General features: G+C 39.1%; 1 protein-coding gene and 1 pseudogene across 1 annotated transcript; one reads left to right on the forward strand and one right to left on the reverse strand.

Annotated features, from left to right (window-relative positions):
* Positions 1-14636: 14636 nt before the first annotated feature.
* LHFPL6 (LHFPL tetraspan subfamily member 6) lies at positions 14637-242344 on the forward strand. Its single transcript, XM_063103330.1, has 4 exons — positions 14637-14736; positions 16234-16802; positions 215945-216043; positions 241272-242344. Exons 2-4 carry the CDS (start codon positions 16418-16420, stop codon positions 241388-241390), a joined length of 603 nt encoding a protein of 200 aa, XP_062959400.1. The 5' UTR covers positions 14637-14736; positions 16234-16417; the 3' UTR covers positions 241391-242344.
* On the reverse strand, positions 49007-49895 carry LOC134382479 (large ribosomal subunit protein uL18-like; annotated as a pseudogene).
* Positions 242345-288358: the final 46014 nt, after the last annotated feature.

A 288358-nucleotide genomic window follows, 5' to 3' on the forward strand; every position in this document is an offset into this window, starting at 1 on the left:
ACATAAACGAAGAGCTTCATGACATTGGATTTGGCAATAATTTTTTTGAATGTGACACTAAAATCACTGGCAACAAAAGAAAAAATTATACTTCTTGAAAATGATAAACTTCTGTCTATCAAAGGATACTATCAACAGAGTCAAAAGAAAATTTGTCAAATGAAAGAAAATATTTGCAAGTCATATATCTGTTAAGGGATAAATATATCCAGAATATATAACAAACTTCTAAGACTCGAAAACAAAAAACAATTAACTATTCAAAAACGGGCAAAGGACTTCATGAGACATTTCTCCAAAAAAAGATGTACAAATGACCAAAAGCACATGAAAAGATGCTCAACATTAATAATCATTAGGGAAATGCAAACTGAAATCACAATGCGATATTACTTCATACCCATTAGGATGAAAACTACCAAAAATAAACACATGCACAAAACAAAAATAAAAAATATTGGAGAGAATGTGAAGAATGTGAAGAAATCGAAACACTTGTCCACTGTTGGTGGGAATGTAAAATGATATAGCTGCAGCTGAAAAGAGTATGGCAGTTCCTCAAAAAATTAAAAATAGAATTACCATATGATCCAGCAATTCCAGTTCTGGTTATATACCCAAAAGAATTAAAAGCAGGATCTCGAAGACATATTTGTACACCTATATCCACAGCAGCATTATTAACAATAGCTAAAACATGTGTCCATCAATAGATGAATAGGTAAGCAAATGTATACATATACAATGGAATATTATTCAGCCCTAAAAAGGAGGGAAATTCTGACATATGCTACAACATGGATGCACCTTGAGGACATTGTGCTAAGTGAATTAAGCCAGTAAGACAAAGACAAATACTATATGATTCCGCTTATTATGAGTACTTAGGGTAGTCAAAATCACAGAGATGGAAAGTAGAATGTTGGTTGCCAGGTGTGGTAGGGACAGTGAATGCACAGTTATTGTTGAATGTATGTAGAGTTTCTGTTCTGCAAGATGAAAACAGCTCTGGAGATGGAAGGTGGAGATGGGTGGTGGTTTCTTCATAATTAGATTCAGTATGCATTGTTGGCAGGATGCTGTGTTCTTACTGCATCTTATCAAGTGGTGCAGAATTTCAATTTGTCCAATTACTAATGATACTTACTTTGATCATTTAATTAAAGTGGTGTCTGCCCGGATTCTTTAGTGTGCGATTACTTCTTTCTCATTTCTATTTAATAAGCATTTCATGGGAAGGTAATTTGAAACTATGCAATATCTCATTTCTCATCAAACTTTAAATTTGTTTGTTTAAGACTTCTGGTTTCCTATTTTATTCAATGAATCATAATCCATTGCTATCATTATTTCATTTTATGCTCAAATTGTCACAGACTTGGTCAGTGGGAGCCCATCCAAGCTGGCTTTTGTGTCCTTTTACTACATTTCTATCATTCTTTGAGTCTTTGCTTGTTTTCTGTCATAATAAGATATTCCAGCTCCTTCCCCTTAAACAGGTCAAACACTTTCCAGTTTGCCAAAATCCGTATCACTCCCCATTGTCTCCCACAAATACTGAGGTCAAATGTCAGTTGCCATTATCTGGTAGTAGGAAAATATCAGTTTTCATGGGTCTTCCAAAAGTGTAAAAATAAAAGAGAAGGCCCTTTGACTTTTCCTATACTTGGGCCTATTTTACCCACTTATGCTCCTTATCTAGTCTCCACAGACATTTGAATTTGAGACTTTTAACTTAAGTAATTTAACATGCCCATCCACATGGAGTCATTTTGGATAGGAAAAAAATATGTTTGAGGATTAAATTTGAATACAAAAAGAGGGTTATAAGGAAAGGAGAAGTAGAGTCATTTTGTATGCAATAAAAATATGAATGCATATTTCTCATATTTATGGGCCCCTTCCTCTCCTCCACCCCCCAAAAAAGAAAAGAATCAGTGAAGAGTGCTACCCAAGTTCAGAGGTTGTAGGCGTGCACTCTGAGTAGGCAGAGGACAGCCACAGACCAAGGACCCGTTGAGTAATTCTTGATCTGAGCCTTAAAGGGTGAGAGGAATTTTCCTTGGCATAGAGAACTGTTTTACTTCACGAGGAAGACTGGGAATAAATATTGGAACTATGACTTTCCCATTTCAGTGTTTTGTTTGTTTGTTTGTTTTTTCTTATAGCATTCATTACTGTTTTCAGCACTTAAATCCTTACCCAGAGGGGCAAGGATAACATGGATATGTTAAGTCCAACAGTGTCATGTCAGTGTCAGTCATTCTTCCTACAATCACTTCTATCAGAATTTAAAGGTGAGAGAATTGTCGTGGGGAGTAGAGAGTGTCCTGGAGAGGGGGCCATGAGTCCCGTGGTTGGGTCCAGGCTGTGCTTCTCACTTCTTGTGTCACTTTAAGCAGGACGACACTTCTCTGAATCCGTCTCCTCTTCTATAGATAGAAATAACCCCATCTCGCCTGCCTCACAGGGCTGCTGTGGAAGTTTAAATGAGAGAAAGTATCTGAAAACAAATTTTAATCTGTGACATGTTCTTCCAATATGAGGTGTTATCCATAAGAGTGTCTGGAGTGGACATACAGCAAGTACTCAATGTTGTTAAGTAAACTTTTTATTTCAGAATACTTGGCAATGTATGGGACATTTGAAAAGATAGTATAGAGAGTTTCCATACATGCCTCAGTCATCGTTTTACATTAAATTGGTCCACACTAAGAAATCAGCATTGGCACACTACTACTAACTAAACCTCAGATTTTCACCAAACCGATTTCACCAGTTTTTCCACTGATGGCCTTTTTCAGGTCCAGGATCCCGTTCTGAATACATGTTGTATTTAGTCCTTCTGTCTCCTTAGTCTGCTCTCCTGTGGGACAGTTTCTCAGTCTTTCCTTGCCTTTCATGACTTTGGCAGCTTTGAGGAGTTCTGGGCAGCTATGTTGTAGAATGCCCCCCATCTGGGTTGGTCTGTTGTGGTTATCCTGGGGTTAGGGTTTTGGGAAAGAATACCATGCAGGTGAAGTGCCCTTTGGTCGCATCGTATCAGGGTCATATGCCATCACTGGTGATGTTCACCTTAGTCACCTGCTTAAGGTAGTGTCTCTTGGGCTTCTCCACTGTGAAGTTGTCACCTTCCCTTTCCATACTCCAGTCTTTGTGAATGAGTCACTCAGTCCAGCCTGCCTTCAAGTGTGAGGGAGATAAATTCCACCTCCTGAGCGAGTGTGTGTGTGGGGGGGGTGGAGACGCACATATATTATTCAGAATTCTTAGATACGGAAACAGTATTTTTTTAAAGCCATTAAATAACAAACAACATCAATGGATGTATTAAGTTCCCTTTTTTATTTTCTGCTTACTTAACTTTCGGTAAGAATGCTGAGATTAGCCTTTGTGTCAAGTGGCAGAGAGCAGGTGGGAGAATGAAGAGTCACTTAAGACCTAGAAAATCCACAAACTACAGAAGAAGCCTCGTCATGCCTAAGAGTTGACTGTCATTCCGGCCAGGTCAGGGGCAAAGAGCGGAGCTTCCTTACGTGGCAAACCACACTCCTGGGACGCCAGCAGATGTCGCTGTCGAGTGTGCTATAACCATTGTTTCAATTCTGCCCTGGAATATACTTTGAAACTTAAACAAGAAAGGTAACATTTATTCACGTTCTTAAAAATGATCAAGGTAAAACAGTATGTGGGCGTTTCTACGTTAAATTCCAAAGTCTGAAGACTATTTTAGTGGAAACAGGCAAATACTCAGTTCCATTTACTGTTCTTTCATCAGGCTTCCTCATGTCTTTGGGACTCAGATGTATATCTATTCTTGCAGTAGTAAGTATGGACGACACTGTGAAGAATTAGAAGTTAATTGATATTTTTGTGGACTGGTATGTTTTGTATTTTCTTCATAAAAGTCACTTTCAAGGTTATTGCACTTATGAGCTAAAGTTATTTAATAAGGACTTTTGGGATTGTAGTAATGTGTCTTCTAAGGTTACTTAAGATGACCATCTGGGCCTCATATTAGAGTCCAATATTTTCTTTGCTTCTGCTAAGGTGACTGCTAAACTCGACTGTCAAGGTAGGTTCAGAAGGGAGAAAGGACAGAAAGAAAAGTGGTGCCTGGTGTAGAGCAGGACTTCATTAGAGAAAAGAAAACCTAGCTTCTGGGGCTTTACCCTCAGATCTCTTGAGCTCAGAGTAAATACATATTTCTACCATTTCCTTGCTGTTCAATTTTCATTGCAATGTATCAAAGATTATTTCCACTGGGAAATTTTTATTGGCCATCATTTTGTTTAATATAGCAAGCTGAATAATATGTCAAAATTGGGGTACATTCTGATACTGTTATTTAGATGAAAACTTGGTCAGAATGTGTCTTCTCTATAAAAGGAATTTTGGAAAACATGAAAAATTGATTGCAGGAGAAAAATATTTTAAAAAGAAAGGTCACTTTAATCTTATATAGTAATTCATCTCAAAATAGGTCAGACATATTGTAGGTTTGGGTGTATTGAATTATTTGTTACTAAATGATTCTAAGATAGTAGAAAAGAAATCTTATTACATAATAACTACCATTTATTAAGCAGTTATTACACACCAGGCACTGTTTCAAGTACTTTGTGTATGTGATGTCATTCACTGCTTAGAACAATACTATGAGCAGATTATTATCTCTATTCTGCAGATGAGCAAATTGAGTTTTAGACACAAGCTAAGTGACTTATCTAAGATTAGAAAGCCAGTGAGTGGCTATGTCCAGAATCTGCCTGCATTAAACTACAACTGGCCTTCCTCTCCTAGAACATATGTCTATGGCTAAATCAGACTCAGGTCAGTCCTGTCCTGGTGGCATCAAGTCATTATGCGATCTCTTGCATTTCTACTTACCTCTATTACACATTGACATTTAATCCAGGTACTCTGGAAAAGCATCTAGACAAAAATTTCTTTTTCTTTTTGATATAAAACAAGAAAAGCAAGTGGATCTAGGTTAATTGAACTAGGTTATATTTGGTGTCTTGATCTTAGCATGCTCCTGGCAAGCCAATCTTATCCTGAAATTCATCTTAAAAGGGTATGTCAGACTTTTATTGCAGATCTGAATGTATTGAATTGTTTTGCACTAAATGACTTCTAAGAGGGCAAAACAGAAATTCTCCAGAACCTGGCCAGGGAAATGAATGATTCAAAACTGATGGTTTGGGTTAATGTAGCACACTGGCAAGCTTGATATCAGACTGTTCTAGCATTCTCCAACACTGATTAGTATTGATTATATGACAGAGTTGTTATTATGACTTTACAACATTAAAAAGGGTGTTATTTTTATCTAAGTAGTAGAGGAATAGGAAAGGGAGAAAGTTAATCAATGACAAAATAGGGTTTCCCTTCACTCATATCCCTGTCGGGGTTTGTTGAACCTGCGAGAAGTTTATAGCATACAGTGTTAGCTAACATACCACAGCAAGGAATTTTCTGATACTGGCCTGACTGGTTTTTGGTAATCACTTCATCAGTCTCATGACATAAACTTTAAGTAAACCATTGCTATAAACTAAATGTTTGTGTCTCCTCCCCCCCCCCAAATTCATGCATTGAGACTTAATCCCCAAATGTGGTGGTATTTGGTGGTGGAGCCTCTTGGACGTGATCAGGTCATGAGGGCAGAGCCCTCATAAATAAAATCAGTGCCCTCATAAAAGAAACCACAGAGAGCTCCTTCGTTCCTTCTGCCATATGAGTACATATCAAGAGAAGGCTGCAGTCTATGAACCAGGAAGCCGACCCTCACCAGACGCCGAATCTGCCAGTACCTTGAACCTTGGACTTCCCAGCCTCCATAACTGTGAAAAAATAAATTTAGGCTGTTTATAAGCCTCCCAGTTTATAGTATTTTGTTACAGCAGCCCTAAGGGACTAAAACAACCATACAGCTTGTTCAGATGATAGAAAAGAAGGATGATCGGATTCCTTGTTTTACGATGTTGCTTGTCCAAGATCAAGCAACAATTTAGTACCTAAACCAAACCCAGAACCAGGAGTTCCTGGCTTCTACCTCTGTGTTTAGATCTGCCATTGGAGCTCCTTTTTGTGCCTCCCTCTTTTCTGCCTCTTTACACACAAAAATGCAAGTTAGGGGGCATCAATCAAACACCGGATGTTTATTCTCTGTCTGTTCTGTTTAACCAGACTCAAAGGCTTCTTTGAGTCAAGGAAATCAGGTAGTTCCTCTTACTACACCATAGTTATTTGTTTTCTCAGCCATATCCAGGTTAAAAAAAGACTGGGGACGTTTTCAGATCAAAAGCAGGTTGTAAGTAGAGACATAAAATTTAGCAATAAGTATATTATACATAATTTCTAATTGAGCATCATGACCATGAAAGAAATTATACCCACATATGTAAAAACAAAAACAAAAGGATAAGAAAAATCACATAATTAAATGATAGGGAATTTATAGCAAAGACAGAGTGTGGGCTTCTGGCTTAGTGCCATTTCCAATATATCTATACTACACCAAACCTGTACCCATATAAATGTCTTAAGAGTAGAAATATTTGGGATGCTAATCAATTATTAGCAGAAAAGTCAAAGTTAGGCTGAAAGCTAACATGTACCCTTATACTTAAGAAAAATCACTGAAGATCCAATCTCTTTTTGCTGCATTTTTGTCACTAGGGGGTTTCTGGTATAAAGAAACAAATAGTTAACATTCAGGAAAATCACATTCGAATCCAAGCAAAATCATTCGATTGAAGTTCTACCACTTACTAATATGAATAAGGGATCTAGTTCATATCATCTCAGGCAAGGGGGAAGATATGGTGATGAATAATTTTATTAGGTAAAACATTGCCTAGTGTAAGTAGGTTATAATAGAAGTGATATCTGAGTCATAATTAGTATGTTCAAGACCTATACTGTGAATTTGAACTTGGGTCTTTGACTCCCCATGCAGTATTCTTTCATTGCTGAACACGGTATTTTAATTACGATGGTCAGAAGCCGGTTCTGACTCCACTTAGAAAAGATAGACCTCTCTGAAGGTAGTGTAGCAGTGTATTTTATGTTTTCTTTCTTAACCAGTAATTATGTGGGCTTTTTATTTTAATATTTTGGCTCAAAGTGTCTCTCTAAGAAGATATAGAATTTATGCTAAGTAGATGAAAAGTTGCCATTTCTAAAGAAGTTTCCTTTGGGACATAGTGTAATAATATATTTTAAATAAGTTTAATGTTTTGAAAAAGCAGACTGATGTTTGAGCCAGTTAATCCTTGAGGAAGGCACAAATCCAAATCCCCTTAGCAAGAGAACGTTTTTCTGTAATTGGGGTGGGATGTAGGGGTGGGGGAGAGACTCTTACAGTGCCTTTGACTGTGATCACCCCCAGGAGATGAACAACAGGAAAGCTGAAATGCTCGGACAATACAGAGAACAGAACGGACACTTAAGTTTCCAACACCAGCCTGGGAGACAGTTGCTAAGAGGCTCAGAAAAAGTTAGGGTTGCAGCAAGTGGCAATTGGAGGAGGGTCTAGAGAGAGAGACCAGCCTGGCTGTGCAAAATGGCAGTAGGCAGAACTCCCTGGGTGAAAGCAGCCTGTGTGAAATCCCCCATGGCAGCATGCTCTAGGATTAGGAGGCCCAGTATTTCGGGTAGATTGTTATGAAGTGCTAAAACACAGTCCTCTTCCCTGGTCATCCACTAAACCTTTGGGAAAACTGCCACCTGGTGTGGCCTTACTTCTGCAAAAAAGAAGTCTTTTATCACTTGGGGTTTGGCATGAGAACTCCAGGGTGAGATAGATGGGAGACCCACAGCTCAGTGAGAAGAGACCAGGGTTTCTCCAAAGAATATGCAGAAATGCAGGGGTCCCTGGACAGGGATTTGAGCTATTACAGAAGTGTTAAAGAGGAAGTTGACCCACAGTTAGGCTTTGGGGACCTGTGAGGCTCAAAGATGTCAAGATAGCATATCACATTTTAGGCCTTTCTCTGTCTCAACTCCTGCTGTATCCCTCTCCCTCCCTTCTTCTCTGTCTCTCTTTCCCCCTCTCTGTCCTCCCTCACACTGCTATCTGCTGATGTAGTTGATGTTGGCTGCTGCTCTTAACTCTATTTCATTCTTGTGTCTTCTGCTTCTTGTCACCCCACCCTTTCTCTTTAGCGTTTACTACACAGAGACTTTGATCTTTCAAAGACATAACTAGCTATAGCATTCTCTATTCCTCCACTCATTCACTCTAGTTCACAAGTCAACCAAGGACATCATCTAAGATGCAGTCTTTGGTAGTTCAACTCAATATTAACTGCTGAAAATTACTCGCCCTCTTTTCTTCATGACTCCATTAGTATGGCCTAGGTGTTGCAGGCATATTGATCGTTAAATAGTAATATTTAACTCATAGTTAAATAAATGTGCTATCATTCACTTTGTGATAGCTCATATTGGGGTCTCTGAAGAGGACTGATAAATAGCACTTACATTTCCCATCTGCAGTTTTGAACACATTTCTGAACAAATTGCAGGGAAAAAAAAAATGGCAGATAGAGTCCAAAATATCACGTTTCCTATTGATAACAGCTGAATTAGGGGACGAAGCTCAGTAAGGTGCAAATAGGCCTGCTACCTGCACCCCAGAGCTCCGGAGACTTGTCCGCCTGTCTCAGTCCCAGAGTGTGGACATAGCAGGCCTCCCTGGGGTTGCAAGAGGGCTCCCTCCTTCCTGTGTGGGAGATTCACCCACAGGAGAAGAGCGGAGCAAGCCAAGCACACTCGGGGGTTTCTCCCCAATTCTCCAATTGCCCTGGGTGCTCAGATGCGTGGACAGAGGCCAGGGGCATTGGAGGAAAATTCGTCCTGATGCAGCCAGAGAACTGGGGAGAGGCATTTTCCCGTTACCACTTCACCATGGCCATAACATGAAATCATTCACTTTAGGAAAATTAGGGCTTGTTAGACCTAGACCCTCTTAGTACTCTAATACCAAATTAAGTGCTTTCAATTTTGTTTTTCTTCTGATAGATCATTTTATTAGCATATTTCCTCCTTGCTGTGTGTCTTATTTTGGTGCTGGGGATATTTAAGATTTGAAATACTGTAGAAACAAACTTTTGTGAATTCTCACAGAGGTTATGACTGACTGGTGGCAAATATCATCCATACACACAAACTTCTTATCTCTTTTTATAGCACTTGTAATTCTCATCTTTCTACATATTATGGGAAAATTAAAAACAAAAACAAAAAATAGTCATAATTCTGAAAAAGCCTGAGATGATTTTCGATGCCAGAAGAATAAAGAAAAATATTGAAAAGTAGTATAAGCATGCCACTGATTTGATATTATACATAATTTTGTACTGTTTTAAAATGGATACTGGATATTGAGTCATACAGCAAAAAATATGTATTATGTATTTGGACATTTTCCATTTTAATGTGAAGTATTTGCTATGTTAAATGTTAAATGTGCTTTAGCTCTTCAATTTTTCTTCTTATGAATAAGTTACTGGTTTAAAATATGTATGCTACTTTAATTTATAAAAGAACAATATATAGAAATTACACGGCACTTTACCTTTCCAAAGTAATTTGCAAACTTTAAGTAAATAATGCAGACAGCACCACTGTGAACAGGTCACAAGCTATCTACACCTTAATTCCATGAGAGTTTCTGGCGAATAGTCATACAAATCACTGTGCTTAGAATTTGTACGTAAATGCAGGGTGGCAGGTGTCTTGAGTTTATCAAATATATGAAAAAAAGTTCATAGAAAATGGAATAGGCAACCCTAATTTAACAGGATGTTAGAATAGCTATGGTAAATATACACATAGGAGAATTAACATTCTGAAAGCAATACACTATATCTCACAGATTACTTGAAATGGAGACCAGGAAACTGAGAGGTCACTTGTCCCCTGAGATTTTGTCCTATGTAGAAGATGGACACAGTGCACTAAAATAACATAGCCATATCTATTTAAATTATTTCTAAAAAGGGATTTGTGAGGGGAAAGGGTAATTTAGGAATGAAGGAATGAAGAAAATGGCAAAAAGGAGGATTACCATGATCTCAAACTGTTTATTTTAAACCTCTTTCACTGCTTCTGTACTGAAAACTGTGATTGTCATTTTTCAGCGGGTGGAGCATATATGAGTATAGCTCACAGCCCACGTTGAGGAACAAACGGTATATTCTTTCACTGATAAAGAGCTGATGAGTTCCACAGCCAGGAGCAGTTAAGGAAAAGACCGCTTCCCTGGCCCTCTCTCTTCTGTTATCTGCTAGTTCTCTTCTGTACCTCCTCCCTGCCTGCACGTCTCTCTTGGGGGTCCGTATTTAAGGGGAATTTTTTAATCAGGCCATTTTATAATGCTGAGAATTTCTCTCTCTCTCAAAGTTAAGACTTTAAGAATAAACATTTTATAAACTGTTTTCATAGCTGTTCCTGTTTCCATTGCCACACTTTAAGGCGGGTACATCTTCTTAAATATACATGTAGGCAATTAATGGTCACTACAGCCACCATCAGCTTGGGAGTGAATTCTCCCTTGCACTAATCCGTCCTCTCTTTGCTCTGCTTAATATCTCCATGTTCTGTGTTTAATCCCCTTAGCTATGGTGCTGGCTCCTTGACTGCAAGAGAACAGTTAGTGTGTATAGTTTAGCAAGTGGTGACAGTGATTTAAACAGGTAAGGGTTATTGGTCTCCACCCCAGAGAAGTCTAAGGATAATATAGGAGCTTAACAAAGATATTGAGGACTCAGATCCTTTTCACCATTTTACTCCATCATTCTCACTGTGTTGGCTTTTGTCCTCATGCCTGTCACCTCATGGTTGGAAGATGGATGCTGTGCTGCAAAGTGCTATCACATTCATTCTCTGGACTGGAAGAAAGAGGAAGTGGGTGTGAAGGTACCGGCACCCGTCAGTGGCTGTCACATGGACACTCAAGGGAGGCTGGGAACTGGAAATTTTAGCTTCTATACAAGAGAGATATGGAAGAAGGGAACCGGAAATGATATTGTATCAGCCAAACTATAGTGGTTGCCACAAATGTGAACTGAAGAAATCCCATGCCAACCTCTCCTTAATGGTCAGAAGTGGTTGATTCCATGATATTTCCTATATTCCACTATCATACTACTTCCTTAATTTCACATAACATACTCCATTTGTTTAAAAATTAATAGGCTGCACTAGAACAAGATAATAATCGCAATGATATTGATTTGTTCATTAAATCCCCAGTTAATGTTCAATTATTGAGTATCTCCCTATTATTGCCAGCACTGAGGTACAATGTTGACTAATGTGTATTTCCTGTCATTGAGCATGTCTTCTTATCAACCAGGAATGCTTTCAGCTAAAAGAAAAAAATTCAACTCAGTGACTTAAACCATATTAACAATCTAAACTTTACTTTAAAAAAATTCAGAAGAAGGTGAGCAGCTCCACAATGTTAGGGTGCTGAGATTATGTCTCTGCGACCCCCCCCTTGTGGTTACAAGAAGGCTGCCACAGCTCCAAACATCTCATCCTTCAAGAATGTGTCCAAATACAACCAGGATGGTGAAAGAACTGTTCTCTCATGCTTCCTTATTTTATCAGAGACTACAATCTTCCCCAGAGGTCTTCTTAGCAGACTCACTGGCTAGGACAGGGTTGAGTGGCCACTACTAGCTTTAAGGGAGGCTAGAAGAGTATTAGGTAAGCAAGGGAGAGGGAGTTGGGAATTACTTTGGGGTAGCCAACCAAGAATGTTGTCATAATGCTTTACAGGTTTCCACATATTTTTACATTCATGATCTCATCTTATGACTCAATGGGACTACTATCTAAACATTACTGGAAACCCAAAACTGAAATAGAAGTTACAAGCAGCATCTGCTATGTGGGAACTTCGGTCTGTGAAATAATTTAAAGATCCTTTGAAGATGCAAATTTAATACAAGGGTTTTAAAGATATTATAATGCATTTTGCCTATAAAGTATGCATGCAAGAACCCAAGGAGTAATTCAGAAGATTTTATAGGTTGGGAAGATAATTACATGGTGGAATGAAAAGAGAAATCAAGATACATGGATTCTAGGCTCAGCTTTGAGTAAAATATCTGAAGTATTCTGAACCTCTATTTCTTCATCTGTAAAATTATGTAATTGAACAAGATTAGATGATCCCTAAACTTCTCAAAAATAAGAGAACCTATATAATCTGAAAGTCGTGAGCTAAAATAATATTTGAAATCATTTATTCCAACCTCTTTTTACAAATGTGATAACTTAGACTTAGAAAGGTCACCATTTGTCTAAATTCACTCACTTAAGTTAGAAATTTTAGTCTCAGTATATAACACATTATGCTTTTACAAATAATTGATACTGTATCCTGATAGATTTTTTTAAAAATTCAGCCTCTTCCTCTATCTTACTTTTTCATCTTAGGCACAATCTTTCTGTTTGATAGACTGCAAATAATGAGATTTTTAAAAGTCTACTTTTTAGCTGTAAGTTCTTGAACAAACTACTTAACCTCTCTGTAAAATAATAACTATACCTTCTTCATAGCTTTTTCCTTTCTTTTTTGGGAACTAGATAAAGTATTCTATTAAGAATCTTTAGTGTACTGACTAAACATAGCAAGGACTCAATCTGTGGTAACCATGATTAGCATTAATATTTCCCCAGCCATCCATGTCAAGTGCTTAACGCTCCTCCAAGCTTGAGAAAGTGCAATTTCCCCAGCGGACTGTGTGGGGTGAGTCTGAATCTCACTATTATTATTTTTTCTTTATATGATATCACCTACCTTCATATTATATAGATATGAAGCCTCTGTGTTATATCTAAGGGTGTGGTACCTAACAGGAAGTCAGTCCAATCGTTATTATGCTGTCACTGAGCCCAGTAACTGGTGATTTGTACAAGAAGAATTAAAACAGGTTAAAACCAAAACAAAAACACATGTATGGGATTCACAGATGGGTATCAAAGGGCTAGGGAACCATCTGAGATTTCATTGAAACAGGTTTTCCCAATCTCAGCACTATTGACATTTGGGGTGGGATAATTCTGGGGACTGTCCAGTGCATTGTATTTAGCAACATTCCTGGCCATTACCCAGTAGATTCCTGTAGCACCTCCCCAGTCGTGATAATCAAAACTATCTCCAGACCTCATCAAATGTCTCCTGGGGGCATTTCCCTTTTCCCCCTTGAGAACCACTGTGATAAATCTTAATACATGTGTGCACTTTTTCCCCCCCTCTGGGAAGCTCATCGGTTTCATTCTTAAAAAGGTCCATGATCTCAAAACAGTTGGGGCCAATCACTTAAAGCCTTTCAAAATGATAACAAAAGAGCACACATCTCCAGCCGTAGTTGTGGAAAAAATGTACACCATCATGGCTAATTAAGATGGTGCAATTTGAAATTTTACTATGAAATGTGTACCTACCCATTTATTTCTTTCAACTACTTTGAAAAGGCACATAATAAAAACTATATCTGGGAAAGTATCTACTTCAAAAACTGCTATTCCCAAATGACAAGTTTCTTAAAATACTCTCTTCAGCAGAGACTCCCACAGTCATTTACTGAATCTAGCTCTGAAATTCCAAAGCGGTTAGTGCTAAATAACAAGTAAAAAAAAGTCCTTAAGTCCAGAGGAGAAATCAAAATCAATTGTTTCTCAGAAAAGATGTCAAATGGTACTATAGATTGCAAGATTGATCCGGGGGAGGGCTGGAGAGGAAGAGAGGGAGGGGGGTAGAAAGACTGAGAGAGAAATGCCTTGAAAGAGGTTCCCAAAGAAGGTATGTCCTAGGAGAGGCTCCTAGAGGTCTTCCCTGCCTTCTCCCCCACGGAATCCACGAGCCCTGGGCTCTCCGCTCCCCTCACATTCCCACGTCCACACCCGCCTTGTTCACCGCCTTCCAAGGTGGCCACTTATCAAGAGCCTCCTCAAAGCTCAAAAGGATCATTTTACATTCTTGAGGGCCCACCTTCCCACCCAAGTCTTCTAAAGACGGCAGGAAAACAGGAGCTTAAAACCCAAATACCAGACCCAGAAAAGCAAAAAGGGACGTGCCTCGTCTTCCGTGGCCCCTCGGGAGCACCCGAGAAGACAAGCAACTTTCTGCCCCACTTCTCTGCTTCTCTGTCATCTGCCTCCCCCACTCACCCCATTGAAGGAGACTCAACGAGCAGGGGCAGGAGGGGGCTTGGGGAGTAGCTGGAGCTGCCCCCCGGGGCGGGCGTGGGGCGGGGGCGGCGTGGGCAGCGGGGCGCGCCCCCTCCCCGCCCTGCCGCGCCGGGGACGTCCTGGGTCTGTGAGCGCTGGGTCCCGCGGGGCGCCAGGGGAGGGGACAGGCGGGAGAGGAGGGCCGGGCGGCGGAGGGGAGGAGGCGGTTCGTGCCTCGCCTGCCAAGGGGAGATCTGTTCATCTGCGTGCGATCCCGGGCGCCCCGCGCGCGGCCACAGCGCTCCGCCCGAGCCGCCGCCGGAGACGCGCCGCCAGCGGGGGTCTCCACCGGCCCCGGAGCGGCCCGTCCTTCTGCGGACCCTCCGCCTCCTGCCGGGCCCGGGTCTCTGCGGGCTGTTAGGCACGGGGGCGAGGAAGGGCAGGACGGTCTTGGCCGTGGATGTTCCCGCCCGCGAGAGAGAGCAAGTTGTGTGCGCGCCCGGGACCCGGGAGAGAAGGCGGCCGCCGCCCGCCAGCCATGTAAGTACGGCGCCCGGCCGCCCGCTCCCCGCGCCGCCGCCGGAGTTGGGCTGCTCCCGGGCTCCGCACTTCCTGAGCTCGGCTGATGGGTCGGCTGTCCCTGCCCGCCGCGTCGGCTGTGGGCGTCTGCCTCCCGTCCTGGTCCCCTCCTTCGCCTGGAGCCGGCTGGATAATGCCTCTCTCCCCCTTTTAGAACGGAGGGATCATTGTGTGTCTCTAGGGGTGGGGTGGGTGGGTGAGGCAATTGCAGGGGGCTGAACACGGGCTGGTCTTGGCGAGGCTGCCTCACCCCAGCTGGAGATGAGGGCCCTCCTCCCCCTGCACGCCACCCCCTGCTGGTCTTCCCCAGCCTCGTGGCCCAGATAGACCAACTTAAGCCGCTGACCGCAGTTGACAAGATTAAAAAAAAGAAGGAAAAAAAAAAAAAAAGTAGCCTGAGCTCCCCTTGAGTGACATCCAAAACTGGAGATGGGACGGTGGTTGGAGAGAAAAAGGGAAGGGGCGAGGGTTGGGAACGCGGCGAGGTGAAGAAAGGTGGGATTTGCTGTGGACCCTGAAAGCTGGAGTTAGGAATCTGGGGATGGAACTCTAGGGTGAATGGGTGGGTAGGCTCTGTGCTGTGTATTCATTTCTTTATGGAAAGTGAGGAAAATGATTCAGAAACTCTTTTTGTAAAGGGGAGGGTGGAGATAAATGTACCTGCAACCATTTGAATGACTGGGGTTTGATGCAGAATATTAAAAGTTTGGATTGCTTTTCAGCTTAGAGAATCATTTGGTAGGAGAAATGGTGCCAATAAAATGATTGCAATCAATGAATCAAAAGTGCAAATATGAAAATCTTAAAGTCATACACACTTTCTTTTACGCTAGAACAAAGTTGTTAAGGCTGAAGGAATTCTCAGATGCTGCTGAATGAGTATTGGGAGTGTCTGATAATGGCCCTGTTCAATTTATGTGCCTGGACAGTCCATAGTATTTGTTAAATTTATGGTACTCTGCAACTGTGAGAAATTATTCTAATTACTTTGTTTGCTCATGCAGAGAGTTAATGCATCCTTAAAGGGACCCAGCAAAGTTGCAACAAACTATGAGTATGAACTTGCAAGCCAAATAAACAAACCGTGGCATGGTTCATTTTATTTTAATATCCTGAATTATGCCTACTGCCAGTAAAAATGCTACATTACTTTTAATGTGAGTATATGAAATGAATTCACTGGCTTGGCAAATAAAAGTCATGCATTTCTTTAAGTAAATAGCTGTTGGAGTTAATTTGAGAGCATTTACAGGAGATAAAGACATGAAAAGCTTTGAGCTAGTTTGACACAACTTGAGTTATTAGAGAAGCTTACAGAGAGAATTAGTTCTTCCCACTTTTGAAGCGTTGAGGCAAGTTTGAATGTTTATTAATTGAAAATTGTAGACCAACTGAATCAGTTTTATCACTTCTCTAAAATCCTTTAACCTTTAATATCTCCCATTTTTGTTTTACCAGGGACCATCATTCTTACTACAGAGGGTGGGAAGTTGATGCCCAGTAGAACGGAAGACCCATTCTGTGAATAGACACATTACAGCACTGTGGATTACCTGCGGGCCCCTGGTGGTTTCACACCTTCGCTCACGCCTGAAGTCCCTGAACACTTACTTTGGGTCCTCATTGCCCTATCTAGTGAAAGATGGCATCCAGCCTGACTTGTGCTGGGGTGATCTGGGCATTGCTCTCTTTTCTTTGTGCTGCCACCTCCTGCGTGGGGTTCTTTATGCCTTACTGGCTCTGGGGATCACAGCTGGGCAAGGCTGTGTCCTTTGGTACTTTCCGGAGGTGCTCGTATCCTGTGCATGATGAGAGTCGGCAGATGATGGTGATGGTGGAGGAATGTGGGCGCTATGCCTCCTTCCAGGGCATACCCAGCGCAGAGTGGAGGATCTGTACCATAGTGACGGGCCTGGGTTGTGGCCTGCTCCTCCTGGTGGCACTCACCGCCCTCATGGGCTGCTGTGTGTCTGAGCTCATCTCCAGGACAGTGGGAAGAGTGGCTGGAGGAATTCAGTTTCTGGGGGGTAAGTGATTTGCTAAACTTGAGTTGTCTACTGGAATCCCAAAGCAATATTGAAAAGTATGTTTCAATTGTCTACAGAGATGATTGTAATTGACACTTGGAATGCATAGGGAAAATAGATATGCAATGGCTTCGGTGATAGATTGCCAAAATCAATGATTTTTACTGGAATTGCTTTACAACTTCAAGAATTCTTAATTTCTGTACATCCTTAGACATATACATCATTGTCCTGCTAAGTACTACCTGTGAGGGACGGTAACATCTAGGTTGCTTGTAATATAGTAGCAGAGACGATTTGGATTTTATATGTTCTTTCTCTATGATCAACAACAGGCGATTAGATTATCTTTGTCTTACTGGGATCCAGGTTTTTAGAAGTAAAGATTTCATAGAAAAGTGGAAAAGTTTTTGATTCAACACTGTCATCATAAGCCTTTAATACTTTTTGGTGGATGTAAAATTGCCTAATCTTAAGCTATATTTCTAAATAAGTGTTACAGTTTTAAATGAGAGATCAGTTTTTTAATAACAGCCATGAACTTAACTGTGCTAGGAAGATAGCTGTAAGCTTAATTACCTTGTTAAGACTTAACTTCCCTGGGTGCTCTTGCTGTAGGGAAAAAAAAAAAAAAAAAAAATGGCAAATGATGTGTGCCTGCTCCAAATGGGCTGGATAGTTTCACTAACACCAGAAAAGGTTTGATTTTTACTTGGATTTTCTCCAGCAAGTATTGCTTCAATATCTCTGGTCATATGGTTTTAATTGTACTTTATATATTTTCCATTGTGCTTTTGACCTCCGTTCTTCAACCTGACTGGCTGAACTTGTCTGATTTACAGTCTGCCGTGGTGAAATATGACAACCTCCATAGATAGAGGAAAGTGAAGGGAAATAGGAAGCCTGGAAAACTTATAAAATGTATTCATAATGTTATTACAACGTAAAGGTCTGTTACTCTACCATTTGGTGTTTTCTTACAGTCTTTAGTGAAGAATCCAGAAGAAGAAAAAAGAAAGATTAAAATAGTTCTAAGAGAGCCTCTATATGCTAAACCCAAATGAATCACTTGAATTATTTATATAAAACTTTCAAGTAATGTTTTAAGTAATTAATGTTTAATTCTTGTGCTGAAAATGCAAGTGGCAAAGAATCTTGTGTTTTGAAATGAGATAGAATTGTTTGTAGTCCTTTATTTCCTTACTGAATGTAACTTTGTTCTCATCAGCTTTTTTTTTTTTTTTCCCTGTGGTTTTGCATCTTGGTCTGTCTTGGGAGGCAATTTGGGGGACCTAACTGTCCTCTCTTTACTGCTTCAGTGACCAACACTGTCAAAAGTCCTGCATGTGATATGTTCATTTACACAGAAATGTAGTAAAACTATTAGGAAACATAAAGAGGTGTAGTCAGAAGTGGAAATATAAATCCAGACTTTGAAAACTTGTCAAATACCACAGATTTAAAGATAGAATTAATGCCAGGAGTATTTTAAAAATTTTTCTTTAAGAGTAAATTTGGTTTGCTGTTTGTGTTTTACTTGGCTCAGGAGAAATGCTTGGGCAGTTCCATTTTCTCCTCTCATGGTAAACATTCCTTTCTATTTTTTTCTTTGTTTTAGGGCAGGGACTGCTATTATTTCTGGCAGAACAGGAAAATGCCTACAAAGAGAAATCAGTTTTTATTGATTATCTTTAAATGTATAATGAAAGAAGGCAACAGGAAGTGAATCTGAGACCAGTGAGATTTATGCTTTCCTCTCTAAGCTATGTATAGATTTTTTTGAATTATATAGAGCTAAATGTTCTACTTTACAGATTACCCAAGGGGACAGACAATTGAGGAAGTTTTACATATTTTTAAAAAGACAATTTTTTTCCTTTGTATAATATGCTTTTCATGAACTCTGGCAGCAGCTGGTATTCTCTCTTTTCTTATATCTATTTCTCATATCTGGCAAACATAATTCTGGATATAAAATCTAAAAGGGTTTTTCTGATTCTAACCTCTTGAGGGCACAAGTAAGTGAATATGCCTGTTACCAAAGATTTAGAATGAAAAACCTAATTGAAATTAAGTAACTTGAAATTAAATTTATAATTAAAAGATAACTTGAATATGGAAAAGTTTCTGAAAAATCTGCTGTTAATCACTATCGTTTAATGGGAGAGGCCAGATTGAAAAAATGCTTCAGAAAGAATTCTTCCTGTTGCTTCTTTCATAATTGTTTGAGTTTTTATTCTTAAAATTATGTGAGAAGTAATTTTATTTTATTAAAATTTTCATAAACTGGGTGAGTTTCATAAAGACTCTGCAAAATGGCAAACCAGTGAGTTCTATGAATCTCATAGACTGCAATGCTTCAGAAATGTAATCAACATACAGGATACTTGGCTTTGAGGCAAATTCTCTTACTAAAAATGATTTGCCCAGAAGGGTTATGTTTAGCTAAAGTTAGGGTTGCTCCAAAAACCACAGGAAGCAAGAGAATGGCAAAATACAGAGGCATCCTGCTTAACCCTGCCTGCTGTGTCTAGAGTTTGCACATATGGTAGAACATCAGGCAGTAAAACCCCTGCAGTACTTTGGAACAAGTTAAAGGACAATGTGTCAACCTTAATTTTGAATCTTTTTACTATTGTTGGTTAGAGGTTAAAATGTCACCTGTCAACCGTTAAAACAATGTAAAATGGGACTGTTGTACATGGACATTTGCTACCTGCAGTAGGAATACCTCAATAAATCAATAGCTACTTCTTTTTCTGTGGTAACTTGTATATAAACTTTAATTGCTACCATCCCCATCTCATCTTATACAGCATGTTCATGTCATAATTTTAAAAAATCGGTGTGGGTTAAATTTTAACCTCAATTGAGTTTTTAAAAGGCATGTAGAAAGACTTTGGAAAATATAATGCACAGTAAAAATGTTGACATGTATATAGCATGATAAGGATGCTCTGAAAAAGTGAAGGTTTTAATATTGTTTTTATTTGTTGAATATAAAATTATGTGCTTTCAAATATTGTTGTAGTCATTAAGGACTTTAACAGAATTTGGAAAATATCGATACCAAACTTTTTGATGTTTTAGTAGGATGCCATGTTTATGTGCTCTATGAACGCAACATGGAAGAACACTGTAAAGACATATTATCTCTACTTGCAAATTTTGTCAACTGGTGCTCGCAGATGTCAGGATCTGAATTTGTAGATTTCATCTTAAGAAACTGCTGATGCTATAATGAGGGGGTACCAAAGAGAGTCCCAAGTGTATATTATTCCACATTTAGTTTGAAGTGAGTCATGTGCATGTATAAAATAGGTGTGGAATGTTGATCAGCAGCAGCAACTACCTTTACAGTTTAGACACTGTCTGTTCTAAGCAGCCAGGGGACATCGTCTCCTCAACTAATTGATAACTAAGTGCTGCTCAAGACAGTAATGATGACACAGTGTTACTTTGAGCATCCCTTTCTCTGTGTTCTGAAAGCATCTGCCTTTCCAGAGTCTCCCAACTGTATGGTCCCACCTGGGCCTGTCTTCCATCCCTTTAGGATGACTGCTTGGGAGTCTCCTTCCCTTGCTGTACTTTAAACCTGATCTGACATGTGATATGCCATGTTATGCTTTCCTTTCCATCCAGGCTCTCTTTCAAGTGACAGCTGAGTAATAAGATAAGTAATAAGTGTTGGCATATTAATGGGTATAGTGGCTTTTTAGTGATAGTGCCTTAACTGAAAGCAGTTGCTCTAATTTTAAGAAATTCAGGTTCCTTATAATTTGCATTTCTAACAAGTTCCCAGGTGATGCTGAAGCTGCTGGTTCTCAGACCACACTGTAAGAGCCCTTTTCTAAATTCACCATTTCAAATTTTAGAAAATGTGACTTCTGGTAGGTGATTTACTTTCACAACTTAAAATTTAGTTGTGTCATGATCCGAGATAAATCTCTCTAGTTGGGCTATTTAAGGGTCTCACCTTTGTAGTCTGGAATTGGTTGAGCATGTCCCTCTTCCATTTCTGCTTGTTCTTCTCACAGAAAATTGTTTTTCTGGAATTCTCTCTCAATGCATACTATATTCATATTATATACATTACATTTAAATTTCTCTTATTTACTATTCTTGTATACTAAAAATAAGACCATAGAATATCCTCTTAGTTGCATGCAGTGGATTTTCAGTAAGGAATTGCCAACTGAAAGATATGAAGACCATATTACAGACCACAGGTATGGGCCCAGACAGCTCTTGGCCAGTTCCATACAGCCATGTACATCTTGGAAAAGCAGAATGATTAATCCAGGAGGGCACCTAAGGAACCAGCTAGCTGAGCTTCTGCTGCTAGGCAGGGTGGCACTTAAATCAGTTTTGACCAATGAAAAGATCTCCTGGTCTTAAACATCTCTAGGGAAAAAGATGACACACTCTTGATCAACGGTAGTACTTTCTAGGGCCCAAGAGGAACAGCTTGAGGTGGGGGCCTAAATAGTGCAACATTGTCAGCGGGGAAGGCGTGAAAGGAAGGTACACTGTCAAAGTCAGTGACAGGAAGGTGCAGTGTAGAAACCGACAATGAACGTCACAGACGGCATCTACTCCAAGCTCTGAAGGTGTCAAAGGCAGGGATATTAACAAATTACATAATTTTTTCTAAAATCTAGAACACCAACTTTTATATGTTTATATCTAATAATGTTTTAAATGACATTTTCAAGTCATCATTGTCACCAATTTAATTTCTCTACTTATTTTTTTTTTCCCTAGAAGAATTTGTTTCTAAGCCTCTACCTAGGAAGTTTTTCATTATTTTGATACTTTCCAATGAAGCTTCCAAGTTCTCCATATCAGGATTCAATACAGCATTCTTTTAGTCCTCTAGTAGGACTAAAAATCACCAGAGAGCTTATTCCACGTGGAGTCTCCTGGAACCCACCCAGAACTGCCAAACAGACTGTCTGGGGCAGTACCCTGGAGAAGCACTTTGCGCAAACTCCCCAAGTATTGTAAACACAGATGATACACATTTTGAGAAGCACAAACCAATTCTATTCAGTTAAAACCTTACAATACACTGGTTTTAGGATTTAGACTTACACAACTGTTAAGCTTAGTGTGAATCATCAGACTCATTCACATCTGTAGCTGTCATTTTGGGAGTGATGTGATTTGAGCTGCAGAACATCAGAATTGGTGTTGGAACAGACCAGTTTATAATTGGTTTCTTCTTTACATTATATTGTTGACTGTAGGTGATGGTCACCCTTGAATATACACTCATAAAGCAGAAGAACCAAATATTTTCTGTGTTATACTTAAATAAGAACTGTATTTTGAATTGTGACCCCAGCTACAAATTGCAGACCCTGCCACTGCTTGCAGTGCTCTATCCTTCACTGCGCTACAATATGATGTGGTTCGTTTGCGTTTAGAGTATGTTCAAATTCCTGCCTTATTTACTGCCAGATGTACTCAGTTTTTCCCTATTTTAAATTACTGATTTTTACTTCCTAACATTGTATCTATGAAGTAAAAATTAATAATGATAATAATTCTTAAATGGTAAAATATAGTTATCCATCACACTCATATTAGCAGCTGTGCAGCACATTTTCCCCAGAACTATTTAGATTGGTTTTTGACATGGTCCAATTTTCCGTTTTTACAGAGTAGAGTCTTTCTAAGAGAGTTATTTGGTTTTTACTTACTTCCCATTGTATAACCATCTTTATTATAACCAGCTAATACAGCCATAGCCAGGTACTACTAGGCCAGGGTCAGTCTGGATCAGTTAGCCATGCTAACAAATAGACTGCAAATTGTTGGCTGTCTTGTAAAAATGTGCTGTTAGTAACAAAAGAAACCAGCTGAGGAATGTGAATTCATAACCATTTCCATAGCAAGAACTAAAAAATAACACACTCAAGAGATCTTTACATTATTCCATATAGTATCACAAGATGCATAAAATTTGCACTCCACACAAAGTCATTGTCGTTACACTATCAGTACTTGAACTTTTCGGCTTGGCAAGGGTTGCTTATCGTGGGTGTTGGTTATAATCAGAGAGAATAAAAGCATCAGTGCAAAACTTTTATTCTTGGATGTCATTAGAATTGATCTTGTTATTCTCTTAAGGTATTATATTCACATTCACGTGTGTTCTGAGGAACGTTACTTCTTGGGCATACCAGCAGATGTTAATAGGAACAACCAAAACAGTTTTAGGGACAAGTAGATTTGAGAAACACTAAGCTATGGAAAGTTAATAGACTTCATCACAGCAGAACTTGACAGAGCCTTTGGTATGTTGATGCATATTGTCAGTCTCCTGGGGCAAATGGGGAGGGATATAGTATTAAGTGTTTCTCTAACTTATTTGGACCTAGCACCCTGAAGGGACCTGTGATCTATGGAGCATATTCAGTTTTCATTTCACTTCGGTGAAGCAGGTAATTAATTATTTTTTTACAGATGAGAATACTGAATTGTGTAAAGTGACACCCAAAATTATACCGTTAGTTACTGATTGAGCTATGAATACTATCACCATAATATTAAAGCGTTAATTAAAATTCCACTGTATATTATATATAGAATTCAGAATTTTTGACCATTATGGATAATAAGTCCCTTAACATAGGTAAATATTTTTATTGTCTTTTTGGTCCTGAGTTTATGCTTCTGGCATGATAGAAACACTTATAGTAATATAGTATATCAATTTTTTACCAATTTTCAAAAAACATATTACAAATAATGTTAATAATATAATATGCAGTAGAGAGACCATTAGGGGAGAGTGCCAAAACATCTGACCAAAGCAAATATACTGTCTTTTTAAAGTTATTTAACTAGGTTGGCTGGTTAGCTCAGTTGGTTAGAGCGTGGTGTCGTAACATCAGGGTCAAGGATTAGAAACCCCTGACCAGCCAGCCATCAAAAAACAAAAAAAAAAAATGGAAGGAAAGAAAGAAAATTATTTAACAGAAGATAGCATGATGGCCAAATTTTGTAGTGTAATTTCATTGTTAAAAGCCTTTGTAACAATGCTGAGGCTAACAATAATGTTAATTCCATAGGACACACTTCTTAAATGACAAAACTAAGGACTTTGTGTCTCTCTTTAAAAATGAAGGATAATATCCTCCTTTGTCAATCCTGATCAATGAAATATTGTTATAGAAACAAACAGAACTTTTGAAGTTCTATCTAGAACATAATAAAGGAGTCCAGGGATTTTTCAAGGATTTGTAAAGGTAATTTTTAGATGATCGTAGGGTTGGATACAACACTGCCCAGTTCCGGTCACTAATTTGCTGACTTATTATTGGGGGATCTAGTTATCATTTCTTTTCTCATGTTAGTTGTTACTTCGGTTAGTGATCTGCTCACAGAATTCATGAAGACCAAATTGTAATGTATGCTCTGGAGCTAACTTGCTTATCATTTCGGTAAATAATTTACCCTCCACGTGTCTCAGATTTTTAATAATCAGACAATATATCAGATATATTGATATACTCAAACGTGTATAAAAATATTGTTGGGTAAAAAAGGAAGCTCCATTTTATGGTTCTCTGTTTTTCTTGTCATCTCCTCAAATAGGGCAGGAACTATGACATTTTTCTTCTAGCTCTCCAGTGACTAGAATACAAGTATAGCGAATGACACCTTATATACTCAATTAATATTTGGTGTATTATTTAGCTTTAAGTATTTATTAGTGATACCTGTATCTGTAGGATGTGATCTTATTCTTCTATACATCATGGGACTAAAATAAAATAAAGTAATCATGAAATAAAATAATGCTATGATGTGAAGATATTTAAATCAATGTTACCTCAACTGATGTCCCTGCATAATGTCAGTCCTTTGAAAAAAAGTGTTCTATAGTCATATATGTTGAAACGATGCTGCACAATACTACAGTTCCCTTTTCAAGCACATTTTATTTTATTATTTTGTTTCTGAAACAATTGATTATACATATTTGTTGGGTACAGAGTTGACTGTTGGTATTTGTGTATAATATGTGATGATCAAATCAGGATAATTAGTATATTCATCATTCAAGCACACTTTAAAAGATCAGAATAATTCTGCAATAAAGAAACCAGCTTAACTTGGTTTAACACTGTTTCACAAACTTTTTTTTGGGAATGGAAGGATCCTATTTACCTCTTGTATGCATTAACATCTCTTTGAACTAACGTTCAGCAGAACAAACTTTGGGAAATGCTGAGATGAAGTATGTTGTAAATACAGGGGATTGGTGGTCACAGGCATTTGCTTATTGTGTGCCTACTATATGTCAAATAATGTGCTAGGTATTGGGCTAAAAATTGGGATACAGTGCCTGCTATTGTGGAGCTCACAGTCTTATGGAGGAAACCAACATGCAAGGTATAATTACAATGCAAATGACCCCAATACATAACACACACTTCCATGTTTTGCTGCAGTCAGTGATCAGCTGACGAGACTCATTTAACAACCAACTGAAGTACTCACCAGCCCCACACACTGTCTGCAACTCATTTTCCATCTTCCCTTCCCCTGCTTGGCTGTATATCACAAAAGACTACTTTTCCTAGAAGCCTTGACACCGGTATCTGGGTAGGTTTGTTCAGTAGGAGGCACTTTTTGAAGACCAGAGGCAGGGAGAAATCAGGGTATTTCTCTTTTTCTTGCTGTTCCTTGGGCAGTATCTTCAGCAGCAGTTGTCTTTACTCTTGGAAAGCCCTGCCCTTTATGGTCCCAGCTCCCATCAGGAAACCACTGTGTGCCTTCTCGAATGAGGCTGCCACTAATGGAAGTGAGATGTCTGCCAGAAGCATTAGGCATGTGGCAACGTGATGAGTTGAGTTCTGGACAGTTGATGGTTCAGGTTCTGGTGGGACTTCAAGTGGAAGGTCAAGTGGGCAGTCGGAAACTGTGCACTGAGCTCATGAGAAAGATCAGGGTTAAATATATAGACTTATAAAAATAGAGTTTTTGAAAACCTTCATCTGAGATATTCCTTCATTTATTCTTAAAAAGACATGACTTTAAATCTTGACACTTTCTTTTACCATTGGCTGGTTGAAAGGCAAGCTCCTAGCTGTGTGTAACTTAATCATCAATTTAAAGCCTCCCCTTGGAGAGTGCCAGCTGCTTAACAGTTACTATGCTAGTGGACCAGGATTATGGAGAAGCTTGTACTTTATAGAAATAGCTTTTTTTTTTGGTTCTGGAATAGACTGCAATAAAACTTAATGTAGGAGTCATTCTGTATGATGTTTACTAACAAAAAGGTGCCTTGGGCAAGGCAGAATTTAGAAATGACCAGGTAGTAGAAAAGCAGAGGTATGAAGGATGAATATATTTTAACTTTTTTTTTTTTTTTTTATTTCATGCATGAAGATGGCATTCTGTTTTGATCGCCTGGTGGAAGAAAGTCAGTTCATTTATCTCATCCACCCAATGGGTGGCTATCCTGATTATAGCCTCTTGATAGGAACCATTTAAAATTCAATTTAGCTGCCTGTGCCCTTGGTGCTCAGTAGGTTTCATTAAATTACACAGCAGTAAGATCTTCCCTGTGTGGCACCTTTTCATGTACATTTGACTTCAGTGTAATTTCAGGCAGTTGTGCTTTGTGTGGAGTGGTTTTACCATAATAATCTTGCAGTCCTGTTGGGGCAAATTTGGAAATCTGAATCTGATGGGGTTTTAAGATGGTGGAAAATATTGGACGAGGGAAATGTTTTTATTTCTCTATATTTTCCCTAGTTAGCTTGTAAGGCTTGTATTTTTTTTGGCAGACTGTTTCTGTAGCATTACTTACAGCATATGATTAGAATAACAGCATTTTTTCCCCATGTGAGATACTTCAGAATTTTACATGTAGATTCCAGAAAAAATTGTTTCCTTGAGACTGTAAGTGAAATTAAATGTTTGTACTTTTTTCTTGTGTTAAGAAATCATAAAGTGCTGCCTTCTTTTCATTTATTCACATTATTTTATGGCCAGATGTTGTCATGTAAAGCAGTTGAACACAGGATCTGGACAGACAGAATTAAATTCTGCCACTCATCAGTCTTATGGCTCGGGGTAAGTTACTGACTCTCAGCCTCAGGTCCTTCACTTAATACTAACAGTAATACTAACTCATCGAACTTTTGTGAAGTTTATGTACATGTAAGTCACCGAATATCATGCCCGGTAAAAGTAGATTCTTAATAAATGGTCACTATTACTAATAGGTCATTACAAGAATATTTATTGCATACTGCTCTGTGGTAGGCAGCTTTCTAGATATTGGGAGTAAAGTAATGAACAGAAGCAGACTAAAAGAACTACAAAGAATTATAAAGAAAAAACTACAAAGAAAGAACTTTAGTTATATTTTCATTTATTTTTAGTTTTCTATTGCTACCCACTGCATTTCCCGAACTGATTTTGGATTAGTAATATTTTTATCTGCAGGTGACTTCTTATTCGGGACCTAGTGAATACACTTTGTTGCTAAGTGTATTTGACCTTCACAAATTATAATTTGAGAAGCCATGTAGATATTCTCTATGTCTGAATAAGTATTTTTCTGTTTTTTAAGCACTTGCCGTCATATTGTGGGTTTTCTTGCTCATGGTGGTATTTTTTTAATATTCTCTGTCCCTTCTGTGAAACCCCTCTTTACCTCCCAATCTCTTTCAATACATTCCCGTGTATTTATAGCCTGATTACTACCAGTTCATAAAACTTGTATTTTTATTTCTTTTGCATAACCATTGACCACTTGTAAGTAAAATTAGTTCTTTAGAATTCTAAGTCAGATAAAGTTAGCTATTTTAATGTAGAATTTTATAGTATATAACATAATTTTGTACACATTTTCTTATTTTATCTTAAGATTCTGCAGCAGCTCTGTGTTTGATAAATACTGTGATAGTACCAAAGATGTAAATATAGTACGTGCTGTGACCCTGAGGAGTTTATAAATTTATTGCATTGGTCACTAGACTATTTCTCTCAGAACAATGTTACTGTTATTCTACCAACAGCAAGTTTCAGCATCATGTTATGTAGCTGGATTTTTATTCTATCTTCACAAAATGAACCTTGCCAGTGATATTTGCAGGTGTATGTTGAAGTGATAGTTTCTAGAGCTCAATACAGGGGTTTTGGAGCTTTCATTTCTGATCCTCAGGGGAATTGAGCAAAATAAAAAGAAAATAATATCTTTGATGGTGTATATAATTCTTTAAAAACTGTAACAAGTATATTATAAGAGCAAGTTAAAAAATATTTTGAAATTGGGGTTAGAGATGAAGCAGGAAAATAGACTGTGAAACTGAATTATTTTGAGATCAGAGGTGGAAATTTTATTGACTTGGATATGCTGTAAGATAGTTACTTAATGTATTATGTAACTACAGTCATGCTTTACATATAGCGGGGGATACCTTCTCAGAAATGTGATTTCGTCATTGTGCAAACATCATAGAGGGTACTTACATAAACCTAGATGGTATAGCCTACTGCACACCTAGGCTATATGGTGTAGCCTGCTGCTCCTAGGCAACAAACCTATATAACGTGTTACTGTACTGAATACTGTAGGCAACTATAATACAGTGGTAATATCTGTGTATCTAAACATATCTAAACATAAAAAAGGCACAGTAAAAAGTATGGTATAAAAGATAGAAAATGGTACACTTGTGTATAGAGCACTTACCTTGAATGGAGCTTGCAGGACTGGAAGTTGCTCTGGGTGAGTCAGGGAGTGAGTGGGGAGTGAAGGTGAAGGCCTGGGACATTACTGAGCACTACTGTAGATTTTATAAACACTATGCACTTACGCTATACTAAATTTATTAAAAAAAGTAATTGTACTCCGATGTTACTGGGCAATAGGAATTTTTCAGTTCTATTGTAATCTCACGGACCACCATCATGTATGAAGTCCCTTGACTGAAACATCATGGGGCGCATGACTGTATTGTATGCTGCAGCACCTCTGGGTGAGCATTTGAAAAGCCATCTGGCATTAACTGCTGTTCTCATTTGGTGTCGTGGTGCACTGTCACACTTGTTTCAGAATGTCTCAGAAGACCTGTGGTGAGCAGAGCATATCTGCTGTCTGCCCAGGCCCCCTTCCTACACGCCTCCTCCTGTTTGTCCTCACGTTGCTGCCAGAGTCGTCTTCTTGGCTGTGATCACAGCCCTTCAAGCTCAAAGTGCCTCGGTTGGTAAGACCAACCCTGTAAGATAAAGACCTCCTGCAGTGTCCCCAGCTCCTCTGCTCTCTCTGCTGTCCCCTGCCCTCCTTCTGTGCATTCCACTTTGTCCAAACGGAATCTTCTAATGTTTTTCGTGCACTCTCTACCCAGTCTCATTTTCATGCTTTTGCTGAACCTGCTCCCTTCACCTCTCTCTTCGCTCTTCGCAGGCCCCAATACTATTTGCCTTGCAAGGCCTCATTTGAATGTTGACTTCTCTGTAAAGTCTATTCTGTTGCACAGCTGGAGGAAACCCTCCCTTTCTTGAGCTCCAGTGGAATTTCATCAACATTTTTCCTGGTGAAGAGTTGGGAAGAGCAGTATGTACCATGCGTGATTGTCAGGCCCCCTGCTATCATCTCTCAGCGCACCCAGCACCTGTCACAATTTTTATATGCATTTGACTGATGATTTGCTTAAAATTATTCTGGGAAGTTCTGAATTCAGTTATTCACCTGAGATAGATGCTAATTTGGGGTCCGTGTTATGCTTGACCTGCGTTCTCTGTGTTACACTGTTAGCTTCCCTCCTTTCTCCTGGTGAGGTCCCTTCTTATGTCCAGTACTCTTGCTCCTCATAGCACGATGCAAATTCTATGGAATTTTCTGTTTTGGATGCCAATAGCCCTATGCTTAAAAATTCTATTTAAATGGAAATATTTCTGAACATGTTAATTTCAAAAGGTCATCTTCTTTTGTCTGTTCTCATTTTACTTGCATTCATACCAACACACAGCATGGAAAAAGTCAACAGTTGAAAGTGATACTGTGAGATAGTTCACAGCTATTGCTTCATGTTGATTTAATCATTTTGTCAGGGGTCTTTAGTAGGGTGCTCTTGTCCTATCTGTGATGATTGATTCATCCATTTACTTTAGATGAAAACTAACTTGGTTGCTCTTTTCCTGGAAAGGAAAAGAGAAATTGCCAGCAACATGGGTTGAGACATGCTGCCAGTGTGTATTTTAAAGGTGGTAAATGTACTAAGAAATCCTCTCTTCAATTCAGTCTTTGTTGATGGATAACATGTGTTTTCTAGCAAGCTTCCAGGATATTCTTGCTCTGTGTTACCAAACATTTCTATTTCAAAATACAAGCAAATATAGGGGTTGTAGTGGGTTGAATTGTGTCCCCCCCAAAACTCCTTGAAACTTGAATCATTAGATGGTAAGACCGTGCAGTAGTGAAGGGATTAAATAATGGTGGTCAGGGGAGTGGTTCTGAGGGCTTTAAAAGAAGAAGAGAGTCTGTCTTTCTCTCTCTCTGCTTCTGCCATCTGGCAATGTGAGACCCCTGGATCACTGTCACCACCACCAGATGGACTTTGCACTTCCCACCCTTAGAAACTGTAAGCAATAAATTTCGTTTTTCTTTATAAATCACCCAGTTCAGTGTACTTTGTTATAAGCAACAAAAACGGACTAATACAAGAGTCAATACTGGGTTGTTGAAAGGACACCCATAAGCCATCAGTTGATGCAGATATGGTGTTGTTCACTAGGACCCCTATGCCAGACTGCCTCTGGTAGATGATCAAAATACATCTAATGGACAGTGGCTTGTGTGGGTGCTGGGAACTTGGTACTCTTGAGATAAGTGGAACTCCTGAGTGTGTGTGTATTGAGTTTCATTCTTTGACTTGTACTTGGAAGCACTTATGCTCCTTTCCAAGATGATAACCTTTCCAAATTTGAAAAATAGTTTCCTGAAACTGAACTACAGTGGCCCTCAAGTCTATGCTACTTCAGTGTTGCTTGGAGGAACACTGCTTTATCCCTCAGTGTATAGAATGGTGGAGAGAAGGGACAGGAACTTTAGAGGACTAAAAGGAACAGCAAAATTGGATATATTTGCTCAGTTTAGGAATATATCCTTTTTAACTGCCATGTATAATTTTTGTTCAAGCTTTAAAGTGTAGTTTAGTAAGTGTAGTTTAGTAGGTGTAGTTTAGCACTTACATATTTTTCTTAAATGTTATCATTTTTCACAGTTTTTTTTTTTTCTTTAGACCATTAACTCCATGAGGATATTGAGAATATCTGTTGCATTGGAGTTTCTGGCATCTTTAGTACACAGTAGCTCTCAACAACTTAGGTCACTGAATACATGAATGAATGAACAAACGAATCCTATTCGATGAGTAAGGAGGTAAGAGAAGTAAAGTAATAATGTTCAAACCTGTAATACAGGTGACATAATTTGGGCGCCCCAGTTCAAAATGAAAATACAACGCCCCTTGTTCAAACATTACTAAGGATTTCAAGATGGCACCCACAGATCATTAAAACCAAGCGTGACCCTATACTACACACGTTGGACACCATGAAGACACCTTCTAATGTAGAAAAGACCACAGGTTTGAATTCCCCTCTTTTATTTCTGCTTGTGAAGTAAACGTACATTGTTCTTTCATTTCTAGTTAATACTGTGAAGGCTTTGCTTCTTTTATTCCTAATGAAATAGGGAGAACAACTACTTAAAGCTAGTACCTGAAACACCACAAATTGGAACTAATGCTTAATTTACCATCTTTGAAGTCAGCCTCTGCCAGTTTTCTTAGCACAAAATTTGAAGCAGTATTTTCCACCAACTTAAGCAATCTTTTCTCATCCACGGCCCTAGTGTTTTTACTGACTTTAACTGTGCTGCAGTAGTAAATCACTTTGACCTAAATCTCGTCTGTATGAACTCTGGTAAAATGATTATAAATTAGAGCAGTGAAAAGTGATCTTATTTCCTCCTTAGTTTTGTGGATATAGGAACAAGTCCAAAATGGAATTGCTAAAGAATCACTGGTCCCAGGAAGAGGTGAGAGAAACCTTCACATTTAAGAAATCCCCTGGGGTCAGTTTAGTTTACAAGAGAAATTGAATTGTAATAAAGCAGAAGGAAGAGATACCTCCTCCAGGGCTACTTGCACAGTACATAAACCTGAATGGAAAGTAAATGTTGGCCCCTCTGCAGTATCCACAGATTTAAAAGTAAACTGGTGATTTCTAATCTAACTTGTCAGCACAGATTATCTTTCAGCCGCTGAAAGTCAGTCTGAAGATCAGAAGTGGTCTATGTCTGCACCCAGGCTGTCCCATGCTGGAAATGAACCACAAGGAGAAACTGTGCACACCAGGCAGGAGGGAACTAACTGAAACCTGTGGACAAAGGGCTGCCAACTGCACAGCTGTCCCCATGTCCTTCCCACCTTGAGACTGTGAACTTTTGAATGGCAAATTGCTACCAAACTTCTTTGTTGCTTCTTAGCCTTTAGTTGAATGCTTTCACAGCATATCACTTGTTACTAAAAGATAGGCCTTTGGGAATTAAAATGAAGCTAAAAATAAATCTGGCTACTTGGACTTCTTAATTCCTGGACATAGAGATTTGGTAGTGAATTAAGAAGACGTTAAAAACTAAAATATGTTGAGGAGTTTCAAGATGGCGGCGGCTGCGGCGGCTGGCGCGGAGTAGCTGAGGTGGAAAAGGTGGCCACTGGGCCTCAGGCAGCCGGGAAACTTGTGGACCTTCCTCTGGCCATCTCTTAAGGGAGGACTGCTGCTGCTGGCCGGTTGTGGGGGCTCAACGCCACTTTGCCCCCGGCAGGAGAGGCTGCCTCATTTACAGGCAACAGCTTTGAAGTGTGGAGCAGGAAAAGAACTGATTCTTAGCTGCAAAAGTGAGTCTTGAAACAGGGAACACGGCGCCAGGGCTGCTGTGGATGCAGCCAGGATCCCGGAGGCTGGGGCTGACTGAAGGCGGCCAGCTGCCCTATCCAGGATTCGAGGTTTCAGGCCGGCATTAAAGAAGACTCCTGGGAGCACCCGAGCGGCGCCGCGACTGAACAGCCCGAGGCGGCAGCGCCGAGAACACGGAAGGCAACAAACCAGAGACAGAGCGAGCGCGCGACCTGGCACAGAACTGTGAGTGATCCCTGGCACAGCTCTGTTCGGGGGGTGGATGCCCACGCGGCTCCCCGCCTGCACCACCAGGCCACTCATTGCCCCGGTGCTGCCTCCATTTTCCCAGGTGCAGGCAGCTCCGCCCTGCTCGGCCATCACTGAGCCCATTTGCTTGGCCTGGCGCGGGGCTTTCCGGACCCTGCGGGCCGACCTCCTCTCCCACTCCCTCCACGGTTCTCTGGCAGGGCTGGGGGTGTGGGGCGTCCCGACCAGTTTTGGGAGGGCTAGGAAGTACGGGCGGGCCGACTGTCACTCCACCACACCCTGGACTCCGGCCCCGGTAAACTTCCTGTTACTGGGAGGCAGATACCATCTCTGCGACCACCAGTTTGGAAAAAAGCCTAACGAATTTCTGGTTGGGAATAGTGTGGTAGGAGAGCAGGCTGCAGGCGGGCACTAGACTCGGTTTATACCGGGGGGGATACAAAGGTGAACAAGACCCGAGAAAGATCTACACAGTGCTACAAAGGCACCCAGAGGGACCGGTCGTCTGTGCCTAGCAGAAACCTGGTAGACTTCCTGGGCGAGGCGGTGCTGAGCAGGGTCTTGAAGGCCCAGCTGATAGACGAGGGGTGCAGAAGACACGCCCCAACCCAGCACAGTGTGCACAGAGGGGGGAGACGTGCGGCCAGGGAAGCGGAGACTCGACAGAAACCACACACCCGGTGGGGTCGCCACTGCACGATCTAACAGCCTGGGCCAGAGCACACGGAACGGGGAGAAGTCCTGTACAGAAAGTGAAAGCTCAACAGAGATCACACACCCTGTGGTACGTGATCCACCAGCCCAGCAGAGTACAAGCTGACCAGAAAGGTGGATCCCCGGAGAAGCCCAAGACCCGAGGCAACCACACACACAAGACACTAGAGGCCAACTGAGCAGTCACGGCGGGAGCCATACCAAATCGGCAACCACAGCAACATCCTAGTTAGTCATTAGTCTTAAACCGGTGGACTGTGAAACCCCCTGCCACAATGAATAAACACCAAAAAAAAGACACCAGAAATACAAAAAATCAAGAAAGTACACCACCAAAAGTTAATAAATCTCATACTCTAGATCCTATAGAACAAGAAGCCCTTGAAATAACTGACAAGGAATTTCGAGTGATAATTCTAAGGAAACTGAATGAGATACAAGAAAACTCAGCTAGACATCATGATGAAATGAGGAAAAGTATACAGGATCTGAAAGAGGAAATATACAAGGAAATCAATGTCCTGAAAAAAAATGTAGCAGAACTTGCTGAACTGAAGAAGTTATTCAGCAAAATAAAAAACACAACGGAGAGTTTAACCAGCAGGCTTGTCGAAGTTGAAGAGAGAACCTCTGAACTTGAAGATGGGCTGTTTGAAATAACACAAGCAGACAAAAAGAAAGAAAAAAGAATCAAGGACATGGAAGAAAATCTGAGAGAGATATCAGACAACCTCAAGCGCTCAAATATCCGAGTCATGGGTATTCCAGAAGGGGAGGAAAATGGAGATTCCATTGAAAACATATTCAACAAAATAGTGGCAGAAAACTTCCCAGGTATAGGAAAAATCACAGATCTTCAGATCCAGGAAGCTCAACGATCTCCAAACGTATTCAACCCAAAAAGGCCTTCTCCAAGACATGTCATAGTCAAATTGGCAAAACTCAGAGACAAAGAGAGAATCTTAAAAGCTGCAAGAGAGAAGCGTCAAATCACCTATAAGGGAGCCCCAATCAGGTTAACATCAGACTTTTCATCACAAACCCTAAAAGCTAGAAAGGAATGGGATGATATTTTCAAAATACTAAAAGACAAAGATTGCCAGCCAAGAATACTCTACCCTGCAAGGCTATCCTTCCGAAATGAGGGGCAAATAGTATATTTCTCAGACAAACAAAAACTGCGGGAGTTCACTACCACAAGACCACCCTTACAAGAAATCCTCAAGGGAGTACTGGGTTTGGTTCCTGAAAAATAACTACCACTGCCATAAAAACCTAAGAAAAACCTAAACCCACTAGTACAATAAAAATGGCATTCATGAAGAGAAAACAAGCTAACAAAAACACTATCTACAACCTAAGGAACCAACAAACAAAGAAACCAAACAGTAAATCAGAAAGCAAGGAACAAAAGACACCTAAGACAACCAAACAACCAATAAAATGCTAGGAATAAATCAACACCTTTCAATAACAACTCTTAATGTTAAAGGCTTAAATTCCCCAATTAAAAGACACAGACTGGCTGACTGGATCAAAAAGCAGGACCCAACTATATGCTGCCTACAAGAGACCCACCTCACCCATAAAGACTCACACAGACTAAGAGTGAAAGGATGGAAAAAGATTTACCATGCAAACAGAAAAGAAAAACGAGCTGGAGTGGCTATTCTTATATCTGACAAAATAGACTTTAAACTAAAAACCATAAAAAGAGACAATGAGGGACACTACTTAATGATAAAAGGACTGATCCATCAAGAAGACATAACAATCATAAATATGTACGCACCCAATGTTGGAGCAGCCAGATTTATAAAACAAACTCTATTAGACCTAAAGAAGGAAATAGACACTAATACCATAATAGCAGGGGACCTGAACACCCCACTGTCAATATTAGACAGATCATCTAGGCAAAGAATCAGTAGAGAAACAGAAGATCTAAACAAGACTCTAGACCAATTGGAATTGGCAGATATCTACAGAACATTCCACCCAACAACCTCAGAATATTCATTCTTCTCATCAGCACATGGATCATTCTCCAAGATAGATCACATATTAGGTCACAAATCAAGTCTCAATAAATTCAAAAAAATTGGAATTATCCCATGTATCTTCTCAGACCACAATGGATTAAAACTAGAAATTAATAACAAACAAAACTCTGGAAACTATACAAACACATGGAAATTAAACAGCATTCTACTTAATGACATATGGGTCCAAGAAGAAATCAAGCAGGAAATCAAAAAGTTTATTGAAACTAATGAAAACAATGATACATCATACCAAAACCTGTGGGATACTGCAAAAGCAGTATTGAGGGGAAAATTTATTGCATTAAATGCTCACTTCAGAAGAATGGAAAGATGGCAAGTGAACAACCTAACACTTCACCTTAAAGAACTAGAAAAACAAGAACAATCCAATCCTAAAGTTAGCAGACGGAAAGAAATCATTAAGATCAGAGCAGAACTGAATGAAATTGAAAACCAAAAAACAATTCAAAAGATCAACGAATCAAAAAGTTGGTTTTTTGAAAAGATAAATAAAATTGACAAACCATTAGCATGGCTAACAAAAAAAAGAAGAGAGAAGACTCAAATAACAAAAATTAGAAATGAAAAAGGCGATATTACAACTGATTCATCTGAAATACAAGGAATCATTCGAGACTACTATAAACAACTATACGCCAACAAATTTGAAAATCTGGAGGAAATGGATAAATTTCTGGACACACACAAGCTCCCAAAACTGAACCGTGAAGACGTAGAAAATTTGAACAGACCAATAACAAGAAAGGAGATTGAAGCTGTTATCAGAAGGCTCCCAACAAAGAAAAGCCCAGGACCAGATGGATTCACAGCAGAATTTTACCAAACATTCAAAGAGGAATTGACACCGATTCTTTACAAACTATTCCAAAAGATTGAAACGGACACAAATCTCCCAAACTCATTCTATGAAGCAAACATCATCCTGATACCAAAACCAGGTAAAGATATAACCAAAAAAGAAAACTACAGGCCGATATCCTTGATGAATATAGATGCAAAAATCCTCACTAAAATACTAGCAAACAGAATACAGCAACACATACGAAAAATTATTCATCACGATCAAGTGGGATTCATCCCAGGGATGCAAGGTTGGTTCAACATACGCAAATCAATAAATGTGATACACCATATTAATAAACTCAAACACAAGGACCATATGATCATCTCTATAGATGCTGAAAAAGCATTTGATAAAGTTCAGCACTCATTCATGACAAAGACCCTCTATAAGTTAGGTATAGAGGGAAAGTATCTCAACATAATTAAAGCCATATATGCCAAACCCACTGCCAATATCATCCTGAATGGGGAAAAGCTGAAAGCTTTTCCTTTAAGAACAGGCACTAGACAAGGATGCCCACTCTCACCACTCCTATTCAACATAGTGTTGGAAGTACTAGCCAGAGCAATCAGAGAAGAGAGGGAAATAAAGGGCATCCAGATTGGAAAAGAGGAAGTCAAACTGTCCCTGTTTGCAGATGACATGATCCTATATATCGAACAGCCTAAAACCTCTACAAAAAAACTGTTGGAATTGATAAATGATTTCAGCACAGTAGCAGGATACAAAATCAACACACAAAAATCAGTAGCATTTCTTTTCTCCAACAGTGAACATGCAGAAGGAGAAATCAAGAAAGCCTGCCCATTTACAATAGCCACCAAAAAAATAAAATACTTAGGAATTGAGTTAACCAAGGAGGTGAAAAATCTCTATAATGAGAACTACAAACCACTGCTGAGAGAAATTAGAGAGGATACAAGAAGATGGAAAGATATTCCATGCTCTTGGATAGGAAGAATCAACATAGTGAAAATGTCCATACTACCCAAAGTGATATACAAATTCAATGCAATCCCCATCAAAATTCCAAAGACATTTTTCTCAGAAATGGAAAAAACTATTCAGACATTTATATGGAACAATGAAAGACCACGAATAGCCAAAGCAATGCTCAGCAAAAAAAATAAAGCTGGAGGCATAACACTACCTGACTTTAAGCTATACTACAAAGCTATAATAACCAAAACAGTATGGTACTGGCATAAAAACAGACACACTGACCAATGGAATAGAATAGAGAATCCAGAAATCAACCCTCACACTTACTGCCATCTGATCTTTGACAAAGGCAACAAGCCTATTCACTGGGGAAGGGACTGCCTCTTCAGCAAGTGGTGCTGGGATAACTGGATATCGATATGCAGGAGAATGAAACTAGATCCATACCTCTCACCGTATACTAAAATCAACTCAAAATGGATTAAGGATTTAAATATACACCCTGAGACAATAAAACTTCTTAAAGAAAACATAGGGGAAACACTTCAGGAAATAGGACTGGGCACAGACTTCATGAATACGACCCCAAAAGCACGGGCAACCAAAGGAAAAATAAACAAATGGGATTATATCAAACTAAAAAGCTTCTGCACAGCAAAAGAAACAATTAAAAGAGTTAAAAGACAACCAACAGAGTGGGAGAAAATATTTGCAAAATATACATCTGACAAAGGATTAATATCCAGAATATATAAGGAACTCAAACAACTTTACAAGAAGAAAACAAGCAACCCAATTAAAAAATGGGCAAAAGAGCTAAGTAGGCATTTCTCTAAGGAAGATATACAAATGGCCAACAGACATATGAAAAAATGCTCAACATCACTCAGCATCCGGGAAATGCAAATCAAAACCACATTGAGATACCATCTAACCCCAGTTAGGATGGCTAAAATCCAAAAGACTATGAACGATAAATGCTGGCGAGGCTGCGGAGAAAAAGGAACTCTCATACATTGTTGGTGGGACTGCATAATGGTGCAGCCTCTATGGAAAATGGTATGGAGGTTCCTTAAACAATTGCAAATAGATCTACCATACGACCCAGCCATCCCACTGTTGGGAATATACCCAGAGGAATGGAAATCATCAAGTCGAAGGTATACCTGTTCCCCAATGTTCATCGCAGCACTCTTTACAATAGCCAAGAGTTGGAACCAGCCCAAATGCCCATCATCAGATGAGTGGATACGGAAAATGTGGTACATCTACACAATGGAATACTACTCAGCTATAAAAACGAATGAAATACTGCCATTTGCAACAACATGGATGGACCTCGAGAGAATTATATTAAGTGAAACAAGTCAGGCACAGAAAGAGAAATACCACATGTTCTCACTTATTGGTGGGAGCTAAAAATTAATATATAAATTCACACACACACATACACACATACACACACAAACCGGGGGGGGGGGGGGAAGAAGATATAACAACCACAATTATTTGAAGTTGATACAACAAACAAACAGAAAGGACATGGTTGGGGGGGAGGGGGGGAGGGAGAAGGGAGGGAGGTTTTGGTGATGGGGAGCATTAATCAGCTACAATGTATATCGACAAAATAAAATTAAAAAAAATAAAAAATAAAAAATAAAAATGTGTGAAAAAAAAAAAAAAAAAACTAAAATATGTTGACTATTTGCAGATTTTCATTACTCTAGTTTTTAATTTATATAGATAATGTAATGCTAGTAGTCTGTGAAAAGTATATTTAAAAAATCATTACTTAACTGTGTGTGAAAGTCTAAAATGCCAGTAAGTGTGCTCTGCTACTCCCAGGAAAAGTAACAGTAATATAGCTCCGGCCACCCATCCGTGTGGTCAGCGTTATGTTGTCATCTGATGAGGTATCCTAAAATAAAGGTGGGGGGTAGGAAGGAACAAAATGGACATTTGTCAGACCCCCTCTTTCCTGTTAAAGGAAGGAGCAGTGACACTGAATCCTGCTTATACACTTGCTCCACACACCCAGCCTCTTGTGAATTAGCCTCACCTCACAGGGATCTCAGTATGTCATCATCCAACTAACTGTTAATGCTAGACCGTGCTCTGCAGTGTAGCTGGGAGAACAGGATTTAAGCACACAAAAATTAGTGAATAATCTAAATAATATGAAATGTGATCTATTGCATACACCACTATAGGCTGACACATTTATTTGCAATCTTTATCTCTGTAAGGTAGTGTGTCCCTGTTTCACAGACAAAGTTAAGCTTTAGGTTAATGTCAAGAGTGGCTGAGCTAGAATTCAATCGTGGATCAAGTGAGTCCAAAACCATTCCTTCCCCTATAATATGTTCCTTCCTTCTCTGAGACACACATGAATTGTAGTAAAGTGGCACATTTTCTGTTGAGAGACACTTCACCTTTCTCTGGAATGAGCACGTGCTGTGCACCCATATGTACAAGGCCTGGAGATGACATCTATGGTTTGAAAAGTGGGAAATAGAGAAAAAATATTTCAAGCTTCCTTTTTATATTTTATAATTATTTCCTATAAAATTTCAAAATGATTAACTATTAGTTTACTCATAAATATTAATATTAGAAAGGATTTACTCAATGTAAGATTATTTTCAATACGTTTTTGTAGGGCAAAGTAGAATAAAGATACACTATCACTTAAAAACATAAATTTAAGCAAAAAGTATTTTGTAAAAAGTTATATTATGTAAAACAAGGGCTTATAAAGTTCTAACTGTCAAAGTCAGAAATTTTCTATTCACAATGGTGGTTGATTTTCCTTGGATGCAGATATTTATTTATAAACTTTAATCTATTTTGATGATTATTGATCCTTTAAAATGGTCTTCTTTATTCTGTATCTTCATTAAGATCTCAAAGTATTTTCTAGAAACCTACACTGAAAAAAGATGCTTTCATTTTAAGGCTGAGACCTATTGATATATACTCCTATTTAAATTATAAAACTCTATTGCAGGAATAAATTTGTTTTATCTAGTTTTTTTAAAAAAATAGAAATAGGAGTACTTAGGCAAGAATAAATCCCTATTCCCCATTTTCACTTATTTTGATAGGAGAAAATCTCTATCAAATTTGTTTTGTACCCCCAAAATTGTTGTATTTAGAATTGTATACTATACATTTTTAGAAATCTTGAAAAAACAGTGTAAGTTATGGCTTTGGTTGGGTTAAAAAAGCAGTATGCAGTATATTCAGTTTCAATCCTGGTTGTTTTTTCTTTATGGGACGTAAGCTAGGAAATTTGCCATCATCAGACATTAGATTGTGTATCTCACCTTTAACCTCAATCACAATATTCATTATTTTCCTGTGAATTCTGATCCCCTTGCCTGTAGCCTTGTGACCTAATCACTCAAAGACCATGCAACTGTGGCTGAGTTGAGGAGGAGAAGCTAACAGTGACTGACTGAAGTCTCCCACAAATCCTCCTACTTAGGGAAAAGATAGCTTTTTGCACCAGTTTTTGATGGCTTGGGTATGCAAGCTCAGAAAGTTAAGATTTGGCTATTTGTGCAACAGCTGAGGCATGAAGTGGAAGATGCTGATTAAAGCCAAGAGAAGATAGGAGAGGCAGGCAGGGTGGAGGAGACACAGGACAGTCAAAACATTTTAGACGTGAGCAGAAGAAAGATAAGTGGCCGAGCCTACTTTGTGTAGGGAATAGGATTGTGCTGTTTCCCTTTTCAAAGGCCACAACAATTAGGGACAAATCTTTCACTTCTTAAAGAGAGGCTTTTGAGGAATAGGAGATGCACATGCTGTCTAATATTTCTTACTGAGCATAGGACTTGAACCTCTAAATGAGGGTTTCTTGTTTTATACATTCATAGATCTATGTCTAGGCCCTGCATTTGTGTGTGTACGTATTTCTGCAAAGAAGTCTCAGACTTTCTCTGATTCCCAATGGGGACTGTGACACACACACATACAGAGTTCAAAAATACACTACAATGACTCTGAGCCTACCAAGAGTAACTCTGTAGAATGTTCTTTGTCTTAAAGGTTTTATTTTATGTTTGATTGTGTTCAGTTTTAGGTATCTTCCAAGTATGTGAAAGCTTAATATTTTCCTATCTGATTACTGCTTATGCAGGACACAAGTATAATGCTCGGAGTTACCTATCCTGTAATATAATATCCTATCCAGTTCATATCTTTTCCCCTGATTTAATTATTGCATCTATAGCATTTTACATGTATGCTCACAAACACTTATTGATTAATTCTTCAGCCTGATGTGTGGTATGAGGCATATGTTGAGATTTCCTAAAAACAACAAGCTTGCCTAAAATTTGGACTACATGAAATGGTTAGATTTTTTTGTGTGTTTGACACTTTTAGTCAAATAGTTATATGTGCTTATACTGATGGGAATGAAGGATTCTTGTTTACTGAATCTGATTGGATGAGGAGATGAAGAATGTAAACTATGGGTAAATAAATTACAGGGTTCTCTACTTTGAACATTCCTCTTCAGAAGGAGAAAGCCTCATTTCCTTTAGGCTATACCTTGAATAGTTAGGAAGAAAACAACACACACACACACACATACTGTTGCTACCATACTGACAGCTGATAGTACTTAAAATGAAACTATCTTCTGTCTGCCATAGCTTTAATCAAGATTAAATCATTGTTGCCCACAATTGCTAATTGTCTGGCTATTTTCTTGCTTAGCTCTTTATCTTTCTATTATATAAGGTTCCACTCCCACTTCCTTTTTTCTTGCCATGTTTTTTTATGAATCCTGCTGGATCTTTCTTCCTTTCCTTTCCTTTCCTTTCCTTTTTTATTAGCACATTTATTGTTACAAATCATACTTATTCTTTATGCCTGTTATCCAATCTCCCTCTTCCCCCACCCCTCCCTCTTCCCTCCTCTATCTATTAACTGTAGATTTGTTCTCTGCATCTGACAGATTAACTGTTCCTCTGTTGGTTTGTTGCCTAGATGATCTGTCCAGTACCAAGAAGGTGTGGTCAAGTCCTCCCCTATTATTGTAAATTAGATCTACTTCTATTACTCTGGAGTGTGTTTAGTGGAGAGAGGATCCCTTTTTTTTTTTTTTTTTTTTTTTGTTCTCTGCTGGCGCCTTTTCTTCTCTCTTTGTGTCAATGCAGTTGAGAGTCTGGCGTGCCATCTTCGTGGTAGCTGTGACCGCTGCTATAGAGACTAGCCACTTTTGCAGCAGCCATGGCAATTGTGGTGGCTATGGTGGGCTACCCATGTGAAAATAGTGTTTTTTTGGTGTGCTCTTTACCTGGTTGTGGCTGAGTTCAGTGTCCCCTGGCTCCAGGTCTCAGGAACCTGGTGGGGCCTGGGGCGGTGGCAGCAGCTTGCCTAGTTGCGGCTGGGTTTGACTTCTCCCAGCTCCATGCCTCATTCTAAGATGTTGAAGAGCAGGTGGGGGGCAGAGGGAGAGGAGCAGGGGGAGAGAAATAGGGTGGGAAGAGGAGGAAGGAGGGGATCACGATGGAGGCCCATGGCAGCCCACTCATTTTGGCAGGGGAGACCAGGGGGCTTCCAGTGGTGGCTCAGTCTTTGCTAGGCTTGATGCAGATGTCAGGTGGATGTGGTTTAATACCTTGGTCCCCTGCTATCCCAGCTTGGGAGCCGAGGGCTGTTCCCGTGGCAGCTTGGTGGTCATCGCTGGGCTACTTGCTGATGTTGGGGTGGTGTGGCTGAGGTCCTCGGCCCTCCCTTGTCCCCGGCTTGGGAGTACAGAGGGCTCCCAATTTTACAGGTGTTCTTTGATGGTGTTAGACCTTTACTAGTTAATATCAAACTTTGTCTCTGATCTGTGTTTTGTCTTTTCTTTCAGTTCTGTATTGGATTATTCACTGTTCCCACCACTTAAATTCTGAACTGGAACTAATTTGTTGTTCTTTGCTTACTTCTAAAATGGAGGAACTTCCTGTGGGGATCAACACTTGAGCCCTGTAGTTGATCTAAATTGCTTCATTGCTGCTGATTCCCCAGCAGCAAGAGAAGGCTTTTTGTGCAGCTCAGGTTTTAATAGTTGACCATGTATTTACTTCCGAGTCTCATGAGATCTGGTACACCTGGGTTGTGTGGAAACTCTGGACTGGGCCTGAATCTTTTCAGCAAACTGCTCCCCCTGCAGTTCTATATTCATGACCAGTCTCCACTGAGTGATCCTGTGCAGACTGGAGGGCAGATCAGCTGTCCGTGCTGTGCCCCAGTGTTCCCCTAGTGGCCCATCTCCCCCACTGCCCACACTTCAAACACTTCCCAGGGGATGGGCCATGTGCCCATCCCTTGTGATGACTCACCTGCCTCTGTGTGGCTCCTTTTTTCAATTGTCTGTGGCTCTTCACTCCTATGTGGTTCCATGGGAACCCAGTTAGTGGTCTTGCTGGCCTGAGGATCACCAAGGCCCTCTTCTCCCCTGCAGTCTCCAAGTAACTTCATCTGAAGGGCACAGCTGCAGCTTTGGACAGCTCTTTCTCTGTGTGCTCACCAGCTCCAGCCGGGATTTGAAATAGTGGGAGTGATCCTTCCTTGCTCTCATGATGGCTTCTCCCACCTTCATGTACTCTGTAGGTCTCTCCTCCTCTTCCCCTGAGCTCTAGTGGCCCCAGCTTGGCTGTTGTTGCTTTTTAATAGTTGTAAATGGTTGATTTGTGGGAGAGAGTGACACTGGGGACCGTCTATTCCACCATCTTGACTGGAAACTGGATATTTAAAAATTATATAGATCTTCTCAGGGATGAAGTAAGATTTCAATTACCTAGACTTTGTGAGTTCATGGTTTGGCGTGTGAAAATCTGTTGCCTCACATCACAAAGCCTTCCTGGAGTATGTGTGGAAACGGGAGAGGCAAAACCAAGAAGGCTCTGCTATTTAACCTTGTGAGCTTAACCTGGTAGACCAGGTTCTCCTTAGGGTTGTTTTGAGGATCTTGGGCTTTAACTTGATGTGTTGGGGAAGCATTGAGGGCTTAAGTAGGGTAGAATTATTGCTCTATTTGTTTTTTAAGTAGACCACATTTTGTAGAATAGACTTGTAAGGAGGCGTGATTTTGGACATAGGACCATTAACAGATGAATGTCCCATCTGAGTGAGAGAAGATGAAGGTCTCAAACAAAAGGAGCAATTAAAGTGAAGAAGGGGACTTGGAATTGACTCTGTTAAGGAGACAAAATCATCAGGACCTGATATTGAGAAATGGGTCTGTGACTGGGTCACCACCTAAAATAAAGAGTTCCAAGGGTGGAGGTGTACTGAAGGATCTTGATGATGTTTTCAATTTTGAGCACTATTGAGTCTGAAATTGGACTATCTTGCAAGTATTTGCATATGAGATGGTTGAATTTGAAGGAGACATCATGGAAAGACATAAATATTGTATTTGTCAGTATATGGTGATGTTACAGTTATGAGAGTGAATGAGATAATTAAGAAAGCACATAGAAGCCACGCAGATCATTAAGCATAATATATACTGAATAAGATAGATGCCTTGTATGTGCAAACATGATGTTAAAATGGCTCAGAAAAGGTTAAGATAAAAAATATTTTTTGGAGGGTGAATGGGATGAAGAAAAGTTTAAAGGCAGCACATACAGTGGGCCTTTGAGAGTGAGGAAAATTTTAGTCAAGGAAGAAAATTAAAATATTAATATAATTAATATAAATATTAAAGATAGATTCCACAAAAAGAGGAAAAAATCTGCAAAAGTGGGAAATTGTGGGGTGTGTATGGGAAGCTACACACAGTATAATTTTGCCTGAGTGATGAACACAAGAGCAAAGAAAGATTAAGCGTGAAAAGCTGAGTTGGATCCAGAACCTGCACATACGGTTTTTTCATTACGTCATTGTTTCCCTTCTATTTAGATATTTGAGAGAGTCTGAGAATTTTTGAAAATACATTAGAGTTTATTTTTCTCCCACCATTCTAAGTCATTCCTTCCAGACAGTCAGAGCCACCCGTGCTTGAACAGGTGCTTAGAAACTTCTAGAAGTTGTTTCATCTATTTTACAAGCTTTCTAATTGTTAGCTTTCTCATGATTTCATTATTTAAGCTTGTGGCTCCCTCTTACTTCTATTCTTTCTAGTTGGATTCTCTGTATCTACAAGAAGGTTAAGATATTAATTTCTTAATAGCACTCTTTAGCAGTAATTTTTCAATCGGTTTTGAATTCACCTTCCTGTGCTGTCATCCAATCTACATTTTTCCATTTTGACTATAAAGAATATTAACGTTGTCAAATATATTGCAAAAATCAAGACACATTAAGCTTACAGCATTTTTTAACTTATCCAAACTAAAATTGAAGTGAATTTAATGCAGTTTATTCTTAGTGATATAGTGCTGCTTTCTGTTAATCTCCTTTTTTCTTGAGTACGTCTTTTTAGGCCATATAATTATTAACTAAATTTGCAATTTTTTCAGGTTCTCAATATAAAATTACTGATTCGTACTAACGTTTTCTCCTTTTGAAAATAAGAGCAATAGTTTGATGGGTTTTAAGACCTGGCTATCTAGCTTATTTATGCTTGCTGAAATTCTTGTCACCAATTTATTGCTAATAGATCCCTTACATTTATAAACTCGCAAATCACCATTTTAACAATTATTCAAATAGATTCGCACAGACATTTGTGGATACTGAATAATTTAGAAACCAAGCATGATTCTATTGTTTGTAGTTTTTATCCGTCTATCAGTCCATCCATCCGTCCATCCACCCGTCCATCTATCTGGATTTATTAAGCCTCTACTGTGTGTCAGGCACACAGTATATAGGTACAGAGGCATAAGGTATATTGGTGAGTAGGGCAGACATATCTATATCCTCATGGGTCTTAGTCTATTAGAATTTTCAGTTTTCAAGCAGTAATGAAAACCAGTACGGAAAATGGTTTTAAACACCAGTGGAAAATGGTTACCTGCTCAGGTTGGAGGAAGGATAACAGAGGAGGGAGGGTGAGGGTTCAGTAGAAAATTGTATGTGTTCGATGACTCCTCTAGCATTCCCTGACCTCCAAGACTAAGGTCATTGGACACGATCAACTCAAATTCTGATCTTCTGCTGGGCAGCAAAGCAAGAGTTCTTCTCTGGAGGCTGCACTGGACTCCACCTAAACTGGAGAGTCTGAAAATTAGGGGATAGGGGTGGAGTGGGAGAAGCCAGAGCCTGAAGCTTCTGAGATGGGCAGGAAGGAAATTTGACATTGAGGCATTTTGACTTATGCCTCATGCAGACGGAAAGTGAAAAGCAAATAGATATAAAAACAATTTCATACTACTTCCCAAATTTAATTTCTAGGATAAAATATTCTGTTTATAGAATTGAGAGAAAGCTGGCTAGTTAAGCAATTCAACTTTTGGAAATAATTTGATTTGGGTTAGATTTGTGTATTCATATATGCAGATATGTGTGGTATTTTGCTATATTTACATAGTTTTATGCTCTTTTATAGCTGAATTGAAATTGATAGGTAGGAGCAAGATTTTTAGAACTGAGCAGGTTATTGTCCTGTGTAAATTCTCTAGACTACCATGCAGACTCACCCAGCGTTCATATACCACAAAAGGGTGTCTTTCCTGCCTAAGTTTTTGTTGTATATCTTATTCTGGGATTTTAGACAGGCCATTTCATCTTTGTATTGTTTCCTTTAAACATTTCATAAGAGGCAGTATTTCCTATTCTCTATTGTTATAAAAACTGTGAAAATACCTGCCACCCATTTATTTATTTAATTTTTTATTGAAGCATAATTGTTTATACATATTTTGGGGGTACACTTTTGACTATCATTATTTGTGTACAATATGTGATGATCAAATCATCATTATTAGCATATTCGTTATTATGAATCGTAATTATTCTTTGTGTCACTTACCCAATTTCTCCCTAACCCCTCTCTCTCTCCCCTTTCTCGCCCCTAGTAACCATAGATTTATTCTTTCCTTCTGAAAGTTCAGCATATTATTGTGGTCTTTCTTTTTCATTTTTTCTTTCTTTTTTTCTTTTCTCTTTTTTTAGCATCCACTTATGAGTGAGGACGTGCGGTATTACTCTTTCTGTGTCTGGCTTATTTCACTTAACATAATTTTCTCCAAGCTCATCCATGTTGCTGCAAATGGCAAATTTCATTCTTTTCTATGGCAGGGTAGTATTCCATTGTATATGTATGCCACATTTTCCTCATTCAGTTGTCTGTCAGTGGACATTTAGGTTGGTTCCATGTTTTAGCTATTGTATATGGAGCTGCGATGAACATGGGAATGCAGGCATATCTTCAACATGATGATTTCTGTCCCTTTGGGTATATACCCAAAAGTGAGATTACTGGATCATATTGTAGTTCTATCTGGAGTTGAGAAATCTCATACTGTTTTCTATAAGCCGTGCTAATTTACAGTCCCACCAACAGTGTAGAAGAGTTCTCTTTTCTCACATCCTCACCCGCATGTGTTATTCTCAATCTTTTTAATAATGGCCAGTTTAACTGGGGTGAGATGATATCTCAACGTGGTTTTGATTTGCATTTCCTTGATGATTCATGATATTGAGGATTTTTTCATGTACCTGTTGGCCATTTGTAAGTCTTCCTTTGAAAAATGTCTATTCAACTCCTTTGCCCATTTTTTAATTGGATTATTGGTTGGTTTTTTTTTTTTTTTTTTTTTTTTTTTTTGCTATAAAGTTGTTTGGGTTGCTAATATATTCTGGATATTAATCCCTTGTCAGATGTGTAGTTTGCAAATATTTTCTCCCACTGTGTAGGTTGTTTTTCTGCTGTTGATTGTTTCCTTTGCTGTGCAGAAGATTTTTAGTTTGATATAAACCCGTTTGTTTATTTTTTCTTTTGTTGCTTGTACTTTTGGGTCTTATTCATAAAATCTTTGCCCAGTGCTACTTCCTGGAGTGTTTTCTCTCAGCAGTTTTATGATTTTGGGTCTTATACTTAAATCTTTAATCCATTTTGAGTTGATTTTGGTATATGGTAAGAGATGCAGGTCTAGTTTCATTCTTCTGCATATGGATGTCTAATTTTCCTAGCACCATCTATTGATGAGGTAGTCTTTTCCCCAGTGTATGTTCTTGTTGCCTTTATCAAAGATCAGTTTCATGCCACCCACTTAAAGAAACAAATGGATGTCTGGAAATTTTCTCTTCCTAACACTAGTTTCATATATAAAATTTATTATGTTCTGGCTTTTATGGTGTTTAACACTGGCAGGAAAAATAACTCTCAAAAAAGTAACTAAGACTGTTTGCTCTAGTTCTTCCCATAGAGGAAAGGGATAGAGAAAAGTGATTTATTTATTTTTATTTATTTATTTTTGCTGCCTGGTCAATAAGTTTATCATCTTTATCTGAGAAACCCTCAGAGAAAATTGTTTGGGTTAGCTCTCAGCAGCCTGCTCCTGAGCTCTGAGGAAGCTTGCCTTCTTTTGACCTACTCGATCTTTCCTCTGGGCAAGGGACATTTTGGGACGGTTCCATCTCTTCTTTTTAACTCCTCCTTGGGCTTCTTCTCATAACTGGATCTCTCGTATAGCAGTATATGAGCTTTCTTATACGTCTCCTCCATCATGTCTGGAGCCACGGTGTTCTTTATGTATCGAGAGAATTGTTTCTTATAAGCGTCTTCATTTTCTTCCATTAGCTAACGCATATAATCTGCAATGTTCTGACTCATGATGTGCTTCTGATGCACTTCTGCACTAAATTCCTTGCTCTCAGAACCATAACCAGGGAATTGTTTGGTGCTGTGAGAGATACACAAGCCTCCATCCACTGCTCCCTTCAGAGCCCCCCAAATTTTATTGCCATTGATAGTTCTGGCAAGGCCTTCATCCAAATAGCAGGTGAAGGCACCGGGTTGACCATCAATGCTTTCCACATTGTAATCATCTCCAGTCACCTCCACCTAACCTTTATAGACGTTGTCCGTGCCGAACCTATTGAGAAGGCTGTGGGCCAGCAGAAGGCCAGTACAATATACTGCAGCATATTTTGTCAGGCCAACTTTCACACCGTATTTTGGTAGTTCATGTGCATAAGTTGAGCAGACTATCATGTCCTCTTCTATTTGGGCATAAGCAATCTGACAAATGATATCTCTGTTAGTTGCACAAACTATCATCCTGTATTTTGGCGTGTTGTAGTTATTTTTATCCTGGATCACCAAGCATTTCGGAGTATAGTGTTATCCTCTCATCTTCTAAATTTCGCTTGGTATCTCTTAAAGTAGGCTTTATTTTTGACGAATTTAACAAACCCCATCCTGCTGAACACAAACCCAAGTCCGCGGCTCAACGCAGAGCTGCAGGCCCAGCAGGGCTGGGGGGAAGAAAGAGAAAAGTGATATTAATGAAGCATTCTCATTACTCTAGACAAAAATTGGCAAACATTTTCCTGGAAAGGGCCAGATAGTAAATATTTTTGGCTTTGTGGGCCATAGAGTCTCTGCTAAAACTACTCAACTCTGTCTTTGGGGTGGGAAATCAGCCACAGTTTGCAAATGAATGGGACTGACTGTGTTCCAATAAAACTTTATTTACAGAAAAGGCTGCTGGCAGGATTTGGTCTCTCTTCTGTAGTTTTCTCACCCCTGCTCTAGAACAGAGGTTGGACAACTATGGCCCTTGGCCAAATCCAGCCTGAGGCCTGTTTTTGTCTGGTCATAGAGCTAAGAATGGTTTTCACATTTTCTAAGCTTTGCTAAAAATGGAGGAGGCGGTGAAATAGGGGACAAAGAACAGAGGGAGGAGGAGAAGGTTGTGGAGGAGGAGGAGGAAGAGGAAAAAGAAACCTTATGTGGCCCAGAGAACCTAGAATTTGACAGTTTGGACTTCTACGGAAAAAGTCTACTGACTTTTGCTCTAAAAGATTGTTTACTTCTTCCTTAATATTTCAAGTTATGGATTTGATTTTGTGATCATTTTCTATTTCCTCTGCTTACAGTCTCAGTAGTATGGAGCAAGCAAGTTTATTGTCAGATAAAATGCAGAATTAATAATTTTAATAATATACTGCATATAAGAAAAATAATTCTGATAGTTTTCTTTAATCATTTCATTCTTTTAAAATTTTACAGGAAGTTAAAAAATGTGTTTTATTCTCTTATCTTAAACATGTTTTTAAGTGGGAATATAAAAAACAATTATATATTTCTCCTTAATTCTGTGCCTAAAATTTGGAGTACCCTCACCTTTATTTGGGACAGAGAATGCTCCATCTATGCCAGGAACTTTTCAGTAATTGTAATGTTCTTTAACGTCAGCCCCAAAATAACACTAGTTAACATTTATTCCTCACTTACTATGTGAAAGACACCATGTTAAATGTTTCATGTACATTTTTCTCAGTATTCCAGGAGACAGGTGTGATTCTAAGCCCAGGTTTTAAGGCTGAAGAGATCAAGGTGCAAAGAAATTAAGTAACTTGTTTAAGGTAACAGCCAGGTAACGGCAGAAATGGGATGTGACCCGGGTTTTGGACAAGTTCCCCAAGTACAGGTCACTTTCGGTTTTCCTTCAGTGCCCTTCAAAGTGAACTCTTATCCTTCACCAATCTCAGTAACCTTTGCTGAATAGATAATGTATACTGAGAGTTATTGAGCTATGATTTCTGCTTTCTAAGGATTTGTTAATATTTCAAAATGATGTTTGAAGCTTAGCAAGTAGAAAAATCCAGTTGCCTTAATAGAATTTAACAAAAAAGGAGGAGTTAGAAAATTAACTGTCTCATGCTCTTTTGCTCTTCTGTACAGCTAAATCCAATTTCCACCTCCTTAAAGACAGGGTGAAAGTTCCATTTGAAGATTTCCTCTGCCTTTTTCTTTCTGGTGTTTGCAACAGGATAAAATCACATGTTTGGCACTTTGAACTTGAGAGGCACATACTTGTTATGAAAAGTATTCCCAGTTTCCAGAGTTTCCAAAAATCCTTTCTGCATTTGTTTGAGTTTGGGTTTCAGATATATCTTAGGATGTCATAGTTTAAAAATCGAATTAAAATATAGACAAAGTGGCTGTATTGCTTTTCTATTAATTTGGTGTCTTTTTATTTGGCAGCAAACTTTCTTATCACATTTTCCCCACATGACTCTGATTATCTGGTTGGGCCTGGAATCCCCATGTACATGGGTTGGAACCCATTTTGCCTGGGAACCCCAGTGTAGGTGGCTGAGGCAGTGAGTTCATAGGACTGGAATTTGCTCACTTCAGAGTGATAATTCTCATGCAAATAGTTCTCAGATTTTCAAAAGAAGGGCTTGTGAGCCTTAGACTTTCTAATTGACTCTGTTGGGAATTTATAGTTTTACTGGATTATACAGAGAATATCATTTTATATTAAGCAAATGTTCATTCAGAAATAACCCAATTAATGTAGACTTAAAGAAAAATACCATTCTTGGCAAAATCCCTTTCAAACTACCAGTCCCTTCTCTGCTTTGTTTCTTTGGTCATTTCTTCCTCATTCAGCAGCTTGTTTCCTGCTGTGTGATAGCTGTGCTGGTGTTCCATCTTATTTTAACTACTACACAAATATAAAAACCACAGCACAAAAATTGCAGCTGGAGCTTCATTTTGTACTATTTAAGAACTGTATTATCATATGTAATTTGCAGTAAATTTGAACAAAAATTTTTTTAAAAACCTTTTTTTTGCCTATATTGTTTAGAAATGGTACTTGACATAAACTGTATTTTTTTTAAAGAATATTTTACCACTCTATGATATGATATATTGTCATTGAATTGCTCCCTCTCTGTTTTCTTGGGTTTTTTTTTTTTTTTCTTATTTTATCTTCTTTCTGGACATGGGATGAGCTGGATGGTAAACTTATTTCAGGATAGTTTGTTTTTTATCCTAAGCAAATGATATCTTTTAAACAACACTGGTCATTTTGATCTTTGGAGTATTCTTAGGACATTGGAATGTGGAGATGTTTATGCCTTGGATTGTCGCTCATCCTGAGCAGTTCCTCTGGGAGAATACAATCTTTTAATTTACTGCCCTTTATATTTACTTATTATTGAGGGATGCTTGCTATACAATATTAAGATGTAATAAGGTATATAGACAGGTTTTATATAATCTTGCCCAATTAGCATTTTAAAATTTTGTCACATTAGAGTTAGTATCCTGCCCCAATTTCCAGATGAGAATTTTTCACTGGCAGAGGATGGAACTAGTGTTCTTCACCCTTTTACACAAAAGGCTCTCTGTTTAAATAGCAGACTTAATCTTCCATCAGTGTTTCTATTTCCTAGAGTCCAAACTCAGTTTACTTACTCATGGTTAGATGCTATCGACTTGTGTATTTCCCAAAGGCAACCACAACGATGTAATATCACAGTGCAATTTTATGGGAGTCTCATTTGGTGCCACAGTAATTCTTTTTGATATACAGTTCACCACTAGGTAGGGTGGTTACAGGTGATGAATTTCCAGCAGAGTCAAAGACCATTATTTTAGTACTCTCGAGTTTTGTGCTGCATGGGCCACTTGTTGAAGTTTAGAAATATGAAGATGCACAGATATTTGTTGCTCTAGCCCAGTATGGATATCATAGTCTGGATGGATTTGATATAGATAGACAAATACATGGATAGATAGATATTTAATATTCACTTTTTTTCCTCTACTGTCTCCATTTGGAAGGAGCTCAAAGAAGTCACCTTGTTTAATCCTGGCAGTAGACTTTACGCTTTTTATCAAGTACTTCTCATTAGACACGCTATATTTATAATGGTGTACTAGGTTCTATATTTAGAGTATGCTAAATAGCATTTTTCCCTGGCCTTGGCCAAATCTTCTGATTTAACCAAATCTGTGCTGTATTTTTTTTTTTTAAACAGCAACTCTCCAAAGGAAAACAGCTCACAGTCTCCTAGATTTAATGACTCTTGACCGTAGGAAGCCTTCTAACACAATGAGCAGCCCACCTTTACTGAGTGCTCACCATGGCCTGACATGGTGCTTGGAGGCTTACATGAATATTACACGATTTTTAAGGCCTTTGGGGAATATACAACAAATGTCTGCTCTCTTACATGACAGCCCTAGAGGATAGTGTCTATTAACCTCATTTTACAAAGAGGAAAAACAGAGGCTCTGAGAAGAAGAGTAACACGCCACACTTCACCCTTAATTTTGTTTCCAATCCTCTGAGTTAGCTGTTACACTTTATGGCTTGAAATCATGAATATAATCTGTTACTCTGGCAAGAATAATAAAACACAGACATGACGATGGATTAATAAAGATCTGGTGAGCATTTCTTAAGGAGCAATCACCTTAAGAAATGCTGCTCCCAGGAAAGTAGAATTACATTCCGAGTCCCATACCTCCACTTTGCTGGTCTGTTTTATTCTTATTAGCCAAGAAGGCCTTAAAATATGCAACAGCGCTGCTCTTGAGAATGCCTCTATACTGCTGACTTGTAGCTTTTACCCTTTAAGAATATTTTTGGTTCCTTGTTTCATTATATTACACCTATATGGAACTGTATAAGTCACTTACAACCCATCTGACTCATTAGGAATGTGTTTGCTTTTTTCCTATATACAAGATATCTTTTTGTATTTTGTTTCTGTCATCAGCAGATTTAAGTGATTGGAGGAATGTGGGCTATCACAGCAGGGGTTTTCTTATTTGCTCCATCTTTCTACTTTTTGCCTTTTATATGGTCTTTATAATTTAAAGTTATTTGAATTTCAACTCCTTTTTATTTTTACTCCATCCTGATTTTTATTTTAAATTTATTTAGCCCTGAATTTAAAAATAACCATTTTTGTCATTGTTGCTTTGCTGGATAATTCAGTGATGCTGTGTGTGTGTGTGTGTGTGTGTGTGTGTGTGTGTGTGTGTGTGTGTGTATTTCTGGTATTGCCCCATGATTTATATGACTCATTTAATGAGGAATTTTAAAGAAACTGCTATTACTCCTACTGCATTCATTATTGCTTAGCAGTCATCAGCTTTGTGCGTAAAATATTTTTTCTTTGAATACCCTCTATTTCCCCTCTGTGAGGAATTTATTCTCCCCTTGGTGCGTGGGGACAAATTATGTTCATAACAGTCGTTAATGATAATGGGAAGAGTGTATAAATCTTTGGTGCATTGAAAATGGAATGGTGCCCTGGTGGGTCTTCTTCTGTATCTTACCTTCCCAGACTTTGTTTGGCAGCACGTGCTGTAGGTTGTGTAAAGTGACTTTCCTCATGTCTTCCTCTTTATCATATGCACGTGGTGTACACACACATGCACGCACACACACACACACAGAGCATGGTACTTCTTGCACTGGATGGGGATCGTCGGCATCCCCATGAGGGCAAGCACTGATTTGGTTAGTTCTCCTCTCCATGTGTAATACTGAGTGAAGTGCACTGCCCGTGATGGGCCCGGTAAGACTTCACTCCCTGAAGGAATGAACGAGTGCAGGAACATAGAAGCTAAGTGGCTGCTAACCCTGCTGGACAATATTCTAATGCTAAAATAAATATTGTGTGAGATATTGCATAAGTATTTGCTCTACTTATATTTTATTGGAGAGAGTGTAGGGAAATGGAAAGAATGCAGAATTTGAAGTCACAAGGTGTGAACCTCATCCTGCTAATCACTGGCTGTGTGAGTTTTAGGGAATTTTCTCAAGGTCTCTAGCTTCGGTTTTCTCATCTGTGACATAGTGATAATAGCTCCTATGTTAGAGGGTTGTTGTGATAATCAAGGGAAAGCACAGACTTGCTTTGATTCACCCAGCATCTACAGCATATTCACTCACTGGTGCGCACTGGGATAAGTTCTGAGGAGGAATAAGACTCCACTGCTCTCATCCTGAAATCTATAGACCACGAAAGAGGTTCTTTTCGAAGTCTCAAGTGCACATTAGTCAAGGGGGTCCTGTTAACAATGTCGAATCTGAGGCTGTAGGTTTGGAGAGGGCCCAAGATTCCCAGCAGATGTCAGTACTGCTAGTCTGTGGACCACAGCTTGACTAGAGAAGCTCTAGGAGAGGGTGCAAACGGGTAATACTACAGGTGGGTAGTGCTGCTGGACTGGCATTCAGAAAGCCAAATGAGACACAAAGAGGGAGCAGGGGAGGGGGCGGAGGGAAGAGGCTTCCTAGATCTGGCCATCTGGGTCCTGGAGAGCTGAGTCGACTTACCAGGCAGAAAAGTGGGAAAGTCCTTTGATCAGAGGGAGCAATGTGGACGTGGACACAGGCTGGCTCCAGCACAGAGAGTGAGGGAAGCAGAGAAGAAAGGATGGCAAGAGAGAGGCGAGAGAGCTCCCTCGCGCCAGCTGGTGAAGAGTCGGTCGTGTTTGCCATGCTAAGACCCTACACTAAGTGCTGGAGTCAGTGGGGAGTTGTGAGGTTTGGTAGAGGTTTAGTTACATGGCGGTGTAAAACTGCTTTGAAAAAAACCAAATGTTGTATCAGGTTAGGGAAATTCCATAACAGTGAAGGTTAATTCTAGATGTCAACTTGGTTAGATGAAGGAATGCTGAGAAACCCGGTAAAGCAATCTTTTCAGGTGTGTCCATGAGGGTGTCTCCAGCAAAGATTAGTATGAGAGTCGAGTGGCCTGGGTGTGAAAGACCCACCTCAGTGTGGGTGGGAGCCATCCAATCCACTGGGGGTCCAGAGAGAACAAAAGACAGGAAAGAGGTGAAGCTCTCTCTCTCTCTCCATGTCTCTCTATCCCACTGGAGCTGGGATACACTCTTCTCTCCTGTCTGTGAACATCATAACTTGAGACTCTTCAGCTTTTGGGTTCCAGAACTTACACCAAGGACACCATCAGCTTCTCTGCTTCTGAGGCCTTTGGACTTGGACTGAGCCACGCTACCGGCATCCAGTTTATAGATGGCCTATCGTGGGGCTTTTCTTCATAGCCCTGTGAGCTAATTCCCCTAATAAATCCCTCTCATTATAATTATAACATAACCTATTGATTCTGTCTCTCTGGAGAACCCTGACTAATTCAATAACTTAAAGTGTATTGTGCTTGAACACGCCCAGGTAGCGAAGACTGCAGGTGAGAGGCACGTGGTTAGACTTCCACAGGCTTTGAAGACAAACAGAACAGGAATTGAATTCTGGCCCCACCACTTTCAGACTATAAAACCTTAAAAGAAAATTAGTTAAGTTTCTGAATCTCAGTTTTCTCATTGGTGGAGTGGAGGTAATATATACTATCTCATAGAATAATCGTAAAGGTGAAATGAGCTCATTCATTTGATTCATTGTAGCACCTTCTTATTTTGGCAAAGCATGCAGTTTGGTGTTAACAGGAAGTATTTACTAACTTATAATAATTAATAATTTTGATTTTGAGCTCATACAAACTCTTGCCTAGGAAATCACCTGGTGAGACTGGACAGTTACCATGGTGAGAGATCGTTGAGTGCCTTTTCCCCATGTGGTACTTTGGTGCCTTCATAGACCAGAAGCTTAGTTGGCCTTGTGAGTGGCAGGCACCACCAGTTAGTTGTCTGCTTTGGCAATGCCATGAGAGAATTTGGAGGGTGTTCAATAAAGAGTAGGAAGGGTTTTCTTAAATTTTAAAAATAAGAAAGTCAAAGAAATGTTTTCTGTCTAGGGAAGAGAAGATGGGGGACTGCCATAGTACTGCCCAAGGATTTAATTTAACAAAACTTGTTGAATATAGTTGAGGTTTTCATGGCTCAGCTGGATCTCAGGAGGCCTTCTCTGCACTTCACAGCGTGCAGTGGCCATCTGCGACATCATCTCGCTTTTCACTTTCTTTTCCAGACTTTGAGCTTCATAAGGCAGAGACAATTGTCTTCTTGTCTTTGATTTCTGACTGCCTGGAATGGAGACACGTAGTTGGCTTTCAATAAATGCTTTCATCTTCCCATTTACTCTCTGAGATGTATATCCTTGCTAGAAAGGAGTGACACTGGAGGAGGTGGGATTTAAGGAGCTCCATCCCATTGCTCTGGAGATCTGCAGTGTCCTCATCAGTTAGTCCAATTCTGACTCTGCACCTTATTTTGGATATTGTTTTTGAGGTAGATGTGCCCCCTTGAGCCCACTCTGCATCTGCATCTTGAGTGCTGTTCATTAGACCAGTCACCTTAGCATGAAGACCATGTCCCCTCCAGTCAACTCAGAAACCAGACCCTGTCTCATAATCCCAGCCTGGAGAAAGGAGCCATGGGGTCTGTACCACGCGTGTTGGATGAGACCTTCTTGGGAGGACATCTCCATCCCTCGCTGGAGGAGAAGCACTGCGTGCTCCCTTGGCATCCAACCAGGTGTCCCCTCGATGCTAAAGGTCTCCAGGACTTCTGCCAGCTGCCTTGCATTGTCTCCTTGGATGCTGTGTTTGGTCTGATCGACGGGGCCCATCTCAGGGCCTGCAGTGGAACCTGTCTGTCAGCTTCTCTCCAACCGGGAGCTCTGATTCCCGGCTCTGGCCCCTCCTACTCTGCTTTGTCCAGTTAAACTTGAGTAGACCAAGACCCAAATCATGATTATGTTAAATGAATGGGAGTGAATGAGTGTCTCCTAGAATGTTCCGAATTTCCAATAAGGATTTTGAAAAGGTCGGCTTTGCTTAAATATGTACGAAAAGGACAGCGTTTAGAGTTAGAAAAGCATTATTTAAGAAAACGATAGATTCTTCCCTTCCTAAAAGAGGGTATCCTTCTTAGTGCCAGGGAGGAACTGGGCAGATGAAGCCCTTCTACCCTTGATGGTCTGTCTACTAACTAAAGTTACTGTCAGACATTCCCTGGCTTCATCTCATATGCCAGCACACAATTTATTATTATTATTTTTTTTCACTATTTGAAATATATACTTTATTATAGGAATAGCTATGCCCAAACAACAAAGGTAGACTTTTTTTTTTTTTTTGAACTTTTTTAAAAATTTTATTTTGTCAATGTACATTGTGGCTGATTATTGCTCCCCATCACCAAAACCTCCCTCCCTTCTCCCTCCCCCCCAACAATGTCCTTTCTGTTTGCTTGTCTTATCAACTTCAAATAATTGTGGTTGTTATATCTTCCTCCCCCCCACCGCCCCCGGTCCAGCACACGATTTAAACCAAAGCTTGTGTCGGGCCATTCCTATGAATAAACTTATTGTGGCTTTTTTTTTTAGTGGTATCATCATCCTGCCATCTAGTAAGCAGAGGAGGTAAGTGACTTTGAAGCAAGTGCTACCTGTGAAAATAAAATAGTTCCTGATGATGAGGGAATCTTGAATGATGAAAAAGAGAATAACAGCATTATACAGTTGAGAGGTCATTTCCAAATATGCGTTAAGGTGCTCTATTGACCTTCCCTGGGGACAGTGGAGAAAGGGAAGTTAACATTTATTTAGTGTCTGCTGTATTCTAGTCACTGCATAGACATTCTCTCATTCAATCCTTATAGTCCCCAGGGAGACAGGAATTATTATCCCTATTTTCCACATAATAAAATGGAGGTTAAGTAACCAGTCCAAGGCTCCGCAGCTCATCTGCAAAGCCTGTTATTCTACACTTGGCAAGACCAGTATTTAACATTCACAATAGTACCTTGACTAACTGGATATGTGGTAGGGATACAGTGTTCTTATTCACTGAAATTTCTACTTGGAAGCTATGAAAATACTCTATTTTTCACTTTCGTTAACAATTTTTAAAAATTATATTGGTGTCTTTTGTTATCTTCATAGGTAGGTTATACTATGCATAATTTAATACTTACATTTTTTGTTACTGAAATTTTTGTCTTCCCTTTGTTATTGTGAATGTAAGTTTCAATACACTGATGTTTTACAAGCTCACTGAAGTTTAGTGCTGAGTTAGTCTCAGCTACTCATTTTCAGATGAGGAAATTGTGACACAGAAATTAATAGACTTTGCTCAGGGTCACTGTGTTTCTTTTTAGAGGCACATGTTTATGTGATTGCAGAACTCTCTTCTGAATATTACTAATATGTGCCTGAAAGTAGCTACTGCATGAGTGCTGATATCTATTTTTTTTTCTTCTTTTCAGAGCAGAATGCAAAAAAAAAAAAAAAAAGGTTTGCTTAACAGAGAGCTCTGTTTTTCAAAGTTTTACTGTATTTAGAAACCACCTTTCACTTATGTTATTATGCCAGACATGCCAGACAGTCAAGAATGAGAATAGAAAGGAATTACACTTCTGGGTCCTGATTCTAATTGAATTTAACATATTCATAGTTGTCAGTTTCCAGACTAGGAGTGAAATAGCTGATGCTATATTGTGATGTTTAAGTTTGTCATTTTCAAGGAGTCAAAAGCTAACTTTTTGTTTTGTATAACTTTTCAGTTTTGCTCATGGAGCAAAGGTATTTATTTGCCCGTTTCTGGATTTGGTTCTTGGCCAGAAAACTAAATTGTCTCTGAACAGTTCCTCTCTTTGGGACCCCAGGTTCCACAGCACATTACATTTAGTATACTAAGCATCGTGCTGGGTGTATGACGGATGCAAAGATTCACATGCTATGCTGTCAAAGAATTTACAGCTTTCCAGCATTTGACTAAATAAAGATTAAACTGTAATAAAAAATTATTATAATGGAGACATATTTGCAGTGTGAAGGGAAGAGGAGAAATCCACCCAAGGCACTAGGAAGGATATGTGAATGGAGGGGGAGGGCTGCATGCCTGCTAGAGAAGAGGGTTGTAGACTTCTCTGTAGCTGAACTGATTGGAAGTTTAACAGGTGGGGAAGAAGGGAAGGAAACAACATTTCAAGCAGAGAGATGTGAAAGAGCATCGTCTCTTTGGGTGGTAATTCTAGTTTGATGTGACTGAAGAAGTGTGGAGGGGTGCAGTAGGAAAAAGCTAGAAGGAAAAATTGCGATCAGATGATGGAGCATTTTGAATTCTATGCTAAACTGTTTAGAACATTTTGTAGGAAACTGGGAGCTATTAAAATATCTGACTTGCATTTATGGGATGATATATCCTGACATGCATTTTAGTAAAATAATGATTTTATTTAGTAAGAAAATTACTCTACTTTAGTGATTAAAAAATGTATTAAAAAGGCAAAGGAATAATGAAGACCTTTACAAGTGGAATGGCAGAAAGAATGGTGAATAACAGATAGCTTTGAGATCTGCTTCTGTGCAGAAGCTGCAAGATTTAGTGGCTGATTATGGGAAGTACAGGAGTGAGAGAGCGATCAAAGTAGATTGATTAATCAGGAGTCATAGGAGTAGTAGTGGTGGTATTGCTAACTGAGAAAACACAAAAGGAGGAAAAAAGGAAGGTAGAGAGTAAAATCTAAGGAGCAGCTATGAAAGGTAGGTGATTGTGTCAGTTATCTTGTGCTGTGTAACAAACCACCCAAAATTTTATGGCATGAAATGATAGCTATATATTAATTATGCCTGTGAGTTTATGGGTTGGGAGGGTGGTTCATCAGGCCTGGGCTGGCCCAGGTTAGTGCCACTTGCTTTCACTCATGTGTCCGCAGTCTGCAGAGAAATTGGCTGGTGGCTGGCATCCAGGATGGACTTAGCTGGAATGGTGCTCCTCTGTTTCTCATCATCCAGCAGGCTAGCTCAGGCTTATTTTCATGACAGTGGGCAGGATTCCAAGACATGAATGATGGCCTTTTGAAATCTAATCTCAATACTGGCATAATATCAATGACACTGCATTCTTCTGGCCAAAGCAAGTTATAAGACCAGGTCAACTTCACAGGGTGAAACTGCAAATTTCCATTTCAAGGAGGATAAGTAAGTATAGGGTGAAGAATGGGGCTATTGCTATAATCAGTCTACCACAGTGATTCATAATTATTAGGTGATTACCAAAATAAATTATAAATTATATTCCATTGATTGTATTTATCTGCTTCCCAATGAAGATTAAAATGAATGACTTTCTATTGTGAGCATAAAAGTGTTGAAGTATTTTTTAAAAATTTTTCTTGTCTTGTTAGAGTGATAGAAATATTCTGGTTTCCCTTTACTTGGTTCCTGATGCTTTACATTTCTGTATTTAACTGCATTCAAAAGCATCAAATACTGCCATTTGCAACAACATGGATGGACCTTGAGAGAATTATATTAAGTGAAACAAGTCAGGCACAGAAAGAGAAATACCACATGTTCTCACTTATTGGTGGGAGCTAAAAATTAATATATAAATTCACACACACACACACACACACACAAAACCGGGGGGGGGGAAGAAGATATAACAACCACAATTATTTGAAGTTGATACGACAAGCAAACAGAAAGGACATTGTTGGGGGGGAGGGGGGGAGGGAGAAGGGAGGGAGGTTTTGGTGACGGGGAGCAATAATCAGCCACAATGTATATCGACAAAATAAAAAAAGCATCATAAAGTTTTTCTCTCTTTTATTTAAAATTACCCACAGAAGAATAATAATGTAAGTATACAACCAATCCTGCAAGTAAAATATCCCAAAGTGTCATCCCCACTCTTGGTCACCACCTCCAGAAAGGCACCCACTGGACTAAAAACACTTGACTAGATAAGTAACTGTGCCTTCATTGTCTTTGGGTGGCGACCCTCATTTCACATGCTTCAAAAGCTGCATGGTTTTATGTGCTGTTGCTGGTGCATTGTAAGATTTCACCATTGGCAAGGTGTGCTTTGTCCTATAATTCTTCTGTATCATTTTTATTAATGATGTTTTGCTAGCTCCATGCAGAGCCTTTGAATAGCTTTCCCAGAAAGAACCACCCACAGTGAAAATATTAAGTCTATCCAGTGGACTTGAATGTGTCCCTTATGAAATGGAACCTTTATGAAAAATAGACACTTGGGAAGCAATTATTATTTATTACAGGCCTTTTTATCACTGCGTTTGATCCTTTGCATGCACCAATACTCACGACTGCTATTCATGACAGTGGCAGTGTATTAAAGCCCAACAATGGCTTCTGTGCCTTTAAGAACAAAGGGACTTTTTGAAAAATATTCAGTTTACCACTTACTGACACAATCATAGTCTTTGAATGTGGTTGTGTGTGTTCCTCTCAGTTAATGGATTTTTCTTATTTAAATGCTGGCCCCTGCCTCTGTTGTAGGCATCGAGTGTGTGTATTTAAGCTGACCTGTTGATTTTGGGGTTGAGTTACCCATGTGCACAATTTATTTTGATCAAAAAATCTTGTGAATGAGATAATCACATACAGCGTCTAATTCATGAAAGAAATGGCGCTTGGCACAGAAGGTACTGATTTTTAAAACTCTGTTTTCTCATGAATTTTTTTTTGATGTTTGTGCAATTACTCTTGTGTAAAAAAAAAAGCGTAGGCCAACTGTTTTTAGCTTATTCACACATAATTAAGGAAGCTGGCCAAGATATTCTGAGTCATTATTATGGAAACTTTTAGGTACAGAGAGTTATTATTGTGTTAGTAACTAAAACTTAAAAATACGAGGGTGATTCAAAGAGTTTGTGAAAAATTAGAACTGAAAGATAATATGAATCTTTCCGTGAACTTTTTGAAATACGCTTGTATAAGAATATTACTTTTTGCTCATTTTTTAAGCACATTCTTTAATGTGTCAAAAACCTGACTTTGGAGAATGGAGTGAGGGATAGGCAGGGGTGAAAAAGAAGATGCCAAAAATAAAAACTTAATTTCCCCTTAGAAAAAATCAAATACCTAAATAAATAGAGAGTTATGCTGTGTCCTTGTACAGAAAAAGTCAGTATTGCTAAGATGCCCATTCTTTCCCAGCTGATTTATAGATTCAGTGCATTCCCAATCAAAATCTCAGCTGAACTCTTTGTAGATGATAAGTCAATTCAAAATGTAAATGGGAAGATAATGGAAGTAGAACAGCCAAAACAATTTGAAAAATAACAAAGTTGCAAGACTTGCACTAACTGATTTCAAGATTTATTGGAAAGCATTAATCAGGGCTGGGTGTTCCTGGCAAAAGGATGGACAAAGGATAGATGAATGGAACAGACTAGAGAGCCCAGAATAAAACCCATCCATATACGCGAGAGCAAATGACAACACCTGGGGTAAAAGATCAGCAATCATTGAATCTGGGTAAATGTTATATAGTTTTTTGTGCTATTCTTATTCTTGCAAATTTTGTGTGTTTGACATTTTTTTAATTGAAAAATTTCTACTTCCCTAGTAGAAAATCCTAACATACTTTAAAAAAGTATCCAAGACTGAAATAATTCAATTTTGGAACATTTCTCTTAATTAGGCACTTAAATTTCACATGCTTTCAAGAATGTAAAGCCCACTGTTAACTTAATAAGCACATGTAAACAGAATTTATCTTATTCATAAAACCATAAGAAACAGATTCAGATCTAGCTGGTACCTCTATAATTGTGATTGGAATGCACATTACAGCTTTACTTCTTATAAGTATTCTAAACAATTTAAAAAGTGGAATGAAACCACTTTAGTTATAAAAATTTGATGGCAAGCCGTATATTTGGAGGTATTGTGATTGTGACACCCCACTGGCTAATATAGTATCTGGGGGTAGGTGAATAGTCTTTATCACTCCAATGCACAAATTAAAAACCACGAAACAAAAGACTATTTTTCTGATGGTAAATACAGCTTTAAAAAAAATGTCAGGTTTATTGAGGTCTTATTTACTTGCAGTAAAATTCATCCTGTTTAGTTAACAGTTCTGTGAGTTTTGACAAATGCATAAATTATGTAACCACCACGGCAGTCAAGATACAACTAGGTTCCATCACTCCCAGAAAGTTCCTTGAAGCCCTTTGTAGTCAACCCTCCATCTACCCCAACAACCAGTGATGTGTTTTCTGTGCCTATCAATTTGCCTTTTCCAGAATGCCATATAAATGTAATCATACAATATGTAACATTTAAAAAAAAAAAAACTTTATTGAGATTTACATACCATGCAATTTACCCTTTTAAAATGTACAATTCAATATTTTTAGTTGTATTCACAAAGTTATTCAGTCATCATCATAATCAATTGTAGAGCATTTTGATCACTTCAAAAAAAACTCAACTCCCATTTATTAGTATTCCCATTTCCCCATTTCCCCCCAGCCTCCCCAGCCCTAAGAAACCATTAATCTATTCTCTGTGTGTAATGTTGCTCATTCATCCATGCTGTTGAATATAACAGTACTTTTTTCTTTTATTGCTGAGTAGTATACCATTGTATGGATATATCACATTTTGGTACCATATATGCCAGTTTAAGAACATTTGTTTTATTTTCTTTCCATTTCTGTTGCTTATGACAAAATACCTGGAAGTGGGTGATTTATAAGAAAATGAAATTTATTGCTTACAGCTTCTGAAGCTGGGAAGTCCAAAGTCCAGGGAGCACATCTGGCGAGGGCCTTCTTTGGTGGTGGCTTTACAATAATGCAGGGTTCTCACATGGCAGAACATGGCAGAGCAGAGAGAGAGAGAGAGACTCTCATGTGCTCTTCTTTTAAAGCCCTCAGAACCATACCTCTGACTACCATGATTAATCCATTCATTACTGTTTTAATCCATTTTGTGTTGCTATAACAGAAATACCTGAGACTGGGTAATTTATAAAGGAAAGAGGTGTATTTGGCTTACGATTCTGGGACAGCTGCAACTGGCACGGGCCTCAAGCTGCTTCTATTCATGGTGGAAAGTGGCAGGCAGCTGGTGGGTACAAGCAGATCACATGGTGAGAGGAAGCAAGAGAGAGAGAAGGTGCCAGGGTCTTTTTAAGCAATGAGCTCTCATGAGAACTAATAGAGCGAGAACTCACTCGTTAATCTCCCCTCCCCCAGGGAGAGCATTAATCCATTCATGAGGGATCCGCCCCCATGACTCAATCGGTTTCCAGCACTGCCACATTGGAGATCAAATTTCCACATGAGTTTTGGAGGGGACAACACATCCAAACTCCATCAATTACTGCATGGTCCTACAATCTAATGACCTCTTCAAGGCCCCACCTTTCAATTACCATAATAGGATCTCTTACCCTCAACAGTTACAGGGGGATTAAGCTTCTAATATTTGGACTTTGGGGGACACAATTCAGTCAATCCACAGCAATGAATAAAGCTACTATAAATATTTGCCTAAAAGTTTTGTGTGGACATAAGTTTTCATTTATTTTGGGTAAATGACTAGGATTAAGATTGTTGGGTTATATGGTATACGTACACTGAACTTGATAAACTATTACAAAGTGGCTATACCATTTTTCATTTCTACTAACAGTATATGAGAATTCCAGTTGCTCTGCATCCTTGCCAACACTTTGTATGCTATGTCTTTTTAATTTTAGCTATTTTTGTGTGTGCATAGTGGTATCTCATTGTGGTTTTTGTGAGGTATCTAAAAATATTTGCCTAACTCAGGGTTTTCTGCTATGTTTTCTTCTAGAAGTTTAATCATTTTAATAGGTAATCTGACTTTTCCAGCTAAGAGACAATAAATAAGGAGAAAAGTTCATCAGTGACTGTGAGTTGACTTAAGACAGACCCTATGTCTCATAGCTAACTTCCTCATTTGCTAACCATCTGGAGATATGTTGTCATGCAAATAGTAAGAATACGGTAGAAAAGGTCACTGGTCTTTTCTATAATTTACAAATATTCAGGTGGTTTTTAACTTGAGATTCTACTACTACTTGTAGAATCTGTTGTTTTTCTTTTTTTTTTGTCTGTTTCGTGACCAGTACTCAGCCAGTGAGTGCACCGGCCATTCCTATGTAGGATCTGAACCCGCGGTGGGAGCGTTGCTGCACTCCCAGCGCTGCACGACGCTTCCACCGCTGCACTCTCCCGAGTGCGCCACAGGCTCGGCCCTAGAATCTGTTGTTTTTCAGAGATTTTCTTCTCACCTTGTCAGAATAACCATGAACATAAGGGGACACAGTCTTCCCTAAATTTGCCCATTGGTTTCTCATTGGGAAATAATGTCTGCTTCAAATTCCCAATACACAATTTATTACTAAATATTTTGAAATAGGTAACTTTCCAGGTCATGTTTTTATAATATTTTGTTTAATTTAATTTTACTTTATTATTTGTATGAAGGGTCTTCAAAAAGTTCATGGAAAAAGTCACATTATCTTTTATTTCCATTTTTCAGTGAACTTTTTGAAGTACGCTCGTATGTAGTCTTTTGGGAGTACTCTTTTATAATACTTTGTGAGCATCTCTTAGCCCTTCTTATCTTGCCTTGGTAATTATTTTATCGTGAAGTGGAACAATGTGGTCCCACTGAATGGTATGGCCTTTACATTTTGTTGATTTTCGGAGGATGGGGTGAGGGTTGGTACATGTAAACCCATTGTCTTCCCAAAAGAAAATGGTTTAAGTTCGCATCTAAGTTATAGCATTACACAGTGTTCCCCACTTTGGGGTATTTCTGCTCCTCTTAACTTATTGATTATGATAATTGAAAGAAGTAATTTATATCAGAATGACACTTTGTTCCTAACAATGTTAGAAAACAGAGGAAGGAAAAAATATTTTTAAAAAGAGCTTGGAAATATTAAAAATGTTCTTTGATTTGTAAAACAAAATTATGATTTCAAAATTGGCTAAACCTTTCTCTCTCCGTGAGTTTGTTTTAAGTTTAGCAGCATCCAGTAGAGAAGTCTAATTCTCAGTAGTTGGTGCAGGTCAGATTTGCTGCAGTATCTCACTGCTTTGCAAAATTTTCAGGATGTGGTGTCTGCATTCACTAATTTGGTTAATTTGAGAAGAATGCGAATGAATTTAAGACCAATTCTTTGGAAAGACTCTACCCAGAAAAGTACCTGGTCACAGGCCACACTTCCTGTCTCAGCCAATGACATAGTAAATAGTTGTTATTGGTGAATAAAATGGTTTAGTAAGTTGATTTTGATTTCTTTCTGTGCCGAAGCACTGTGCTAGGTGTTGGGGATAGGCCGATGAGTGGAGGGATGAGTGAGTGAAACAGACGCGTGGAGACAGGCAGACAGGCAGCCAGAGGCAATGTGCTGGAGACCACTCAGCGGAATGCAACTCAGCCTGCAGAGAAGGTAAAGAGAGTTTGGGATTTTTTTTCAGAAAACAAAGATATTAAAGTTAGAACTGATATAAGTTAGCCAGGGTGCTGGAATGAGCAGTGGAATGTGGAGGAGCAGGAGCAGCAGGAGCGGAGGTTTAGAGGCAGAAAACAGCAGATTCTGGGGAGGAAATTTCTAAGTGACTTCATGCTGCTAAGGCAGAAAATTGGAGGCATGGGCTGGTTGTTAGTGAAACTGAAATGGCAGGCAGAGGCAGAGTTTGAAAGGATTTATAAGCCATGTTAAGGATCTTTAGTCTCCAAAGCAATGGGAAGCTACTGAAGGGTGCTAAGCAGGAGAGTGACATCGTCAGATTTGCAATTTAGGTGCAGGAATGAATTTGAAAGTAACGAGATTGGAGGCTGAGCGATTTGGTAGGAGGCCTCTCTGGTAGTCAAGCAGCAGGAGAACAAAGACTTGGAATAGCAAGATTCAGGTAGGATGGAGAGAGGATAAAAGAAAATAGACAGTACTTGGTGGCTGAGTGGCTGTCACAGGCAAGGGAGATGATGGGGTGGAGTCAAGGGTGACCCTGGGTTTTGGGTTCTGGGTGCCTGCGTCTCTGGCTGTATCTGGATGAGAAGGTACTAGACAGTGCAGTGGTCTCAAACCTCAGTGTCTGTCAGAATCAGTGGGAGGGTTGTAAACACAGATAGCTGGTTGACTACAGAGTTTCTGATTCACTGAGTTGGGTGGACCCAAGAACTCGCATTTCTACCAAGTTTTCAGGTGATGCAGATACCAAAACTCATGAACCACTGGAATACTGGTTCTCAAATAAAAATGTATAACAGAATCTGCTTGGGTGCTTATTAAAAAAAGTAGATTCCAGTGCCCTCGAATTCCAATCTCTAGGGATTGGCCCAGGAATCCACATTTTTATGAAGGACCAGAAGTGATTTCTAATGCTGCTGACACCATAGACCACATTTTAAGAAACACTGATCTAAATTAAGGGCCCGTCCCTGGAGTCAGTTAGGTGTGTGTCATCTGGCTTCAGTTTCCTAATCTCATTCTGAGATTGCACAGACTAATAGCCACCATTTATTGAGGGGTTACTATGGGCTAGGCACTCTCTAATCACTTTACAATATATTATTTTATTAAACGTTTGCCAAATTTTACAAAGTAGGTACCGTTATTATTCTCATTGTCAAGGTGATGAAACAGAGAGATTAGTCACTTGCCCAGTATCCCAGACTAGTAAATGGGTTTATACTTATCTATGATCACACACGTTCAGCGAAACTCACTGTCTGCCTGGTGTACGGTTTCCAAGGGTGTGAGAAGTGTGCAATTTAGGAGTAGACAGAATATGGTGTGACTGGAGGGACATGGTGAGGAGAATGGAGAGTGAAAGGTGACAGTGACAGCACCAAAGAGAACTCCTTCCCTTTGTGCTTATTCTATTAGATTTTTTGACCATTTACTCTTGGTTGCTTTTTATTCATTTCTAGTAATTTTGCTTTGAAAATTAAGTTGGGTATTAATTTGCCTATTTGTAGCAGATCTATTGGTGTTACTTATTAAGTTTACTTCTGGATAATTAATTAGATGAATAATGCAAAATGGGTAATGAAAAAATACTTGAAACTTTTGGTACTCTAACAATTTTTGCCAAACAGGTCATTCCTTGGGATTTTTCTCATTGATAGTTTCATTTTAGTATCATTCCTCTGACCAGCTTCTTGTAAATTTCTTTATTCTTTTCATGTGAATTATTAGTAAGTTAACGTGTTATTTTATAAGGAAAGAAACATTCCCATTTGATGTAGTCAGAGAGAGTTTCTGTTCACTTTACTTGTACTATTTTTGTTAGCAATGGGTATGCCCCAATCATCACCCAGTGAGGAGACCAGAGGCACTAGCAGAATTATCCTGTGCAGCTCCTTGGGTTCTTAAAGAAGAACTTAATGAAGAAAAGCAGCAATTCTGCAGCATTAAGAGGCCACCCTCCACACCCTCCGTGTGTTAGCCCCCTGGTTTTTGGTTCCTCCTTTTAGATTTCACCATTTCATTTCTGCCACCTGCAAATCGCCAGAGTAGCATTGGATGAGCTAGAAAGGTGTCTAATGATTTAATTCCTGCTCGTGTATTCAGAGAAGTTTCTAGAACTGTGAAAGATCATATAATGGCAAAACGTACTGGCCAAAGCTTACTGCAACATAAATTCTTCCTTGGGAGAAAGCCAGAACACTTTTCCTCCAGATTTTATATGTTAATTTTTCCCTATCTTTTGGTAGTATCTTCACTTTATTCTTCAAGTTTTTAGGCAACATGAACATTATTTCCCTTCAATTCCTTCCTCTCTCCAAGGATGCTAGCAAAGTAGTCTAATTCCAGTTGGAAACAATACCTCCCTTCCGCAATGAAATAACAGTCTGGGATAGTTTCTGAGTGGTTGGAATATAAAAGAAATGACGTGGTAGAATTGCTAAAGAAGCTGTAAATAAACTGTGTTTGTAGGTCACAAGAATTTTAGGAATCTTTTTTGATATTATCCAGATGTGTCTGAAGTATTTCATCAAGATAATGCTTTGCCTGCTTTATGCTAATTAATCGTACACTTTTTGAAATGTACAAGACCATTTTATCATCTTTATTTTTGGCTGTGACCCAAGGAGCTTGTGATTTGAGACCCGAGGAGCTTGTGACTTGGTGTGGTTATATCTTAGCAAAGCTGCAACTAACATTCATATCTCTTGACTTCCAATTCAGCACTATTTGTACTTACAATTTCTAGTAGATATTCTTTTCTCTGGACTGAGGAAAGGAGTTCGGTGAATAATTCTTGTCTACAGGGGCTGGATGCCACTAGTCTGAGGCAGGGAAAATGAGTGGGAGATCAAAAGTGGGGGCTATAACTCAGTCAAAACTTCATAGTCTCCTTAGCAGACCCAAGAGAAAGTCTTTTATGCATTCATAAACAACTATTAATTGGCTTATTATGTGCCAGCACCATGATAAGCAATGGGATAAAGGGGTGTTCCCTGCAAAAACAGATCACAGAATATATTGAGATGGAAGGTTCTAGTCTGAGAGGACAGATATTGGACAGAGATCTGCAAACGAGTGGGCGAGAACTGGTGTGCTTTCCCTGCTAGACAAGAAACTCCTCTAAAACAGGAGGGCTTAAATGGACAAAGGAAATGTGGTATATCCATACAGTGAAATATTTTTCAGCCTTAAAAAGGAAATGAAATTCTGATACATGCTTCAACATGGATGCACCTTGAAAACATTAAGTGAAATAAACCAAACACTGGAGGACATATATCGTATGGGGTACCTAGAATAGACAAATTTATAAAGACAGAAAGTAGAATGGTGGTTACCAAGGGCTGGGGGAAAGGAGCATGGGGAGTTGTTGATTATGGGTACAGAATTTCTGTTTGGGAAGATAAAAAAGTTCTGGAAATGGATAGTGGTGATGGTTGTGCAGTGTTGTGGATGTACTTAACGCGTCTTCTTTATCATTGTAATCCATTCCCTAGCACTTAGCACTTAGCAAGCTCAATAAGTATTTGTTGAACTGAGTTGAACCAAGTACCGCAGGAGAAGGAACTGAAGAGAAAGTTATAACCTGCATCATGTCGGGTATTGCAGAGAGTGGAGGGTCTCCACTCACTCAGACAGGATGGATTCCCACAGTGGCAAAAAAGGCCTTCCCAGAGGTTCGGCGTCCTGACAGAGGAGTGGCTTGTTACACCGTCTTGTAGAGTCAGGGATGGAGCCTTCTTCGAAGGTCTGGGCTGTTGGTGGGTGCAGGGTAAGCTCAATAAAGTAGTGAGTCAAGCAGGAAAGACATTCAGTGTGTGTTTATATTGTCACTGTCAATTGAATATTTCGTTCTCACTAAATGGTGAAGCTAGACATTATACTGTTTGAAACAACAAAGAGCACTGTGGCCGTGTTTTCATAGGAAAGCATCCTGTATTAATTTGGATACTTTCCACTGCTAGTTTATTCTTTCATTTCTTCCACAATTTTTTTTTTTTGTACAGCTCAATAAATGTTTGCTAAGTAAACACATACATACCTATTATTCAGGTAAAGATATAAAATACTGTCAGCACCCCAGGAGTCTCCCTTATCTTTCCATTTAGTCAGCCTCTCTCCCACCCCGTGTTAACCTGTTACACACATTTTAAATGAGCATCTGCTACATGTCAGGCAGTGTTCTAGGCACTGGATTAGACACGAAGATGAACGAGGTGATCCCTGCTCTGCTCTGCAGCATATCATAGCTCAGAGATGGAAATAAACACGTAAACAAATAATGTGATAAATACTCCAACAGATGTGTGTGAAAGGTCAGTAAGAGTGAAGGGAGTTCATCCGCATGAGCTGGAGTAGTTAGAAAAAGCTGTGCATGAGAGGTGATTGTGTAGTTGGGTCTTGAAGGATAATAGGATTTAGAGAAGCAGAGTTAGCGGATGAGGCTTCCAGGTAAGGAGCTCTAAGGCTAGAGGTGGGAATAATTATGGCAGCAGGTTATGGAAGGTGTCAAATCCTGAATGATTGTGTAATTGATGACATAATGTCACACAGGTGAGGAAAGGCTTGTAGAGAGCTTTCATCACCAAAATGGTAAAATATGTCTGCAGAATTTAGGTGTTTTTTTTTTTTCCTATTTGAAAGTTTTCATAAAGAGCAAATATGGTAGAATGGCAGGACTTTATTTGTGTTCAAGCTGTGTCTTTAAAGTGACTCAGAGCAAACTCTTTCAAGTTCAGTTGTTCCTGTGATCCATTTGAAAGGTGAGGCCTTTAAGAGGTGACTGGATCATGAGGACTGTGCCCTTGTGAACGGGTTAATCCATTCATGGATTAATGGATTACTGGTTGAATGGGTTACTGTGGGGTAGACTGGTGGCTTTATAAGGAGAGCAATTGAGCACATAAAAAACATTCTTGTGATTCTTGCCATGTGATACCCTGCATTGCCACAGGACTCTGCTAAGAGTTACCACCAAGAAGAAGGCTCTCACCAGATGTGCCCCCTGGACCTGGGACTTCCCAGCCCACAAAACTGTAGAAGTGAATTGTATTTTCTTATAAATTACCAGTTTCAGATATTCTGTTAATGACAGAAACAGACTAATACATGATTTCTTTTTTATATCATTTCTGGTCAATTTAAATTAAAAATACCAAAATAATATATAAATAATTAGAAGAGTTTAATGTGTTATTTTTTTTCACGAGTCTCCTACTTTACTGCCCAGTTTGAACCATAAAGTATATTACCGTGAAAAATGTGGTCCTATATATAGCTGGGTATTCTATTTCAACTTATTTTATGACCTTGAAACTTGGCAGGAATTTCAACCCTCCACTTCCATCCCTCATTTCCAAAGAATTTATACGCTACCTTAACTCTGTGGTTTTTTTTAAAAAAATTGAATGATGATTTAGCTATTTTTTAAAATTATTAATAGAGAATCTGTATTACATGAATTTTCTCTCGGTTTTTACTCATCATCTGTATGAATCTTTTTTAGGAACTAAGTCTATTTAAATTTCATGATGTGCCATAATGTATAAAAGTTTATTACAGTTTTAATGGCAGAACACAAAACTGAATAGACTAGAGCTTTCTATTACAGGTAAACTTTTAATAGGCAGTCTGAACCAGTGGTGCAACTTAATTAATCCTCTAAATATTTAATACTGACTTCTATATTTCTAATGTCATCTTGAAGAGAAATCTGAGTTTATAGGGATCATTCTTGAAGGGTTGCTCATTTATAAGCATGCAGACAAACAGACATATATATTTTAGTGGAATCTGCACCTGCTTGGTAAGAGGCACTGACTTAACCTATGCTGTATGCAGGTTAATTGAGTCCAATTTTCCCAGTGGCTTATCCGCTGATGATAATTTACCCAGAACCACTGGAAGCCTATGTTTAATCTCGCGGGCCACTGGGCACATGCAGCATATTGTGCAGAAAAGTACTGATTTGCTGAGTAGCTGGTGTCCGAAGGACCTGAAAGAGTGAATTGGGTCCAGAGGTGAAGTGAGGTGAGGGGGCCCACTAACTTTTCCACTTGTTTTCAAAAGTGGGTCAAGTACTAATCAGCTGCAGGGCTAGAGATCCCTGGTGCATTTGGTCCATGGGATAGAAGATCCTTCTCAGAGTTGAATTTCCCTCTAATACAGTTATTTCATTTTATAGGCACCTTGCTTTTAAATACAAATCTCTTTTTGTTTTTAAAATACAATCTCTGAGTCGTGTGACAGAGAAAAGATTAGCTATGTAAGAAAACACTTGGCAAATAATATGGATCTCAATGTGAATAAGAGCCATATGCTGCTGCTGTTCCAAATGCAAAAGAAAACAGAACTAAAAGGCTAAGATAAAGCCTTGTTGCATACTGAAGCCAAGGACAGTATTTTTCATGAGCCCAGAATGAATTTTTAAATGAAAGTGTAGATCAGGGGTCATCAAACTATGGCTTGCATACTCCTGTGTTTGTAAATAAAGTATTATTGAAACACAGCCATGCGCATTCATTTATATATTATCTATGGTTGTGTAAAGTTGAGTAATTCCAACAAAGTCCATGGTGGCTCACAAAGCCTAAAATATTTACTGTCTTGCCCTTTAAAGAAAAAGTTTGCCATTTGAGGTAGATGAATAACCCAATAGATCACATTTTATGTAGAGATATTTGATTGTAAATTGCAGATATTCTTGCATTCCACTCCAATTTCTTTAGTGAAAATCTTGAAAAAGTAATATGTCTATGTAGCCGAATTAAAGTTACTATACCTAATTAAATTAATAGTTATTCCTGAATGTAAAAATTGATACCAGTTCATGTAAAGATTTCTGAATTGCTTCCAAAATATCATTTACAATTGGTTTCTCCAAGCCAGGATCCAATCCAAGACTATGCTCTGAATCTGGTGTCTGTGTCTCTCAGGTCTCCTTTAATCAATGTATGTCACTTTTTTCATGACTTCCTGAAAAGTCCATGCCATTTGTCCTGTAGAATGTGTCTGGAATATATCTGATTGCTTCTGAGTGGTATCACCGAGTATATTCCTCTGCCCTGAATTTACTTAAACTGGAAGTTAGATCTCAATTTAACTCAGGTTAAACATGGTTGGAAAGAAATCATGCAAAGTTATCCTCAAATCTGCATCAGCTCTGAAGATTTGTCATCACTAGTGACACTAACATTGACCATTAGCTTAGTCAACAAATTATTTTAAAAATAAGAAAAATGGCATCCAGGGTGCAAGAAGTAGAGAGCTAGAAGTGCAACTCAACCTGACATTGATTCCCTGTTCTTTACTGCTCCAGGATGCCCCCTCTGCCTAATAGCCTGACGTTGACTCTCCATTGCCTGTTTTTGAGTGGTTTTGTGCCTGGATTATATTCTGACTCAGTGAAATACTGTTGCAATGGTTTAGTAGTATGGGCCTAGGCCTGATAATTGTGCCTTGTTTGGGTTCTGAGTTACTGAGGGTTTTATTTTTGTTGTATTTCTTTTTAAGTGAAGCAATATCAGAAAGAAGCAAAAAAATGATGAAAGATCATAAAGCCTGATAATGAGATATGAAAGAAAGTTAAAGGAGCTGTGATTATTGGGACTTAAATAGGTAAACCCAAGCTATAGGTTAACAATTACATCTGGGTAATTAGAACCATTTAAAAATTTGAATGAAGTTTCAAAGCCCTGAAACTGTCTAGTGTGGAAGGTTATAGAGTCTTCTTGCCTGGTGTGAAGTATACCGGCCATATAGGCTAAATCTGCCTGATGCAGACGCACACTGGAACCTGGGACCTTTGAAAATGAACTTATGTTGTGTTAGTCTAAGTTTCTTATTTTGCTTTATAGCTATTATTTCCTTGGTTCATAAACTTGTGTTTGACAGCTTGGTCTAGTTTTTGATGCATCTTACCTAAAATCATGGAATTGTTTGGTGTGTGTGTTTAGAACTGTGAACTCACAGCTGCCGGTAGTCAAACCTGCCCCATTATTTTCAGGCAGGAACGTGCTTAAGGCCTTTGCAAGAGGAGGCTTAGGAGAGGTGGGAAGACACTGCAAACAGAGGACAGTGAATGAACTTTGAAAATTTCTCGAAGGCTCAAAGGGCTCCCATCAGTAGGAAGACAGTTAATCAAAGTGACAGGTGCAGAGGTACAAGGCCTCAGAGGGAACACGCTCAGCAGCCCCATAATGACCTCAGGGAAATGCCAGCACTTCCCTTGGATTCAGATGTATTAGAATAGGTACAGAGCGGAGACGGCTAGGGCTCAGGAGCTGGAAAAAAAAAAAAAAGAGAATCATGCTTTATTCTTTTAGAAAAAGTGACTGTCTAAAAAGAAACTGCCTCTTACTTGCCTGTGAGATCTTGCGTAGACAAGAGGTAAATCAGAACTGGATTCATTACTGACCGATTCACTATTATACTAGTTTAAGTAGAATTTTAACTACATTCTGCTGGTCAGATGTACAAGAGATTTGGGTGGAGAGAGTGAAATGCTGGTGAAAGATAAAAGCAGAGGGATCAGAAGAAAGTGGGGAGAGCTGCTAGACTGAACATTAAGGTCTGGGAACGATGAAATGAGAGAAGGAAGGAAGAAAGGCTGGTTAGGAAAAGCTTTAGACTTCAGTGCAGTTCTGGAAAGATCTCAGCCTGGACAATGGGGAGGCCCTGAGCAGGAGTTGCCCATTAGAAGGGGCTTGAATTGGGCAAGAAAGGCTAGATCTAGTACTCTCGCAGTGCTCAGTCACTGGCTTGGGGGCACCCTGGAGGAGGCATGGCTTTGGCATGAGTGCAGAGGGCCTGAAGATGTGGCCACAGATGTCCGCTCTGTTGACTCTGCTTGTTTCTGGAAGGGGGATCTGAGCGGTGCACTCCACGGCTGCCACAGGAGATCCTCAGCAACTGGGTCCCTCCTGCCCTTTTCCACTCTTGGTCTCCATGACCTCATGGCACTCACTTGATTGTATAATTAAGTTGAACAGGAGTGTTCAGGAGTATCAGAGTGATGCTTTGCAATGTATATTTCTTTAAAATTTTAGAATTTGCTCCATGGAAAAATGTTTTGATAACGAAAGTTCACTACTTGCTGCTACTGAACTTAGGGCTGTGATCTGACAACAGGGAGATACTTTGACAACTAGAAAAGGAAAAGACACTAAATGCATAGAGAGAATGGGGTGAGATTACCATGTCTCATTTCTCCTTTCCTACATAGTGTCAAGTAGAGAGCTGAAGTAGGCAATCAAATGGACTTCATGAATGGTTGAGTAAGTTTGCTCTGATCTCTACTTATTTGAGTTATTTATTTGGAATGCTCACAGTCTCTGTAATACCCCAGAGCTTTCTTATGTCTGGAGCTTGATTGTCTATTCACTTCAATAACTAGGAACAGGTGATCATGACTCTGAAAAGAAGAGGTATAATCACAGCAGAAGAATGATGTTTATGTCTCTAAAAAAGCCTCAAGTAATTTCTCACTTGCTTTAACTTAACTGTAAAATTTAACAGCATACATATCTATGTAGGCAGACTTCCACCAGGTAAAAATTGATAACTGGTGAAACAGAGCGTGTACACTGTCCCTGAATTCGTAGAGCAACCTGATCAAGAGCCTGAAACGCCCATTTGGTGACATACAATGACCTTGATTTCCCACAGAAATAGCTTTAACATATCCACCTTCTGTTCTGTCAAGTTTTTATCTAAATTTCTTCCACCAAGAAATGCATTTTCATTATTTACAATGCCAGCCACAACTTTAAAGGAAGATAAGCGATCACTGGGGTCATCCAGGCACTCTGTTGTATTGAGTTCAGATGGAAAACAAGGGACAGAGAAATGAGGTCTATAGAATGTAGTGTGTGACCATGTGGATCGGGAGTTGAATTGTGTCCCCCCAAAAGATACCTAACTCCAGGTACCTGTGAATGTGACCTTGTTGGGAAATGGGGTCTTTATACAAGTAATCGAGTTAAGATGAAGTCCTTAGGATGGGTCTTAATCCAGTATGAATGATGTTCTTATAAGAAGAGGGAAATTTGGACAGAGACACACAGAAAGAGCATGACACACGACGGTGGAGGCAGAGTTGGCAGTTATGCTTCCAAAGGGATGCCTGAGGCTATGAGAAGCTGGAGAGGCGAGGAAGGATCCTCCCCTGCAGGCGTGGCAGAGAGCGTGGTCCCGTCGACACCTTAATTTCAGACTTGTATCCTCTAGAACTGTGAAAGAACAAATTTTTGTTGAAGACACCCAATTTGTAATATTTTGTTATGGAAGCCCTAGGAAAGTAATACAGGTAGAATTTGAAATGGTCAGAGAGTGTGTTGACAGGTAGCCAAGAGAAGAAAATATATAATTATTAATTTTAATTTACTTGAATTGGTAATGCACTGATATGGTCTAGAGTTATAAAGGTATAAAAGTGTGTATAGCAAAAGCATATCTCACTACATTTCCCCCTACCTACCCAGGTCTCCTCCAGAGAATATCCACTGTTAACCACTTTCTTGGGTATCACTCAAAAACTATGCAATTCATTCACAAGCATGTAATAATACCTACTTTCCTTTTCCATCCCCTCTCAACTACTGACAATATGCTGTTTAAACATTTTGAACCTTGACTCTTTCACCTACACTATATTTTGAGATTTTTGATGATTAACATTTTTAGAGCTACCATGTAATAAGGAAAACTTAAATTTGACCTATATATGAAACCTAGTAATTGGCTTCTATGACTTTTGTTGCTATCACTGTGCTAGTGCTGCTACCACACAATCACACATGGAATGCTTAATACTATCATGTTTTGAAAACTACCATCTGCTAGGCACTGCACAAAGTGGTTTACATATTTTATTTAACCTGTTCTTGGGTGGAGGCAGGAGGATTAAGAAGATAGCTTTAATTTCCTTAGCCTAAAGCATATAAAAGAAGTGTTTGCTATTAGAAGAGGATCAAGTTCCGTTTATGCTGTATGCTCCTGAAAAGAATGAAAAATGGAAATTTTTATAGGTAGTCCTGATTACTGCCAAATTGCCTCAAGGTTAGTTTCATGTTAAAATGCTTATCTCTTGTCTTTTACTTGTTATTACTGAAAACCATTATTTCTTTGGTGTTATACATCTAATTTTCCTTTGTACAGAACTTCTGTTCAGCAAAGCAGAGCCTGGTTTTGATCCTCTTAGGTACATATGAGTTTTATACTGAGGATGTAAGCCAATTACATGTACAACCCAATATGCTGCTCTAAAATTACTATAACTATCACTATCACCCACCATCCAACTATGGTTTCTTCAGTGGAGACCTGAAAGCTGGGAATTAGAAGGATGTGGAATGCTGTCTATGATGGCAAAAGAATGGGGAATTATCTGTGGTGTTACTGTCCTGCTTCAGACATGGAAATAGAAGACCATGTGTCTTCCAATATGCTGTAGAAAAGACCATTACTTCCAAAAGCACACCATAAGACTCCATTCCAAAAGCACACCAGAAAACTCCAATGTTGGGGAGGACTCCCTTCTTTTTCACTTGGTTATGTCTTTGCCAGAAATACATGGCAGCAGAGACCAGTGGTTTTCCATCAGCACCCAAGCTAGGGAATTTATGTCAGCCTCCTTTATAGCTAAGTGTGGCCACTAACCAAGTTCTGTCCAAGGAGATGTGGACGGAAGTGATGTGAGGCACTCCCAAGTCATACCTTAAAAGAAATGTGTGAGTGTCTTTGCTATTTCCTTTCCTGCTGTTCAGATGTCTGGGGTGGTGGGAGCTGGAGCTGTCACCCTGGACTCAAGAGGGAAGCCACATGCTGGAGATGGCAGAGTCACCATCATCCTGGAATATTCCTTGAGGGAGAGATAAGCCACTATCTCACTTAAGCACCTATATTTTGGGGATACTCTTTATTTCAGCAGCTTAGATTGTGCCCTAATACACCCATGTACCCAGATATCGATAGGGACCTAGGCCACCTACCTCTTTTAACTATCTTCTGGAATCAAATACTGAACATAGAAACGGCTAGTTTTAGAGCAGCCTAGAGTCCAGGGTTGCAATGTGTTCCCCTGTTTTCTTTATTTAATGTTGTGTTTTAGAAATGTCTATGATTTGAAATGAGATTGGTTAGTATCGAGTTGGTAATAGCAGCATTTTCCAATATGCTTTTCAGGAAACTTGTAATTAATGGGCGTTCTTCCAAAAAATGTGTGGAGATGATTTGAAGGCAATATATTTGAAAAGTAGTGGGTCAAATAACTTAAGCCGGTTTCTTCAGAGCCTACAATGAGAAAATAATACCCTTAATCTGCCGGTGGGAAGACATAGCAGGCAGTGTGCTCCAGTGGTATTTGACCATCGACCTCTTTCTTTGGAAAAGGAATTAATATTTTGTGGAACTAGTGTTCTTCTGAAACATAGCTCAGGGTTGACAGCATTACAGGGTCACAACTGTACTGTATTTTACTGGTTATAAACCATTCTGTCTCCATTAAAGATGAGTATGTACCTCATCCACTTTGGTTGATTCAAACTTTAACTCATAGAAAACAACCATATTTACTTTATTTTCAAGGTCTGGAGGTATACTTCACATTTGGTCCCATGGGCTATATATACATGGTACCAGTTGAAGTACTAGTGTTCATCTTTATACAAAGAAAATGATATAAATTTGGAGTACGAAGTGATATTCTAATAAGGAACCATTTTTTAAGCTGCTTAATTTTATTTAAATTATGTATAGGATTTTACTGGAAAAAATGGTGATGTTGCAACAAAAATAAGTTGAAAAACCGTTGTTGGTGTTTCTAGAACAGTGGCTGTTGTTAGACTAGAAAACATCAGTTGGGGCTGTCATGGGGAGGGCTGTGAATTTACACTTAATTTGATTTGATAGGTGCTTGGGAGCCACGGAGGGTTTTGGGGCAAGGCAGGAGTAGGATTAGCATTATTCTTTAAGAAGAATACTCTGACAGCAGAACAAAAAATGGTTGGGGTAGGCAAATGCTGGAGGGAGGCAGGGTTACTGGGCAGGAAGTCACTGACTACCCAGAGGGGAGGGACAGAGGGAAGATGATTCAGGGGGTAATTTCCACAATTTCTGTGTTTCACATGCCCACCATTGGCATCATATTTTGTATAGAGCTGAAATACAGTTTTTCAAAACAAACCAGTAATAGAAGATCAAAAAGTAGAAGCACATATCTATCCATCATTTCTCCAGGCATGAATTTTATCTACTCACCATCTATCACTGATTATGACAGGAGCTGGAGCAGCAGCAGCAGCCACTACAAGAGGGAGTGACAAGGCCACCAAAGGGTGCTTCAGTTGCTGCTTGATGTCACCAGCGTTGCCCATCAACTTTACATACAAACCCATGCCCCGGTGTCCATCCAGCTTGTTAAAAAAGCCCTCAAAAAGGCACCCTGCAAAGTAAAGGTCTGCACAGAGAGCCAAACACATCTTGGTTTCCCCAGTCCCTAGCTTTGATTTTAAGCACGTCATTCATCCTCTCTGGACCTTATTTTTCTTACTTGTGAAACAAAAGGATAGGACCTATGACTTCTAATGTCCTTTTCAGCTGCAACTTTTTGTGATTATGTCTGTGTATGTACAGCCAAAGGAAAAAACTATCAGGTAGGAGCTATTAAGAGTCACTGCCCGGTAGCTGAACCAAGAGAATCAGTATTAGTGTTTTTCAGGCAATTAGTGCAGGGGCAGCAGAATAATTCGTGATTGGTGTACGCAGAAGAGCCCTGGACTCTGAGTCAAAAGACCTGAGTTCCAAGCCACCAAAGAGGCATTGTCCTCTACAGCAGTGGAAAAATCATGATTTTGGAGTTGAGGGAAAAAAAGTAGAAACATACAAACTACACTTGAAAACATGAAAACCAAACCTGTCCTCACGGCTGCCTTCTGACAGCTGCTGATGTGCATGACACAGCTCTCCCTGGCTGTAGCTTAGATCATGTGACCTTCTGCCCCGTGACTCTGCAGAGGGGTTGAATTATGAAATTATGACACTGTGAAACATTCTATGGTATGTTATTTGTCCAGCACAGGTTATTTACTCTTTAGTTGAATTTCCTGTGCTCTTAATGTAGTAGTACCTTTGTCAGGAGATTTGCAAAGCATCTGAGCCAAACACATCAGAGTTGGGGGCGCTGATGGGGAGCCACAGTTCTTATAAAGGCTTTTGCTACCTAATGCTCAGATTTTGTAAATTCCTCATTTAAATTTGGTACTTCTGTACACTTTATTTCTACATGTATATGCTTCATCCCCACAAGAATGTTTTGGCTTGAGTTGTCAGGAATCCTAACAGAGCCTCATGGTACATTTAGTTACTTTAAAATAAACTCTTCCATTTTATTTAGGTGTGCCCTAATTTTCGTGTTGGTTTTAAAATTTTATGCCCAAAGGGGAACAAAATGTAAGCACAGCTGTCTACACAGAGACAATGAGATTCATTAGTTCTCAGCTGCATAAAAGCCATTTCCACCAGCGTTGCCCCTTTTCTGTTACAAACAACATGCAATGTATTCAGAAAAAAGATCTGTCCTAAAAATATGTCACCAGGGTATGGTCCGCATCTAGATTGTTTTTAATACTTGCCCTTATGTTATGCCAGTAAACTCTCATACAGATCATTGGAAAAAGCTATAGTTTGTTTGTTAGCTATAATACATGATCCTGGCATGAGTTAACTTGCACATAATTACTCTATGAAAGCTGAGTCAGGTAAGTGTATATTGCTTGTATTACATACCTCATGAATGCCACCCTTGTTACAATTTTTAATTAACTGAATATCTTCCCTATCTACAACAAGCAGGAGGCAGTGATTTCAGATGGCGTTTCTGCTTGATTCTCTAACCAGCGCTGTAGTTTTGACAGTAAACTTCCTCTAAGGAACTTTCTTTGTCTGCAGTGTTACGTAGTTGGGAGTTTGAACCATGTGCTGCTTTCCCAGGTTCGGCACAGGTATACAGCATCATTCATCTATATTGTCAGGTTTCCAAGTTGTACAGTTCCAGGGGGGTGCCCTTTGAATTTGTGGGACGTGACAACACTGATCTCCATTGCCCACATTGGAAACTTTCCAACTACAGAATGTTTCCTCATCCCAGTAGCATTAAGTTTGAGCCCTTAACTACAGGCAGATTTGATGCTCCATAGTTTGCCCCTGCCTGAACCTCCAGCCACCTCTCTTCCCCAGCTCACCACCTTCCTCCAGTTCCCGGAAGAGGACCTGGGCTTCTTTGATGTCTCCATGTCTTTACATGTGCTACTTTCTTCTTTAGTAATGCGTTTCCCACTTTGTGTTCAACTGAAGAAATCCTAGTCATTCATTCAATATTCATAATTATTTATTGAGCACCTACTACGCACAATGCACTGTGATAAGCACATAGAAAGTGCTCAATTATAGTCTTAGATTGGAAAAATTAATCCTTGAATATGCCTCAGCATAAAAGTACCTATTTTATAAAATTTTTTCCTTCTTAGCACTTTGTGTAAAACTTAATTTACATGAACAGTTTTTTTCTTTTGCATTGTGGTGTAGTTGCTTATTTTCTCTGTGTATTTTCTCCCTCTGGATTATAAGTGCTTTGAGTACAAGACCTTATTTTTTATTTGTTTCCCCCCAAAAACAGTTCAGTAAATTGGAAAGAGCAAAAGTGAGAGCAGAATAGACTTTATTTGAGTTCCAATTTCACCTCTTACTAGCTGGGCACGTTAATTAAATTTTCTGAATCCTGGATTCCTCATTTGTGTATTGGAGATAAGACGATCTGAGTAAATCAGTTCAACAAGGCTTATTTTTTGTTTTTACTGTGTTCTTAAACTTAAAATGAGAACATGTTTGTACATGTTCGGCACCATACCTTACACACTAAGTATGACCATATTAAGGTGCTCATCGTTAGTAATTTTCTTCTTCTCCCTTCCTGGGACTTTGAACATAGTAGGAACTCATGGACGACTACTAAATAAATGCACAAGGCACATAGTGTGTTTATCATTAAATATATTTAGGGGGAAATTAGGAAATTGAAGTGAATTTTATGTATTACTTCATGGCAGTGACATCTCTGCTAGTCAGGCTCTAGAAAACAGTAAGCTTGTCCTCCGGCTCCCTTAAACAGAAGCTAACTCACACTGCCTTAGCCGTCTTTCCTTCTTTTGACAACATAGAGTAATTCTTTGAAAATCAAGTCATATACATTTTTTCCTTCCAGAGCGTCTAAGCAATACAGTAAGTAAATGTGTTATTCATTCTGTGTTGCGTTAATTCTTCTTGCCAAAGGGGGTCAAAAAAATGAATCAACAGGGAATTCCTGGAAGGATATCTGGGGACCTAAAAATAGAAATCATAGTTTTATTTTAAGCTTGTCGACAGAGGTGACAAGTGTAAAAATTGTAGCGCAGATGTGTGGGAAGAGCTCATTAATTCTATTCCGTGCTATGTTTTATCTTGTCTACCACTTTTTCTAAAATGGGAAATAATTTTTTATATTATAGAAAGAGATGGGAAAATCTCACTTTTATTTGTAAATGTGGCACTATGGTGAGCGAACGTTCACAGGGACACTGGTCTATTTTAGTAGGTGGCCTCTGGGAAAGAGGGTTGCCCCTCAGCCTGGCCTTCGAGCTCTTCAGGATGCCACTGGGACTGTCATTACTGCTCTTTTTTGGGGTCTTCAAGCTGCTTTTAAATACGCTAGGAGGTGACCATAAGACCTGATTAGAAGTGCTTTAATTTCCTTGTCTTAGTCAGCTTGTGCAATATCCAGAGGCCTAGTTCTTTTCAGCCAGAGAGAGGATGAAGGATTTGTAAATTGAGGGGTAAGCAGTAAGCATCCCCGGTAAGAAGCAGATTCAGCCTGGTTTGGGAGGACAGGATCGGACTTGAGTATATTCTTGATGTGGAGCTGGCCTGGGCTCTGAGACCCAGAGTGGAAAATGTGCCAAATAGCCCATCTGTTGAGTTCTGGATTGATTGATAATGTGGACCAGTAGATCCTCTTTTTTACCCTCAACCAAAATCAAAATGGTGATCTCCCTTCTTGTAGGACTGTCTCAGTTGGAAGGAGATGAGATTCTGTATGACTTAGAACTAGACCACGAGCTACCACATCTGTACAAAATAGGAGACAAGTCACATCACATATTTTCTAGCTTAACATTTAATGACCATGAATCTTATAAAAATAAGATTATTTAGAAATTAAAGATTAAAGATTAAATTAGAAATAGAAGTAACTGGAAGATCTTAAATCTGTAATTCTGACAACTTGGTCAAACCCCTGAAGATATGCAGGGAAGTTTCTGTGAAGGAAATAAAGAGAAGCATGAGAGTTAGTCTCTGTCTTACTGATTTTATAGTCTATTTGAAAAGGTTAAAAGCTACTGTGAAAGCTAAGAAACAAGGAAACAAGAAAATGATGAGAATATAACCAGAAGGAGCCCTCAGTTTGATATCGACATCAGGAAGTTCTCGGGTCCTGTGCAGGACTTGGAACCTGACATAGCCTGTTCTGATCACAGAGCATTAAATGGTTTCTGCTTCTGGGAGCAGCGTCGTCCCATGGAATTGACCTTAACTTTGTAGGTCCAAATCTAGTAGCACAAGTCTGTTACAGGACTGGAAGAAGAAACAACCTCAAACATGTCAGCTGCTCAAGGAGATGAATTAAGGTTTTATTAGATTGTAGAATATACACTTTTTTGAGGGAGGAGGGACAACAGATGGAACCACATTGTCAATAGTTAAAAGATGGACAGAAGACAGAAGTCTGTCAACATGCAGTTAGGCCCAACTGAAGCTATTTGTCTCTTCCCCTTGGTATATCCAAGTGTCCCACAAAGCTCCCCTTGCTTATTGAATGATATCTTGGCATTGGTGGAAAGCAGATCTTCTCAGGAAACAGCAAGAAGGTCAAAGGCCTCTGCTAGGGATGTACCTGAAAGTTTGGTGGGGTGGGGATCAGCTGAAGAAAGGAAGACACTAGGGAGAATGCAAGGACCATACAGTCATCATTTAATAAGAAATCTTTATGATTGGACAAAGGAAAATACAGAGGACTTTTAACCCAGAATGTTAATTTCTAGATATTTATACTTTTTAGTGTATCAAAAGTTACCGAGCCATACAAGTACCAGCACTTACTGAGAGAGCCATAAATACTATTGCCTAAAGTGGAAGATATGCAAAACCTGTAGTACATCTTAATAGATTTTTGAACTAATTGATTAATTATGTCATTTTGAAATTTGAGTAAATATATAACTTTAAGGTGGATGTAACTGAATAAAAGTAAGTCAGGGCAAAGTTCTCTCAGTTTCTAATGTTTGATTTTTGAAGGTATTCAGAATCCGAGCTTTATATATATTTCAACGTTTCAGTTTCTGCCAATGGAGGTTTACTTTAAGATTTAAAAACTGCATGTTTGAAATGAGCCTCCACATAATTTCAGTGGTGACAGTTCCTACTCTGGTGCTAGCTTGATGGGTCTGAAGGCAAAGTGAGCTGGAGCAGAATGAATGAGTCCCCGACTTCACGAGATGCTGTTCTCGTCTCTGACCTTGTGACATGGAATCCGCACATCTGATGTGAAGCACTGACATGCAGTGGCTGGCTGAGTGCGGAATAACATGCCAGAGTGCTAGACAGGTGGAAAGAACCTAGAATGCAAACCCTGGGAATCCTCTCCATCCTCATTTCGTTACTTGTAGATTTACTTTTGTTGTTGATTGCAACTGCAATATTTGAAAGTAATTATTATGAAGTTAACAGCCCCAGATATTTCTAAAACATTGGTATTGTGTTTTTAGTGTAGCTTAGTTTTTTTGCTTGTTTTTTGGATACAAAAATCAGTTTCTCCCTCCTACCTGGCCATGTATATCTATATCATTTACATCTCTATCTGTATCTACATATTTGTCTATATAAATACCTACTATGTAAAATGTAGTTCAGTTCATTTCAGACTAACTAGAATTTACTGAGTACCTCTGTATGCTAATCTCTGTACTAGGGGTTTGGGATATAGTGGTGAAATAGCTCCTGAGCTTTCAGCAGTCAGTACAGGGGTATTGTTTATTTAATAAGATTATTTCAGGTTTCTGTCTTTTTGGGGATATGATAACGTTATGTATTTATTCTTAACAAATACAAAGATAGTATTATGAAACAATGTTAGTAGAGGAAGGTGAAAGCCTTCATTTTAACTGGCAGGACTTGGTTCTGTCTAGGATGCTGCATTTGTTAAGGGTTAGGGCCTATTAGATAACATTCTTTCTCTGTGACTGGTCAGAAGCGTTTCTTTTTAACCTTCTTATATCCACTGAGTTTTATGTAAAAAAGAGGAAAAATTATTATTATGCATCTATAACCACAAGACTTTTCATGAGGATGATGTTTATACTGTATTGGTGATAATAAATACCTTTTGTGTGCACTGTTTCCATCATACGGTTAGGAACATTTTCTAATGGATCAGCTTAGAAAGAAGCAAAGCTCCTTGAATACACGATATAACTTTTGGCCTCATGTCTTTGGCCTGGCCTTCCTCAGCATTTTTTATTGTCACGGTTCTTCAATGTCAAAGTGCATAGAGAGATGCAAGGTTATGGAGGTACTTAGGTAACATCTACCAGTTGCCCTCTCTTTCCAGTGGCTTGATGCTATTTAAATTAACCCTTGAATGGTTCATCTTGCATTAATGAATAACATTAAATTTATTACAGCTGACATGAAGACATAAGGTAATATTAAATGCAGAGATATTCATTGCCAAATTGGATAATATCCTTCCAGAAACGCAATACTATGAGAAAAGGTATTCTTATGGAAATTAGTTATTTCATTATCCCTTTAATATAAATTTTAAGTCAAAGGAAAATGATGTCACAATGCTTTTCATTTTTGAAACCCAAGTGTTAAAGAAGACCATATCCTTTCTCAGTCAGTGATCCCAGAAGCAAATTTATGATGAGGATCTGTAATGAAAGTGACTATAAAATGGATCTGAGAGTTAGAAATATGATTCAGATGTAAAAAAATTTTAAAAAAACAAAAATAAAAATCAAGCCATTCAAAGAGCTGCATTGAGATTGGAAAGAAAGGAGTTGGCAGCTGCTCTGGCCACCTTCTGCCCTGGACCGTCCTCCCTGCTGGCTCCTTTGTACGGAGCTCAGATGGCCTGAGCATTTGTCATAGGTGGTCTGCAAATACATTTTTGCTTTTCTGTCAGTCATGTTCTCTTTTGTTTATATCAGTTGAGCTTATTTTCCAGCTGTTATTTCATCAAAAGCATGGCAAAGTTGCCACTCCTGGCAGATACCAGAATTATTCAGGAAATTTTATTTCCTTTGCAGATTTTATATTCTCATCATTCTCTATACCCTAGATGGACAGAAGTCCCAGTGTGTGCTATTTTAGTGCCCTTTTCTACTTCCTTATAACATTTACCACAAATGTAGTCAATTACTTCAGCGTTTAGATGTGTTGAGTTCTGTCTCCCCTGATGGCCTCTGACTCCATGAGAGCAGTAGTTTCCACTAAATCTGTTGCTGCTGCTGTAGTAGGTGTAGAGAAAGCAATCAAGTATGGCTGACATTTGTGCCGTTCCTTCAATGTGCTTTTGGCTAAAAGACAGGGATTTTATAAAAGCCAGGTACCTTCCTTTTTTTTGCCCAATATACCTTCTACAGATCAAAACAGGTAACTGCAATATGTTCCAGAGGGTTGAACCAAGACCTCGTTCCCTTCTCTTTCAGTGAGCGTTTGAGCCAGGCTTTGGCAGCAGCTCCAAATATGTCCAGTTCCTGCAAGTTACGTGATACGATAGTGTAATAAGTCTTGAAAGATGTATTAATAAATGGGGTTTTTATGACCCACTTAGAGACATCTGCCCCCCCTTCCCCCCTGCTTTTGCCCTACCTGGGAATTTCCTCTTTCCTAAAAAAAACAAAAGCAAAACAAAAAAACCTCTGCTGATTAAATCATGCTTATATTGAGGAAAATCCTGTCCATAGAAAATCGGTATAAACCAGATTTTCCTCAGTATATATATATGAGGGGGTTTTCAAAGGGTTTGTGGAAAGATTCGTATTATTTTTTAATTCCATTTTTCCCCAAACTTTTTGAAGTACTAAATCTATATTTGTTGGATATTTCATCTTCAAGAATGTGATGGCATTTCCATATTTCTTAGTTTCTTTCTTCCCTTTATTTAAGCTTCCATGTCATAATTCATACCATCAGTACTTTCTTTACACCTTTAAAGTATGAAATGTGTGTATTTCAACCATCCTGTCATTGGCCCTTGCTTTTTATTATCTTTTATTTGTACTTATGCCGTCTCCCGATGCTCCACAGTGTGACTACTCAAGCGATCTTTTCTTAACACTGAAAGTGTAGAGATCATGTCAGTTTTCCTCTGAAGTTTCATCTAGCTTATCTATAAAGTCTTTCTTCACCTCTTAAGACTCTTTTCTGTTTCTCTTGTCTCATTTATTCTAATACCAGCCTTGATTCTGGAACTTTCAGTTACTTTTAAATCTTTAGTAAAATAAATAAGAATTGTATTGACATACCTACTTAGAGAGCAGAGCAGGTGTGGTAGAAAATGATAAAAAAAAATTCATTGTGTACTTAGGATTTTTCATTCAGTCCTCTTACAGAGTGTTTAGCATCACTCTGGAATGTTTTCTGGAATCCAGTCTTATTGCAAAGTTCTCTGACCAATGAAGAGTCCAGTTGGCTCATTCTTACGATCTGGTCTTCTTAGGCATTAGTGTAGTTTAAGCCTGCAGTAACTTTTTAGTGGTCATGTCAAGTCGTTGGCTCGTACTGAGTTTTCGGAAACCTAAACCCCCTATAACAGTAATAACAATAATAGTTACCATAGTCTGCATACGGTCCACATAACAGGCACATTTTATGTGTCAGTTCTAAAGCATAAGATTATATAGAGGATGAAATAAAGGCCCAAAGTGGTTATGTAAATTGTTCAAGGTCATACAAGTAAGGATCTAGGCAGGTAGTATTTTTTTTTTTTTCTTTCCTGCAAAGACTCCTGAGGTTGTATTTGCCTCATTCTAATATTGTTGATCTCAGATACCTACTCATATGACATTTTGATTATGTTAGTTTCAACCCATACTTTATGGCTGATTTTGTCATACTATTAACTTGCCATTTCTGTCATATTTTGCATTATCCAATGTCTGATAAATATTCCTTGTCTGTCTACTGGCAAGTGTTTGACAACAAGTTGACAAGTGTTGTTGAGACAGGACCAAGAACATAGGAAAGTTGCCCACCACCAGAAGCTTCCTTTCAGGATGGCTGCCTACTACCCAACACATTTTGGATAGAGTTGATAAACAAACTACTCTTAGGTACAGTTGATTGTACTCTTAGGTACAAGCTATAAATCCATCTCACCATACTATCATTCACTCGATATTTCTGCATTGTCCACAAGAGTTTAATGCAACTGAAATCAACACAAGTGAGGCACTATATTAACTCCTGTGCAAATGACAAAAAGGACACAAGACTGACTGTCTTTGTGGTTGTGGGGGAAGAGGGAACAGACACGTATACAGGTAGTTACATTTAAGCCATGATCAATATTCTCTTGAATATATACAGACTGAGGGAAATTTGAAATGGGGAGGAATAGATCTTGTCTGGGGGAGTAAGGAAGGCTACGTCTCAATAATAGTACGGAAGCATGGCCTTAAAGGAGATGTGGAGGATTGTGCAGGCCCACAGACCGCCAGCTATACATGTGGAGATGGACTTGTGCAGGCAGGTGTGTGGAACAGTCAGTCGTCGGCTGTAACCTCGGCATGGGCTGCTTGGAGGAGTGCAGTGTGCAGTAATGTTAGAGAGGTGAGTTATGACTTTGTCATGTTAAGGAGCTTGGCCATGCTGACAGCATTGTACTGGTTAGGAGCATAGACTGCCTGGGCTCAAATCTTGTTATGCCACTTCCTAGCTGTGTAGACTTTGGTGCCTCAGTTTACCTATCTGATAAATAAAGTTAAAATATCAACTATGTTTTAAGGTTTTGTGAGGGTTTACTGAGTTAATATTTGTTAAACACTAATGCACTGCCTGGCACATGGGAGGTGCTAAGTGCTTGTTAAAGAGAAGGTAGATTATTTTCCTCAGTGAAGGAAAGTGACATGGCACAAGTTGGAAGGCAAAATGGGGGCTGTAGTGAAAGCAATTGGAAAGCTAATGGAATGGGCAAGATATAACAAGGGAGGGTGTAAAAGGGAAGAGTGAGAGGGCCACTTTCTTTAAAGATTCCATTAATTTTCCCTTCACTAATTGGTCTAGTCTTGTTGGACGGTCAGAATCAAGTCTTGAGTCATAAGCTTTTGCTTTGCATTGAGTGTCCTCCCCAAACTTGACCCCCACTGTGACAGTGTTAAGAGGATAGGAAATGCTATTGTGGTAGTTGAAAGGTGGGGCCTTGAAGAGGTGATTGGATGGTGAGGACTTTACCTCTGTGAATGGATTGATCCATTCTTGGAGCAGTGGGCATGGTTCTGAGGACTTTAAAAGGAGAGCACATGAGGAGCTCTCTCTCTCTCTCTCTCTGCTCCACTATCTCGCCATGTGACTCCCTAAATTGCTGTGGAGTCACCTCACCAGATGTGTGCCCTGGACTTTGGACTCTGCAGCCTCTGAAACCGTAAGCAATACATTTTGTTTTCATACAAATCACCCAGTTTTAGGTATTTTGTTATAAGCAACAGAAACAGACTAATACAGCTCTCTTTTTGTTCTCTTCTGCTTTTTGAGAAGAGAAGTGATCAGCAAAGCAAGTCAACAGTCAAGAATTTTTCAGCTGCTCTGTATTATTAATGATGATACTCTTTATTGTGACTATATTTTATTTTTGTAATTTGAGGAAAGCATCCAATTCATTGCTCTCTGTGTAGATGTGGTTAGTAAACAAACAAACACACACAACCAACCTAACTCACAGCATATGTTATCAGCAGTCCAGCTACTGTGTAAACCCTTTAGCTGCTACTGACCAAACCACATGAACCTAATAATCAAGCCAGAAGCTCTTCATATACAGTACAGAATACTGATTCTCCTTTTTAACCACCAATCTCCTTTTAACACATGAAATGTACATGAAACACACATATGGCAAATGAACATTTAGAGTAGAACTTGGCTATAGGTAATATTTGGTATTTCAGGATACTCTACAGTTCTGCTTGCCAAGATTCAATTCAAGATAAAAAGATCACATTGAAATCGTAACCTAAAACCCTGGACAGTGAGGTAGTTTAAAAATAGGTAGTCTTTACTTCAAACTTGGAAGGAGTATTGATTGAGGCTTTGTCTCTGATCTGTCTAAATGGCTGCAGATACCTTATGCTTGCTACCTAGGCCTAGGAAGCTGTTTTAAAAAAAAGAAAAGAAAAGAATCAGTGTCTCTGTAGACATAATTTTAGGATTATGTAGAATTTGACTGTGGGCCTGTGTCTTCTGATCCTGCCTGGATCCCAGCATCTCCAGTTGTCTTCTCCCCAGAGCCAGTACTGCACATGACCAGGTAGTCCCTTCCCAATCCTGTAGTCATTCTCAATCCTGGCTGCACAGTGAAATCACCTTGGGCACTGAAAAATACCAATGCCCGGGCCCCATACCCAGAGATTCTGATGTAATTAGACTGGTAGGGGCCCAGGCGTCAGTGATTCTAATGTGAAGTCAGGGTTGAGAGTCTCTGCTCTAGAGACCACCTACATCTCAGGTAAGATGGATTTGAAGAGACTGAGGTTAGCAGTCTTGGGCTCAGCACTGGCGTGATTGTTGCTATTGTCTGGCCTTGACACGGCTGCACTCTTTGATAGCCAGTTGTTCTATCAGCATCAAAGACCCAGAACCCACCTTTGACCCCAGTTCTGATAGCAAGAGTCCTGCCTTATCTCTATATGGCCGGTCCACAACTTGTTAATCTACCCAGTTTATCACGGAGGACTGGGACTCTATTTTTTATTTTGTTTTTTGCCTTTGGGGAATTGGACCCTTGCATAATGGATTGCCACTAGGATTGATTACCTGGTGCTAACTAGGAGTTTCATACAGCACTGTTCTGAGTGCCCATTTCAATATTCTTTCTCCTAGGACACATTCTTGTTCGGTTGAGTGTCCTTAATGTGAGGGCTGGTCAGAACACCCACCAAGTGCTCAGGGTAGCTTTGTGCTGGGTTGACTTGACCTGCTGACCTTGAGGCTGGGCCCTGTCCTCTTTCTCTGGCGTTTGTTCCATTGTAGAGGCTGAACTTGTTCTTGACTAGACCCCTTCAAATCTACCTCCCTTTGCCCTAACTGTAGGTCACTGAATCTTACATACCATTTTATAGATGAAAAGTGTTGATTCAAATGAACCCATTTTGAAGACTAGACTGCTGGGCATTATGCTCCCGGACCAAGATGGTGGATCAGAAACATCCCACTTTCTACTGGGATCACTGATTTACAAGGCTAGGAATCCTTTCTAGCATAGACCATTTCCATGAATCCCACCATCCAGTTAGTCCTGTGATTAGTACATGAACTATGGGCCCACAGGTCTGCAAACAGTGGCTTGAAGGTTAGTGATTTGCTTTGGGTAGATTTAACTTCATTTTAGTTTCTTTTGTTATTGTTGTTAATAACAATACCCAGAGTACTTTGTATATTATCTCATTTATCCTCCAGAAAACTAAGTATTAGGATTTATAGATGTCTACTCTTATTGACTTGAAAGGAGAAAGCATGGAGCTCACCTAAAGGTCAAAGAAAGAATAAGAGTAGATAAGAACTTCAACTCTTAGCCTTGATGACATGTTGCTCACATATCATGTTTAGTGTCACAATTTTAGCAGATTTAGAATTTGTGTGTGTGTGTGTGTGTGTGTGTGTTTGTGTATAGTTTTTTAATAAGTAAGGATTTTGTTGTTAAAGCCACAAAATGAGGAAATTCCCCTGGTCTAAGTGATCTGGATAAGTTACAGACTGAGAGTGACATGTGGAAGGAAACAAACTAAAGGTTGATAACTCTTTCGATACTTGGGACTTTGATACTGTCCTGGAGAAAGGCCCTACCAGCTTCATTGAAAAACTGATATGTTCAAAAGTCAAACTTAAATCAAATAAATTAGTGACTCTTTAGAAGTGGATTTATTGTAGAATTTATACCTTTAGCAAACTCCTCAAGTATATTTACAGTTGAATTGAACTTCAAAAATTTGTAATTTTATATATGTAATCTATGGTTTTGTGGCTACATAGTAGAAAAATTTATTTTCATCACAATATTTTCATTTTGGTAGAATGTTGCTGATCTTCTGAGATTTGAATGTTTTAAAGTAAGTGGTTTTTATGAGCATATTGCTTTTTGTTACTGTTGTGGGTTTGAAGGGAATTAGAACCTGGTTTTGTCTTGGTACTCAAACAAGTCACTAAATAGCTTTGAAAACCATTTATCTGTCACTTGATCCTTTTTGACTGAAAGCCTCTGTTTACATGATATGCCTTGATTTGGCAAATCGTCTGACTGGCAGGTTGAACTGTGACCCTGAAGAGAGAAACACAGTTGAATCAGTTCCAGGAAGTCACCAGTGGGGATGGGGTGGGGTGGGGCAGGGCATCTTGGAATTGCTAAAAGCTGATGCAAGCAAGGGCTGTCTGACTTCTTTTGCTTTATTTTTAAAAAGTAAATGGTCTTCAGTAGTGTTTTGTTTTGGGTAGCAAAGTAGCTGCTTTTACTTTTTGGTGAGAATGAGGTGCTTCTGAGAAACCTAGCTTTGTAGGTACTGATGGATATTTCTAGCTTACATTTTTGAGCTTTTACAGGATTAACTATTTTGACCTTAATTCTGAGCCCTAAAGGAAATAGGAATGCTGTTAGGGTAATAATGCATAGTGAATGCACTTTTCGTCTGCCCCTCTTGCTTTCTTAGTTACGTGTATTGGCTTACAAGCTAAGATTACTATCATACAACTAATCAATGTATCTTTAAAACTCACTGTGGACCAATCGTATCATGATCAATATAATAAATAAAACTATATGCATCATGTGAAAACATATGATCAAGATAGAAAGCCAGTTTGAATACACATCTAGTTTTCTCTTAATGGTTTTTTATGTACACAAAATGATACCATACTTATGTCCATCATGTTCTTAGTGTGTGTAGACACAGTTTTAGGATTCTGTAAAATTTGACTAGTTTGGATAGGATGAAGACAGGTTATTAGAAACAAACCCCAGCGGGCTTATTTATGTATTTTAAATAGTTTCTCATATACTTGGGCTCTGATTTTCCAAGTAGCTACTTTGCTTAACATCTGGCTTATTAATTTTAATTCATTTTCACTTTGACATCAAAGAAGCGTTGGTTCTGCCTGTGCTCCGGGTGTTCTGGCACGGACTGGATGCTGCTCACCATTCATTGTTCATCCTCAGCGAGCATGTGTAGCCTCACCTCTGGAGTTTTTAATTCATTAAGTCACAGGTGGGGCACCTGAGCATCTGCATTTGTTAAGAGCTTTCTGTATATTCCAAAGATGAGACATACTATTTCAGAAAGGTTCAGATACTGCACAGGTGTGGCCTTTAAGGACATTTCCAACCCTGAGATTCCTTGCAGGTCAGTCTAGTGTGAGGTGTCCCAAAGTTTTGGAAAGATTTTTAAAACCTATGAAAATGCGAAGCTAATAAAAAGAAAAATATACATAGTAGGAGAATCCTTTACCATTCAGAAGGATTTCTACAGAGCTATTTCAAATAGAGAGTTTCTCTAGCACATTCAAAATATAAGTTGTTTAAAAATATAAGTTGTTAAAAAATATGATGATATTAACATACAATTTTTCAAAATACATCTGAGGATAGAAGTCAAATTGTCTGAGATTTCTTGTGTCTTATCAGAAAAGAAGTTATTTTAGATCTGAAATGTTGCCACTTCAATAACTTAGGATCTAGGAAAACAAACTCTAGTTTTGCATAACTATTATTGATAGGGAGGTTCCGGTACAGTTTAACTCAATTAACATATCATGAGATATTTAATGAATGAAGAGAAATTTTGGAGGACTTTGAACTTCACTACCTTAAAGGGTTTAAACTATATTCTGAAAACAGGAGAAGCCATTGAAGCAGGGGTGATCTGATTAGATTTTCACTTTAGGCAGAAAGATCACCTGGAGGGAACAGTGTGCTGGATGAATTGGAAGAAGATTGGAAGCCCGGTCAATAGATTATTTCAGCAGTCTGAGTGAGAGATGATGATATGGGCCTACCTGGCTCTGGTGGTGGTGGAGCGGAGGAGGTGGGGGCCACATAATTTATCCTTCTATGTAGACCATTGTAGGAGTGGAAGGGAGCACTATTATTAATTGCCCCAGACAAACAGGGACACGTAATGGTGCTGAGTGTGGGGAGAACAGGGACAACTTCTAGGGATTTTTCAAGAAGTCGAAGAAAGCTGTACAGAAGTTTGGCTCTGGAGGGCAGGAAAAAATGTCTGGGCTAGAGAAATGTATTTAGGGTCTTCAGTATAGGTAGTAGTAATAAAGGATGATGCCTGGATTATTTGGGGTTATTTCAGATTTTGAATAGAAAGAATCAAGCCAAGGATCCTGTTTCTATTTGAAAAACCAGAGTGAAAAACTATGTTTTTTTCATCTGATCCTCTTCAAAATCTTGAATGGTTGAAGCATGAGCAGATAGGGTTGTGGCTTTTTCCTTGTACTGCATGAAAGTTCCCTGGCTTAACAAGTTATTTCTTCATTTATCCTGTTTGTACTTCATTATTCGTTTCCTTTCCAATCAGCAAATTGCATCTTAAATAGTCTTGGGCACTCAGGAACTAATTACATAATTTAGAAGTGTAAAAGTTCTCATTACCCCCCTACAGTCTCCAGTCTGCAGTATTTTTTTTTTTTTTTTCTGGAACCTTTAGAGCATTTGGCAAGTCTTTCTTTAAGGCAATTTCTAGGAAAAGGCATTATTTTTAGAATATGTAGGGAGATCAGAATTTTTTTTAACCTATTCTCCCCAAACTACATAGCACACTATATTTCTAGCATGAAAGACTTAAGTTACTATCATGTAGTGTGCTTTAATTAACAGAATGCTACACAGGCAGATTGAGCAGGCTTTGTGTAATATGTTGGAGAACTGCGTGGATATGACTCCCTCCTGTGCAGGCACTTTGGATGTTTGCTTTGTGTTTTGACTATTGTCTTTGGGATTGTAAATTACTCAGGAAAGCTCATCAGAGTCAATTAAATTCAACATCTAATTTTCATCAAGGTTTTTGTTTTATTCAATTTTACTGTTCGGCTAATTGAGGCTTACATAGGTCAAGTGCCTTGGCCAAGGTCGTCTGGTGTGTTAATGTCTTAGCTCAGAGGAATTTTCTTTTACTTCCTGTTGATTCCTGCATTATATATTCATCAATCTGTTAATTAACATCCAGTCATCCTTGTCGCTCTCCTTACGAACTGGCTGTGTTGAAGGGCCCTCAACACCAGTGGGATTTATGGGAAGTCCGCATGCTCACGAGTTATCTTTTATCTGAAAATGAGAAACATATAGAGATCAATTATGGTAATCTCCTGCATGGCAGATGCAGCTCTCTAGGGATTTGTTACCCCGTGCCAGCAAAATCAAGCTGGGGGCTGCTCAGGCTCACTGCTAGGAAGCTGGAGTGGAGTGGAATGACCGTCGTGTACTGTCTGGTATTTGAAGCTGGCATGGTAGAAGGCAGTATGGCCTGCAAGTAAATTACTTCATTTCAGGGGCACGAAGCCTTTGCCAGGACAGAAATGTTTTACATTCATTTCCTAGAGCCTGCTGGAAGTGTGGCATAGCTGTTAGATTTTTGTAGCTGTTGCTCAAGGGCTTTTTCTGCCCAGATACAAAATGTGATGCTCGTAGGAATCCAGCGAGGAGACTATTCCAGAACGATGACAAAAGGAACCCATAATTAGCCTCCACAGACTTCAGCCTTCTAGGATATGCTAGAATGCGAACCACATTAAAAAATACCTTGATTGAAATCTAATTTAAACATGTTTAGATGGGTATCATGAATAAAGAGAAGGCTACAGTGTAATTATATATAACTTTTGAGACGTGAATTCATCTAAAACTATACTCAAGCTATGCTTTTTTTTTTTTTTTTTCCTCTCTGGTGAAACAATAATCCCATAGCAATTTATTTTTTTATGAAAGCAAATATTTTGTATGATTGGTCTCCCCACTTAATTAGTAATGTTTTTCAGGTAATTCCTTCAATTCATGTCTCTCCCCTTCCTTCCCTCACCCCCAGTCACAGATCAGTATGGCCGGAAAGACAATGCTAATGTTAATATGGGGCAATCAGTGAGCCAGTTAATTACATACAGATAGCTCAGAGCTGCTTGGCTGTTGGGCAGAGATAAATTAGAGAGGGAGAATGATGATTTAAACAATGCCTTAAAGTGATTATCAAACAAAGGCAAGCATTAGTGAGCTGTTAAGCCAAAGAGAAATTCCCATAAAGGAGAAAGGCGACAATCTTTATCTTGCAGTAAGGGCAAATGGTAAAAATAAAGTGTCAACCCAGGCACGTTTGATGTCATTTCAAGTGACTAAAGGCCAATTTGGCACAGCATGTTTGGATCATATGCTGAGGAAGGCATGACCTTGTTTTCTGATGCTGTTTTATACAGTGGTGTACTTCAAGCTTTATTTTCCCTCATGAAAACAAGCGCTTCAGGCCTGATGGGAGAGTGGTAGCTGACGTGCTGCAGAAGTTTGAAGGCGCATCACTTCTTGAAGGAGGCACAGCTCATCCCTGGCTTGGATGGCTTTGTGAGCAAAACTAAGAGGCAGGGACAGTATTTTGTCAGAAATACCACCATGTGTAACACAGATTAAGATTCTGTGCCAGGGGAAGTGAGCAGGGCTGTTAGAGGTGCAGCCTACTCCATTTAAAGGGAATTCAGGTCTCTTCAGGATCAAATAAATGCAGTTCAACAGCAGTGGCTCACATGGTCTTAAAAGGAAGGTGCAGCACTGATTGGGGAATTATTTATTGATTCGATCTATTCCTGAAAATGCCTAGAAAGCTCACCTGTTCATCTTACACGTTCTTTCAGCTTGTTTTCCAATAGGAGTCCCTATCCTTAGTGATTCCTTATTTTTCTTTTGATTTTTGGCTGGCTGGAATTAGAAATTTCACATCCATCAGTTGTGTCCTTGGCTGGCTTCTTCAGTTTGGGGAATATTAAGTGCTTTCTTTTCTGTGTAAGTGCAGAAATGCATTTACATTTAATTCACCGCTTTGATGTCCCTTCCCTGCCCCTGTTTTTAGAGCTGTGCTAGGTCAATGGGGAAAGGGATTTGTCTTTCTCCACCTCCTGTCCCTCGGCTGTCAGTTAAGCTTGTTTGAATGAGAATGCGATACCCAGGTGGGTTTTGTGGCTCACATGTCTTTGGTAGATTTTGTTTTCATATATAACATGCTGTTCCTGCTTAGGTTAATGTGGACATCATTTGTAACTGGATCACAATGATAACTTGCCTTTCAAATGGTGCTGAGGGACCCATGTTGATGCCAGAGCACTTTTCCTTATCAGTGTGAACAGTGAATAGACTGATCCGACTTGAGGAGAAGAGGCTTCCACTCATTGCCCTGCTGAGCCCTGGACACAGAGAGACAATGGGGCTTTCATTCTGTGCCTTCACAAGAGACCCTTGCATTTGGAGCTTTATCACATGTGGTTCCACTCCTCCCCTCTTTTTACTCCATTCATAACCAGGGAAATAAGAGGGAATTGTAAAATGCTGGATTTGAAGGGACTTTAGAAGTCATCTCTCCAATTATTTAGTTCACCTATGAAGGAAGTGAACTCAGTTACTTTAATTCAGCTAGTTTAGATAATCAGTATCTAAAACTGGACCAGAACATGGGTATCCTGGCTCTCAACCTAAAGTCTTCTTAGACTCCATCACTCAGGTTCTCACTGAGATGAGTGCAATGACCAAGAGTAGGGAATACGAAGATTAATTGTTGGGTTTCAAGAATCAGGTTGGAAAGAGTGGGCTCAAGACGGGCTCATCAGTTTTTATGACTGGTCCTCAGCGTTGAAGAGGGTAGTCTTCCTTAAATACTGCATAAGGATAGAAGTATCAGTCTCTGTTACACTTTTTCAATTTTGCTTGGAGAAATCTGATCTCTTGAATTCACTGTTACAGTCAAGAGATACATATCTGTTCCTGGGCAAGTCATTTGATTTTGTTATGGGCTGTGCTTCCTCATGTGTAAAATCAGAATGATAATACCTATGGCCACAGGTATGGGATGGTGTGAGTACATCCACTCTGGTCTAAGTTTCCTGTGTAGGAGGTTGCTTATTATGGGTTGGTCTAAACCAGTGGTTCTCAAAGCGTGGACTCCAGACCAGCAGCAGCATCCCCTGGAAACTTAGACATATAAATTCTTGGGCCTCTTTCCTGACCTCTTGTTTTACAAACTCTGGAGGAGGGTCCAGCAATCTGTGTTTTAGCAAGTTTTTCTAGTGAACTCTAAAATGTGAGAACCACTGACCTAAACCGTTCTTTTTCTCCTCCCTTTAACATAAGAGTACAGTCATGGAACTGAATAGGTCAAAAGGAAGCATTTATACGAGAATAGCTAAGATTCGCATTTGACTAATTACCCCTTAAACTAAATGAAGGAGAAACAAGTGTTCTGTAGCTCAAGTCTATGCCTGTATTATTAGCTCTATTGGAATGGGGGCATCTGTAGTCAACAGTCAGCTCTGTAAGGCAGGGGCCGTACCTGGCAGCTCCCTATTATTTTTCTAGCATCTATCACAGCCTCTCCAGCACAATCAGGACCTAATATATGTTGAAGAATGAGTAAATGAATGCTGAGAATGCTTTGGCACTGTAAGAGAAGGTGCAAGGGCAAGCCCAGGGCAGATAAAAATCTTAAGCTCCAGTAAGACTTTAAGTGGCTTCTCCGTGGAGTTTCCCATGTCTCGGTCAGTTCATCAACGTCTTCCTTTTCTAACATATGGGTTGTTTTTTCTATCTCTGCCTTCCTTGCCCTAATGTTTTATGATCACTTGGCTCCTATGTGGAAGAAATAGAAGCTACTGAGGGCAGGGACTGAGTTGTATATATTATTTATCCCACAAAATATTCAGTACAGTAGAGATCACAAAATACATACTCATAAATAGAAAGATATTATGCGAACTAATGAGGCTCACATACATGTTGTGGGGCCATAAAGACCTGGGTTTAGATCATGGCTTAGAAGATGTATAATCTTGGACAATGAAACTTATCCTCTTGAAGTTTAGTTTCCCATCTGTAAAATGAAAATAATATCTACTTTATAGAATTATTCTGAGGAATTAATATGGTAACATGTGAAATTCCTACTACAGTGCCTGGAACATAGCAGGCACTCAATAAAGTGTTGTCAGCTTTCCTTTTCTTAATATTTCTCCATGATCTCACTTACTAAGCTCCCTATAGAACACGTATACCTATTTCTTCACTCTTAGAAATTTCTATCTTTGTACAGTCTTAGCCCTCAAGACGTTCAGAGAATATTTTGAGAAAGAGATTCAAATAAAGAAGGCCACTGGAGGATGTAGAATAGAAATACCAGCCAGAAGTAAGACTTGAGTGTGGAAAGTGATAGAAACATGGGCGTATAAGAGATGGGGGCTGAGAAAACTTTACCCTGATGATTAGAATGAAATAATTGTTTTAGGTTAGAATTCCATGGAATTATTTAAGAAGGACCACGCCCTTCTCAAATAGTTAAAACAGTTCTTTTAAGTAGGAGCTACTTGATTTGATCTAAAGTGATCACACCTAACCTAGGACAAACACTCTCACAACCACTCTTCTCAGTTAGTGAAATTTTAAGTTGAGTTGTTATTGTTCAGAAAATGCCCCTAAACCAAAGGATAGAAAATAAGGGTTGGGGGAGTATAAAGACATACAACCAGCAAATAATGAGGATATTTCTTCTCCAATGATGCCCAGGACATCTTGGTCATAAGTCTTGAGAAATATGGTCTTTCTGGTGGCCAGTAACAGAGAAATGAGAGGCAGAACAATGTTACGAATGACTGCATGGGACTTCTCAGCCCCTGCTGCCCACCCACCCCTCCAAGGGCCAGAGATGGACCTTAGAGCAAAACTGGCAGGAAGAGTCTGGAGAGTTCTCTTGTCTTCTCCCAGATTCCAAACGTGCCAGGCCCCGTCAGGCTGCCCCATCTGTTTTTAGAATTGAGGAGTCGTATGGAGATATGAATATTTTCCAAAGCAACTGCACAGAGGAAAATAAAAAAAAAGAGGACAGGACTGGTTCCATCATTTTGTAACAGAAGACAGAGAAATTTGATTTCATTTCTTATGTATTTTGTATACTCTGAAAGGAAGGAAGGAAAGGCATTACTTGGTTTTCGTCAAAGAAACAGATTTTATGTAGACAGCTGTAGAGTTAGGGTGAAATGAGAGATAACATGAAGACAGAGTGTTAAGCTTGAAGAAGAAGGTAAGGATGGGAAAGTGGTTGTAACAGCAGGTAAGTATTTAAGACTCAATATGATCTTTATACTTATGAAGTCTTCAAATAAAAAAGCATTTTAACCACCCTCCCCACTTCAGAACCAGAAACCATAGGTGTTAACGGGTGGCCTCAGGGAGACTTACGAACCACTTGTCAGGAAAAGGAAGCCTTCAGAGGACCCACAGACATTGATTGGGATGCGTGAGAAGTGTGACTTCTAGAAAGTGCTGGAAAATACTGAAAGAATGATAAGACGTCACAGTGGAGGGTGTAAGAAGGGACCTTATGTTAAGTTATTATCAAGAAGCATTTCTCAAGGACAGCTCTACACCTGTTTTTACTCCACAAAGCAGATCCCTAACAGCAGGCAAAGTCTTACTGTGGAGCACGAGGTACAGAAAAATAGATAGCAGATACTTTTTCAGTGTAACTCTCGATCCAGAGAAAACCAGACTTTAAATTGGTGATTGATTCCAAAATTTTGCTAAAATTCAGAGGGAAAAAAAGATTTTCATTATCTTCCTAACCTTTGCTCTTCTCTTTAAATGCCTGGGTTTTTCACAGAAAGAAAATGATATGGCCTGAAATGATTTATTTTTCCTAAAGCAAAATTTCTGTAATTGTTGAATAGTACACGCTAGAATATTATTTATTCATAAAGTCAAACTAATTGGCCTGGAAAGCTTAATTTTTTCCTCTGATTTTAGTTGAATTCTTTGTTTACTGCACTTGTGTATTCATCAGAGATGGTGAATGTATTTCTTTCCTGTTTTTTATTTTTTTAGGCAATTTTAATCAACTCATAGGGGTTAGGAAAAAAAGAGTGCCATGATTGATTACTAATGTCTGCCAAAGATGGGAGGAAGTATGTCAAATATATTTTTCATGCCTTACAGTTCATCCTCATTTGTAAATTTTTAATAAAAAATGTCCACATATATAATATTGTAATACATTAAGAAATAAACAAATTCAGTAAAATGTTAAGACTTGATAAATTGGGAAGTGGATACAGAGGTATGCATTATATTAATCCGTGACTTTTTGGATACTTTAAATACTTTATGAGAAAATATTTTTAAATAATGATAAAGATTCTGGTCCCAGTAATTTAATTTCAGGTGTAGGTTACATATTTCAATTTGCAGTTTTTCTCTTGAACTATTTTTTTTTTTTGCATTGTTTTACTTAACTTTTCCATCCAGGAAGCAAAGTTGTTCATTTCTGTAAACAATGCTTACTTTCAACTAATTTCTGTGACTCCTCACTTTCTACCATCTTCCCCCTTGTATGTATGTCTTCTTTTTCGGGAAAGATGGATTCTGATCTCTTGATTAACATAGGGTTTGGTCAAGAATTTAGGTTATAGATCCAGTGATTTCAGGCCTATGTAAAAAGCAGTTTCCCAGGCATCTACCATTCCCACTTGCCAATGCTGAAGGTATAAACCTGCAGTAGCAGGAGAAACAATTGGTTTGAAACTTTGAGTTTCTAGATCCTCCCCTGGGGAGGAACAAAGCATCTCTCCTGGCAGTTACCACAGACATCTCCACCCTTGTTTCCCCTGGGGCAAAAGTAACACTTCTGGAAAACAGCATCATGTGAAAGGCAGTTTTAATATTTGGAAAGAAAAAAAGATAAAGGAAACTTGAGGAATGTTACTTGCAAATCATTGTTGCTGAGAATGCATAACTTGACAGATTTAACTCTGCCTTTAATGAGTGATGCTATCTTTAATTAGTTTTTAACCTCTAGTGAGGTGCCTTGATTATGTAGGACTCCAGAACGATGCATGGTTATTGTTACTCTCGCGGCTGCCATCTGCAGAGCGGTCAGTAACCACCAGCAGACAGGCAATTGAGTGAGATGCAGCCTTCCTTCAAGATTCTCTTTGAGAACCATAAGTTCCCGTCTTGGATCCTATTCTAGTTCTTGTAACCTGTTAGTTGTTACTTTAATATTGTCTGGTTTACACTATTTTATCATCTTTATTTTAAAATCCCTTCTTTATTAATCATCTTGGCATTCTTAAAGAAAAAGTGTTGATAATACTGGAATAGAAGAAAGCTTTACAAACGTCAAAAATAAAAAATTTAAAAATAGTCAAATGCAAAGTAGTGAATTAGAAAATAATCAAATCAAAACATATATACATGCAAAAATGAACTTCAGCCTGCACCGTGCACCATATACAAAACTAACCCCAAACTTGGTATGCTTGTAAATATGAAACTCCAAACCATAAAACCTCTAGGAGAAGACAGAGAAAGAGAATATTTGTGACCTTGTGTTAGGCTAAGATTTCTTAGATCAACATTAAAAGCACGATCCATAAGAGAAAAAAAATGAGTAAATCTATTTGGAAATCATGTATCTGATAAAGGACTTAAATGCAAATTACTTGAAAATACTCAAAACCTGATAATAAGAAAACAAACAATGCAATTAAAAAGGGCAAAATGTTGGACAAATATGGATGGCAAATAACCTCATGAAAGCATGTTCAACCTCATTTGTCATTAGGGAAATACAAATTAAAACCCACAATGAGCTGAAGTTCAGCACCTATTAGAATGACTAAAATTAAAAAGACTAACCATACCAAGTGTAAGTGAAGATGTGGGCGAACTGGAACTTTCCCACACAGCAGGTGGCAATGTTAAATGGTAGAACCACTTTGGAAAACAGTTTGGTACCTTTTTTAAAAAGTTAAACATAGAGATTTTCTTTTTTAAACCTCCTCCCGGAGTCCGGCCGAGTGTGTGTGGAGCAGGGAGATGTCCAGCAGAGGAGGCGGAAGCTCCACAGAGACCACACACCCTGCAGTACCAGCACACAACCCAGCAGATAGGACTCACCGCCGCCACCTGACTCCATCCCCGGTCCGGCCCAGTGCGCGCGGAGCAGCAAGACGTTCAGCAGGGGAGGTGGAAGCTCCGCAGCGACCACACGCCCTGCGGTGCCACTGTGCATCCCAGCAGCCTGGCCGAGTACATGCTGACCAGAGAGGTGGCCCCCGGGAGAGGCCCAAGACCCGAGGCAACCACACACACTAGGCACTTAGCCAACTGAGCAGACACTGAGGTAGCTATACAAAATTGGCAACCCCAGCAACATCACAGCCAGACAATAGTGTCAAACCAGTAGACTGTGAAACCCCCTGCCACAATGACTAAACATCAAAAGAAAGATACCAGAAATATGAAAAATCAAGAAAGTACACCACCAAAGGGTAATAACTCTCAAGCTCTAGATCCTATAGAACAAGAAGCCCTTGAAATGTCAGGCAGGGAATTTTGAGTGATAATTCTAAGGAAACTGAATGAGATACAAGAAAACTCAGCTAGACAACATGATGAAATGAGGAAAAGTATACAGGACCTGAAAGAAGAAATGTACAAGGAAATCAATGCCCTGAAAAAGAATGTAGCAGAGCTTGCCAAATTGAGGAATTCATTCAATGAAATAAAAAACACAACAGAGAGTTTAACCAGCAGACTTGCAGAAGTAGAAGAGAGGACTTCTGACCTTGAAGATGGGCTGTTTGAAACAACACAGGCAGACAAAAAAGAAAAAAGAATTAAAAGCATTGAAGAAAATCTAAGAGAGATATCAGACAACCTTAAGTGCTCAAATATGCAAGTCATGAGTATTCCAGAAGTGGAGGAAAATGGAGATTGCATTGAAAACATATTCAACAAAATAGTGGCAGAAAACTTCCCAGTTATTGGAAAAGACACAGATCTTCAGATTCAGGAAGCTCAAAGATCCCCAAAGGTATTTAACCCAAAAAGGTCTTCTCCAAGACATGTTATAGTCAAATTGGCAAAACTCAAAGACAAAGAGAGAATCTTAAAAGCTGCAAGAGAGAAGCATCAAATCACCTATAAGGGAGCCCCAATCAGAATAACATCAGACTTTTCATCACAAACCCTAAAAGCCAGAAAGTAATGGGATAATATATTCAAAATACTAAAAGACAGAGATTTCCAGCCAAGAATACTCTACCCCACAAGGCTATCCTTCCAAAATGAAGAGCAAAAAGTATATTTCTCAGACAAACAAAAACTGCAGGAGTTCACTACGACACTACGACCCTTATGAGAAATTCTCAAGGGAGTACCAGGTTTGGTACCTGAAAAACAACTACCACTGCCATAAAACCCCAAGAAAAGTCAAAACCCACTAGTATAATAAAAATGGCATCCATGAAGAGAAACACAAATAAAGAAAAAGGCTATCTACAACCGAAGGAACCAACAAATACAGAAAACAGTAAAGCAGAAAGAAAGGAACAAAAGACACCTAAGACATCCAAACAAAAATCATTAAAATGCTAGGATTAAATCAACACTTTTCAGTAACAACTCTTAATGTAATAGGTGTAAATTCCCCAATCAAAAGACAGAGACTGGCTGACTGGATTAAAAAGGAGGACCTGACTATATGTTGCCTTCAAGAGACCTACTTCACCCGTAAAGACTCACATAGACTAAGAGTAAAAGATGGAAAAAGATTTACCATGCAAACAGAAATAAAAAACGAGCTGGAGTAGCTATTCTTATATCTGATAAAATAGATTTTAAACTAAAAACCATAAAAAGAGATCATGAGGGCCACTACATAAAGATAAAAGGATTGATCCATCAAGAAGACATAACAATCATAAATATGTATGCACCCAATGTTGGAGCAGCCACATTTATAAAACAAACTCTATTAGACCTAAAGAAGGAAATAGACACTAATACCATAAAAGCAGAGGACCTGAACACCCCACCGTCAATATTGGACAGATCATCTAGACAAAGAGTCAGCAGAGAAACACAAGATCTAAATAACACACTAGACCAATTGGACTTGGCAGATATCTACAGTACATTCCATCCAACAACCTCAGAATATTCATTCTTCTCATCAGCACATGGATCATTCTCCTGGATAGATCACATGTTTGGTCACAAATCAAGTCTCAACAAATGCAAAAAAAATGGAATTATCCCATGTATTTTTTCAGACCACAATGGACTAAAATTAGAAATCAGTAACAAACGAAATTCTGGAAACTATACAAACACATAGAAATTAAACAGCATTCTACCTAATGACATATGGGTCCAAGAAGAAAATCAAACAGGAAATCAAAAAATTTATTGAAACTAATGAAAATAATGATACATCATACCAAAACCTGTGGGATACTGCAAAGCAGTACTAAGGGGGGAATTTATCGCATTAAATGCTTACTTCAGGAGAATGGAAAGATGGCAAGTGAACAACCTAACACTTCACCTTAAAGAACTAGAAAAACAAGAACAATCCAAACCCAAAGTTAGCAGACGGAAAGAAATCATTAAGATCAGAGCAGAACTGAATGAAATTGAAAACCAAAAAACAATTCAAAAGATCAACGAATCAAAAAGTTGGTTTTTTGAAAAGATAAATAAAACTGACAAACCATTAGCACAGCTAACTAAAAAAAGAAGAGAGAAGATCCAAATAACAAAAATTAGAAAGAAAAAAGATGATATTACAACTAATACATCTGAAATACAAGAAATCATTCGAGACTACTATAAACAACTATATGCCAACAACTTTGAAAATCTGGAGGAAATGGATAAATTTCTGGACACACACAATCTCCCAAAACTGAGCCATGAAGACGTAGAAAATCTGAACAGACCAATAACAATAAAGGAGATTGAAGCTGTTATCAGAAGGCTCCAAACAAAGAAAAGCCCAGGACCAGATGGATTCACAGCAGAATTTTACCAAGCATTCAAAGAGGAATTGACACCTATTCTTTGCAAACTATTCCAAAATATTGAAACAGAGGCAAATCTCCCGAACTCATTCTATGAAGCAAACATCACCCTGATACCAAAACCAGGTAAAGATACAACTAAAAAAGAAAACTACAGGCCAATATCCTTGATGAATATAGATGCAAAAATCCTCAATAAAATAATAGCTAACAGAATACAGCAACACATACATAAAATTATACACCACGATCAAGTGGGATTCATCCCAGGTATGCAAGGTTGGTTCAACATATGCAAATCAATAAATGTGATACACCAACTTAATAAAATCAAATATAAGGACCATATGATCATCTCTATAGATGCTGAAAAAGCATTTGATAAAATTCAACATTCATTCATGACAAAGACCCTCTATAAGTTAGGTATAGAGGGTAAGTATCTCAACATAATTAAAGCCATATATGATAAACCCACTGCCAATATTATCCTGAATGGGGAAAAACTGAAAGCTTTTCCTTTAAAAACAGGAACTAGACAAGGATGCCCACTCTCACCACTCCTATTCAACATAGTGTTGGAAGTACTAGCCAGAGCAATCAGAGAAGAGAAGGAAATAAAGGGCATCCAGATTGGAAAAGATGAAGTCAAACTGTCCCTGTTTGCAGATGACATGATCCTATATATTGAATAGCCTAAAGCCTCTACAAAAAAACTCTTGGAGTTGATAAATGATTTCACCAAAGTAGCAGGATACAAAATCAACACAAAAGTCAGTAGCATTTCTATTCTCCAGCAGTGAACATGCAGAAAGAGAAATCAAGAAAGCTTGCCCGTTTACAATAGCCACCAAAAACATAAAGTACCTAGGAATTGAATTAACCAAGGAAGTGAAAAATCTCTATAATGAGAACTACAAACCACTGCTGAGAGAAATGAGAAAGGATACAAGAAGATGGAAAGATATCCCATGCTCTTGGATTGGAAGAATCAACATTGTGAAAATGTCTATACTACCCAAAGTGATATACAAATTCAATGCAATCCCCATCAAAATTCCAATGACATTTTTCTCAGAAATAGAAAAATCTATCCAGACATTTATATGGAATAATAAAAGACCACACATAGCCATAGCAATGCTGAGCAAAAAAAATAAAGCTGGAGGCATAACACTACCTGACTTTAAACTATACTACAAAGCTATAAGAACCAAAACAGCATGTTACTGGCATGAAAACAGAAACACTGATCAATGGAATAGAATAGAGAATCCAGAAATCAACCCACACACCTACAGCCATCTGATAGTTGACAAAGGCACCAAGGCCATGCACTGGGGAACAGACTGCCTTTTCAGCAAATGGTGCTGGGATAACTGGATATCCATATGCAGGAGAATGAAACTGGACCCATACCTCTCACCATATACTAAAATCAGCACAAAATGGATTAAAGAATTAAATATACACCCTGAAACAATAAAACTTCTTAAAGAAAACATAGGAGAAACACTGCAGGAAGTAGGACTAGGCACAGACTTCATGAATACGACCCCAAAAGCAAAGTCAACCAAAGGAAAAATAAACAAATGGGATTATATCAAACTAAAAAGCTTCTGCACAGCAAAAGAAACAATTAACAGAGTCAAAAGACAACCAAGAGTGTGGGAGAAAATATTTGCAAAATATACATCTGACAAAGGATTAATATCCAGAATATACAAGGAACTGAAACAACTTTACAAGAAAAAAATAAGCAACCCAATTAAGAAATGGGCAAAAGAGCTAAGTAGGCATTTCTCAAAGGAAGATATATGGATGGCCAACAGACACATGAAAAAATCCTCAACATAACTCAGCATTCGGGAAATGCAAATCAAAACCACACAGATACCATCTCACCCTAGTTATGATGGCTTTTATCCAAGACTGTGAATGATAAATGCTGGCAATGTTGCAGAGAAAAAAGGAACTCTCATACATTGTTGGTGGGACTGCAAAATGGTGCAGCCTCTATGGAAAATGGTATGGAGGTTCCTCAAACAATTGCAGATAGATCTACCATACGACCCAGCTATCCCACTGCTGGGAATATACCCAGAGGAATGGAAATCATCAAGTCGAAGGTATACCTGTTCCCCAATGTTCATTGCAGCACTCTTTACAATAGCCAAGAGTTGGAACCAGCCCAAATGTCCATCATCAGATGAGTGGATACGGAAAATGTGATATATCTACACAATGGAATACTACTCTGCTATAAAAGAGAATGAAATACTGCCATTTGCAATGACATGGATGTACCTAGAGAGAATTATATTAAGTTAAACGAGTCAGGCACAGAAAGAGAAATGTCACATGTTCTCACTTATTTGTGGGAGCTAAAAATAAATAAATAAATATACAAATAAACCGGGAGGAGTGGGGAGGAAGAAGATGTAACAATTACTATTCCCTGAAGTTGATATGACAAGCGAACAGAAAGGACATTGTTAGGAGTGAGGGGGAGAGGGAGGAAGGAAGGAGGGAAAAATAAAAAGTTAAACATATACCTACCCAGCCATTCCACTCCTATGTATTTACCAAAGAGAAATGAAAGCACACGTTTATACAAAGACTCGTATATGAATGTTCATAGCTGTCATATTTGTAATAGCTGAAAACTGGAGACAACACAAATGTCCATCAGCAGGTGAATGGATAAACCAATTGTGGTATATCCAAAGACTGGAATATTACACAGTAATAAACAGGAATGGATGTATGATACATTCAACAACATGGATGAATCTCAAGATAATTATGGTGAGTGAAAAAAGCTATACAAAAAAAAAGCACATACTGTGTGATTACATTTATATAAAATTCTTGAAAATTCAAACTCATCTACAGTGAAAGAAAGCAAATCAATGGATGCTTGGCATGGGGGAGTGTGGGATGGCAGGGGGAATTACAAGGTGTCATGAGCAAACTTGATGGGGTAATGGACATGTGTATTATCATCATCATGGTGGTGGTCTTACTGTTGCAAACACATCAACATTTATCAAATTGTTACTTTACGTATGTTAATGTAGTTGTATGTCAATTACAGGAAAAGAAAGGGAGGAAAGGAAAAAAGATGAAAAGGAAAAAAAGAAAGGAAGGCAGAAAGGAAGGAAAGGAAGAGAGGCCTGGACTTGTAGTCAGCAGCCTGGGTTGGGATCTTGGATCTGTCATTTACTTGCTGTGTACCTGTGGGTAAATTTTATAACCTCTCTGAGCTCAGTTTTCTTTTCTATAGCATAAAGTTAATAACATCCACCTCATACATAGATGATGTATGTAAAAATATTTTTCCAATATGCAAAATGCTCAAGAAATATTTAGCATTATGGTAAATATTACTGATGATATTTCACAAGCAGATACAAACTGCAGCAATTTGGGGGACTTTCCCACCTAGTCTGAGTGGAAATGTCTGGAGTCTTTTGAAATGGGAGGGATGTTAGAGTGGGCATGGGGTGGAGAGAAGCAGCAGCGATGCTCCCTTTGTGGTGTGGGATGGACAATAAACCCGGAACTTACCAGACCCCTGATCCTGCAGGAAAGGCACCACAGCTGCCCTCCCGTTTGGGGTGCACAGGTCCCAGCACACAGTGGTCCAGTGTCATGTGGGCCACAGAACACCGCTTGTGAGGATGTGCGGTTTCTGTGGGCTGCCCCTGACGGACAGGAATTGAAGCAGAAATGGGCATAAATTCTTAGTGCATTGCACATATTATGCATCATGTTATTTTTAAACAAAAGACATACCGTGCATTTTCCCAGTAAGCTAGAATACATTTAAGTTTACCAAAATCTGGCCAGCTATTCTTTGGATAACACAAAAAGCTTTTCTAAGCATAAAAATGTTTATAAAGAAATTGTTTGTTTAGAAACATGCGTGCATTGTTAAAAAAAAAAAAAATGCAGTTTCTCCTTCCATTAAACATCTATTTCTCGGCTAGCCCAGAGCTTGGAAGGAGACACAGAGCACCAAGCCATTTAAAATCTAAATCAGACTTTAAGAAAGGAATGTCATGTTTCATTTAAAAACTTCTCTTCACCACCTTTTCTTCTGCTGTCAAGTGAAAGAAAAGCTCGCTTTATAATTACATGGCTGTCTCAGCTTCAGATTATATGTGAGATATCACGTTATTTTCCCCACTTTCCCTCTCTCTTTCCCCCATCCCACCTCCTTCCTTCCCTGCCATCCAGCCCTCCCCGACCCAGGCTTTCTTCCTTACCCTTCCTTCTTAGGGAGCTGACAGAATGATAGAGCTCTGTTGATGAAGGTGCTGAATGGTGGTGGCCCTTATTAATTTAGGAGTGACAAGCAAAAAATAAAATAAAATATAATAAATGACTTTAGTGTCAAATGGTTTTCACTGTGGATCGTCATCCTAGCTCGGCTGCATAGAAAATTAAGTGATTTTTGTTTCCACTGCTCAGCAGAGTGTGAAATCAGGTGGAACTAAATTTTGACAAATGTTTACGCTCTTCCATTTGGCACGACTACTGCTCCTGCCTGACGCCCAGGGTCTTTGCTCACAGCTGGTCAAAGTTTTCGCTGCTGCACACCTTAGAGATCCTTACGCCTCGTTAAGAACTGGGCAAAGGTATTAGCAGCAGTAACAACATGTCCTCTTTCATGTTTATTTTATGCCAGGCTCTTATTTATTTCCTAGTCACAACTATTCACTGCACTGTTAATCACAGAATATTAAGCCCACCGAAGCCAGCGCTGAGTATTGGAAACTATTTTGCCCCAGAAACTGTTGTTATAAGGAAGACAATGTGAAAGATCATGGTGTAGAATAATGCTATGCTGTTTTATTGTTTTTCCTGAAGTATATGCTTGGGGTTATTTAGTCTGCTAAAAAAAAAATGAAAACAAAAACAAAAAACAACAATGGTTTTTGCTTGATCACGTGCATGACAAGGTGGTCAGTTTCGAATATAGGCTTCATCTGAGTTAAGTGGTAAAAGATACAGGGAGAGATGTTTCATGGATCCTTTGTAATGACTGATGAGCACTGAGAAATTATTGATAATTTCTTTGTGACAGTCATGTAATCCATCCTTGCATAGATGATGATTTTTTGTTTATACTGTAGAAAAAGTATTATTTAGACCATGCATAAAAGTAGACATTGTTTTTTACTCTATCATTGTAAACATGTAGAGGGTACGGACCTAATGGAAAATTGTCAGCCTTAGAGGAAATCCAGGAAGTCGTCTATTCTGTACCTGACATGTGAATCCCACCATGGCACCCCCACGCCTTGACATATTCAGTGCAAGGGAACTCATTACCCCACTGTTACTAGGGAGTTCTGTTAGAAAGTTTACTCTTTTTTTAGCCAGAATCAACCCCTCAGTGTTGGGACTATTTAATCAAACTTTGCATTCTGGAGCATCTGAGAATAAACCAAATTCTCTACTGTGTGGAAGCCCTCCAAGTTTTTCAAATAGTTCTCTTATCTTCACTGAAGTTCTCATTTTATCCACCAAGTAAAACAACCCACACTTGTTTCCGTAGTTTCTCACTAAATCCTCCCTAGGTTTTTGCATAGTTCCTTACACATAGGAGGCCGTCAGTGAATGTTTGACTTGATAGAATCCTGACACCGATTACATTCTGAATTCCACTGAGATTCTACAGACAACTGCATTCTACTCGGATTCCACTACATAGAATGTGGAAATAGCAGTGATTCCTAGGATGTTTTCATGCTGATAACATCTACACATTGTTGATTTTAAACTATGCATTTGACCTCATGTTTCCTACTAGATTGGTTGACTGATCCTCCCTTCCTTTCTCCTCTTAATTTGCACCAATGCCCAGAGAAGAATGTTTAGGAGAAAAAGGCATGCATGAGTAAACCAATGTAAAATGAAGGATCTAGGAAGGAAGCCTGAGCTTTGAGGCAAATGCAAGTGTTTTTAACCTCCCTAGTTGATGAGAACAACTAGAAATTTTAGTTGTCGTTCAATAAATTTTACAAGTGATTCATTTATATTCTTAGCCAGTTCATATCTATTTATTTCAGAAAGGTCATGTGCATTGAATGTGAAATTGTGTATTTTTTCTCTTAGCTTTTGGTTGTATATATGACAGCAGATAAAAATGTAAAACAATATGCTTATTCCTGAGTGTATTTTAAATATTAGAATTAGGAATGTTGGTATTATTGGATGAATTAGGTCCCTCCAAAATTCATATATTGAAGCCTTAATCTTTAGTACCTCAGAATATGACTGTGTTTGGAGACAGTCTTTAAAAAGGTGATTAAGTCAAAATGAAATCATTAGAGTGGGCCTTAGTCCAATATGACTGGTTCTTTAGAAGAAGAAATTAAGACACAGATAGGTACAGAGGGAAGACAATGTAAGGAGGAGGCCATCTACAAGCCAAGGAGAAAGGTCTCAGAAGAAATCAACCCGGCCGACACCTTGATCTTGGACTATGAGAAAATAAATTTTCGTTGTTTAAGCCACCTAGTATGTGATATTTTGTTATGGCAGCCATAGTAAACCAATACAGTGAGGAACTGTTCATAGTATAAATTCTGAAATATGAAGCCAAACTGAGACTAAAAAAAGATATAAAATTTAAGATCTCATAGGATAACTACAAATATTTGGTCAGTAGTCATAATATTGGGTCTGATAATCTTGTTTCTGAATTTATTCATGTGAAATAAAACTAGCCCTTTCCATTTAACAGTTTTTAAAGGAAAATTCACAAAACATGCTCATTAAACTATATGCTTTAAAATATTATTCTCTGCTATAACTACATTAATTCAATTTGAAGCATGTTAGTAGGCCTCCTGGAGACTCACTGGTGCATTGACTTACTACACTCTTATATTTCTTACAACACTGCTGTGCACCATCAAAGCTAACATTTTGCCAAAGGAACTAAATACAAAATTTCTAATTTTATCATTTTATCATGTTTCATATTTGCACGTAGTCTATTATCATGTATAGTTGCTATCTTCTTTAAGACTTTTGGAGGAAACTTTTTATATTTGATTGGTCAAAATGCACATACTGTGAAACTAATCTGATGACCTAAATAGGCATCCAGCAAGTTATTGGCAAGCCAGGGACAGGATATTAATTATGTCAGTGCTTTTCAATCTGTGGGTGACCAATTAGTGAGTTGCAGTCAATACTTCAATAATAAATTGGAATGGAATTGGATGGACAATATTGGAGTACATGGTATAGTAAGTTTAAGTATTATTGTATGAAATTTTGTTTCAGTTTTGTTCATTAAATAAACATATTTATTGAGCACCTACTACATACCACTATTCTAGGTGCCGGGGATACGTGAATAGACAGACAAAGATCCCTGACCTCATGGAGCTCTCTGTAGCGGAAAAAGGTAAATAATAAATAATCAGCATAAAGGGGAGTAGGAATTATAGTAGTGGGGGATGGCTGTGATTTTAAATAGGATGATCAGGGCAGGCTTGTTGAGCTGCTATTTGAGCAGAGACAGGAGGTGAGGGAGTTGGCCACGTGGATATCTGGAGGAAGAGCGTTCTATACAGAGGGAATAGCCAGCATAAAGGCACAAAGGCAGGAATTTCTGGAGTGTTTGTGGAATGGCAAGGAGGCCAGTGTGTCTGGAAAAGAATGAGTAAGGGAGAGATGGGTCCAAGAGGTAAGAATGGGCTGGGTCATACGGCACATGGAGGCCATCATAAGGATTCTGGTGGTTATGCAAAGTGCAACCGGGAACCCCACAGGGTTCTGGGCAGAAGACTCACACGTATTTGGATTGTGATAGAAAATGCATTTATTGCTCTGGGTATCTGGAGAAAAAAAAGACTAGAAAAGACTGTCATGTCAAGAAATCTCTAAAACTTCCATGAAATGGAGTTTCTGAATATGCTGAGAGTAAATAGAAAGTTCCACAGAAGATCTCTTAACTTTTGAAACTGGCTTACCAAACCTGAGTGAAAATAAGAATCACTTGGAGCTTTTTAAAAGATTCTATGTACCAGCCTCACCCTGGACCTATTAGATCAAAATGTGTATTTTTAATAAGCAGCTCAGGTGATTCTTTTATGATCAGGAATGTTTGCAAACAAAAATACGTTTGACTTTTTGAAAGATCTGAGTTCAGTTTCTGCCACTTCTTAGCAATGAGGCATTGGTCAAGTTACTTAACCTCACTCCTGAATGCCTAACTTTCAAGGCTGTTTTGAGGGGTTCGTGAGCAATCTGCCACACACACAGGGAACACTCAGCAAACGGGAGCTGAGGATGTTCTCAAGGGTAGCACTTCAGAATGGGAAGAACTGATAATGGATTCACAGGGGTGTGATTTACAAGAAAACAAATTCTGCCTTTGTATGATTAGTTCTACTAAAGTCCTAGTGGGCCAGTTGCTAACTGTTCTCACAGAGTCACATGGGCCTCTGTGCAATCTTGTTAGCCCAAGTCCCCTTTGATCTGGCTAATTGTAGTGAAGCATGAAAAAAAAATGTTAATTGCTTGACTCTTGGCTCCTGTTTTCCTTAGCTTCGTGCTTCTCTGCCCTGGCTCACTTGGGGCCACCCGTTGTCGAGCTTTTGGATGCTTGGATGTTCTTGGAAACTCCATGACCACACTGAGAGCAGGGGTTTCAGCCTGCACTCCCCGGGAGGTACATGGAAAGACAGCATTTCTGTTCACCCCACAAGTCTTGTTTTCTCTTCCTTCTCCTTCTGCTATGATATGCCACAAAAACCATCCCCTACAGCAGCAATAAAGTTGAGAATCCCATAGACAGAACCTATGGGAAGCCTTAATATATTTTTTAGGAAAACTTAATAATTGTTATGAGGAGAGGAAATGGGTTTTTTTAGGCCCATTGTCTAAATCCTTTTAATGCACAGCCTTTCTAAACATTGAATTTTAATTGAATTAGGGAGGTTGAAGAAAGAAAATACATTCTGGGATGCAAGGAAAAAATTCTGGGCTGTTCAAAGTAAGATAAATTTCGAACATTGTAGAACAGAGTAACAGAATAAGATATGAAAAAAAGATAACACTAGAGACCAGCACTATGGTGACAGGTGTATCCGCATAAGAGATAGTGCAGCAGAGTTAAAAGAACCCTGGACTGGGAATCAGAAGACCTGATTCCTATTCTGCTTTAGACATCGACTTCCTGTTGCTAACAGCAGGAATGACACCACCAGGAATGACGGTCGGAATTGGGCACTTCCTATGTGCTGAGCGTTGTCAGAAACTCTTCACTTTTAACCATTACTTATTACTGCCTCATGTGGCACTTTAGGAAGTGGCAGCATAGAGAGAGTAAGGAATTTGCCCAGTCAAGGTCACCCAGCAGTATGGTAGACCAGGGCCGTGTTCCTCCTGAAAGCGGGGTGGGTCGGGCCACGGACAGCAGAACCTCATGGGATGGGATTGGGCGTGGGCTGGCTCCACTGTAAATAGGTCATCAGAAAAGGGTGCCGAGGATGCCCGGGCTGCAGGTCTGCCCTCTATAGAGACAGTGAGGGACGGAGAGGACCTAAGAAGGAAGGCCAGCAAGGAGACTGTGCGGTGATCCAGGTGCACACTGAGGAAGGCCAGGCTTGCAGTCATTCCTGCAGAATCCAAGAGGGCACACTTCACCCATCACTGTAAGGAAGTAATCATCATGACTTTTAACAGGGCAATAAAAGAAAAACAGCTCATTCTTATGCCTGGAGTACAGGGAGGAGATTAGTTGGTGCTATTAATAGTCACTATGGAGTTAAGAAGTCTGGAGAAAAGACAAAACATTCCAATATTACCATGGGAGGTTTTGTAGTTGTTGGAGGGAGCCCCAAGAGGAACTGTCCAGCGGATGGCCAGAGATGCAGAACTGTGGACATTCCTTCATCCTTGAATCCTTGGTACAGAGAATTTGTTCTCTGGCAGTGCCGTTTTGTTACCTGTGTTAAATTAGATATTTGGGGGCTTGTGTATGTCTTCCCAATATAGCTGTAAGCTTTGAGAGCCAGGCTACATTTTGGATTTCCCAACCACAGCTGCATACTGTTAATTATTTAGACTTTCAGTCTCTACTCATTTTTCCTCCTTGCTCTTAACCTTTGAAATAAATAAACCTCAGGGGGGAAGTGGTTAATATGCCTTTCTAGAATTAAAAAGTATCTTGATACCCCCTACTGTTTTATATGTGGATAGAAAATGTGTAAATCATTGAAAGCACTCTAACAAACGGGACATGATGAACTCATGTCAGCCAGGTTTAGCGTACCTCCACCGAGCAGGTGCTTGGTAAATGCTCTTTACCTTCGTGGAGCAGCTGACCAGGGAACAGAGAAGTTCTCTGTTGATTCTGAATTGGCCCTTGGATAACTGTGGTCTTGGGAAAGTCACTTGCTCCCTGGAGGTTTTAATTAGGAACCAGACCACTTACCTTTCATAGAGTGATTAGGGAAGAATCACCAAAAACAGAGTAAAAATACTTGGAAGATAAAGTGATACTAAAATGTTAAATATGCCATACAGGAATAAAATTTTGTAGTGAAATAGAAATGCTTAACGGTTTTTAATCACATAACTGATAGGGACTGTAGGTGGAGTTATCATTCACTGCAGAGGCTTCAATTGTAGCTAAGAAGAGTGAAGCTTTACAAATGTGTACTAGCACTGAAATCAGACAGTGTCTTCATTAGAGTATTAATCACGGTAGAAGTGGGAATTAAACTTGGCAACATGACAGAGAAGCTGACATCAAAGTTATTAAATTGAAAAGATTGCCACTCAAATCAAATCAGAGAATGCTATTACTGTCATCTCAGACGCTCTCAACACTGTAAAGCAAGTGGAGGAAATAAACCCTAAGTTAAACAGCTATGTGTTTCTCTCCCCATCCGGGATTGCTGTCATAATTCCAGAAGGTTAAATATGAAATCAAAGCAGGAAGGCTTATTACTGATTGATTCCTACACAAATATCACAAATTCATTAATCCCTAAATTAATTTTGCCATACAAAGTAAAAAGAGAAAATCTACTCCTCGAGAGAAGTAAATTATGCTAGTAAATTTTAGCCAAGTGTTTTTAAAAATACACCATTTGATTGTTCTAAGGAGCTTGTTCCTTGTGTCTCTGTAATATGAGAGCAGCATTAGGGATGACGCAAAATTCCTACCGGGAATTTGGTAGGGTTCCTGGAAATAGGAGCATTCTCTCTTTATTTTTCTCCCTCCATCATGGCAAAGTTAGTAAAACTGGAACTCATGTAATTGAGAATAAAATCAGCTCTTCCATACCACTCTCACCTTGACCCTTCCCTCAGTGTTCCAAGTCAATGCCGGTAACCAAAGCCCTTGTGGTTTTGTGTTAACCTGATTTCCTGCTCACTTTTGCTAAGCATTACCATAAAACCTGACATTGTGCCCCAGTCTGCCTCTTGTGGAGACCGCAGTAAGTGGGGGTTTGGCTTAAAGCCCACTAGTAGATTTCGAAAGTAGTGTAGTTGCTGAAGATGATGGGCAGAGCGATCTGTCACTGAATCCATACTACCCACCGAAGGTAACAGTTCGATTTTATTTTCCTGGTTCCACAGTTTGCAGCCAGCAGTGAGATTCGGGATAGGCTCTGCATTTGGGATTGCAGAATGTTACCGTTTTAGTACAGAGGTTTCACGGAGCCACCTGCAGCCTACGCATCAGAGATGCTGCCAATACTGTGGTCTTCTCTTCTGGTGACTGAGCTACGCCCAGGGTTTCATGGAACATAATGATAGCATTTTACTCCCAGCCAGTCATTGGAGATGCCTCTGGCACGAGAGACCCCTGGATCTCTGTGCTGGCCAGTAGAGCAAACATCTTCTAAAATGGGGTGTAATTAGCCTTTGCACTAATAACAGATTATCTGCCTTCCTGTGGTGATTATTTTTGGTCTAACCACTCATGAAGCTGCATGCAGTTTTCTGTAGCTCTCTACTAATGAGTTACATCCTCTCTTTTGCCCAGGGAGGATGTCTTTCTGGTCCTTCTCTGCATTTGGGAGGTGTAAATGTCATTGCATGCGTGCAATTTTAAAGTTCTGGGTTTTGAGAGAGCCTGATTTAGGGTCTTGTTATATCACATTTCCTAAAACTGGCCTCATCAAGGTCTCAAGGTGCTATGGTCTGAATGTTTGTGCCCCCCTCCATTCACGTGTTGAAATCCCATACCAAGGTGATGGTATTAGGAGGTGGGGAATTTGGGAGGTGGTTAGGTCATAAAGGTGGAGCCCCCATGAAGGGGATTAAGGCCCTTACGAAGGAGGCCCAGAGAGCTACCTGGCCCCTTCACCATCTGAGGACACAACAAAAAGATGGACCCTCACCAGACTCCAAATTTGCCTTGATCTTGGACTTCCCAGTCTCCAGAATTGTAAGAAATAAATTTCTATTATTTATAAACCACTCAGTTAATGGTATTTTGTTATAGCAGCCCTAACAGATACAAGGAATCAAGTTGGGGAGCTGTCCCTTTTCTCTCTTGTCTCATCTCTCTTTTCCATAGATTACCATTGATTGGATACCTGCTCATGCCAGGCCCTTTATGTCCATCATCTTACTTTACCTACACATAGCCCTGAGAGGTTGTTGTTTCTCTTGACTCTAAACGAAGAAACTGAAGCTCAAGAGGTAAAATGACTCCCAAGGTCACCCTACCGGTTAGCAACTGAGCCAGATTTAATCCCAGGTTTTTGGGTTCTTGAAGTCTAAACTCTTCACAATGCTACTGATCCCAATCCCGGCTATAAAGGAGTATAACCAGGTGAGACACACACACACACAAACACACACACACACACACACACACACACACACACACACTCTCTCTCTCTCTCTCCTCGAGTTACATCCCAAGCTTCCCCTAGCCCCAGCCTCAAGTTTGGTGCCTGGCACTTAGTAGGCATGTTATAAATATGTAAATCCATAGTACCCAGAAGTTTTGGGCAGGTAATAAGCAATCTATAATGTTTCAGTCGTTGACTGACCATACACTTACAAAAAAGCCAGATGCGGTTGTTGAAAGGAGAGCTATCCAGATAGATGAACTGAATTGGTCTACAAGGCCCCACAGCTGTTATCTTCTTACTTCTAGCGTCTAAAATGGGCATAATTTCATTTTATGCCTATAACTCAAGGAATTATTTGAGAACTATGAAGTACAACATCAATGAAAGGTATTATTATCGTAAAACAAATTATAAGAGAAATTCCGTACATGATTGACTAGACTCACTGAATCCTATTAAATGAAATGAAGGGGTCAGGGTGATAGAGGTTATAAATCAGGTATATAGACTAGTTAAGATGTTCTGGGAGACCAGTGACCTGAAATCTGAATAGATTCATTAATTTAAGATATCTTTTCATGTTAATAAAACGTGCTTCAAGGCCTCTATGCAATACACAGTGAATGTACTTGGAAGATAGCCTTTCCCTGTTTGACCCACAACATCTGTGTCCGAAGACCATTTTCTACGTCTGAATGCTGGTTGAGTTTGCCTGTTTCTCACTGCTCCCTTCTGCCAGCAGATAGTAATGTGTACAGCGAGGAGAACTTGAGGTGGGAGAATGGGGTGCAGTCATCTCACGTCCTAAGTACCTACCGAAGGATGTCATATGGAGAGGTGTGACAGCATAGACAGCTAGTAGACACATAGCTAGTAGACACATAGTTAAAGCAATGTGTTAATAAAAATGGGAAATTCTGAACTAATTAACTAGAAAAGGAATGTCCGTAATCTCAGTCAGAGAAACACTTATATTGGCACTACACAGATCTGTTCTCCTGTGAGTATGTCAATATAGTAAGTGTGGCAAACTTTATTAAAATGAACTCTGAAATAGCTATGGAACCTAATGCCAATGAAACACTCCAGTGAATCTGTAGTTTTGTGAGCTAGAGCTATAGAAAAGGGCTTCTGCGAATCATTTTTCTTTGATATTATTGGGATAAATTTTCATATTAGCTAGAAATTATTTACATAAAATAAGGACATAAATTACAACCAGATTATATAAATAACATTGGGCACAGAAGTTAAGAGCATAGTGAAGCTATATGGTAATGAGGGGGTAGTACGCATTAACCTAGTACTTACTAGGTTAAGGTTATGTGTATTTTTAAGACTTGATATATATTGCTAAATGGCATTCTAGAATATCAGAAAGAACCTAAATGACCAACAATAGAGGTATGGTTATTTAAGTTTTGTCACGTGCACATGATGGTAATATATAGCTATTAAAATTGTTTTAAAAGAACATTGACATCACTTATAATATAAAGATTTGCCTTTTTGGGAGAAAATGTTTACATATATATATTTTTGATACAGGAAAAAGACATAAAGGAAACATAACAACAATGAATGCCTTTGGTTAAAAAACTGTAGGTAACTTTTTTTCTCTTTTATTGTTTTAATGCATTCCAAAGTTTCTACAAGAAATATGTATTGCTTTTATTATCAGAAAATTGCTTTCTAAAAGCATTTAACCAAGTACATGATGGTATTAAGGTTCCAATATTCATATGAACTCTTTTGGCTGTTTTAACGCTCTTGAACAAAAGTATCATTACCAGTTTTACTAAGACAGTGAATGTTAATCCTTCAAGCTGTTTAGTTCGTATACTCTAGATATTTGATTTTGGGGGCAGTCAGGGAATGACATTATGAAGCATCCCATAGTTGCTACCTTCACCTATTGAGACATTCACTTAAATTCAGTAATTCTTTAAATAGTCCTGGACTGTGTACTCACAATGTATTAATTCATTAACACGTTCATTTATTCATTCAGAGTTGTTCATTCAGTGCTTGGCACTGTACTAGGGATAAGGAGATAGGAAAAGCATTCCTGACCACCAGGAGGTCACAGCTTAATGTATTTTAATAGGCACTTGGCTCATGCCAAAATTTTTGAGAAGTCACCAAAAGTAATGTAAACTTCTTTCTTCTGTTAAACATATTTAATGTTGTTTACCTTGATTTCCTTGATTTCTTACTCGTACAATATTTGTTACTCGAGAACTGAACTATCCAACACAGTAGCCACTAGCCACATTTACCTATTTAAGTTAAAATTAAGTAAAATAAAAAATTTAGTTTCTTTGTTGCACTAGCCACAATTCAAGTGCTTAGTAGCCACATGTGGTTAGTGGCTATCACACTGGACAGTGCAGAAATTTGTACTGGACAGCTGTGCTTTAGGAGGAGGTATCTCTCTCCTTTCCCACTGTCCCCATTCCATGTCCTTACCAAGTCCTTCCTAGACTTTTAGTATAGCACCCCAAGTGGACTCCAGGTATTTATTTCCCTTGAATTAATCTTGAACATACTCATCTGACAAATAACCCTTAAAGAACCATGATGAATTTCTGACTCCCCAATTAATATCTGTTAGTTGGTTTATCTCTTGGCTTTCAAATAAAATGCAGACTCATGGAGCAGACCTTTGGAGCCCTCTGGAACCTGTCTTCCACCTCTTTCATACCTATCTCTCCATGACTTCAACTGGTTGTATCCATTCCCCATCTCCCAAGCTTCCTCTGTTCTTTCTTGCTTCTGAGTTACCCCTCATGCTAACCTAGCTGTCAGAAATGTTATTTCCTCTCATTGTCGAGAGTAGGAATCACTTCAAATGCCACTTCGGCTGTGAGTCCTTCTTTGATCCCAAATCAGAAGTCACTCCTTTTTCCTCTCTGTATATGGCTCCAAATTTGTAACACTAAATGGCATTTTGCATTGTACTTTTGCATATCCTTTCTTCCCCCTCTCCACTGTGAAGCCTTGGAATAGTTTATATGTACCATGGTAGGACCCACAAATCCTTGTTGACTAGACTTAGAGCCACGCTGCATTTACGATCTTTATTTGAATTGCACCATTTGAGTGCATCAATAGCAGAGTGGCCCTCATCCCAGTGAAGTTTGAGTTGTCTCTTTTAGGGAGCTAATATTTTGCCCACATGCTTGATACAATTTGAAGTACTGGGATTTAATACTGATCTTTCTGTAGAACTTCCAGGAAAACCAGGGTTCATTAAATACAGAAGAGAATTACATTAACAGTAGAAAAATGTCAACGCTAAATAAGTAGCAATGAGTACAGAAAAGCTGTATCTTTAGCAGCTGTTCTCTCCAGCTTTGCTTTTCAAATTAAATGAATAATTAAAACTTCCTTGAGAGATTGTGGTGTGGCTGTTTCAATTGTTGGTGTTACCAGTTCACATATCGTAGTTGCAATTTTGTGTCAGATGCTTAGCTGTACAACTAATTACGTGGCCACAGATGTAGCTGTAATTCCAGCATTGGTGACTGCTGACTTGCCATAACCGTATCCGTTCCCTACATGCTTCAGCAAATCAGCAGTCACAACACCCAGCATCAGTTTTTCCAGAGTGAAGACAGAGTTAACACAGAGCCTGATACACCTGAGAAATACTCTACCACTGGCAAAACAAGGACTGCTGCTCTTTTGGGTGTCCTACAAGGCTTGTTCATCCCTGTACCCATTTAGGGACTATGATTTTGTCTACCTGCTTTGTTCCCCTGTCAAGCTTTCAAGGACTTATCTCCCTCTTGGTTTGCATGTGTATTGCAGCTTTGTTTTCTCTATTTGGAGTATAGGAAATACGTAAGCGATTCCTGCATCTCATGGGATCAGTGAAGAGGAAGAAGAAAGGCAGGAGGAGAGACTCAGTCTCCCACAGGATCCTCTTTACTCCCTTGTTTTTCTATTTTCTGTTATCTGTTATGACTTGCCTCCAGACTTCCAATTGCAAGTAAAGTAACAGCAGTTTGGATTTGATTTAAATTGGTGCTTCCTTTTATTTTCATATTTGTTACCTTTTCTTGTTTATGGAGACTGTTAGTTTTATACCTTTCTAAGTCTAAACCTGACTACATTTCTCCAAAAGTTGTGTAGCAAATTCAGAATCAGTCATGCAAAAAGCCATAGCATATGTCTTCATTCCTTTGACATACCTTTTAAATGAACACAAGGGTTAAGATCCATGGGATCATATTATAAGAGTAATAGGTAGCTGAGAGTTTATGAAGTTCAGCCTTTTAGAAGAAATGTTGGCTTAGGGAACTGAGGAACCTGTCCAGGGGCCCACTCCTGCTCAAGAGCAGCACTGGGCTAAAACCCAGGCCCCTCATTTCAGGATGGTGCTCCATCAAAGAGATGCTTTAGCTCTGGAAATAGAGGAAGCTATCAGCTTTGCAAAGCAATTCCTGAAGGATTGTATCTCCAGGTTCCTTGACCTCCCAATACAGTCAGTGTTTAGGTTCTGATACCAGTGTTCAGTGACTTTTGCACACCAGTTTTGATATGGACACCAAACACGATCACTTGATTAAATGCTGCAAAACAGTCTGCAGCAAAGGGCATATCAGAAGTGAACGATCTGGGGCACACCTGCTTATATAGGAGAAGAGAGACGGAGTCTTAAGTGATATTGTTCAGATCACACATGAGAGATGGAGTAAAAGGAGAATAAAGCCAACAGGCAAAGGAAGGGAGAGGAGCCATGTGAACTGAACAGTCTTCCACTAAGGACGTTTCTGTCTACACCTTCTGCATTCATGGTGTAGGACATAGACTCTAAAGCGACATCTGCAAAGTCACGTGTTGAATCCAAGTAGTCGGCATTGGTGACAGTTTATTTCTGAAACCTTGTGCTATGATAAATATCTAGGATTTTTAAAACTAACCAGCACCCTTCACTGCATGACCTCAGACCTGAGGAGTGCTATGCTTGGCGTCATGGTCTTTTGCAGGAAGCAGAAGCTGGGGCCTGGTCCCCAGGCACTGACAGTCTGGGGAGGTTGTGTGTCAGCATAAAGTACATTGCAATTAACCACAGATCACGTGATCTAATGAGACAATTACAGCGTCATTTGGTAGTTCAGATTTTCTTCATGTGGTTAGGAGGGTTTGTCTAATATGAAAAGGTTGCCTTAAAATTTGCATCTTTGATGGGATTTAGTGGAGAATGAGGGGGAGGTCATGGTGAAGGACAGTAACTGGAAAAGGAACAGGCTGTTGGGACTGAAGGGAGGATCACCTCACCAGCTACCACGATATCAGAGCTCTCACTGAAACTGTCAAAGGCTGATCTTTTACTTAGACACTTTTATAGTTCCTACAAAACTGGGTGTCTTAGTCCATTGGGATTGCTGTAACAAGAATACAGTAAACGGGTAGCTTATAAAGAACGAATGTTCGTTTCTCACTGTCTGGAGACTGGGAAGTCCAAGATCAAAACACTGGCAGCCTGTGTCTGTTGAGGGTCTGTTCCTTGTAGACGGCACCTTCTATTTGTGTCCTTACGTGGGGGAAGACAGACAAGCTCCTCTGACCTTGTTATAAGGGTACCAGCCCCATTCCTGAGGGCTCCCCCCTTATGACCTAATCACCTCCAAAAGGTGTCACCTCTTAGTACCTCCCATTGGGGGTTAGGTTTCAACAAATGAGTGTTAGAGGGCACAAATATTCAGACCACAGCACTGCATAGGTCTTTTTAAGTCCATTTTTTCCCCCATGTCCCTCCCTGGGGTAAATAGCAAAAGCAATTAAAGAACATATTTTTTTAATGTCACTGAAAGCCTTGCCCACAAATAACCTGAATGCACTTTACTGTGCAAAATCTCGGATGTAATTCTGTGGACCATATGTATTATATTAATCTGGGAATTTGCTAACTGTTGTCAAATGCTTTTAAAGCATAAAAGCACTTTTGAAGCCCAAAATGATTAATTCATAAAACACTTCAGTGAGGTATGTAGGTGCCCAGCCTTACTATCATTGTTGTCATTATCTTTCTTATTTCACAGTTGGACACACTAAAATGAGAGAAGGTAAGTGCCTCACCCAAGGTCATTTAGGACGCCCAGGGAGCAGCTGGAGCAGGATAGGAGAGCTCCAGGCTGAAGCATAAGCCTTTGGCTACTAAAAATGGACAGGTTGCTCTTTTGTCCACTAAAAATCACGCCCAAAATGTACTGTAAAGTTTTGATAGTAGAGAATTTTTTCTTTTTTTCCTCCATTGGTTTCCTGAATAATGTCTGAGAGGCATATAGCATTGCCCAAATTGACTGACGGCCCCTTCATCATCTTCAACGATTTTTGGCAGAAATGCTTTCCAGAGTGGCCCTTTAAGTCTGTGTGATAATTTCCAAAAGCTTTCAAGATTACATATGTAGTTTGTGAGAAACAGCTCAAGTTTCATAAATCAGTGAGTTAACTACATCTTCCTTTGGATGAAAAGGGTAAATTTGCATTTCATTAAATTGAGTTTTGACCCTTGTGTAAGCTGTGGCTGTCTCAAAAGATAGCAATTATACTAAAGTCTCTGTCGTGATTTGATTAAGTACCATTGAATGAATTAACAGGAATAGTCAAATAATTTTTTGTAATTTTTTATAAGCAAAGGCACAGTTTCAATCTTTTCTTCAGGGCTACTCACTTGTTCTAAATTATTGAAGAAGAGTAATCCAGCAAGGAGGTAAGCTGTTTTCTTTTGACATTGGACACCCTGATAGGTTAGCATTTTCTTCTATTCTATAAAAGAAGCTGAAAGTGACCCTTGCTTTTCAAACTGGTGAGATTGCACTTCCCTTTGTGGTGACAGATTGCAATGCTCTCTTACTGGCAAATCTATCTTTAGAGCAGAGCAAGACACTCTGACTGCACTCATCACGTTGGCAGTAATACTCAGTAATCACCGGGGATGATATGGTGAACACCTTGCATATGCTCCCACTGGTGACCTGCAAGGATTTCTGGTTTGTGGGGTGCCCTGGGACAGCTCTGTATGTATACCACCCATTTATAAGTGATAGCAAATGGTTGCAGAATGTTTTTTAACTATTGTTTTAGATGGCCCTGTCTGCACTGTTGGTAGCAAAAGCACAACTCTCTTTCCCTACACAGCAACTGCATTGCTGCAGCTAGTCCTTCTCTGGAAACAAAAATGGCACTGAAACAAACAAAAATTCCCTACTAAAATGGAGACTTGGGGCTGGCCGGTTAGTTCACTCGGGAGGGCATCATGCTGGTAACACCAAGGTCAAGGGTTCAGATCCCCATACCAGCCAGCTGCCAAGTACAAAATGAAGACTCCTTCAAGAGTAATTATTGAGCACTCCATTGCAAACGATGAGTGATGTAAAGATATGCAGGGAGATTTCAGGTCTTGTCCCAGTAAAGATTTCATCCCCATCCCCCACTGAATGCTTATAGTCTCATTAAGAAAGAGGATAAGACGTGTAGATGGTTACACCTGACATTGAGAAAGCTGTGCCGAGTGGGGTTGGGGGTCAGCCAGTCTTGAGTCCAGCTCTTACTGACCCAACAAACTGTAGCCCTGAGCAGATTACTTATCCCTGAGCCTTGGTTTTCCTATCAGTAAAATGGGAATGATGATACTTATCTTGGAAAGCAGTTGCAAGGATTAGAATCATTGTTTGTAAGGTGATTTATACAGCCTACGATTTAGTAAAAGATAAATAAATGCCTGTTATTATTAGTACGAACAACAATAATGGCACAAGTCAGTGTGTGCTAAGTGCTGAATTGGTGGTACAATTATAAATGCCATAGGAGGTCAAAGCAAATTAAATTTCTTTCACTGTAATTTCAGTATTTTAAAAATTGGGCTCATTCATTATCTCATTTACTTCCTTTCTGATTTCTTTTTGTTCCCTGAAAATGTACTTATTTTCACAGCTAGCTCTGGATTATTCACAGTGGTGGAAACCAAGGAACACATAAATAATTGAAATTCCAAAACAGAACCCTGAAAAATCTTATTTTAGTCTATTTTCTACTTCAGTCTTGTATTTAGCAGAATTCTATCAGAAATGTAGGGAGCAGAAAAATGAACTGATGTTTATCTTTCTTATATTTCTTTCCCATTGACCCATGGTTCTGCTAATGACTTGTAAAATGACTACAAGATGGCTTTCAGGGGGGAGAAGAAAAGACTTACTTTGAATCATTTATGAGTTAATTGTACAATACTTAAAAAATGGCTGAACCCATTTCTCTGTATCTGATATGTAAATAAAAATTTCAGAAAGTATTGAAATGCCTCCAAGCATTGTTTAGTTGGGAAATAGTGATGCTGATGATCCAAACTATGAGATACACCCCCAAATCTTCCTCTTTCTGCTTTGTATGCAACATAATTTTTCCTGCTGATTTATCTTCCTTCGCATTTTACTTAATGTGATATTAAATGTACTTGGTATTCCCTGGGCGGTCACTAACCAACAAGGGCAAAGTGAGCTTGAAGTATACGAGGATCAGTAGCATTTCTGGAATTGAAAATAGGCCACGGAAAATCACAGGTTTGCAAGTGGATAACTGTGAATTGTCTAGAGGTGGAAACTGCCATGTTTGGTCATTTGTTTTTATCACTGTACATATGAATAAGTTCCCTCTGTTCAAGGAAGGGGGGAAAGGTCTTTCAGTCACTCTGAAAGTTAGGGAGATGGTAGGCACTCTCTTATACAAATCTCTAAGGAACTTGTCAGGCACACAGGCCTGTACCCCTTCATTTTGATCTTCACTCCCCACTCCCCGCCAGCTGAGAACTTCTGGATATAATGAAAGACATTTCTGAGAGTGTTTTATGACAAATGTAAATGGGTGGAAGCTTAAAACCACCACAACTGACTACAGCCTCCTGCTTGGATGCTTGGTTCCTTTAGAGGAGTTCACACTAAGGGAAAGAAATTCAAAAAGGAAAATAAATCATCCCTGTACATGAGGTGAGAAAGGAAAAATAAAGGAAGGGAAGGGAAGAAAATGAGAGGTTGTCAATTTTCCATTGGTGGCCGATTTCTCCAGGAGGAGAACCTATACTGTTTATAAATCGAGATCATGTATTCATTGAAGAGATGCTTTTACTGATCAGCCAGGGTTCCCTCTCATTAAATTTTATCACAACTTCTGCAAACTAAAAACATCAGGCATGACTCCGAAGTTTAGAGCTAGAGTAAATGAGTAGATGGTGATCTCTACTGTGGTGTCTCCTGGAGGGGAATATGTTTTAGGAAGAAAGAATATGGATATCTCAAGCCATTCTCTTGCCAGGCGGGGGGAGCAGGGTGACAGGTAGAAGCAAGAGGTGGCTGCATATCTTAGCACCTTCCTGTTGCTCAGTCAATAAGATACTTACGTTGGCTGCTCCATCTCTTTTCTCTCTGCACTGGTTTTGCATGCTTCTGTAAACTCCTAAATTGGGTCCACTTGGATTCTGAAACCAATGAAGAAAACTGCATCAGCATTTCATCTAAAAAAAAAAATTAAAGGAAAAGGAGTCTATACCAATAAACTGTGTGTTTCGTGATGTCACAAAATGCCTTTGCCTGAGGCAGAATTGGCCGAAAAATAGCAGGATGTGGTTTTGTTAAAAAATTGCAACCAGCAAAACAGGAGTTTGGAATAATCTAGACGTACTGTTTCTGTATGTGTGACATTTTTATGTTAGACTTGAGTTAGGGGGTAAAGAGAAGTTCCATTTTCTGGTTGAGCTCCAAATCATGATATTGGTGCAGTTTCTCAAGTCCGTGCTCCAAGCGCAGCCCCTGGACAGAAGTAGACGAGAAGGGATGCACCTTAGAGCTGGAGAGCTGGAGCAGGGCTGAGATTAAGTCATCAAAAGTTTTCTTCTTTTTAATGTATAGTCATATAATTCTCTTAGGTGAAATTACTATTTTTAAAATTTTCGAAGATGTTTCCAGTGTGGTTTTAAGTTTCATTTCATAAATAATGTTTGTTTTTTATTATGAGTATAAAATATGTTCATTACCAAAACTTTGGAGAATACAAAAAAAGTGTATAACACTAAAATAAAATTCACGGGTAATTCCAGGCATCAGAGAGAACTGCTGTTAAAACCGGGAGGGTGGAAGCCCCTTCGCCCATCCTCTGCAGTGTTTACCAGTCCTGCATCTGTCCCATAGACTCTGCCTTCCTTTTTGTCACAGTGGATGAAGGGGAGACCCTGCACTTGAGCCCTGTGTCTAATTCTGCTCTTTTTAAAATTATCTTTTATACCTCTCTTCTGTAACGAAACTGTCCATTCCCTTCCAACTACCGCTGCTTTGCTAGCTTCCATCCACTGAGTTTTCCACATTTGTTCTCTTAACTTATTCCCCTCCTATTCGTTCCTCATCCTGCTCTGATGGGTCTTCCTTCTGCACCACTATAGCAAAACCACCCCTGTCAGGTTACCTATGACTTCAATGTTGCCAAATCCAGGAGTTAATTCTCCGTCCCATTTTACTAAAACTGTGTGTGGCATTTGACCCAGCCGATTATTTCTTTTTGAAACAGTCTTCCTGCTCACCTTCCATGACATATCCAACTATTTTCTTGATAACTCATCAGCTATTCTTATGTTCCTGTACTTGACCTGTAGAATTGTTCTTCTCTAACATTCCTTATTTACACCTGCTTTTCATGTGATTCTATCCGTATGCTTTAAATGTCATCCACATGACAAAGATTCCCAAGCTTTTTGCCAATCCTGTTCTCTCCACTGAGCTTCAGACTCATATAGCCAACCGCCTGCTAGGCACTTCAATCCAACAAAACACGGCCGGAATGAACTTTTGATTTCCTGTGTCCATGTTCTTTCACCCTAAAATGGGTTCTCCTCTTAGCCGTTCTCACTGTAGGCACCACCATGTAGCCGCTGCTCTAGCACTAAACTTTGCACTCATGCTTGCTGTCTCTCCTTCCCTCGGACTTCACCTCTGCTCCATCAGGAAATACTCAGATGATGTCACACTGCCGTTGAGAATCTTACAATGAATTCTCATTAACTGTAAAATGCAAACTCATTTCCCTGGCCTGGCATGATCTGCCTCTTGCCAGTTTCTCTGGTTGCATCCTGTAGCCGTCTCCTGCCCTCTTGGTCCTTGTGCTCCTGCCCTAACAAGCCTGTTGAATCTAGGGGGTCTTGTCCTTGCTGTTTCTGAAATTCCTTCATGTCCTTACATCTTCATGTGCTGGCCTTCCCCTGTTATTTAGATTCCAACTCAGATATCTCAAAGAAGCAACCCCTAATCATTGCATCCTGTAAAGCAGCCCCGTCCCTTCCAATTACCCTCTGTCACACATGCCTATTATATCTTCTTCATAGCTCTTGCTAGTCCCTGAAAAGATCTTGCTTCTTTACTTATTTGATCATTGTATGTCATTTATTTATAATGTAAGCTCCAGGAAAGCAGTGACCTTGTATGTCTAGTTTACTACTCTATACACAGTGACCAGAACAATGCTTGGTACGTAGTAGGCATTTGGTGAATATGGTTTGAATGACTATTAAATAAATATTTTGAAGTATTTTCCTTTAGTTCTTTTTTACTGTGAACTAAAAGGTTATATTTCAATCATATCTTAGATAGTATTTCATTGCTTGATTTTTTTCAATTACCATTATAAAATTAACATTTTCCTGTATTGTCAGACATTCTTTACAAAAATTTTTTATTTATTGCAAAACCAATACAAGTTAGTTATAGGTTAATATCACATCACTCACAGTTCAGGTCTAGGTCCAGATTATTTTTTCTTCTTTTCTAATACTCTTGTCCTTCTCAGACAAGAACTTCTTGAAACTGGCACATTTGGAAGAATTCTACGCCAGAATATTAATGGTTGTTTCCTATGCTTATGTTATAATGGGTGGAGTTTTCCTTATTTTAATTTTCTTATATTTTCCAGTTTGTCAGATTAACTCGTCAGTTTTTAATAACTCTGCAGTTTCCAACAACGTGGGAAATGCTAATTTTTTAATGTAAATTGAAAAAAATAATCAGGCTATGATACGTAAATACACTTGGACATATGTTAATGGTTTTCGGGATCTTCGGTAGTCCACCTCGCCTTGATTTGTGTGTAAGAAAATGTGTTCATGTCAGTTACAGGGGATTGTCAATGTTAACCTGCCCTTAAATTATGTTTTCTGACTCAGCTATACAGAGTGCTAATATTACTATTGATGACTTTTTATTACCTGTTCCTATTTCATTCTTCTTTTTATTTCTGGCTCTGTTTGTCTATTCCAAATTGTCATCACATAGCAGCTAGAAAGCTCTGCAGTTCCTGGCTTCTGCTGTGGCTGATTGAGTTCCTCTGGGGAGGGGTCAGAGACCTCCTCTGTGAATTTAGAAAATGAACTCTCAGTCAACTTCTGCTTAGAGTTTCCCCAGTACTCGAAAGATGTTTTCTGAATTGTTATTTCCCGTTGCTCACCCCAGGAAGGCATCAGTGCCATCTTGCTGTTACTGTTCATGAACATGATAGGTGCATTAATCTTAAAACCTTGTGTATTAGGGTTTCCCAGAGAAACAACTGGTACCTCACAGAGGCTCAAAAAATGTTTATAGTTTAGTGCTGGTTTCCTAAGGGAAGATCTGATAAATATTCAATAACACCACAAAACCTTCTGTGGGTATTCTAAGTTCTATTTAAATATGACTTCTCAGAACTTCCATTAATCCCCAGGCCAAACACATTAGCTCCGCCAGAGCAGGGATATCCACTTCTTAGAAGCCACTCCCCCCACTCCTCTCTAGAACAGTGCTGTGTATACAGTAGGTGCTCAGTGAACACTAGTCCTGCTTTAGCTTGATTTTGTAGAAGGAAGGACTATCCTTATTTTAGAATGTTTTCTCGGTTTAATTCCTCTCAAAATGACATTGGTTTCTAGGTCAATGTTGTTAAATTGGCAGTGACTTGGCTTGTAACTTTATAATTCTATCCACATTCTTTGTAGATAAGTTTAACCATGACTGACTTTTTGGAGAACTGATATACATATAATTCATGCTCAATCAGAGCATCATTGTTTATTAGCTACCTGTTGATGTCATGACACCTATCTGGGAGCTTGACATGAACTAGAACCTAGAAGAGCTAGGACTAGAACCAAGAAATCACCTGGTGGTTTTTTCTCTCAAGTTACACTTTCTTCTCTCTTAACTGGGGGGTAGATACAGGTCTTTCACTGGCGAACAGAGACAATGTGTTTTATCGAGGGATGGTCTCTTGTATGCTATGAAAGTGCTCTTTGGTTAACACATCGATCACTCTTTCCTTCCTGACAGTCTCTCAAGGCAGGAGGCTGGGAGATTTGGTAACAGGGACATTCACATTCCTCTTCACAAATCCTCCTGGGACAAAGAGTGTGTTTGCAGATCAAGTTCTACTGAAAGAAGACTTCGGTGCTAAACATGTTCTTCTATAAATCTCATGGTAGAAATGCAAACAGAGCTCTAAAAATACTTGTGAATATGTCTCTGCTCCCTTGAAACTTTCTCAGAGAGTCAGAAGCACATAAAGTACTATCATGAACTAAGCAATGCAGCGCTGACTGTACACCAGCGATTTAGGGAAAGGAGAGAAGCCAACAAAGACGGAAGTCAGAAAAGACTTCAGAGTCACAGAGGGCGAATCTGGGCCCGAAGAGCATGATCGGCTCAGAGGCAGAGGCTGGGGCAGGGGAAGCTGGCAGTGACAGGGAGGTGGAACGGGGGAGGGTTGGGCCGGCTGAACAGTGAGAAGACCAGGTTCTGAGAGCAGAATGCATGCGGGAATGCGACTGAGTTTATAAAGTGTCAAAACCTCTCTTTTACCACGCATCTGTGATCTGTTATCATTTGCAAAAATTGTCAGCAGCTTATCAGACCTCAAAGACCATACAGAACACCCCCCTTGGCACTGGAGCAATGGCCTCACATTTAATGAGGCCCAAAGACTGCGTATTTTGTTAAACTAGGACACCACCTTCACCCTTGTGAGTCTTGGTTATCATCTTGAAGGGAAGGGGCTCCTCACAGGTTTTGGATTATCGAGTACAGATATCAGTAAACATTATTGCTTGTGTCATTTTGTTAGTATGATTTACAAATTCCTCAAGCCTACAGTATTTTTTTTTTATCAAACTTATGTTCCTAGAGGTACTACAGTTGATATAAATTACATGGGAAGCTTGAGGAAATGCAGTAAGAATGCACTTTGCCCTCAATTCAGTTTTTATTAGCATTTTTACTTACATTCAACAAAATCTCTTTAGGCTCAGCTATATTGCCAAATTGTTACTAGATCTTTACTTAAAGAAGTTCTGCCAAGGACCATACAATTCTTTGGCATGTGGTTTCTTATTTTAGGTACAAGCCTTTATTCAAATAGTGTCTATCTAATTGAATTTAAAATGGAGTTTATTCTTTTAGAGTTCAAATTTTTATTTTCAATTTAATACGTGCTGAAATAAAAATAGATGTTCTTATACCAAGTAAAAAACCAGGAGATATATATACTCCATTAGGTTAAGTACAATATTTGTGTTTTTGCCATAATTTATTAATAGAAATAGTAAATACTCAGTTTATGGAAAAGGGTAATTAATTTTTTTAGTTTGCATGACATAAAACAATTACTGATTATATATACATATATTTAGTCAGGACACAGATATAAGCACGCAGTCATTGCCTTCATTTCGTGCATTGTGAACCTCTTTCAATGAGGGGAAGGGAGGTGTGGACTCAGCCCTTCGTCCCTGGTGGCAGTGCTACAGGTTATTGCCTGTGCTTTCTCTGTGGTGGTGTGGGATAGAGGGTAATGATCCTTTAACTTTTTCAATTGGACTGATAACTGGTGTTGCTTCATTTATACTCTGATCATGGAGGTTTGTTTTTGTTACTCCATGTGGGGGCCTCCCTGTGATGCTAACTGATATCTCCCAGAAGAGGTCTCTCCTGGTCTCACCTGGGTTGCAGGGCTGTGATGACAAACACGTCATGGCACCAATGAGGAAGTGGAAGCTGGCCTGGAAGCCCCCTTGTGTGCAGCTGTAGATGGTGTCTGCAGTATTCATGAGCACCTGGCATCTGTTATGACACCTGCTGCCACCATAACACTCCTAAAATTTTGGTGAGCATTTTAAATCATTGTATTCTGACATTAATATCTGCATTAAAAACAACAGAAAAAAGTTATTTCTCATTTCTTTGTGGCTTTATTCCAAATAAATGGATCAATTAACCAAATTGAAAGGATTAACTCTCAATACTTTGTTACTATCATTAAAGTTATTAAGCACAACTGCTCTTATTTCTCATTTTTTAGACACTTAAATTGATTAGGATCATGTTCAAGCTCCTATACATGGCAAGCAAGACCTTCTTGGTGAGGTCCCTGCCTACATCTGTGATACCTTCACCCTCCAGTTTCTTGGTCTTTCTCTTCCTCTTCATACTGCCATGTTTGCAGTCTCACAGATGCCACCAGCACCCCCACCTCCCTCCCCGTCTCTGCTGTGTGGTTCTCCAAGGGTGGTCCTGGGAACACTACAATCAAGATCAGAGGGGAAGCTTATTCAAAACACAGATTTCTGGGTCACATATGAAATATACTGCATGTGATGCTTTGGGAAAGCCATGTTGGAATCTATTTTCAACAAGTTGAACCTAGGAAGTTGTCCCCTGCTCCTGCAGGCTCTCAGGGACTCTCCTCTCTGTGCTGTCATGGAGGGAGTCTCTCCTCTCCACCTGTCTCTGGTTTGCTGTGAGATGCTTTACTGACTGTTCTTTGCTGGTCCCTGCCACTGGTCCATGACTCCTTGTGGGCCAGGACATCGTCTGACAGTTTCATTTGTCCAGTACTTATCTCAAGGCCTCATGCAAAACAGAGTTTAATAAGTGTTTGTTTATTTGTTCACGCCAACTCAGGATTAGCTTGTCATGCATTAAATTAAATAAAAAAACCTAAGAATACTCTTTAAAGTCACAATGACTAGTTAGTTTGACTCTAGAAAGGTAAGAAAAAAGGTAAAGAAACATTACCTTCTTCTTTTTCAAAGAAGAGGTTCTGTTTAAACAACCAAGGGAAAAATAGTAATATCACATTTTAGATTATGAGCTAAAAGCCAAAAATGAATAAAAATAAGTTGTTACCAATTTATCACCCAACTTTCTTCTTGTGTGAAAAGTGAACATGGACTCACATAAAAGAAAATGGAAAAATAAAGACAACTGAAATTGTCTTCATGAAACTGAAAAATAATTTGTGTTATTATTTTAAACAAACCCATAAGATAGAAAGGCTGTATTAGGACAAGTAGACAATTTGTTCCTTTTCTTTCTAAAGCGATATTACTTAAACCTTTTTTTAAAATTACATTTTCACAGACCACAATGGACAGAATATTTTGTATAGGACCATAAAAAAGGTGTAACCACAAAACATCTGTAAGCAGAGGCTCTGTGGCAGAGTTCTCCTGGTGTTGCCTCTGTGATTTTATTCAGGAAGATAAGCCCCCAACATTGCCCTCAAATCCATGACTATGTGTTGAATAGCTACCCCTTCTACAAGCTCTGTCCTAACTTATTTTGCATAATTGGAAATTTACTAGATCGTCTTCTAGTTCTGGAAAATTTTTCGTCCTCATTTCTCTTTTTGTTTCTCTAGAGGAGCAGAGAAAGAAAGAAATTGGACTTAACGTGCTCTGCAGTCATGCAAGAGGAATCCAAAGGGGATTTTGAAGTAGCATTGATGGTTTTATTCAGCTTTAAATGTATTCTTTGCCAAGACTGGAAGTTGCACATCTAATTATAAATTTGTCACTTCAAGAATTTGTATTGGTAAAGAAACTGGAGGGGTTACCTGTTGATATTTACCTCTGTATGTAAATATCATTGTCCTCTATGAATGGCTGCACTTGGATCTCTCAATCCCTTGAAGTGTTCTTTTTGCAAACTATTAGCACTTGTGAAAGATTTCCAGCTGTGGTATAACGTCAATGGCATTTCCTCTGTAACTGGACTAGTCCTTGACTCTCATAAATTCTAAAAAATACAAATGTTTTGTGTTGTAGTTTCTACCCCTGTCCATTGAAAGGTATTTCTTTCTGAATATCAGTGTGTGGCAGATTCACGTAAAGTGATTTAAATAAGACTTCTGTGGCTGAAGTCACGGGGGACTGCTGTCAGCATACGTGAAGGAAAGAAGACTTCAGTATGCTCAGCTATGTAAAAGCTTATAGAATAATCTAATAAAATAAGTAAAACTGGACATATTGGAAGACACTGAACTAAGGTTGAATATCATTGTGGGGGAACAAAAATGCCACAGCCTTCCCCTGAACTGTTGTTGGCTTTCACTGTTTCACTCTGAAGTCTCTAAGGTTTGCCTGCAGGTTTTGTAACATAAATCTCAGCGTGGCATGTCGGATGAGTAAACACACAATGTACTCCTATTTAGTGTGTGTGTGTTTGTATGATCTTGTGTCTTTCTGTCTTCATTCTGGAATAAATGTGCATTTCCCCAGAGACCTTTGGTTCTTAAAGCTCACCTGTTGCAAGGGGGCAGGTAAGAAGGCATCCAGGCCTAGCCCATCTTTAGAACTCTTGCTTGAGAGGAGGGTTCCACGGAAACCTCCATTCCCCACTCTGCATCCCCCCCCTCCAACCCAGCCCACATATCTAGATACCCCGTGGTTGGAGGGGTCCATGAGTGCTCTGTTATCCGAAGATACACGCCTGGCTTTGCTTCAGCTGTCTGCTTTACTCTGTAATTGCCACTCACACAATGCAAAGTTGTCATTGAAGGGCTAATACCTTCAAGGGATTTTTAGCTGCAGTTACAGAAAGGTCTATACCAGTGCAAAGGACTGCTGCTAATAAAGAAGGGAGGAAACCTTTCAAGTTCATTAAGAGGAAAAAAAGTGTTCCTGCTCTCAGTGCTGAGCCTTGGCATATTCCCCAGGAAATAAAGCAGACAGAAGCTGCGTGTTGTTTGTCAGACTTCAAAGCACAAGTCCTCTAACAATGAAGACATGGAGAGAATGAGAAAGGGGACAGATTTGCTTCTGCTTTGGGGACTCGTTACAGTTGTCTCCTTATACACATCCTGTTGGGGGAAGAGCCTTTAAGAAAGTGAATAGAAGTGGAAGTAGCAAGAATGTTAATAACTGAGAAGGGGAAGGCATTTTTAATTGGATTCAAAGGAATCAGTGATTTTAGTTGTTACCATCTGATTCCGTTTTCCTGTGCAAAAAGCTGAATAGTACATATTTGGGAAAGGATACATTCAGCCACAGGGAGAGGGCATGTTTATAAACTAGTACAAGTCTAGGGCTAGCGAGATGAGACAAAAGAGAAATGGACTAAGAGCCAGAAGACTTGAGAGTCCCAGGTTTGAGTCTCAGCTCTGTCATAAATTTGCTGTGTGATTTTGGGAATACCACTTCACCTGTCTGAAGTATGTGCCTCCTTCCTGTGATAGCAGCTGGAAGAGAATATATGCATTCCATGTATCTCATCCACACCACCTTCTGCAGAAGGGATAAGAATTATTTAGTGCTGAGTTGTTGAAAATACTTTAGGGAAAGTTCCTTTTTCATTGAAAATCACTTTGGATTTTTCAGGGATGACAATGGGAGTGATACTCATGTTTATATTAGTTCAAAGTTTTATGCTACAAACTAATTTCTAATGCCATAAAAATGAATTATAGTGCCTCGGTTAATTTCTCCACAAAGTTGACCATCCTGGTCTCTAATGTCACAAACAATACAAGTAGTACAATACCCATGTAAATAGCAGTACGTAACAAAGCCTACTGAAATACAACCTAGCGACAAATCTGTTTGTGTTCTTGATAAATCTATATGCAGGGCGTTCAGAGATGAGGCTGGAGGACAGAAGCTTGGAGAGCATCTCTGAGGCACTGGGACCTATATGGTGACCATTTTTATGGGACTTCTTGGATGGGCTGTGTCTGGTGAAAGGGCTGTTAGGCATTGCAGCTGTCTGCCATAGTAAAGGGACCACCCTCTCATTTCTGCACTAACTAGTGTCGTCACCTTATCATGGTACCTGAAACTCTGTAGAGAATTTGCTTATTAATGTCTTTCAGGAGAAAATGCTGAGGATCTGCAATAAAATAATGGCAGCAAGGACAGAGAAGAGGGAACAGACTTCAGCAGTGTGTGCAAGGTGGAGAGGTGGAAAGGATGGAAATCCTTGCCTATTTTGCTTGACTTTTCTCCTCCTCCCGCTAACACTTCTACATTCTTCAGTCCTTCCAAATTCAGCACAAGCATCATTTCCTCCAGAAAGCTTCCTTCCTCAGTCTGACAGGACGCTGCCCTGGCAGCCAGCTTCTACTTCTGCCATAAGTGCACGAATTTTCTTGAGTTTCTTGGCTGTCTCCTTGGCTGGTCTCTAAATCCTTTCAGAAGGACCCCTCTTGTCCAACTATGTAGCTTATGGTTCCTAGAAAAGAGCTTTGCTCATTGTGGTTGTGAAAATGGGGACAAATGGTTGAGATCAAGGGACAAGGGGCCACCTCGGGTGTTTTGGACCACTAATTGAGATATTTAGGATTATTATGTAGTAGTATTTTATGAATTGAAAAGCATTATCTAAAACCTGAGATATTATTAAACTTGTTCTGAAATCAGTAGGTTTTTTTCCACTCAGATTATTTTTTTGTTTGTTTGTTTTTGGTGGCTGGCAGGTACAGCAGGTACCAGGATCTGAACCCTTGACCTTGGTGTCATAGCACTGGGCTCTAACCAACTAAGCTAACCCACCAGCTCTCAATTCTTTTTTAAATTAAATTCCAAGTTTAGAAAGTTGTTGGGCCAAGAATGAGGCCTTTCTCTGTAGTTTGACAGGTTGTCTTTATTATTAATTATTTATCATAATATATATCATGGAACACAAATTTATGGAAGTACCTATTCCTCTTCTTAGTAAGGTAGCTGTGTGCAGGTGAAATGCAATCTATTATATCTCACAAGAAAATAAAATTTCATTTTGATTTATTGAGGATTTTTGAAAGTCTGTATTTGTAATTGAAGGAAACTTCCTTTTAAATTTAGCTCTTAACAGTCAATGTTTAGTTGCCACATTACCAAACTGAGATATGATTAAAGGCTGACATTGCGAAAAAAATAGAATATGAACTGAGAATGAACTGCTAAATATTAAATGAATTTGAAACTTGTTATTCTTTAAATTGACAAGAGTTTTCTTAACAAATTAAATATTAGATGTTTTTTCTTTGCATTTCTTAGAATATACCCAGCACAAAATATTATATTTGACATGAGAGATATTGAAGAAGAGTTTAGTTTGCCCATTTAGTTTAGCAAAGGTTTTACCAAAACAACTTTTTATTTTAGCTAGCCTATTTTGACTTTCTTTTGAATATATATATTTTAAAAGTGAGCAAAGGAAAATGGCAGCCAGATTATTCAGACCCCAAATGTCATTTCCTTTTAAGTTCTGGACATAAGTATGGTCTCTTGCAGTACTTTCCTAGTGCTGTTTGCCTCTCCTCTGAGGCATCGGTGATTGCTGGTGATCTGTGCTCTCCTGGTGCTTTGCTGTGTCTCTACTGTAGTAATGGTGCCATCGCAATGTGATTGCACATGTCTGTGTCTGGGGCTACAACTGATTGTAAGAGCCTCATAGAAAGAGATGACCCTGGCACGTTCATCTTTGGTTTCCCCAGTGCCTAGCACACAGTAGACTTTGAGCTTCATGAGGTTACTTTGATTGTCCTTTGAGTGGATGTTTCACTTTGGTGAGGAGATATACATGTGATATAACCCACAAGTGTCTACTACAAGTTCATTCCGTTAGCCTCCCTGGCCTTCCAAAGACAGGATTTATTATATTCTTTTGATGACTTTTTCTTGATCTGTTTTCCACCCTGACCACTTATCCATTTGTTGCCCTCAAGGCTAGGAAGGAAGCAAGGCTATCGTAGGGAGGATTTGGGGTCATGCTTGGATGTGGACCATCTGATGTAAAGTGTCCAGGAAACCTCATACATTCCACATTTTAAATGAGTGAAATGCATTGGAGAAAGACACCAGCCACCTTGAAGGAGGTCAGGAGCCAGAGGACAATGAACTATGTTGGTAAAGAGGGAGAGAAAGCGGGTGGTGGTGGGCAGTTTGTATGGGCTGGAGGAGTGGGTGGGGGCAGAGCAGTGAAGCGAATCCCCCGAGAATCTGAATCTGGGGAGCATCTGGAACGCTAAGTTACTTCCTGGCTGCTGGCAGGATAAAGTGTGTGTGTTGCAGGGTGGAGGGTGGAAGAGAGAGGTGGGCAGGAAAGGGAGAGAATCCGTCAGTGAGGCCAGGAGACAAAAGGCAGAGTACTTTGAGGACACCTCTACCGGCAAGAGAGTTTAAAATGTCATGCTGTAGTGCCTGGTAATGTAGGATTGAAATCTTCATGAATAGCACTTTTCTCAGTTTAACACAGTTCAACCAGTATGCTAGCCTGAGGCTTACAAACTTAGTTACAGTATTTCCAGCATAAGAAACAAAGGGTTTCACTTGATAGAACGGTGAAATCTGAACATATTATAGGTTTTTATTCTTATATTTTGGCATCTTTCAACTGTATAAATGGTGAAACAAGGATGCTAATCATAACATTAATTCCCTTATAAAATCAAGATTGGGTTTTTGATGAGAAAAAAACAATCCAAGACTTGGCTTCCTCTGAGAATTTTTATCAGAAGTCATAAGCGGTTGGTAATGAGACTGTAAAAGGGTAATGTTGGATATTTTCAATGGGGAAGCTGTATTCAGATAATTTTCAGAGGACTATGAATAATCCTGATGGATTTCAGAGTGCAAATCATGACATTATTTTTAGGACATGGCCAAGGATGAAGAGATACATCATGGAGGCATTATGCCAGTGACAGAAACGTCAAGATATTTCATGGCTCCTGGCCGACTTCAAGAAATCAGCCAGTATTTCTTTTTTCAGGAACTACTCAATACCAGATGATCTGACAGGTGACTGGAGCACAGGAAATAAGACCCAGCCCCTGCTACCCTCACCCAGCTCTCTCTTTGGAATCAAATGATTAGAGCAAGGCAGAAATGCGTGATTACTCTACAGCAGCTATAAAGGGAATTGTTTAATGTTCATTTTCTAGTATGGAAAAATGAGAAGATAAGTAAGAGGAATTAAGGAATGCAGAATATTCAGAAAGGAAGTAGGGGAAAAGTGATAGAGGAATATTAGAAATACATAGGCCTGCACAGATCAGCCAATACTAATCAAGAAGATGCATTTGTAAAATCAGTATGAAGATTTGGGTTTATGTAGACTGATGAAAAAGACAGCAGTAGAGTGGTGTCGTTTCGAGTATTTCAAGTATGGTTGTGGTAGGACCACTCTAAATGGCATTGAATGTAAGGGATTTGGAACCAAGAGGACCAAGTATTGTATATCATATTAATATGATCGACAAGAGGAGACCTTAGCCATGTGGACATGGAGACACCCTTCAAAAATTATGAAAGATGCATCTTGAAAATAGTTGGGAGGAGATTCATTAATTCACTCATTCAACAAATGTGTACGGAGTGCTTTCCATATGTCAGACGTTTACTAGACATTAGGAATAAAAACACAAATAGGACATGGTACCCAAACTCAGCAAACTTGAGTTCTAGAAGAAAGATAGGAATCACAGGTGGAAAGGGGCAGTACAAGGATACAGGTGTTGTATGGTGCGGACATAAAGGAGAGGTAAAGAATAAATCCAGATTCCGTCTGTAAATAGGAGTCGTAATTGCCCCAGCCCTTTGCCTGATTTTATCAGAACTCACCTGTTCTTTTAGTATGGCAGACCCTTAAGTTTTCTTTATCACTTTGTCACTAAGTAACAATGATCAGTTTATTGAAAATAATGAGGACTTGGAAAGTAAATCAAATAGAAGAGTGAATATAGCATAGAATTTCTGTGTTTAGCCCTTGTATACCTGACATATGATTACCTAAAATTTACTTGGGAAAACCTACGTATGAACAACAAATTTAATTTATTCAGCAGTGTAATCATATGATAAATGCTTAAGAAATTTGATTAGAAAAAGTGCTGATGAACCATGGAGTCTTATATAACCTCCTTTATTATTTATTTTACATGGAAATGCAAGTGAAGAGCAAGGGCTTTAATTACCCTTGTAAATGCTAACAATGAGAAAATATTCCAAATCATCTAGAGTCACAGAATTTGTCATTGGCTGAGTAATAGCTCAGCCCTTGCCATCTGATTGCAAAGCCTGGGCTCCAAACTACTAATTGTATACTTCCCTAAATAAGCACCATGCACAGGAGGATGCTGTAAGTACTTCTGTCTTATTTTTCTTATTACCCTGTTACCTTTGTGCTGTCAGGCACTCTGTTGTAATCATGCTCATAATTTGCTTCAAATTTTGTATACAAGATGGTAAGGTATAAATACAGAGAAATATATTCATCCCTGATTTTCTCACAGCATGCAGCAATTCGTTGCATGTATGCAGGGCATAATTAATATTTTTCTACTTGAATTCATGCTGATGTCAGGTGAAGGTGAATCTGAATCGGGAGATTTCCCTCTTCTCCCCTCTGCCCATTGTGCCTAAGTGTTCCCATTTTTCGCAGTCTGGGAGTGTCTAGACTATTTGGCAACATTGGGCAAACCGTAGGAAAATCAGTCAAACAAACTCAGATCCAAATAGTTTGGCTGACCATTTTAAGATTTACTAAATCATGTCTCCACATCTCTTATCCTAGTGAAAGGTACAGAGCTGAAGGATGGAGGGAAGTGGCTTTTCCACCTAAAGGAGAGCCCATCTTGCTAAAGGGCCGGCAGGCAAGAAGCTCCAGGGAAGACCATGAACAGTCACCCCACAGCACACCTCTTAAGATCACAGTCACAGGGCTGTAGAAGAAGCACCGTGGGTCTTCTCTGGTCCAGACTCCTGAGCAGTGCGTGGCAGTCCTTGCCTTACGCATACTCTTCACTAGGTCGTGCTGGCCTCTCCTAGACCCTTCTTCACTGGAAAGAACTGTCTCTCTCACCATGCAGCTGACTCCTTTCTTTTTCTTGATGGTAACTCAAAACATGGATCCTTATAATGTGCTTTCTCTGTTCTCTGAGACCACTCTGAAAATTCTACCCCTTGGTACCATGTAGGATAGATTTGATTTTTTTTTCTTTTTTCCTGCAAATGAACATTTCAGTTATTTTTTATTTATTTATTTTTTTTTTGTCGTTTTTTCGTGACCGGCACTCAGCCAGTGAGTGCACCGGTCAGTCCTATATAGGATCCGAACCCGCGGCGGGAGCGTCGCCGCGCTGCCAGCGCAGCACCCTACCAAGTGCGCCACGGGCTCGGCCCTCAGTTATTTTCATACAAGGGTTATTTCCCAGTTTGGGTCATTTCCCAGTTTGTCTTCTCTGGATGAGCATCTCTAGTTATGTGATGTGCTCAAATCCTGTTTCTCCTGGAATTGGGTACCCAGCATGTAGAGCAGCAATTTGATGGGATATGATCTGAGGGCAGTGTGAGTCTTGTTTTCTTTACCCTAAAATTGCATTAATTGGTTGGTAGTAATTTGAAACCTTTGAATATGTTGGAAAAGTAGTTCCTAAATTAGAGGGATGAGTTTTTGGGGGGTCATAGAGACAGGCAAGACCCTAGAACTTTTCAGTTCTCAGCCATGTTCTGTACAGAAATCACCTTGCTGACAACTGTTAATGATAAGTTGGGATGCCATTAACTGTCTCAGGTCATTCTAAAAATTAGTTTTGGTAGAGCCATTTAAACACTTTGGAAGAAAAATGATTATGAAATATTATTTTATGGTTACAGTCGATAACCTGCTAGGCATTTTCTCTTTGTGGTTTCTAATTTTTATGAAGTCCCATGAGAATGAGGAATTTCTCAGGTGATCACATCTTCAACCTTTGCTTTTTTGCCTTAGCAACTAAATCTGTCTGTACTGCTCAAATAGTTAATCAATTGTGGTCTCTGATTTATGTTGTTGACAGCAACCATTGCTGAAGATTACTGACTCTTTGTTCTTCTTTAGCTAATATGTGCCACTATTAGAAGACAGTATTCCCAGATATAATATGCACTATATTATGTGAAGGACTCCTTCAGTATGTGAGTCTCTGAGATCTCATTCTAGTATAATTAGCTTGACTAACAGTTAAGGCGATGTTTTTTCCCCTTGTATTTATGGATTACGGTGAGAAACAAGTAGACAATTCCCAGTTCTCTGGAATAAGTCATTTACTTTATTTTTGTAATGACCAAATCCTCAAAACCTAAATCGAGACTTTAGGTCTAAAAAAAGAATGCACTTTTCCCCCCTGACATTTGAATTTATTTATATTGCGTCTTTCAAATGTTATAAAAATAAAATCATACTTAGCTACACTTTAGTTAACAGACTTCATGGAATACAATAAACAAACTGCAGATTTGGGCTTCATTACATTTTGTATAGCAGTTTGATATTAAAACATGTTTTTTTACATGCATTCTCTCATATGGAGTTAACTTCTACAGTTTGTTCCAAATTCAATACTAATAGTCTTCAGCAACTATTAGGGTTATGAGTTTATGTTTTGTTTCATTTGACTTCCATCTTTGTTTAGTTAGCTATTTTCACTTTGTTGGTCTGGGTCAAATGTGAAATGTTGATTATCCTTTGCTATTTTATATAGGTCTATTTCCTAGCATCAGTCCCTCAATTCATTGATTTGTATCTAAATTACCACTGGAAAGATTTAATTGACTCCAAAATATCACTTCTAGTTTGATACGATTCACCTGTTCTCATTGGTATTTCTTTGCTGCACTGAAATTTTTTGAGTCATTCCTTTGAGCCCCAATTCATGAACTTCTTCATTGCTGAGCTTATAAAAAAAAAAAATCATACACCTGCTTGAGAACTTACCTTTTTGAGCATTTCCCTAGTTCATAATTCCCTCTGTGCCTGGCATATTTTACTTGTGTAGAGTGTATGAAGCATATGAGTTACAGCTTCAAATCCAAATTCTGGCATAACTTTGTCAACAGCAACACAAGAGCTACCTTATCTCATAAGGGCCTCCACATTTTATCAACATCAGTAGGCTTGCTCAAGTTGCATGTCTAGGAAACCTACAGCCACAAGAGCGGGAGTAGCAGACTACCTGCAGTATTTCATAGCTGCAGTCCACCAAACAGGATTTGTTAGTTTGCATATGACCAATCGTAGCATGGGTGTGGAACAACAGAACCCTTCACGAAACCAATTACTGCAAGAGAATTCCCCACTTTAGAAAACTATGAGATTCCATTCCTCTTCTAACATGCCAGGTTGAAAACCTTTGGTCTTCAGACCTTTTTCATCCGACTGTAGAGAGTCTCCATAGCTACAAGGGGACTCATGGACTGTCACAGACACCCACTCAGAGATTAAGGTACTATGATCTTTACCCCTTCCCTAAATAGGGTGTTAAGAGGAAAGTTTGGATAGATTAGATCATTTTATATTAGAAACTCTTGTTATGTTGAATAGTTTTAGCCAATACTACTCTGCCAAGACTACCTCTGATCAGTGTCTACCAATCACATAAAAACTAGTAGAGTAAACATAACAGGATCCACTATAGATCTCAGCTCTCCCCTCCTCCACCCTAGTTTTGAGAATATATAAAATTAACAATGAACAAAATGGTTTTGTGGTGGAGGAGAAATTGTAGGAATAATGGCAGGAGAGACTGAAGTCATAGAAGGTTGAAATAATTTGGCCAGAATCATACCAGGCACGTAAGTGAAGGCAGGGCAGTGAGCATTTGCTATTTGATTCTGTATTCTTGTCATGGCCCAGAATCTTTTCAACTCATTGCTCTCAATAGCATCTCTTAATCTGAGTGGACAGTAGTGATGAAACCTGTTTCCTGGTGCTGCCTTAGATCACCTTGGGGTGAGGTAGAGAAAGAGTGCACCTATGGAGTTCCCTTAGGATGCTAATTTTCATTGGGAGTTACTTCCTTTCCTGAACAGAGGAAAGGACACCACTGGAAGTTGGAGCCACACAGACTTGGGTTGATTCTTGTCTCTGCTACGTCCCCTTCCATGTGAAACTTACCTGATTTGTTTCCTGATCTATAAAACGGTGATGGCAATATCCACCCCTCACTTGATAGAATGAGAGTGTAATGAAAATTGCGTAGCCTGGTGTATGGCATGTATCTGTTGCTTAAGACAGGTTTGTTCCCTTTCCCTACAAGTCCTTGAATGGCACACAACTTTATAGGGATAGGATGTTAGAATTTGGAAATATCTGTAGAAGGGAATGACTTTAAACATATTGACAATCATGTGAGTGAGAGATTATTTTCAATTTGCTAAAATTTCCCAAAGACATAGTGTGTGAGATACAGTAACACACATGTTAAAAAAAAAAAAAAAAAAAGAAAAGAAAAAAAGGCTACTAAAGCAAAGGAATTTTAGCTGGAGTCTAAAAGAAGCCCAATGGAGGGCACACTGTTTTGAAGGATCAGGACCTGGCTATAACAATTATTGTGGTGACATTTTGATAAATAAATCCTCAGGAGAGTGTTTCTGAGGGTTAAGTTACCGCTTCTCCTTCTCTTAAAGGTGGTGTTAGCACAGTGTCATCCCTGGGCTTTCTGAAGAGGGAGATAACGGGGGGAAAGGATCAGGTGCTGAGCATCTGCTCTGTTCTCAGAGAGTTGGAGGATCTGTATTTCTGTGAGTGGAGACCGGCCACCCGTCGGCAAGTTCCCAGAGCCTGACTGACGCAGGAGACCAGAAGAGTCAGCCCCACCTCTGCTAAGCACCGCCCTCAGATGGGGGCTGACTTTGAAAAATCCCCAGATGACAGACTCAGCCACAGGCCTTTTTATTTGTATTTATTTATCTTCTGTCTTCGTAGTGAGAGATTTCTAACTCTAAAAAGTTCAGGGATTAAAAAAAGTAGTGATAGTTGAGGACATGGCAAATGCCTGGAGTGAGATAATATTAAGGAAAGAAGAAATTCCAATGGGATGCACCGTTGTATGATGGGCTGAGAATTTTTAATGCAAATACCCTAGCAGCAAGTCTTGGGGGAGATTTTTATCTTGGCTTTTCCAGCTGTCCCTCCATCTCCATTCTTCTCTGTTCCCTTCCCGAGGTGTAACTAACTAAGAGTCATATTTTTTTTTTCCTTTTGGACATAGACTAGCCTTAGCATCTCTGAATATAAATCATCCTTGATAATGTCTCAACTTTAAGGAGAAATTTGCTTAAGCAATGGTGGCAGGATGACAGAGCTCTCCAGACTGGCCTTGGACTGTGGAGTTCTGCTCCTGCCTAACTTGCCCTTGAGTGTGTAGCTGTAGACATGCACAGATGACATGATATCTTGTTTTAAAGCACTGGAGGGATCATGAAGAGTCTTTCCTCCCCATTAATATTTCCGAAGAGCAAACTAAATATCTACTCCAAGGCAGCTAACTCCTCCATAGGGCTTCTGTTAGCAGTTTAAATCATTTAGCAGCATGACTCTCAAAACAGCAAACACTGCATTGGTTTTGCCATCAAATACTCTTTATTAAGTGCCCACAAATGTTGTCCTGGGTTCTGTACCAAGTAACTTAAGAAAAGCAGCTATTGCTTTATCGGAAAGTGTAATTCAGAATTGCTAAGGGAGAGATACTCAGGATCTTGGGCTAGCTGTTCGTTTGTGTTCTCTGTTCTACCCCAAGTTCAGACCAACGTGAATGCTGTATCACAAGCCAGCACCTCTAATATTTGGACCATGGTTCTTGTGTCTTCTCTTGAGACTAAAGAGAGAGAAGCTCTGGTACAGGCAGGTGTTGGGAAAATAGAATAGTTTGGTCAGGGCCCTTGACTCGGGTCCAGTTGGGTGTGGTTCAGCATCCTTTGTAAGCAAATTGTGTGTGTGTGTGTGTGTGTGTGTGTGTAGTAGTGCACATGTGCACTAATGTATCTTTTTAGTTTTGTTGCTATTCTTGTGTTCTTCAGAGAGACAGACAGAGAGAGAGAGTGAGAGAGTTTTAGTGAAGCAGGCAGGCAGGCATCTGCCTTGGGCGTCCACCCAGCACAGCCATGCATTCCAACCTATGGCTCCAAGGACCTTTTGGCCAGTTACCTAGCTCATAGACCTGTGTGGAAGGGGTCTGGTGACCCAGCCTGGCATATGAAAGGTTTGTGACTCAGTCTGTGAATGGGCTTGAGGACTCTGGGAGCTCCAGACCCAGGCTTAGCTCAACAATAGGCCCAGTCAGCAAGATTACCGGCAGGTAAAAGAGCCCGACAACTAGCGTGGTCGCCTAGCTTTATAATTGGCGTCACGAACAGGATTAGCAGCTCCACATTTGGCATCATTGGCAGGATGCTGACATTAGCAGTAGTGCCACAATTGGCATCACTGGCAGGATTATGCCACATTGGATTAGTCTGCAACAGGATTCTGAGCAAGTACAGGAGCCGAAAACCCCTTGCGAAGGGGAGGAAATGTGTCTGTCCTTGAGCGTGTGGTGCCCAGTGGCCACTTTTCTGCTGACTGGAGCCTGGCTGCTGTTAACTGTGCTGCAAACTGATCAAGATTTGTGGCAGAAAGCAGGATTGTTGGAAGCATGGATAAATGCCCTGGAGGATGATGTGCAGCAACTGGCCACTCCTGCTTCTCACACCAGGGAAGATGACCAACCCAGTGGTGAGTTGGGGAAAACTCTGTGTCTCCAGGCATGACCTGTTGTGCACGAGAAATTGAGACAGTAAAGCAGCAGAAACAGGGAGAGCCCCTGGCGGCTCCAGCTATAAGAACTAGGGGTGGATGGTGTAACATGCTCTAGAAACTATGTAGTAAATGCACGTTGCATTTGTCTGAAGGCAAATGGCTTGAAGGGTGCCATATAAACCTGATGGCTTGAAGGGTGCCATAAAACCTGAGAAAAAAGTGCCACGTGCAGATGGGCAGATGACCCGAGGACGGGTGCCCCTGCAGAATTCCAAGTATGTTTTCACCTTGTGAAAAGGTGGAAAAAGTTTATCTCAGATACTACTCTGAGGCAGCGGCTGCAGAAAGAGCCCCAGATATGCACAGGGACAGGGCAGCCACTCCTTAATGGACTGTGTGAATGCAGCTGTTTGAACTGTGGGCAAATGCTGCAAAAAACTGCCTGAGACTGAGTGAGTAGCCAGTGTAAGCTGAGCTGATTGAAGTAATTTAAAAGCTGGAATGTAAAAGCAGAGCATAAAGATTTGGAAACTTTGCAGTCTGGCCATGTGGTGGTAGAGAAGTGGCGAGCAGGAGAAAAATGTAAGGGTGAAGCAGATAAACTGTTTGCTGAAGACATTAACTTGGCAGTGAGGCAGTCATATGCTAAGAGCCAAGACAATAGGGGGAAAAGCCCTAAAGGCATTTGAGAAGTCTTGATGGTACCCCATCCATCACAGGCCCTGAGGTCTTTTGAGAAGTTTGGGAGAATGCCCCTCCCATCTTAGGAGGACTGAGTTGTCCTGGAGGGCAGACCTGAGGTGTCATTGCCCTCAGCAAACTGCTCCCTGCATCCCAGCCACTCTGGCTGGAGCAATCCTGTCTCAGCACCTCAGAAGAGCAAAAGCCAAAAACCTCAGCGGCATTCACGTTGTGTTAAGCTTGCAGGCCAGGAGTATGCGAGAGCAGTGGAGGCGTGGCAGCCTCCACCTATATTTCGGAAGATGTATGAAAAAGCTGAGGCACTCAAGTGGAGACCTGCTGCAGGTATGGAGCCATGTGGAGCAGAAAAGTGGGGTTGGAACCTTGATGGAGAGCCCCCACTGAGGAAATGTCTAGTGGAACCGGGATGGCAGGACTGCCGCCAGGAGCCCAGAACTGTGGGACTGCTGGCAGCATGCAGCGCTGGCCTGGAAAAGCCTCAGCCACCGGGCATCTCAATGGTCTGCACTTGGCGGAGCTGTAGGAGTCAGGTTGTCCAAAGCTTTAGGGGTCCAGGTGCCCCAGTCTGCTTAACGTTTGCCCTGTTTGGGTTTTGGATTTGTTTGGGGACCGTTTTTCCTTTCTGTTCCTCCCTTCTGGAATGGGAATGTGTACCCAATGTCCGTCCCACTGTATCATGGAATTAGATAAACTTGTTTCTGATTCTTTACAGGTTCACAGCTGGAAGGACTTTTGCATTTGGTCTCAGATGAGACTTTGGACTTTGGGCTTTTGAGTTGGTGCTGCAACAAGCTAAGACTTTTGGGACTGGGATGGAATGTGTAATGTGTGAATGTAAGGGTTATTTATCCTCGCTGAGGGAACGTCGCAGAAGGTTCTAACCATGTAGATTGTACAGCGAGGACCCTGAAGGGTGGATTGTTGGGAAAATAGAATAGTTTGATCAGGGCCCTCGCCTCGGATCCAATTGGGTGTGGTTCAGCATCTTTTGTAAGCAAATTGTGTGTGTGTGTGGTTAGTGCGCACGTGCACCAATGTATCATTTTACTTTTGTTGGTATTCTTGTGTTCTTGAGAGAGAGACAGAGAAAGAAAGAGAGTAGAGAGAGGGAGAGAGAGAAAGAGAGAGAGAGAGTTTTAGTGAAGCAGGTGGGCGGGCGTCTGCCTCGGGCATGTGCCCAGCGCAACCCTGCTTTCCAACCTATGGCTCCAAGGATCTTTTGGCTGTTTACCTTGCTCATAGACCTGTGTGGAAGGGGTCTGGTGACCCAGCCTGGTGTGTGAAGGGTTTATGACCCAGTTTGTGAAGGGGCTTGAGGGGTCTGGGAGCTCTAGACCCAGCCCTGGCTCAACAGTCAGCCCAGATAGTGCAGGATTACCGGCAGGTAAAAGAGCCCGACAACTGGCGTGGTCACCTAGCTTTATAGCAGGGAAGTGATACATATAGTGGTACCTCCTCTCTCAAATGAAAGGATTGGAGTTCTTTTATTAATTCAGAGTTTTTCATGACCTTACCTTAGATAATTAACTATTGGATGCTTGAACCTTGACTTGTATAAATGTGGATATAAACTTTGCTTTTTCTTGGGCCTGCCATGTCTTACAGGTTGTGTCGAGTAAATTACTAAGCATCCCTTGTGAACTTTTGGTTGAAATGCCTGCTAATTTGCAAAGATCAATTAATCATAGTATGAAAAGAGAAAATTTTGTAGATGCCCAAGTGATTAATTGCATAAAGTAAATTAAGAAGGGGAGGGATTAAGATATGTAAAGGTATACTATCTTTTTTTTTTAAAAAGATCCTTTTATTCCACATTCTTTCCGATTATTGCAGGAATCTAGAGGAGTTGAGGAGTATGCTGATATGCTAACACCAGTTAGGTTATTTTCAAACATGCTTTAAGCGATTTTTTGCACATCAACATCTTTGCTAAAACAAAGCACATCTTTCTGATGGTGTTTATGTTTTAGATTGTTGGAGATTTTGCTGTTGTCACAAATGATTTTCCCTATGTTCACATGATCATGTTTATAGCCTGAACTAAAAGGACCTTCAGGCTATCTTGTCAGGCTGAGTTTTAAAATTCCAAGCTGAACTGTGAAGACATGACGTTTAAGAAATAGGGAGATAAATAGGAGTGTATAACTAGAAAAATGTGGTATCCAGAAAGGCTTACATTCCCATAGGAAAGAAAGTCTTGCTTTTATACTTAAAAGGATTGATATTGGAAGGTAGAACAGTCAATAGTTGCTCCTCCTTAATGTTAAAGCATTAAGTTACTGATAAATTAGCTGTCTCCCAGCCAGTCCAAGTCCTAAGCAGAACTGATGCTTTTGTGGTTTTGTGTCCCTGGTGGCTGGCACAGTGCTCTGCCTGGAATACGCTCTCAGGATTTGTTGGAAGAAAGCAGAAGAAGGGAAGGAGAGAGAAGGAAAAAACACGAGAAAAGGATTGAAGGAGGGAGAATAAAAGGAAGGGGTAAGGGAGAAAGAAGAGCGAAATAAATGGAACTGGAAAAGAGTTTGTTTTGTTAAAATACAAACACACACAAACACACACACACACGTGCACACACACGTTAAGGAGCTTATCCACTCACACGGTTACTGGCAGACCTGGAACCAGCATATAGGTAGGTCTTTGTAATCCATGTCCCTCTTGTCCCTGTGCTTCACAGTGGGAAGTCACTTCATAAATTTCATAAGCATGTTTAAATCCTGGAAGAGAATTATTAAAAGATATAAATTAAAAGCTCTTGGAAAGGAAACCATGCCTTCAATTGAGTTATTTAAGTTTAAGGGAGCCAAATAAGATTTTGAAAGGCCCTGGAAAGGTTATATTTCATAGAAGGAAAAAAAAATGTGTTGAAAACATTTGGAAAGAAATTCTTCAAGTTATTTCTTTGGTATTTCCTTGAAATATTTTAGTTTTGCAATGAATCACATGCTGGCTGTCTCGTATCTCAGTTCTCATCCAGTGAGGACTTCTTAACCCTCCTTGACTTCATTTTTTCTTTCCTCATTTGCAGTTTCCATATTTTCCTGTTCTCTCTACCCATTCCCCTGGGTTTCTGGCTCTGCTGATTTTCATTTACCTTGGTAGTCTTTCCCACATCTCTTATTTTTCTTGTGCTTTTCCGTTCGCGCCAGGCCTTCTCCCTCTGCTTTCCCCGTGACCTCTTTTCCTGGCTGGCTCTTTGCTACTGGTTTGTCAGCTGATCTCTCTCCTGGTCGCGTCCCTCTCTCTTTTCCCTCGTTGGCTCTTTTTCATTCTTTCCTCCTCCCACCCTTTTTTCTCCTCTTCTCTAAGGTTTATGAATGGCAGACTGTCACTGGCAATCTGTTACAGGACTAAGCAGTATCTCCACTGTGCAATTGAATGTACCCAGGAACAGCTGTTATTATTATTATGATTTTCCTGATGAACACTTTTCCACAAAATAAAAGCTACTGGATGATATTCATAGTGTTGGAAGGTGGTTGGTTTGGGCAGGACTTGGCATTTTAGGATCTGGCTTTCTAATCACTCTCCTTTCAAAATCTTAATTCCACTCTATTATTCTGTAGTAGTTTTCTATGTTGTTTTCTATAGCAAAAAGCAGTGGATCAATAGAAACATTTATGTAATTTGATTTATTAAGGTACTTTTTATACAGTAACATTCACCCATTTTAAGGGTTTGGCTTGACGAATTTTGGTAATGTCAATTCTTGATACCACCACTATCAAGATAAAGAAAAGTTCTCTTGTAAAAAATTTCCTCATGTCCTTTTATGGTTGATCTTCTCCCTTTTCCACTGATCTGCTTTTTGTCATTATGATGTTACCTTTGTGCAGACATTAAATTTTCACTTCTCTTGGATAAATGCCTAGCAATGTGTGGGGCTATAGCAAATGTCGGAATCCTGCTGAAATAGCCAGTTGTAGAGCTACTAATCCTGTTCGTGAGGCCAATTGTAAAGCTAGGGCTGGGTCTGGAGCTCACAGGCCCCTCAAGCCCATTGTCCAGACTGGGTCACAAACCCTTCACATGCCAGGCTGGGTCCCATACCCCTCACACACCAGGCTGGGTCACCAGACCCCTTACATGCAGGTCTATGAGCTAGGTAACTGGCAAACAGGTCCTTGGAAAGCATGGGCGCTAGTGGCAGCGGCCACCCAGGGCAGCAGTCGGCCAAGGTGGTGGTGCCACCTATGCGCACTAACTCTACCCACACACAACTTGCTTACTGAACCACCCCCAACCAGCCCTGAGGCGAGGGGAGCCTGATTAAATTATTCTATTTTCCCAACAAAATGGAATTGTGGGGTTATATGGTAAGTGTAGCTTTAATTTTAGAAGAAATTGCCTTACTGTTTTCCAAAGTAACTGTGCAATTTTTGCATTCTCACCAGCAGTGTATGAGAGTTCCACTTGTTCCACATCGTTTCCAGCACTCAGTATTTTTAACTATAGCCAGTCTAGTGGGTATGTAGTGATGTCTCATTGTGGTTTTAATTTATATTTCCCTAATAACTAGTCATGTTGAACTTCTTTTCATATAACTATTACCTATCTGTGTACCTTAGTTTGTGAAGTTTCTGTGGAAATCTTTTGCTCATTTTTATTTGGATTGTTTGTCTTCTTGAGTTGTAAGAGTTATTTATATATATTCTGGATACAAGCTATTTTTTGGCCATATGTTTTGCGAATATTTTGTTCCCTGTCTATTGCTTGTACTTTTGTTTTCTTAACTGTATCTTTCAAATAGTAGCTTTTTGTTTCAATGAAGTCCATTTTAGCAATTCTTTTAAAAATAATTTCTGCTTAAGAAATCTTTTTTTTAAGAAATCTTTGCCTAACCCAATATCATAAATATTTTCTCCCATATTTTCTTCTAAAATTTTAGCTCTTACATTGAGATTTATAATTCATCTAGACTTAATTTTTGAATATGGTATGAGGTTCTTTTTTTTTTCTTTTCCATATAGATATTCAGTTGATCCAGCACCATTTGTTGAAAAGTCTATCTTTTCTCCCATTGAATTATCTGGAACATTTGTCAAAAACCTATTAATATGGTGAATTACATTAATTGTCTTGCATTCTCAGAATAAAACCCACTGAATCATGATATATTGTCCTAATTATATATTATTGGATTCAATTTGTTAATATTTTATTAAGAATTTTTTGTGTCTACTAGTATTTGTGTATATTGGTCTTTAGTTCTTCTTCTTGTGGTATCTTTGACTTATTTTAATGTCAAGGTATTACTCATTTCGTGAGTTGGGATGTGTTGCCTCTTCCTCTATTTCTGACAGGCTTTCTTAGGATTGAGATTATTTCTATATTTGTTTTTGAAATACAGAGTTAAACCCAATGTCCGTGATATATGTACTTAGCATCGATATTCACATACTTCCCCGAACCCTTTACATCTCTGGGCTTCATCTAGATTTTTAGTCCAAATGTTGTCACGAATAATTTCCTTTAAGCAAGGAAATACATTGATCCCTTGACTTTTACCAATTAATCTGAAGTGAAAATTTGTATTTCTGCTATTTAGCTTCAGCCTTTTGCAGATTTGGGTGTAAAGTCAAATTTTTGAGTAGTCATTTTCTAAACAATCCATTGAAGTTTGGAAGAGAGAATACATTTATCTCCAAAGGGACTCACTTTTCTACCAGTCTGCAAGTTCTCCCCAGGAGATTTGGCTCAAGTTGGTTAATAAACACTTTTATGAAACTGATCCTTGTCTAGATGTGAGTCCAAATGTGTTAGTGATGGCTTTTGTTGTCAGGAAGCTTGTATCCTTCTCGTGCTCGCTGCTGGACTGCTTCTCTTTCCTTGTTAGCCACACTGAGTGATGCCTTCCAGCTTCTGTCACCTTCAGCCTCTTTCAGTCAAATCTCTGTGTCCTATATTGTGATTAGGAGATGACAGTGTGGGTTTCAGAGGCATGTGTGCATATACTTATACACAATATGGCTCATCAGAAATTTAATCAAATATTTATGACTTTATTTTTCATATGTGTTCTATTCATTTAAATAACAGCGTAGGCCATATGACTTTAATGTGGTTAGAATAAACAACTTATCCTTGTCTACCCTCTCACATGGTAATCTTATCTGCTGCTGATGACTAGAGCAAATGTTCTGTAACATTTGATAAATACCTTACACTTACTGCAAGACATAACAAGAGATGTGAAAGCCTTGTTCCTTAGTGAAATAAAACTGGGTTATTATTCTCATAAACCATTCTCTTCCTTAGGCTTGTAAGCAGGAGTCATTGCTGCGGTGACAAGCATATCTTTTCTCTCCAGAACTAATGAAACACTTGGAAATGTAGAATGAAGATCATTATTTTTGACAAAACGGAAAATGGGATTCGTTACCCAAATGATTTAAGTATTTTTACATTACAAAACAAAACTACACCTTATCCTCTTTTGATGAGAGCAGAGTATGTCTTTATATTCAGTTACTTCAGAGCATGCTGTGGAAACTTCAACTTTTCTGTGTCCTGTATTCTTCAATGTCTAACCCAGATCACAGTTCTGGATAAGGGGCCTGCAGCTCCTTACCAGAGTATAGCTGCTCCAGGTGGAGTGCTCTGTGTACTCTTGTGCTCAGTAAATTTTATTAAATGAGTTAGACATTAAACAACTGAAACCACTTGACTTTTTTTTAACAGAATCTCCAAAGTGACGTTAATAAAAAGAAAAAAGTGAAAGACATTCTACAATAATAGAATAACAGCATTTATTTTTCCAAGTGAGTTAAAATGTCAGCAATTATAAGCATTGTGACCAACTGGATGAAAATATTATATCTCCACTCTGAATAATATCAGTGGGAAGCCAAAAGTGATGAATATGTATAATAATAAAGTCATTCTATCAGCAAAAGGCAGCTATTTAAAGCATTAATGTTAATCAGGTGGTGCTAAAATGGAATTACAGAAAGAATTTAAGTACTACACTTAAAGTGAACATAACTCTTGCCCAGGCATCCCTTGATTGCAACTCTTAAGGAAATGTTATAGAGAGAAGAAATAAGAGTATCATCAACTCAGAAGATCAGATGGTGTTGGATTATGTTTTAAAGTATTAACTACAGGTGTCCATAATCTTAGCTTCATTTTTCTGGGTTCTTAACCCGTCCTGTAGAATTATAATAATTTACAACAGATGCAAATAAGAAGATTACACTGGTATAGTTCTAACATTCCTTACATTTTCAGTTTTACATCAGTTCTTGATTATCTCCAGGGATGGAGGGTTAGAGCATTTAAAACAGTAAGCCCCAAATCAATTGCATTTGCCTGGAAGATGCAGTTAGGGAGCTCAATTGAAGTACACCCAGGCAGTCACTTGTAGACACTCAAACCCCTGGGCCTGACCTTGACTTTCCCAGTGAAGACTTTGCAGTATCTGTCTGTTTTGTGCAACCTATACCCATGGTGTTGAATTAAAGAATGCACAAATGGACTTCTTCCCTAGGGAAGGCAAGAGACTCGCTTCAGAATAGGTAGCCAGTGACGAGGTAGATGTAAAACATCTCATTACCACCATGTGGATTTTCGCTTGGCTTCTTCTGGTATCTGTTTATACTCCTTTTTTGTTTTTTTTACAGCTGACTGGTAGGGGGATCTGAACCTGTGACCTGGTGTTATAAGGTTGAGCTCTAACCAACTGAGCTAACCAGCCAGCCCTGGTTTGTACTCCTTAACGGGAGTAATAACACTTGCCTTGCCAATGTCAAATATTTTAATGAAAATTAAGTGAGATCATTAACATAAGGTTTTCTTAAATTTAAGCACTATAAAAAACATGATACATAAAAGTTTTTATCTGCTTTTTGAGATAAAGGGTTCTGTATTTTTAGACGAAAGGCACTGTATGAGTTTAAATGCTCATCATGATATATTTCAAGGCTTGCTTAACAATAAAAATACCATAGATTCCTGAAACTGATATAGCTTAATTAATCTTTCTTAATTTGACTGATGCTGCCTTTTTTTTTTTACACTCATATACATTCCATGATATGTTTCTTATTTTATATGAATAAACTAGCCTTGTTTTAAGCCAGAACCACCACATCATCACTTAAATGTGGTTCTTCAAGTCAAGCCAGTGAAAATATATTCTTTTCGGTAGAAGAATGACCCAGCTCTCAGGTAAGGCCAAAGTCAGAATGGCCTTGTGTGTTCCTCTGCCTGGTGTGTATAGGGAAGCGAAATCAATAGGCTTTTTATCCCAAGTGTCCCTAAAAAGCTTTTGAAAGATCAGGATTCCAGGGAGACCTCTTTGCTCTGGGCATCTCGGTTTTCCCCAGGCCGCCTCAGGCTTGCTGTCTGTTTCCTTTCTGCAGGGTAGCAATGAGGTCAGCTCTCTGCGGGGAGGGAACTGGGACGGATGGATGAAGAATGACAGACAGTAGGGAAGAGCTGGGCACTACAAAGGGAAAGGAACTAGGATGTCCTGTCTTTTAGCTGAGTGCCTGTCTCAATTAATACAATCAACGGACATGTCTGTTTCTAACTTCTCCTACGTTTACGCATCGGCCATTATTCCTGCCGCTCTTCCTTTACCTTGAATCACAAGCATCAATATCTTTTTTTTTAAATTGAAACATAATTGATTGTACATATCTGTGGAATACCGCATTGAATATCCATACCTGTGTGCAATATGTGATGCTCAAATGAGAGTAATTAGTATTCTGTATGTTGAATAACATTATACAAGGCTTTAACATTTTAACTCCAATATTTGAGAGGGAGACTGAAAGAGGCTGCAGAGGGGGCACGTGTGTGAGACGTCCATTGTCTAGACATCGTCCTAATGGTCCTTATCAAAGCCCTGCACCCCCACTCCCACAGACTGGTGAGAAGCACTGGGATTTGTAAAGAAATGGAGGAACATCTCCCTACCGCTTGACCTTAGGTTTTAAGGCACTTGTGTAATATTGGCAATTGTGGTTTTACGTTTGCATTAACCAAAATGTGTGATACCCACCTCCCACTTTCTCTTCTCCAAGTTCAAGGCTATATTTCTGAATTTGGTGATTTGTATTAAAACCTGGGCTAAGTGGCTTAGTATGGGCAAACATTTCAGATATTTCAGATATTAAGTTTTAGCAGTACTAGAACTTAAAATTTGACTATAATAGTAATCAGGACCTGCTGAAGATGGTTTTTTCAGTGCAAACCATTTGCCGTGTTGATTTTCTTTCTCTGTGAAGCATGTTTGGACTGAACCGCAGGTATCCTGTGGATTGCTTCGCTTCCGCCTGCAGCTCGGTGGGGAGCGGGACCAGCTGGTGTAATGCTTTTGACCTCTTTTAAGGTCTCTGTTTTATACTCTTTTTTTTTTTTTTAACTTGATGTTAGCTGTACATAACAAATTTTTCATAGAAAGCTTTTGTTCCTTTAATTGCAGGGGGCCTCTTGGGACTCCTTGAAATACACAATCATTCAGTTCATGGCCCCTGTCCAAAAATATTTCTTAAGTCCATCTTTTTTCAAAAGAGCAATACACACATGTACATATATTTCTTGTAGTTTTACACTTCTGCTTTCTGTAGTTTTATTATTATGTTTAGATAGGATTTTTCTCCTCATATTTAACAGGATGGTTCGAATACACTTGAATCTTTAGGAAAATTAGTGAAGGGTATAATTTGATAAAGCTTAAAAAAAACAAACAGAAAAAAAACATATTTGTCTTGACCCTAAATTATGGGATTTATTGGAAAGAGAATACTAGCAGTAGAAGCATATGTAGGTAGAATATACAAAGAATTAAATTATCATTATAATACTATGCTTAGTTATAAACAGCTTTTATGTACTTTCAAAATGTACTAATTTAATCTTCTGAGTAACATACATGTAAGTACAAAACAAGCTCACTTAATAGTCTACAAATAGTGTGAGTATTTGGTATAGTGGCTTTTGTGAATAGTTCTCTGTGGCTACATTGTGTAACAGGTTGAATACAAGCCAGTTGTTTCTCAGAAAAGATTATCAATGATTATAAATCCTGATCTTCTTAGATCAAAAGGTATATATCCAACTTGGAAAGAAATTTACTTATAATAAAATCGTAATGCCAATTGATGTTAGTTTTTTCCATTGCTAATTACCCAATATCTTAGTCCCTGCAAAATAAAACAAAAGCTGAGGGGTTTTTTTAAACCAGAAATATGAACAAACTTAATAATTCCTTCCATTGGCTCTGCAAACTATTCTTTTTTTTTTTTTTTTTTTTTATGTCTTTTTCGTGACCGGCACTCAGCCAGTGAGTGCACCGGCCATTCCTATATGGGATCCGAACCCGCGGCGGGCGCGTCGCCGCGCTCCCAGCGCCGCACTCTCCCGAGTGCGCCACGGGCTCGGCCCCTGCAAACTATTCTTAACTACCCCTCCGCCCTTGCTAAATAAATAAAGAGAAACAAAATGGAGCCCATGACTAGGAGAAAAACCTGGCAATTTCCACTTGAGCTCTGGCTCACATTTCCTGGGTGATCGGAAGAAGCCAGCAATTGTGTTTACATCCTAGCTATCTTCTGGGTAGCAGAAATAAAGTACTATACAATATTAGTGTGAGTTAGAATTAAACTCTTCGTGGTAGATTTGTTGTAGTTGAGGATCCTAAATATGACCTTTCAGATGTCAGCCTTTTTTTTCATAACTATGGTTTTCATTAGAATATTAATTATATTTTTCATTCCATGCCTGGGTCCCCACTATCCAGCTACTGTATACTTATAATCTAATCTAATTTTATAATTGGGTTAAGTAAAATATAAAATGGAGAAGATGTACAAATCACAAAATGACTCAATGCTTTGAAATGTAGATTAGCTAGAGCCACATGAAATGGCAGATATTTGTTTTTGACCTACAAAAATGGCATTCACTTGGATCACACCTACCAAGACCCCACTATTTAAGGTTCAAATCAAGAAGCTACCCTGTTGCATAATTCTGAGGGCACTAGCACCTACTGAGTGCAGGTAAAATCAGCTTGAAGTTCTTAGGATCTAAGCATGTCTAGATAGATAGATAGAAGATAGATAGAAATAGAGATAGAGACAGATATGTGTATCTGTGTCTATATCTAGACAGATATCTCACACCCTCCCCTGTGCATATATATAGATATTGTTTCGAACCTTTTAAATAGATAGCTTTCTAAAATGAATTAGTACTTTTATAACTTGTTGAAGTGACTTAAACCAAACAAAGTATGAACTTTTCTGAATGAATGAGAACATCAGAATGAACATCAATTCTTCTGCCATGCCTGTCATACCATGATGCCAGTGGGACCTGCTGAGTTGCATTAGGTCTTATTGTTGTCTGCCCAGATTATGGCGCTTTTTAAGCTTCTGTTAGTTTTAACAGATTTTTAATTTTCTTTACTATTGTTGCCCATCATCTCTTGGCTCTCATAGAACTTGTAAAGTCCTAACCCATTTACTTATGGCTTCTAACAGTGTTTGAATTTAGAAAACAGGTCACCAAGCTCATAATATTTTTAGGTAAAATGTAAAAGCAAATAATCTGCAAAGTTGATGGTGTAAGAGTTTCTTCTCTAAGGCATAGTGAAGAAGAGTTTTGTTGCTTGACTTTCGTGACTTGGCTCATTGATTCTAGTTATGTACCGAATATAGGAGATTGTCAGATAAATATTTGTGGTTAAGTGAGATGTCACAATAAGGAACCAGCGATGGTAAATCTGATGCAAAGCTAGTGGAAATTACCAATTTATTCAATCTTAGTTTGAAATTCCTTTTATTTCTTTTTCACATCAGAATCATTGAACCCTTGACCATTGACCTTGGGTGGACTTGGCAATTGAGTCTCAGATATTGTAATCATTTTTAGGTTGCCACAATACCATTTAGCTTTTAGTGTAGCACCCAACGGTGTCTATAGTAGTGAAAACTTAGCTGCTTGGATAATTTGGCTCATTATCTGTGTATCTCTCTTATATTCTGTCCTGAAAACAAGTTCCATCATATAAATTAAAGGTAGGGCAGTGTGTTCCATAAATTTAGGCTCATTCTTAATTCTATACTTTGAAGTGAATGTTAAATATTTCAGTCAAAATATATTTTAAATGGCAAAATTGTAAATCTACTTTTGTAAATGACATTGTAGAAAATCTTAGTGATTGCAATCTTGAAAAAATGCTTTTTCTATCAACACTACTTTTTCATAATTCCTAACACCATGTTCATTTACGCTCTTGACCATGACATATTAGTATCCATTGATTATAACTCTAACACTTTAAAACTGTATAAATAAAAGTGACTTTATTAATTTGTTTGATTTAGAATTAGGTGTTAATTTCTTTGGTTTTCCATTTAAGTACATTTCAAAGCTGTATGTGTTTGGTGTATGTTTCAATATAACTGTGTAATAAAACATAGTAAGGAATATCACTGGTCATTTGGTTCAGAGTCCATTTCCAGTTGATCTGGACTTCTGTGTCTGTGGGAGGGAGAGGCATGAAATGCAGTTGAAAACTTCCTCTCTCTGTGAGGTAACTAGCACTTCCCCTGGCTTTATTAAAGCTGCAAACTAGGAGTAAGTTTCCATTTTTGAGTCCACATAGTTGGGGCAGTTTGAGAAGGTATGACAGCACTGAGATTAGTTTCCCAGATCAGACGACTTTTAGTGCATCTGCTTACATTGCTTTGCCAACTTCCAATTGGCCAAGTTCCCCCCAAATTCCTTTCATTGCATTTTTAATCCCATTAGGTTTTTTCCCCTTTAAAAAACAGATCATTACTCTTATTTTTGTCCTGAAATAAACACATAAAGGAATTCATTATAGCCTTCCAGTAAATGGTTTCTGTTATAGGCATTTTAAATATTTCCAAATGATCTTGTTGGATTAACATCAGTAAATTAAAAGAGCATTTCATCTTTATGGATTGAACAACCAAAGATTCCATTAAAAAGAATTCTAGCCATGTGATTTCTCTTAATAAGCCTTTTTCATCTCTAAATCTAGAGCTACGCCTGGAAGTGATTGTAGCAATTTTGTGTATTAAGTCATACATTGTTTACAGGAAATAAAAGTAGAGATATTAGAATGAATTATGAATTTCTATTGTGTCTAATGCCTGATCCTATTATTCATAATTGCATAATTTATCCACTGTGCCAATTCTTTAGGTAACATTGTTTTTTCCTCTTCAATGTACACTTCTCTATTTTGCACACTTCCCCATTTTTCTACTTGAATAAATGTGCATAATGCAGAATAGGCAAAGCTCCTACACAGAATTTGGTTGAGTTCCAAAAATGTATTTGTTTGGAACTCAGAATGTTATGTTACGATATTTAGGATACAAGGCCAGCAGACAAAAGCCTACTTACCTCACAATATACCCTGTATAACCGAGCTATCAAACTTAGTCATCTTTTTTTATAGTCATTTCTATAGAAAGTCCTGCTTCCAAATTAAGTGCAACCAACAAATACACTCTCACTGAAACCCTATAGCTTTGAGATCTGTGGCTTCGCACTGCTCCTGAGAAGTGGCAGGAGACTCCCAGAGTTCTGAACGTGTGATTGCTGTGGCTGGGCCTGGCTGCAATGAAGGAGAGCAGGAGTTTGGGAAAAGAGTGACTTGGATATTCTGAGTGAGGGAATTAGAATGAAGATAGGAGGACATGAAGGGGTCCGGACTGAAGGAGGAGGAACGGAAGGGCAGCCCCCAGTGGGTTCCCTTCTCTTTCCCCTCTGTGGCTCACTTTCCAGCCCTTTGAGATTTATCAGTAGTTTAGAGAAGTTGGAGAAGAGCAACGGCCTAAGTACTGTGCTAGATGTAGGATGTATCTCCCTCTTCTTGCTTCCTTCTCTGGTCCTCTCCTGCCCTGCAACAATCCAGCCCCTGGGTGACTTTGCATCAGGTGAGAAGTGGGTGGGTGAGACTGAGCCTTGTGTGCAGAATGTGCTCTGTGTTGTTGAAGAGCCCTGAAGTTTGGTAGCAATGGGTCAAGGGGAGGGGATTCCTCTGTCAGGCTCTGTGGGTCTCTGTGCAGATCTTAACTGTTACATGTGTGGTGTGGCTTTTCATTTAGGACACAAAATAACTTTCGTGGGGTACTCTCCAACTCAAGAATTTTAGGTCTGATTTTACCTGTGGGGTGGAGTTAAATGAGTCTGATAAAAATTGGTAGTTTGACCAATTTAAAGATTCATTTAAAGACCCTGATACCTTGGTTAGATATATAATTTTCAAAGCAGGAAAAAAAAAAAAAAGACAGATGTAGCAAAGTATAGGCATTATTGCTACAAGAGAAAGTTTAAGAAAAAAGATTATAATTCTCCCTTATTATTTCATCTGTTTTGGGATACTCAGAAGGACTGCACTGTACTAAATGGGGACCACTCAGAATCAGTGCATATTAATTCTGTGCTGCTATAAGGGTCAGATCAGAGCTGTGGTTTGAAAGGATTTGCACTTTAATTTGTTCATTTAATAGTCTTTGGCTAATTAACTGACTTGGTTAGAATTCAGCCCTAGAAAGCCTGAGGTCAAAGGTTCAGTTTCCCTGTGGACCAGTTTATCTTCTCTGTTTCATGGTCATTGATTGTACTCCTAATCCCTATTCAGGTGACTTGCAAAGTTATGTTATTGGTTATGGAGGACTGGGTATGAACGAATAAAAGCAAAGCCTTTACCAGTGCTAAATTATGGCATGCTAGTTTTAATCATGATGTTTGCTGTTGGATGGGACCTAAATAAAAATCCTGGCTTTGTCACTTTACCTGACTACTTTAGGCAAAATGTTTCACTTCTCTAAGTTTTAGTTTCTCTGTCTACAAAATGAGGTTGATATCAGCCTCACAGGAGGTTATGAAGACTATGAAGGTTATAATGCTAGCTGTTGTGCACAGGATGGAGTATGAGCCTTGCTTACACTGGTCCAGCTCTATTGGGTATGCTTTCCCCCATGCTCAGGACCTCTTCTCACTCCTCTTGCACTTTGTAGATGGTGTCTGTTTGACCCCTGCACCCATCCTAGTTCATGCAACTGCTGTCTCCAGCTATATACCAGGAGAGCTTGCCTGTGAGGACAATTTGTTTAATTATTTCATTTATTTAATATCACCTCTAAATTCACAATTGTTCTGAGTGGTGGGAGTTATATAGCATAAGGAGAGGGTGGAAATCTCATAAATGTACACAAAGGATAAGACTCTGCTGGAGCATATTGCATCAATGGGCTTCAAGTTTTATCTGAATCTCCATATTTCTTCCACTTTATCAGGGCCTTCCAGTTAGTTCAAGTCCTAAAGTCATTTTGAAGTTTGTCTCCTGAGTAACTACTCTCCTCATCCCCTCATTTGTAAATTTGCTCATCCCCTAGGAGAGGGTTGGAAGTAGGAGGTGCCATAAGGAACACTTGGCATACAAGTTATAAATAATATCAATAAAAATATGAGGAAATGATGCCTTTTAATACTTCTTCTAAAATTATTAGCTTTTTTGTGTGTGAAGAGAAAAATGTAAATGTGATGCTAATTATAAAGATCCATCTGTTACACTTAAAGTACCATAGAAAAAACGCCTACATTTGAAGCTCTTCTGCAGTACTTGGCCATCTTTGAAGACCCATTTTGGAGAGGTTGTTTCCATTTCATACAAACTTTGATGTCCTCTAAGATAGCCTGTCTACTTGAGAGCCTCTGAGTTGCCATTTGAAAAGGCCAGGTTATTCGGTCTTTTCTTTTTTGTTTTATTCTGCAGCAAATATATGGGCTGTATCAACTATGTACTTAATGGACAATTGAATAATTATTTAGAAGGGCTGTTAGGTAAGCTATGAAAAGCAAGCATTAGGTAACTACTAACCCTGAGTACTTATTCTGAATATTTGTCTCTTTTAATACCCCACCTGGCAGGAATTCCAAAGAATACTTTAACAAAAGTTTATTGAAATCTGTTCTGTATTAGGACTGAGCACTCTCCTGGTAATTTTGGTCAGTCCAGTTTTGTAGCTGGGTGGATAATTAGTCTGACTTCTCTCATCCTGTGTTTTTTAATTTGTAAAACTGGAAAAGTTGTTACCAATAGTCTTCACAAAGTCCTGAGTTAAATAACCTCTGTTAAAACCCCAAATCCATGTACTTTCCATTTTGTAATGTGGCATTATATGGCCTAGAAGTAGAGATTTGTAAATTATCAATGTAAACAGGCTAATGGAAGATACTAAAAATTGCCAGCTATTTGAAGGAGAGAGAGTGCTGCAGACAGCTCAGGGAGTGAGCCCTGCATGCCAGCCAGTTAAAAGGAACAAGTTCCTGAGTTGTTTTCACCTTAAAATCCAGGGATGGAATTTTTAGAAGGAGACTGCTGTCAGTAGTGTCAAATCATATAGTCCAATAGAGTGAGAACTGAGACCAGGCAAAAGTTCACAACACAAGAAAAGAAACTAAGAGTAGAATTTTGGAGCCCAAAATACCTCTGAGATCTTTAAGTCCAATCCTCTCAAATATACACACATACTAAGAAACAGAGGTCAGGAAAGAAGAACAACTGGGCAGAGCCTCCCAGCTAGTCAACCGTGAGCTGAGTCCCAGCCGAGGGCATCTCCAGCTTTCCCACCTTCCCTTGCCTTTGAAGTCAGTCAGCACCCACGCATGCCTGTTAGCACTTTCCGGAGTTTTGCTTAAAGTGATATTTTAAATGTGAACATGAGTCTTCCCAGAAAGTTTCTCCCTACACGGAAACTTTTTTGGCAATACAAGTATTAAACATATTTTTCTTAAAGTTTGCCCAAGAGCTTCTTACACTGTAGAACTTGCATATCATCTTTTAATACCTAAAGAAGTATTTCCTGATAGGAGATAAAGGGAATTTGTGATGTGATATTTATAACAATTTAACAGAATACTTATTGAAATATATAAAATTTTCAATTATTTAATTTTTTAAAAAAGACTCAGTTCTCTCCTTCAATTATAGAAGACTATTTGATATTTAGAGGCACTTTGAATTCTGCGTTTAATTAATGAGAAAATTGAAGCAATGTATCAGAAAAAGAATAAATGTTTTCCTCCACATCAAAAACTATAATTTGGAAAAAAGAATGCATAAAATAAACTACTCTGATCCTATAAATTGCTGTCTCCGCCATGTTTTAAATCCCAATGGCTATGGTGGTCTCTGGTCTTTTGTTAAGCTTTTTTGACTTCCTCATCAAATTAGAACCGAATACCCAACACTAATTTAACAAGGCACCAGGCACTAAGGGAGGCATAACTGAAGATTATAAATAAAAGAAAGGGTCCAGGCATTTGCTCTCTGTTTTTTAAACAGAGTACAGACCACATCAAAGTCAATCCAAGATAAAACCATGCAGTAGGCAAAATGCATCTTTAAGTCTGTACCCATCATCCCTGCCCCAGCATTATGCTTACCTCTTCTTAATGAGATGTAATATATCATTGCAAAATCTCTTCAGATCACTCTCTCTAATAAAATTAATAATCTTTACTTCTTTTTCAAGTGACACTGACAATTTTCTTCAATCACAAGTGTGCGGTGGTGAAGACTGTGTGGCTAGTGGTACAGTTTGGTGCTGTGGTTCTACCCATCATCATTACGAATGTGAGCCTGGTGAAAATGGCACTATTTTAGTATTATTATGAAGACGAGTCTGATCTCCCGGACTTCTTGCCAGAGACCCACAGGTGACACTTTGAATACCACTGCATTACACTGAAATTTCGGATTTAACCAGCAATCCCATGTTTGGGGGCATTTAGGTTATTTCTGGAACTGTAAAGAAAATCTTCTTGAGATATATTTTTAGAAGTGGAATTGCTGCATTTAAACTTTACTCTTCAAAACTTTTGAGGTATATTACCATGTTGTCCTTTAGAAAGTTATAAACATGTATCAGTGACATAACTGTGTACTTCATTTTTATATGGCCTCTCAGTATTGGTACACAGTGTCCATGCTTAGAAACAATTTAACTTGGCACCAACATGATGAACACATTTGTGTCCGTTTTACCACTACGTAATATGCAAAGGGAAAAATAACATTGGAATCAGTCATGCTATAAACGCTTGGGAGAGAAACAGTGTGTCAGAGCAGAAAGTGTGGATTCTGGAGTTGGGTCCTGGTGCCTTCTCTGTATACTTATTAGCTGTGTGTGACTTTGGACAAGTCATTTAATTTCTCAGATCCTCCATCCATAAAATGTCAAGAATAATGGATTTTCTCCAAAAGTGTTGTAGAAGTTAAATGAGACTGCATGTGAAAAGTGCCTGATACAGTCCCTGTCATGTACTGGGTGTTCAATGAGTGGAAGCTGTTATTTTTTATTAATAACATGAGAAAGCTCTCCCTGAATCCAGGACTGAGGCCAATAGGTCTCGTATCTAGACCTACAGCTGTCTCTGAGCCTGCAAATTAAAGAATCCAACAGTAGATGAGGCTGCAGAAGCTGGGAAGAGAAACAAGAATCCAAAAGCCTGATACGAGAGTCTAATAGAGTCACCAAAACAGAAAGAGGGTCACAATTAGCTCCCGAGAACCAGGGAAACAGGACTAGGAAATCAATGGGTTGAAGGGAGCAAAACAAAGGAGGTTTGCTTGTCCCAAAGGAGGTTGCTGCTGACTGCTGGATTATTCAAACTCTGTGGCTGAGAGAGTTGGTTCTCAGGGCCGGGGGAGACAGATAGAAATTCTTACACTTTCATGCTGAACGAGAATTTTCTTGCCCGCATGTCGGCTTTGAGCAGCAATCAAGGGCTTTGGATTTTCATAATATCTGAGGTCACTCAATTTGTACTTTACTTGGCAGTTGTGTTATTACCACTGGTGTCATATTGGATTTTTGCTAATAATCATTTATCACTAAATACCAGATTGACACTAATTCTTTCTCTAGGGTTTTCTGTGCAGATAACTGACTTTTGAACAGATGTGCATGTCCAGATGTCTGTAGCAGGAGTTACCCCTGGCTTAATTGCTGCTTTTTAAATATTTTTAAAGCTCTCCTCGACATGATGGATCATCCAAGGATTATGTGTATTACATGCTCTTTACATTACCTAAAGTGTCTTTAGACAGAGTTGTGCGTGCACATCTCTTATTTAAGTTATAAAACTCTTAATCCCGGCAAATGCCTGTTACTTCCTGTGCTTAGCTTTTTTAGGGCTTCTTTTGTTTTATTTTTTAGTTTATTAGTTGACTTTTTAGGTGGAGTTGAATATACGTCATGGTGAAAGTTAGCTGCCATTTGGAAGGAAAGGGATTACTCACCAAGTCAGTTGTTCTGATACTTAATTATCAGAGCATTATACTGTAGCAATTTAGAAATAGGACAGCTTAGCTGGTCAGTTCCCTGACGCTGCAGATAAGAACAACTCCAATAACTGGGAAAGTCATAGTTACAAACTACATTCCTTATCTGTGGATCTTAGCACCAGAAAGCAAGATCTTAGTGACAAGATAGCTTGAATGGATATTTGCATATGTGTTTCTTTGCCTCATGGAAAGAGAAATCGAAAAGAATTTACTTTCTGTTTGAGTATTCGTTTATTAACAAGATACATATTCTACATCTCAGCCACAGAAATTAGGATGAAAAAACATGTTTAGTTATCAGTTTAGTGACTGATTGGTTGACTGCTTAGTTGATTGATTAATTGATTCAACAACCGTGTATTGACTGCCTATCATGTACCAGGCGGTGTTCTAGATCCTGCCGAAATAGCAATAAATAAAACTGATAAAAACCCCGAACTTGTGGGGTTTAAATTCTGGGAGTGAGGTGGGGAGAGAGAGAAATACACAACTTTTAAAAAGCAAATTATAAAGTACATTAAAAGATATTAATGAGGAAAGAAATAACAAAGCCAGGAAAGGAACCAGGAAACAGCAGGGATGGGAGTGGATTACAATTTTAAGGGGGTGGTTGAGGAAGACTAATTGAGAGTGGGATTTGAGCAAAGACTTGATGCAGGAGAGGGAGTGACCCTGCAGAAGTGGGGAGCTCTGGGAGGGAGCATTGCAAGCAGAGGGATGATTCAGTGCAAAAGACCCTGAGGAGGGACAGCAGGGAGAGCAGCAAGTATAGGACATGAGGTCAGAGAGAGGACTGGGAGGGAGCAGATGAAGGGGAAAGCCATTAGAAAGTCTGAGCAAAGGGTAAAGCTATCTGTCTCATGTTTGAATAGTGTCACTTTTGCTACTCAGTTGAAAATAGACTGTAGGGGACATCGTCTTCTGTTTGTTCTTCTATAATAAAATACCACAGACTGGGTAGTTTTTATAAGTAATAGAAATTTATTTCCTCCCAGTTTTGGAGGCTGGGAAGTTTAAGATCAAGGCACCGGCAGGCTGGGTGTCTGGTGAAGGCCTGTTCTTCATGGATGGCACCGTCTAGGTGTCCTCCTGTGGTGGAAGATGGAAAGGTAAAAAGGAGCCCAAGCTAGTTCCCTCCAGCCCTTTTATAATGCACTAATCTATTCATGGGGGCAGAGTCCCTGTGACTTAATCACTTCCCCAAAGGCCCCACCTCTTAATATCACCACAATGGAGACTAAGTTTTCACATATGAATTTTGGGGGGACACATTCAGACCATAGCAGGTGGTAACAACAGACACAGAGAAAAAAGTTGGGAGGCACTGCAGTTAATCCAGGTAACAGATCATGGTGGCTTGGGCCAGAGTGATAGCTTGGAAGGGTGAGAGGTGGTTATATATTTTGAAAATAAAGCCAATGGGTTTGCCAACAAATTTGATGTGGAATATGAGAGAAGGCCACCAAGAATTCTCCAGGGCTTTTGGCTTATGTAATAAATAATGGGAAGTTGGAGTTTCCATCAACTTACATGGAGAGGACCGTGTATGGGGCAGCTTTGACATACAGTGAGGGGGTGGTTTTGATCAGGAATTCAGTTTTAGACATGTTAAGTTTGAGATTTCCATTAGACATCAAAGTGATGAGAAAAGATGGGAAGTCAAGAAGAAAGATAGATATTTCAGTCTTGGAGTTCGGACAAAAGGTATGTGCTAGAGGTATAAGTTTGTAGATATCAGTATATAAATGATGTCCCAGGTCAGCTTTCCCAGGAAGCAGACATTAAAATAAAGACTTGTACCTGGAAATTTATTGGCAGCAACTCTTGGGATCAATAACTGTGAGGAATAAAGGAAGTAGGAATGGACAGATGGAAAAGCGCTGCAGTAAGATCACAAATAAATGTTTTTGTTTTTGTTTTAAATTTTATTTTGTCAATATACAATGTAGTTGATTATTGTGTCCCATTACTGAAACCTCCCTCCCTCCTCCCTCTCCCCGCTCCCACCCAACAATGTCCTTTCTGTATGCTTGTCGTGTCAACTTTAAGGAATTGTAATTGTTATGTCTTCTTATCCCCACTGGTTTTTTTTTTTTTTTTTTTTTTGTGTGTGTGTGTGTGTGTGTGTGTGTGTGTGTGTGTGTGAATTTATTTATTTATTTTTAGCTCCCACCAATAAGTGAGAACATGTGGTATTTCTCTTTCTGTGCCTGACTTGTTTCACTTAATATAATTCTCTCAAGGTCCATCCATGTTGTTGCAAATGGCAGTATTTCATTCGTTTTTATAGCTGAGTAGTATTCCATTGTGTAGATATACCACATTTTCCATATCCACTCATCTGATGATGGACATTTCGGCTGGTTCCAGCTCTTGGCTATTGTAAAGGGTGCTGCAATGAACATTGGGGAACAGGTATACCTTCGACTTGATGATTTCCATTCCTCTGGGTATATTCCCAGCAGTGGGATAACTGAGTCATATGGTAGATCTATCTGCAATTGTTTGAGGAACTTCCATACCATTTTCCATAGAGGCTGCACCATTTTGCAGTCCCACCAACAATGTATGAGAGTTCCTTTTTCTCCGCAACCTCGCCAGCATTTATCGTTCAGAGTCTTTTGGATTTTAGCCATCCTAACTGGGGTGAGATGGTATCTCAGTGTAGTTTTGATTTGCATTTCCTGGATGCTGAGTGATGTTGAGCATTTTTTCATATGTCTGTTGGCCATTTGTATATCTTCCTTAGAGAAATACCTACTTAGCTCTTTTGCCCATTTTTTAATTGGGTTGCTTGTTTTTTTCTTGTAAAGTTGTTTGAGTTCCTTGTATATTCTGGAACAAATAAATGTTTTTGCCAATCTCAAGGAGAGCTCTGGAGTTGGAAAGATTGCAGAATTGTATACTTTACACCTCCCACATCAGCCAGTTGCTTGATGCCCAAGAGTGTGACCCTGAGTGAGTCAGCTGTCTTTAGCTGAGGACAGTTGCTTGGTGGAGATGAGGAATAACTTTTGAGATATCAGCCATCAACCCTCCCAGCAGCAGGGGAGATGATCTGGATGGTACACTCAGCATCCATTGCAGGTAGTGTTTAAATCCATATGAAGGATGAGTGTACTGAAGAAATGAGTGTGGTTAAAGATGTCCAAGGACTGAGCCCAGGTCCTCAGGTATTATGAAGTTTAGAGGCTAGGGTGATGAGATAGAAAGACTAAAGGACTCTGAGAAGGAATAGTGTCATTGAATGAGTACAGAGAGGGTATGGTGTCCTACAAGCCAAGTTAAGAAACGTGTTTCGAGGAGCCAGTGATCACCTCTGTCAAGTGCTGCAGGGAGATCAAGTATAATGAGGATTGAGAGTTGACCTTTGGATTTAGCAAGACAGAAGTCAGTAGTCTTGACGAAGAGCTGTTTCAATGGAGTAGCAGGAATGAGAGCAAGACTGAAGCAGGCTCAAAAGAGAATGAGGGAAAAGGATTTGGAGGCAGTGAGTATCTACCATTCTTTTGAGGAGATTTGTCATAAAGAGGAGAGGAGCAGAAAAATCAATATCAATAATCTCATTAAATATAAATGGTCAATATATCGATACTACTAAAAAATCAATATCAATAATCATATTAAGTACAAATGGAAGGCAAAGTTTGTCAGATTGGATAAAAATGTAAGACTCAACTATATGGTGCCTATAAGAAATGCACTTTAAATTTAAAGGCAGAAATAGGGTAAAAATAAGACAATGGAAAAAGATATACCATGCTAACACTAATCAAAAGAAGACTGGAGTAGCTATATTAAGAGCAGACAAAGTAGATTTCAGAGCAAAGAATGTTATCAAGAAGGAAGAAGATCATTTCATAATGACAGAGGGGTCAATTCATCAGGATACCTAACAGTCCTAAATGTTTATGCACTTAATAATAGAGCTTCAAAATACATGAAACAAAAGTTGATAGAACTGGAAGGAGGAATAGAGAAATCCACAGTCATAGTCAGAGATTTCAATATCTTCCTCTCAATAATCAATAGAACAATTAGAAAGAAAATCAGTAAGAATACAGAAGACTTGAACAAAACTGTCCATCAACTTGACCTAATTGACATTTGCAATTAGGTCCACCACACAATAGCAGAATACACGTTTTTCTCAAGGGCAAAAGAACATTAACCAAGATAGATCATATTCTAGGCCATAAAACAAGTCTCAATAAGTTTAGAAAGCTTCAAGTCATATAATATATATTGTTTGACCACAATGGAATTAACTTAGAAATAAATAGTATAAAGATATCTGAAAATTAGTAATTAATTGGAAACTGAATAAGACATTTCTAAATAACCTATGGGTCAAAGAGGAAGTCAAAAGAGAAATTAGAAAGCATTTTGACCTGAATGAAAATCAAGACAAAGATATCGAAATTTGTGGGATGCTGCTGGAGCAATATTTAGAGGCAAATTTACTCCAATAGAGTATTACTCAATTAGAATAGAAATGTCTCAAATTCGTGACCTCCACATCCACTTTAAAAACCAGAAAAAGAAATCCAAGTAAAGAAAGAAAACAATAACAATCAGAGCAGAAATCAATGAAATACTATCAGAAAAAAAAAAAAAAAGGAAGAAAATTGATGAAACCAAAAGCTGGTTCTTTGAGAAGACTAATAATATTCATAAGGCTTTAGCAAGGCTGATCAGGGGAAAAAAAAGAGAGAGAGAAGACACAAACGACAGATATCAGGAATGAGAGAGGTGATATCACTAAAGAGTCTATAGATACCAAAAGAATAGTCAGGGAATATTATGAATTACTATGTGCGAATATCCGCATCATTAGGTATTAGGGAAATGCAAATCAAAACCGCAGTGAGATACCGCTACACACCTATTAGAATGGCTAAAATTAGAAAGATAGACCATAAAAATGTGGCAAGGATGTGGATGGACTGGAACTCTCATAAACTGCTGATGGAAAAGTAAGGTGGTAAAGCCACTCTGGAAAACAGTCTGGCAGTTACTTCAAAAGTTAAACACTTACCGTGTGACTCAGCCATTCCACTCTATGGTATTTTCCCCTAAGAAAAGGAAATATATGTCCGTACATAGACTTGTGTACAAATGTTTATAGCAGCTTTGTTTGTAATAGTCAAAAACTGGCAATAACACAAATGTTGTAATGGTTAAGCAAATTGTGGTGTATTCATGCAATGGATTGTTACTCAGCAGTAAAAATGAATGAACTATTGATGTATGCTGAAACATGCTGACTCTCAAAATAGTTATGCTGAGTGAAAGAAGTCAGACAAAGAGTACATACTGTGTGATTTCATTTATATTCCCTGAACTCTAGAAAATGCAAACTAGCTTGTACTGAAAGCAAATCAGTGGTTGCCTGTGGATGGGGGAGAGGTCCTGGCGTGGGTGAGAGGGAGGGTTACAAGTGGGCACAAGGAAACTGGGGTATGTTTATATGTTCATTATATGCTTATTATCTTGATCGTGGCCATGGTTTCATGGGTACATACGTGCCTAAGCTGATCAGATTGTACACTTTAAATATGTGGAGTTTATTGTGTGTTACTCAGATCCAATAAATCTCTCTAAAACAACTTAAGGGTACCAAATAAAACTGTAACTTTAGTACTCCAAAAATGCTAAGATACTTTGCCCTATTACTTTTAAGAGTTCTGGGAAATATTCTAGGAATGCGCAGCATATTAGAGACATGATAGCCACATAGATTCCAAATCTCTGAAATTATACCAGGACATTTTCATCATTTTTAAAAACTGCAATAACATTTTTTAACTTTGTAAAAATCCCCGTAAAATGAAATTGGATGTAATTTTGCTACCTATTTATGTGAAGGCAGACTGGCATATTAACAGGTGATAAATCTTTCTGTAGCTCCACTTTGCAATATCCTTTACTCCCATGCCCTGTACTCCATATTACTGCAATACGCATGCATGTTTCTTTCACAGCCACGTCATTCCTGTCAATATGAGGCTGAGCTCATGCCTGCCTGTGGCAGTCTGTTCATCACTACCTGGCGTTTCTCATTTTCACAATTTTCATCTATTTAAGCTTTCCTAAAACCTTATTCCCTTAAATGGTGGGATTGAGACTCCAAAAGGGAAACTTACTTTTTCTAATTTTCATTGAATTTCCAAATCTAATGTCAAACTATTTTAAAAGCGCTTTCACTTTATTATCTGATTTCACATAATGTTGGTTATATATTTATTTTAATATGTGAGCTATTTTAGGAAAAAAGAAAGCCCATACTTTCATATATTTTGTACGTGCTGTTTTAAAATATACATAATAAGCATATTATATATTGTATAAATAATATAGATATATGCTGGCTTCTAGGGATTCAATACAAAGGAGATTTCACTCATTGCCTCTTTCACTGCCTTTCCTGTAGCTCACGCCAGCATCAGCCCTCACCTGGAGGACGGCTGTAGTCTCCCAGTTGGTTTTTCAGTTTCTCCTGATTCGAATTGAATTCCAGCCAGAGTGCACATTTTAAAACATAATCCTGTTGCAATACTACAAAGGCTCCTTCCATGCAGCCCCTTGCTTTGGAAAAGGATCCAGACTAGCCTGCCTGCCTCACGTAGGGCCAGCGAGTCTTGATACCGTTTGATTCATGCTGCACTGAAATCCCTCAGGTCTTTGTCACAGACACGCTTTCCTGTGCCTTGGGTCACTCTCTCCCACCTCCTGATTCTGACTTATCCTTCACGTCTCAGTGAAGACATTACTTTGCCTTTCTTTTCCCAAGCCAAGTTTGACGCCTTGCCTCTGTGTATCGTGAAGCCTCCTGTACGCCTCCTATCAGAACCTTTATCACAGTCTTCAGATTCTCTGGTTCTCTCGCCATATCATATGTTCTCAGAGGCTGGGGACAATGTCTGTCTCAATCAACATTTTATCCTCAGGACCTGCCTATCGTGTCTGGTATGTGAATAGGAGCTGAATAGCAGATGAATTATCTTGAAAAGGAAAGGCACACATAATAAACTAAGTATGTTTGTGATCACTGTAGGGCAAAAAGTGAGGACTTTTTTTCTGTTTATGATTAAAGATCCCCAAGTCAAAAAAGGAGGCCACGCATAAATAAAAGCCAACTTAATTAGCTTGGCGTGTTTGTTTTTCGAGATAAATAGGACTCTACTGTGCCTTTTAGAATTAAATCAACCTAATTCCACTTATATGAGCTGCCTAGAATAATCAAATTCACAGAGACAGGAAGTAGAATATTGGTCACAAGGGCCTGGGGAAGCAGGGAGAGGGGAGGTTCTGTTTAATGAGTTCAGAATTTGAGTTTGGAATGTAACAAATGTTTGCAGATGGACGGTGGTGATCCTTGTACAGCAGGTGACTGTACTTACTGTCACTGAACTGTGCCTTTAAAAAGCTAAAATTATGTGAAAATGGTAAATACTTTGTATATTTTACCTCAATAAAATTGTAGAAATATGAAAAAATTAGGCCGAAATAAAATTCTATTATGAGTAAAATTATTGTAATGGATTGAATTATGTCCCCCCAAACTCACTGAAGCTTGAATTGTGTTCCCCAAGTTTTATGTATTGGAAACAGCCCCCAGTGAGGCTCTTAAGAGGGTGGGAAATCCAATCATGGTCATTGAAAGGTGGAGCCTTGAAGAGGTGACTGGATTGTAGGACTGTGCAGTAGTGAATGGGTTAAAAACAGTGGTCAGTGGCGTGGTTCTGAGGGCTTTAAAAGAAGAGGACAGTCTGTCTTTCTTTCTCTCTCTGCTTCCACCATCTTGTAATGTGAGACCCCTGGGTCACTGTTGCCACCACCAGATGGACTTTGGACTTCCCAGCCTCAGAAACTGTAAGCAACAAATTTTGTTTTTCTTTACAAATCACCCAGTTTGAGGTACTTTGTTATAAGCAACAAAACCAGACTAATACAATTATATGCATTCTTCGGTTTTATACTATAGCCAGTTCATACTGAAGTTTGAGAGGACATGAAAGAAAATAGAAGACATGGAGAGACAGCCATTGAAAATGTGGGGTGAAAAGTTCTCAGAAAAACAGCCCAAGTTACATAGTTTCTTCTCTACATAAATATATACTGAGCAGCTTCTATGCGTCAGAAATCTGTAGGCATGTGTATCAATTAAATTGTAATTTGCCATTAATAACCAGAGAATTCATACAATTAATTAGGAAAAAGCATGTCTTTAAAATGTACTATTGCACTTTAGAGGTATTGGTTAAGGTAGCTTTGATTAATTTTTCTTCTTTTTTCTTTTTTTTTTTTTTTTTGGTATTTAAAAGTTGTTTCTTGCTTTATCTTTTTTGAAAAGATGATGTTATCTCATTCCGTAATGTTTAAAGTGTCACTCTACCAACCATGTGCATCAATATTGTGTTAGTCCTTTTTAGGCCCCTTTTTGTACTGTATCTAAAAAAAATACAATGTAACCAAAATCAAAACAATACTCCAATTATACATGTGTTAAACATCACTTTAATTATCATATCAAATGTTTAAAGGACCACTCTAGGGGCTTTTGGAGGGATTTTTTTTTTTTTTTTTGTAAAGTTTTAGTTTCACCTCTGTGAGCTTCCTGAAGATTGTTTGCTATTAAACTGAGGTCTGGATTCAGCCTGTGGTCTAACTATCCTCAACTTTGTTGTAGCTTGGCCTCCAAAGGCCTGCGTCTTCTGAACCTGCTATGTATAATCATTAGTCCGTATGATTATATAGAAGGTGGTGATTGTATGTTCACACTGACAATACAGTCTGTAAAATCAGGACAAGATTTTAACCAAAGGCATACATTAATGATCTAGGAATGTAGTTTTTCCACAGCAGTGATGGACAAGAAATTGAACAGTTGTCAGACCAAGAGTGAATGCAAATTTCAGCCCCAGGTTCTCTGATAATGAATTAGACATTTAGAGTTTCTATCTTGTCCACAAGACTGCAGATGATTGCATGGTTACCACTAGAACATGGAACAAATTAAAGGAAAGAAAAGAAGAGAAATGAGGGTTCTTCACTGGTATTATTCTCAACTATAGGAACTGGCATTTGTGAAATCCCATATAAACTAAACTTTGTCCATGTAACCTTGAAGATTTCATTATATTACGTGTTTAAAACTATAAAGCAAGACTTAACTTAAGTCATTTGGCATATGGAAGTGTTATCAGTATTCTAACCAGGTAAATCTTTGTGTAATGTCTGAAATAATCTGAGTACTGCAAGAGACCTGTTGAGAGTTATACACATTAGCATCTTTTCATTGAATCTTGGCTTTATTAAAAGCCCACAAATGAGGCTCCTAACCAAAAATAAACTGCTGAGAAAAAAGAAGCTGGCATGAGAGGTTTCCAGCTTAAAAAGTGTATTTTTATAAGAAACTTATGGCCATTACCCACTGTGTTGTCTCCTTGAAGTTAGCTACACCAGCATCGTTTTTTCAGAATTCATACTCCTAACATTAGAACATGTAATCTGCTGCCACCTATATAGAAGATCATGATAGCAGCACAACTTCCATAACTTGTCATTTCCTGGATCTTTTCCCCAGGTTATTGATCTGTGGTTATCTGTGACAAAGTCTGCTAAAAAGGGCATGAGACAAGGTCATCTCCTGAAGATTTAAGCATTAATAGTAATAATAACAGCAACAACAAAATACCCAAACCAGTTGTTTTTACTTACCTCATCCTTTGTAGTACTGTGCTAGCCAACTGTTAAAATAACTAGTTTACCTGATTGTCCTCTATGAGTATTCAGATTCCTCAGGTTGGCTTTGTATGTGTGCATTTTGCCAGGAAAAAGAACATAATTCAAATATGTTACATAAAAGGGTTTGTTAATATGAGTATAGCCAGCCTTCAAATTATGACAGTCTGAAACCACTTTTCAACTTTCTCTTCCCCTCCCCAAATTCCTTTTATTGGACTACTTTGGATAAGTAGAAACAGATGACAGCTGTGAGTTTCCAAAATGGCCCGATTAATTTCTCCATTGTTTACCAGTGAGAATGAGCTTGGAGCCTTGAACTTGTCAGTCCATTAACATGGGATATTGTGGGGTGAATGTTCATTTGGAAATAATGATAATTTTGTTATGAAACATTTGATTTCCTACTTGTAAAACAAATGGTGGAACAGTGGACTGTCATTCATCCAATGAATTTTCCTAAATGACACTGAGAATAGTTTTTAAATTATTTCAGTATGTAGGATCAGTCGTAATGCTGGAATCTGTTTCATCACAGTATGTGTGTGATTGGTGTGTTATGAGCCTAAGACTTAAAGGTATGGAATTCAACATTTAGTAATATCTCTGAGTGATTTTTAAATTATTAGTTATATTTTGTAAAATATTTTTAAAGCAAACATATTCATAATTGAGGAATTTTAACCCAGTATGATATCCAATCATCACTTTGATACATTTTAAAGTTTTACTTTCAATTTTTTGGTCTTTCTCCATGATTGATAGCATGTCTTTTGGGAGCTATAATAGGAGAATTAATGGGTATCCACACTTGTGGTTTAGTTTTTTTGTGATGTGATAGGTGGATATTAGATATTGCTACCTCCAGGCATAAGAATGCCCTCCTGGCAAAACAGAAATGACGAAGTACATCTCCTTTTCAATTCTGTTGCTAAAGTATTTCCTAGTTTTGAGGGAAGAGGAAAAAACAAACAAAAAAACCAAAACCCAGACACGGATTCTAAGGACAAGATATTGCTGTTTATAAGAACAGAACACTATGGGAAGAAGGAGGAAGGTCCTTTCCAGGACAAATACCTCCAGGAACTGCTGAGCAAATACAGACTGTAGGATTCATCCCTGTTTGTATCTTGCTTACTGATGGCGTTTGCAGCATCACACCAGGAGGGTCTTCTTTTCCCACCTCTCACCACATCCCTCTCCCTCAAGTATCTCCTACAATGAAAGTGAAAATACAATTCTTTCAAGCTTCTCAAATAGCCTTTTTTGAAAGTTTTCTAACTTTTGACAAAGTCCAGCTTCCCTTTCCTTGCTGAAAGTCTTGAGGTGTTAATTTTCCTACCCAAATGTCACAAAGATCACCTTCCTTGGTATCTACAGGTCACTTCTAAAGGGGGTCTTGGGTTATTCTCATCTATAAAACAAATTTTGTAAGTTTGATATGTTAAGGAAACTGGTGGGCTTGTTCCAAGTTTCTGGCTGGTGAGCTCTTTCCTCCTTTGAGAACAGTTCTTTTAAATGCCGGTCTTATTTTTTTTCCCCCCACCGGAACACTAGCAATTTTAATTGCTACTTACAGTAAAAAGACACCAAGAGGGAACTACCCATTAATCAAACCTACCTAAAGAGGTTCAATTTGTGGTTTGGATTACACTTCTGGGCAAAGGCGTACTCTGTATGTTGAAGATTGCATAATAACCCAGACCATAATCCTCAGACACTCCAAAGTCTTTAGAGAATAAGGCTTATTTCTGAGCATGTGGTTTGCATCATTGGCAAGGGAGCTATGGGTGAAGAGTAGGTATAGACTCCAGATAGCCTAAGCTAAAGAAGGCTTGCCTGATAATAGAAAGGTACGAACTCAGCTGGTGACCCAGACAGGCTGTTAAGTTGTGCGTTTTCTATAAAATCTCTCTGTGTCTTTGGTCACTTTATTGAAAGTCAACACTCCGTCCCTACATTTTTACTTCTGTAAAAGAAATACATATCTTATTAACAGTTATAAAAAGTACTTGGATTTTTAAAGTATTTATAGAAAAAGTTTTAGTTAACCCTAACCTATATTGATAGGCTTACCTTGAGAAAAGACCCTCAAGAAAAATAGAAGAAATAGTTTATGAACTCTTTGCAGACAGGGGAACATGATTTTTTCCTTTTTTATTTTGGACTGATCTGCACAGAGCTCAATAATTCAAAATTTTAATAATAAAAAAAGAATTTAGAAGGAATTGTGGACTTAAACCACTTTGGCCAAACCATTAGGAATAATAGTTTTAGTAGAAGTTAAAATATTTTAATTAATTTTTGAAGGCTAACTCAACTCTAATTTTATGTCCAGTGAATGAAACATTTATTGGTTGTAAAGCTTTTAACATTTTTTTTTCCCCAGAGAAGAGAATGGGAATACCAAATACGTTTTGAAACCATTTTATCCAAAACTGCCTGAAAATGTTTCTCTTTCTTTTTGTTCAGCAATATGTAAACGACTTTGACCTTAGACCACATGTAGTCACACCAGTGACATCAGCTTAAATTTACTGACTGAAGAGAGGAGATGGAATTATACTTGTGTTTTATAAGAAGTTCCAGAGCAGAGAAAAAAACTTATTATTTATGATTTTTTTCATATTTAAAAGTGTTTGTCCTCTTTGTAAGCAACGTTGAGTTCACTACAGAGGGGAACGCAGCCCTGAGGAGCTGAGTGGATGGATTAGCACACCCAACATTTGAAATATAGACTGATTTGCCTGTTCATTAATTGGGAAGCTTAATCTACCCAAAACCATTTGTTTACAAAAATAAATTATATTACATTTTAAAAAATGAAAACATTGCTGAAACATTTCAGAAGAGGTGAATCTATCGAATTCTTATTTTGATCATCGGACAGCACCTTAGTATATTACTAAACATTAAACCCATTTTCCATGTTTACTCTCCTGGGCAGCTCAGGGTGAATGTGATTCTTTACATGCTATCAAGTCAGCAGGACTGGTTGGCCACAGTAGAAATTTTATGTTAATGCCAAAGAGATTGGTAGAGTCAGAAGATGGCAATGGCGATGCTATTTAATTTCCCAAAGATGAGACAATATTGTGAGGTTTCTGTGATCAAAATCAGATATTTTATTTGTATAATGCAAGAAAATGCACAGCTGCTGTTTGGAGCTTGAAGGAATTCTGCCTTAATGAGGGGCCTTGCAGATGTCTATCATTTAAAGTGTGAGATAATCAGTAGGGTCTGCATCCATTCAAACTGTTATTAGCTTCCACCCTGTTTTTAATATGCAGCTTTTACTTCCCCCAGGGGCCGCTTGCAGTAGGAGATTCCTGGATAAAATGTAAAATATACATAATTCTATTAAAAATAAGGGGGTAATAGAAAAGTAAGACACGGCCAGTTCCTTTTACTCAGATTGTAGATCTACTGCATCCTAAAAAAAAAACAAAAAAGCTTTACTCTCTTGACTTTAAAATTTTATTTTAAAAATTAGAGTATGTTTCTAGCCAATCAATTATTTCGTTTTGAATCTATTACAGTCCATGTGAAAACTTCTGTGTATGAGTGAGGTTACCTAAATTAACTTGTTCTTTAAGTTTATTGAATATTTAAATATCCCTGCAGCGTGTTTTTCAGATCCCATAAAAAAGAATTAGCAGCTAATTCAGCATTTGCGCCTACAGTATTCATAAGAAAAAAACATGCAAATATGATTGGCTATAGTCAAAAAGGACTTACTTGTTCCTTCCTTCCTTCCTTCCTTCATTTCATTCATTCATTCATTCATTCATTCATTCATTCATTCACGTATTTATTTGGCCAGGACAGGGCAGGGGTGGGATGGTGGGTGGTAAGAGTAGTTGTGGGTTTTGTTTGGTTTTGTTTTGGTTTGAGTTTATCTTGGAAGATGTGAAATGTCATTTTGGCTTCTTATGATGCAGATCTGCCTCCGGAGTGGGACTCAAGACTAAACCCTCTTTCTCTCTCCCCATGATGCTCGAAATCTTGCAACAGTACTGACTCAGTGATTTCAAATCCCATGTCCCTTTCTCCTTTCTTTCACTTTCTAAACCTGTTTGTGTTATGAATCATACTCAGACACAGGGCCCATGTGACACTGGGTTTCCTTGTCACCACCTCACTAAATTGGAATGCAGCCCACAAAGTTGCCCCTGCTCTGTGCAGGAGCCCCGCCTGGCTGGGTGAGAGTTCATTGATGTGCTGAATATCACAAAGACTTAATTCTGTGCTGAAAGGTTAAGAAGAAAGGAGGGGGGAGGGGAAAGGAGAGCAGAATAAAGATGAGGTCTGTGGTTTATTCAGAGAATGGTTTATTCAGCTAATGAACTTTTGCAGAATGGCTAACAAGGAAGAATTCTGCTGAAGGGAAATGGGCCACTGATGTGACACCTTCCCCCTTTTCTTTTCCCTTTTTGGGGGGGAAGAGAGTTAGAGAAGCTGTTAGTTAAAAGAGAGAGGGGAACAGAAATATACTTTCAAAAGGCAAAACAAAAACTCCCACTTTGGCTTCCAGTTCATGCTTTGAGGAATGTAAGCCCCTCAAAGATCTGCTCAGGCAGCTTTGCTTCATTTAATATTATGCAGCTGCTGTGACCTAATTTAGCCTTGTCATCCAGGGCACACAAGTCGCAGAAGTCGAGGGCTTCACGCAGATTCTTCTGCACCATGTCTGCCAACAGACAATACCTTTGGGAGAAAGGATGGGTAGTTAGTCTTTATGGTAAAGTCTAGTCTCATGCTGTCTCAAGAGGGATATAAATAAGCCAAGATGATCTCAAGGGAGAGAAAAGACACTGATAAAGAGTGTAATAAAAGCAGCATGGCCTGTTCCACCTTTGTTTCTTCCTGGGGTTAAGAGGAGTCTCCACACACCTTTGGGCTCTTCTAAACTTGTAATAACCTAAATGTATAGGCAAGATAAAAGAAATGTACAAATGACATTGTAAAACAAACTTGTATTCACGTTTAAGGAAACAACCTTATGTGAATTGTACAAAATGTATTCATCATTTAAATATCCCTGATAAATGTTCATATGCCTGTTGTGGGCAAGAGGATAAAAATAGGTGCTGGGACCAGCAGAACTAGGTTTTAACAACTTTAGGAGGAAAATTTGATTTGCCTGCCATTTACGAATTATTTCTACCACCTCTGGCTTCATAGTCATAAAAGTTTTAAAAACCTCACAATAGCTTTATAACTTCCCTATCTTTGATTTACATGCACACAAACTGTAAAAGAGAGAAAGCTGGCACTTTCTCTTCTCTTTTGCACCTAAATAATGTGCCCATATATTAAGGAGATGAATCTGATGCTACTATTGTCCAGCTGCAAACTTTTGATTTTATTGGCCAAATATTAAGAGGCTGAGGTGGGGGGAAGATGAAAAACTTTTATTCTCTACCCTTTTTATCTTTTAAATTGTGTAATCATAGTATCATTGTGTAACCCCCACAGGTGGAGGAAATGTAGAATGAATGAACTGGACAGGTAATGTACCTAATAGGAGTTTAATGCTCCCTTGAGATGCATTAATGAACGAAACGCATAAAAATACCACTGCTCATGGGTTTATATTTAAGGGCACGATCCTTGTCTGAGCCATAGAATCTGATTCTAATTGTTCAGATTATTTTACCCCACATATTCTCCATACTCACTCCCAGCAAAGACTTCAGTTCATATTAATTCTCTTTACCACTCCCATTGCAGTCTACATTTGCTTACTGCTCTACTTGCAGTTGTTACCTGAGGAGACTGCGTAATCTGGTTCCTTACACATTTCTTCCATTTACATCCATTCTGTCTCTCAGTAGACACTTCCCATGGGCAGAGAAATAAACAGAGGTGATATGTTAAGGGGCTTTCTTGTCCTAAATCTGTAAATATCTAAGCATTACCTACTCAAGATAGGTAAGCATTGTTTTCTTTCCTCTTTGTTTCTTCTTGTATCTACTAAAGGTCAAGCAGGGAAATTGACTGCAAATGGGAAAGGCTTGAAAAAAGTCAACGTTTGGCTTTCTTATTCTGAATTTAGCACTTAGACTATGAGGTTTTGCTGCTTGTTTTATTTATTGTACCATTCACTTATTTATTTATTCTTCACCCAATGGACTTTTGGTTACTGCAAACCATGTGACACACACTGACTCAGCTGCTAAGGGGATCAAGAATAAACCAGAAAGCCTCCAGAATTCAGTCTCGTGGGGAGACCAATATGCTTCTTTGCAAACACAGTTCCTAATTTCAAGTCATAAAGGACTTAAGTGTTTCTTCAGCATGCCTTTGTATATTTTAATATTTTTATGGCAAGTTGTCTTTGCATTGGAGGAATACACCGTTAACATGCTGGATACAGATTTGAATTGGTTGACGTGTGTGTGGACAAGCATGCACACACATACACACATGCACAAAGACCAGTTTTTCCTCAACTTTGCTGCACTGCTTTTCCTTCAGCTGCCTGGTGAGGCAATGTAATAATATGCAAACTTTTCAGAAATCCAGAGGGATTCTTGCCCTACTGAATTATTTCATTCTGCATTCTGTGTCAGTTCCTGGAAATTAACAATAGACTATTTCACTTTGGTCCTTGATCCCACCAGCTCAGTCATGGTATTTTTCCAGATGTTTCTGTCTTGGGTTGCTTACAAAAAAGCACAGCATAGGTTAACAAGGCCAAGCTGGCCTGTCCCCAGGGCTGAGGAATGTGTTCTTCACCAAATAAACTAGTCATGTGCTGTATAAAGGTTAGGAAGAGAGAAACTCAGACTTTAAAATCTGAGCCGATCCTTCGAATTGTTAAGTGTTTTTAAGAAAAAGTACAGTGGCCAACCCATTAATTTTACTCATGGCCCTATAGCTTCAAAAAGACATTGATTTGGCCTGGTTCTAGCAAATGATTTATGTTTTGAAATAAGTTAACGTGCTATTTTCTCTTAGTGTAATTTACCTCAATCTGTCTAACACTCTTGAAGGTCTAAATGCCAATAGACGTGGAAAAGAAACCCTTAATTGCCAAGTGGTGGGGTATAGATAAGACAAATAATTAGCAATGATAATATCTTTTATGAAAGTTTCATAAGCAGGAATTCCATAGCACATTTTAGCACAAATGGCAAAAAATGAGCCCACAGCAACTTGAAGCATTTTATGTGAAATTCACTTGGTCGTACTGGAAATAAGGCGAGTAAGTGAAAACAGTACCCCAGGAGAGAGTCCCAGGAGGTTCTAACACCGGATGCAAATACCTCTGCTCTGCCTGCACTCCAGCCAAAGTCGACCATGAAGACTCCTTCAGATGTCATGAAGCACATGCCCTAAAGCTCAATGTGACAATTTAAAAGCAATTTCCCAGAAAATAACAAGATAGGCTACTGATGAACTGTGGCTAAAAAATGATTCTACAAAGAGGAATTAGGCAGAATAATGTTTTATGAATGTTGACACTCATCACAGCTGATGCTTATTTTATTAAGGTTTTCTAATTTGATTTGTGCTATTACTTACACATAACATTATTTACTGAGCTGATTTCCAAGTAGGAAATATATTTTAAATGCCTTCTTACCCAGTGATTTACCAATTCACTCCTGCATATATTTCATACAGAAAAGTGTAGATATGTGAATGGAAGGAACTATGACAATGTTCACAGAATTATTTTTTGTAGCAACCAAATACTGGAAACTATCCAAAAGCCTATCAACAGTAGAGTGGAAATGGTGGTATATTCATACAACAGAATGCTATGCAGCAATGAAAATAAACTAATAATAATTATACTCAGCACTATCGATGACTCTCACAAACATAAATTTGAATGAAAGAAGCCATAACAAGAGAGTATATAATTTACGATTTCATTTGTGTTAAGTACAAAGAGAGGCAAAACCAATCTATTCTGTTGGAAGTTAGGATCACAGTTACCCTTGGGAGCGGCTGGTGATTACAAAGGAACAGAGAGAAGGCTTCTGGGGCACTAGTAACATTCTGTTTTTTAAATCTTATTAAAGGTTGCTGGTGTATTCAGCTTATGAAAATTCTCTGAGCTGTGCTCTTAAATGTGTGCTTTTCAATGTGCACATTAGATTTCAATACACTTGTGCAAGTGCAAACACATGTTCATATATTAAAGAGAGTAGCACAGCAGAAAAACATTTAAAACATACTTAAAAAAACCTAAGCATCTCTGGATTTTAAGTTCAAATAGAAACATAACTTATGAATATGCAAATCTTATTTTCCTATTTTGAAGAGTAGGATATTTTCTTGAGTGCATATCAGTGCGGATCTGTTTTGTAGTTATTATTTGACTACAGACTCTGAAGAGTTGGCATAAAATGGTGCTCAATGAAAGTATGTTGAATTAAATTAAAATAAGTAACAAATGCTATTTTTTCTCCATAAAATATTCCAGATTTCTTTGATTATATATTATCTCCTGCTTTTTTGAAAGTCCACAAAATTTTGTACTTCACTTAGTGAAACATATACTACTTTGTATGATATTTAGTTTTATAAGCTCCTTGGAACAGGTTCAAGTCTCATTCATCTTTGAATCTACTGTTAAAATCTGCAGAAGACAGGCAATATAATGAGGTTAAGAGAGTGCATGCTGTTTTTGGATCGAATGGAATCAAGTTCCCTCTCTGCCACTTATAATTTGTATAACTTTGGGTAAACACTCAGCCTCTCTGCACTTAAGTTTTCTTATCTATAAAATGGAGACAGTTATGGCACCTGCCTCTTAGGGTTGTTGTAAAGATGAAATTAATCAGCATAAAGCTCCGAGGATAGTTTCTGATCACAGTAAGTGTTCAATAATTGTTAGCTGCTATTTTTAGTCATTGTAGTACAGTTATGATTCCTACTGTGATTCCCGAATGAGAAAAATAAAAGAAATAAAATTGAAAGATCTAGGAGTCAAAGTCAGTCAAAAATAACGTATAAATATAGATTGGTAAAGATTCTGATGAACTAACCAATACAATTTTTTTTATTCCCCAACACAATTTTTTTTCTCAGGTATTCTTCAACTATAGTGTATTGATCATTTGTAGTAGTATTCCAACTGTTGTAAATCAGTCTGATCATACACAATTATTAGGTTCTTTTTTGTAAATACCGATTTACTGATTCAGTTAGGTAACAAATCGACCCAAGAATGGATGATGGCTGAAACACAGTAAAAGTTTATTTCCAGCTCACATTACAGTCCAAGTAGGTATTACCAGTCATATGATGATTCAGGGACTTAGGCTCCGTCTGCAGGTATACCATTCCCAACGCCTCGTCCATGCCTCTGTCCAGCTTGTGGAAAGAGGAAAAGAACATGGGAGGGCTGTATCTGCTTCTTGAAAGCCATGATGTGAATAGCACACATCACTTACTCTCACATTCCCTGGCTAGACTTAGTTAATGCTCACATCCAGCTGAAGAGGCTGAGAAATGTAGTCTAAGCATGTGCCTCGGAAGCAGAAATTGAATTTTGTCAACAGCTAGCAGTGTTTGCCATTACTGAGAGGTAGATGAAGGCTATCACTCTCCTCACTGTCAATTCCACTGCAAGTAGAGGGGCATACTCAGAACAAATTATCCCACACATAAGATTGATGCCGGAGGAGAAGGGGTCTGGGAAGGCCCGGGTAGTCGGCCTTAACCCACTGTGTGCTCTTACCAGGTTCTTGACTCTGCCACAGGAAAGAATTCAAGGGCAGAGTCACAGTAAAGAGTGAGAACAAGTTTAATGTAATGAGAGACACAGATTTCACAGAGAGAGTGTGGCCTGGCTGCAGAGACCCAACAAGGCCCTCACCAGGTCCAACACAAAAGTAAGAAATACCTGCTTAAAGTCTAGCACAGAGTGCAGGCTGGCTCAAGAGTGTGAGCAGCCACCTGCCACAAGTAAGCTTGGTACAAAGGAAAGCTACACACCTTGGCCAGCAAAGCGTGGGTTGGCCCCGGAAAAGTGAGCGACAACTCCGCCTTCTGCGGGATTCAACTTTTATCGTCTCGCTATCTCATACATATTCGTGCTAGCTAATAAATATAAATTCCACTTTACTGAGCATGCCTAGCCACTGGATTTGCATCAAGTCAGCCTCCTGAGGTCTCACATTGGTCCAAAAATAGATCCCGCTAGCACCGGTAACTTTCTTCTAGAGGAGGGCCTGGAGGAGGAGATGATGGGGAGTGGCTTGAAACCCAGAGGTGTGTCCTATAACCTGAGCCCAGGGAGACCGAGCACCTCTTATCTCATTATTGGCAAGCAGACCCCAATAATCATACTACTGAAGCTCATCAAAGTCCCAGCCCTCTGTCCTTGTAGGTTCTTCCACACAGCTGACGTGAAGGAATTCCCTTGCGATAAACACAACACTATTCTAAGGACAAGACTTCAGTTAAGCTGAGAGATGGAATCAGGCGACCAGAGCCCTATGAATCCTGCCTAGAGACATCACTATTTTGGAATCAAGCTCAGGAACCATTTTAAAGGATATACCCTCCATAGCTCACTCGATTCTTCTAGATTTTTCTAGTATACACTCACAAGAGTGAAGAATGTCTCTAGATTCTAGCCAATCCACATATCTTGGGCACCAATAATTTATCTAACAAAACCCCCCACCTCTTACATCTATTTTGCTAGTTATAAAAACTTTTAAGGCTAGTATGGACATAAAAATAACTAAAGCAAATCTGTAGCAGCCACCCAAGACTGTGGCTTTTTGATGAATACTAGCTAACTACAATTGAAACGTGTATTCCTAGTTAGAGCAACTAATCACATATATGGTATAGAATAAACAGATTATTCACACATACATATCATACTGCCCATGAAGAAATATGTTTATTATAGGCAACAGAACATTATGAAAAGTAAAGTTAGCCTTTTATTCAAATATCCTTCTGACAGAGATGTTCATCTAGGAAGGTTCCCCTATAGCAAACCACTTATTTATACTACAGTGGTTTAACACAATAATAATTGTTTGAAATATGGAGTGGTGTTCAGAAGCCAAGCAACTGTATTATGATATCAGGAAGCTGCGTAGATTTCTGCCCCTGTGTTTTTCCCTTGCAAAGATTGATAGGGGACAATGACTTCCTGATTCAATAATCTTCAGGAGGAAGTAAGGAAATGCTAACATTCTTCAGAGACTTGGCTTTTGGAAAACATCCCAAAACCACTGTGGCTAATTGATCATCTCAGTCAGGGTATCCTCTGGGTGGTTTTGTACAAAATACTTGTATTTAGGTTACACTGCAGGGAGCTGCATCTCTCCAGGACATGGGAAACATCTGTTGTGAATGTTATTCATACGTTTTTTGGATACTAGAAAACTCTTGTCTTTGCTAATGGTCTTTTGTTAGTTTGGTGCCATTGTTGTTGATGGGATGGGGAAAAAGAGGACCTGTTTTCCCTGAAATAGTGTTTGAAGTATGTTTTGGGGTTCTAGATGGTGGGTTCATTTCTACGTTGTAATATTTGTTTTTAAGTTCAGTGGTGGTATTCCAAAAGAATATTGGAGACCACCCTACTTGTGCTGGGCCTGCTATCTTCATTCATTGTGGTCTTCACCATGGCAATGGGAATAGAATTTTCGGCTCTCTGAGCTCTCCTGCATTCTTAAGTAAGCTTGCATAATACTGCTGGGGACAAAGCAGTTGCCTGCTGAAAGCCAAATGAATGAATAAATTTGACCTCAGGATTTTTGAACTCTTGTGAAAGAGTCTTTATTTCTTAGCTTTTTTTTTTCCAAATCACAGTTAGAAAATTTATTCCTCAGATGATATGCCTGTTATCCAAAATATGATGCATAATGCAGATAGGTAGACAATTTTAACATATAAAAGTAACAGATATAATACTTGGCTATCTGAGCAATGATTTCCAGAGTCTATGTAGTCTTTTAAGAATGTTTATCTTAAATAGAAGCTCCTCTTTTAAACGTTTGTCTGGCATTTTGTGCTAAGCAAGATCCAGCACAGGATTGTTGTGTCTGGAACAAAAATGATAAACTCTCTAGAACTTGGCTTAGAGATCTTGCACACTATTGAATAGTATTAAACATTATTCTTTTTCTATAAGATGACTGAGGTCAAAATGAGTCTATTGTAGTAAAAATTATTTTGAATTGCGTTTCTTTTGCCTACCTTCCTTCCTTTTTTCCTTTCGTTTCCTTTTTTTCCCTTCCTTTCCTATCTTTTTTTCCCCCTTTCCTTTCCTTTCCTTTGTCACATTATCTCTTCCCTAACCAAGTAATAGTTTTAAATACCATTACCTGAAGATATTCTGGTAAGTTTTCTTCAAATAATCCAATGGTTGCTTTAGGAAATGTAGAGTTATTGCATATATTGAATTTTCATGTCAAATTGTGTACTGTGCAAAGCAAACATTTGAATCAATAAGGAATGCTTGTCTCAGAGACATATTTGAGTCCTTAAAGCTCATCAGGACTGAGAACACTATGAAAACAAAAAAAGGCCTGTCAATATCAGTCATGCATAGTATCAGTACATTTCAGTTTGAACTATAACATACTTACGTATCAGGACAGGGAACCAAGGAATATGTCATTAAAGAAAACCCCACTTAGAATTATCAAGCAGAAGTCATTTGGCAGGTGATGTTGTCAAGGTCACCTGTGAATTCCTCCTACTCTACAGTGTGTTAAGCCACTTTCCTGCTGTGGTACACCCACCTACTGCTACTTTCATTGTTGTGATGACTCTTTGAAAAACATTGAGGTTGCTTTGGGTGGAATGAGCCAAATGAGTCTTCACTTTCTTAAAGATGACCAATTTAGCCAATTAAAAAAATGATAACACAAACCTCTTATTCCTTCCATTGCAATTAAAAAGATTCTCTAAATTACATTTCTGGTCATGCTGTGGGAAGATCCAAACTGGATCTGCTTTTTGTTTTGATGTTGACAGGCAGTGTGTCATTGTGACAGGGCATCAACTTATCATGGTCCACTTATATTTGAACTTGACTTTTATTTTTCAGTGACTCAATTCAATCTGGGGATAGGGTTAAAAATAAGGGATAAATGTCTATTGTGTGTTTTGTGCAAAATATAGGAAAGCACCATAACAAAAATAGAATGGTCCCAAATTGTGAAAGGATGCATTATTTATGAAAGCATTTTAGTGTTCTCTAATGAGAACTGGAAGGTTTTTGGATATTTATAATTGGCTATGTACAAGCGGTAATCCTGGAAAATCTGCATAAGGATCAAATGAATTAGTCCTAATTAGTAATTATACTAGGAACTTTGTAATATTGTTTTAAATTTGAGGATGAAAAGATATCTTCATTATTACAGAATAATGCCCTGGCCTTCTGGTCTGATAGTCTGGGGTGAGACTTCTGCCTGCGTTTAGGGCAGTCAGGTTTCATTTACAAGTTAGATTACCAAAATGTTGTCATAGCAATTTCAATTTATATAACTGACTTACTAAGTTTACCTAAAACTCAGCTATTTCTCAGCATATTTAATAATTTAATAGTTTTTGACATTTTTAGGAATGCATGTACAGTATATCATTTTTACTTATTTAATTTCCCTTGGGTTGCAAAAAAGATTTGAGATAGCTGAGTGTAAACATCTGCTTTATACTATGGCAGGTGCAAAGGTGAATGAATGGTGTCTGGCATTCCTTTTGGTTACTCGGTTATTATGCAGAAAGAAAGCAGAGTGCGAGCACTAAACCAGACATGCACCTGCCACCTGCCATTAGTTCTCAGAAGGGAAATGCCCCTGTTTCTTTCTAAGAGAATCCACTACTGTTTATCTGACTGTAATAATTTTTTTATATATATATTAAGTGATGGCTAATTAAATCAATTTTTGTGATGTTCTTGAAGAAAAAAATGGATAGATCATAAATTAGTTGTTAATAATTATGTACCAAGGAATATGTTTTACATACTTATGTACATGGTGGCTCAGTGATTATTAAGGTGAAACATCTTTTAAACAAATATTTATTATGCCGTGGAGCATCTCTTTCATAGTTCATTATGTTTAACTCCTATTCGTGGCTCAGATCTTTTTTTCAGTTACATGCAGATAACTACTCACGTGTTTCCAAGTCATTTTCCTTAGCAAATACCAAGTTTTGATGACATGACCTAATTCTTCCACTTTTCAATTTCTAAGTTGTTTGGCCTGTGCTCTATTCAGCACTTATATGGGGAGGATCAAGAAAAGTTAATGAAGATGTTTGTGGATAAAGGTCTGGAAAATGGAAAACTTGCATGCTGTGGATAAATGCCTTAGCCTGCTTCAAGGTGAATTTCATCCTGACATATGGCCAGAATGTGGAGGACTCAGAGGGACTCAATCTGGAAGAATCAAATTCTACTCTAGAAGTTCTTTCTCAGGCAAAGGATCTACAATAGTATTGGAGAGACCAGGAAGAGCATTAACTACTTGGTCAGTAGAGAATTTTTTAAAAAGGTTGGGGGGGAAATCCATGGACCCCAATGAAAAAATTGTCTATGGAACCCAAATAAACACAAATTAATACAATTGAAGAAGTGAAGGATGTTAGCTCAAAGCTTCATGTGGATTGAAAACTTGTATTAGTAGAGGAAAATTAAATAAAGATATGACTTTAATCTAGTGACCTGTGCTGCATTCAAGACCACCCAGTGTGAAGGGCATGGTCTTAAGGGTTTCCTTGGTGTGTTGATGATAGTAATGAGAAAAACTACCCTTGATTTCTTGCAATCTCAGAGTTTACCTCTAAGCTAAAACCCACAGCTGATTTTCAACCACTCTCAATGGAGAATGTAGCCTCAAACATTGCTTGTCAGCTGAGCACAAAATTGTTTGAGGTGATTCAGTTGTTTTCAAAAGAAGTCTTAAAATTAAATGTACAGTGTGTAAGAAAATCACCTATAAAATTACATGCATTAATATTAATAAATATGAATGTATATGGCATCTTAAGTATTTATATACATTGAGCATTATGATTAAATTTAAAATGGACAATTGACTACTTTATTCAGACTTGGGGTTTTAAATTGAAATCTTAGTAAGTTTATGAACAATACTTAGCCATTTGAGATAACTTAAGATCCACTGTGTTTAAGCTTTCATTTATATTTACAAGAACTACTTATGTATCAGAGGGTTTGTTTCTACTCCAACAATTGAGGCAATTAAGAAAATGCAGCACACTAAATTTATAAATGTAGTTTTAAATGTTTAAGGGGTTTGATTAAATTAATAAATGGCATTAATCAAAGATCCTAAAAGCAAATGTTAATACTTGCTATATTTCAAAAGAGAATAAAACGATTTTATAAGTTGGACTTAGAAACTTCGAGAATATTTATTTTTAAAAAGTAACTTCTAGGTAATTCTAACTGGGCACAAAAACCCACACATTAATACTATCCTGACATAATCCTTCCTCAAATGGTGTATTGTTTATTGAAAAGAAAAGGCAACCAACCAGACAACATTTTACATAACAGTCTCGAGCCCTGATTGGGAAAGAGTATCTGCCGCTTCCTAAGGCACAGGACAGAGCTGGGCCATGGAGCGAAACTGCTCTGTGAACACCTTATTGTCGTTTCCCATTCATCCTGAACTCTGGGGAGCTCAGTTACAATACAGAATAATAAATTAATGTCAGTCACACCCACGAGGCCTCTTTAAAGTTACCCATTGCAAAAATAGTTTGGACAAATTCCATCCTTTGCTTTAATAAGATGAATCCTGCCATTAACTCAGATTTAGCTTAGAAAAAGGACTTTTGCTGCCCTCAAGCAATTCGGACTAATCTTGCATGTCCTTCATTAGTACTTTTACCACATGCCTTCTTTCACCTTGGAGCTCCCTGGAATTTATTCATCCTCTCTCTCTGATGTAGCCCATGAACATTACCTTAATTTGCAGCACCTGTTTACGTTATGAGGCAAAAGTGCCCAGAGCTTCTTTTGGGTCTATTTGGGTGTCAGCTTCTTAAAATTAGGAAGAACGTTTATTGTCCCCTGCCCCCAATCCAGGTTCCAGCTCAGAAGTCATCTATTCATACAGGATGCAGGAATTGTGGTTTGTGGAGACAGCCCAGAAAATGTTTACATCACCAAGGATTTGGATGGAAAATAAGAATGTGAAGAGAGTAAATATTTTAAACTGCACAAACAAATCTGTTTCTTCTAGCATAGCTCTATGATGTATCATGAGAATCATTTAAATGTTATTCCAAATGCTTGATCAAAATTAAGTAAAGTGACAGTTTTCAAAATGGAGTTATTTCCCATTTTGTGAGTCAATCTTCTTTTCCAACTCAGATTAAGCAAAAGGCCACTGACTTACGCAAATTTTGCATTAAGTTCAGGAAGACTTGCTGGGTAGTGAAATTAAAAAATATGAGAAACAGAATGCAAAGTTGGGATGGATGAAGACAGTCTGTACTATATGATTTATAAATTAGACTTTCTATGCTCAAGTTCACTAATATGTGTAGGAGGACAAATGTCCATGTGTGTTATTCCTGGTCACTTTGTACTCACTGCTGTTCTCTTTAAGCCCTGGCTTTCATATATTCTGCTTTATCCAGTTCTCTTATGATTTCATATGCATTAATCCTGTTCCTATTTACAAACAAATTACAAGCTCTCTTCTGTCATTCCAAAGTACCCATTAGAAAACCGATCACATAGCATTCAAATATTTGGTTAGTTGGCTAGTTTTAATTTGGTGGAGAAAGTACCAGTGAAAAGGTAAGTATTTAATGAATTGATTCATTCATTTTGCATAGATCCATATTGAGCACCTGCTATGTCCCAGGCACTGTACTAGGTGCTTCAGATGCTGAGATGAGAAAAACAGGCAAGGTCTTGGCCCTCGTGGAGTGTGCAGTCTGGGAGGCAGGGATAGCACCAAAACAAAAACAGCATAGCTAATTACAAACTAAGATAAAGCACAGAGAGCTATAAGACAGAAGAAACTAAATGACAGAAAAATCTAAATTAGGTGGAGTTATTAGTGAAGACTGCTGATAAAATGACACTGAAACAAGTTGTTCTCAAATTTTGCTGCACAATGGAATCCCCTAGGGAATCTTTAAACAATGCTGATGCCAGGATCTCACCTCTAGTTGCTCTTATTTAATTTGTATGGGGTGTGACCTGGGAAATGGGATATTTAAAAGCTGTCTGATTAATTTTAATATGCAGCAATGTTTGAGAATCAGTGATTTAGGCTGACAGATGGAAAGGGTGAATCAAAATTGACCAGGTGAAGAATGCCGAGGGAACATCATAGTGTCCTTGAGGTTGGAAGGATTGTTCATGTAAAGGACTGAAAGAAGCTGGTTTGTTGGATAGAGGTAAAAACGGGGCTGTTGCCCATTGATCTAAGCCAGTTTGGTCATGCACAAGACTGAGATTAATACTGTTAGATAGTAGTAACTAAGAGATTCTAAGAAGGCAGAGAAAGCCACTCCTTTATTACCTGGCTACTAAGTTATAAAATATGTACATTTTAAACAAAATTCTGTCATACACTTAAATAACAGCCTGTAGCAAAGTAGGCACAAAAGAGTTCAAGCACTCTGTTCCTTAAACTCCATAAAGTCTCAGCTCTCTGTGCTTCTAGGTACATTGACCTTAGTTTAACTTGAGACAAAAACATCAGCATTTACCAAGAAGGATTCCAGGCTTTCTACTTGGCATCGTAAATCAGAAATCGTCTTAAACCAATGTGGGGCACAGATCCAAAGAGGGATTGAGCCTCAGGCACCGTTTCTCCAAGAGGTGCAGGATTCAAACCTATGGGGTACAGGATAGAGGCCTGGCTGGAATTTTGTGCCCTCATACAAGGGTCAGGGTATGTCTAATTTGCTCTTACTCATACTTTGACTATCTTAAATATCACCTAATGTACATACTTTGAATATCTTAAATGTCACCTAATGAGATCCTACTGCGACATCCATCATGCTAATTAACAAAACACTACTTGTACCAATAAAAACCCATTGTCAATATTTATTTGCTGTTGGCAAAGTTTCTGCTCTTGTTTAATATGCACAGAATGGAAGGGCTTGTGGTAGCTGCCTCTGGAGCAGCTCTTTCTGATTGAATGTTAAACTAACCTCCCATTCTTCATAGGATATTAGCATGGTGACTCCCGGACATGAAAGTTTAAACTAACTGGTATATGCACGACATTACACTGATATACCAACGTAATAAAAAGTAAATGATAGACTATATAACAGAGGAGTAATGGCTGTCTCCAAGCCTGGAAAGATTGGAAAGGGTAAAATTCTTCTCGGATGAGAAAGCTGACACTGATTAGCTTCCCTTCTTGCCTATTTATAGAACACAAGAGCTTATAGAGCACAAGTAAGTAAAGGAGGAGACAGAGCTGCTTGGATGTCCCCCTGCCTAAGCTGGCAAATGCCTCATTGTCCAGCTCTCCAAATGACTTCAATTGACACTTGACAAAAGCTTAGCTTCTCCCATATTTCATACGATGTGTTGATCCTTATTTCTCAGTATCTGGGGATTTAAATATTAGCAAGAAAACTCCTGATGTAATTATTAAATTATCTTGCTGTCTCCCTGAGTCATTGTGTGTCCTGCCCGGGAAATTCCTTCCAGGAGCCTTTGACTCTTTTTCAGTAATGAGGTTCCATCTTTGATCAAGAGAAAATAAAAGTGAGGATTTGAGTACTGCAGGAGTCACAGCCCTAACCTCTAACAGATGGCAAGAGCTACTTTCCCACAGCCTGTTCAAAAGACAAGGCAGGGATTTTGAAATCTGTGTTTGATTTCTTTTTGACAGTGCTAGATTACGTAGTTTCAGCTGATGGCTAGGCCTTTATGTTGTTCTCAATAGCAGAGATATTTATGATAAAGTCTTCAATTCCAACCCCTTTTTTGCATTTGTTGCCGGAATATTCTTTTGCCTTCATAGCAGATCATTTTTAGGGTTGCTTTTCATGAGTCAGCGTTTTCTAAGCTCTTTTGTATTACAGATGGAGCCTGTGATTATGGTCTGTATCAGCATTGTCAATAGAAATATAGCATGGGCCACATATGTCATTTAAAATTTTCTAGGCATAATATTTTAAAAGGCAAAAAGAAACATGAAATTAACTTTAATATTATATGTTATATAACTGAATATAGCCAAAATAATCTCATTTCAGCATGTAATCGATATGAAAATTATTAACGAGGTATTTTATATCCTTTTTTTCATGCAAAGTCTTTGTATTGGTATGTATTTTATACTTTCAACACATTTCAAATTGGAATAGCCACATTTTAAGTGCTGAATAGCCACATGTGGTTAGTGGCTACCATATTGGACAACACAAATCTATGTAATCATACAGCCCTAAGAAACCTGTTGTCTAAATAATCCATTTTTCATTCAGCTTATCATTTGGATTGATTTTATAAAGCATGTGCCTGGATCGTTCCCCGTGGTTCTCATGACAAATGGCACCTGTTTTTGAGATGACCGGGTTAAAGGTTTTACTGGAGTGGAGCTAATTGGCCTTACGTAATTCAAACATGTAAACCTGAGGTCTTTAGCCCATGCCCTAACCATTTTGGCTAATTGTACACAGTGATATAAAAATGGAATAGACTGATGGCTTCTGGTGGTAGAGTATTGGCAAGTCAGGACAGGCATGAGAATTATTAAGCAGGAGAGCTCTTTTGATACTTTTGTGAAACCTAAATTTCAAAAACTTGAAAAGAAAAGGCTGAGCATGTATATCTACAAAAAGCCCATACATACTCGTATTGCTTTAGCGGCAGTCTAATGATTAGTACTGGAAAGAGTAGGACACAAATGGAGACTGCCCCCCCCCCACTTATTGAATCTGACGGCATGAGACAGTGAGGTCATCATTCCCGTTGTTGACCCCAAGCTGCCCTCGTCTGTATTGCCATGAAGCTGATGAATTTCCCCTCTCGAGTGAAAACAGTGAATTCTCAGTTTTAAAGGAGAGAAACAGAGAGCAAGGAACAAATCATACTTGTTTTCTTCCTGTCCAGCCTCCACTTTCATTGTTGCTTATGTAAGAGGGTTTGTGCAAATGACTTTGGCACCTGTGTGCACATTTCTAAAAGTCCAAGTAAATGTTGTTTGGGGGCTCTGTAATTGTTGGATTTACAATACTCAGTGTGTCTGCTATGGAGATTTGTAATTACACTCAACAGAGTCGTGAGACCAGAATTTATCACAGAATTTATTCTGTATGAACAGAAAATACCAGTTGAAGCAAAAGATGTCATGTTGAGGTGCACCTTATTGCCATCCTTCATTTTAAATCTGGCTTTTAGTAATTTCCACCTCATTTTGGGTTTGCTTTCCTGGATCAAATTTTATTTTATTTTATTTAACTGTGACAAAATCCTCTGATCTCAGTGCTGACAATAACAGAATTCAACTTGCCCAAAATGCAAGAGACATCATTAGCCAATATTAGCCATAACATTTTGGTCTATCAGTGAATTTCTTTGCTTTCTACAGCTCAGTCTTTACAGAACACAATCCCTTCAAGCCCCATGCTTTTCCCTCTTCCACAGTTAATAATTCTTGCCCTGCTTTCCCAATTCTGTCGTCCTGAATTTACGAACAGGATAATCCTACATAAATGCTTTTAATAGGAGTTTGGAAAGAACTTGCTCACTCCTCCCCTTTCCAGTTTTGTCTTTCTTCCAATGATTATTTTCCTCTTCTAACAAATGCTAATTAAAACACTTTTCTTGCTGGTTTAACACCTTCTGTTTTTACATCCTTCTGCTTAAAGAGACTCAGTTTAGTTTTTCTTTGGAATCCTTCAGACCATTTTGAGCAGAAGTTAATATATAAAAACCACTTTAGACTAGTTCCTATACTGTCTTTCTCAACAATATGGCTGCAAGTCCTATACAAATATGGTAAGTTATAGGTTTTAACATAAGCAATAGAATAAACCAGATTGAGCATTAAGCTCTTTTGGTTTACAAACACTTGGGTTGAAACTTTGAAAGCCCCTTGTTGAAATTTTTATGGTTTTTTAAATATGAGTTCTTATGCTAATTATTGGCTGGAGAAAAGACTCGGAGTTGTAAGATGGGTTGGTCCCACACAAGTCAAATGATTGTAAAAAGTTTTGTCTTGTATTAGAGGTTAGTAGCACTTGGCTCAACCCAACCAATCCATGATATCTAAGAAGGCAAGCTTGTACCCACAAAGCTTCTAAGGTTGGTGAAATGGATCACTTCTGCTAAGTCGCCTCAAAGATGGGCTGGTGAAGGCTGAAGAGCTTACTGTTACTCTGCTCTTTGCAAAAGAGCTTTAACCCTGAGGCAATCGAAATATGTAGATAATAACGGTTTTCACTATTTGGTAAATTAAAGAAAGAGCCTCATGGGTAAGGTTCAGAGAACCCAATGTTACATGGCACTTTTTTTCTTTTTAATAGCTTTTTACTCCAAAGAGCTAAAAAAAAAAATACTGCTTTTTAAAAAAATCTTCACATAACATCCACGAAGGTACTTGGAGCAGACAGAATTGCTTACTCAGAAGCTCAGCAGTAAAACAAGCAAAGGAGAAGAAGCCCTGGTTGAAACAGGGGTTGGAGCCAAAGTCTTTCCTTTTTCAGTTTTCTCGATTATTTATTCTCCACATATCCCAACAACTCAGTCCTTGGAGGAGTGCCAATGGAATAGTCCTGAAGACTGACCAAAAGATTCACCAACGCGTGCTGTGACGAGCTGTCTGCTGTGATGCTGCAGTGCTGCCACCACCCCTAAAACACTTTAAATGGCATTCTAATGCTACTTGGCAAGGCTCCTGCTTCTCTCTCTCTCTCTCTCTCTTTCTCTCTCTCTCCACACACACGCCCATGCACAGACACACTCTGAGCCTCTTAGATCTCAAAATAATTCAGTAGTTAAGGCTTTAAATAAATAGTAATTTCAGAATAGATTGGGCCTTTCTTAGTAACCCTCAAACCCCCCCCCCCCAAAAAGGGCAGGGCTGTGGAGATTATTTTCTTCTATTAACCAGGAGTTCCCAGGAATATTTGGAGATAGAAACATCAGCTTCAAAACAAAAGTCTGTGTATTGGTGGAGAGGAAACTCAGTAATCCTGAAAACAAGAATGAAGAGAGCAAGCAGCCGAGCCTTGAGATGCCAGAGGAGAGGGATGTGTGCCCTTCCTTTACCTCCGTCATGCATGGCATGCAAGGATTCATTAAGTAAAAGTCTGTAAATTTCTTCAAGCTCTTTGGAGAAGGAGGCTATTTAAATATAAATTATGATTATGCAGCTCACATCTCAGCTGTCAAGCACGCTTGGTTAACTGTGTCTGATGTGTATGCAGTGCCTCCTCCAGGTTATAAAGACGAGGATCCCTGCCCGACCTTCCTTCTCAGACTCAGTGGTAAGGCGGAGACTTACAGTGTTGTGTGTGGTATTTGAGGACAGGCCACCTCTTGGAACCTTGGCATTGTGCTTGGAGAAACCAGAGCCTCTAGGCATGTTTCTTCCTGGAAGCATTTTCTTAAGAAGCATATGGGGTGGGGGTGGGGGACAGGAGTTAGTAAGCCAAAGAAATAACTACCTTTCTTCTTTCAATTTACTTTATTCACTTATTGTCTAAGAGGGTAAAAAACAAAACAAAACAACAACAACAAAAACCGATGACAGAGAACATATTTTTAACCAGGTGTTTTAGTTCCCTGGGGCTTCTGTAAGAAAGAGCCATCAGCTGGATGGCTGGAAATAACAGAAAGGTATTCTCCTGCAGTTCCAGAGGCCATAAGTCTGAAATAAAGGTGTTGGCAGCACCATGTTCCCTCTGGAGGTCTAGGGGAGAATCTTCCCTTCCCTCCTACTGACTTCTGGTTGCCCTCGGCATTCCTTGGCTTATGGCATCATGACTCCAAAGTCTACCTCTATCTTCACATGGCTGTCTTCCCTCTAGGTCTGTGTGTCTTCACCTGCTTGTCTTCTTAAAAGGACACCAGTCTTATTAGGTTAGGGGCCCACCCTACTCTAGTCTGACCTCATCTTAACTATATCTGCAACAACTTTATTTCCAAATAAGGTCACATTCTGAGGTACTGGGGGTTAGGACCTCAATATATCTCTTTTTTTTGGTGGGGGACACAGTTAACCCATAACATCAGGTTAGGGTAATTTTCAAAAGTACTGAGGATCTGACCCTTGCCCTCATCTGCAGTATCGCATGGCAGCCCAGCATGAGAGCAAGTAGGGGCAGCCCTGCCTGATGGGAGCAGTTGTGGAGCCACTCCTGACTCCTGGCTCCTGCCCACCTGTGTGAGTGCTCTGTAGACATGACAGGGATGCACCGAGGGCTTTCAGGGGGACTAAATGTTCCACTGGGTTCCTTTCTCAAGTAAAATCCTATGCCTTTATAGCAGTCAACTTTACAGGGCATAAATTCTGAAAATAGTCTGTTTATAAAGCTCGTTTGAAAGCAGTTGTATTTCCTTTGTTTATTGGTTTTAATATAAAGGAAATAGAATCTATACTGAAAGTAAATATCTTCCAGTGTCACCTTAACGTGGTCACCAACAGAGGTGGGTGAAAAAGCCTAATGGAGTCTGAGGGTTGATTTTACCCCCCTAAATGTTAACATCCATATAGAATTGTGGCGTATAGCTTACTCTGTAGAATCAAACTTTCTCCTTTCTTAAAAATTGGAAAAGTGGAGAACTCATTCTTGGAAAGATTGCAACAGAGGGATACACAGCCAGTCCCACCTGCTGGGCAGCACAGGTCCACCAGCAAAACCAATTACTTCCCAACTGAAACTCTGCCTGAGCTCAAGCCTCATCCCGCCCTGAGTGATGGAGCTCTTGGGAATAGTTGCCCAGGCTCCTGGGAAGAATGCATGCTTGCTTAGCAGTGTTTGAGAGGCTGTGATCCCCCTGGCAAGGAGAAGGAACTGTATTTTTTAGATGACTAGATCCTGGAAGAGGAGGCTCTGGGAAAGAGTACACAAAGCAGCCCAAGGGGAAAAGTCCTAACGATAACTCCATAAAAGGAGGCTTTAAATGGTCTCAGCTGATCTATATTTTTAGAAAATTGTTTTGACTCAGCCTGTCTGACTGTAATACTATTGCCAGAAACAGCAATGAAAGGGAGATAAACATGATGTTGTGATCTTTCTTTTTATGCCTCCCGTGAAGCTCTGGATAGTACGAATCATGCTTGGCAGCCTTTGATTAGCAGCTGCTTAGTTCGCAGAAAAGGAGGCATTTATCTGAGGCATGGTTCTCTCTTTGCAAGCAAGCTAGAAATTTGGTGTTGGGGATAGTTCCCCTGGAAGAAACCTGGTCTGAGCCACCCCTTTCACACCTCTGGGGACTGTTCCACTTGCAGCTCTGTTCAAGGGGACAGTGGCAGGTCCATGGGGTCACCTGGGGATGTCTGTGCCTCCCTCTTAGGGTAGCACTAGGTGGCCTCTGAACCTATTCGAATGTGGCATAGCCTATTCCAGTCCATCAAGTACTTTCTTCTTTTCTCTGTGACTATGTGGTGCTGCAGAAAAAGCTCTGAACAGAGGAACAAAAGATTTCACTCCCTTTCTTATTCTTTTACTAACTGTGACTTTGAGCATGTCACTTATTCTTTTTTGAGCTGCAGCCTAGATTGGTTTTTCTAAAATTGAGCTATACATATACTTAATGGGAATTGGGTGGTATGCTATGGATATGTAAAACCGCAGGATAAACCCAAAGTATCTTCCTGGAACATCGATTTTACTCCAAAATTTGGGGCATGCATTTTTATATAAAAAATAAGGCTATCTGTGGAGTAGAATGGAAAATTTCACAATAATTTTTCAAATAGATGTAAGGAAAACCTGCTTCAGAGGACTAACTTCAGGTATGAGTTCACTCCTTTTTGTCTTTAGGACTATTTAATGGCAAAGTTTGAGAAGCACTAGTTTAGGTCATTTGGGAATCCAACTCCAGACTTGAAGGTCTATATTATGAGATGAATTGGGCCACTCTGAAATTCTTATGTTGAAATCCTAACCCCTAATATCTAAGAATGTGACTGTATTTGGAGATAGAGAATTAAAGAGGCGATTAAGTTAAAATGTGGCCATTAGAGTGGCCCTAATCTAATATGACTGGTGTCCTCATAAGAAAAGTAAATTTAGGCTCACAGAGACACTGGGGATACACATGTGCAGAGGGTTGGCCACGGGAGGACACAGCAAAAAGACGGCCATCTGCAAGCCAAGGAGAGAGGCCTCAGGCCCGTCCTGCCCTCACCTTGATCTAGGACTCCCAGCCTCTAGAACTGTAAAAACATGAATTTCTGTTGCTTAAGTCACCCAGTCTGCGGTATTCTGTTATGACAGTCCTAGAAGACGAATACAGTCCCCCTTTGCCTACCAGTTAAAGGCCAGCATCCTTGGCCCAGGATCAGTGACCTTCTGCAAGGGCCATCGACCCTGTTCCCATCATTCAGCCACCACTCTTCCCTACTCCTTTGATTCCAGACTTGCTCTATTTTCGTTTTGTGCCTGCCCATCTCCAGGCCTGTTCCCTTTACCTGCTTATCCAATAAGAGCCACCTTCCCTTACGTCCAGCCTGAAATGAACTGACTTCTCTGGTAATTATTGGTTTCCCTGCTAACGTGACCCAAGCACAACCTTGACTTGTGGATTTTTCTACATTACTTTTCTTCCTCTCGATGCTAAAGTAAATGCACCACTTCAGTGTTTTGAATTCCTTCACAGTGACAGCTACCATGCTTGGCACAGAGTCAAAAGCCCACCAAATCAATGCATAAAGCGGAAATCAACTAGTCTTGTTTTCTTTACCACATATATTTTAAAATATATTTTATAAATATATTTTGTGTATATATTCATTATGTATTATATGTGTAATATATTTTTAAAATACATCTCATGGTTTGAACCCTGGCTATATAGCTGGTGTTTAATGGTCAGGTTTTTGTTTGTATAAAATTCACATCAGATAATTAGGTCATCGGACTAAGGAATGAGTGTTCCTGATTCTGCCTTCTGCTCACTCTGCAATGTGAGATGCAGCTTTTACCCACTCTGGAGTTTTCTACTTTTATTTTAGTGTCTGGATTTTAGTTAGGATAACCTATTTGGAAAAGATATGAGTGATTTCACTGTGACTGCTTATCATAGTATTTTAAATAGAGTATTTTTTCCCATTGTGAAATTCTTTGTAATCATATTCCCATGGATATAACAGATTTTTTTATTTTAGAACATTAAAAAATGCTAAAGACTGATGTGGGAGTTTAAAAATTGAGTTAAAGTAAGAAAACAGTCTTGAACTAGCTTGAAACAAAATTCTCAAATACTTTCAAAACTTATTTGGGACTGATCAGTAAATCACAGGTGGAAAAGTAAAAAGTTTCAGTTATCCTTGACTTTTCAAGAGGGGAAGAAAACAGAGAGAAAAATCATTATAGCTGTCTTGAAAGAAATTGCTTCCAAATTGTTGTTTGTCAGCTATTCCAGATGGCTTTACTGTTTTTTAGTGGAATTGATGGTATTTTTAAAAGACCTGAAGAAAAAAGATGAAGTTTGCTTTTTTTTCCCTGATGTCTCAGAAGGTGGATGAAGAAAAAATAATTTTTTTTTTTTTCGTGACCGGCACTCAGCCAGTGAGTGCACCGGTCAGTCCTATATAGGATCCGAACCCGCGGCGGGAGTGTTGCCGCGCTCCCAGCGCAGCACTCTACCAAGTGCACCACGGGCTCGGCCCAAGAAAAAATAATTTAACAAGCCCCCATCAGTTTCTTGTGCACATCAGTCAGAGCAGTGCTGTATGGGGCCATGATACTCTGGAAGTTTGGGTCTGTGTCTTTATTTTTCTCCTGGTGTAACTTGGTCCACCTAAAGGTCAGTGAAAACGAGCATTTCTTCTGTTTCAGAGGTGCAGCTGTAGTCCTGAGCATTGTTAGCTTCCTTCTCACAGTCTCAGAGTGAAGGTAGTGAGCCAAAAGCACAGGGACAGGAGTCCAGGGCCCTGAGTTTGTATCCCAGCTCTGCCTCTGGTCACCTGTGTGATGGATGGCACTTAGATCGCCCCACCCGGCTGTGACTCCATGTCTTTATCTGCCAAAGAGGGGGCATCCGTTCTCAACCTGCCTCACAGAAAGGCCAAAGCTGCCTTTAAAAATGAGAAACAAACAAAAAGGAGCAGACAAAAGTATTAAATCATGGTAGTGGTGTACTAACCCTTTGCTCTCACCTGGGGGTCACCAGGCTGGGCTATTTCACTGGTGCTTACTGAGGTTTGCATGGCTGATGTGACTGCCAGGGCAAGTGTTCATTGCTCACAGTTACAGAGATGTCCTCGCTGGGCCCTCCCTGCGTTCCATCTAAGAAGAGGACCTTCTCCGAGAGAGCAAGATTCCATATTAGGCAAGTGTGTATAAAAACGCATTGGCCCGAAACAAATCCACCACCCTTCTCTGCCTGCAGCATGAGGTCTACAGTTTAACAATAAAGACCATTCACTAAACTCCTACTGTGAAGTTCTATGCTCACCTCTTTACATGCTCTCTTTTAATCCTTGCAACAACCCCAAGAGGTAGGTATTTTCCCCATTCTACAGATACGGAAAACTGAATCCTGAAGAAGTGAAATGGTAGAACTGAGGTGCTCTTAACTCCTGGGGTTAGGAAGGTGTTGTTTTCTTTCTTTTTGTTTTTTTGGTGGCTGGCCAGTAAGGGGATCCAAACCCTTGACCTTGGCGCATTATCAGCACTGAGCTCTAACCAAGCGATCTAACCTATCAGCCCCAGAAATGTTGTTTTCACTCAGATGTGATTTACTGGATGACCATCAAATAGAAATTGCAAAATCTCCCCCAAAGTTTCATTGTTTGAAACAAATTTATTTTTTTCTATCAGTGATCGCCTGGACTCTAGAAAGAGAAAAGATGACAAGTCACTCATGGCTAAAATTAGTCTGTGAATTTTTGCTCTGGGCTGAGGAGCAGATACTTTGGTGCCTAACACAATGTATTTTTCTTTTGTATCTTCTGTCACATGAGTTGGAAAAGGAGAAGAAGTGAAAACCAAGGAGACATTTTGAAAAACATTTTAAGAAAACTCAAAGTATGCTGTCTTCGGCAGGATGATTTTAGAAAAGAAAGTCTTATTTGATTTGTTAAAATGTTTTTGATAGTTAAGAAATGATCATATTTCTATTTTATATTTTAGTGTTAGGTTAAGATATGCTTTTCTGGGCTAACCTTCCTATGATAAAGAACCCATTCCTCATCTTTATGCCTCTATGTGCTCTTGTGGACAGAAGCTCTCTGTGTGATACTCTTTTGGGGTTCTCCCTCACCTGCAACCAGGGAAGTTTGGATCTGCAGGTTCTCAAGAGCTCATCCCTTGTCTTTGGCCACAGGCAGCAGTAAGAGTGTTCCCTGTGGCTAAAGCAGAGTCAATCTTTATCTTGGAGAAATAGTGACTCGAAATCTCTTTTGATCTTCTGACCCATTCCTCCTTCTCCCTTTATATACCGGGTTCAGTACACATGTGAACATGGAAGGTAAGCCCAGCATTGGTACAGTGAACAGTTGGGGACTTGGGAACCATTGGGAGATAGAGGATGGGAGCACTGGCTTCGGGCTGAGGCAGACCTGGATGTATGTCTCTGGATCTACCATTTAGCAGATTTGTGAGCATAGGCCTGCTTCCCTAAGATTCAGTTTCCTCGTCTGTTAAATGTTAGATAATATAAAACAGATCTATTTTATATTATCTATTATATAACTGTCATATAATTATTCTGAGACATTTGTAAGTTCCAAATAAATAATATTACTATTATTTAATGTTTAACAAATACCATGAATGAGTGAGTTGGATGCAAGTAAACATAGTACAGTTTCCAGCCTTCTAGGAGATGTAATACTTATAAATAACTACAGTGCAATAGGGAAAGCCTCAAATAAATGGTGGCAAGTGCATCACAATAGGAGCTCACAGGAGGAGTGACACAGCTCACTGCTGGGGTGGCCAGGGAAGGCTGTGTGTTGACGTTTCTAGACTTTAACAGCCAGTATTTTCGTGGTGGAGTCTGAGATTTAAGGCAAAGAGTGAGAGTATCATAGTCAGAGAAAAAGGATTTAACTTTCAGAGATGACAAAGCTAAAGACTTCAGAGAACCAGTAGTAGGTACAATAAGTTAGGAATCCCCAGTCAGAAATGCCTTTGAGACTGGGCACCTGAGGCATTTACTAGGATGGCTGTGATTTGTCTCTAGCCATCTGTGTGCAGGCTCAATATTAGCACATCTTTTAATGATTCAAGAGAGGCAAGAAATCTGGACTTAGACATACAAAGTCCCACTTAGTAAAACATGATGTTGGTCAAATCCAACGTGTATCTGGATGAACTCAGGTTGTGAGTGGTGAGCATGTGACCTTGGAGTGAACTTATGTCCAGGCATTGGGGTCATGATAGGAGGAAAAGAGCTGTGGACCAGGATCCAGGAGTTCTGGGATTAATCTGAGTTCTGTGTCCTTGGACAAGCTTCTTACATCCTCTGTGCCTCAGTTTCCAGAGAGCACTTTGAAAGGAGGCATGGTTTACTAGAGCCTAACCAAGCCTTCTTTTTGTGAAATACTCAAATAGTATACTCCTAAGTGCATTTTGGGGGTCTGAAGATTTATAATACTGGCCCTTTCACTTCTTCGCTCCCCACCACTGGATTTATTTTGTTGCTACATTTTGTAAAGGGGCAGTTATCTGGGGATGAAAATGAAGGAATATCATGTACATAAATTAGCATATGGAGACTCTGAGATGGAAACATGCCAACCTCTTCCAAAGAAAAACCCAGATAACAAACAGGCTACAAGATTGAGCATCTTTCATGAGAACAGTAAAGAAAACAATTTCTCCCAGTGCTTGCCACAGACAGGAAGATGAAAGAACTGGAGGACAGAAAAAAAGTATCCAAAACATAAAAGATGAATTGATGGGAAATGCTGGTGTAACCACAGATGGGGCGATGGGTGGAAAAAGTTATGCTATAAAAAAAGAATAAACTGTGGAAAAAGAATGGAGCGATAGTCATGGAGAAAAAGTGAGATCACATAAAAACTTTCAAGAGTGCCTGGAAAAAAATAAGGCTTTATGAGTTTAACATGAGGACTCTATTCTTACCACCTGTGGAGAGTAACTGGCACTGGCTGACTAGAGGTTTGTTTTGCCTTCTTGGCAGGAGCTGGATTGTTATGTTAATGTTCCACTGGCTAAGTGTTCAGCACTGAGTTTGAATTGAAAGAGTTTTGCAGAAGGGAACATTCGCAGCCCCAGGTGCTTACTTAGAGCTCTTCATAGATGCAGACTTCACACTCAAGTTCTAAGGAATAATTAGTATCATGGCAGATTTTTCTAGCATTTTATGAAAACTAATAAGATTTTCTACTAGGAACTCTCCCATATACGGCTAGAGAGAGTATATTCAGGCTAAGGTTTGGGTCCAGGAGCCCATTCGGTGCTAAAGAACAGACTTCTTTAATAACACAGCATCATGAGCAGCTCTGAAGTGCCCACCTATCTATCTGTGTCGTCTCTTCTCCATTAACATTCGCTTCTTCTCAGAGGTCATTCCACTTACTTGTCTCTTAAAATATTTTAATCATCCTTGAATGGGGTGAGTCCCAAACTCCAGGGTACTCAGGATGAAACAGCCTAATAGGCCATGCATATTAAAATAGAATTTTTAAAAACTTAAGGATTATTGAGATATCTATTGAATTATTATTATTTTTTTCTTTTTTAGGAGGTACCATCTCTGTACAGTTTAAGACCTCCTGCAAAATAGCCTTTCTCATGGTCTATTGCCTCCAGACAGCTGCTTTCTCCAAGGTGCTGGGTGAAAACAAAAGATTGAATGAATTTACACTAATTTTTGATTTACTTATGACCCCTTAAAAGTGGCAAAGTCTTTAGGATGGCAAAAAAAATTTTTAAAAATAATTTTATTGCATAAATAATTTTGCAATTTTTAATTGCAAAAATAATCTTAATTGCAAGTGAGCCTGTGGTTGCAAATGACCTCACACCTCTTCTGACAGCCCACCTGTGTTCCCACCTTCCTCAGGCTGCCTTGTTTTGCAGCATCTTCCTCATTTTCTCTCCCATATGCACAGATTTTCAAAATGGGTGATAATGTGACTTTTTTCATGATGTCTTTTATGGCAGTGACAAAGGCATTTGGTTAAAATTAAGCCCATGTGGTAACCACAAGGTTTATAAATCTGATAAAGAAAATCCATGTGAGTAATATAAAAGTTTGTGAGCCAGAAATTCTAATGGAGTCATTGACTCCCCAGGAGCAAATTAGGCAACTAGAGCTATTAAAAACTGTCAGGTCACTAAGATACCATTTGGACAATCACTTCAAATTCCAGGATATTCTCTGAGTCCCATTTCAGCATACAGCACAAGACCCAAGTGGTATCTAATTCAGGATTTCTAAACTGTGCTTCCATTAAACATCGATTGCCACAACGTGGACTCAGGTTTAACACGGCTAAAACTGAACAATGGCGAATTTCTTCCATTAGGAAGATGTTCTCACTTTACATTTAGTTGTCTCTACTTTACAATACAGTACTTCAGTACAGACAGTAAAATGCTAGATGACTTCAGTCCACACTAAGGGCGGCTAGTTAACATTTGAAATATCCTCTTCAGAAATCCATATTCCAGGAAAGGTTAATTACCATGTTAAATTTCCTAGCCAGAGATCCCCAGAAGTGTAATAATTAGCATAAAGTATATTAGAGGTAATTTTTAATTGAGGAAATGGATGATGTTCAAGAAAAATGGTAGAGTATCAAGATTTGTATCAGCCTCTCTGCCCTTGCTTAAGTGGGGCAGGTACCATTCAGTTTGGCCAGTGATAGGAACCACTGCAGATATTTCAAGTAGGAAGGGATGTAGCTCAGGGATTTCAAGTTTTAAAGACCTATCAGAAGGTCTGGGAAAGTGAAGGTCAGAGAAGCTGTTTTGAAGAATTCCTGAAATCAGGAAGTGCAGGGATGAAAAGGACCTACAGCTGGTGATCTCAGTCCTAAGTGTAGTGGGTTATGAGGAGGGGATGCCTGGAAGCCACTCTGCACAAGGGCCAGCCCCTGGCTGCACCTGCCAATGGGGAATAACGGTGCATCCTTTCCTTTTAAATCCCACATGAGGTCTTCTCATTGACAGAAAATGACCCAGCACAAGACCTGCTCTATATTCTGCCAGCAGAAGAGTTGATGGAAGATAGTTTCCTGGACTTTAGAAAGAGAGAATCTAAAAGCATAGGGATAATTTTGATTGTTAACAAGCACTATCAGGCATAGGGTATAAGAAACCAACATGCCCAGCAGCATTTTAAAGGGTGTCTTAGATCCAGAACCGTCCTCTATGATACAACTTTCTGTGATTATGAAAATGGTCTATTTTTTGCACTGTCCAATATAGTAGCCACTAGTACCATGTGGCTACTTGAACACTCAAAAATGTGGCTAGTGCAATGGAGGAATTGATTTTTTGAGTTTTATTTAATTTTAATTAAATTTAAAGTTAAGCTACATGTAGCTTGTGGCTACTGCTTTGGGCAATACAGGTTTAGCACTCTCTCTGGTCCTGTGCCCCCTCTCCCATTCTATTTAATGGACGGTATTTTTACCTAATCTGACTTGGAGTCTTCCTGCGCCCACCATCTGATATTTGTTGTGTTTATTATGTTTTGAAAATTTCTTGGTTAAGATGACTATGCGATGGAGTTGTGTTGGGTGGGGGTGAGATTTGACTGAGGTTACAGAATTGGTCTTCTGATGGTTTTTGGTGCCAGCTTGCTAATGAACATTTGTTGCGTATTTGGCCAAATTTGGTCTGAAACTTCTTTTCACCATTAACATACAATGGTAGCAAGGTAATGGGAGGTTACTGATGGTTACCTACAGATCCTATTATTTGTGACAGCCAATTAGTACAATCAGTTTGCAACATTCTTTTCTCTCAGAAATATTTCTCAAATCTTTGGAGTCTGCGGTATCTTTTCTGTTAGCCAACATTAGCAGATGAAAAAAACAAAGAATGCGTAAATATTAATATAAAAATTTAGATAAACTAGTTCTCCATTGAATAACTGTTTTAATATGAGTATATGTTCACGGCATTTTAAAAAAAATTTATACATATAGCAAATATTTCCTGTGTATAAAATTGTTCCAAATTTATATGATTAAATCTGCATTTCATAGTGGCACAAAGCCCAATATTCTACAAAAGAACCCTGATTGCCAAATGTTCTGCCACTTGGAGAACTAATGGCCTACTTACCCAATCGTAGGCATTTATAAGCTTCTTTCTATTTAGTATCCCAAAGTGTCTAACACAAAACTGAATAATAGTAGGTGTTTTCATGATGTCATGATACACATTTTCAGCCACACTGAAAAGAACATTAGCAAATAAGACTACCTATCAGGCTTGCTGGTTAGCTCAGTTGGTTAGAGCACAGCCTTGTAACACTAAGGTCTAAGGATTTAGTTCCCTATACCAAAAAAAAAAAAAAAAAAAAAAAAAGACTCTCATTTGTTTCTCTACAAAGAGAAGGCTACTGATGGCTTAAATGTTACTAGTTTTCATTTTTCTTACACTCGAACACTTTGTTTAAATGCCTTCCTGCATTTGTCGTCCTTAAAAAAATTGCTCACAAGATCTCAAAAAGTGATATTACCTATTAAGAACTCAGTATCATGGAAATGATACCACCTCGTTTATTAAACATTCATGGAATTGAATTTACACAAAGTTTAGCATCCTCATTAATTATCTCTTTACCTGATGGTGGATAAAACTAGTTTGGAGTTGTCTTCAACATGCTATCAATTCTATCCCAAGGGAAAAAGCCTAGGGAAACCAGCCACTAGGCATTTGCCTAGTTAGCAAAACTGCAGTCTTTCTGGATTACTTTTCAGCCTCAACGCAATTCATATTTATTTATTTGCATATAAGACATCCTGGGATTAGGGATTTGCAGTTTTAATGATTCTTTCTAGGCACTCTCTGGGCTGGAGGTCCCTCTCTGCATTAGATAGGTGCTTTCCTGTAGACCAAGGGGCAGGCTGGGGGGAGGGGTGCCAGGATGGGAAACATGTCACTGCTTGGGGGATGTCTCTCCTTACAGCTCAGCGTAGTGGTTGGGGAGGGAGATGGAAAGCAGCCCCACCTTAGATGCCTGTGAGGAAATAGATTATTTGTATGGGTTCCAACTACTCCAAGTCACTCACCCCGGGGCTGGAGGAGAGAATGACAAAAGGGGGACGGAAGGGACTGTGCAGAAATATTGAAGGCCTCCTCTTATAGAAGCATTTGGGGCCCTGCCACTCCTCCATATTACCATGTTAATGGATTTTCTTATTTAGGGGGCTCTCTCATTTAGCTCCTGATAACCCACATTCTTACCCATCAACTATGTATACATTGGTCCTGCTGGCTCAGCATATTTGTGGTGCTAACTAGCGATGATAATACTCACTGATTGACAAGACAAGATCCTACCTTCAGATTAGCCCACAGATTCAAACCTGAGCGCTTAAACCTCATTCAGCTTCTTGTAAAACCATATTATGCTTTCATGCACAACTGAAGACTCGCCAGTTAAAAGCTGTCAGCTCAGAGTGTGCTGCCCTAACAACTTAGTTTATATTAAAATAAACCTGTCGATTTCTTCAGTTTAATCATCAAACCTTTGGTTTTTAGCTCAAGGAAGACTTAGATTACAGTGTCTGTCTTCTAGAGTATCTCTGAGACATGTGGATTCTCAACTGAGCATAATAGCAGTTAGTTCACAGGTTCAATCAACGTGCCGAAGTGGTTCATGAAAATCTGTATATTCTTTCTGTCCCTGGTAAAATTTGACAATGCTGAAATATTCTATTATGATTCTTAAATTGGAAACAAAATAAATCTAATAAATGATGAAGTATAACCTATGAGAAACTTTTGCTTGCTCTTGAATTACTTCTTTACATGGAATTGGTTGGCTTTTTACAAGACTCATTGAAAGGGCTTCTGGATTGCATTTCCTAAACTGGATTTGCAAGGCTTTTAATGCTTTAAAAGGCAAAGTTGGAACCAAAATGAGCTGTCAAGTTTTTTTTTTTTTTTTTCTTTTAAACAGACTTGAAGTTGTTCTTGGAATCATACTGACCTTGATGGCTTAAGAAAGTTGTGGCTGGCGTTTTCCAAAAAGTAAACATCATGGTCTTGGTATATTGCTAAATATTGATTCCCCACCCATCCTTGATCTAGGGATACAGCGATGCATTGTAAAGCTCTGATCTTATCTTTTGGCAGGATTGTTGATCGGTGCTGGCTGTGCCCTCTATCCCTTGGGCTGGGACAGTGAGGAAGTCCGGCAGACTTGTGGCTACGTTTCCGGCCAGTTCGACCTGGGTAAGTGCTCTTCGTGGATGACACTCCTTTTAGAAAAAGAGCCTTATGTGATGCTTCATAGAAGAAGAAGGTGAAAAAGGGACGAATAAGAAAAACATTTCTCAGGTATTGCTGCCAGAAGTTATGTGTGACGATATACAAAGGGGCCTTCAAAAAGTTCACGGAAAGATTTGTATTGTCTTTTAATTCTATTTTTCCATGAACTTTTAAAAGTACCCTTGTGTATACATTCATTTATCCATTTGTTTAGTGAAGAGTTATTGATAATCTACTATTTGCCCAACACTATGATAAGTATTGGAATTATAAGGATAAGAAATGGCCCCGCTCTCAAGAGTTTATATTCATTGATTAATTTATTAAAAATCGTGTATTTATTACTCATTGTATGTGTTAAAAACACCTCTGTCTGTGGAATTTGCAGTCTCTCTGAGAAGAAGAGTCACTCAAAGCAATCAGGGAAATGACAGTAAGGACGAAGGAATCCAAGGCCATTCCGTTCCAGGGTAATAGACCACTTTATGAAAGGAGGGAGAGCAGAGCTGGGTCTTGAACAAAGAAAGGGGTGCATGTGGGTTGTCAGGAGTAGCCAGAAGTGCCCAGCAGGCGAGGTCTACAGTACAGCAAAGGCACAGGGAGGAATGAGGAAAGGCCCTCAAGAGACCACAGAGACCCCCACAGCAGGAGCAGCAAGGTGACACTGAGAGATGTGACCACATGGGTGAATGTTTACACACAGATGAAGGGCTCCTCATGAACTTGCCTTTCAGTGTACTATTAAGAAAATCTCAGATATTTTTCACTTGTCACTATAGTGTATTCTTCTTCCTTTGCGATCTGTAAAAATTTTTCATACTACTACATGGTTGGCATCATTTTAACTTGTAATAATTGGAGAATATTCCACTTGGTTGATTAACCTGCATTTACTTAACCACTTCCTTATTTCTTTCTAGTTGGGCATTTAGGCTATTCCAGTTTCTGTTGTTTTAAGACATACTGTAATGAGTAGTTTAATGAAGACAAGTATTTGCTTTACTAAATTATTTTCTTAGAGTCCTTTTTTAGAATTGGTGTTAATAGATAGAAGAATATGAACCCATAAAACACTTTTTGCTGTAGGGGAAAAGAAATAGCTTTTCCTCACCTATTGCTACATTCATGGCTAAGGCCCCTATAATAAAAGATTAACAAGAGAAAAGCAGACAAATTCACTTAAAATAAATTTACATATCATGGAAGCCTTCATAAGGAAACGAAGACCTGGAGAAGCAGGTAAACCTGTGTATTTTTATGCTGGGTGTGATAAGAGGTGGAAAATCATGTAGGAGAGTGATTGGACAAAGGGGGTCTGATCTCATGGTCATAAACCAGGGGGACTTAGCAAGGCCTGTTTGCTCAGATTCCTCCCAGTGTCCCTGTGTCTTCAGAGATAAGGGAGCTCCTTCCCACCTGGTATATGGAGAGCACCTATTGAATGAGGGACCTGTTTCATGGGGAGATCAGAAAATACTTTCTAGGTTTTATGACCTGCTTCAGGGGAGAAGGACAGGGAAAGGTGAGGGTGACCTTCCTGCTTGTGCTGTTTTCTCAAATGCCAAGGTGTCAATTTGGGGTAATGCATCCTGAAGCCTACCACTGGCAAGGGATAGCAAATATATTTTCCCCTACTAAATGGATGGACAGACTAAGTTTCTGAAAAGTAGTGCATAGTAAGTTACTAACAAAACATCTACTTTTCACATTAGATATTTTATTCTAAGGGAAAACAAATTCTTAGGGAAGGAATTGGTCTAATGGCAGTATTGCTGTATCCCAAATCATTATGTTAAAATTTTTGTTAGAACTTCTATGAAAACAATTTTCTTTCAGATTCTGAGAAAAACGAACAAATGCGATACAATATCAAAGGTCTGTGGATTTGAAAATGAAGCAGTTTCTACTTGATTTAATGGATGACAACCACCCTGCGTCCTCAAAAATAATACTGGCTCTTTTGGTAGAGAAGACTGTGTTCTAAATACCACCTAATTGCATGGATAAAAAATAAAAGATTTTCCTTTGTCCATTCTTTTTTCCTTGATGACGAGGTTTCCTAAGTCTGGATTAGTTTGTGATTGCCATAAATGTAGAGAAGGCAAAAAATGCTTGCACAAAATAGATTGCCAGCTTGTTTTTTTTTTTTTTTTTTTAAAGCAAACTGTGTCCAGGAGAGATATTTCAATATTGTGTTTGGCATTTTTCTTTTCCTGGTGTTTGAGGCATTCTTGGCTAATTAACACAGGCCCCAAGTTGATTAGAATTCTATTCTTGTTGATCTGTTGTTGTGTGTTGTTATATTAATGAGCAGATTATAATAAAACTCAGATTTTCATTACGATAGGCCAGTATTTTGTTAGCACCGCACTCTCCCGAGTGAGCCACGGGCCGGCCAAGGCCAGTATTTTGTATCTTAGCATTGTGAATTAAAAATTTGCAATATCAAAAATAAAACTTATAAAAACACTTGCCTCTCTGATAATAGTAATAATTGCTAATGTTACTAAACTCACTAAAACCATTGTGGAATTTAAGAAACTATAGTGTTTTTTTTTTTTTTTTCCTCTTAGATTACATGATGAGAAAAAAAAGCTGGCGTCATCTACAGATAAAATGAGTTCTAGGCCTCCTGAATAAGTATTTTGGGTTTATCAAGTTTTGTTTCTCCAGGTTACTATTAGTTTTGTGGACTCTGTCCTCTTTTCTTTCAAAAGAAGACCGAAACAGAAACTGGCGTGGGGATATCACTAGGCCTATTTTACCTAACGTCCTATGTTTTTAACCTTTAAAAACTTGTTACTCTTCCCCTGACATTAATGAAGGCTGAACTTCAGAGAGCTGGTGAAGTCCCAAATTATGGAGCTAAACTGTGAGGGTACCTTAGACTGGGCTGGTGAGCCACAGTGTGCGTTTGTGGGGGAGCATTCTCAGTAAGAAGGCTCTGGGGCTCATTGTCAGTGACATATATGCTGTTTGCTATAGCCACACCCTGCCTCTGCCACTTCTGAGAATCTGTCGCTTATTTCTATCTCCTCTCAAAGGAGACAGTGTGTGAGCACACGTTCCTCCTAAGGGTTGGGAAATGTTAATGTTAGTAGAGCTTATGCCCTCCTTCTTGTTGAATACGGGTTGCTTTCTTGGCATGCTGTTTTTGAAATGTTACTCTCTTGTCTAGAGCATTCTGAAAGAAATAATTGCTTTTGCTCCTACAGGGAAAATTATTTAAGGAGTGCATTCATTTTGATTATTCAGCCAACCAATATTAATGGAGTGCTTACAATGTGCCAGGTCCTGGGCTAGGTGCTGGTGATATGGCACCAGCAATGAATAAAAAAAGACACTGTTCACTGCCCTCAGGGAGCTTAAAAGTAGCAAGGCAGGCAGATATTTAAAAAGATAATACACATGTGAAGTATGTTAGAAGGGAAAATCCGGGTGCTACAGTGGGCATTGTGGTTGCCTTGCTGATGTTATTCCACCCTAGTTGGTGAGTCCAAACCAGAGTTTGCCAAACATTTCTGTAAAAAGCCAGATAGTGAATATTTTCAGCTTTGGGAACTATGTGGTCTCTCTTGCAACCACTCAACTCTGCAGTTATAGCATGGAAGTTAATAGGTGTGTTCCAATAAAACTTTATTTACAAAAACAGGCAGTGGGGCCATAATTTGACCATGCCTGATCTCAGCCAAAGAATACATCTGACACGCTCAAAATGGCTTCATTTCAGACATGCTCTTTGATAATCCCCAAGCCTCCAGGGCACCTGCACAAGGCTTAGGGTAGTTGAAGACTCTGCACTGAGCAGCCCCATCCAATTATCCTAGCGTGCTGCATAAACACTACAATTTTCTTGTTGGGTGGTGGGAAATAAGGTGGCAAGCACTATAAACCAACCTTGGTCACCCCGCCCCTAACACTGGCATGGGATGGGAAGGCTTAAGCCTTTTGAGCCAGTGAGACTGAAGGCGATATTCTCAGAGGCTTCTGAGGCAGAAGGGAAAGGCACCAGAAGGCACTCTGCCTCTCCTGGCAGCCTCTGGCAGTTGGAACAGCAGAAGTAGGCAGCCTCTGGGAGACGTGGGCATAGAAACCAGCCTGTGGCTCAGTCATCCCTGAAGCTGGCTTTGCCCTAGGAGCTTCCAACTTCGCTGACACACAGTAATTCATTTCCTTACTGGGTAATGTTTGAGGCCATTACTTGCAGGCCTCTTACTTGCAGCTGAAAGTAACCTGACTGGTATTTAGTTGCTACATCACAATTCAAGGGGACCTGACCTCACTTGGGAGCTTTTTGAGGAAATTTATTCTGTATATCTAGTTATTCAACACCATTTGTTGAAAAGTCAATGGGTCCCCTGTATGGATTTATGGTGCCGTCTACCTACCAGGGTGGTCTTCTCTAACCAATGCTCTTTTTCTGGGTTTCTAAGGATAACAGGCACAGTGGGGTTGGCTATGCTTTGATAACCAACAACCCCAACTTCTGAGGGGCTTTATTTTTAGCTGAGCCCTCAAGGTTTTATAGGATTTGGGCAGGTATGGAGTGTGTGTGGGTGTGTTTTAGGGTGACATGGAGGGGCTGGTTGTAGGGAGAAGAGCCAGGAAGGATCCTGCTTCATGTACTGCTTCCCTGTTTCAATAGGTTTTAATCCCACATATCAGCCATGGTGGAAGGTAATTATTTAGGTTAGCAGGGTAAGAAGAGCCTCCCAGGAGAAGAACATTTAAACTGAGTTCAAAAATGGAAGTGGTAGTTAGGCAAGAAGGTTTTTAAAAAAAGCTCACCTTCATGGTTGTAATATAATGTGATAGGAAGCTAATAGAACCTTTTTTCAAAAATATCTTCTTTCCTTAGAAAAGAAAATAGGAGAGACTTTTTTTTATATGACTTAAAAACAATTTTGTAAGTCTATTGATTATTTTTTAAGTATTTTTTTTATTTCATTAGGTGCAGAGCCTTGAAGCAATTTTGCAAAAATACCCACTTTTACAAATCAAAGATAGCAATCTTTGGATCACACTTATTTATGAGAAGCAAGGAGCAGGTATGAATATACACATTCCTAAAACAGGGAAACAAGAGTCCCAGACAGGCTGCATAATGAATGTCTAAATCCTTCAGCTAAAATTGTATAGCTTGCCTTGGCAGTAGCTCTCAACCTTTAGCTTAGAATTAGAAGTAGTCTTGTTGAGAATATAGATTTTTAGTCTCCACATCTCAGAAATTATGATCCTCTCATTTGGGTTTTAAACATGTATCCCATGTGATTCAGGTACCAGTGGTCATTGATCATATTTTGAAACAAGATTGCCCTAAGTTACATAGAAAAAAAATTTTGTGCTATGCTAGGTAAACATTTATTAAGTTTTGTATAAATTAGGATGCTTTAGGTTTAGATTATGAAAGTCTGACTCAAACTGGCTCAGACAAAGAAGACATTTAAGATCTCTTATTGCCCCGAGGGCAAAGCTAAGGTAAGCTGCAGGCTTGATTGATTCAGGGGCTCAAAGAGGCTGTCCAGGCCCAGCTTCGGGAAGAACCCTCCGTGGTGGCTATAACCATCTGCCATCTGTCGCTGGCTTCATCCTGAGACTAGTTCTTCCTACAGTCAGAAGTGCATTTGGCACTTGTGGTTCTCAGCATCCTTGGTCATGTCAAAAACAAAACAAAACAAAAAAGGGGTGAGCTTCTTCATCAATGATGGAGTGAAAGTCTCTCTTCTCACTCTAGTTGGGCCGGCTTTGTTGTGTTTCCATGCTCAGTGCTGCCAGGGCAATGCCATGTGCTGGCTGGTTTCTTATGGCCAGTGCAGATGAGCTTAGAGTTTTATAGAACTGGATTTCACTGAGTAGTGGGATGTGTAAGTGGAAGATAAGGCTAAGGGGAGAAAAGGCACCTCAGCCTGTCTTCCTTTTGTCAGCCTTCAGTGTCCTGTGCTCCTGCCACCAGCCTGTGGCTATGGACAAAGGGTCAGTAATGGTTTATGCTGTGTGTTAACAATGGTGGTTTTATTTACTTCTTTTTGAGAGGACAAAACCGTACAAGTAATAATACATTTTGTGGCACAGTATTTGGTGCATCTTCAAATCCCAGTAGGGTTTGCTCTGGGACAGGACCATTTTAATGAATATTTGCTGATCAATCTTTATTCTTCCTTTTACATTCCAAAGCAGTAAGTTTGGATTTACACATTGAGCATAAGGTCTTTATAATCAGGTTGTCCAATTGATTGAATTCATGCCTCAGAGATATTTTCAACCACCAAAGACTGTTCTAATTATATCCTTATGATCAAAAATAGTTTCAATTCATGTGTCTTGCTAATTTGCCAAGTAAATTTGTGTTAATTATTGCTGTCATTTTTGCTATTTAATTTGATTAAGAAAGAAGCCATCGTGTTTCCTGTTCTTGAAATTGTGCTGTTGGCTTCTCAGGAACAGTAACATAAACTTAAAACTCAGAGCCACTTGGTGTTGGAAAAGATGGGAATCTGTTTCTTCCCATTTTTAATCTAGTAAAGAAATCTCTTGCACTCCCATTTGAACAGTGACCATCCCTCATCTCTTTAGACATATCTCCTTTATCTCTTTGACTCCTGACTCCTGCTTTCTCTCCTTTCATAGCTAATCATACTTTAGAAAAAAATGATTTGCAAGTTATGGGAGGGTCAGTTGGGTAAAAATGGGAATAGAAACAGAAAATTTCATTTTTCAAGTTCTGTGTTTTTTCAAGCGTGGTGTTACTGGGTGCTTTTCAAGTTGAGGAGCCCAGTTTTCTTGCTGTCCACTCAGAAGCCTCTGTTATTGCAGATGACCACAGGATAACCTGCTGTTGGCCTCTGCCATCTTTAATATAACACAAATCATTTTGGCCAGAAGTTAGAAGGTTCCTGTGACTTGCATGGACTTTTGGGGCCGCTTCATGGTCAGGCAGGCCAGTCAGCTGAGGTTCTGTCCAGACTTGTGTGCCACAGCGGGTCTTGCAGAAAGCAGCAGTTAAAATGTCTGTCACTAAGTTCAGGAAGAGACCCCTAGCATGTGATGCATTGATCATTGCTTAAAGTAAATTTATTATTCCATTATGAGATTGCTAATTGTGAGGCTGGTTAACAGTAAAGTGTTGAATATACATTGAGATTTAGCCAACTTTAGGGTCTTTAAAGCAGCGGTGGTGCCTCCTACATGGCTATTAACTCTACCTCTTCCAAACTTTTGACCCTCAAGTCCAAGTCATTGGAAGTCATTCAGAAGGTCCAGCATGAGTCTGGATTCCCTTACCCAGAGCTCTAGTGCAGGAGGATGGCAGAGGGAAGTGGGACAGTGGCTTTGGTCCAGGGGGGCCTGCGGGGACATTCTGGAACTTGGTTCCAAATGATGCTGGGAAACTTCTCCAGGCCGAGGAAGCCTAACCTGGCCAGTGATGATGGGACTGAGCAAAGTGTTTAGGCACCTTCAGGACAAAAAAAACAACCACTTTTTCTGGTCACTCAGCCTTCTTAGGGACCTCTTTTCTTGAGATGAAAGATTTTTTGCATTCATCCCAGAAAGTGGGGAGAATCACACATTCATTTCAGGGGCATTCATTCACCCTGCCCATTCCAGTGGCTTCCATGATAACAAAGTAAAAGCATGAACATTTCCACTTTAAGTTATAACTCCGCAAATGCCTCTAGTCCCGCTTTAGGAAAAGGTGCCCCATTTTGCACAAACATATATCCAATTCTGTCTGCCTCCCTAAACATACCTTTTCAGGTTCCATCTGGAGAAGAACCTCTGGGATAGGATTTGTGCAACCTGAGTGCCTAGCTTGGTGTTTGGCATTCAATAGATTCACTTACTTATTCAGCAAAGATTATTAAGCACATTCCAGGTACCAAAAGTTGTGCCAGTCATATAAAATTGTGAATAAAGTGGGCATGATCCTTACCTGCATGCCATATGTCTGCTATCTACTAGAAAAGGAGGGAGAAGGCGATAAAAGAAAGGAGGGAAAGAAGGAAGAAGAGCAGGAAGAAGCCCTGCTGCTGGTTTTTGACCACGAGAAAGGCAGCTGCCGTCATGTTTCTGTACGTATTTAGCCACTGATGTCCTGGCGAGAATTGTGCCATCCCTATCCAAGGGACTAATAATGGCTTAACCACCTCCCAGAAAAATATCAAGATCAGGGTCATAGTTTAAAGAACCAAATACTCTGATACCCAAAAAAAGAAATTTCTCTAATTTTTTTTTTTCTTTCTAAAGTCTCTTTTTGTTTGGTTATTTCAGCCCAGGATCATTCCCAGTCTCGTATTCATGCCTTTTTAAAGCCTCTTCCCGTGGCTTGCTGCCATTTTTAGCAGTGGAATTCAGCAATTGCAGAAAAAAGGAAATTCTCTTAGAAAACTGAGTTTCAGGTAGCTCCAGCCTTTATAAATAGCAGCTCCAGACAGAAAACAAAGGATAATCTCTGTCACCACACACTGAATAAAGCCCAGCTGGTTATCTTAGCCACCCCCATCTGGAGACTGGCTTCTGTGTCAGTTCACAGTGTGAACTCAAAGCCACCACTGTGCATTCTGTATATAGAGTCAACGTGTTTGCCTTATCATTTTAACAGTGGATTATCTCTAGTGAAACTTTCAGGATAGATTCCATGCTAAATGCAAGGGTTAATAGCAACTGTGCTAGCAGATCCTCAGCTGGCTAGAGAAGACAAAGGAAAAGCCAGTTTTTTTTAAGTGTAAGAGGTGCTAACTTGTATATTAAGAAAACCCTCCACTGGGCCACAGAACAGAGGTACATTAGATTGGTGTCATCAGAAGAACTCAGAAACTGCTCCACTCATCCTGCTTTTTTGACACTTAAACTGAAATTTCATTTTGTGTCTGGGGGAATCTGTGTACTTTTGTTGCTTTTGCCATTTCTTTGCACTGGGGGATGCTACATAGGCAAAGGGTCTTTGCACTCTTTTCATGGTTATGTGATTCTTACCTGGATTTCGGGATGAGATGATGCAGGGCCTTCAGTGTAGAGTTCAGAAGGAAGTAGCCTGGATGGATCTGACATGAAGGAAAAACAATTAGGTTAGGTGTGGTCTGAAAGAGAAAACCCACAGAAGCCTAGTGAGACGAGGAAGTGAAGACGTGTTTGTTCCTGTGCAGTCACGGGCAGCAAAGCACCCAATATCCAGTTCTTAGATCTTGCAGGGCCAGTTTCTCTAACTGGCCCATCTCGTCTTTTCTCCCGGCCCATGAACCCAGCTCTTTTCTTTCTTTTATCTAGATCTTTTTTCCACTAGTGGTTTACTTATACTGCCATGAAGTACGTATGTCCAAATGCCCTGATTTTTTGGTGAAAGAGGTTGTTGGCTTATTTGTTTTCCCACAACTTTATATTCTTTGCTCTGGGTATGTGAAATTAACTTTAAAACTGCAGGCAGATAATTAGATGGTATATATATTAATTATCTAAATAGTCAGAACTAGATTTTTGCTTGAGAATAACCCAAGATCACCAGCTGCTTTGGATTGGGAACCAGGAAATTACAAACTATAAACAGAGAAAAGGACTGAGCTACTGAAGAGAACACACTTGAGAGATCTGGAAAAGTCACTTCAGGGTCCTGGGCAACAGTGTTTTCATCAGCAAAAAACAGGAGGTGGACTAGATGAGAGGTTGACAAAAACTACGAGTCAAATCTGGTCTGCGTGTTTTTGTAAATAAAATTTTGTGGGAACACAGCCACACTCATTCACTTACTTGGTGTCTATGGTGGCTTTTGAACTAAAATATTTACTAACTGGCCCTTTTCAGAATAAGGTTGCCAATCATTGACCTAGATGATCCTTCTCAAGGTCCTTTTGCTCTAATATCTGTGATGCTGTGATGTGCTAGGTGGCAGGAGAAGTGAGAGAAGGAAAGTGAAAAGGACACGGAGACAGAAGTGTGATGGACTGGGTCTTGACAAGCCTGGATTGAAAAGCACCTCTGTCCTGCTCATGCTCAGTCCCTTTACTGCAGTCTCCGACTCCCATCCCTGCTGCTTTCCTGTCTTGCCTGCAGTGCTCACAGCTGGAGCTGCCTGGGAACCACTTTGATTGCACGTAAACATTTCATGGTCTTTCTCTTTAGAGCACATGTTCTGTTTGTGTAAAATCCTTCAAATGTATCAGTTGGAAAACCACCTTTCCTGCAGTGGGAAATATTCTTTCCCACGTGGAATATATAACCACTTCATCTTGCCAAGCTGGAGAAGTTTCATGGAGGAAAATGGGCACTCTGTGGCCCCACATACTGCTCTGGTCCTCTGGCGGCTGCTTCTGGAGAAGATGGATTGATGTTCCGTTTCCTCCCACATGCACCCATGTCTACCTCCCGTATCGCCTCACACTATGATGGCGTGATTAATGCTAGAATGTTATCTGGTTTTAAGTTATCTACTTTGTAGGCCGTTTGCTCACTTGGCTGTGGGTGGAGGAATGGGATGAGATTTTGTGTTGGGCGGATGCGGCCAGAGGGCAGGAACCACCCGAGCTACCTCACTGTGCACTGAGCTGCACAGAGCAGCGCTTGCACATGGAGTGTGGAGGATGAATGAATATTTTCGTGAGGGAAATTACAGAATAAAAATGGCCATCATGCAGATTTCTCATTTTGTGTGCCATACGATCAGAGTGTTTACTGATTTCTTGCTCCTTATAAAAGCATGAAAGTCCCTTGCTTATTTTATATATACATATACATAAATATGCATACATATATTTAAATTTATGTAATTTTGATTTTGAAATTATTTCAGATGTGTGGAAAAGTTGCAAAAATAGTACAAAGCATTCTTGCACACCCTTCATCCACATTGCCTTAGTGCTAAATTTCGTCACATTTCCTTTGTCCTGTGCCTCCCTCCTGCCCCACTCTCTCCCTCTTAGACATAATGCCCTTTCAACCCTAGATACTTGAGTAATTCCTAAAAATAACATTATCTTACCTAGGATACTTACCAAAATTAGGAAATGAACACTGATACAATAGTATTATCTAGTCTACAGATCTTATACTGATATATTTTAAGCACAGAATTATTCATAAAAGAAATGGAATATATTTTTCTCATACTGGGTTTTGCTCATTGTGGACTTTCTTTGTATTTTATGGTTTTCCACTTGCAGAATATAACAAGCATAAAGCAGTATTTAAATCTCTGGGTACTCAAAGTTAAAAAAATAATGCTTGCTTTTCAAACCTACACTCTGATGTTAGAAATTGTTAGGATTTCAGGAAAGTATTAATAATAGTAATAATAATAATGAAAGTTATTGTCTCCCCCAGTGTATAACTTGGGTTTGGTACTACTGAACGTAACGTTCATTCCAGCTACTGATCTGGTTGTGCTGCCCTTTCATGAATTAGAGCAGCTGTGCAAGCGTGAGATCTCGGGTTGGCACTTCCCAGTACATTCCTGTGGATTATGACTAGCACCACTTCCTTGAGGAACAATAAATGGTACTAATAAATGGAAAAAACTGTTTTTTTCATTTTTCCTCAGCTCCTTTCCCCAAGGGTATGGCTGAAACATTTCTTTGGGGGCAAGAGAGACATACAGAGCAAATTAAAACTATGGCTCTTTAGCAAAAACTTTGTGGGAACCCAGAAGGGACGCTTAAGCCATCGAATGTAATAGAATCCATTTGTAATTCAGAAAGGTTTCTTATTTTTCCTTACAATCTGGGACTCATGTAACATGTACTCATATTTGAGTCTAGCGCTTCATCAGCTGGTCATCACCTCTAATGTACCCCTCAATGGCTCTGTTCTTACTCCTTCTGCTCCAGCTACAGAAAGAATTAACCTACACTGGATAAAATTTACGGGGCTGATGTATATTTTCCTATCAAAATTCACTCCTAACATATCTCCTTAGACACAGTGCTGTTATGTGCTCTTTGCTGATACCGATGTTTTCCAGAGCGTAAATCACTGCACCCTCTGACGCGCGTGATTATGAACACTACTTACTAATGCCACAGCTTGAGTGTGTCAGTCCTTACCGATGGGTACATCTGCATTTTATATTCTGACTCTCCACATCCTGGTTAGCCCTGTGGAGAAAGCAGCGCAAACAAAGAAGGTGAAGGGGTCTTTTAAGAAATGTCTTGCCTTCTCTCTTTGTTGAGGTGGCTCCAGTGCTCCGAGCTAGAACATCACTCACTGAAACATACTGTGTGTTGTGGGGAAAGGTATTATTCAACTTTGAACGAAGTCAAAGTCCTACCATTCAATCCCCTAAACCCAGGAATAAAGGGGCAGCACTGATAAAAAGATTTAGTCAGCCTCATACATTAGACTAAATTAGGTAACTTAGGAGGCATGAAGGTGGCCAATGCCCCTGGGACATTCTGTAAGTAGACTCAGTGCTTGAGATTTGGGGGATTTTACCATTACACATACCTCCTCGTTACATATTATTTTGGGGTACTGTAGGGGGAGTCATATTCCCATGATCTGTTTATGGACAGCACCCCCTGGAGCACATCCTTGGGGGGTGCGTAGAATACAGCATCAGTGCAGCCCTTGGAGATGTGTTCAGGGCAACCCTCATCATCAAAGAGAGTTTGTACATCCAGTCATAAGCAGACATAAAGAAACAAGCAAAGGAGCTTTTAGAAAAAGTCGTGCCTAGCAAACTTCCTTCTCTCAGCCTTTTTACTTCTGCGTTTTCTGCCCTCCAAACAAGCTTGGGTGTTCTTCTCTTATCTTTACAGAGGTATGAGGTATGGTTTTAACGGCTTGTTCCATCAAAGTTGGAATGAAAGCTTTCGTATGTTTGAGGTAGAAGGTTCAATACCTGTGTCTTTTTTATTCATGACACGTTTGTTCAGTAACTTCACAAAAGAACAAATGGAATTGGTCCCGTGACAGATTCTTTTTGTTCTTTATTTTAATGTATATGCAAGATGATCTAAATATGAAGAGTTGTGAAGAATTTATTCGGAAGGACAAAGACCTATGAAACTTCAGTCCATGGTTTTTACTGTGGGTTAAATGCGTCCCCCACATATCTATGTACTGGAAACTTGACCTCCACTGTAACAGTGTTAAGAGGGTGGGAAATCCAATTATGGTATTTGATAGTTGGGGCCTTTGAAAGGTGATTAGATTGTGAGGACTGTACCACTATAAATGGGTTGATTTGCTCATGGAGTAATGGGCACAATTCCGATGGCTTTGTAAGGAGAGTGAGTGACAAGGTTAGCTGTCTTGCTCTGACCATTCTTGCCAATGTGGCACCTTGGTCACCACAGGACTCTGTATAGAGTTCCCATCAAGAAGAAGGCCCTCACCTGATGTGTTCCCTGGATCTTGGACTTCCCAGTCTCTAAAACTGTAAGAAATAAATTTCATTTTTTTATAAATTACCCAGTTTCAGGTATTCTGTTATACGCAACAGAAACAGATCGATACAGTATTTAAGAATACAAGTTTTTTTTCTCTTTCCATTGATCTTTTCACCTTTCTGTCCTCATTATTTATACAGCAACAAGGATAAAATCTAATATGGCTGCTGCTTCTCTACCGAAACTTTACATTTATATATTAACATATCTAAAATTTCAAAATATTGCAGATGAAAGATATTGTGCCTTGATAAATGAAGTCAGTCAGCTTATTGTATTGTGACTCAGGCACTTGTGGCTCGGAGCTCAGCAGTGACCATGTAAGAAAAGAGAAGTGAGCTAGGAATCCAAGGAGCTCAAGTTCCAGTGACTGAGCCCAGGAAGGCACAGGAAACATGGAGGTTTTGGGACAGATGGTATGCACTCAGGGGGCAGGAATTGCCTGAGTTACTGTGTTTTGTGCTATGCTTAGCAGAGCAACACTGCACATGATGGAGGGTGCTGCTGGTAAGTCTCTGAGTAGAATTAGGATGTTGTGGTGGCTCTAGCCAGACTGCCCAGGACCTGGAGCCCTTCATCAGCGAGGGCTCAGACAGTCAGAGTTGAATCCAAAGCACTCAGTGTAGGGGCATGTGGAGAGCTAAGCTCTCATGCAGGGAATGTCAGTTACTTGAATTCCTCAAATAAGGTTATTATAGACCTCATCCCCCCAACCCCCTACATCCTCTAGAGAGGATGGGACTGCCAAAAGAGTGCCAAGTTTGCTTCCATTGGCTCAGGAAGTGGGGTGGAGAGGGGGAGCAAGTCTGAGAGATGCAGACCTTTAATAAATAGAACCATGCAAGGAGGACCTAAGGGTGTAGAGTCTGCTAAGAAGACTGGCAAAATCAAAGATAGAATATGTTTTACTTTCTTCTTGACATTTGTGTTCGAGCAAAGACAAGTATTATCTAAGAAATGAGAAATACACATTTGCTTTAGATGTTCCTTATACATTATCTGAGCACAGGAAAAAAATTCTAGACTCAGTTTGACCCAAGTTCAAGTTCAAGCTTCATCATTCACTTGAGATACTGGGCAAGTTACTTATTTTTCATGTAACTCAATTTCTTTATCTTCAGCATGGGAGTTAATGTTGGGAAAGTGTAATGAGATTTGCCTCTCGAGTTTCCTAAAAGGATCATAGAGAAAAATAATTAACTGAGATGCCACTTCTGTTTAGCTTCTTGCTCACAGTCTATACACGACAGTTACTATTTCATCATTAATTTTGGATTTTGTTCTCAGCACAGGTACAGTGTTTAATACCCGCTCTTGCCATGAATGTGTATTGATTGCAGGGGCCCAGTGATTGTACTGAGTACCAGAATACAGAAGGGGAACAGGGAGACATGGTCACAAACAGTAGGCTCAGAAACGTTAATGGAACAAATTAAGTGAAAAGACAAAGGTTAAACTGCAATGTCATTAAAAGATGATGGAAGAAGATGGAATTCCATTGAAGTTTGTAGCAAGGCTGAATTCTTTGTACCTCTTTTCCTGTCTCTATTATTTCCAAAAGCTGTGCTAAAAACTAATTTGAGCCACCCTAAAAAATCAGCCACACCTCTCTCCACCCCTGGTCCCACTCTGGGGCCACCCTGGAATGCGGCCACAGAGTCTTTTTCTATCCACTTGGCAGGTGGCTGTGGTATGCTGCTTTCTGTCACATTAACCTCTATTTTATCTGTCCAGAATAGTATTCCCCATTGTTGAAAGCAGCAATTTGCCAACCAAGCAAGCTTGGAGTCCTGTTTGATGGAGCATTACAGAGAGTAAAAGAGAAAGTTTAAACAGATTTGCTTCTCTAATTTCCTGAAAGGATCACAGACAAAACTTGCCCTCTGGTAAAATGCTTTCTGTTTGCATTATAATAACAAGCATTTATTGCCATGACAGGGGAAAAGAGAGGCCATGGAAGAATGGCCCTGTGTTTCCTAGATTCATGTAGTTCCGTTACTACTCGTGGAATATCGTGCTACTGAAAACATACAAACTTAAACGTCTGCTCTTTTCTAACAGCCTAAAGTACTCAGACTTTTTTCTTCTGTGACTGTAAAACACGGTACTAATTTCTTATAATCTAGCATATGGGTTTTAACAATGGAATTATGCTCAGAGAAAAATCCACTTTTCTCTTTCCTTTGGAGAAGTTCAAGGTACAGTGTCAAGTCTGTGGCTGGTAAATTCATGCCCTCAGAGAACTCTAGATGTTTTGCTTTTACATATATAGTTTCATGAAAATAATCCCTCTTATAGCTGATTCATTTTATTGGACTAAATTTCTACAAAACACATATGTAATATACAAAGGATGTTTCAAAACAATGCAACTGATGGGAGCGGAGCTATACTCGCTGGAAAATAAGCTTCATGAGACCAAGGAACTTGTCTGTAATGTTCACTGCCGTGTCTCCAGCTCCTATAACATTGCAACACAGATAGTAGGTGCTTAATATTTATTTGTAAATGTTGAATACCTCATATTTCCATCCACCAAATGTTGGATGTACAATGAAAGTACAAATGAAAATTCCAGAGAGGAAATGTCCAGGCTTCAAACTCCCAGACTCTGGAGGTGGTCACAGCCAACCCTATCTCTTACTTAAGCAATACCTTAACGAAACTCAAATCTGTCTACATTTCTCCCATGCATTTCCTACCCACTTAGTCCAAATACACTCTTCCCTGACCTCCCAATATTCTTGCTTGCCTGGCTCCTGGTCATCTGCAACTTCTTAGCTTAAATTCTACTTCTCATGGAAAGCTTTTCTTTACCAACCTGATCACACTATATAGATCCCTTGAGATTTGCTGCCTTAGCATTCCGAATTTTTTTCTTCAAAGCACATATCACAATTATCATTGTATAATTATCTGAATGTTGTTTAATCACTATTTCCTTAACTAGACAAGCTCCTTGATAGCAGAGATTGTATCTATCTTATTCCAAACTATTTCCCCAGTACCCAGTGATTCCTAGTTGGAGCAGACACTCAATAAATATTTGCTCTCAGTGAATGAGTTGAAGGAGGGAAGGAGAGAATCAAGAATTGGGGGCTGGATGACTTAGTTTCTTCAGATTTGCCTAAAATCTATTGACATATCTTGGTTTTGCTAGACCGATCCTTGATTATTTCTTTCTTCTCAAAAGACATGTGCGTGTGTGTACTTTTGTGGGTTTTTTTGAGGCTAGTTTGATAGACTGCCTATGTTTCTATATAATCCAAAATACTAGAACAAATCCATATTAAATCACCTTTGATTTAATAATGATTTTATGAATTAAAGTATTAATTAAATAAATAATTAAGTAAATTAAAGTCTTCATGTCTGAAATAGAGTAATACTTTTCTTTTAAGTTACAGTGAACATTAGTTGCTCATTTTGTACCTTAACCACTTGCTGAATTTTAACCACAAAATGTATAAATTGTGCACACGAACCTGCATATATGTATAATCAGTGGCCATATTTTTTTACATTTTCAAATGCCTTCTCCTGTTGTGGTACACTCTTTAAGGACCTTTATTTAGTTTCCTTCCAGTTTTCATCTGATAGACAGTCGGTCTGATGAGTTGACTACATGTTTTATGACATAACAAAAATGGATTCAGAAACACAACAATCATCAGAAAGTACGATTACACAATGGGATAGATGAGGAGTTGAATTTGCCCAAGGAAGACGGTGCGGAGGGAGTGTGAGACAGCTGGTGGCTCTGAGTCTTTCAGGGGGTGGAGGGTTTGGGTAGGAGGAGAGGCCAGGTCTCTGACAACCAAAGAAACTTCACAGACCCTTTGATAAGCAAAAGCAAGAAAGGCTTTATTCATTTCCTCTTGTCTTAGGTCTGGTTCCCCAGAGCAGTTCCTGACATGAGGATCTGTGTTCCAGTAACTAAGGAAACGTACAGAGGAAAAACCAGTTAGGAGGTGGGAAAGCGAGGTTGTGAAGGAGTCAACACCAATCAAGAGTGCAGCTGGAGGTGAGGTCCCAGCCTCAGCCTGGACTCACAGGTGCTCTAGAACATTCATCACATTGCAGAGTTCATCCCACCTGGAGGCAGGAAAGCCAGGTGTTCACACTCTGGCATCATTGGCTTTAGGTCATGCCAGGGGGCACTTCAGCTGTCAGAGAGTTGGGGCAGAGCATCTCCAGTCGCTCATGGGTCCTCTGAAGATGGTAGCAAGTAGAAGCTTCTAGGAGCAAAGTGCAAACGGAAGCTGGGGGTGAGAGCCCAGAACCGGCAAAGGGATCTGGAGGAATTGGGTACAGTATCTACGTTATTGACTACAGCTCCCTGCCAGTCAAGAGCCCCTAAAGTTTCAACTTCTGCTCTTTTATTGACTTCTCTGCACAAAAAAATAACATTATCCTGTCTCTCCTCAGTCCTCTGATAGTCAACCCTTCAGTAGCTTCTTTGTTCATCATTATTTAATACCTGTGGCTACTGTCACGTAGGCTATTCTCAAATAATTAGCCTCGCCAGCTACTATTCTTAAGTGTCCAATAATTAATAAAGAATTACACACTGCTTTTCATGTTAGGTCATAGAGCTATATGTGGGTCAATACCTGGTTAATAATGAACAATTGGTTGTTGTATTCCATATTATGAGCCCCAGGCTGAATGGACAGGCCACAAATTTTGCTGACTTTTTGAAAGGTTCTAAACCACTGGCCATCTCTTGGCTATGTTTAAATTCTCCCTCCTAGATTTATTTAATCCAGCTAAAGAATAATTTAAACTAGAGATTATTCCCAAGACTCAACAGCAACATCAGCCTATAGTTGTCAGCAAACCTGGTCCATGAACGGGGACTCTGTTGCCCTTGAAAAATGCATATTCCACCTACCAGTATTAATGGAGGTCATCGTGCTACTGAGACCTACCCTGAGATGGAGGTATGATCTTTCAGAATCTGTTTATCCTGATAAATTAAACACCGCTGTGTATAAGACTGGAAATGCATACTTGGTTTGGTTTGGGAATGTCTCTCCAAAAGTTCAGTGCCAAAATAGGGCTGGCGTTACTCTTAATATGAAATCCCAGATTGACTCTGATTTTTCAGGGACTGGCTGTGGACCTGCTTTGCTTCCTTCCTTTCTGTTTTTCTTTTACCTTGCCTTTCACTCAACAATTATTGATTGAATGCCTACTATGGGCAAGGCACTGTTGTAAGGGCACAACAGGGAGCAAAATATACAAAGGTCTCTCCTTATTAAGGCTTTTTTTTTTTCTAGTAGTGGAGACTGAAATTAAACACACACGTGTGCGCACAAACACACACATGCTCATGCATACACACACACTCTTTACAAACCACAGAAGGTGCTACGAAGGCAATAAAGTGAGTTGAGGAAGTAAAGCGAATCTGATGAGTCAGGTGAGGAGTGGGGGGTGTCCTTACCGAGATACCATTTGAGAACGAGCCAGTTCCCCAACAATCTGGAAGTAGAATTTTCTGGGTGAAAGAACTCATGAGTGTGACGTTCTCATGCCAGCCATAAGCCTAATGTGCTCCAGGACAGGTGGCCAGTGTGGCTGGAGAGAAGACAAGCAGGAGGGTGGTCATGAGGTCTGAGAGGTCCTCAGACACCAGCTCATTTCAGGCCTCATGGGCCACAGGAAGGAGATGGATTTTTGAGAATTCATTAGAGGTTTTTCAGAGAGTGACTTCATCTGAATTATTTATTAAGAGATAGCTGCCTGCTTTGCTGTTGGTGACAATGTGAGTAGAAGCAGGGGGACAGGAAAGCAGTGGAACAAATAAGACTGCCTGGAGTGCTGGAGCATTTGAAAAGTGGCAGAATAGACTTTGGGAAGAGACGCAAAGGATTTGTCACTTATTAATGGTAAGTTTTGGGGCAGGTTATCAAACTTTCCTTGGCCTCAATTTTCCCATCTTGAAGATGGGGATGATATTCTTGTACCTACCATCATGGTCTTTTGAGGATTAAATGCATTAATATTTACTCATTATATGGAGTAAATATTACAGGAGCTTTCTATAGCTCCTATAACGATTTTGAGCAAGTAGTAATCAATACATGTTTATTATTTTTTTAATTGTTATTATTGGATGCGGGAAAGGGAGAAATCAAGGATGACACCAAGGTTGAGGACTAAAAAACTTAGCTTGTTTTCTGCGTGCATAGGTAATGTCCCAGAGTACTTTTAAAATGTGGAGACTCTTTATCTAATTTTGCTGCTATTTTTAAAATTAAAACATAATTTGTGGGGTACAGTGTTGATTATCAATACTTGTGTACAATATGTAATGATCAAATCAGGATAATTAGCATTTCATCATTACAAAATGTAATCATTTGTGTCCACTAACCAATTTCTCCCTAACCCTCTTCCTCCCTCCCCTTTCCCACCTCTAGTGACCACAGTTCTGTTCTCTCTTTCTGAAAGTTCAACGTCTTAGTGTGATTGTTGTTTTTCTTTCTCTTTCTTTCTTTCTTTATTAATTTTTTAGCTCTCACTTATGAGTGAGAGCATGCAGTATTTCTCTTTCTGTGCCTGGCTTATTTCTCTTAACATAATTTTCACCAGGTTCATCCATGTTGCTGTGAATGGCAGAATTCCATTCTTTTTTTTTTTTTTTGGCTGAGTGTATTCCATTATATATTACACACACACACACACACACACACACACACACACTACATTTCCTTATCCAGTCATCCATTGATGGACATTTAGGTTGGTTCCATATCTTGGCTATTGTAAATAGAGCTGTGATAAACATTCCCGTGATGATTTCCATTCTTTTGGGTATATACCCATATCATATGGTATTTCTATCTGTAGTTGTTTGAGAAATCTCTTTACAAAATAGCTGTACTAATTTATAGTCCCACCAACAGTGTGGAACAGATCCCCTTTCTCCGTGTCTTATCCAGCATTTATTATTCTGTCTTTTTGGTAATAGCCAGTCTAACTGGGGTGAGGTGAGATCTCAAAGTGGTTTTAATTTGCATTTCCCTGATGACTAGTGATGTTGAGCATTTTTTCATGAACCTGTTGGCCATTTGTATGTCTTCCTTTGAGAAATGTCTATTCAGCTCCTTTGGCCATTTTTTAAATTGGATGATTTGATTTTTAACTCTTAAGTTGTTCTAGTTCCTTATATATTCTGGGTACTAATTCCTTGTTGGATGTATAGTTTGCAAATATTTTCTTCCATTCTGTAGGTTGTCTTTTCACTCTGTTAATTGTTTCCTTTGCTCTTCAAAAGCTTTTTAGTTTGATATAATCCTATTTGTTTTTTTTTTGTTGCCTGTGCTTTTGGGGCCTTATAATCCTATTTATTTTTTCTTTTGTTGTCTGTGCTTTTGGGGCCTTATTCATAAAGTCTTTGCCCAGTCCTCTTTAATTTCTTTCAGCAGTGATTTGTAGTTCTTATTGTAGAGATATTTCACCTCCTTGGTTAAATTGATTCCTAAGTGTTTTATTTTTGGAGGTAGCTATTGTAAATGGGCTTGCTTTCATGACTTCTTTTTCTGCTAGTTCCTTGTTAGAGTATAAAAATGCTGCTGATTTTTGTATATTGATTTTGTATCCTGCAACTTTACTGAATTTATTTATCAGCTCTAAGAGCTTTGGGGTAGAGTCTTCAGATTTTTTCTATAGGATCATGTATTCTGTGAACAGGGACAATTTGACTTCATCTTTCCAATTTGGATGACCTTTCTTTCTCTTGCCTGATTGCCCTGGCAAGTACTTCCAATACTGTTAAATAGGAATAATGATAGTGAATATCCTTGTGTTGTTCCTGTTCTTGAAGGAAAAGCTGAAAGCTTTTCCCCATTCAGGATGATATTGGTGGTGGGTTTATCATATATGGTTTTTATTGTGTTGAGATATTTTCCTTCTATACCTACTTTGCTGAGAGTCTCTATCATAAAGGGATGTTGAATGCTTTTTCTGCAACCATTGAAATGATCATATGCTTTTTGCCCTTGATTTTGTTGATGTGGTTTATCACATTTATTGATTTGTATATGTTGAACTATCATTGCATCCCTGGGATAAGCATAATCTTTTTGATGTGTTGCCATATTCTGTTTGCTATTTTTTTGAGGATTTTTGAATCTATGTTCACGAAGATTATTGGCCTGTAGCTTTCTTTTTTATGTTGTATCTTTGTCTGATTTTGGTATCAGGATGATGCTGGTTTCCTAGAATGATTTTGAGAGAGTAACTTTTAAGTTTTTGGAATAGTTTGAAAGGGATTGATATTATTTCTTCTTTGAAGGTTTGGTAGAATACAGCAGTGAAGCCATCCAGTTCTGAGCTTTTCTTTGTTGGGAGGCTGCTGAGTCATATTTCAATCATGTTGAAATGCTCATTATTGGTCTGTCCAGGATTTTTATTTCTTCATGTTTCAGTCTTAGTAGTTTGTATGTGTCCAGAAATTTATCCATTTCTTCTAGGTTTTCAAATTTGATGGCTCTAATGATTCTAATGATTCATTGTATTTCTGTGGTATCAGTATCAGTTGTAATGTCTCCTTTTTCATTTCTGATTTTTGCTATTTGGGTCTTCTCTCCTTTTTTTTTGGTTAGTCTAGCATATAGTTTGTCTATTTTTTTATCTTTTCAAAAAACCAATTTTTTGCTTTGTTTATCTTTTGTATCTTTTTTTTTTTTTGGTGTATATTTCATTTATTTCTGCTCTAATCTTAATTATTTCTTTCCACCTACTAGTTTTGGTGTTGGATTGTTCTTGTTTTTCTAGTTCTTTGAGGTGTAATATTAGGTTATTTATTTGAAGTCTTTCTATTCTTTTGATGTAAGCATTTATTGCAATAAAATTCCCTCTTAGTACTGTTTTTGCAGTATCCCATAGGTTTTGGTATGATGTGTCTTTCATTAGTTTCAGGAATTTTTTTGATTTCCTGTTTAATTTCTTCTTTGATCCATAGGTTGTTCAGGAGCATGTTGTTTAATTTCCATGCATTTGTATAATTTCCAAAGATTCATTTGTTATTGATTTCTAGTTTTAATCCATTGTGATCTGAAAAGATAATTGAAATGATCTCAGTGTTATAAAGTTTGTTGAGACTTGATTTGTGACCTAAAGTGGTCTATCCTGAAGAATGTTCCATGTGCTTCTGGGGGATGGGCAGGACTGGCATGCAGGCTTGTGGTGAAGTGACCCCTCTAGCTGCTTCTAGGCAGTGGCTGGGACTGTTAGGCAAGTGAAATAGCTTGTCTAGCTGCCACCGGGCAGTGGACATGGCTGCTAAGACATCCTGTAGTGAAGGGGACAGTGCAGCCACTTCTGGGACAGTTGGCAAGGCTGGTAGGTCGTTCTGTTCAGGATGGAACCACCCGGCTACTCCTCTGGGAGGGGCGGATATACTTTATTTCCACTGGCTTGGGGTATATTTGTTAGGATGGTGAACTGTGAGCTGTTTATCTGGCTTGGGAGCTCAGGGGAACACAACTCAGCTGATAGGACTGGAGGTAGGTGAAGGAATGGAGTGTAGTAAACCTGAGGAGGATCTGCCTATCAGATCTCTGGCCAGGGACATGGGAGAGCATCAGTTCAGCAGGACTAGGGTTGGCTTCCCAGACTGCAGAACAGAGTCATGGCCAGTGTGAGCCCAGGCTTCAAGCTACCTGGATCAGGGCATTATAGCCTCTGTGCTGGGTGGCGAGCAGAACCTTAAGGCTGGGAAAGCGCCATGGCTAATGGATCCAGGTCAGGGTGCGCTCCTGTAACAGCTCCGGTTTCAAAATGACACTGTCCTGCATCTGATTGAGTCCCGTGAGTACGGGGTTGGGGAGTGCACAGTTTGTGCTAGTGTTCTAGAGTGATGCAGTGTGTGTATTCTTGGCTGCTTCTCACACTTGGCTTGGGGCTTGTCCTGTCAAAGGATCTGCGGGCCTTTGTGGTGAGGAAGGAGGTTGTTGTGGGTCCTCTGCCTATCTTTTAGCCACAAGGGAAAATTCTTCCTGCATTGATCCTGGTGTTGGAGAAGTAGTGGCTGAGCTCATGTGCCTCTCGTCTCTCTATGCCATCATCCTGGGCTTTTGTGCTCCACAGGGATCTCACCACTCTTCTGCTGCACTCCCACACTCTTCCACTGATGCTACTGTCAATATATAGCTTTTAGTTCTGGTCCTTTTCTGTGGGTGGAATGTGCCTTGGGCACTTCTAGTTCACCATCTTGCCCTGCCTCCTAATTTTGCTCCATTTGACTCATGGTGACCACAAGCCAATAACTCACTTAGCTTTGCCTTGCTTTGTCTTTTTATCTGTACATGGGGTACATGCTAAGTACCCCTCTAGTAAACTTCCAGTGAAGATATGAAGTTGAATTGCATGTGATACCTAATAGCCATTTTGTTTTTTCAGTAGAGAAGTTATTAATTTTTTACAAATGAACAAAGTAAAAATGACTGACTTGTGAAAAAAATTTGACTTGTTTTCATTCTGTAGTTTATATGTCCAATGAGTGTGAAATCCATGTATCTTGGTGTCTGTGTGTAATGTGTTGTGGAAACAAGAACAGAAGAAATGGGAGGAAGATGATTGCTGTTAGAGTGTTGTGTGGTGAGATGGTAAAATTGGTTAACAGAGGGATTAAAGTCAAGTCAGACAATTATCCGATGAAAGATAGAGAGACCTTCTTTAATGTGCACACAAAAAAATAACTTGGATGCTATAACAAAATGTTAATAAAGGCAGAAACTTGTTCTGTTAACTCAGATAAGATATTTTGGGTCAATGACTTCTTATACTTAGAATCTGGACAATCCCAGGTCTGAGTCTTGACCCAGTTTATTACTAAAGATAAATATATGATTTGGGGTAAATTACCAACTTCTCTAACTTCCAGTTTCCTCGTTGACTGCACTGAGCTGGTAGTCCACCTCATAATGTTGTTAGAGGAATTGACGAAGACAATATATGGAAAAGAAATCTGCTGATTATACTTTTAGCAACGTGGGTGTGTTACTACTATTAATCCTAATCCAACTCAAGAAATCAGGACCCATTTGGGCCTTTGTCATTATCTTCTTATTAAATGACACTTGAATTTTTTTTTTTTTTTTTTTTTTTTTTTTTTTCGTGACGGGCACTCAGCCAGTGAGTGCACTGGTCATCCTTATATAGGATCCGAACCCGCGGCGGGAGCGTCGCCGCGCTCCCAGCGCAGCACCCTACCGAGTGCGCCACGGGCTCGGCCCATGACACTTGAATTTGCAGATGAGTGTGGACCCCAAGAGAATCTGGTAATTTTTGTTTTCCAGTTGGTAGAATGTGAGCCATTCTACAATTCCATGTAAACAGCAGTATTCACTTTGGCATTATGCTTCAAATAGGTCTCCTCCTTAGAGCAGCCTTTTTGCAGAAGGATTGTATCTATATTTTGAATTTTTTTCCTGAAGTACCTTAATATGCACATGAGCTTGGGTGATTTAAACTAGAATTGACACCTTCATCTCTCCTATACTGCTTGCGGCCATTCCCCCTTTTCTTCAGCCAGGGTGTGGACATTGGTGGAGGGGAATAGATTTTTATCCTCTTAGCCAGCATGAGGCATAGACCTTGAAATCCTTCTGAAATGCACACAACCATTCTTGCTTTCTTCACCCTCAAGACAACTTTCAGCAAGTGTTATCATTCCATTTGAGTGAGGACACCATATTCCTAATGGGTAAATACACAATGGGAACATGCACACTGAAATAACAAAGCCTCCTGCAAAGTCATCCTCATCTATGTCTGACTTCTCTCCTCTTCCTTGGTCCTAGGTAAGTGTGAAATCGGCTGGGCCTACTACTGCACGGGAGCAGGTGCAGCAGCTGCCATGCTGCTGTGCACTTGGCTGGCTTGCTTCTCGGGAAAGAAGCAGAAGCACTACCCGTACTGAGATGGAGCCACTAAGAGAAAGCAGAGGAGAAGATGGGCCAACGGGGGCTTGGAGGAGATGAAGCATCCAGCTACTTTCAACAGGTGGAAGAGTGGTTTTGATCCAATACAGTGCTAACAAAATAAAACCCAACAGAATCAGGAACATTGTATAAAAAGGAAGAGTTCTGGGAAATTTGTGAAAGACATGGAGAGTATAGAATGATGGAGAAAAAAGGACCAAAGGCTAAAAATATTGCAGGACATCGGGTGCTTCTATTCCACATAATATTGTTAATGTATATCACATACAGACACAAAACAAATCTATATATGCAAACAAGGGTTTTGTTTTGTCTTTTTTTAAAAAAAGGTGAACACTCAGAGAAACAAAAGGGCTAGTAGGAACAGTGTTATGTGGGGAAGCAGGGTACCCTGCAGATGTTCCCTGTAGGTCACGGCACTCCTGAAAGCACACGAGCACATCAGACACACGCATTCACACATATGCCCACGCACGGACATGTAGATCGTCGCACAGACTGGACGGGAGGTTTAGCAGTGCATTACTCCTCTGTTTTCTTTTTAATATACATTTAAAATACAGTGTTATCACTTCATAAAGCATACGTTAAACCTAATAAATGGACCAATAAGCCACTCTATCAGTATTTTGTATACCCTGCATAAACTCTTTACACCCTCAACATATTTTCAGTGTTTATGCAGACCTTTAGAGTTAAGCCTTTGTATTTCAACGTTATTCAAAGATATGCATCATTTCTCTGAGTAACTTCTGCTATGATATTCTTACAAAGTAAAGGGGCAACTTTCTGTCCACTGTAGGAAAGAATTCAGTTTAAGATCTGAGAGTAATGAGAGACATTTTCCAGCCATTAGATCTTGTTTTCTTTTGTCTATTATTGTTCTGTGCTGTACCACATTTATTTCAATATTCATTTTGTAAAAAATTTAAAAGTGCTATTTTGTTTGTATTTGCAAAGCTCTGTTAATAAATTCTCTCTTTGATCAATAGCTAGATGAGTCATAGAGTGTTAATTCAGTTATCGAGTTTGCTTCTTTAATTTCCAAAAGACAGCCTTTCATCTACAACAGTCCTGTAAATTTTCCTTTCCTCTTTTGCTACCTCTCATTAATTCACTTGCTAATCATCCTATGAGGCATTTTTCTAGGCACACAGTATATTAAAAGGTGAGTAAGACATAGTTTTTGTTTTAAACTTAAATTCTTTGCAACCAGAATTTTAACTCTGGCTCACTGCATTTCAATCATAACCAAATTCTTTTTTTTTTGTTCTTTTTTTTTTTTGTGACCAGTAAGGGGATCGCAACCCTCCCGCGCTCAGCCAGTGAGCGCACGGGCCATCCCTACACAGGATCCGAACCCACAGCGGGAGTGCTGCTGCGCTCCCAGCGCCGCACTCTCCCGAGTGAGCCACGGGGTCGGCCCATAACCTAATTCTTATGAGAGAATATTTCAGGTCTATTTTGTATTAAGTTTGATAATATGAGCAATATTCAGATGTGATTGAGGGCAGCAAAGGCCAGATTATGGTTCAGGTGGTGGCTGAGCCAACAGTCTCCAGGCTGATGACAGGGTGGTCACAGCTGTCAGTGACCTGCTGCCCCTCTACCTTCTGTAAGGAGCTGGGTTCCTCTGTACTTCTGTGCCAGGGGCAAATTCACACCCTTCCCATTCAGGACAGAAAGGCTTGACTAAAGTGGAAGGTTTGGACCCTTTGATAACCCCTAACAGAACCAGCTCTTTCAGAAGCAGAGATTGCATACTGGATAATGGACGAATTCTTTATTTAAGCAAGTCTGAGTTATTGTAACAAATTCTTAAAAGTTCAGTTTCAATTAGTTTCTGGATTATATACCTTTCCTATTTGGAAATCGAACATTCTGGCTGTTTATGCATGTAACTATATTTTCTATACCCTCTATGCGTATTTATCAATTTAATTTGAATATCTGGATATCACACTTGCTTCTGGGACTTTTCTTCATTCCAGGGTGAGGATCCATGCTGCTCTGGGAGAACAATACAGGAAACTGGCCAATAAAATTCTGGACTTTCTGAGGCTCTATTGGTATGCAGAAAGTCATTTTGCTTTCAAATGCTTAATTCATAATGTGCTGAATGTCACTTGATTGTGTCTTACTGTCTGCTGAGCAGGGACTTCTTCACCCTGTGGTTTCCTGCAGAGAAGAGAAGATTGCACTTCCTTTCCTCCATTAGCCCATCACTTTCATGGATTGCAGGTGCTTTTCAATTTTTTTTTAACTGCAGCTTTCTGTCAGAATAGTGTTATGACTTCTTAGCTTCAATTATCAAGTTGGAATTCTCTATGGAATTCATTAAGGTCTACCTCTTGGACAGATTTAATGACAACATTATTATTTTCATGCAGTCTATATGATTTTAGACATTAGTGAGCCTCACTAGAATAAAAAGCTGATCACTCCTACACGATAAAGGCAAATGACAAACCTTTACATTGCAAGTTCTGACTAGTCATATTTTTTTGGGGGGTGATCAAGATGTCTTTGCAATTCATGAGAAGCATCTAATTCATTAAAAATTACATATACTTCTTTTCAAGTGACTTATGAAATAAAAACTACGACAGTAATAAAATCTTTGAAAAGTGTATATTCACAGGATTCTTACTGATGTACACTTAAAGGGCAAAAAATCCTTCCATTTTCACAATCTCAAAAGCTTGCTTGCACATGCCTGTGAGGTAAGTGGGGAACTTACCTTAGAATCGACTCTTCTAATTTTCGGCCGTTCATTTAGGTACTTGGTTAATAAATAGTTATTGAGGACCTTCTGCTTGGTGGGCATTCTGCTAGATACAGCCCTAAATGGAACACAGCCCGTGATTTCAAGTCGATCCTAAGCTTTTGGGGAAAAAGTAGCAAGCATCAGTGATTATCATGTCCTGGGATGTCAACCAACTCTCAGAGACAGAAAGTCCTCCCAGGTAAGGAATCCTGCACAGACAAATTAAAAAGTCAAAAAGAAAATGGTAAATTATGATTTTCTTCTCTTCAAAAGACATCATTAAGAAAATAAAAAGGTGAGCCAAAGACTGGAAAAAGTTATATATCTGACAAAGAACTTGTATTCAGAATACATAAAGAACTCCCTCAAATGAGTAATAAGAAAAAAACCCACATTTTTTTTTTAAACGGGTAAAAACTTGGATGGGATATTTCCAAAAGAGGATAAACAAATGGCCAGCAATCACATTTAAAAGCTGCTTGACATCGTTAGTTGAGAAAAAAAATGAAACTTAGAGAACTGTGACGAAACACCACTTAATATACACTGGAATGACTAAAAGATAAAAATATCGACAACACCAAACGTTGCCACGTAAGTGGATGTATGGTTGGAAAAACAATAGGCAGTTTCTTATTAAGTTAATCATAGTAATTTCCCTCCTAGATAATTATGCAAAAAAAAAAAAAAAACTATGTCCACAAAAATATTGTATTACAATGTTCATTTCTGCTTTATTCATAATAACCCTAAACTGGGAACAATTCGAATGTCCACCAATGCATAAACAAACTGTAGTATATTTAAACAGTGGGACACTGCTTAGCAATAAAAAAGAATGGACTTTTGGTATCCACAATAACCTGGATGAATCTCACAGACATTATGTTGAGAAAAAAGAAGTGAGACACACAGTTGAAACTAACATTTGGTGACAGAAATTAGAACAGTGATTCTTATGAGGGTGGGGGGATTGACTGGTGAGGACACAAGGGAACTTCCTGGGATGATGGAAATAAATGTTCTACATACTGATTGTGGCGGTGGCCACACAAGTGTATACACTTGCCAAAATCCATTGATACATGCACTTAAAGACTGCACTTTGTTGTTTGTTAATTTTACCTTAATAAAAGAGAGAGGCAAGGAGGGCCTTAAGTTTAATGGAACTGTGAGTGGAGTGATCTCACATGGCTGCAGGGAGGGCTCTTTTGGGGCATGGTGGGAAGTGAAACTGGAGAAGGGCAGGAAGTGCTTTGTGGGCCATGCCAAGAGAACTAAAATTTGAAATAGATCCTTGAAGCAGTGGAAGGATTCGAGGTAGAGGGAGATGTGACATGAACAACTTGCATATTTTAGAAAGATCCCTAAAGCAAGTATGGTGGGAGAGGTGGGAGAGGAATTGTTGAAATGTGATCATTCCACCAACAAAGAGTTGATCAGTATCTAGTGATTGGGACAAACAGGGTGATGTCATCCAGGTGTGAAATGATAGGGCCAACCTAGACAAAATTAACGGGAGTGGAGAGGATGGAACAGTCTGGAGAGAAAAGGATGACACAGACAATAGCTCCCTGGAGTATAGAGTGGGAAGGACAAGAGTAGAGGTGATTCAGGGCTGTGTTGTGGGCAGCTGGGTGGATAGGAATGCCACAGCCATGGCATTCCACAGTGCACACGTGTATCACAGCATCATGTTGTATTCCATAAATACATAAAATATTTACTTATGGATTAAAAAATACATTTTAAAAAAAGAGAAGAAAAAGACTGTCAATGTAGAAGTCTATACCCAAGAAAAATCTTTCAAAACAAAATGAAAAATTAAATAAAGAGGTTTTTCAGATATCAAGACATTTTTTAAAAGATCATAGCATAATTAATGACTTGTGTGTGCTGGGCCTGTGAGGGACAGATGACTAGTGGGTAGTTGAAAATTAAGATTTGAGGCTCAAGAGAAATTTGGAGTGTATAGATAAGAGATGTGAGCTGCACTGGTGAATATGCAGGCAATAGGAAGAAATGAATGCAGAAGAGGAAACCTTAGGGAACATCATCATTTAAAGGGTAGAACACTAAAGGGGTCCTTGTTGAAGGAGCAGTCAGAGACGTCGCAGGAAATGCAATAGAAGATATGGTCACAGACAGACACCAGTGGAAGAGGAGAGAATTTCAGGAGGGAGACAGTTCTCAGTAAAGTTAATGACAAATGTCTTGGGTGAGTCGACATGTATTTATCTGATTTGGTAGCAAGGTTAACAATGACCTCATAAAAGAATGGTTTTAGTAGAGTGATGTGGGTGGAAATGAAATTGTGAAGAGTGAATAAGAGATGAAGAAGAGACAATTACAGAATAATCTTTCAAGAAACTTAGCTGTGAAGGGAAGGAGAAAGATGGAATTCATTTTGCATTTTTGTTAATAGCAAAAATAGCATCTGTGTAAAAACTGCTTTTACAGTCCTTGGTGACTGGGGTAAATCTGTTAGAACAGCAAATGTTCACGCACCCTTCTTTGACTTAGGCTTTCTCTCACAAAATGGAGTGGGTATCTCCAGAGCCTTCATGGACACAAGACCACTGGATTGTTATAGCAGGTTCTAGCAAGCCCACAGGACCTAGAAGACATCACCTGCCACTCAAGAGCAATTTGTGAGGGAAATGAATTGGACTGATTCCTCAGAGCAAGGCAAGAGGATGCCATGAACTGGGTCTTTGGGGTCTATGAGAAAATAATGACATTTTTCCTGAAGGAACTCACCTGTTGTAGAAAGATGACAACATTCAAACAATCCAGGCCATCTGTAGTTCTGTATTTCTAATGCCTATCCTAGTTTCATGTTCTCAAGTGGTAAAGTAAATATTTATATCTAAAAATAAAAGTTTGGCAATAATGAAAACAGATTATTTTTAATATGAACAGGGGCAAGGAGAGAATGGTGTTATGAGGCCATCTGTGGCCATACAAGCTAAATTAACTTCATCAGCAATTGGATCTGGAAACTCTTCTGCTTATACATTTTTCCTTAACAGCTTTCAGGATTTCCATGTGGCTGGGATATGGGGAGGAACTGTTGCTGCCCCTGTTGGAAAGCTTATGCTGTACCTTCTGTGATCAAGTGCCTGAGATGTTTACTGTGGTTTTCTCATAATGCTTGATAGCCTTGTATTTTTCTTTTAATTATTTACTCCTTTAAAAAGTGTTTGCTGATTCCTTCTTATGCATCAGATACTGTGATAGAATCTACCATTGACATACTTTTCCTTTTATTTGGCACTTAAATTTTTCTACTCATTATAATCCTTTAAAACAAGTACAATTCTTTAAGCATATATTAGACCATAATGGCAAATAATAACTTTAAAAAAAAAAGCCTTTAACTTGCAGTGCACACAGAAGTAAGCTTCGTTAGGATGGACTTTTTATAAAAGGCTGTTTTTCTGTACTTTCATAGAATGAATTATCATTTACTTGAGGCAAGTTATTAAGTGATTAGTTTCCGAGTCACTTTACTGACAAACACCATGTCTTTAAGGAAACCTTGGGATTCAGGATATAGCTAACATAAGAAGATGGATAGGTTAGGGCTAGTTATGAGCAATAAACTTAGATTCTGTGAGTCTTGATCCTTTGTGTACTGGTTGTGTGACCTTGGGTGAGTTTCCTAACCTTAGTTCCTTAATTTGTATAATCTGAAGAGTAATCTTACTTTCTTAATGAAGTTTTATGAGAATAAAACAAGATAACCCATGGAGAACTCTTTGTAGTCTAAGCACATTTTTTTTTTTTAACTTTTATTTTGTCGATATACATTGTGGTTGATTATTGTTGCCCCTTACCAAAACCTCCCTTCCTCCTCCCTCTCCCCCCTCCCCCCAACAATGTCCTTTCTGTTTGCTTGTCGTATCAACTTCAAGTATTTGTGGTTGTTATATCTTCTCCCCCCACCCCCCAGTTTTTTTTGTGTGTGTGTATGTGTGTGAATTTATATATTAATTTTTAGCTCCCACCAGTAAGTGAGAACATGTGGTATTTCTGTGCCTTACTCATTTCACTTAATATAATTCTCTCAAGGTCCATCCATGTTGTTGCAAATGGCAGTATTTCATTCGTTTTTATAGCTGAGTAGTATTCCATTGCGTAGGTAGTCTAAGCACATTGTAAGTCCTCAATACACGTTAACTTTCATTATCATTGTTTTTTGCTGTTTTTATTCTGGGCCCCAAAATTTTGACTAACAGTAAAGGAGGATCTACTCACTCCAGGTATGTGTCTGCAAAAATACAAAGAGGAATGAAAGAACTCCAGATTTTATAGAGCATCTAAAACTATGTGTACAAATACTATATCACTCTTTGATAGTAAAAGCTAGACACAAAATAGTTTCTGATCTCTGTCTTCATTTCTTCTGAAGAACTGTTGAACGCCCTTTGCTGTGGAAGTTAACAGAATGGTTCTTGCCCATTTAGTCTGTCTTCTCTGTGATCCACATTGCTCTGTCTTTTGAGGTCTGAAATGCTTTAGGATATCTTCTTCCAAAACACAGACCTCTAGTCCTAAGTCTTTATTAGTTCATTTCACTATAGAGTTGTTTTCTTCCTAGTGCCCTGAAATATGTGGCTGTGATTTTGCAGCTGCAGTTCTCTGAGATTCGAGGCTGAGCTTTCTGAACCTGTATCTGTATTCTCTTTTGCCCCTCGTTATGAAGAGAAGGGAGTTTTCAGCTCTTTTGGTTTCGGGTTGCACATGTGCAAAATGATTATGGGGAGGGTTTTCAATGAGCCATTTTTAATAATAGCAAAAGTCTGAAAACAAGTGACCATCAATAGGGAATTCCTTAAATAGAGCGTGGTACATCTGTATTAGTCCGTTTTGTGTTGCTATAACAGAAATACCTGAGACTGGGTAATTTATAAGGAAAAGAGGTTTATTTGGCTTACGATTCTAGGACAGCTGCATCTGGCATGGGCCTCAGGCTGCTTCTACTCATGGCGGAAAGTGGCAGGGAGCTGGCAGGTACAAGCAGATCACATGGCGACAGGAAGCAAGAGAGAGAGAGAAGTTGCTGGGATCTTTTTAAGCAATGAGCTCTCATGGGAACTAATAGAGCGAGAACTCACTCATTAATCCCCCTCCCCCAGAAAGAGCATTAATCCATTCATGAGGGATCTGCCCCCATGACTCAACCAGTTTCCAACACTGCCACATTGGAGGTCAAATTTCCATATGAGTTTTGGAGGGGACAACACATCCAAACTCCATCATTCCACCCCTAAAACTCATGTCATTCTCACATACAAAATACAATCATTCTATTCCAACAGTCCCAAAAGTCTTAGCTTGTTCCAGAACCAACTTAAAAGTCCAAAGTCCAAAGTCTCCTCTGAGACCAAACGCAAGTCTTTCCAGCTGTGAACCTGAAAAACAAAACCAAATTTATCTACTGCCAAGATACAATGGTGGAACAGACGTTGGGTATACATTCCATTCCAAAAGGGAGGAATAGGCCAAAAGAAAGGAAAAACAGGCCCCAAACAAGTCTGAAACCCAGCAGGGCAGGCATTAAATCTTAAAGTTCCAAAATAATGTTCTTTGACTCCAAATCCTGCATTCTGGGCACAAAAGGGCATCTGGGCCCCCAAAGCCTCAGGCAGCCTTGCTCCCACATATCAGCCAGGCACAGTCTATTGGGCTGCGTTGGTGCCTGTGGCTTTTCCAGGCCAGTGTTGCACGTTACCAGTGGCCCTGCAGTTCCAGGGTCCTGGAGGCAGCCCCACTGCCTTGGATCTACTAGTCATTTCCCTGGTGGGGGCTCTCTGTGGGGGATCTGACCCCACATACCTGCTTGGCATTGCTCTAGTAGATGTTGTCTGTGGTGGCTCCACTCCTGTGGCAGGTCTCTGCCTGGGTCCCCAGGCTTTTCCATACATCCTCTGGAATCTGGGTGGAGGCTGGCCACACCTCCACTGCTCTCATGTCCTGCCGGCCTGCAGACTTAACACCAGGTGGACGCCATTGAGGTTTCAGGTCTCTACTCTCCAGGGCTGCTGCATGAACCACACTTGAGGCCACTCCAGCCCAAGCAGCTGGGATGCAGGGAGCAAGTTCCCGAGGGCAGCTGCGCCCCAAGTCCTCGAGGATAACTCAGTCCTTCTAGGCCTCAAGGCCTGTGATGGGTGGGGCACCCTTCCAGACTTCTCAAATGCCTTTAGGACATTTTTTCCATTGTCCTGGTTCTTAGCGTCTGGCTGCCTCACCACCAAGATAATGTCTTTAGCAACCAGTTTATCTGCTTCACCCTTGCATTGTTCGCCAGCTCTCTGCTTCTTTACTGCATGGCCAGACTGCAAATTTTCCAAACCTTTATGTTCTGCTTCCCTTTTAAATTCTGGCTTTACATCATGATTTTGCCACCATAAGTCAGAGTAGGCTCTTAAAAGCATCCATGCAGGTTCCTTAATGCTTTGCTGCTTAGAAATTTCTTTGGCCAAATGCTCTGGTTCACAACTCTTAAGTTCCAACTTCCACAAAGTCCAAGGGCATGGACACAATGCAGCCAAATTCCTTGCTATTGTGTAGCAAGTGATCTTTTGTCCAATTCCCAATATGTTCCTCATTCCTATCTGAGACCTCATCATCCACATGGCCTTTACTGTCCACATTTCTATCAGCATTCTGCTCACCACCACATAAGTCTCTAAGACATTCCAAACTTTCCCTTATATTTTTCTCTTCTTCTAAGTCTTCCAAATTCCTCCAACCTTGGCCCATTACCCAGTTCCAAAGCTGCATCCACATTTTCAGGTACCTGTTTAGCAACACCCTACTTCTGGTACCAAAATCTGTATTAGTCAGGGTTCTCCAGAGAGACAGAATCAATAGGATATGTTATAATTATATGAGAGGGATTCAGTGGGGAATTAGCTCATGTGGCTATGAAGAAAAGTCCCATGACAGGCCATCTATAAACTAGAAGCCTGTAGCGTGGCTCAGTCCAAGTCCAAGGCCTCAGAACCAGGGAAGCTGATGGTGTCATTGGCATAAGTTCTGGAACCCAAAAGCTGAAGGGTCTCAAGCTCTGATGTCCACAGACAGGATAGAAGAGTGTGTCCCAGCTCCAGCAGATCAAGAGAGAGAGAGCTTCACCTCTTTCCTCTGCCTTTTGTTCTCTCCGGACCCCCAGTGGATTGGATGGTTCTCACCCACACTGAGGTGGGTCTTTCTTACCCAGGCGACTCAGACTCTCATACTGATCTCTGCTGGAAACACCCTCATGGACACACCTGAAAAGATTGCTTTACCAGGTTTCTCAGTCCTTCATCTAACCAAGTTGACATCTAGAATTAACCTTCACATACATCCATATGTAGAAAACTACATGGCCTTTAAAAGGCAGCTTTTCTGTACTAATATGGAAAGAGTTCTGGTCTATTAAGAGAAAAAAGTAAGATGCGGAAGTGTTTGTACAGTATGCCAGAATTTCTGAGAACATGAGAATATACGTATACTTGCTTTATATGAACAGAATTTCTCTGGAAAGATGAGTAGGAAACAGATGATAATGATCACCACTGGATAGGAGACAGGGATGGGAGGGAGACTTACTTTTATTATTGAATCTGTGACTGTATTACCTATTCAAAAATAATGTAAAGTAATACAAAGAGATAATTTTAAAATGTATAACCCAGATATGAGATGATAGATATGCTTATCCCTCAAAATCTGTAGAAAATAAACCCTACAATTCCACAGCCTAGTAGAGTTCAAAGTCAGCCCTATAATTTCTGCAAATTCCTGGGGGAATGTTTCCAGAGGCTACCTCAGCCACTGCTTCTTATACACCCACATCCCACCTTTGGCCCTTATCATTTTGACCCTGACATGAAACTCAGCTTCTTTTTGGTTTCAAAACAAACAAGCAAACAAGAACTCACAGAAACAATGTGATGGATCTTGGATGTGACTGGCGCCATTGTGCATACAATAATCACAAAATAACCGCTGGCCTTGTCTTTCATTCCAGCACCAAACCCCTCCCCGCTTCCCTTTATGAGAAGCCTCATGACTTCTGCAAAACAGAAACCCTTTTGCTGCTGCAAGGGTGCAATTCTCCACCCTGGTTGCACAGCTTCTGCATTAGCATAATGCCCCTCCTTGATTGTATCAGCCAGCCCTTGGTGCCCTATATAAGATCTCTCACCCCCACACCTGTGCTGTCCTCCATCTTGAGGGCAGCCCTGGGCTGCCCTCCACTTTGAGCACAGCCCAGGAGATTCTTTTCCTTTAATAAAGCTTGATTGGTACCCTACCCGGTGCCTCGGCTCACTTTCTTTCACAATGCAGCTCTCCTACTACTGTAATTGGAAGGATAGACTTCCTTCCTTTAGTTGCCCTTCCGCTGTGAAGTTCCAGTGACCCCACCAGCCTGGCCTCTCTCCCTTAGGCTGCCTCTATCCTCTTTTCTTTAAAAAGCAAAATATATGATTTTAATCTCCTGCATACCAGGTCTGTGATCCTATTTCATTGCTTCAGTTTGCCATTGAAGCACACCTTAGTGCTTTGTATCTCAGTTGGCTTATCAAATAATTTGTCTAAAAAAGGCAGCTTACCTGAAGAGGAATCCTGCACTTCAACGACACATACTTGTTAGAATGGCACCACCAAAATCATTATTGATTCATGTGTTCAATACTCAGCCTTTAAATGTTGGAGTTCTTCAGGGCCTGTTTCCCTTCTACATCATCATTGTCTCCCCAGGCAATCTCATGGACTCCTGCAGCTTCAGTTACCTTTACCAAAGCCACCCACAGGGGCCTCTTCAGCCCCAGACCTGTTATAGCCAACTGCCTATGCGGCATCTCATTCGCATTTAAGAAATCCACAAATATAGCAAGCCCAATCTGTCCAAAAGCGAATTTGTAATCTTCCTCCTAAACCAGCTCTGCCTTCAGCATTCCTTGTCTCTGTGCATACATTGCACCACCTCCAGCCAAGTTGCTCATGCCAGAAAACTGCCCTCGGTACTGCCCTGTTTCTTATATGCATCAAACACACCCTTTCGGTAGATCCACTCCCTCCATCTCCACTGATACTATCTTAATCCAATTATTGTTAACTGACCTGAGTCAACTTGGCCATACCCCTTTCTGGTTCTTGTTGGAAATATGAGTAGTTTGGGATGTTTGCAGATTGGTGAGAGCTCTAAGCGTCCTCCTCCACAGCTTGCCAGCAGATGGGCTGTTACAATTAAAGCAAGTCTCCACCCAGATTCTGCCACACATAGAAACATTTGTTTGCAAGTAAGCACAAAAACTGCCATACAGTCTGTTCCACTTATTTGTATTTTAAGCCCTTTGGAAAGTACCCAGCATGAAAGTTTCACTTTAGCAGATGTGACGATAGTCTAGCAGTAAGATTCAACTCACTTTCTTTTAGATCAGAATCCTCAGTGAAGTAGTGACACGCAGAACCAAGGAGTCCTTGCCTAGGGTGTCACTCCTGAAGGTGAGAAGCCACTGGGCTCGGCAGATTCTAAGACTACTGTTCGTGCAAATGCAGAAGTGGCTGTAGAACTGACCAGGGTCAAATTCATTAATATTTGATGTCATTCATTGCACCAATGAAATATTCTATCTACCAGTCCTTATGTCAATTAACAAACTCTCTGGTGAAGATTTTATAGTGATATTTAAAGTCATTTTTTTGTAGCTGCCTAATTTTTGAGGGTATATTGAATGTTAAGTAACCAGGTCTCTAAAGTAGAGATTAAAAAGAATTTACATATATTTATATATAGTTATATATCCAATATTACATATATATTTATATACATAATCCACTATATAACATTATGCATACATGCACATATATACTTACACATACACCCATATATACATATTTATACATCACATTTTAGAAGTACAGTACAGACGATATATCCCTTCTTACCTGCTTATTCTTCTAACTCATCTTCCTGCATCCTCACATGATCTCATCTAAACCTGTTTTCCACTTTGATGAAATAATTGATTTTTAGAATCACCGACGTCATTGTTCCTCCACCTCAATGACTTCTCACTTCTCGTCCTTTAGCTGGTCAGCATCTCTCCGCCCTATCTTCTGACACTACTCTTCTTATCCATTGTGCTCGACTACATTGTCCTGCTTTTTGGCCAAGCCATTTTGAGCCTTGTAACGTTTGCCCTTCTGTCCTTTCTACCTAGAACATCATTCTCTACCTTTCATGGTCTAACTAAACCCTGTGCATGATTGAGGTTACAGCAGAAGGGCCATTCTTCAAGGAAGCATGGCTGACTCCTCTCCACTTCAGATGACTTGAGCTTCCTGGTAGACCTTCCTATGACCAATGTTGCAATGAATGAATTGTTGACTGTCTACTTTCTCCTCCAAGTGTCATCTCGCTCAATCACTTAGCACTGCCATTGTCTCAGTTAGTGTTCAATAAATATTTACTGCACCACTGAGTGGCTTGAACAACTATCTGGTATCTAAGGAACTTCAGCTACACGCTGCTCACACTGTGCTTCCTGCTGGAACATGGATTTGTTGGTAGTTATGTCTGGGAATATCAATTGGTATAGACTTTTTAATGATATTGTCTGGGAAATGACATGACACATTAATTACTCAAACTAGGTATACAGAGAAGATATAAATCTGATGCCCTTTGAAATTTAAATCCCAAATTCTCCTCATCTGATGGCTCCTAACAGTCTTTGAGGAGAAAAAACAACATTCAGGACAAGAATGAACACAAATAACTGCATACCATGTCTGGAAGGAGTTTCTCCATCAAGTTTTTTGTAGGGTCTTCTGAGAAAAGTGTAGCAGGGGTCAAAGGTGGGGTGCAAAAAGACTTTTAGAATGGGAGTCAAAGGAAGTTTCCTGCAAATTAGGTTGGAAACTATTCTGTGAATTAACTCCACATGGGGAAACCCTACAAAGTGCAAAATCCATTTGTCTGCTTTGCTCCAGTGAACACAGATTAGAAATCTATTTGCTTATATTCCAAAGATTGGGCTTTTTAATGGTATTTTCCATGGTGTCTTAGAGGCAATGCAAAAGATCATTTATGCATTGAAAGATTGCCAATAACCTCTCAGGCATTAAAATGATCATACAATTCCCCCCACTACTTGTATTGCTTATTAAAAATATAGATGCTTGGGCCTAATTCTCAGAGATTATTATCCAGGAGGTATGGTACAGGCCCAGTAACTTGCACTTCAGAAATAAGTGTAGACATTAAAAGATAGGGAAAGCCACAAGGAAGAGAGAGCAAGCAAGCACACATATCAACCCTGTTCACACATACAGACAGTTCCCTTCTTTATCTGCTATGGAGAGTCCTGTTTCTATTACAATCCTCACCATTGAGAGATGAATGGCTTTGAAGGGTTTCCATAGGTATCCTATTGAGGAAACGGGGAACCTTGAGTTTGAAATGGAAGTGAATATGATTACAAGTGAAAGAATAGAAAACAGTTAGCTTTTGTTTTTTTTCTCCAAAGAGTGGACTACATTGTCTTTTCAGCAATATTTACTGACACAGGTGTGTTAGTAATTCCTCATTTTTCTTTTTTAGAAAAATCTGAATTTCCACAACTGATAAAAGATAGGTAAAATTTAAATAGTTTATTTCTCTAATACATTTAATATGTAAATGTACCTGCAATATTCTGGCTCACAAGTTCTCAGGAACACACCTTGTTTCCAAAGAAAGATACACTTGAAAATCTATTTTCAAATAAAAAGAATAAAAAGTTGCTCAGTTGGTGGTTCCTGAAAATGGAATATATGGCCGATACATTCTGGTATGGAGTTATGAATTAGAAATGTAAGGGGTTTGTTGACTTTTTTGGTAGGAATCTAGGCTGAAGAGAAGAATGTAGATTGGAAGCAGGAATGAATAGTATTGAACTGCCAGAAAAATAGAAATCTATTTTATTACTTATCCTTTAGAACCTGTCAGGAGAGAATTCAGATCCTTTGACTCCCATACTTTCTCCTAGGATTCTATTTTCTTTGGAGAATTAAGACTTCTCAGAAGAGCAGAACTTTTAAGAGAAACTGGGAGCAGGCTGCTAAGAGTCATTGACAATATAAATGAATTCTGGATTCTTACATTGGAGCTGAAAAGAAAAGGAAATCGAAAATTTCCAAAATTTTGCCTGAAAACGGTTGAACTCAATACATTTTCAGGGAGAGAAGGGATGTGTGTGGAGTACGCACACATGCTTACTTACGTGTGGTTCTGGGCATAGGCAGTTCAAGGTGGATAGGAGTCAGTCGTTTTCAAAATTTACATATTTTCCTCAGCTTTGCAATCCAACAGCAACAGATAACGAGTGACAGAGATTATTAGTTATAAATAGCCAATTCTTGCAAGGGTGGCAATAACATATGTAATAGAATCATGAGCAAGGCTTCAGAGACCAACATGTGTGCTGGGGATGGTGCATTTAATTGGATTAATTTGAAAACTAGCTCTGTTGGTCTGAGTGAGGGGTAGTTAGTAATTCCCTTAAGCCTATTGAAAGTCTTCAGTCCCGCCATAGTTGATTTACTAGGCACAAAAGTTAAACCAGAAGAAACTGAGAACAAAATTCTGTTTTTATTAGCATAGCTTGAGTCACAAAGGCAACGTGATGATATAGAATCCTGAGCGTCTCACACAGGGCCTTGGCTCTTTCTTCCTAAACATATGCCCGCTGTTGCTACTGTATTGTATCCTCTACAGTTCTGGATGTGACACTGGCTTGGGTCAGGCTATGCAGGTTTCTCCAGACCTTTCACCTTTGACCTGGCAGCAGTCCCGTGTGCTCGCTGTCAGAATCCTGGACAAGATTGCTTTGACCTCTCCTGTCTTGTGGTTTTGCTTTTTTGGTTTCTTTTTGGATTAAATCATTCTTTTGTTGTTTTGCTTTAAACACTAGCTATTTGGAATTTAAATACATAGAATGGTAACAGTATATGTGGAGGCCCATTTCTGCCACTTATTAGCTATGCAAGTGTTATAATCTCAAAACCCCTGGTTCCTATTGAGGTTGAATTTCAGATAAACACATTTTTTACTGTAAATATGTCCCAAATATTGCATGGTGCATACTTATACAAAACAGTTATTTGTTGTCTGAATTTCAAGTTTAATTAGTGATCCTTTATCTTATCTGGAAAGTCCAATTTATACTCCCCATCTTAGGAAGGTCTTAGATTATTTTTATTTTGCTCCTCCTACCTTGAGAGGCCGTGAGAAACAAAGGTGAACATTTTCAGCTTCTGCCAATGCACTCTGGATGAGAGAAATTTTTATTCTACTTTCTGAGTTCCCGCCTTCACTGAGATTTCTGCCCAGTTACTTTTACATTGTTGTCAGTTATGTAATACTGTGAATCAAATTTTTAAATGAAAAAACAAACAAACAAACAAAAAAACCCCTGGTTCCTTATCTGCTAACTGCAGGTGATAATGGTATTACCTAATGGGAAACTCACACCATAGTGCCTGGCAAACAGTAGTGCTCAATAAATATTACTATTTTTGCATTTTGAAGTCTTGGTGCTGTGTTAGGATTTAAGGAATCTATAAGAACCTCATTTACATAGAGTTAAGAGCCTGTATCTGACTCTGAATTGGAAATTTGCTGTCCATACTATTCTAGATTCCTGGCAATTAGCCTCCTTGGAGAACATTTTAAAGCCTTTGAAGTGGTCTCTAGTTGTGTTATCACAGGCACTGAAGATCTATTTGATCAGATCATTACCTAATGAAGAACTATGCCCAGCTCTTTCATGGACAGATATTTTAAGCAACAACTCAAAACACTCATCACATTGGATAAAGTGTTTACTTAAATTACGTCCCCCACTTGGAGATGTTACAGTTCAGACCTTGTCTGTCAATTAGGTACTGCAGGAAAAGATCCGCTAACAGGAGGAATGACAAAAGGACATAATTTGAACACAATGCACTGTGCAGGAAATCGTGAAACATTTCATATCTTTGGGAGATGGTGCAGACAAGACGCTAGGAATGTTGTCACACCACCTAAAGTATTCACAAATGAGAGTAAGTAACATTCAGTACAAACCTAAGGACCCCAGAGGTGGTGACTAAGATGAGTTCTTCACTGCTTCCTGAGCTCAGAATCTTGGAAATCTGTCCAGAGCCCAATCTTCCCTTCTTTGGCCTCTGGAGGTTGTCAGCAGTGATTGCCACAACTAGGGACAGCTCCTGGACATGATTAGGCTCTCAAGGAGCAATTCCCAGGAGCTTTTGCTAACAGTGTCAGGTCGCTGAGGCAGACATTTTCAGTCACTTGATTTTTTTTTTTTTTTCTTCCGCCTCTGGCAAGTGGTTTGGAGCTATTCAGTTTGTAAAGAAAGCGGTTAGATGGTTTGGAAGAAAGGAGACAGAAAGAAACATCATTTTGACCTAGTTAAGCAGTTGAGTTTTAGTGATTTCTGTTGATAACATATTATCTAAATGTGCGTGTGTGTGCATTTTTTAATTGTCTATCAATTTTTTTAGGGAAACAGAAAATATTAGTTATGAATAAAGTAATAGAAACAGCATAGCTTTATGAAACATACTACATACCATTTCTTTTCCTCTCCCTCCCTTCTTCTGTCTCTCCCTACTTTTTTCCTTCCTTCCTTCCTTCTTTTCTTCTTTCTTCCATTTTTTTAAGCAACAAGAACTGTTTTATATGTAAGAGTATACACTACAAACTAAAAGTCCCTGCCCTCAAGAAGTAGTCTAATGGGGAGACAGACATGTTAATAAGCAGAGCTACAATTATAGAAATTTGTACAGGGTCCCGTGAGGAATACTGTAGGAAGTGGCCATTCCACCTCAACAGTGAGGGAAAGCTATACGGAGGAGCTGTCATTTAAGCTTTGTTCTTCTTAAAGAAAAAGCAGCAACTGAATTGAGCACTTGTCAGACTTTATTATTGTCATGTGAATACTCACACACGCGCACGCACGCACACACACACACACACACTCACAGAAGTCGGAAATGAAATAGACTCTTCAAGAATCTGAGAATAGGATTTTAGGCAGAATAAGAAAAAGTTGTTTGCCAAACCTAAATCTGAATGCTTCTCCAGAATGTTTAGCCAATTGTTTCAGTCTTCACGTTCAGCTCTTTAGGACTTAGGTTTGGTTCAGTTAAGCACATAAATGTTCAGTTTCTGTAAATTTTGCTGATGTTTTATTTTTTGAGAGCTGTTAGACAAGCAGAGATTAGGTACAGATTGTGGTTAACTTGCAAAATTGTTAGTAACATATATAGTGGATATTACCAGCAAATTCTTTCTCAGTAATAAAAAATGGATAGATATTCACAAGATGGACATCGTAAGAGAGGGCATCCCGGAAGACAGCATGAGAAAAGGTATGAAGGCAAAGAATAGTCAGTCGTGGTGGGGAAATGGAAGTGGCTCATTGTGGCACAAGGGTCGAGCCAGAGGGGAGTGAGGCTAGAGAGTGGAACAAGGGCCAAACCTACCACTTAGTTCCTGAGGGCAGTCGTGATTGTATGTCTAGTCCTGACTGCTCCCCTCTGTTCCTTTCTCCTTCTCCTCTTTCTGGTACTTCCACTATAAGCATGTTGGTGTGACTAATGGTGTCCCACATTTCTGTGAAGCTGTATATATATAAATATATATATTTTTTCCTCTCTATTCTTTAGATTTCATAATCTTTACTGATCTCTCTTCAAGTTTTCCAGTTCTTTCTTCTGTCAACTCATATATACTGTTCAGCCCTTAAATAAATTTTTTATTTTTATTTTTGTACTTTTCAACTTCAGAATTTCCACTTGGTTCTTTTTTTTAAAAAAATAATCCTTATCTGTATTAGTCTGGATTCTCAAGAGAAACAGAACCAATATGATATATCTAAATATAAATATGAGCGATTGGCTTACAGAACTATGGAGATTCAGAAGTCCCATGATTTATCAACTGCAAGCTGGAGGCTCAGAAAAGCTGGTGGTATAGTTCCAATTCAAACCTGAGGCCTGAGAACTGGGGCGCTGGTGGTGCAAGTCCCAGTCCTATTCCAAAGGCCTGAGAACTAGGAATGCTGATGTCTGAAAGCAGGAGAAGACAGATGTTTCAGCTCAAGCTGAGAGAGCAAATTCACTCTTCTTCTGCCTTTTTGTTCTGTTCAGGCTCTCTCTGGATGGGATGATGCCCACACACATCGATGAGGATAATCTTCTTTACTCACTCCACTGATTCAAGTACTAATCTCTTCCAGAAGACACACCAAGTTTTACTAGCTAACTGGGCATCACCTAGTCCAGTCAAATTGACACATTAAAATTAACCATCATACTATCTCTTAATATTCTCTATTTGATGAATCCTTGTTATTAGACTTCCTTTGATTCTTTAAACATGATTTCTCTTTGTTCTTAAAACATAGTTACAATAGCTGCTTTGAAATATTGATGTGTTAATTTTAAACTGGCCCCCTCAAAAGGCAGCTTTTATTGCCTGCTAATTTTCCTGTGTATGGGCTACACTTTCCTATTTTTTTGCATGTTTCCTGATTTTTTGTTGAAAACTAGGTATCTTAGATAATATATTATAGCAACTCTGCATATTGTTTCTCTTCTCATTTCTGACACTTGGTATTTTTTTCTTTTAGATTAGTTATTTATTTGTTTAGTGACTTGCCTGGACTAATTCTGTAGAGTTAATTTCCCCCACAAAGAGCAGCCACTGAAGTTCTGCTTAGATTTTCTCATGGGTCTACATAAACCAGTTATTCATCAAAAATTATAATTAAGCCCTTATCCAGTTATATCCTACCTTATTTTTACAAATATCTTATGTGTGTGGCTTGGAGATTACCTTCACACTCTAAGAATTTAAGATTTTGAACCATGTTCATCCAGGGGTTAGTACCCTGGAGGTGTTCTTTCTGGTCCCTCCTGAGTGAGAATAGCACCGGGCATGTGCACAGACTTCCAGTCCATAGGGATGACAGTGATTTTATGTTTAGGCATAGCATTCGAAGAGTTATACCCCGGTCAGAGTAGCTTATTTTCAGCCAGTGTTTGGTCAGAAGTTGTGCTTAAGCCCTTTGATCCAATAAGGCTCAAGAGCCTTTGCTGATAGATTGGTATATGGCATGGAGAGTGCTTTTGGGTCTGCTCCACATCCTGCTTTAATTGTCCGGAGTGGGTGCAGCATACAGCATATGCAGACTTCTAGACCCCCAGGGATGACTTTGATCACAGCAGGGATCTTCCTGGCTGAGTCTTGCCCTGATTCTCTCTGTTAATCTTTTGGCTAGTTCACCTTTGCTTGTTGCTACTAGTATCATTGATCTACCAGCTCCCTCTCAGTTGCTTGTTACCAATATTGTCATTGTTTGACAACACCATTAGGCATGAACTCCTTCATGCTCTGCTCCAAAGTTATTCCCCTCAGGCAGAGATGTGCAGTTTTCCACTCTTATGACCTGCCCCTTTTCCTGGGAAGAGCCTTGAGCCACTGTACCAGAGCTGGGGATAGTATAATATCCCACTTCTGCCCTAGTGTCTCTCCTAGTCTTTAAGCAGTACTGGGAGAATGGTTGTCTTTTACCTTCTTGGCTTGCCTCACTGCTGTGGAACCTGCTCCCTATGAGCAAGCTGTAGTGGAGCCAATTAGGATTCTCAGCTTGTAGCACGAAGGGCAGCGCCCTCACCCCAGGAATGTGAGCTGGGTGGAGGAAGGGAGCCCTAGCTCTTTTGGCCACACCTGTGCAGAGCAGTGCTTTCACAATATGAGACTGTGGAAGATGAGAGATGGTAGTGGCCTGTCCCTTCCAGGGGGAAATTACAGTCCTAGACTAGAAGCTGAGGGAAGCAGGAGACCCGATCTTTTTTGCCAGTGCCCACCTGGAGTATTCTCCCATCACATGGAGCTGGACTGGGGGTGGGGTGACAGCCACAGTCAAACTCCAATGCCAAAGACTCTTGCTGTTCATATCAAGATTTAGTAGAATCTGACTAAATATTTTTTCATCTGCTGTACATGAGTAGGGAAATAGCCAGAAGATGTAAAATGGCTGTTTTTTGTTTGTTTGTATATCTTCTACCAGTTAAATGATTGTTTTTCTGGGGGCGGTGGGTAGCATTAATGTCAAGTCTCTTTTCCTATCAGGCCAATTATTAAATTTTGAAATTTTACGTTAACTGGCACCCAGCTAGCAGACCACCAATTTTACATAAATGTAAAAGACTTGTCATTGCTATTGTTAATGAAAATAATTTTAAATGATTTTAACATGATAAATCCAAATTAGTTATATGGGTAGGATTTTACCAAGTTACTATATCCAGCTTGATGATAATAACATTAGCCATAGTCAGGCTCAGCATCTGGAATGTTTCTTTTCTTATTTTTTACTAAATTAGAAACTCTTAAATCAAAAATAATACAGGTGTTTGGTGACTCTGTTGACTAGATTTCAGGGTAAGGCAAAGGCTCAGAATTTTGGGGATGATTTCTCACTGAAGATGACTTCTGATACTCTGTCGGGTATAAAGTTGACAGGATTATGTGGTTTTCAGCCTGGGATAAAGCAGTTTATGATGTCCTAATCTACTCTTTTATTACATTCCACTCTACAAAGTAATTTTGTTCCCATTTGCATTGCATCATGTGGAAGTGGTTTTAAAATCTAACCCACTAATATGAGGCCCACTAATTCCTCTACTGAGTGAAATACTTCATATACTTTTTGGAGAGAGTCAAACTCTCAGCAATTAGTCTAGCATATCTTGCTTGGCTTTCTTACAAAATCCTGATATCATATCCTTAGCAGTAACATCTTGAAATTTTACTTCTGAAGTGACAGGTTGAGGCTATTTGGGGTTCGTGATATACTGCTGAGCTATGACACTTGGACAAGTTTCACGAAATCACAGAAATGATTTTTAGCAGCCTTTTAAGTGTCATGATGAGCTGGTTTTATCATAACTTTAACTTCAAAAGCTGATGTGAACACCTTCTCCTTTGACAATCAGGGAAATTCAGAGTGAAAAGGCAGACTTATTCTGCCAATATGTTTGCATAAGAAGCAGAAAATACATTTATTCTGTTGGCTCAATTTGACTGCATCACAATTGTCCCTTTCAGCACTACCATTGAGTTAAGAGGAGGAGCCATTTGTTGACTGCAACTGCTGCCCTGAGAAAAGTACTCAGTGAAAGATGGCAGAGACCTATCTTTGTTGAGGCCAGCTTGTGCTTTGTCAGTACTAACTTCAACACGTTCTTGGTTTTTTTTTTTTTTTTCCAGTCTACACAATGATACATAAAATAATCCTTAACTTAAAAAAAGTTTCTTTTTCTAAAACATAGCTTCAGTGTTGAATAGGTCAGTGTTATCAAGCCCATCAACTCCATACAAGTAGTGCACACATGCCCCGAGCTGATTCATACAGTATGATAACGCAATTCAATTCTGACACCAACTACCCAGAGTTAGTGTAGAGTCCACAGGTTCAAAGCACAGTCCCCCAAAAACTATGCTCCTTTCTGATGCCAGATATAAGTTTGGGGATCCCCAGGCCCCCTGCACTTCTGATCAACCAGCTACAAATTCAGGAGTTGCCATAACCTCCTCAGGTTTTGTAATTTGCTAGAACAACTCACAGAACTTGAGAATATGCTGTATTTACAGTTTATTATAAAAAATACAAATAAGGACCAGCCAAAAGAAGAAGCACATAGGACAAGGTCTGGGATATTCCTGAATGCAGAGTTGCCATGTTCTCTCCCTATGGAATCAGGCTGTATTGCCCTCCTGGCATATGGATGTGCTCACCAACCAGAAAGCTCGACTGAGCTTTGGTGTTCAGAATTGTTAGGATTCCATTACATGGGCAGGATTGATTAAATCATTGGCCAACTGACTGAAATTCTTCAGCACTCCATCCCCTCCCCAGAGGTGGAGCTCATATCACATGGACTTAAAATCCCAACCCTCTAATGACATAGTTGGCCTTTCCTGCGTGGCCAGCCCCAACCTGAAACTAACTAGAGGCTCACTATGAGTTACCTCATTAGCATAAATTCATAAGGGGCCCCCATGAATAGCAAAGAGACTCCTATTACCCAGAAAATTCCAGGTGTTTAGAAGCTCCATCTCAAGAACCTAAGATAAAGAGCAGACTAACTTCTTACACAACATGCTGCTTCATACAATTGTGAAGTGTGTGCCAGCAGCATGAGTATTAGTCACTGCCCTTCTGCTGGTATGCTGTTTATGATATGCAGTATCCATAGCTCCATTTGATAAAGGGCTTCTGCCAATCTCTTATTAAACTATTTCTCTGAGCTCAAGATTATTATCATTTAAAAACATCGAAGAAAACCTTCTTGACATTGGTGTATGCAAATATTTTTTTTATATAACCCCAAAAGCACAAGCAAAAGAAGAAAAACAGGCAAATGGGATTGCATCAAATTAAGAAGCTCGTGCACAGCAGAAGAAACAATCAACATAGTGAAGAATCAACCTACAGAATGGAAGAAAATATTTGTGAATCATACATCTGATTAGAGGTTAATATGCAAAATATACTAGGGACTCAAACAACTCAACAGTAAAAAGACAAATTACCTGATTTAAAAATGGGCAGAGGACCTGAAAAGACATTTCTAAGAAGTCATATAAATGGTCAACAGTTTTATGAAAAAATGCTCAACATCACTAATCATCAGAGGAATGCAAATTAAAACCACAATGAGATATTACCTCACACCTGTGAGGACGGCTGTTATGAAAAAGAACAAGAGTCAGAAAGTTTTGGCGAGGACATATGTTGGAGTGATCAAGGCTGAGGTCATGTTGGGACCTAAAACTGCATGGGCTCTAAAAGATTTTAAAGGGACAGTTTTTTTCTAGGTATGTATGTCTCTGAGTTCCCTATTTTCCCATGGTTATTTGATATTTTGAACCCTGGTTATGGGGCAAGATGACATTATTTACATGAATGCAGAGTCATTTTCCAGCCAGCCTGGAGCTGTAGACTTGCATGTACTAGCCAGACCTTGAGATAACAGCAAGGACAGGAGCAGAAAACAGATGGAGTCTTGGCAAGACTTTGCATCTGGCCCTTTGCTCATCCCCCTCCCTCCTGCTTTTCATTTCCCACATTCTATTCCCTCAGCCCCCTCTTTAAAAACCCCTCAGTAAACCTGAGTCTTTGAGATGGCTTTAGTCTGGCCACTCTCCTTCAGGTTTACAGGAGAGCTGGGTTAGCCTAACACCTCTCCTCAAGGCACCGGTGTTCCTGAATAAGAAAGCTAACTTCCATTTCCACCAACATTTGACTTTCAAGTTTTTGAAAGTGGGTAGGCAGCCGGACCTGTATGCCCTATAATATGTAGAAAAAAGGGAATCCTTGCTCATTATTGGTGGGAAAGTAAGTCAGTACAGCCATTATGGAAAACAGTATGCAGGTTCCTCAAAAAATTAAAAATGTAACTACCATGTGATCCAGCAATCCTGCTTCTGGGTATATGGCCAAAGGAAATGAAATCAGTATGTTGGAGAGATATCTGCACTCCGATGTTTACTGTTCACAGTAGACAAAATATGGAATCAACCTAAGTGTCCATCAACTGATGAATGGATAAAGAAAATATGGTATATGTACACAACGCAATACTATTCAGCTTTAAAAAAGGAAAAATCCTGTAATCTGTGACAACATGAATGAACCTGGAGGACACTATGTTAAGTGAAATAAGCCAGGCACAAAGACAAATACTGCATGATCTCACTTATATGTGGAATCTTAAAAAGTCAAACTCATAGAAGCAGAGAGCAGAGTGGTGGTTGCCAGGTGCTATGGGAAGGAGGATTGGGCAAATGTCGGTCGAAGAATTCCAAATTTCAGTTAGACAGAAGGAATGCATTCAGGAGATTTATTGTATAACATGATACATAGTTAACAACAGTGTACTATGTACTGAAAAATTGCTAAAAGATTAGATTTTAAATGTTCTCACCACATAAACAAAACAAAACAATAAGTATGTGAGATGATATATATGTTAATTAACTTGATTTAGCCATTCCACAATGTATGCATGTATCAAAACATCATGCTGCACCATGAAGTATGCACTTTTTATCTGTCAACTAAAAAGAAACCTTTAATTGCTTCATTCTTCTTTCCATTACTTTGAATTAAATGAACAATTTTGCAAAGGATAAAACAAAAAGGTCATTAGCATTTGTACTTGTGACACACAAAGAGTTGAACTCTGAGATAGCCCTGTCTGAATTTGGGCTCCTCTTTGCAGTAACTGTTAATGCTCATTGAGTGTATAGTATTTCCCGGTGTTGATCTCAGCACTTTACAGGCATTTTATTCCCATAACAAATCTGTAAGATTAGATACTTATTAGCACCACTGTACACATGAGAAAAGTGGGGCAAGGAGACATTGTGTGTAAAGTAATTTGCCCAAAGTCACAAAACTGGTAAGTGGCAGAGCTTAGAGTTATCCTCAGGAAGTTCAATTTCAAAGCCTGTGCCCTTACCCACTAGACTGTGCCCCTTGTAGAAACAAAGGCATCATGTTTACACTGGAATGTTTTGGAGAAACTCAGTTGGTATACCCTAAAAGCAACTGGTTTTTATTTGAAAAATGATAACAAAGCATAAATGACTTAATACCATAATATGACAAAGTATCTTCAAAGAAAACACAGTAAAGATTCAAGTCCAATAAAAGATAATCCAATACAATTCAATTTTCAAATATTTGTCATTCTTTGAATGCTTGTGAAAAATCTCTGTTATAAATTCATTATCCCAGCACATGCAGAGTCAAATTCTATATTTACACAGGGGACCTCTTCATTATTTGTTATGAAGTTATTCTGAGTTGTAGTATTAATGTTTCTTAACTTCATCACTTTTTACACCTTAATGAACCACTTTTGAGTCAATGGCACACAAAAATCTTAACAGTAACAAGAAAAGCTAAAGTTTAAGAAAATTAAGAAAAAGTTTAAATGATAAAAAATATATTAATCAATGGCTCTTCATTTCCTTATCTGTAAAATGCGGGTAGTAATCTCCATGGACTGTAGTGTGGCTTGCACAGTACTAACATATATAAAGTGCCTCCAGTGAGTGGAACAGTGTGCCAAGAGAGAAAAAACTGGAATCTTGATTGTTAGTGGGGCAGGTGCCAACAGTCCTGCTGGAACATTTTGATTAGAGCTCTTTTATTCTTGCTGTAATCACTTCTTATTCTGAGAAAAGATTATTTTTCTCTTGTGAACAGGGATTTTTACTTTTGTTTTTGGCAACTACCAGAAGGGGAACTGTCAGTCTACCTAATCTAAGAAGGAAGAGTGGAGTTTTTGCAGACAGATCTCATTGATGGAGAACAAACCATCTTCTCAACATGTATGTGAAAAGCCTACTAATCTTCATTGGACAGAATGGTTAGAAATATCCATGAAAACCAATATGAAACACTTGCTTACAGAGTTCCCAGTTTAGAAAACAGTGCAACTCACTGGAACAAAGCAGCTCACAACAGACCTTCAAAGAATCATGCAGAGATTCATCATTTCTATGTGTATGTGAAAACCCTATTAACCCTGCATTGAGCAAAATGATTAGAAATATTCAGGGATATAATATCAAGAATAAAAGTGCAAAATAATGAGAGTATAATGTACTTTGTATTTTGTTTTCAGTATGCACAACTCTAATACAACCTGTTTTTTCCTGCTCATTCATTATCCTAAAATTTGGAATGTGTCTGAAATATGATGAAGTGTTCTTTATTTGCTTATATACAAGTCTTTTATAAACCTTTCCATAATTATGAAAGAGGGGGTCGAGGACACATTTAAATTAATTGGTCACTTTTCCCTGTTACTTTTAATTTCTCCCAAAACTCAGCAAGCAGACTTTAAATAAAACTCAATGAAAAACTTATTTTTCTTACTAAAAAAAATTTACATCCAGAACTTTTGTGCCTCATTGCCTTGACTCTAACTGATCTGATTCCTGCAGGTTCTTGTTTAGAAATTCAGTCTGACAGGTTCTCCAGGGCTACTAGATAACAGGCAAAATCAAAGTGCAGCTGTTTGATCTGGGAGATGGAGCCCATCAGAATGGACTCAAACCGATTTTCCAAATACATTTTAGTCCAAAAAAAAAAAAAAAATCCCCAAAACAAAACAAACAAACAAAGAAATGGTGACTCCTCCTTTGAACTAAAAACCTTTTTAGAACCAACATTTCACTGAAGTCTAAAATGTTAACCTCCTTTCGAATTTGTTTGCGGTTTGGTTGGTCGTGAGGTGCGCCGTGTAACAAACAGCAATTTGCTTTACGACAGTTCTTGGCTGGGGTTTGGGTGTTGCACAGAGAAGGCTGGAGCATTTATCCAGCCCTCATGTGGCCTTGAGCTCTTGGCATCACTTTGTCCTTGGCCTCTGACTTGTTCATCCTCACTCTAAGTGGTTTTATTTTCTCTGAGTGTTTCTTCTTCTTTCCTGCCCTCTTCCTGGGTGTCTACAGATTTTTCTCCATCTCAGAGAACCAACCCCCCACTGCATTTATTCAGCATTCATGTGCACAGGTTTAGAAATCTCATTTTGGAATCTGAACCCCAGGCCACCACTGACAACCTGTAACTTGGACAAATTACTTCACCTCTCTCAGCCTTGATTTTTTTACCTGTAAAATGAGAATAGTACCATTTCTTACATATCTTAATTAAATGGGGTAATATATGCAACATAGAGTTTGTTACACATTACGGGTTGATAGCTTTTATGTGATGCTTATTTACTGTACCCAGCAAAGCAAGAGACTTTTTGTAAATGCATGGAAATGTGTCCAGGCCAGTGTCGTGTGATGCCTGACAAGACAGGTGTCAGCGGCTCCACCTCGTCATCACAGGGCTGGGGCAGCAGCACAGATGTGCAACCTTTCCCACCTTCCTCCTTCCTTCAGCTCTGTCCCTCACTGCCACGTGCCTCACACACCAAGTGTGGGATGCCGCAACCTGCACGGCTAAGCTCTGTCCAACCCCATCCCCCTTCTGTCCACAAACAGCTGCCTCTCAGCCTTCTCTTAGGTTTAAGGATGAGCCCTCAGAGGTCATACGCAGGGCAGAGCCCCTTGCAGACCTGGCAGTGGCTTGAACCCTCAGGTGGAGAATTCCATGCTCCTGGTACCCAGACTGTGATGTAGAAATGGGGAGCCTCAGAATTCCTCTCCCCATGAAGAGGCATGGCAGGAGGATGGCCAGAACGGTGTGCTCCAATAGGAGGAGCCCGGGTCAGGGCCCCTGGTGTCCTGAGTGGAGGATGTTGCTGGCAGACAGAACCATGTTCAGAGAGGGAAGTTTCTTGACTCTCCATCTCTCTAGCCAGCCTGAAGCCCCTGTGTCCTGTGCAGTCCCAATGATGCTCTGCCTACAGCATGTGCAGGAGCCTGCTCCTGTCATTAAGGCCTGACAACTACCAGGAAGCCAAGGGGTTTCCTTTTCCTAAACACAGACACCCTCTGGGCCAGTCCCAACGAATGCCAGTTCCCTCCAAGCTTCGGTCTTGGCATCTCAAGGTCTGGTTCCCTCCCCAGCTGCAGCATGGACCTTTCACTCTTCCTCTTTTCTGATCCTCCTTTTCCTTGGCATTTGCTGGTGGACACTAAAGTAACACTGGTAGAAACTCAAATACTGGGGATCCGAGGAGAGTCTCCAGCACAACAGGAGGGCAAGTGGTCTGTTTGCTGGTAGTAACATTGACTCCAGAAACCCCAGTTAGGAAACCCTGCAGGTCAACATCATCCAACTTCCCGCAGGATCAAGTTTATGACCCACCCGCTGCTTTAAAATACACGGTTACGTCTACATGAGCAGCTTTCCTTTTATTGCTGAGAATTAAAGCACCCACATCTTTTGCATGTTGCCACAGATATTTGGAGTGAAGTGTTAACTTACTGAGAAGTAAATTTTTTAGAAATAATTTGGCAAGAAAAATAGTTATGAAGTGTCATTCGATAGCCAAGCACACAATGAAGATGGAGCACAGGTGTAGATAGAAAACCTTCCCCAGAGAAGGAAACCAAAGCCTTTAAGTAAAATCTGTCATTTGGAATTTGGAATCGGAGCAGCAGTGCCGTCCCTGGCGCACAAACCACTCAGTGCTAGAAATGGAAGCTTCTGCTTCCTCCTCTCCTGAGCAGAAATATTCTGCTGCGGTGACCTCAGGGGTCTGATTCCATGCCCGTGACCCAACCAACTAACACACCCATTGCTTCAGAATGGGGTTGGTCTGGTGATGTATTCTGGTGTATAAAGCTATATTCAAAGGGACGAGCCTTGTTCAGAGATTTTTTTTTTTTTTGAAAAAATAACATATCTGACTCACATTCCAACATGAATTTCGTATGATGTTAACAGGGATTGTTATGGACTGAATGTTTGTGTCCTCTCCAAATTCATATAGTGAAATCTAACCCCAGTGTGATGATAAGAGGAGGTAGGGCCTTCCTTTAGGAGGTGATTAGGTCATGGGGGCACAGTACTCATGACTGGGATTACTGCCCTTATAAAAGGGGACCAGGAGAGTGTTCTCGCCCTCTTTGTGCCGTGTGAGTCAGCCACCTGCAGCCTGGGCCCTCCCCAGGACTCAACCACGCTGGCACCTGATCTCCGACTTGCAGCCTCCAGAACTGTGAGAATAAATTTCTGTTGTTTAGGAGCCCCTGACACTGACTAAGACAGAGGTACCATGTAAACAGGGTTCTGCGATTAAAAAAACTGGGAAATGTTGAATTAAAAACAAATTGAAGAATGTTTGTTTTAAATGCAGGGTATCTTAGAAACTTTAATACACTCGAGTATAATGTTATTTGAAATGAGAGGCTGTCAAATATGTTTTCTCAAAATAGACTATGCTTTAGAAACTGCTGATATAGACTACTTTTTACATCTTTTAAATGTCTAAGTTTAGAGATACTATTTATTTTAAGAGATGATTTTTCAAAATGTTCCATGGGGGTGGGCAAGGTTGATTCGTGAATATTGGGGTCTAATATTACCCAAAATTGTCCATTGGAGGAGGAAAACAGGAAGACATTCTGCAAAGTGTCTCCTGAAAAATCAGACTCAGAGGAGCAATTGCTGGCACAGGGTATGTGCTGGCGTCTGTGTTATTTGGGTACCACGTAAGTGCACAGTACAGGCCGGGACCACCCAGAGTTGCAAAGTCCATCCCTCATATAAGTTTGCCCCTGGGTGTACTCCCTCAGTCCTCAGATCTCCTCTCCTCAGAGACCCATTCCTATACTTAGTGACCCCTGGATTTTGGGAGAAATGGTAGTAATTAAGCATTTTGGAAAAACTCGTTTTCCCACATGCTTTTATTATTTATTCTTTTTCTTTCTTCATTTGGTTTCACAGATCAACCAATGGCCCCAGAAGCATCGATTAACCTTCATTGTGACACTTGAGGCTGCTCGCTTTTGTTAATGTAATAGACTTCCAGCCTTAGACAGGTAGTGGGTTTGATTCAGGAAGAGGCACAGCTGAGAAATGAGCCTTACACTTAAGCTAAAATGCTGGGAGTTTTCATGTGCTTGCTCTTATATTTGAAAGATAGAAGCTACTTTTGGACATATAGTCTAGCTTTATATAGGAAAACATTACCATGAATCCTACAAACATGTAATCATATTTCCCAAATTTCAAATTGGGACACATTATCTGGCTGAAGTTCTTTTTTTTTTCTGGTTTGTAAAGTTACTTACTCTAATGAGATGTATCCCATTTAGTTATTCAGTAATGGAAATGCCTTTGTTAGAGAAAATGGAATTTTATAAAATTATAAGCGTACCAGGAAACCTGGCATAGATAGTCAATATATGTGATTTCACATGGTGTTTAGATTGCAGAATCATCCCTAAGAATATTTCTATATCTTTTTTACTGTTTTAAAAAACTAATCCTTTGCCTTGCTCTTGTGAACCAAGAGTGTTCTGTTGGTTCTAACACATTTTTTTAAAGGAAGCTTTTATCACTCTATTTGCACCAGTGAGTGAGGCTGAAAGATTTTTTTTTTCTCCTTTTTTTTCCTCCTTTTCCCACCCTGAGACATTGCACCAATCCTCTAGAGTGTGAATATGTCTCAGAGTCATGGGACTCTCATTGCTGACACAGGCATCCCAAAATTCAAATCTCTGAGTTTCCTGTGTTACTTGATAAAAATATTACATTGTTTCCTCTATCTAGAATGGGTTTGTTTATAGGGGAACAGGTGAGCATATACTCACAGCACCTGTCCAGGAGCGACGGGAGAGTGTACGCTACAGAATTTCCCCATATTTGGTACCCATAATTGGGTCAGAGTTGGCTTGGAGTTGGAGGACAACAGGACAGTTGGCCCTGATTAAATATAAAAAAGTTGGCAAAACAGATTTGTGGGTTACCCCACTCTCCATCTTCCCCTGGATCCACCTATCCAGAGTAAAACCTAAGCCACAAATTCTTAAAAATTTTACCATCACAAGAAATTTTAATTTTTCCTGCTTTTTAAATGACTATTAATACACGTCCCTAAGCCATTTAATTTCCACTTCACTAAGGGAAAGTGTTGAGTTTGACAACTTGGGAACTTTGAGTTTTTACTATACTTTTTCCTAAACCTGTAAGAGAATGCTTATCAAAGAATTTCAGCAGGACCCAAATTTATCCAAAACATTTTCCTATGGTGAGAGACCGAAGCTCTGATATCTTATCCAGTGGAGTGCTGGTAACTATTTAACGAGACAGTGGTTGCTAATTTCTGTGGTGTAAACACTGGCACCGTGCCTGGTTTGGTCACCAACATGTCATCACTGAAAGCAGCACTAGGAAGAGATAGGCACAATCAGCTCTTGCAAACAAACAGGAGCTGGCTTCAGTACTCTACTGAGTTTATCCCCGGAGTCCATTGGTTCCCAAATTTTGGTGTGAATCATGATCATTATTATTAAAAGTACAGAGGTTGATCCAGAATCTCTGGGGCTGAGGTCAGAGCATCTACATATTTAACACGTTTCCCAGGTGATCCTGATACTGTGGTTTGAGCTCTGGTTCCTGTGTACCTTCCTACAGAGGGCCAGTCTTGTGTATGTACTGCTGTCATTCCCGATCAAAAACTTTTTACCTTTTCACACCATTCAATTCACCAAGCTATCATCAGAATAGACTAAATTTACTTAGATGTAATTAAAACCGATTCTAATGCTCCAGATGAATAATGATCATCGTATTCACTTTCATATAATAGTCTATATTCAGCTAATTACTTTTCATTATCCTAAGTGTAGAATGTGTTATGAAAAGCCACATTCCATATATTTTAGAAGTTAGATGAAATCTTTATGGAGCACATAGAGATGTGAGAAATATTTGCATCAGATGTTTTCTCTGTAAAAAAAAAAAAAATTATTCACATGACAGTTGTCTTTGCTTACTATCAATTTTCTTCCAAAAAGTTCTTCCAATTTTCTTCCAGGTTAATTGGGAATATAATGATTTGTTTGTGACAAAAAAAATCAGATAAATATATCAACTTCCTCTGAAAAAAATGTTTGAGTGATTTTGAAAAAGGTTTTGTACAATTAGTTTATTTCTCTTCAGTGATGAATGCATTTCATTGAGGATTATTTCACAGCTTTAGAGCTAATCTTCTTCCAAAGTCTGCATTCACCCCACAAATATCTACCAAGACATACACCCCACTCAAAGGAGTTTACAATCTAATTGGGCTTTTAAGAATTCCTTCTTTTAACAATGAGGGACGAATACCGGAGGTATTTGAAACCGTGGCTGGTATTGATTGTTGCATGTGTTTTCCAGACTGTTTGGTGGGAGAGACAGACATGTAAATAATCACCGTGGAGTGTGACAAATGCTGCAAGACAGTGACCAAAGTTTCCCTGATGATTCAGGACAGCTTTACAAAGGAGGTGACATATGAGCTGGGACTTGAGAATAATTAGGAGTTGAGAAGGTGGAACCTCAGAGGGCATTTCAGGCAGAGGAATGAAACCCAGGCGCCAGGCTCAAGAACAGAGATTTTCAAATTGTTCGTTTGAATAATAAGTACTCTCCTACTCTGTACGCAAAACTGTGCTTGACACTTGGGGGAAGGAGAGTGAACAGCGCAGGCCCTGTACTCAAGGTATTTATGCATCATTTGGATGCCTGAGACATGCAAATGTTAAAGATGGAAACGGGAAATAACACAACCGAATACAATGGTGCATCACAGATATTAAGTGACGTGGAGTATTGTAAAAAAGTGAGATAGGTGTAGACTGAAGTGCTTAGGGAAATCTTTCTGGGCTAAATGTGTTCAGACAAGCAAGAGATGAAGCATTTAAACAAACAAGCAGAGGTGGGAGAGAACGCGTTGTGTAGAGACAGGAAGACGATGGGTGTGACCAGAACAGATGGTCCTGCTGAACAGTGTGCAGGACGGCAGGGGTGCGGCGAAGAGCGAGGCCAGAGTCCTGACTCAGCTCTGCACCAGTCAGGGATTTGGCGGAAAAGAAAAAAAAATCCATATTCTTAGATCCTGAGTTTCTTTCACTGTAAAACAGGCAAAGCAATACTTAACTCAGTTTCTTGTGAGGCTCAAATGAGGCAATTTATGACAAAGCATGTAGTAAGCTGCAATATATTACAAATGTGGGTCACTATCAATGGATGAAATTCTCAAATGATGGTTCCTTCAGAAAAAGCCACAACTCCATGCCTGTATATTTAGGTTCTCATAGATGGTATTCTTCAGCATGGAATCTATGTCATGTGCCAAATTTAGATCTTCCCACCGAGATAAACAACCTCAGAACCAAAACAATTCTGATTAAATAAACCTGTATGAATAAAAAGCAAAATTTGATTTGATTTCCAGTTAATTTTATTATATTTTAAATAATAATTGCAACTGCTTTGATGGTTTAAATTTTAAAATAATATTAAATAACTGATTGTTAATGTTGTAGTGAGTTTTATTGTGTTTTTTAAAGTGGGTTACATTCCTAAAGAAAAAATAGACAGAAGTAAGAACTTGCTTTATTTAAACTGAAAAAGTATTAATTGCTGATCTGATTAGTGGATGTTCTTTTAGGAAGCATTCTTCTGAAATGGAAACAGTGCTGCTAATCTTGAAAGTAACCCTTGATGAGCCGGTGTACCCATCAAGAAAAACACTAGCAGTTAAAATAAATGAGCCTGATCCTAGGCCTAGTGTACCCCAAGGATTCTGCTGGTCATTCTCCCATCCAGCCACCCAGCTATGTCCATTAAAGTGACATGAATACAATAACCACTACTAAAAAGCTCTTTGTTTTGCATATCAGAACTTTTAAAAAGGACAATAAATTTTACAAGGACAGTTTCTTTATATATTTGCACAAAAGAGTTTCCCAAATAGGTTTCAGTTATTTTCTCATTTGAACAATTGTGCACTTTCTCACACAAATACTTCAGATCTTCCCTCCCACACCAATTCTGAAGTTTTCACTGTTTGCAAGAAGCCTAAAAGTGGAACTGTTCGCATGGTCCACAGAGGTTCTCTGTCCCTGTGTCTGTTTTGGATCCAGCATCTTGCAGTGCACAGGAGCTGACTGCACTTCATTTGCTTAATTTAGTTTCATTGCATTTCTTGGTAGAACCACCAACCTGGCTCTGGTAAATGACATATTACTGAATTCCTCACCATCGTACATCTGGAATAAACATATGTTTAAAAATGTAAATAGAAATTACATTTCTATATTTGAGGAAAGAAAAAGGTAGTAGATGGCTATCACTTTCCTTTCCAAGTTTCTGAAAATACTTCTCAAATATAGCTACAATCCTTCATAATTTTAGAAACACTATATTTAATTTTCTTGGAGGAGAAAGTGGCTTTCTTTTGCTCATTCTATAGGTGTAATAAGAATGGTGGCTTAGCTAATCTGGTACGTTCTACGAAGTGAAAACAGGGTATTGAAAATTCCAGTCACTTTGGTTGTTGGAATGCTGTTTGTATTAAAATGCTGCCAAAACAATTTGAAGAAAAGTGGGAAATTAATGTAATGAATTTTCATGTAATCCCGAATCCCCCAGTTCTTTGGTTGGATTCAGTTACTGTTGCTTTGGTGGCTGATTTTAGTGAAGTTGTTTTATGTAGTATATAAAACAGGGCATGGCAGATTAATGATACTGCAAATTCTCTGCAACTCCTGCCATTGAGAGGTAGAGTCTGGCCTTAGAGACTTGCTTGATCAACAGTGTATCGTGGAAGTGACACTGTGTGACTCACAAGGCTAGGTCACAAGAAATCTTGCTGCCACTGCCTTTGTCCCTTGGGATACTTTCTCCAGAGCCTTGAGCTGCTTACCGACCCCAGGGTTGCCATGCTAGAAGGGCCACATGTGGGCACTCCAGTTGACAGTCCTAGCTGAGCCCAGCCTTTTAGCCAACTTACCAAGTCACAGGAGAGTCAAGCTATCTGGAAACCTACAGCCCAGCCCATTTAGTCAATACCATATGGAACAGAAGAATCACTCAGCTGATTCCTGGCTGAATCCCTTCACTACAAAGTTGTACTGTAATAAAATGGTGGTTGTTTTGAGACTGATAAATGATCAAACACACGGAGGGGAATGTCTTTTGAGACTGTTGGATTCTTATCCATTGGCTTCTTTACTTTTTCCTTGTGATTGTTATAAATAGCATCTTTAGAATTCTTGCAATAGTTTTGCAATATGTATATTACTATCCTTGTATTACAGATGAGAAAATAGACACCAAGAGAATAAACACCTTGACTAAGTTTGCAAGAGCATGGTAGACCCAGAATTGAAACCCAAGCCTGTCCAACTTTAAATCCCATGCTATTTTCGGAGTAAGAATCTTAATTATTGCTGATGTAATCGCATAGCTAAAAATCAAAAGTTTCTCTGGATTTTTGTGCTCTGACTCCATGAGTCTCAATTAGGGGTCAACAAACTTTTTCTTAAAGGGCTAGACAGTAAATATTTTAGGCTGCAGGCCATATAGTCCCTATGGCAACCACTGCATTTGGCTGTTACAGTGTGAAAACAGCCGTAGACAATGTGTTAGCAAGTGATAGTTGCTATGTTCCAAAAAATTTTATTCACAAAATGTCAGTGGGTTAGATTTGGCTCACAAGCTATAGTTTGCTGACCCCTGATTTATACATCTGAGATGATCATATTTGGATCTTTTTGAGTTTCTGGAAAAGAATTTCAAATCTTAAATGAACTGTTGGCCATACTTCCTTGTAAATCCAAATTTTATTTTATTTTTCCAAGTAATAAACCCCACACCATTGGGTATTTATTAAAAATATTAGATTATATTACAAAGGTGCTTGCTGTTGGCTAATTTACATTTATGTCACACCTTATTTAAAAATAAACTTTCGGCAAGACAGTGTTAGAAAATATATATGATAGAGGCCTAGATTATTTGGGGTAGAATTGTAGAAGAGTTAGAAATGTGTTTATTTCGGGCCGAGCCTGTGGCGCACTCGGGAGGGTGCGGTGCTGGGAGCGCGGCAACGCTCCCAGCGGCCGCGGGTTCGGATCCTATATAGGAATGGCCGGTGCACTCACTGGCTGAGTGCCGGTCACGAAAAAGAAAAAAAAAAAAAAAAAAGAAATGTGTTTATTTCTAAACCAAGGTTGGTCTGTACTGGGCTTGTTCACTTTCACCAGCAAACCTGGATGATAAACTCTCTCTTCCAGGCCCCTCAGTGACTCATTTTGAAAACTGATGCATGATTTGAAGTCCTCCAGCCTCAGGAAGAACTTTTTATTTCCACACCCTGTACCTTCTCCCAAGGTGAGAGGGTATATTCAGAGCAGGAATATCATGCCCCAAGCATGGAGATACCTTGAATGATTTTCCCAGCACAAGATACATTAAGCTCAGGAGAAAGAGCACTAGACTGAGTGTTCCTTGTATATTGATTTTAGTTCTGTGTGTCTGTGGGGATGTGTGACCTTCCTTGGAAAAATTGTCTAGTTTCCCAGTGCCTCAGTTTCCCCATTATACATCAGGTATAATAATAGGCCTTTCCTACTGGAGTCGTTGTGCAGCCAGGCACACCGTGAGTTCTCAAAGAATGTTAGCTGTTATTCTCTATGAAAAGGAGATTTGCTTTATTCTCTATAAAAAAAGTCATTGCTTTTCTATAGTCCCTTCCAGTTCAAAAGAGCTTTGGTGACCATTATCTCGTTCATCCTCACAGTCCTCTCGAAGGTGGTGGTGGCACTATGACCATCATCCCCTCATACAAAGGAGGAGATTGGTGCTGAGAGTGCTTCACTGAGTGACTCAAGGCCACACAGCAAATATACAAGCCCAAGCCTAAAACCCGAGCTTTATTTTCATACTCTTTCTGCTTTTTGGATTTAATCCATACATATTTCCTGGGTATCTTCCTTTCACTGTGGATAGGGAATCAGGCCCAGTCCTGGCCCTGGAGGAGATCACAGTTAAGGTGGAGAGAGAATGCTCTAGTGCTGTAGACTCAACTAATCACCACACAGTGAGATAAGTAGTATCAGAAGATGTGTTCAAGATCCCATAGGAAACCTGGAAAGGGAGCGGAATGTAAATAGTGCATCTCAAAGGCCCTGCCCAGATAAGCAACTCTTTTTTTTTTTTTTACTTTATTTTATTTTATTTTAACTTCTCAATATGCATTGTAGTTGATTTTTCTGTGCCTTTACCTGTTCCTCTTTCCCCCCTCTCTTTTTCCTCCCCCCCGCTACAACATATCTGTTCACTTGTCTTAACAAGTTCAAGGAATTGTTGTGATTGTTGTGTCTTCTTCCCCCACCCTTAATTTGTGGTATGTTTGTTTGTTTGTTTATTTATTTATTTATTCATTCATTCATTTATCTATCTATCTATCTATCTATCTTTAGCTCCCACAAATAAATGAGAACATGTGGTATTTCTCTTTCTGTGCCTGACTTTTTTCACTTAGTATAATTTTCTCTAAGTCCATCCATGTTGTTGCGAGTAGTAGTATTTCATTCTTCTTTATAGCAGAGTAGTATTCCATTGTGTAGATATACCACAGTTTCCTTATCCACTCATCTGATGATGGACATTTGGGCTGGTTCCAACTCTTTGCTATTGCAAATAGTGCTGCAATAAACATGGGAGTATAGGTATCCCTTTGGCATGATGATTTCCATTCCTCTGGCTATATTCCCAGCAGTGGAACAGCTGGGTCATATGGTAGATCTATCTGAAATTGCTTGAGGAACCTCCATACCATTTTCCATAAAGGCTGTACCATTTTGCAGTCCCACGAACAGTGTATGAGAGTTCCTTTTTCTCTGCAACCTCACCAGCATTTATCATTCTCAGTCTTTTGGATATTAGCCGTCCTGACTGGAGTGAGATGGTATCTCAATGTGGTTTTGATTTGCATTTCCCAAATGTTGAGTGATGTTGAGCATTTTTTCATGTCTGTTAGCCATTCATATATCTTACTTTGAAAAATGCTTATTCAGCTCCTTTGCCCATTTTTTAATTGGGTTATTTGTTTTTTTGCTGTAAAGTTGTTTGAGTTCCCTGTATATTGTGGATATTAAGCCTTTGTCAGATGTATATTTTGCAAATATTTTCTACCACTCTGCTGGTTGTCTTTTCACTCTGTTGATTATTTTTTTGCTGTGCAGAAGATTTTTAGTTTGATATAATCCCATTTGTTTATTTTTCCTTTGGTTGCCTGTGCATTTGGGGTCATATTCATGAAGTCTGTACCCAATCCTACTTCCTGGAGTTTTTCTCCTATGTTTTCTTTAAGGAGTTTTATTTTTTAAGGATGTGTATTTTAGTCGTTAATCCATTTTGAATTGATTTTGGTATATGGTGAAAGGTATGGGTCTACTTTCATTCTCCTACATATGAATATCCAGTTTTTCCAGCACCATTTGCTGAAGAGGCATTCTTGCCCACTGTGCAGATTTGGTGCTTTTGTCAAAGATCAGATGGCTGTAGGTATGTGGGTTGATTTCTGGGTTCTCTATTCTATTCCATTGATCTGTCTGTCTGTTTTTATGCCAGTACCATGCTGTTTTGTTTATTATAGCTTTGTAGTATAGTTTAAAGTCAGGTAGTGTTATGCCTCCAGCTTTATATTTTTTGCTCAGGATTGCTTGGGCCATGCATGATCTTCTGTTATTCATTATAAATGTTTGGATACTATTTTCCATTTCTGAGAAAAATGTCATTGGAATTTTGATGGGGATTCCATTGAATCTGTAGCTCATTTGGGGTAATATGAGCATTTTCACAATGTTAATTGCTATGATCCAAGAGCATGGGATATCTTTCCATCTTCTTGTGTCCTGTTTAATTTCTCTCAAGAGCGGTTTGTAGTCCTCTGCACAGAGATTTTTCACATCCTTGGTTAATTTTATTCCTAAGTATTTTATATTTTTGGTGGCTATTGTAAATCGGCTAGCTTTCTTGCTTTCTTTATCTGCATATTCGCTGTTGGAGTATAGAAATGCTACAGATTTTTGTGTGTTGATTTTGTTCATTTATCAACTGAAATCATTTTTCTGCTCTAAGAGTTTTTTTGTAGAGGCTTAAGGCTATTCAATATATAGGATCATATCATCCACAAATAGGGACAATTTGACTTCAACTTTTCCGATCTGGATTCCCTTTATTTTCTACTCTTCTCTGATTGCTCTGGCTAGAACTTGCAACACTGTGTTGAATAGGAGTGGTAACAGTGGGCATCCTTGTCTAGTTCCTGTTCTTAAAGGACAAGCTTTCTGCTTTTCCCCATTAAGCTTTTCCCCATTCAGGATGATATTGGCAGTGGGCTTATCATATATGGCTTTAATTGTGTTGAGGTACTTTCCATCTTTACCTAACTTGTAGAGAGTCTTTATCATGAACAAATGTTGAATTTTGTCAAATGCTTTCTCAGCATCTATAGAGATGATCATATGGATTTGTATTTGATTTTATTGAGGTGGTGTATCACATTTATTGATTTGCATATGTTAAACCAACCTTGCATCCCTGGCATGAATCCCACTTGATCATGGTGGATAATTTTGTGTATGTGTTGCTGTAATTTGTTAGCTAGTATTTTATTGAAGATTTTTGCACCTATATTCATCAAGGGTTTTGGCCTGTAGTTTTCTATTTTTGATGTATCTTTGTCTAGTTTTGTATCAGGGTGATATTTGCCTCATAGAATGAGTCTGGGAGAAAGGCCTCTGTTTCAATCTTTTGGAATAGTTCGTAGAGAATTGATATCAATTCCTCTTTGAAGATTTGGTAGAATTCTGCAGTGTACCCATCTGGTCCTGGGCTTTTCTTTGTTGGGAGCTTTCTGATAACAGCTTCAAGCTCTTTTTTCATTATTGGTCTCTTCAGATTTTCTATATCTTCTTGGCTCAGTTTTGGTAGTTTGTGTGTGTCCAGAAATTTATCCATTTCCTCCAGATTTTCAAATTTGTTGGCATATAGTTGTCTATAGTAGTCTCTAGTGAGTCCTTGTGCTTCTGAGGTATCAGTTGTAATATCACCTTTTTCATTTCTAATTTTTGTTATTTGGGTCTTCTCTCTTCTTTTCTTAGTTAGTCTTGCTAAAGGTTTATTTCATTTATCTTTTCAAAAAACTAACTTTTTGTTTCATTGATCTTTTGTATCATTTTTCAGGTTTCTGTTTCATTTAGTTCTGCTCTGATCTTAATTATTTCTTTCTGTTTACTAACTTTGGGTTAGGATTGTTCTTGTTTTTCTGGTTCTTTAAGGTGAGGTGTTAGGTTGTTTATTTGCCATCTTTCCATTCTTCTGAAGTAAGTATTTAATGCGATCAATTTCCCCCTTAGTACTGCTTTTGCAGTATCCCACAGGTTTTGGTACGTGTCATTATTTTCATTAGTTTCAAGAAATGTTTTTATTTCCTGTTTGATTTCTTCTTGGACCCATATGTCATTAAGGTGAAAGTTGTTTAATTTCCATGTATTTGTACAGTTTCCAGAGTTTGGTTTGTTATTGATTTCTAATTTTAATCCATTGTGATCTGAAAAAATACATGAAATAATTCCAATTTTTTTGAATTTGTTAAGACTTAATTTGTGATCTAACATGTGTTCTGACCTGGAGAATGTTCCATGTGCTGATGAGAATGAATATTCTGAGGTTGTTGGATGGAATGTTCTGTAGATATCTGACAAGTCCAATTTGTCTAAAGTGTTGTTTAGATCTTGTGTTTCTCTGTTGATTATTTGCCTAGATGATTAGTCCAATGTTGAGAATGAGGTATTCAGGTCCCCTGCTATTATGGTGTTAGTGTCTATCTCATTCCTTGATCTAATAGTGTTTGCTTTATAAATCTGGCTGCTCTGACGTTGGGTGTGTATAAGTTTATGATTGTTATGTCTTCTTGATGGATAGATCCTTTTATCATTATATAGTGGCCTTCTTTATCTTTTTATGGTTTTTGGTTTAAAGTCTATTTTATCTGATATAAGAATAGCTACTCCAGCTCATTTTTCATTTCTATTTGCATGGTATATGTTTTTCCATCCTTTAACTCTTAGTCTATGTGTCTTTACAGGTGAGGTGAGTCTTCGAAGGCAGCATATTTTAGGGTCCATCTTTTTAATCCAGTCAGTCAGTCTGTGTCTTTTGATTGGGGAATTTAATACTTTTACATTTAGAGTGATTATTGAAATGTGTTGATTCACTCCTAGCATTTTATTGATATTTTTTAGATGTCTTAAGTATCTTTTGTTCCTTTCTTTCTTATTTTCTATTTGTCTTCCGTGTTTGTTGGTTTCTTGGGGTGGTAGATAAACCATTTTTTCTCTTTATTGCTAGCATTTTTGTTTTACTGGTAGTTTTTGCTCTTTCTTGAGTATTCATGGCAGTGATTGTTGTTTTTCAGGTATCAAACCCAGTACTCCCTTGAGAATTTCTTGTAAGGCTGGTTGTGTGGTAGTGAACTCCAGCAGTTTTTTTTGTCTAAGAAAGATACCATTTATCCTTCATTTTGGAAGGATAGCCTTGGTGGGTAAAGTATTCTTGGCTGTCAATTTTTGTTTTTTAGTATTTTGAATGTATCATCTCATTCTTTTCTGGCTTTTAGGGTTTCTGATGAAAAGTCTGATGTTAGTCTGATTGGGGCTCCCTTATAGGTGACTTGCCACTTCTCTCTTATAGCTTTTAAGATTCTCTCTTTGTCTTTGAGTTTTGCCAGTTTGATTATAACATGTCTTGGAGAGGACCTTTTGGGGTTGTAAAAGATCCCCTTTTGGGGGATCTTTGGGCCTTCTGAATCTGAAGATCTGTGTTTTTCCTGGAAGTTTTCTGCCATTATATATGAACATGTTTTCAATGCCATTTCTTTTTTCCTCCCCTTCTGGAATACCCATGATTTGGATATTTGAGTGCTTAAGGTTGTCTGTTACCTCTCTTAGATTTTCTTCAATTTTTTAAATTCTTTTTTCTTTTTTCTGATCTGTCTTCAAATAGCCTGCCTTCAAGGTCAGAAATTCTCTCTTCTGCTTGTTCTAGCCTGCTGGTTAGACTCTCTGTTGTGTGTTTTATTTCATTGAATGAATCCTTCTGCTCCACAAGCTCTGCTATTTTCTTTTTCAGGAGATTGATTTCTTTGTACATTTCTTCTTTCAGGTCCTATATATTTTTTCTCATTTCATTGTGTTGTCTAACTGAGTTTTCTTGTATTTCATTTAGTTTCCTTAGCATTGTTGCTTGAAATTCCTTGTCAGTCACTTCAAGGACTTCCTGTTCTATAGGATCTAGAGTTTGAGAGTTATTATCTTCTTTTGGTGGCGATGTACTTTCTTGATTTTTTGTATTTCTGGTATCTTTCCTTTGGTGTTTAGTCATTGTGGCACGGGGTATCATGGTCCACTCAATCCACCCTGATGTCTGGCCTGGATCCTGAAGGGACTGCCAATTCTGGGCAGTGGTGACTAGCCTGTGCTGGGGGTCCCATGGCATCTGCCTGTTCCAGTGTGGCTGACTCAGGGCATGTGGGCCTGGTGGCTCTTGGGCCTCTCTAGGTGGCAGGGACTAAGCCAGTCTTTGATGAGTTTCTGAGGCTGGAAAGGCTGTAATCCATCTGGTGGTGGCAACAGTGACTCAGGTGTCTCACATTGCAAGATAGTGGAAGCAGAGAAAGCAGAGAGAGCTCAATCCGAATTTTAGACCAAAGCTGAAGTTTTTATTAATTTTGGAGATTCAACAGAATATGTCTAGGTCAGTGGAGTGTGTAAATCAGTGTAGAAAGGAGCAAAAAAATGTACATTTGGAAATGTTATTTTAGAGGTTCTTTTTGATCTGCTAAGTTCTACATTTCAAAAGAGGACTGATTATGTATAAAAATAAATGAGAACGGTGTGGCACTTTCTCCAGATGGGTGTTACATATCAGAATATCTTCAGTCAGTTGCTGTTTTTTTTAACCTTTTAGAGTGTGAAGATATGTTCTTGATAATGATTACACAGTTTCTTGAAGTATTTTTCACATTATTTAAAGAACTAATTCCTCCTCCCATAGCCTAATAAGTCTGTCATGGTGCTTGTGGTTGGGTTTGTATTGCTTTAACAGTTCTTTGTCATTTTGATTTTATGAATTAGCTGCCCATAAAATCTCCAATGACTTTGACTTTATTTATTCACTTAAAACAGGTAATTTATGCACATGGTGCACAGTTTAAACAAGCAAAAAGTAATACACAGTAATGAAAAGTTAAGATTTCTCCCCATCTTGTCCCACGGTCCTGGATTTCTCATCCCTGTACCCAGTTTTTTGAGGATCCTTCCACAGAAAAACTGTGCCTGTACCATACAATTGCACATCCTACCACCTCCTCTAATTTACACACATAGTAGCATACTGCACATGATTTTCTATGTCTTGCTTTACTCATTATTGTATTGAGGAAATTATCCATTTTAGCACACATAGAAATGACTTTTAAAAATATGTTAGTATTTTATTATGTGGATGGACTGTAGTTGACTTAACAAATATTTATTGATGTGCACTTATTTTGTTTTTAAACATTTTGCTATTGCAAGAAATAAGTATCCCTTGACATATGTCTTTCTGTGAATGTGAGATACTGTGTGTAGGATAAATTCCAAGAACAGGACTGCTGAGTCAAAGTAATATGCATCTTGCACTTTGTTAAATGTTTTCAAATTAACTTCCATAAACTTGTATCAATAAACACTTCAAGCTGCGGTGCATTAGAGTTCTGTTTCCTATTTCCTCCACATAGAGTGTTTTATCAAACTTTGATCTTTGTTAATTTGATGAGTGAAAAATATTCTTTCCTTTGGTTTTAGTTGCAGTTTTCTTAGGACTTCCCGATCAAGAACTTTGTTCATTTTTCTGTATAATTATCAATCTTTTACTTCTTAATTTGTAGTTCTTTGGATATTGAGTAAATCAGACCATTTTTAGGCATGTTTTGAAAGTTTTTTTTAGTTTTTGATTTTTCTTTTTTAGTATTTAGTATAGTCAAAGTTTTCAATCCTTTTTGGCTTAGGAAAGCCTTTTCTTAGTCAATATTATATTAAAAAATTCACCATGTATTCTTTTAGTACTTTTATAATTTCTTTTTAATTTTAATGTTAGATTTATCTGGAACTTTTGGAGTAAAAAATGGACTCCTTTTTTCCAGAATGTTATCATGTTATCAAAACTGCATTTATTTAAGAATTTATCTTTTTCCCACCTACATGTTTACCATATTATAAATTCAGGTGTGTGTGAGTTTTTAAAAATATATTTTTGCTATCTGTATTTTTTTCCTTTAAACTGTCTTTTTCTATGTACCACGTTTTAAAAATTACTATTGCTTTAAAGTGTTTTAACATCTAATCTCCTTATTTCTTTTTAGATTTATTCTAGCATGCTTGATTGTTTATTTTGTTACATGAACTTTAGAATTAGTTAAGTTAAATTTTTTTCACTCATATTTTATAGTGGGATGAAATACAATTTTTAGATAATTTAGACAGAATTGATATTTTTGTAATTATTAACTCTTGTCTAAGAACAGAGTATACCTTGCCTTAAATTCAAGTCTTCCAGGAAGCATTTACATTTTTTCTTATGGATCTAACTTATAACTTAGGTTTATTTCTACTTTTCGTTTGTTCATTTGTGGGTACTCTTGTAAATGGATCCCTTTCTTCCGTTTTTTTATATCATAGTTGCTTATATATAACAAGGTTATTGATTTTTATAGATTTATTTTGAGTCAAGCAAGTTTACAGAAATTTCTGTTTATAATAATTTTTTAGTTGATTTGCTTGAGTTCTTTTCAGATCTACAATCATATCATCTAAAAAAAGTTGTACTTACTTTAAAATTTTTTTTTATCTACTTATTGGTCAAAGCACACAAAATTCCAGTTAGACAAGAGGAATAAGCTCAAGAGATCTAATGTATACCATGGTGGCTACAGTTAGTAACAATATACTGCATACTTAAAAATTTCTAAGAAAGTAGATTTTAAGTGTTCATACCACAAAAAAAAGAAAAAAAGCTATGAAGGGTAATGCATATGTTAAATAGCTTGATTAGACATTTCACTGTGTATATCTAGATGAAAACATTATATTGTACATCATAAATATATATTATTTTTAATTGTCAATTAAAAAATTTAAAAATTAATTAAAAAATTTTGTCTCTTTTTTATCTTGCTCATCTATTGACCCCACTTTTAAAAAGTTAAGTAACACTGTTGATGGATAGTAGACATCCTTGTTTTGCTTCTGACCTCAATGAGAATGCATCCGGCATTCTTAGCATCAAGTATGGGGTTGGCTTCTACTTGATATATATATATATATATATATATATATATATATATATATATATATATATATATATATTTATATAAAAAACAAGAAAATATTTAAATGTATAGATTTAAATATACATTTATTTAATGCAGAAATGTTCCCAGATGAGATCTTTATGTATATGTGTACACCCAAATATATTGATTTATTTAAGGAAATTTTAGAAAAGTTTTAGGTGATTTTGTGTGTATACACAGGAAATGAGTATAAGGAAATGTTAAATGCGTACAGGTGAATTATTTATTTGTTTTCTTCTGCATTCCTTTCTGGACTCAGAAAACATAAACTTCCTCAGCATTGTGTGTTATCTATCTCATCCTCTATTTTCTGTAGCAGTCATTGACTATGACTAAATAAAAATCAAATCATGTAGTCTTTGGAGATTTTCCTAATTGTACCTTAGGGTTAGAGAATTGTCTAATGTACTGAGTTAGCCAATTGAAGAGAGGTCATAATATTTCTCATCTATAAGGCATTTCAAGAAGTTTAATTGGATTTTGTGAGCTCCACCCACTTCACCAAACATTCATCAAAAAAGATTGCAAAACACATATAATGAAGCCCTCAACGTTGATGTAACATGAATTAAGTGCCAATTTGCTAGTGATGGATAATTTTATGTGTCAACTTGGCTGGGCCACAGTGCCCAGATATGTGGTCAAACGTTATGCTGGATGTTTTTGTGAGGGTGTTTTTGGATGAGATTAACACTTTTATCAGTGGATTTGAGTAAAGGAGATTGCCTTCCATAATATGGTGGGCCTCACCCAATCCGTTGAAAGCCTGGGTAGAACAACAGACTGACCTCCCCTATTCAAGAGGGAATTCTGCAGCAGTCAGCCTTCTGACTTGAAATGCAGCAGCACTGGCTCTTTCTGGGTCTCCACCCTACAGAATTTGGACATGCTAGCCTCCATAATTGTATGAGCCAACTCCTTAAAATAAATCTCTCCCTTATATACACATAACCTAATGGTTCTGTTCCTCTGGGGAAACCTGACTAATATTTTGCCCTTCTGCCAAATTGCGACAGAGAACAAGGAAGGACTTTCTACATTATTGTACTTCTTTTAGAACAAGATGTGAGATGATAGATTTACTTTTGGTGCTGGAGAAAGAGGAGGACATCAGGGAGACGGGGTCCCTCCTAAACTCTGGACATTCCAGATTATGCTAAGAATGAAAGTAGAAATACCA

The sequence above is a fragment of the Cynocephalus volans genome, chromosome 7 (genome assembly GCF_027409185.1).
Source record: "Cynocephalus volans isolate mCynVol1 chromosome 7, mCynVol1.pri, whole genome shotgun sequence".
NCBI classification, from domain to species: Eukaryota; Metazoa; Chordata; class Mammalia; order Dermoptera; family Cynocephalidae; genus Cynocephalus; species Cynocephalus volans.

Coding starts and splice junctions, on each gene's coding strand:
- LHFPL6 (XM_063103330.1), top strand. CDS start 16,418: ATGGCATCCAGCCTGACTTGTGCTGGGGTGATCTGGGCATTGCTCTCT. Junction 16,803..215,944: donor AGGAATTCAGTTTCTGGGGG/GTAAGTGATTTG, acceptor ATCTTTTGGCAG/GATTGTTGATCGGTGCTGGC. Junction 216,044..241,271: donor TTCCGGCCAGTTCGACCTGG/GTAAGTGCTCTT, acceptor CCTTGGTCCTAG/GTAAGTGTGAAATCGGCTGG.